This window comes from Rhinichthys klamathensis, unplaced genomic scaffold (genome assembly GCF_029890125.1).
Source record: "Rhinichthys klamathensis goyatoka isolate OS25496 unplaced genomic scaffold, OSU_Roscu_1.1 h1tg000176l_1, whole genome shotgun sequence".
NCBI classification, from domain to species: Eukaryota; Metazoa; Chordata; class Actinopteri; order Cypriniformes; family Leuciscidae; genus Rhinichthys; species Rhinichthys klamathensis.
In genome coordinates this window covers 11,319,901-11,608,258 of record NW_026606705.1, presented here as the reverse complement: position 1 = coordinate 11,608,258, position 288,358 = coordinate 11,319,901, and the positions used below count along the sequence as shown (strand labels likewise).

Sequence of the window (288,358 nt, the reverse complement as noted above, 5' to 3'; positions counted from 1 at the left end):
CTCTGTTACCGGTAGGCGTGGCCTCCTAGGGCAGCGAAGCAAGTGCATTCTGGGAGTTGTTGTCTTTCATCCACATAAGCCAAAAATACATTTTCTGGCTTTTCTCAGTCTACAGTAGAAAGCTCCAAATTCAAAAATAATTTCACATTTCTTCTACATAAATGACCCATTTTAAATACATATTCATCTTCGCAGAGGTGAAGTATCCCTTTAATTTGAGATGGCTTTATCTGAGAGCTGAGAGGATGTTGCAGTACACTATCATATATATCAGTGGTTTTCAGACCCTCTCTGCAGATTCTGTATGTCTCCTTCACCAGACACACTCAGTTGAGTTCATAGAGCCGTGTTCTGATGATAAACTCCTCATCTGAATCAGCTGGATTAAAACACGAGACATACAGCATATGCAGAGCGGTGGGTTCCCAGGACTGGGGTTCAGAACCACTTATAGAAAATAACTGTACATTTCTATCATGTATACTAAGATTACAAGTATTGAGTGATAATTGGATGTCTTTATAGCATGGATGCATCTAAAGAAGACGGGTTGTCCTTGGGAAGACTTGTAAACGATCAGACCAGAAATCCTACTTGCAAAATGAGAACCGTTGAAGTGAGCAGAAAACCTCACCTGTGTCTCTTTGCTGTACGAGACATTCTACCAGGAGAAGAAATCACTTACAATTATGGAGACTCAGATTGGCCATGGCGAGTCAAGGTACTATCAAGAAAATGCTAAAGAGATTGATCAGTAATTCATGATAATCTTTTACTGTCATTCTGATTAGTTACCATGTGATTGTGGTCTCATATTTCTGAAGCCTTTAAATCAAGCATCAGCAGAATCCACTGATAAAAAGCCAGCCAGCAGTTTGGGCCCGCAGAAATCGGTAGGTCCACTTTAAAACATCTGTATCATTATATTATTGACTATTTCAGCTTAGAGATGTGTGTGAAAGAAATGATAGTTAAAGTGTAGGACAGCTAGAGAAATGAACATAAACAAGTTTTTCTGTCCTTCACAAATATTTCCTGCTTTCTTAGCCCCATTGTGCAGCTTCTCTTCCCTTTCCTGAATTGGACAAGGTGAACAGCAAGGGTCCACATAAGCTGTCAGGCAAAGCAAGAACATCAAGGAATAAAACGGTAACCATCTCATACATGCAGCAGCGATCTACTGATGTTTACTGCCAGCTAGTTAAAAGTGCAGTCAGTGATTTCTGATAAACACTGTTGATATTTAAAATCGACAGCCAAACAAACACACACCTCCCTTCATTGCTCCGCCCCCAAAATAATGAACAACACAGGCAACCAGTTGACTACAGGTGCATATCCACTTCATCCAGCACACGTGTGTAATAGTTGTGGCACGTTCGGATCATTTTACTGACTTGGATCTTTGAATCTCGTTCATCAAAATTAACAAATCTTTTTTCGAAAACCTTTTGTTCATTTCAGTAGAATGTATTTAAAATGGTAGCCAAATTCCCCAAACACATCAAATGTTGATCGCATTTAGAATAAGAAAAAAAGTGCGATGCAAGGAAAAGGCCAAATTATGAGAGACGGAAATGATTCATTAATTTATTTGGGTCTTCAGGCTATGCAGTCTGTTAGTTACCTCACCTCCCGATCTAAGCCGTTCGTTCATCCTGTGACATCCTCATAAACTTAACTTTGCAGTCTGTAGTACCGGATACGTACACGTTTCGAGTCTATCGACTTCGGGTTCAAGTCATTCGTTCATCACGTGGCAGCCCCATTGAGCTATGCAGTCTGTAGTACCGGATACGTACACGTTTCGAGTCTATCGACTTCGGGTTCAAGTCATTCGTTCATCACGTGGCAGCCCCATTGAGCTATGCAGTCAATACTGGATGCAGAATTGATTAGTTCATATTTTGAGTCTTCGAGGACTTGAGAGGTGAACTAATCATTTATCTTTCCAGTACTGACAGCATAGCCTCAATGGGACTGATGGGAAGAACGAAGGACCCAAAGACTCGAGTGATTTAACTAATCATTTCTGTTTCCAGTACAGAACCTATAGGATGTTGTGTGTGCGCAGTCAACACAAAATTAAAGAATCACTCTCTGAGACAACTCAGTAGTCACGAGTCATTAAAGATTGTTCAAAATGTCTATCACACAAACAAGCCCCCCCGTTGGACCCCATTGAAGTCACTATATGGAGAAACACCTGGAGTGTGTTCCTCAAAAACCTTCATTTCTTTTACACTGAAGAAAGAAAGACATGAACATCTTAGATGGTGTGATGATGGCGAGTAAATTATCAGGAAATTTTAATTCTGAAGTGAACTAATCATTTAAGTAGTTATTGGTTCAGAGTTTTAATGTCTGAACCAGTGTAACTATTAATTTGACTATTGTCACAATTTTGTTGTTTTTTATTTTATTAATGATCTTTGCTTTGAAGTGTGCAAAACACGTTTCTTTATTTTTTGTTTACCCCTACAGTGTGTTTGTTTTGTTTTATATGGGTGCCACAGTTTTCAATATTTTTAATGTCATTTTATTCTTGTTTAAGCTAAATATCTCTTTATATATCTGCAGAAGCGGTTTCAATCAAGACTGTTACAGTCATCCTCAGTCGCATCCATATCTGGTGCACCCTCTTCATCAGCACCCTGTGCTGTGTCCACCTCTATAATGGCCTCATCAACCTCATGCCCTCCTGCCCTGTCCTCATCAACATCAACACCTCCCACGTCACCTTCATCATCCTCGCCTGTGCAGCCTTCATCATCCTCGCCTGTGCAGCCTTCATCATCCTCGCCTGTGCAGCCTTCATCATCCTCGCCTGTGCAGCCTTCATCATCCTCGCCTGTGCAGCCTTCATCATCCTCGCCTGGGCAGCCTTCATCAGCCTCGCCTGGGCAGCCTTCATCATCCTCGCCTGTGCAGCCTTCATCAGCCTCGCCTGGGCAGCCTTCATCAGCCTCGCCTGGGCAGCCTTCATCATCCTCGCCTGGGCAGCCTTCATCAGCCTCGCCTGGGCAGCCTTCATCAGCCTCGCCTGGGCAGCCTTCATCATCCTCGCCTGGGCAGCCTTCATCAGCCTCGCCTGGGCAGCCTTCATCAGCCTCGCCTGGGCAGCCTTCATCAGCCTCGCCTGGGCAGCCTTCATCATCCTCGCCTGTGCAGCCTTCATCAGCCTCGCCTGGGCAGCCTTCATCAGCCTGGCCTGGGCAGCCTTCATCATCCTCGCCTGGGCAGCCTTCATCAGCCTCGCCTGTGCAGCCTTCATCATCCTCGCCTGTGCAGCCTTCATCAGCCTCGCCTGGGCAGCCTTCATCATCCTCGCCTGTGAAGCCTTCATCAGCCTCGTCTGTGCAGCCTTCATCAGCCTCGCCTGGGCAGCCTTCATCATCCTCGCCTAGGCAGCCTTCATCAGCCTCGCCTGTGCAGCCTTCATCAGCCTCACCTGGGCAGCCTTCATCAGCCTCGCCTGGGCAGCCTTCATCAGCCTCGCCTGGGCAGCCTTCATCAGCCTCGCCTGGGCAGCCTTCATCATCCTCGCCTGTGCAGCCTTCATCAGCCTCGCCTGGGCAGCCTTCATCAGCCTCGCCTGGGCAGCCTTCATCAGCCTCGCCTGGGCAGCCTTCATCATCCTCGCCTGTGCAGCCTTCATCAGCCTCGCCTGGGCAGCCTTCATCATCCTCGCCTGGGCAGCCTTCATCAGCCTCGTCTGTGCAGCCTTCATCAGCCTCGCCTGGGCAGCCTTCATCAGCCTCGCCTGTGCAGCCTTCATCAGCCTCGCCTGTGCAGCCTTCATCAGCCTCGCCTGGGCAGCCTTCATCATCCTCGCCTGTGCAGCCTTCATCAGCCTCGTCTGTGCAGCCTTCATCAGCCTCGCCTGGGCAGCCTTCATCAGCCTCGCCTGGGCAGCCTTCATCAGCCTCGCCTGGGCAGCCTTCATCAGCCTGGCCTGGGCAGCCTTCATCAGCCTCGCCTGTGCAGCCTTCATCAGCCTCGCCTGTGCAGCCTTCATCAGCCTCGCCTGGGCAGCCTTCATCATCCTCGCCTGGGCAGCCTTCATCAGCCTCGCCTGGGCAGCCTTCATCAGCCTCGTCTGTGCAGCCTTCATCATCCTCGCCTGGGCAGCCTTCATCATCCTCGCCTGGGCAGCCTTCATCATCCTCGCCTGGGCAGCCTTCATCATCCTCGCCTGGGCAGCCTTCATCATCCTCGCCTGTGCAGCCTTCATCAGCCTCGCCTGGGCAGCCTTCATCATCCTCGCCTGGGCAGCCTTCATCAGCCTGGCCTGGGCAGCCTTCATCAGCCTGGCCTGGGCAGCCTTCATCATCCTCGCCTGTGCAGCCTTCATCATCCTCACCTGGGCAGCCTTCATCAGCCTCGCCTGGGCAGCCTTCATCAGCCTCGCCTGGGCAGCCTTCATCAGCCTGGCCTGTGCAGCCTTCATCAGCCTCGCCTGTGCAGCCTTCATCAGCCTCGCCTGTGCAGCCTTCATCAGCCTCGCCTGTGCAGCCTTCATCATCCTCGCCTGTGAAGCCCTCATCGCCTTATGCGCAGCATTCATCATCCTCATCCTCGCCTGCTCCACCCTTATCTTCACCTTGTGCTGTGTCAACACCAGTGGTTCACTCATCACAGGTGTCTGAGACACTCTCATGGGAGGTGGGTAGATTCATTTGCTGAATTATTGGGATGGTCGGGGTGTATTGCACTGGTAGAACTAACAATAGATTATATGAAATTATATATCATTTATATTGGTTTGTATTCATCCTCTTCCAGATATCCTCTTTAAGGCCATCAAGAAAAAGACAGGTATGTGACTTGCCATGTGATACTTTATATGCAATTTTTTTTTGCATAATTATGAATTGGCTTGCATAATAGTATCCGCAATATGATGAAACGTAATGTTACAGCAACCACTGCCTTGAGTAAGTGTTAAATTCTCTCATTCAGTATTCCGGAAGTTCCGTCTGTGACACAGACTACAGCGATGTCACAGACTACAGCGATGTTGACTACATACCAAAAATCAGCTCCGATGAATCGGATGGTAGTTCTTCTGGACATGACATGGTCAAAAGTGCTTTGATACATCCAACATCTCCCAACGAGGCAGGTAGTTCATCTGATCAATTTATGACCGCACCATCACCAAAAAAGATGAAATGCCAATCTAAAGAGACAAACACTTTGTCTGGTGAAAAGACTTTTATTCAGTCAATGCCATCACCAAAGCAGGAACGCAAGGCGTACAACAAGAAGCAGTATTGCCTTTATTGCTCTAAGCCATATTCAAAAATGGCAAGACACCTTGAATTTGTCCATCGCAACGAAGTGGGGGTTGTAAAGGCAATAGCATTTCCAAAACATTCCAAAGAAAGACAAGTCCAGTTAAACCTCCTTAGAAAAAGGGGCAACTTTGCCCACAACACAGATGTGGTGAGACAAGGACATGGGGAGATGATTGCCTGCTACCGTCCAAAAAATAGACAAAGAGCCAAAGAATTTATTCACTGCATTTACTGCCAAGGGCTTTACAACAAGCATAGCCTTTGGAAGCATATCAAAAACTGTCCCCTTAAACCTAAAGAGGATGATGCCCAGGGCAGGAAAAGAGTTCGATCTCTGTGTGCTTTAAACACACCAGTTGGCTTAGAAGTGAGCAAAGGTTTCAAGAAAATACTGTCCTTTATGAACTATGATGAAGTTTCGCGTGTAGTTCATACTGACAGATGCATCATGCAGCTGGGGGAGCACATGTTCAACAGGATGGGGTCTGATGTGACCAAACATGACTACATCAGACAGAAGATGAGAGAAGTAGGCAGACTTCTTCTTGAAGCAAGGAAGATTACCCCACTGAGAACAATGGTAGACTTCTTCATACCAGCAAACTTCAAACATGTCATAGCAGCTGTTAAAGTTTTATGTGGCTACAATGAAGAGAAAAACTCCTACCGCATTCCTTCTTTAGCTCTCAAACTTGGGCATTCTTTAAACAAGGTCTGTAGCATTGTTGAGAGCAATGCCATGATGTATGGAGATCATGATCGTGCTGAATGCGCCCGAGACTTCAGGAAAATACACCAGGCAAGGTGGAATGAGTACATTTCTGCTGGTGCTATAACTACATTGAAAGAAGCCAAGTGGAACACACCACAGATCATTCCTTTCACTCAGGATGTCAAAGTCCTGCACACACATCTTGAAAAGAAACACGATGGGCTCCTAAGTAAGCTCAGAACTTGCCCTTCTGCTGACAGCTACTCTGCTCTAGCCAAGGTCACACTGTCCCAGGTCATCCTGTTCAACCGAAGGAGAGAAGGTGAGGTATCCCGGATGCTTTTGTCAGCTTTTAAAAGTAGGGATTCTTCTGAGCTACACAAAGACATTGCCATCTGTCTGTCTGAGTTTGAGAGGAAGCTGTGTCTGCACTTCACAAGAGTTGAGATCCGGGGTAAACGAGGCAGAAAGGTTCCTGTGCTCCTCAAGCCTTCCATGGTTTCTGCCATGGAGCTGCTCGTTGAAACGCGGGAGCTTTGTGGTGTTCCAGCAGAGAATCCCTTTATGTTTGCCAGATGTGGAGCAATGTCAGCCTACAGAGGTGGAGAGTGCATCAACAAAGCTGCTTGCGAATGTGGCATAAAGAACCCTGAAGCACTGTCATCAACTAGGCTCAGGAAACACATAGCAACCATGTCTAAAATTCTTAACCTTGATGAGAATGAAGCAGACCAACTGGCTGATTTCCTTGGTCACGATATCAGAATCCACAGACAGTATTACCGGTTACCAGAGGGAACACTGCAGCTGGCAAAAATGAGTAAAGTCCTAATGGCCATGGAGAAAGGAACACTGTCTGACTACAAAGGAAAGAAACTTGATGACATTGAAATTGACCCAAATGGTATGAGTATATTTAGTCTGTGTGTATCTGTGCTGTACTTATTTGCAAAACACATCATGTCACAGATACTAAGTATAAGCAATATAGTGTTAATTTTATTGTCATTTAATTATTTAGAGCAACTTGAGGCCCAAGGTGATTCCATGTCAAGTGATGAGGAGGACTACAGTGACCTATCTCAGACAACAGCACCAGCAGAGACTGATCGACCTGTTCAACCTGTTCAATCTGATCAACCTGTTCAACCTGTTCAATCTGATCAATCTGTTTCACAGGTGGATCAATGTAAGAAAAATCTCTAAACTGCACAAACAACAATAATCAAATAAACATGAATTAGCTCCAAGCAGCAATATCCAGCCAAATTCAAATAATCAACACATGAGGACACAATCTTGATTTGGTCTTTACTCACCGATTTAGTTGTAATGAGAATTTACTTTTTAACTATTTCATAGGTTCTTCACACGCTCCAAAAAAGAAATGGGAGGACAGTGAGGTAAAAGCAGTAGAGAGACACATGATGAAGTTCATCAAGACATGCAAAGTTCCTGGTAAGCAAGACTGTGAAAGATGCATTCACGCAGAGCCAGAAGCTTTGAAGCAGCGAACATGGACTGGTGTGAAAAATTATGTGCGGAACAGGATCACGACTCTTAAAAGAAAGGGTGGTTTGTAGGGAGCCATCAACACTTCAACACTTTGCATATTATGCTCTTTTTGTAAGAAATTGAGCTTAATTAAAAGAAATGAGGATAAAGGTGTAGAAATATTCTGAGGATGGAATGAAACAGAATATAAAGTGAAAAGTTAGAGTATAAGAAAGCTAATGAAGAAGTAGAGGATAGTAATATAGTCTAATTTCATTTATTCAGTTTTCTTTGTTCAGTTGCAATGAAGTTGGATGGAATGTCATGTTAAACTTTTTGATATTTCTGTTATAGAGGGAGGAGAGAATGTAAAGATGATAAAGTGAAGAGTGATTAGCTGTGTTGGACATGGGCTGTGGCTGGATGTAACCGATCGGTGAGAGTTGCCGTGTGGAGGCGGGAGGAGCTGAAAACTGAGACGTGAGTTTGACACTTTCTGCTTCCCGTAGTGACGCTTGCGCTGTGTTTGCATACTTTACCACAGCTGAAGTGGAATAAATGCATTATTTGCCAAATACACCGATATTTCAGAGACATTTTGATTCAATACATGTACTGCTTAATACAGCGTCTGTTTGTACAAGAATATAGTTCAACATAAGCCTAAATCCCAATGAAGTGGGGTCTACATTGTATCAGTTTTATTTTGATAACCATGACAATATAACATCGCGACTACATGAAAAGAGCTTTCACTGTTATAAAAAACAGATTTGTGCGGTGGATTCGGCAAATCGTGGATCAGTTGTGTCGTCATCAGAGCTCGTGAGTCGCTCTGGAGAAAGTGCTCTGGCTGAGTCCTGCTCTCGAATCGCTCTCGCCGTACTCTGAGACCATACGTCACAGTCACGGGGCGTCGCTGTCTGAAGCCGTACACAAGCTCTAACCGTCATGCACTGCTCAAGTCAGCCGTCTGTGCAGCGCTGTCCAACAAGTTCAACAAGCATAAAGCTCTCCTCCCTCTTTACATCATCTTTATATTCTCCTCCCTCTTTACATCCCCTTTACATTCTCCTCCCTCTTTACATCTGTAAAGTAAAGGGGATGTAAAGAGAAGGAGTGAATGTAAAGAGGAGAGAATGTAAAGAGGATGTAAAGAGGGAGGAGAGAATGTAAAGAGGATGTAAAGAGGGAGGAGAGAATGTAAAGAGGATGTAAAGAGGGAGGAGAGAATGTAAAGGGGATGTAAAGAGGGAGGAGAGAATGTAAAGGGGGTGTAAAGAGGGAGGAGAGAATGTAAAGAGGAGAGAATGTAAAGAGGATGTAAAGAGGGAGGAGAGAATGTAAAGAGGGAGGAGAGAATGTAAAGGGGATGTAAAGAGGAGGAGTGAATGTAAAGAGAGAATGTAAAGAGGATGTAAAGAGGGAGGAGAGAATGTAAAGAGGATGTAAAGAGGGAGGAGAGAATGTAAAGAGGATGTAAAGAGGGAGGAGAGAATGTAAAGGGGGTGTAAAGAGGAGGAGTGAATGTAAAGAGGAGAGAATGTAAAGAGGATGTAAAGAGGGAGGAGAGAATGTAAAGAGGATGTAAAGAGGGAGGAGAGAATGTAAAGAGGATGTAAAGAGGGAGGAGAGAATGTAAAGGGGATGTAAAGAGGGAGGAGAGAATGTAAAGGGGGTGTAAAGAGGGAGGAGAGAATGTAAAGAGGGAGGAGAGAATGTAAAGGGAATGTAAAGAGGGAGGAGATAATGTAAAGGATGTAAAGAGGGAGGAGAGAATGTAAAGGGAATGTAAAGAGGGAGGAGATAATGTAAAGGATGTAAAGAGGGAGGAGAGAATGTAAAGGGAATGTAAAGAGGGAGGAGATAATGTAAAGGATGTAAAGAGGGAGGAGAGAATGTAAAGGGAATGTAAAGAGGGAGGAGAGAATGTAATGGATGTAAAGAGGGAGGAGAGAATGTAAAGAGGAAGGAGAGAATGTAAAGAGGGAGGAGATAATGTAAAGGATGTAAAGAGGGAGGAGAGAATGTAAAGAGGGAGGAGAGAATGTAAAGAGGGAGGAGATAATGTAAAGGATGTAAAGAGGGAGGAGAGACTGTAAAGAGGGAGGAGAGAATGTAAAGAGCATGTAAAGAGGGAGGAGAGAATGTAAAGGGGATGTAAAGAGGGAGGAGAGAATGTAAAGAGGGAGGAGAGAAGAGAATGTAAAGAGGGAGGAGAGAATGTAAAGGGGATGTAAAGAGGGAGGAGAGAATGTAAAGAGGGAGGAGAGAATGTAAAGGGGATGTAAAGAGGGAGGAGAGAATGTAAAGAGGGAGGAGAGAATGTAAAGGATGTAAAGAGGGAGGAGAGAATGTAAAGGATGTAAAGAGGGAGGAGAGAATGTAAAGGATGTAAAGAGGGAGGAGAGAATGTAAAGGGGATGTAAAGAGGGAGGAGAGAATGTAAAGAGGGAGAAGAGAATGTAAAGAGGGAGGAGAGAATGTAAAGAGGGAGGAGATAATGTAAAGGGGATGTAAAGAGGGAGGAGAGAATGTAAAGGGGATGTAAAGAGGGAGGAGAGAATGTAAAGAGGGAGGAGAGATTGTAAAGAGGGAGGAGAGAATGTAAAGGATGTAAAGAGGGAGGAGAGAATGTAAAGAGGGAGGAGAGAATGTAAAGAGGATGTAAAGAGGGAGGAGAGAATGTAAAGAGGATGTAAAGAGGGAGGAGAGGATGTGAAGAGGGAGGAGAGAATGTAAAGAGGGAGAAGAGAATGTAAAGAGGGAGGAGAGAATGTAAAGGGGATGTAAAGAGGGAGGAGAGAATGTAAAGAGGGAGAAGAGGATGTAAAGAGGGATGAGAATGTAAAGGGGATGTAAAGAGGGAGGAGAGAATGTAAAGAGGGAGGAGAGAATGTAAAGAGGGAGGAGAGAATGTAAAGAGGGAGAAGAGAATGTAAAGCGGGAGGAGAGAATGTAAAGAGGGAGGAGATAATATAAAGAGGATGTAAAGAGGGAGGAGAGAATGTAAAGAGGGAGGAGGGAACGTAAAGAGGGAGGAGAGAATGTAAAGAGGATGTAAAGAGGGAGGAGAGAATGTAAAGAGGATGTAAAGAGGGAGGAGAGAATGTAAAGAGGGAGGAGAGAATGTAAAGAGGGAGAAGAGAATGTAAAGAGGGAGGAGAGAATGTAAAGGGGATGTAAAGAGGGAGGAGAGAATGTAAAGAGGGAGGAGAGAATGTAAAGAGGGAGGAGAGAATGTAAAGAGGGAGGAGAGAATGTAAAGAGGGGGGAGAGAATGTAAAGAGGGAGAAGAGAATGTAAAGAGGGAGGAGAGAATGTAAAGAGGGAGGAGATAATGTAAAGAGGATGTAAAGAGGGAGGAGAGAATGAATGTAAAGAGGGAGGAGAGAATGTAAAGAGGGAGGAGAGAATGTAAAGGGGGATGAGAATGTAAAGGGGATGTAAAGAGGGAGGAGAGAATGTAAAGAGGGAGGAGAGAATGTAAAGAGGGAGGAGAGAATGTAAAGAGGGAGGAGAGAATGTAAAGAGGGAGGAGAGAATGTAAAGAGGGAGAAGAGAATGTAAAGAGGGAGGAGAGAATGTAAAGAGGGAGGAGATAATATAAAGAGAATGTAAAGAGGGAGGAGAGAATGTAAAGAGGGAGGAGAGAATATAAAGAGAATGTAAAGAGGGAGGAGAGGATGTAAAGAGGGAGGAGAGAATGTAAAGGGGATGTAAAGAGGGAGGAGAGAATGTAAAGAGGGAGAAGAGGATGTAAAGAGGGATGAGAATGTAAAGGGGATGTAAAGAGGGAGGAGAGAATGTAAAGAGGGAGGAGAGAATGTAAAGAGGGAGGAGAGAATGTAAAGAGGGAGGAGAGAATGTAAAGAGGGAGAAGAGAATGTAAAGAGGGAGGAGAGAATATAAAGAGGATGTAAAGAGGGAGGAGAGAATGTAAAGAGGGAGGAGAGAATGTAAAGAGGATGTAAAGAGGGAGGAGAGAATGAATGTAAAGAGGGAGGAGAGAATGTAAAGAGGGAGGAGAGAATGTAAAGAGGGAGGAGAGAATGTAAAGAGGGAGGAGAGAATGTAAAGAGGGAGGAGAGAATGTAAAGAGGGAGAAGAGAATGTAAAGAGGGAGGAGAGAATGTAAAGAGGGAGGAGATAATATAAAGAGGATGTAAAGAGGGAGGAGAGAATTTAAAGAGGGAGGAGAGAATGTAAAGAGGATGTAAAGAGGGAGGAGAGAATGTAAAGAGGGGGGAAAGAATGTAAAGAGGGAGGAGAGAATGTAAAGGGGATGTGAAGAGGGAGGAGAGAATGTAAAGGGGATGTAAAGAGGGAGGAGAGAATGTAAAGGGGATGTGAAGAGGGAGGAGAGAATGTAAAGGGGATGTAAAGAGGGAGGAGAGAATGTAAAAGATGTAAAGAGGGAGGAGAATGTAAAGGGGATGTAAAGAGGGAGGAGAATATAAAGATGATGTAAAGAGGGAGGAGAGCTTTATGCTTGTTGAACTTGTTGGACAGCGCTGCACAGACGGCTGACTTGAGCAGTGCATGACGGTTAGAGCTTGTGTACGGCTTCAGACAGCGACGCCCCGTGACTGTGACGTATGGTCTCAGAGTACGGCGAGAGCGATTCGAGAGCAGGACTCAGCCAGAGCAGTTTCTCCAGAGCGACTCACGAGCTCTGATGACGACACAACTGATCCACGATTTGCCGAATCCACCGCACAAATCTGTTTTTTATAACAGTGAAAGCTCTTTTCATGTAGTCGCGATGTTATATTGTCATGGTTATCAAAATAAAACTGATACAATGTAGACCCCACTTCATTGGGATTTAGGCTTATGTTGAACTATATTCTTGTACAAACAGACGCTGTATTAAGCAGTACATGTATTGAATCAAAATGTCTCTGAAATATCGGTGTATTTGGCAAATAATGCATTTATTCCACTTCAGCTGTGGTAAAGTATGCAAACACAGCGCAAGCGTCACTACGGGAAGCAGAAAGAGTCAAACTCACGTCTCAGTTTTCAGCTCCTCCCGCCTCCACACGGCAACTCTCACCGATCGGTTACATCCAGCCACAGCCCATGTCCAACACAGCTAATGTAAAGGATGAAAGAGGGAGGAGTGAAGGTAAAGAGGGAGAAAATGGGGAGGAGTGAAGGTAAAGAGGATGGAAAAGAGGGAGGAGTGAAGGTAAACAGGTTGAAAAGAGGGAGGAGTGAAGGTAAACAGGTTGAAAAGAGGGAGGAGTAAAGGTAAAGAGGATGGAAAAGAGGGAGGATTGAAGGTAAAGAGGGAGAAAATGGGGGAGGAGTGAAGGTAAAGAGGATGGAAAAGAGGGAGGAGTGAAGGTAAAGAGGGAGAAAAGAGGGAGGAGTGAAGGTAAAGAGGATGGAAAAGAGGGAGGAGTGAAGGTAAAGAGGGAGAAAATGGGGGAGGAGTGAAGGTAAAGAGGATGGAAAAGAGGGAGGAGTGAAGGTAAAGAGGGAGAAAAGAGGGAGGAGTGAAGGTAAAGAGGATGGAAAAGAGGGAGGAGTGAAGGTAAAGAGGGAGAAAATGGGGGAGGAGTGAAGGTAAAGAGGATGGAAAAGAGGGAGGAGTGAAGGTAAAGAGGGAGAAAATGGGGAGGAGTGAAGGTAAAGAGGATGGAAAAGAGGGAGGAGTGAAGGTAAAGAGGTTGAAAAGAGGGAGGAGTGAAGGTAAAGAGGGAGGAGTGAAGGTAAAGGAGGAGGTAGAGATTTTGATGGGTGGATGGAGGAAATATCGAGGATGGTTGTGCACTGAGAATCATTCCCACCTCCAAGTTAATTGATTTTTCATTGTTCTTTTTTTTTTTTTTTATGTTTTTGAATTTCTGTCATTAACTGCAATGTGTACTTTCAACACAATGTGTTCAAGACTGTTAATATTAAAGAGTCATTTAATTGGAGTGTGTGTCACTCGAGTCCCCAAAGAGTCATTTAATCGGAGTGTGTGTGTCTCTCAAGTCCCCAAAGAGTCATTTACTTGGAGTGTGTGTCTCTCAAGTCCCGAAAGAGTCATTTAATCGGAGTGTGTGTGTCTCTCAAGTCCCCAAAGAGTCATTTAATCGGAGTGTGTGTGTCTCTCAAGTCCCCAAAGAGTCATTTAATCGGAGTGTGTGTGTGTGTGTGTGTGTCTCTCAAGTCCCCAAAGAGTCATTTAATCGGAGTGTGTGTGTCTCTCAAGTCCCCAAAGAATCATTTAATCAGAGTGTGTGTGTGTGTCTCTCAAGTCCCCAAAGAGTCATTTAATCGGAGTGTGTGTGTGTGTCTCTCAAGTCCCCAAAGAGTCATTTAATCGGAGTGTGTGTGTCTCTCAAGTCCCCAAAGAGTCATTTAATCGGAGTGTGTGTGTGTCTCTCAAGTCCCCAAAGAGTCATTTAATCGGAGTGTGTGTGTCTCTCAAGTCCCCAAAGAGTCATTTAATCGGAGTGTGTGTGTGTCTCTCAAGTCCCCAAAGAATCATTTAATCGGAGTGTGTGTGTCTCTCAAGTCCCCAAAGAGTCATTTAATCGGAGTGTGTGTGTCTCTCAAGTCCCCAAAGAGTCATTTAATCGGAGTGTGTGTGTCTCTCAAGTCCCCAAAGAGTCATTTAATCGGAGTGTGTGTGTGTCTATCAAGTCCCCAAAGAGTCATTTAATTGAAGTGTGTGTTTTTTTTGTTTGTTTTTTGGACAATTACTACACTTTACAGAAGAACATGACTAATGTGTTAAAGCCCCAGTGAGTTAGCCTGGCTCCGCCCTCCTACGCACTTCCGCTCAATTTTATTTTCCTTCAGTACTACGTCTGGGATTGTGCTGTAGACTTTGGTTTCCAGAAATAATTTTTTTACCGGTCCAATCAGCGAACAGAGGGAGTGGCTGAGAACGATGACGTTGATGTAGCGCGTCAGTTTGAGTTGGAGTTCAGTAATGGCAGCGGAGAAAGACGTGAGAAAATCTATTCGGTCCGTTGTTGCAAAACTGCCGAATATCCAGAAGTTAAAGCCGGAGCAAGATCAATGTTTGCTAAGTGTTGTTGGTGGCCATGATGTTGTGGCCCTCCTCCCCAAGGGGTTCGGGAAAAGTTTAATTTTCCAGCTCACTCCGCTAGTGGTGAATGAGTTAGCTAAGGCGAACGATAGGATGCAAAGCCGATAGTTGTTGTCGTCTCCTCTTGTTGCACTAATGGAGGACCAAGTGAGGGAGGCAGAAAGGTTAGGAGTTGGTGCTGGGCAGCTCGGCGTGCACGATGATCACTGTACAGCATTTGCGGCAGATCCGAAACGACCGCAGCGGCGTATTGTTAATGATTACACCCAGCTTCGACAGTTGACTGAATACATCACTGTCCTTAGTGTCAAATAAACATTTAGAATTTAGAATTGTTCCTTGAACTCTTAAATTCGATGAACAAAACATGCAGCTCTCGTTGACAGACATCTTATTCTAAACATAATCCTCTGATCATTCGGACTTGTTTTTTTATTGCTTAAAACAATACACAAGTAATAACAGAAAACATAATACAAAAACAAACAAAAAATAATAATAAAAACAAAACAAAAATAAAACAGTAGGAGGATAATATAAAATAAACATGAACAAGTTAAGAGAATTACATGACACTGAAAAAGGAAAATAATTACAAACAGTTAATGTTTTTAAGGCTTTTTTTGTTCTCAGACAACTTAATTGAAAAGAGGTATTTTTAAAATTCTTTCACAAATATAAGAAAGAGAGGTTTAGCATTTAGATATTTAGATTTATGAATATGGAATTCGGACTTGTTGTTTCCAGCCGGTTACGGCGCATGACATACGTCACGACCACACGTTAGCGATTGGCTATGGCAGATCCTGAGTGACGCTGGGCAGATCCAATAGTTTTGAACTTTAACAGAGAACCCGCCTACAAGGAAGTAAACGTTTCTCAATGGAGCGAGGCCAGACTCTCTGTACAAATGAAATGTACGAGAGTCTGGTAGAACCAGGCTACCAGTGAGTAGCCAAAGACTCAAGATGTTTTTGTGATAATGATTATTTTGCAGTCGATGCTAAATTAACTAGAGGGATGCAGGCCGTGGTCTTAGAAAAACTATTTAGGCTATATATATATATATTAGTTTGCGTGCCGTGTGCTCGGCTGCTTGCTGTGTTGTGATCGTAATTATACGATCACGCGAGAGAGAAAGTAGATGTGTGCAGTTTCAGCCGTCCTCCTCTGATTGTGATGTGATCGAAATAACAAACAAAACAATTTTGTAAAATGATATATGAATCATTTTTATTTTATCATATATCATTTTACAAAACTTTTTTGTGCATGTGCTCCCGCACACACAATTTCAGTCACAACACGCAGTCAGAGGATGCGCTGAAACATCAGCTCGCGATGCTGTTCCCTTCATTCATAACTCGGACTGAGAAGGATAGGCTATATTTGTGTAAATAGTTGTGCAACTGCGCAAACTTTATGAAGTTTAATGTTTGGGTTCCAGGGGAATTTATGACTGTTTCACCTTTTCAACCTCATCAAAGTTTCGTAATTAGTAAGTTCTGTGCTTTTTCTCTTTTTTTTCTTGTGTGCTGACTGATGAGGGGCCGATGTGCCTTGGTGAAACGGTGTTTGTACATGTAGCTTATTTTTTTAATTATCGTGGCAAGCAATCATAAAATACAGCATATTGCACAAAAAAAAAGCAATTTACTGAGAAACGGACCTCGGGTTTGGGTCGGGCTCAGGCTTAAAATATAACCGTAATGTTCGGGTCAGGTTAAATGATTTCGGGTACGGGCCGGGTTTGGGCTTAAGTTTAAAGCCTGTGCTGACCTCTACTTCAGGCACATAACTTGTAAAATTTCAGCAATTATTAAATGACTTCTGTAGAGCTGTTTTACAGTTGAAATAGAATTGAGCTGAATAATGACACTATTGTCTTCAGTTCCATCTTTGGTTCTCTCTGATAGTCAATCAATCAAATACAGTCAAATGAATAATATTTCTGAATGTTAATTGTCATTCCCCAACTGAGCAGTGAAGGACACTTCATCTCAAGCTACAAATCAGACAAAAATGTTGGCTACCCATTTTCTGTGATCTTGACGAAATAAAAATAAAAATAAAAAACTGTTTACTCACTAAATATATACCATCTCAACAAAGTCCTGATATTATACCTTTACCAGAATCTGTGTATCACCATGGTCCTCAAAGTATGACTTAACCAGAGTCTGTGTATCACCATGGTCCTCAAAGTATGACTTGATCAGAGTTTGTGTTTAATGTCCCCAAAATGGACATAAAAAATACTGTCCCTAAAGTGAAGGCAAAATGTCAGGTCTTTAAGGAAGACTTTTATTAATAAAATCAAGTGATAAGTGTGATGACAGCTTCTCCAGAAGTGCAGTCATGTCTTTCTTTTGTCTCTAGACCCTTCAGAAAGGGGTGTCCCTAAAGGTAGGGTTCCCAGTCATACGTCCTCACATTGTGGTTAAGTAGGTATGTGTGTGTGTGTGTGTGTGTGTGTGTGTCTCAAGAACATGGCTGCAAGGCAGCATGGTTCGGGTGACAGAGAGTTCAGAAATGCAGCGTTGCATTTTTCAACATTTACCTCAGCATTTTCTACTGCGTGCACACACATAAAAGAGTTACGGCGGACAGCGTTTCGTGCCACGTGCGTTTAGTGGAATGTACAGTGAGTGTAAGAGTGAGAGCTCCATAAATGACAGGAGAAGAGATAAACTGATGCACTGCAGTTAATACATGTAGAAAGTGAAACGCATTACACGTTCTCTCTCCTTTAACATCTGAGCCTTCCAACTTTATTTATCTAACTTCTGCAGGAATGTGGGACTTTTCGTTGTTTTGTTTTTCCAGCCAACAATTACAGGAACAATTTCATCAGTGAGGAATTTTTATAAATGACTTGAAGAGGAAAGAAAGAAAGAAAGAAAGAAAGAAAGAAAGAAAGAAAGAAAGAAAGAAAGAAAGAAAGAAAGAAAGAAAGAAAGAAAGAAAGAAAGAAAGAAAGAAAGAAAGAAAGAAAGAAAGAAAGAAAGAAAGACTTAGTGAAGTAGCAACATTATTAAAGTAGCAACACTGTTAAATTAGGTTTTCGCAACAATTGGTGTGTAGCTTGATACAACGCTTGATCTTGATCTCTATCTTTATGTCGCATTGTATCACACAGCCTTATGTTATCAGGCATAACATTACAAAAAAAAAAAAAAAAAAAAAATCAAACATGCTCTCTTAAAAATGAGTAACATTGAGTTGTCTGATTCATTTTAGCCAAACAGTTAGTTTGAACATTTTATTTAGCGAATCGGTTCCTTTAGACGGTTCATAAAATGAAAACATGATTGTTCAGTTAATTTTAGTCACCAGCTACACCTTTTTTAAAAAAATTATAATTCCAACATTCCATATTTATGGTGCCTTCACGTGTTTTCCTACTTCCCAATTCTGAAGTCATGATTACGAGCTCATTGCATTCAAGTGCTTTGTTATCGGAATGAACAGGAATCATGGTCACCAGGTTTATTCTTGCCAATTTATTAGGCAAATCTTCTTAAAGCCAAAAGATATTAGCTTCCCATATAAACATTTAACACTCAATCTAGATCTAATTCTGGAATTTAGGTCAAATACAAGCTATTTTCGCTGTGTATAAAACATATAATATGCTTCAAATGGTAAATATGCACCATTAACAAAAAGACAAAAAACTAATAAAGAATACCATTCACAGCAGCAATAATTCTCCCTTCCGCCATGTTTAAAGTTTATTGCCTGCCTAACTTGGAAACTTGGGTATGAAAATTATCTCAGAGATTCTCAGCACGTCCTGATTTTGCCGAGTTAGACGTGTTCCTGGGTCAACATATTTTGTTGATCCTGGAACAACATTCCTGTCTGAAAATGTAATGCTAACCATATCCCTATCCCTAAACCTTACCATACCCATATCCCTAAAATCAGAAGGAAATGATATGTGAATAACTCTGATGTAGAAGCACCTAACCCTGGTTCTAAGCCTAAACTTGATAAACTTTAAACCTGTCCATAAAATGTGAATGGTTGGTTGGAATGTTGATCCAGGAACATGTTGCACTTGGTGAAATCATGTTCTGCAGTTTCCCAGTAGTAAATACAACTTGGGAGGGCCTTCATTTCCAATTTTCTACTAGGAAACTCGTATTTACGATAATTCCGACAACATGTCAAGGCAGCATTAGTTGTGTTTAGTTAAAAGTGCATCATCCGGGTATTTAAAGTGCACTTCTTGTTGGAACTTTCAGTGTGAACACATTACTCACACAATTTAAAATAAAAATGGATTGAGATGCACCTATTGTCTCCTAAATAGCATCAATGTAGTTAGCTACTTAGCATGTAGCCAACTACTTTTATCAAAAGTGTAACTTTAGAGAGAGAGAGAGAGAGAGAGAGAGAGAGAGAGAGAGAGAGAGAGAGAGAGAGAGAGAGAGAGAGAGAGAGAGAGAGAGAGAGAGAGAGAGACCAGTGAGTTCATGCTACCCTGCAGCAGTTCTCTGTATCACTCCAACATGCTACAACAAGTCTGGCCCAATCCTGGCCTCAAGATCACCTCTCTTTCTCTTAAACTCTCCCTCACTACCCCCCACCACCCGCACACCTCCCTCTTTCTCTCTCCCAGCTTCTCGTTTATATCTATATATTTCTGTCTGCCTCAGGTGAGCGTTTCATTGGTCCATTTATAGACCTGCTAGGAAACCAAACTTATCTTTTTCCCCAAACAATCATTCGGCTCTAAAAATGATTTACGAACCATTTAATAATGAACTACGTATGACGCCCATTGGCATGATTACGTCAAGTACTTTGATTGTATCAAAGCCACACAAGACGCATGGAACAACATCACAACAGAGCTTTTTTTCCAAAATCTATCAAGCTGCCTACCTAAACAGCATTTTACAACATCTTAGATACTGTCCTGACGCAAAGGCTGCCATGTAAGTTAAATTCATTGAATGGTTAAATTCATCCAAGAAGACAATGAACAAGAAGACATAAATATTGATTATCCAAGACAATGAACAAGGCAAAAGAAATAGATTATACAAAAAGAATGAATAAAAACACTTAGTTAGCTTAGCAACATGCTAATTTCATTCTTCTTCGATCACTATTGGAATATCGTTTCAGTTAGGATATTCTCTGACTCGCAGGTCTTTGAAACAGAGCTGGCAATCTTTGTTTACATCTAAACTTCTGTGTAAATTCTCAAAGTGCCAGGGAAATCAATGAAAATTAGGGTGAGAAGACATTTTGAGGTGACAGTGATTATTAGAGACGCTAACTTCTGAGGAGATTTACCACTGCAGTACAGCTAAGTCAGCTAACATGCCGGACACATCTCTGCTCTCTTCTACTGTAACAAGCTGTAATTACAAAGACAACTATGACAATGGCTGGCTGCTAGTTATGAGGAAAAGAGTGTATGTATGTGTGTGAGCTAAGTCACTGAAGGGAAACAAGCACAATAAAGACTTGTAACCCCAAGCTGATTTGGGCAGAACCTCGGAACAATAAAAAAAACCTCTTCTTTCTCTCCCACCCTCAGCTTTAACACTCAGCTAGTCAGCGCTAAGTCTCTCGGAAAACTCATTGTTTTAGGGAAAACATTCCCCATCCCCCGCTCCAAAAACACCCCACCTCCACCTCTGCCCCTCAACCTGTTTATCCAGTACACACATACGCAAACAGTGTTCGACCGTTAGCGTCAAACACCTGCCTTTTCCTGCTCTGCGGCCTGCAGTAGACCAAGCAAGACCGAAAAAGCAAGGTAGAGAACAAGAAAGAAATACAGAATGTAAGAAACAGAGCGTTAAACCAAACATGCCAGCAATGTTCCTTCTGAGTTCTGACAGCAATTCATTTACTGCATTACAGCTACCCTCGCATAGACAACCTCATCTGTAAATGGGGAAACGGACAGCCAAAAATCAACTTCTCAGTCTATAGCAAGGCTTTGTTGCTTCTCAATTTGCATAGTTCTACTATGTTCTTACAGACTTTGCTGTTGATTGCAAAAATATGTATAGTAGGTCAGGCAGTATGCCAGTGTTGTTGCATGATACTGTCATACAATGGTGTCTGGTTGCCACAGACGCCTTTCTTGTATTCCTTTTCCCAAAATACTGCACTAAAAGTGATGTCAGCCATTTTGTAGTGTTGTCCAGATTCTGAACAACTTCATTCCCTATATTGTTTAATAATTTTCTAGCCATAATACATAATTACACTGTAAAACCAATGTACATTGCACACAATAGAGTTGACTCCATTCTAAAGATTCCCACTGGAATGCGCTGTTCCAAAAGTTACTTCCATTGAGGTTTCTTCGTTTTCCAAGATTCAGCTTAAAGAGCATTTGGATTAGCTTTCCCGAGTGCCATAGAGATTTAAATCGTCAGAAGAAGATTCTCGCTACTTGTAATGGACGCCAAAGTTCTAAATATAATTGTTTGATATAGAATGGCTTAGAATCAGTGTAAGTCAACTTGCTGACTTAGACAGAAAACTCTGCCATGCAATCTTATTGACCAATCAGTGTGCCTGCCAATAGATACTATCAGTCAATTAGAGGAGCGATCCATATGCTACCCCTATAACTGGCATTGCCTGACTCTCCATCTTTAATAAGAGGCAGACCGAAAGTGGAGAAAAGTTCCAGAGCTTGGGATAATTCAATTTCTGTCCACATTCATCAGAGTCACGTTGAGTTATCAGTATATCAAAGTGGACAGGAGGCGAGTGCTGTCAGTACTAAAGAACTAGGAGAAGACAAGCCAGGAACATAAATGCACACACACACGTCATTCTGACATGCGCACTCTTCCTAAATATTGTTGAGGATTAAGAACTGGATCCATTAATAAAACATATAAAATACGGCAGTCGAATGATAGTCTTGACGTTTGTTTCCATTTAATGCTTCTCCAATGTTCGCTTATGCAGAAGAAACACCACTTTAAAAATGACCCACCTTACACTCTTAAAAATAAAGGGTGTAGAAGAACAATGTTTTGTTCCCCAAAGAACCTTTCAGGGACCAGTTCCTAAAATAACCTTTTTTTTCTTATTGTGAAGAACATTTTAATAATCTATAGAACCCTTTTCCACTATAAAAGAACCAGACCAATCCACTTTCAAGTGCTTAAGAAATTGTCTTCTGTGATATTTATTCCTTTCTAAACTCACAGACAAACTACATCCAAAGTATGGTTGACAGTAATATTGCTAGATTTTTTTTTTGAAAGGCATGTATAATCTATGGGTGCAATTCCTTTACCCCTCAACTGAATAAAAGAATAGTTAATGGAATCATCGAGGAACCAGAATTTTTAAGAGGAATCAGAATCACAGTAGCTACATTCCTTAAAATTCCCACCCCTACTCCCAAACCTCCAGGAATCGAACTATGCAGCATGTGGAATCATAGCGGTTGACCCGAGGCCTCCCTGCATTTCCATTTCCTCTCCCAGCGAGGTGTCCCTGACCGCAGCCACTTCTAGTGACCTCAACTCCAGCCTCAACTCAACTACTTCAGACAAATGTCCAATTCACACTCCAACAACAGCCGACGGCTCGTCCAACTTCCTCTAAGGATACCCTAGAAGGCAAGCTGACCTGCCAGCTGATGTTTTCAGACTGTGACATCAGCTATAGCATTAGCAAACCGGCTGCAAAAAGATGAATATATACTCAAAGAACCAGACGAGACACTGCAGACGCTGCACTTTTGCTCTGTCACATTCCCACTCCCTCTCTCCCATGCGGTCATATCAGGGCAGCGGTCATATCAGGGCAGCATTACCTCAGAAAAAGTTGAGCAGTACAAAAACACACACAGTCTCTGCTGAGCTCCCCGCCTACTAAACAAACACAGGCAGAGATCCCCAAGAGTCCATGTCCCAGACAAACTCACTCCATCTTTATCAGTGAGGAAGTGAGAAAGTGAGAAAAGGAGAGTGTAAGGGATTAAAGGTAAGGGGAAGCTATCCGCATTCTTCAAACTATCCGCAGTATGTTGAAGGCAAAACATTGGAACATGACATCCCTGAAGGGACACTATATTCTACTTAACTGATAATTGACTAGACAACAAAAAGTGTAGTTGCAGGCACCAATGCAAAAAGAAATTTTATATTTATAACTTTCTATATATTAGAAGAATATGGCACCGAAGGACCCCTAGAAATGTATAGACACTAAAACAAGAAAAGACAACACAAATAACTTCTAATCCAATCCATCCAATCTCCAAACCACTTTTCCTTTGTAGGGTCGCAAGGATGCTGGAGCCAAAGGCAGGGATCGCATGGATAACACTCACAGAAATACACACATTCAAATTCAATCTAGGGTCTCAAATTCACCTGCCCTGCATGTATTTGAATTGTGGGGGAAACCGTCGGAGGAAACCCATGCATAAATAAGGAAAAAATGCAAAAAATGCTAAATCCACACAGAAAGGCCTCCTCGCTCAGCCAGGACTCGGCCGGACACTTTCTTGCTGTGAGGAAACAGCGCTATCAACTAAGCAACTGTGCATCAAGTGCATACATTATGCTGGGTTTACGATTTTGTATAAGTATTTTATGATGATATGATTCCAGTGAGATCTTGAGTAAAAGCCATGGTACACTGTGCGACACCAACACTACATGGTCCTAATTGTCCAGCTGACAGCTGGAAGGTGGTGTATCACGAACGTGATTGATATGTTGTTGGTGAATGTCACACTAAGTAATTAAAGACTGTCGATTCCTGTTGCTTACCAAATCTCAAATTCCGCCCATAGATATGGCTTTGGTCAATGGAATTCTATGGGATTTTATTTTTGCCTATTATATCTTCTAATCTGTTTTATCAGTTAGATCATTTAGAAAAGTATTATAGACATCTCCTTAACAAGCCTTAATAGATCCGTAGCACAAACGTGTGGTATGAGTTATACTCCAAATATAAACAGTTATGGTTCAAGAAGACGAAGAAAGTTTAAAAACCAGACTATCAATGATAGAAGAATCTCAGTTTTTTAGTTATGTTAAACTATATACAATGAGGAAGTTGTACTAAAAAAATTGCTGAGACAGTCCCAAACACGCAAATCATGAATAAGCATGGTGACTTCTTTTTATTGGTTATGTTGTAAGAGTGTATTAAAGGCATGCCATAGCAATGATGCACCCAAATGCGACACTTCAAACTCTTCAAACTCACTCATGCTCACAACCAGTCTGTGCCAAGAATCTATCCTCAGGTCAGGTGTGTGTGTCTGTGTAAAACGTCTTAACATCAACACCTGTCTCTTTGCTCGCTTAGAGGAAAATAGTATTTCTTAGAGGTAGCTCTTGCATAGGTTAGGAGGCGTAATGGAGCTCTTAGTTGTAGCTCAACTGGTTGTTTTGTGCTAGCAATACAAATGTCACAGGTTTAAAACAATTTTACACAATCGCTAAGACAATGAACCCCATACTCTGAACCAAATTCTCAAAGGCCTAATCCCGTTTGTCGAATAAGTCACTCTTTCTGTAAAATCTTAAACAAGTTCAAGCAGTTAGACACTATTTGCAAATCTCATGCACTCTTTTTTGCATAACTCTAATCACATTCGCACTGTGATGCACTTGTGTTGCAACTCTGTAAACATAAGAGGCAAAGGTTAAACAACTACATCACAGAACCGTTATGCACAAAGGTTCAAAATTGGTCACACTTGTTTCTAATGATGTGATCAAACCAACTGTACAAATCAAGCCAGCACTGAATGGTGATACCAACAACTTAAAGCTTTTACTCTTAATAAACACAAAAGGCACATCCACTTTAATAAAAAAATAGAATATTTAATAAACAAACCAGATCAAGAGCAGAAACGAAATAAAGTGCATAACTGATATGCCAATTCTGAAATGTTCATATAGCCTAACGTTACTCAAAACAGACAGGGCAACCTAACGCAGACAAGATAGCTTACCGCTTTTAGATGATGTTATTTTTGTCGTCGAGCTGTGGAAAGCAAAACTGTTACTTGCAAACTTTGCATTCGACCCTTTTCCCGTTATCAATTTTAACAAAATGCTGCCACATTGTTGACTATTAAACGCTCTCACAATTAAATAAATAATATTCAGCATCAAACCTTCTATAGCCTACTTATCTGTCTCTCTGCTCCAGTGGGTTGGGCTAATCCAAAAGAGTGAAAACAAGGGGGGTGTTCTGAAGACAAACTGTTCCCTGTGAAACAGGGGTACTCTCAAAACACCCCCGTTACCAGTTAGTGCTTTCCACCTGATGAAATGAGCGCGGCAAAACTGATGAAATGAACGCGGCAAAAAATCGGCCAATCAGAATTTGGGCCGAACCAGAACGTATCGACCAATTAATCGACTAATCGACTGGGACAGTACAGCCCTACTTTTAATAAAGATTTCATTTAAAGGTGGGTCATTTTTATCAGTATGTTGAAAAACGTTCTCCTTTTCAAGATAATATGTAAAAACAACTTTAAGGCCATTAGTAGATTTATTCCCCCGAAAAGTATAAACACTGTGGCACTATCAAACCATTGCTCTGTTTGTTTGAACAACCCTTCACAGCAACATTGGCTTAACCAATAGCATTGAGTTGAAGGCAAGGACTAACCAATGACAGAAGAGGGGAGTGTTTGAAATCTGTTGAAAATTCTTATTGTAATCCCAATTAATGACACTATTGTGGCAGAAATTACACATTTGGATTCGAATCGAAGAGAAGAGAAGAGAAGAGAAGAGAAGAGAAGAGAAGAGAAGAGAAGAGAAGAGAAGAGAAGAGAAGAGAAGAGAAGAGAAGAGAAGAGAAGAGAAGAGAGAAGAGAGTGTTTGAAATCTGTTCAAAGTGTAATAAAAAAAGTTTTCAAATTAAAAAAAAAAGTTTTTTGGTACTTTTTGTTGGTAGTTTGTAGTATAGTTAACATATAGGGTAATTTTTTGAGCAGCTTGTATCACAGTGGTTACTGTTTCAAAGCAGATTCAAAAAAATGCATTTTAAAACCAGTTCAATTCCAGTTTCACCGCCAGACAGTCACTGTTATGCGTGGATGTTTTTTGGCTACTCTTCCATTCAGAAGCTTAGATTTTGTTTGAAAGCGGATCTGTGTTTATGGTCACACATATGCACACACCTTTCCCTCTCTGGCCTTCAAATCACCTCTCATTCCCACTAAAGACATGTTCTTTCCCTCCCTAAAAATCCCAGAAGCCCCTTCAACTCCTCCTCTTCTGTCTCTCTTTCGCTCATCATTCACTCCATCTGTCGCTGTTGTCATCTACCTGAACGCCCCCTCTTTATGCTTTACCAAGTGTGAACTGCTGAACTCTGCGTAAGTGTGTGTCTGATTACCGTAATGCCCCATTCTGTCCCCTTCTACTGATGAACTGATGAACTTTTAGCACCATGATTCACCAAGCTTTCCAAAGCACGAGTTTTAATCGGCCAACCACACGTGAGACTAAACTAAGCATCTAATAGGAAAACCAATCATACATTTTTTAAAGTTCAAAGGCCACGTCATATTTTTCATTTATGTGTGTTGGAAAGTCCCATTTTATTTTAGTGAAATGTTCAATCAGATGGTTAAAGTAAAGAAAACCGGTTCAAAGGTTTAACACCTTGGTTAAAATGGTCAAGGTGTTGTTTGTGTTTGCTAGAGCATTGTTAGACAGTTCTAGTTGATCAAAAGAGTACATGCTCAAATCTCAGTGATTTTCTGTTCACTAGTTTTATCAAGCAATGGATAAATCACGTTCAATTACTTGTAAAAGTAATATTACACCTCTACTTAAGACGCATGATTTGAGGCACCATTCATATCTGTATTGGTGCTATATACTTTAATAGTTTATTGGTTAAGTGGTTCCCCAAAGAACCTTATAATGTTCAGTTATTAAAATAATTTGTTTTTTTTAGTGTAGAACATTTGAATAATATAAAGAACCTTTGTCCACTATAAATAACTTTTTGTTCGATAGAAAGATTATATGGATGTTGACGGTTCTTCATGGAACCATAGATGCAAAAAAAGAACCTTTATTTTTAAGAATACTCCAAAGTTTAAACTTTAAAGGGTTACGTCGGGTCAGAGGTCACTCTTCCGCCGGAACTCGACTAGTGTACGGCCGTTACCGGAAGCTAGTGATTATAGTTTATAAAGTAATAAATATGGATATTTTGTCTTACAAAAACGCATTGCTTCGCTTCAGAAGGCCTTTATTAACTCCCTAGAGACGTATGGGTTACTTTTATGATGGATGCGCTTTTTTGGGGCTTCAAAATCTCAGTTCCTATTCACTCCCATTATAAAGCTTGGAAGAGCCAGGATATTTTTTTATATAACTCTGAATGTGTTGTCTGAAAGAAGAAAGTCATACACACCTGGCTTGTGAGTGAGTAAATAATGGGATAATTTTCATTTTGGGTGAAATATCCCTTTAAAAATAATAATAGTGATGCTTGTCTAAGTAAACACCACTAATGAATACATTAACTTTTTTTTATCCAAAATGATTCTTTTACATGTATTATTGCGATATTCCACCAGACTGGGACCTATACCTGTGTGTGTGTACGTGTGGCAGCCGGCATGTAGTCTCGTCGACTGGCCACCCTGCAAACCCCCAGGCTTCCCCAGTAAAAAGAGAGATGATTATCTGTTATCTTCCATGTTTTGACGGGAGATTATGCTAAAGATTTACGATTGCTGAAAAGACAATGGTGAACACCGCATTCTCAAGTGGCAAAAGAGTGTTGAAAACAAACATACAGACCACAGATAACTGCTCACCTTAGCAACAGAGGGACAGAGGTTCCCTGACGTTTTAAACACAACTTCATAGACACTGCTTATTACATCACCACGAACAGCTAAACCGCTCTCATTTTTATCAACATGAAGCATGTATTTTCACGTACGACTTGGCTTCAGCCTTATTAAAATTCTTGGCAATAGTTCATCGGGCTGGGCCAAGACGCTTCCACAAAAAGTGCCAAACTAAGAATCTGAAATTAAACTGACAGGCTTTGTAATTGAAGTTAATTGTGGTTGTTGTCATATGTTTTATACTGTTTTCAGATTGACTGTTAGGCTTTAATTTTCTGTGATGACTTTTTGCAATGATAATGATCGTTGTGATTATAGCATGTTACAAAGATGTAGGCTATCATTTCATTTTTATTTAATCTAATCACCAGGCCACACAGAATCTGCACTCACAAAGTGAGTCAAGTTATCTGAGTGTTTTTTATTAAATATTTTGGCTAATGTGATCATGCTTTTTGCTATCAATAAATGCAACCAAAAAAATTGGTCAATCAATTTTGCTCGGATCTATTAATTTATACAGAAGTACATAATAAATAAAAAAAACTAATCTGAGGTGTGTTCCCCTTACAACGACGTAACTTGCTGCTTAACTACCATAGTTTGATGCATCGCTGAAGAAATCAACTAGCTAGTCACGATCGACTGTTTCCCGAAATCGTATGTCGCAAATTGGTCATTCAACAAAGTTGGTTAATGATGTCACGCAGGCGTTGGAGTAATAACTTATTTTAATGAATCTGTTTGAGATCGAATTAATGCTAGATGTTTTGCTATACGGACATGGCATTTGAGGACTATCTCATTTTTCTCAGTTATTTTGCTTTATTTCCAGATTCAATCATAGGCTCGTTCTTGCGTAGTAGAGCACGTTCGCACATGCGCACTAAAAACTACGCTTTAAATCTCTTGACAAACTAAAAGACGTAAATTACATTTGTATGTATTCTAAATAAAAGATATACACTCACCTAAAGGATTATTAGGAACACCTGTTCAATTTCTCATTAATGCAAATATCTAATCAACCAATCACATGGCAGTTGCTTCAATGTATTTAGGGGTGTGGTCCTGGTCAGGACAATCTCCTGAACTCCAAACTGAATGTCAGAATGGGAAAGAAAGGTGATTTAAGCTATTTTGAGCGTGGCATGGTTGTTGGTGCCAGACGGGCCGGTCTGAGTATTTCACAATCTGCTCAGTTACTGGGATTTTCACGCACAACCATGAAAGAATGGTGTGAAAAGGGAAAAACATCCAGTATGCGGCAGTCCTGTGGGCGAAAATGCCTTGTTGATGCTAGAGGTTAGAGGAGAATGGGCTGACTGATTCAAGCCGATAGAAGAGCAACTTTGACTGAAATAACCACTCGTTACAACCGAGGTATGCAGCAAAGCATTTGTGAAGCCACAACACGCACAACCTTGAGGCGGATGGGCTACAACAGCAGAAAACCCCACCGGGTCCCACTCATCTCCACTACAAATAGTAAAAAAGAGGCTACAATTTGCAAGAGCTCACCAAAATTGGACAGTTGAAGACTGGAAAAATGTTGCCTGGTCTGATGAGTCTCGATTTCTGTTGAGACCTTCAGATGGTAGAGTCAGAATTTGGCGTAAACAGAATGAGAACATGGATCCATCATGCCTTGTTACCACTGTGCAGGCTGGTTGTGGTGGTGTAATGGTGTGGGGGATGTTTTCTTGACACACTTTAGGCCCCTTAGTGCCAATTGGGCATCGTCGTTTAAATGCCACAGCCTACCTGAGCATTGTTTCTGACCATGTCCATCCCTTAATGGCCACCATGTACCCATCCTCTGATGGCTACTTCCAGCAGGATAATGCACCATGTCACAAAGCTCGAATCATTTCAAATTGGTTTCTTGAACATGACAATGAGTTCACTGTACTAAAATGGCCCCCACAGTCACTAGATCTCAACCCAATAGAGCATCTTTGGGATGTGGTGGAACGGGAGCTTCGTGCCCTGGATGTGCATCCCACAAATCTCCATCAACAGCAAGATGCTATCCTATTAATATGGGCCAACATTTCTAAAGAATGCTTTCAGCACCTTGTTGAATCAATGTTGAATAGAATTAAGGCAGTTCTGAAGAAGAAAGGGGGTCAAACACAGTATTAGTATGGTGTTCCTAATAATCCTTTAGGTGAGTGTAGATTGTACTGAATGTCAGCTTGCTTTCGGGAAATGCAGCCCTGGTCTTTAAAAGGTCTTAAAATTAGGTAAATGCAATCTCAGATGAACAACAACACATGACATATTACACTGTGCCAATATTTATTTAACAAAAATAAAGCCAAAATTGACACTCTATGATTCAATCGCTTGTAAAACCAGATTTAGCAGCAATGACTACCAATAAAGTAATAATTTTCTATATGACTTAATCAGTATCTCACATCGTTTTGGAGGGATTTTGGCCCGCTCTTCTTTACAACGTTGCTTCATTTCATTGAGGTTTGCAGGCATTTGTTTATGCTTTCTTAAGGTCCTGCCACAGCATTTCAATCGTGATGAGGTCTGGACTTTGACTGGGCCAGTGCAACACTTTGATTATTTTATTTTTCAGCCATTCTGTTGTAGATTTGCTGGTGAGCTTGGGATCTTTGTCCTTTTGCATGAACCGATTTCGGCCAAGCTTTAGCTGTTGGACAAATGGCCTCACATTTTGACTCTAGAGAGTGGTTCATGGTTGACTCAATGACTACAGATGCCCAGGTCCTGTGACTGCAAAACAAGCCCAAATCTTCACCCCACTTATGAGGTGTTTGTGCTGATATGTGTGTTTGGTTTTTGTCAAACGTAGCGCTGTGCATTATGGCCAAAGATTTCCACTTTGGTCTCATCTGTTAAAAGGACATTGTTCCAGAAGTCTTGTGGTTTGTTCAGATGCAACTTTGCAAACCTAAGCCATGCTTCCATGTTTTTTAGAGAGAAGAAGCTTTCTCCTGGCAACCCTTCCAAACAAGCCATACTTGTTCAGTCTTTCTCTAATTGTACTGTCATGAACTTGACAATTTAACATGTTAAATGAGGCCTGTAGAGTCTGAGATGTAGCTCTTGGGTTTTTTGCAGTTTCTATTAGTCGTGCAGGGTCTGGGATGTCCATTCTTGGGAAGATTGGCAAGTGTCTTAAATGTTTTTCACTTGTGAATAATCTTCCTCACTGTAGAATGACGGACTTCAATTTGTTTGGAAATGGCCTTGTAACCCTTCCTAGATTGATGGGCAGCAACAATAGCTTCTCTAAGATTGCTGATGAATTTCCTCATTGGCATTGTGTTAACACACACCTGAATGCTCCAGACCAGCAAACTGCCAAAACTTCTGATTTTATAGAGGTGATCACACTTGCTGAAGATCAATTAATCAAAGGCATTTGATTAGCAGTGCCTGACTGCTACTTACACTCTTAATTCCTATCGAAGCAGTAAGGGGGTACTTAGTTTGTCACACATGGCTTTTCCATTTTGGCCTAGTTTTTGTTCAATAAATAATGACACAGTGTAATATGTCATGTTTTGTTGTTCATCTGAGGTTGTATTTACCTCAATTTAAGACCTGCCAAGGACCAGATACATTTTTTTATATGTCCTGACACATAAAACCACAGAATTCAATAAGCTGTCCTTTCTTTTTCATATGACTGTAGTGTACATATACATTATATATATATATATATATATATATATATATACACACACACACAAACAAACATGTTGCTCTGCCATCAGAAGAATAAATTAAATTTTTTTTTATTCTAATGAGATATGCATAATTATTATTCTAAAAGATTTTATGTAATGTAGTGTAATACTCTGTAATACGAAGTGTAATACTCTTTAAAGCATAGAAAATGCAAACAAAATTCATCTGCCTGCTAATCACCAATAGGCCTTCTGTGAAACAATGCAATTACAGGGGGAAACCCGGCCAGACAGATGTGTAGTTCTTTATTTTTTTTTCCAACACATACGTCTCTTTATGTGTGTGGTTAGACTTGCTTGGGTTTAGGTGTGTCTAAATGCGTATGTGGTTTCAAGCAAATAACTGTTCAGGTATGACAGTAAGAATTGTAATAGGTCACAGCACAGACCAGAGACGTGTGTAAAGGTTCAAGAGTATGTTTGCGTGTGGTTAATTTAGGTAAATATGGAGTGGTTTGTTGGAGACCCACATGAATCCCATGGTCTGGCCATATAACCACTGACACACTTCATTCAGCAGTCACCTGAATTAATATGAACTCTCAGGCCGTTCCAGTGAACACAACTATCATAACTCTCAGCGCTGAAAACGCCTGGCCCTCGTTAGCAGATCTAATCATTTTGCCTTTAACTCAGCCACCGCTAGCACATCAAGTCTAATAAGAAAGATTTCCACCCTTTAAAACAATGAACAGGAAGGAAATCTGCACCGCTGACATTCAACTGCTTAGTTTAGCCAAATTAATAATTGCATTACAAGCATACAGGTCATTTTTGGATCTGAATCTTATTTGATGGCTCACACTGTCATAAACAGATATTTTTTATTATATTGTGAGTTGCTTTCGAGGAAAATAACTTGAACTATAGTATTACCATAGCTCAAGTTATTTTCCTCAAAAGCAAGTATATTCAGATCCAACAATGACCTGTCTGCTTGTAATGCAAAATTGCATGCATTGTTGACAGCTGCTTACAAAACAACTTAGTGTGCATTCAAGTTCTATATATATTTTCAGTATGTGTTCACTCGGAATCGTACCAAGATGATTTAACTTTTAGTAGTGCAGAAATGAGATGTAAAATAATGTAGGCCTACTTGAGTTACAGTATGAGAAAAGATTTATTATTTTCTATCGCTGAGATATTATAATAATTTTAATTAATTTTTTTTAATAATTTTTCATTTTTTAATTTCCGTTTTCATTTGAAATATTGGTCATTTTTATATAATGCATGTGAGTGTGTAGCTATTTTCAACTTAAACTAAATGAAGATGAGAGATTTTGCACACAAAAAAGTATTTTTACTGTTTTACTTTTAGTTAATCCAGGTCTACATGTGTGTTAATATGACTCCAATTTAAATGCTGCGTTCACGCCATGTCGTAAGTACCGTAAACAAAGCTCCGTATATTTTCGAATCGCGCGCGCGGTATTTTGATGTTATACACCGATCGGCCAGCACAGCGCCGTTTCAGGTAAAACACACCTTCAGTGGTCAGGTAGTACAGCGGTCGTAGCTCTCATAAAATTACGAGTTTACATGTTGTATTTACAAGTTCAACAAGCACGTGAAGGCTTTTTACAGTTCAGAATCTTTACAGTAATTATGGCACGGTGAAGGCACCTAAAACACCACATGGCTGTTTATTGATTCTCTCAGTACAATTAATAAAAAGTAGACAGTAGGCTGCATACCTTTTCCTTAAAATTCAGCACACAGCTCATGACCCAATGATGGATGGATGGTTTGAAGACCGGTTTTCTTTCCTATGTTGATGTATTTCCCAAACAAGAGTGAAATATTAGCCACCAAAACATGGACTTGCAACTTGCTATTGCTAATCAGTGGCAGGTGGTATTAAGGGGGAGGGGTGTTCTCATACTAGAGAGATTTGATTGGATATAATGTATAAATGCTCCTTAGTTTGTCCATTTTCTCAGAATTTAAAGACTTTTGATGTAAAACATAAAATGTGTAGGCCTATTAGTAAGAAAATTTAAGCAGAGTATATCTGCTACAAGTATATTTTGTCAACTTTCAGGACACTAATGTATACATAGCCTCAAAGCTAATATCATGAACTAACAGCAACAAAAATGTTTGATATATGGGGTCTTTAAGTCAAACAAGTAGTGTCACAAGACAAGTTTGGCAGGTCAAAAACTGGAAGTTAAAATTAAGTGGCGGTCCAGAACTTTTCTTTTTTTTTTTTCCTGGTAGTTCGTGGAGTTCCCCTTTAGGTTCTTGTTTACACATAATTGATTTATGCCTTTTTATAGCACAATAATGAGAGGAGACGATAGGAGTTTCTTCCTAAAGAAGCATTATTTGGGTTATGAGATTCTTCGAAGATGGTATAGTGTTAAAACATGTTTAAGCTTATATTAAAACTGCAGGTTGAAATCTCAAGGAAGCCAGGCTCAGGTCAGATGTTTAACCACACAGCTGTCATAGTAAAAATTATGTCGGCCACAGGTAACCGCCTCTCAGGTGCTTGTTCCCATGGCATCTACAATATTTACAAACATTCCCTAATTTGTTTTTCCCCTTTCACTGTCAACCCGGAAAAAGAGTTGAACTTGATTCATGTTTCAGTCAAATCGAGAAGGTTAACCAAACACTGGAAGATGACCAAAAAGTCCCAAGTTGGTTTGCAAAGCAATGTTTGCCTTTTTTTCTGATGTATTTTTGGTGTCTGCCAACCACTCTTTTTAAACATTACATTTATAACATTCAATATTGCATCTATTTTGATTACAGATTTGAGAAATATAATTATAATATATAATACATATATAATGATGCTAAACGATTTTGCTTTCCAACTTGTGTGCATGCCCTAAACTAAATTCTGGTTAATATTTCAGTATTTGCATTGTTTACGGTCATAGATTTACACACTAACCCACTAAACTATAAATAAATAGTTTTAGTTTTAAAAAGTTAGCTAGCTTATGTCAGTGCTTATGTTAGAAACTGCTTAGACAAAAGACTGTCATCTGACAAAAAAAATACAAAAAAAATTGTATTTAGGCAATAACCAATACATTTGGCTAATCAAAAGCCATGCGATCATTATCCCCTGCTCACTGCATCGTGTGACACAGAAGTGTCAAACCAAAGTCACCACAAAAAGCTTCATTTCTGAAGAACCCAAACCTGTGTCTGCTGGTTTTGCAGTGTCATGATATTTCGCCTGCTGGGATCTTGTAGTTTGCATGCTAACGTGAGGGAAATAGTTTGAGCCACATGTTCTTTAATTGACGGCACTTACTACAAATGGAACAATCTTTAAAACATGTGTTTTTGGAAATGTACAACAAAAACCCTTGAGCCTTTTAGCTTTCTTTAGGGTCAGTTCGAATATCCGCTTAGTAATTAGCATGTAGCTAAATTCGAGATCACCGACTTTGAGTTAGCGATCACAGTGTTGATGCACAAAATGCTGCAAGAAATTAAAATACAAGGAAATATTGATATACTACAGAACAGCTAGAGTCAGTCCAGTATAATAAACACACGGCGACTGCCATGTGGGTATGTGTAGTCAAAGCGGAAGCTAGCAAAAGTGAGATTATGATATGATTTTCGATAAGACCTTATGATTTAACATGCAAAAAGTGTTGCCTCAGACGTTGCACTCTCAGTCTCGTAGAGCCATACATTTGCATATATACACACTCTTGCACATGAATATATAGTCGGCATAAAGCTCTTTGTTAAATTCTCACTCTCTCTCTCTCTGCATTTTCATGTCTCTCATTATGGCCATTACAACAGTAATGAGCAGTAAAGGGCAGTAAAGGGCAACGGGACATTCCGACACGTTCATATTTGCAAAACCTGAACCTGACGCAGGTGTTTTTAAATATACTATGCTAACAGAAGTAGCCATGCCCTTTTACGTACAAATAATCTTCCTTTATCAAATAGGAGAATGTTTCTGTTTTTGTTTTACTTTGAGTGTATCTAAGTGTGTAAATGCGTACGGTAAATGCGTACTATATGTGTATGTGTGGGTCCTTGGCTTCCCTGTGGTCTGGGGTTAGTTCCTCTTTTTAGGACTTCACAGAGAAAGTTTCTTAGCATGCTAATGTGTCATCAGCACAGGCTGTATGCAAATGTGGAAACCACAACAGCAAAACAAAATGTATGCAGCTCCTCTATATTCACTCTGTTAAGAACAAGAAACATGCAATTGAATCGCACAATGTAGTCCCTAACTGCCCTGTGTACAATTTAGCATGACGCTAATTTTAAACAAACCTAATGTTTGTTTTTCTACATTTACTTGCCTGCAGGATTGGACATCTTAACCATGATGAAATATTTCGGTCATTTTTTTGGGAGTGATGCATAATAAGAATTAGCTTTGGTTAATGATGAATGTTTCTTTGAACTTAGCGAGCTTAGCATAACATGGTAAAGCTATTAAAGATAGAGCACTATTAAACATATGTATTGTTCACATTACATATAGTTTTTAAGTTAACGGTTCTTCTACAAAGCGAACGCTTTATAATCAAACAAAAACCTTTAGGGCAGGTCCTTTCTCTACGACCCATAAAAACTAATGGGGTGAAGACCATGGCTAGCTACAATGGAACAGTAAGCAGTGACCCTGCAAACCGACAATGAACCACTGATCAAAGGCAGCTGAAAAAAAAAAAAAAGATTTCCGCTTCATGTAACGACTGCTTTTGAACATTTTTAATGTTCATGCGTTGTCTCTTATTGATTTCCAGGCCTGTTTTAAATATTTATTGAGCATGCAATGTGCAATATCCCCCACCAAACTGTTCTGCATTGTTATTTTTTAATGTTTTTTTTTTAGTTCAGAGACATTCAACCTGGTCAAGATCCAAATTGCATTGACAACTTACCCTTGAGATGCCAACTGAGGCCTCATCTCACCACAAAACCACTTCTTGCAGCCTTATTAGTTTCTTCGACTTACTGTGTAGCAGCCACAGGCCCAGGGTGTTTTCTGCTGAGGTACCTTTTACACTACTCTACCCATAAGGCTTTGCTTCTGTTAACCATGCTGTACTTAGCTCTCTTACAAGATGTCCTAACTCTAAAACTAAAGATATCAGTGACTTTTCTCTCTCTCTCTGCAAATATAAATGTCATTGCCATAATCATCACTGAATTGCCTCATTCCTTTTGCAGTGTCATTGGTTGACTTGAGATCAAGTATTCCCACCGGAATGCTTTGTTTTTGACATGGAATTTGCTTTTAGGTTACATTTTTTACACATACTGTATGTGTATGATGTATCCTCCAAGATAAACAATGGATCGAATTTGTTATTGTCAAGTTGTCCAAGCATGTATTCCTTCAAAATGTAAACCGATTTTATTTTCAACATAAATGAATTTCAGTCTCCTGACCGCAAACACTCTTATTTCTGTCCTGACATGTTCAAAAGGCATTTCTGATGTGACTAGCATGCTAACAGCAGTGTTGATGGAATGTCAAAGTCAAATTGGTATCGTGAAGAGTTGTAGGCTGTGTGGAGTCGAGTCCCTCGCAACATCTCTGTTTATTTCTAGGCTTCCTGTTGGTATGCGGCCAGCAGCATTCTGGGTAAATCTAGAGGTGTCCTTGTGGCTAGCAAAAAGCCATGTGTCAGATATCACACATACGCAGTGACAGATACCCACGAAAGCTCACTCTCGCATTCACACACAAAGTCGTATGCAAAAACACGCACAAAAGCGTTCACCGTTGCGTTCTCGTGTGATGTCAACAGAGATTAAACTAGTTTATTATTTTCAAAGAGGAAAAAAAAAAATTACGCAACAAAAATCAAGTCTTTTTTTACACTAGTGATTATTAAATTTGTACAACCATTCAGTCTGCATTACATAAAGAAATAATTCTACATCTTTGTTTCTTTCGTATTTTTGGTACTCTGAATTATACATACAAATAACAAATACAGGAACTTTTTTCACAATGCATATAACCTGGGCCCAAAGAAGTCTTTCATGTGTATACGTGTGTGTGCGTGTGTGTGTGTGTGTGTATGTGTGTGTGTGTCTCTGTGAACACAAACCAATTGCCCAAGACCTATAACACATCCAGAAGAGTAGCTGGAAGTCTGTGAAACAGACCTGACTACAAGTTTTAATGCATTACACACCATTTTCCTTTCTACTTTTCTTCTCCCTATTTCTCATCTCCTACTTTTTTCATCATTCGGATAGAAATCGTGGGCCACGTCGCCACGCCGTTCCATCTTCCAGGTTTAAGTCGTACCCTTCTTATCATTAGCTGCCCACGGGCATTTCCTGTCCTCGCCTTTTTCTCATTTTGTCCTTTAAAAAGTCTTCATTAAATGTATTTCAGACATTTTTTTTTTTTTTTACAAATATATGCAGAGTTCATCTCCTGTTGTCATTCACAGCTCGATTCCTCATGTCTCACTGGGAGGGGGAGGGGGGCGAAGAATAGGAGATGCGTAGAAGAAGAAAAGGAGCAGGTTTGGGGAATTAGAGAAGCTTAGTTTAAAGTCTCGTAATGGTTGTGCCTTGATGCCCACAGGAAAGATGGCATTTGTACACAAATGAAGGTTGACATCAGCGCGAGGGTTTCGTGATTGGAGGGGCGATGAAGAAAGTCATAGTCTTTTCTCTTTCACTCTCACTGTCTCTCCCTCATAATGCGGGGTAGGGGGGGTTACCGTTTTAAGCGGGGCATACCGAAGAGGAGAAGGGGTCTTGGGGGGGGGGGGCTCGTAGCTCAGACGGTGCACGTGAGAGAGCTGGTTCAAGGTCGGAGGGTTGCGGCGGGTGACAGGCTTCAAGGTTAACGGTGCTTTGAGACGTCCACCGTCAGGAGATTGGGCGGTCGGAGGTAGCAGGGTGCTCTAGCCCATCGCCGTCACCATACTGGAGGGGTGATGGGGGGCGAAGGGCAAGCTGGAAGAGGGGTGCATGGGGGTGGGCGTGGTCAACATGTGGCCGGAGTGCGAGAAGGGAGGGAACGAGCTCATGTGACGCGACAGGGCGGCCGGGCTGAAGGAACTGTTCTTTTCCATTAAGCTTTTGGAGAAATCATCCATGCTATCATGGGACTTTTTGCTCTTCTTGGACTTGCTGGACATCTTCCTGTTCCGGGTCTGGATGCCCTCCTTCTTCATGGTGAGCGGTCGGTTGATCTGCGAGGAGAGAGACGGCAGACTTTTAGTAATGGCCACGGGACTGTCCCGCTTACATAAGACGTTATTTTGATTTTCATACCACATTCAGAGGAACACATTATTGCTAAGAGATCGGTCCTTCATATCTCTTAGCAGACCTAAATCCAGTTATGTTTCTTTTAGGTATTAACTTAATCTCAGATGTTTCTCCTAAAAATTCCCAATGAGAAATAAAAATAGACACAAAGGAGGCAGTTGTTGATATATGGTCAAATTAATGTGGATAGCTCAGATAATTTGGTTTTGGAATAATGAGTTCATAATGAAATTTCTGACTTTTGATGAGTATCTTGGCAAATCGGAGCACAGTTTGAGACATAGTAAGAAACATCTGAGAAGTCGACCTTGTGTCGTTTCAAGCCTGTTTGACTTTCTTTCCTCTGTGAAGAATACTTTAAAAAAGAAGATAATGTGAAAAATGTCAAAGGAGTCCAATGTTGTTTGGGACCCCATTGACGTCCATTGCATGGACAGATACAGTTGAAACATTCTTTCATTTGTGGTCCACAGAAGAAATAAAGTCATACAGGTTTGGAACGAGTAAATAATGATAGAATATTCATTTTTTGGGTGACTTATCCCTTTAAGCAAAAGCCATATTTTTCTCCATCTAATCTCTGTAATTGCTGTCTTGGAGAAACAATTGAGATATTAAACAGATCTCATTTACAATTTCTCCTTCTTACGGGCAAGTTGGAAGCTCTTTAAGTCGTGGTTTCTGGGATTAGGATTTGATCAAACAATGAGGGTCACTTTTCACACTCATAGTGAGACCCTTTAATGCTTTATTGAGTCCAAGCATGTTCCGATGGTTTGTAATAGAGTTTCATTATAAGACAGATATATCGGTTTCTTTGTTCGAGTGAGCGTGTCTGTATATACAAGTGTGTATGTCGGGTCATAGGACTAGGCTGGATTTAGCCTCTGGTTCCCTGACGCCAGGCATGGCCGGTGCCAGTCTTGCCAAAGAGAGAAACCCCAGACTCTGGCCAGCCGGGTTCAAGCGCAGTAGCACTGCCACATCCGTCTGCCAAAGCCTGCTACTTTCACCCCATAATTGGACTATTTCTCTCTCTCTCTCTCTGTCTTAAAACACTCTAGATGCTTTGCGCAAGAGCTATTAAGTGATACTAAGAAGTACTTGTTTAGGGATGTTAATGCGTTTGATTGTTTTTAAGACTTTAAGACTTAATAAACTGTGAGCTTTCTACTGTTATTTCACCATTTTGATTTATGAAAGACTGATAAACCCCACAAAAAAAGTAAATGTGAAAATGTGAGTACATTTTGAGTAAATGTTTTAAAATGTCCACTGTAAAAAAAAATGATGATCAATAAGTTATGACAACATGTTTTCACATTGCTTTAACTCATCAAAACAAGTTAAGCAACATTCAACTTTTGTTATAAGTTACACAAGATTCAACTCATCTTTTTAAGTCAGTTTAATGTAATTTAAGTTGAAATGACAAACATTCAAGTTGATTGTACTTAAGAAAAAAATGTAAGGCAACAACTTTTTTATTACAGTGTTCTAATCATTCATTTCAGCAATTTCTAAATTTGTAGAAATGCGCTCATTTTCTAACAACGAACTGGATGATATAAAAAAATATATCTGCAAAAAATGTTGCCACGCTGTGCTCTACATATCTGCACTGACGCCTGTTATCGGAAATCCCATATTGGCCAACCACTAGTGTAAATGTGAGTGCCAGTGTGTGTTTGTGTGTGAACTCACACCCCAAAGCGAAACTGTTAATTTGAAACATCTCCATTGGGCATCACAGAAAACACATTCTTATAGCTGTCGGCTATTAGAAACACTCTTATATGTTGTTCAGTTAAACTTTGTTGGGCTTAAAATGACCACATAAAAAAAAAAAAAACACTGAGAAAGAAACGGGTCAGAAGTACAACCCCAAACTGACAGACATACAAATACAATCACAAATCAGTTATGACAAATCCCTGTCGGCTTAATGAGATATGGGAGTGGTAGTGATAATGCAAACATGCGAGTTAGTGAAGTACACTCTGGAGAGAGCTTAATTTAGGATGCAAAATTTGGAATTTGATTCAAAGTAGGCCGACCTTAAAGGAAAATGGGACGTACCAAAACAAACTAATTTTCCAATTATCCAAACTCTTGGTTGTTTCGAACGATAATACGTGTTATTCGTTTCTCTGATAACCCAGGTCATGTTTAGGGGATTTTTTTTTTTTTTTTTTGAGTTCTTACAAAACAGTCAAAACCAACATGGCAAAATGATTTAAAAGCTTGCGTGACTAGTAGATGAGTGTAACAGGACCGTGGGGCCTCAAAGTGTGATGATACAGGATACCAGAGCTGATTAGGTAGAATGAAAATGTTCCCCGGCATATGTTTAACATAGAAATACCACCAACTGATGCGTAATTCAATAGTACATCAGTACTAGCAGTTTAGCTCCAACATAATAGAAATAAAAATAAATAATAATATGAGGAAGAACAAAACAAATCTCAGTGGGTAATTGACTCAAACGTCTTGCGACCATTGGGAAATGTTTAAAAAAACGTTTTAGAATGGGTTAAGTTGTCCCCGGGGATCGAAAATCACCACTTAAAAAAACAAACGTTTCTGCCTTAAATTTTTTAAGTACAATCAACTTGACTACATTAAACTGACTCAAAAAAATGAGTTGAATCTTGAATAACTTGAACATTTCTTCACTTATTTTGATGAGTTAAAGCAATGTAAAAAGATATGTTGTCATAACTTATAGATCATTATAAAACATTTTTTTACAGTGGGCCAATCAATAATCGTTGGGTGTGATCGATTATTATAATGGTCCATTAATATAAATTTGTAGTGATTTTTGAGTAGTTAGATTCACTTCTCACAATGTTGTGAATGTTGTAAAGAAAGAAAGAAAGAAAGAAAGAAAGAAAGAAAGAAAGAAAGAAAGAAAGAAAGAAAGAAAGAAAGAAAGAAAGAAAGAAAGAAAGAAAGAAAGAAAGAAAGACGGAAAGACAGAAATGGCATGACATGAAAGGTGCCATCATGCAAAAAGAAGATAGAAAATATCTTACTAGATAAGTGTAAGACAGCTATGGAGCTTACATTGTGTAATTTGTAATAGAGGCCGCAGGCATTGCAGACGGGATCGCCGTTCGCATTTCTCCGCCACAGTGTCGTCGTGGTCGTTTGACAGTTTGCGCATGAGGTCCCTGCTCGTCTGGCAGCCGACTGATGGACACACAGAAAGAGAAAGAATCACAGTTATTACCCTCATAATATAATAACCAAAGATGATGATTACATTCCTACAGTGCTAATGGCCCCCCAACCCTCCTGTTTCCTGAGCTTGCAAATGTTTTTTAAGCGATGCAGAACTATGTGAGAGGAAAAGAGATCTCCATAACACTGGTGCCTTAAACTCTCGGGTAAAAATAGTGCCTTGCACACATGCCCTCTCAAACCTAAATATTTACAGAGGACATGAAAGCGCTGGTTTAAATAGTGCCCATTAAAAGCTGATGACATTTTCCCGTTAAATGATGGAGAAACAGCGGCTCTGCATGAAATGGATCCACGTTTAAACATCAACCTTCAAGTTAGATATTAGCCATCTTTATTCACATCAATATGCTGCACTGAAATAGCTTGCTCTAAATTAACATGCATTGATTAAAAGCAGTTAGAATTATTAATTATAAGCAGTTACTGACATAATCAATTATCATAAGTAAAACAAAACAAACAAAAAAACAATGGGGGGGGGGGGATTCAAAATAAATGCAATGAATTTGTAGGGATCAGCAATATGTTTTAAAAATGTACTGCAGATAGAAAAATCATGCTGCGTTTAGGGGTAATACAGAAATGCTGAAGTAATGACAAATTTTTCATTAATGCGTCGTTGAATTCAATTTAAAGGCGCAAGATTGATTGACGTGGTCGAAGCGTCATAATGTGTCTTATTATGATTGGCTGGTTTTTATTGTTTGTTTGTTTGTTTTTCTCGTTTGTGAAATAAAAAAGACAGCTAAATTGTATAGCCAAATGAATTAAATTCAAATAAATCAGGCAACATTTATACTTTAAAGGCAATTCTTTATTCCTGTTGTATTCTTCTTAGTATTATTTCTAGAGTAGGTTTTTTTTTTGGCTCAGTGAAGATCAATCTGAAGTCATGACTCCTGTCTGCGCGTTCTCGCCCGTATGTTTAGACTGCGGGAGCGAGCGCTGTTGTTCGAGGAGTTTTATCAGCTGCGCTCAGATATCCGCCAGTCTTTTCCTGGGAAGTCGGCTTTTCACATTAGAGAGGGAGAGAGAAGGCCAATGCCAAAATAGCAGCGCTCGGACTATTTCTCTGCGCCTCAAGAGCTTCGACTCTATCCAAAGCCCGAATATACGCCAGGCCATTGAAAACACAGCGTTCCTCTCTCTCTCTCTCATTTATGAAATCCCTGTGAAACAGTGTCCCTGATGAATTGCGCATAGTCAGAATTGAACCTAATTTCTGCAGACATATTTGACCTGTTCGAGCTGATCGCCTCCCACGCGTTTACTCATTTGAGATAAGCGCTCGTTTTCACAACACTTTGAAGTCTCTCCGTGACGAATTTCGTTATGCTGACGTGTAGACACGGTGTCAGCAATATTTGCGATAAAATAAAATTATCCGGGGATTTTTGTGTCGAGCGGGGGAAAATAAATAAAAATAAATAAATAAATAATAAATAAATAAAAAATTGAAACAGAAAAAAAAAAACTTAAAAATTATTGCTAATAATAATAATAATAACTGCTATTGCTTAATCTAAAAAAAACGAGACCTGCGCTTGGCGAGTCAATTTCTTGCAGCTAACACTTCTTCCTGGGTAGAGAAAGAGAAAGACAGAAGTGTCATTAATACAGTGCTATAGAGCAACATACCAGCCTCCGCTTGGGCTTGATGAGGGGTCGGTTCTGTCCGTTCATCTTGTGGTATAGTCCGCAGGCGTTACACAAATAGTGACCGGTGCCATCCCTCCGCCACAGAGGAGTCGAGGTGGCCCCGCAGTTAACACATTCTCTACCCTCTGCCAACAGAGACACACACACGCATGCACAACTGATTTTTTAGAACCACTGAAACACACTTCCATGCACAATCACAACTACACAATCTTAGGCCATTGGTGGTGAGCACACTAAAAACACCAGTGGGCCAGTCGCTTTGATTTGTTAAAACAAAACACAATATTAAATATCAACATTTTACACACAAAATAATGACTAATAATTGTATTCGTATTATACAAGTATGCACACACAGCAATTACTAATAATTCAATACTTATAAATATAGATATGAAAGGGCATTATCAAAAATACACATTCTAAAAATTCGCATGGATACAAAACATGAATATGGAATGCATTAATAACAAATGGTTGTTGTTGTTATTATTATTATTGTTGTTGTTACTATTATTAATGCATTACCAAATAAAAACATTGTCTAATATGACATCACTGAGCTTAACTTCTCAATTGTCAAATATGACATCATCTGATAAGATCTACAAATAACTTAGCGGTTCTAAGTAGGCAATGCTGTGAAAAATGTGTTCTTCAGAGGTTTTATCAAACGTATCATGCTCTAAACAACGATGCGTTGGAAATACTGCATCATTCATTAGAAGAGGGAATCGCAAATATAATCTAGATGAATAAAGACTCAATTTCCACAGAAACAACCTCCCGGTTTCATTAAACCACGTGACTGCACTGTACAAATAATAATAATGCAAATAAAATAAATAAATTGAGTAGCTGCAATCAACTTGGAATAATTATTCTGATATGTTAAAGTTGATTTTAGGCGTTATGGCTGAAATCATGTTAAATGGATTGGGTAACAGTAAGTGAAAGCGTCGGTCTAATTAACTCATTGTGTAACCTGCTCTCTTTACGTAATTAAAACACAGTAGCGTTTGATTGGCATTCTTTCCGTTTGACTGACAGGTGAAGGGCGCGCGCCTCACATGTTCAGTGACCCACGCCTCCGGTCGCTCCGCTGAAACGAAAAACAACCTCGTCGTGCAGCCCCCAACCCCACCACCCCCCACCCCCCTTTACCCAGCAGCATTTCTGCCCTCATTTGTGGCGCGAGACTCTTTTGCAAACTGCCCCAAACCCACAAAAGCTCGCGAGCACATTACCACAGATAGAGACGCACGCAATAACGGAGCTTATAGCCTACATGTTTAGTTTCAAAAACAAAACCTAAAAAGAACAATACTAGACCTTTAGTGGAATTATATGCTGTGATTACTGTGCAAAATATTCATTCCAAATGTAGGCCTACCTATATAATAAAACAGCAACCAATTTAAATAGGCTATCAATAACATGTAGGCTATCTAATATGTAAAAACTTGATACAAAAAATAGTACCACACAAGTTAAATAAATTATAAATGGGGTAAATAGATATTCCCTATCTTTATCATAAAAGATATCGCTATGAATAGACTATGATTTAAAAAAATGGTCTGTGCTAATCGCATTCAAAAAGCTGGTTGACCTTTTGAAATGATTTTCTCTGTGTGTTTGGATAACACTCTGTCTGTGCATGTCGGCCGCGCATTGCGCCAGCTCATTCGTTATTCCGAGCGATCCGCGGCGCATCCGGACTCTATCAAAGTTTCTGCGCAAAGTAAACAATGCAACTGTCGCGTGCAGCAGTCTGAAAATAATTGGATTAGCTTAAACATATAAACGCGAGAGAGATGGGACCGTGCACTGCGAGGCACAAGAGGAGCAAGAGATGAGAGAGAAAACACACACACACATCTACATCCGGAAAACCCTCGCGCTCCGCTTTAAACGTGTAGACTCATCTGCATATGCTGAGCGACGTTTAATAAATCAGGGAGGCTAATTCCGCTTTGTAGCTAAACGACATTAGATATAATATTCTCCAAAGCGGAATATAATAATGAAATTCTGTAAGGCAGCAGACGTGTTAACAAATCTATAATTTCTATAAAAGAGAACATCTATTGCGCCTTGATTATTTAAAAATGATACCACAAAAAAACAACAAAAAGATGAGATTATTGCATCATAAATTAATCAAGCGAACAGGATTATAAACTAGCTCAAATGAATAATATAAATAAAAAAAAAATAAAAAATAGATGTATTTATCATTATATATATTTTTACAATATATGTGTTTCCTTATTTTATAGCCTTATCTCGGTGTAACATCATGAATCACGTCAGATTTAAGGAGTGGAGTCATTCTTTGAACAAGGGATGTGGACCGTGCCCAAATTCGATAGCCAAGCCTTGGCACAGACCAAAAAAAAAAAAAAAAAATGAGCTGAACCAAATCAATAGTCTGGGAATTGGATAACCTGGGAGGCTGTTTTTGTGGAAAACGAAAAGAATGGCAAGTGCACAATAATAGAGCTCAACTGTTGAATGATCTGACTATAATTATGTTAGTAAAAATCAAAGGGTAGTAAAGCGCACGCCTACCTGAACAGGACCTTGTTTTTGGTCTCGTTTTGGAACCATAACTAGAAGAGGACCCACCTATCAGGCTACTTGGTGGGAAGAGCCCCGGCCCGTAATCGGACACATAGGAAGGGTAAGCGGCGATGGGATGGTGCGCGGAGGACGCGCCCGCTCCGATAGAGGCCATGCTCCGACTATGAGCCGAATCCAGCTTCATGCTTTCGGCCAGAGACACCTGGTACTTAATGCACTCTTTGTCCTCCTGCCGTATGGATGAGCCCGAGCCTGACGTGGAAATTGAGGGGTCAGGGGACACATCTTTGGGTGGAGTGGGGGGAAAGGTGAAGAGGTGTGGGCTCGGGTGGCCAGCGGACAGCGAGGAGGAAGAGGCTGGGGGGTAGACGGACAGAGGCCCAGGGGAACTGTGGTGTATGGAAGTTTTGGGAAAAGGCCCGAGGTTCCAGGGGGAGGTACTGTGGTGAGAGCCGATAGGTTTACTTCCATCGAGCCAAGGAAGAGAGCCGTGCAGCAACGATGGGCGACACACCTGACTACCTGCGGAAACAAAAGACAAGCCTGCTGTTAGGACAGGACGAGATGGGGCGGTGGGATTCGGCACATTAAGACGCCACGAAATAACATCAGAACCATTATATATATATATATATATATATATGCATACACATAAAACAGAGTCAAGATAAATAGCCTATTTTTACAACACAGCGCTGCAAAACCAAGCAGGCTATGTTTTGATTGATATATATTTTTACGCGCATCTGTTATTTAAAGGCGCCGAAACCCTTTTAGCAACGGCCTTTTATTGCATGAAAGAACTAGTGCAACTTGTCTAATGAGTAACACTGTGAAACTGCACGTAAAGGCCTACATTACTCTGAGAGGCTTTTGATGGCGCAAAGGGTCCCAATTAACAGCCCTCACGAGTTTCGATATCTCACCCACCCAGTATCTACTGAGGATGCGAGGATTTTAAGAGTTTTGATGTGTTTCGAGATGGGGCGATTCAAACGAGAAACTAGATCGCGCTTTTGCCCCATTCTGCTCAGGAAGTCGTGTCAATAAAATAAAGCCATTTTTCTTCCGCATTAAAAATTCAAGTGCAAATAACAGGGAAAAAAATGCGCTTCGTAATTTAGAGACTCCAGAAAATCATTCGATTAAATCCCCAGCTAGTGCTAATATATATTTCCACCATAATATGTATCATAACATCTCTATACCAATCAAATATATTTCAGATTATAACGTGTTTTCGAATAACATTTTTTTTATCACACTTAAATTAAATTAAAGGCTTTCTAAAATGAAAGGAATACTTTGCATTATCTAATATTACACAATTGTTGTATGACCTAAAAAGTTAAATAACCATAGAATACTAGAAAGATGTGAAACCAGTGACACACCACTTCAGGTAAGCCACACATAATACTCTGACACTGTTCACTGCATTTTTACAATCATAAGAATAGTTCCTTTCCTGTTACATGCTATTAATTCAGTTAGAACATAGATGAATAGGCTAATGTAAAATAGCCTAACTGGTTATAGAATTAGGACTAGTTTCGTCTACTTACTGTGAGGTGGCGGTGGGTACCTCTGCACGGCCCGAACCGAGTTCCCGTAGTACGGGTGGTTGCTCTGTCCGTCGATATTAAACAATACATCCACATCTTCCGCAAGTTGATACTGCGACGGGTCCATGTAGGAGTGTCCCAGTCCCGGGTGGTGTGACTCGGGATGCTGGCCGTTAATGACCGGGTGATGATGGGTCATCCATCGGGGTTGCTCCGGACTTACTTCCATCGTTTACTCTCTTTTTTTTCTCAGCAAACGTTCATACAATCACCGATACACACAACACGAGAGTTCAAAAAAAAAGTCCAAACTCCTCCTTTGTTTAATCCACTGGTCCGAATATTTTGAACTTCCGATCACCTGAAATTGAACAAGACAAATTTTTTTTTTTTTTTTTTTTTACAAAGTCCGTCTGCTCGCTTGTGTTCTTTCTGTCATTGGCAAATTGTCAGAAGCTTGTATAAAACCGGATCCGTCCGTTCAATAAACGCGCGTTAACTTCTGAAAGTCAAATGGATTTATAGGCTACTATTGTTGGTCATAAGTCCGCGTACGCATCCAAACGCGCGCGTCAAGTTCCGCCAAGTATTTCAGTTGCGCTGCGTAGACTCAACAAGTGAGCTTGACGCTTTCAGGCCGAGCCGGGTCGATCTGGATAAGTTTTCTGCCTTATGACTGAACACAAGTTTGATCAAATCTGTGTTTATGCGCAGTAGTAACCCTCTTCCCTCTTACTCTATGTCCATCCCTCCCTCTATCTCTCTCTCTCTCTCTAGTGCTCACTCCCTCTGTCTCTGAATGCACTGCTCTCTCTGTTTTTTTACAGTGAAGGCATTCTTTCAGGATGGCGCCAGTCAGCTCAATGCTCGCAGACAGCTGTGGCGCGACGCAACTTAAGGAGGGTCTGTGGTGTCATCAGCAGGGGCGGGGCCCAACAGCCTGGACTAATTGAATAAAGTGGGCCAGGGAAAGATGACCAGGAGCTGCGCCCAATTCTGCTTCCCATTCATATACAGAATGGAGTATTTTTTTTTAGTCGACCGTCTGAACGTGTACACAATATTTATAAAAACACAAGCAGGCTATGAAATAAATATTTAGGCTTGGTTTTAAAAAAAACATAAATAAAAATAGGTTCATAAATAAAGTAGCAATTCTCTCTAAAAAAAAAGGTACAAAAGCTGTCACAGGGGCGGTTTTTCAAGCACACCTTTGTATACCCAAATAGTCCATATTAGTAGGCCTACCTGAAAGGTAGCCTACATATTGGTACCAAAAGTGTACTGTACATATTAGAATATATTATATATATATATATATTTGTAGGATACAAGTAAATAATTTAAATCAGGACAACGCCAGGGTCTGAAATAGAAACATAAATGTGTCTTCTCAATCTCCCAAAATTATTTCTTAAATAGATTTTTGGGGAAGTATTTATTAGCTGCAGAGTAAAATACATATAAATAAACATATAAATACGGAACTATTAACATGCCCTAACGGGAACCATCGTTGTTCCATGGTCTACACGACTGTGTGTGTGTGTGTGTGTGTGTGTGTGTGCTATCAGTGGCAGCTTGTGTGGAGTGTATTCTCTTTTAAATTGTGACAGTGCGTCCTCTCGCGGTGACAAGCACGTTTTTCTAATGGTTCCCTATGAATGTTCAAAAGAGGCTCTTAAACCCTGACTGCGACATAGTCCTTTCTCTCTTCCCGCACTTTAAAACACGGGCTTCCCCCGCCTGCTGAAGTCTGTGTTCTTTAGGCTACTCCGTGAAGGACATCATCAACATCATAATTAATTTAAGGAGCCATTACATGTTGCGATGCAAATACATTACAGTTTTTTTAGTATGCGCGGTTAAAACTGTAACCGTAATGGGAACGTATTTATTGCCACATTAGGGAGCAGTGTCAGGTAGATTATTCGCTATTATTGTACTGTAATAAGGGGGCTTGGCCCTTAGGGTGATATTTTGTCTGTAATGCTCCGGTTTGGCCGTCCCGTCCCCACAGATTGACTAAATATAATTGGGCTGCTCGTTTGATGGTCTGAAATGCGCAGATGATGGCCAGCCCTGTCGACGCTGCTGGACGTGACGTCAGTAAACAGGCAGGAAATATAGACTCTACGCATTGGATGTAAAATATGTGCTCTGATTGTGTTTATCTCGCGATAGCAAGGTGTCCAGAAAACGATAAATTCCCCTGCTACACAAAGAATGTGATTTCAACTGTGTGGCTACTAAACAGGCTATAACAATAGCCTAACAATCATTTCAATTCCTTCGCGCGACGAAGCTTCCCTCATCTTAAAAAAACCAACATATTTGAAGAGAAATGGTTGAAAATGCTGATTCAGGACATGTGTATTTTCTCTCCCTCCCGTACGAAGAGGAAAGCCTCTTCTTTCGCTAGTAAAGACCGAAGTTGGATGGAAAGTGTTGCACTGGCTCACTGTCATTGTCGAGCTGTCAGCGGACGCGTGTAATGATCCGCGCGAGCTATTATCCCGCGCGCGAGCGTACATTAGAGGTACTCGAAGACAACGCGCGACGGTAAAAGTGAAATCCTGATTATGTGTTTTGTTTCTTGACTGAATGTCTTAAGCTTAGTGCGCGGGACATGGATGGAAGCCGTTCCGAACACTACCGACAGAGTTTGGGAAGTATTTGAGGCGCCCTCACAAGAAAATGTTCTAATTTATCACACTTCGGGCTGTCAAAACAAAATATGGATTGCAATCCTATTATAGGCCTACAGCTGTAATTTGTTACACAAGGAAAAAAGAAAGCAAAAAAAATATAGGCGAAATAAAATAATTCGATACATAGGCTATAGCCTAGGCATAGTGTATAGGCTATATAATCAAATAGGCCTAGATAATTAGAAAGATGTGAAACACACACACACACACACACACACACACACACACACATATATATATATATAGCTACGGCTATATATAATGAGGGGTGGGATGATTTTAAATCAGACCCATTCTTTTTTTAGCTCGGGCCAGCAAGCTGATTCATTGACGGCATAGTAAATCGGTGGTAGACAGCGATACTGGGTCAGGTTGAAGATTGGGTAGATAATTTGTGAATGATTATGTCAGGCAAGGCAGATTAAAATCAGGAGGCATCACACTTTTCACTGTGGGTGAGAACTTAAGACCCGGCCGTTTTATTTTAGTCTATCCTATAACAAGGGTTAGAAGATGTGCGCTGATAAGACGCTTTGTTTTTATCGAGCACCATTTATAAACGCATAAAACCTTTTTTGTAATAATTTTGGCGAAGTGTGTTTTCGAACGGGCGGGTAGATGATAAAATCCGAAAGCTGGTCATGACAGTAGAGGCCATCAAAAACAACATGCTGCACAATAATAATAAAAAGCAAACATGCAACTGCTTTTATTATTAGTGTTAGTAGTAGCAGCACTCTTGTTGTTATGGTGTTTTTTGTGATATACAATTAATGATATAATAAACATAATCAAAACAACACTGCTTTCTCACCCGCTTTCATTTTTGGTTGATCGTGGAGGTGAGTGCGATTGTTATCTTCAGCTTGACTGGTTTTCTCATTTCTCATATATGACTACACACACACACACACACACATTTATTATACACATGTATGTATGTATGTGTGTGTATATAATAATAATATATATATATATCCCTCCATATAGGCACGGTTGTATGGGGATGCATGATATTTTAATGCAAGCCTCCATGACGTCTGTGACCAGTTGAAGATGTGAGGAGATTTGATGAAAGGGTCGCCCTAGACTGCCCAGGTAAAGCTGTCCAAACAGAGCGGGGTGAACCAGAGGACACACACTTCACCCCAGCTACCGAATGATAAAGACAGGGGAGGGGGGTTCAATAACGAAACATGAGCGCTACACTTGCAATATTCACGCATTTGAGGGCTTGTTCGTCACATTTATTTTTAAGCAACAAACCGTTTCTCCTCTCAGTTACCAGCTGTGGAAAATCACAAAGGAGCTTAACTGTAAAACGCAATTTGGAGAAAAAAATTTGTGTCGGTATTTATTGTAATACCAGTAGGCTACTGTTATAAAACAACAATTATTAAAAAAAAAAAAATATATATATATATATATATATATATATATATATATATATATATATATATATATATATTACAATTAAGATAAATAATAATCATAATAATAACGGATAAAGGGTAACTCGGAACATTAAGACTTGGGCGGATTATAATTCATCGTCTTTTCAAGAACGAACTTTCTTTCTGAATTCGTATGTTGTGTGATCTTGTCCTATGTAGGTTATACAGCAAATTCTTAGAACCCAGTCGAGGACGTGAAATTCTGATAGTTGCGTCATAATGAGAGTTTGACTAATTTCTAAGAACAACTGACAAAAAAAAGGTGAGAGGGGGAAAAACGCTAGAGCCTCGAGTGCAGGTTTTGTTTTTGATAACTCATCGCTCGAAAGAGAGACACATCTAAAGACTAAAGCTTTTCATTTAACAAAACTCGACACATCTGCAACAGGACAAACAATTCATTTCCAAAAACATTCGTTATTTAGGCTACTCTCCATTGGTTATTCGTTCTCATTAATCCATCTCCGATATATTAGCCTTCGAAATATAAATCCGTTTGCTCGTATAACATCACCCTGTGTTCGGCATGCTTTAGGCCTAATGTATTTATTTGATCTCCACTGGTGCTCTTGTTGGGATGTCGCATGTAACAACTTCATAAACAAAGAAGGCGCATCGCAGGAATATTGTCGTTCAAACAAAAAGTGCATCTCTTCCTTTCGGTCGAGTGCTGATTTGAGGACATGGTTTCAGATCATTTCACTGTGCAGCTGAATGGAGTGGCCGGCCTCGTGCTATCAGGGAGAAACAGCTGTTTTACGCGCATTCAGCTCCAAATCAATGGAAGCTGCTGCTCTCTACATGCAAATACAAACCAAACGAGCTTGCGCCCATGAAAGACGGCCTATGATGTGCCTTAATGTCGCGTCCTCTTCTTTCTGTTTTCAATGCTCTTCAAACCAGCAACACAAATGCATCCTCTCTCTCTCTCCCTCTCTCTCTCTCTCTCTCCCTCTCTCTCTCTCTCTCTCTCTCTCTCTCTCTCTCTCTCTCTGCATACACACACACACACTGGAAGCGCAGTTTCAGCAAATCCACTTCTCTTTATGACCCATTGCGGGGCTAATCAGATCAATTTCACGGGTTAAGGGAAGCATACTTGCTCACACTCAGGTGGTAATAGATCATTAAAATCCTTCATCTAGAGGACGGTAGGCGGGAAAATGACTCTTAAAATAAAAGGGCGTCCATAAAATCCCACCCCAATTGTCGGAAAGTGGACGTGGGTGCTGGTGAAACGCATAGCCTATATTTGTGTAGGGTGAAATGAATAAGCTCATGAGAGTTGTCATCTACACGTCTGAAATTGTTAAATGACTGTACCACCCTCATACAGAACAAAAACATGCATGAGTGTCGATGAAAAAATATATATATATTGAACAGAGACAACCGCAAAACCAAATATCTATCTGCACCAAAAACATGAAATGGAGGGACAAAGCATCAGAAGAACTGGCATGCATAACGGTATGGAAGAAATTCAATCTATTCGACAGTTTTTGGTAGCTAGGCTAATTGTAAAAGGGCTAGAATGAGTTAAAATAATCGACGGGAGATATAAATCCGAATATTTACTGACCTGCGGAATTGTGGTGGACGCGTGGTCAGGCGTTTTTTTTTTTCTGATGGGCTTCAGATGTGAAGTGACACACAGATGGAAGTGCCGATGGCATTTACAGCAGGAGAGAAAAAAAAAACTAACCTCCTTTTTTCTTCTAGCCTACACACACACTCACTCCGTCTCTCTCTCTCTCTCGCGCGCGCGCGCGCACACACACACTTACCGTACTTACTGTACACCAAGCGCGAGCTCTTCCGGGTCGGTGCAGGCTGCGGAGTAAAAACACACACTTAATCTGAATGGGAGCGATCACACGCGTCCGTAACGAACCTTTTAACAGAGAGAGAGAGAGGGGGACGTGGACGCACGGGCCGCGGAGAGGGAACAGGTACCGCCCGCGTGCGTTCGGTGGCACGACGCTTTTCTCCTTGAGCCGTAATAACGCAGTCCGTTTGATGCCAGACTGATGCTTTATAATGCATGAGATGACTGATAGCGGTTTGACCGTTTGATTTTCTGTTTTTAATCACTAAACTCTTGCGTAAGCTAAACTATATTTTGTAAATAATTTTTAATAGGTCTAATACAATATGATATTCGTTGAAATTAACATAGCCTAGATGCTGTTCGTATCTTTCCAGTGTTTTAGCCCATTTAAAATTGTAAATACGCGGAAAGAAATAGCTAAAACACGCGGGCTTAAACATAGATATTTAACTAGAAATATTAAGTCTTTCGAACTTAAATATGTGATTTGTAGGCTATAACACAAATGCGATATTCTAAATGCAATTAAAAGCAGATGCTGCTGTAGACTACAGATTCATGATGTCGATAACAGCCAATTCCTAAACAAAATAGTTTATTGTGGCCATGCGCATGCCATATGTTGGTAGATAAATCGAGATGTGATTATATATCACATCATCAGTAAGCTTTTAATTTTTTTATTATCGCTCTTTTATATTTGACGTTGTCTTTATTGAAATATTAAAATGTAGATATGGTTGAATGCTCTGTGGTTTGCAGTGGGAACTCATAGAAGGTCTTTGACTCTTTGAGAACGTCAGAAATCAGAACACATGCAATGTAATCGCGGTTCAGCTACACTTCCTATTCGAAATACAACCATAGTGTGTTTCTTTCTTGTGATGTGCAGATTGCAGATGACAAGCAGCTGTTTCGGCTAACACGCCCGTTTATTGACGGAATGGCTTTCTGTTCTCTTTATGGGGGGGGGGGGGGGTGTTGGATGATGTGCAACAAAGAGAGAGAGAGAGAGAGAGAGAGAGAGAGAGAGAGAGAGAGAGAGAGAGAGAGAGAGAGAGAGAGAGAGAGAGAGAGAGATGACGGTGAAACGGTTGTGACAAAGAAAGAAAGAAAGAAAGAAAGAAAGAAAGAAAGAAAGAAAGAAGACGTGTGTGTGTGTGTGTGTGTGTGTGTGTGTGTGTGTGTGTGTGTGTGTGTGTGTGTGTGTGTGTGTGTGTGTGTGTGTGTGTGTGTGTGTGTGTGTGTGTGTGTGTGTGTGAATTGCTCTCACATTGCGTTGAGGCCAGTAAACTGATCACACCAATATCTGTCTTTGGAGAAGAAATTCAATTAAGGTCGTAAATTAAAGATAATTGACTGAAACGGCAATATAAACTTACAGGCACAGCAACATCGAGCCAAAACGAGGCTCTTTAAAAAAATGAATTATTCAATGTTTCCAAAGCAAGAAGAAGACCTCAAATGTTATGTATTTGATTTAATAATGGAATTAGGCAAAGGCACATCCAGAAGATAATGATTTGATAATCTGTCTCAGTCTTAAATAAAGTGCTTAGTCAAATAAACAGCACCCCTAATATCTATGTAAAAATGTTTTTTAATATGCGTCGATGATGAATGCGAGATGTAATAAAAACAACAACAAAAAAAAGTCAAATGAAGAAATATTGCAGATAATTAGAACACATTATAAATATGATAAACACAGATTAACGTCGACGGCGGTATAAAACATTTTTTGAATTAATTAGTTCAATCTATTTCTATTGAGAGCCAATTAATTTTCGAAATCAATTTTCTCTCCTTTCGTATTATCTTTTATCTCTGAATGCATAGCATAAATGAGGGAAAACACTGACTTATCGACAACATCCATTTCGCAAATTATAACAAATATTAGTTAGCGTGTGAAGTATAATATTGTAAAATGAAAAACGACATTGAAGGCCTGTAATTGTGCGCTCGGTTCTGGGGGAAATGCACAATATTATTTCTGAACCTGTTTTAAGGTTTGTGTAAAAAGGCAATTTTGTGTGAGCATATTTTTGAGGGCAATAAAACACACACACACACACACACACACACTTACACACGCCGGTCACACAAACACAGTTGCTTCTCGCGCCGTGAAAATCAGTGATTAATGTCGTATAGTTGACGTGAACCTCAGCGTGACACCACAGCTGACAACAGCCAAGTGTAAACCTTGAGTTTGATACTAACACACAGCGCTTGTTTATTCCACTAATTTATTTATTTATGCTTTTGGTATTTATAACTCTCTCAGTCTTATCGGCAGATAGAGCAGGGGATTATGATATCACGTTTATAAAGCGATTAATTTTCAGCAGCAGAAAGCGGGGTGGTCTGTTTAAACACTTTGAGCCAATGTGTCGCTCAGTTGAGTTGTTTGGACAGCCTCTCAATTCGGCGTTCATTTGCGCCTAACCGTATTAATTTATCGCATGTTTATCAGTCGCCATTGATCTTATTCGCGTTAGCCACCCGAAGGTTTTATTATTGCCATTACTGACCGTGTTCAAAACCATCAATATAGTAACAAAAAAAATCCCATTTAAATGGTGCAGCATTAGAAATGAGACATTGGTTTATTCTCTCTCTCTCTCTCTCTCTCTCTCTCTCTCTCTCTCTCTATATATATATATATATATATATATATATATATATATATATATGCTATACATATACACCATATAGCCTATATAGACCATATAGGATATATATATATATATATATATATATATATTCAATTTATAGGCTTGAATATATATATATATATATATATATATATATATTCAAGCCTATAAATTGAATATATATATATATATATATATATATATATATATATATATATATATATATATATATGGTCCTATATGGTCTAATTATATATATTTATATACTGAAAAAAAGATTAATTTTGATGACCCCCCTATATATATAGCCTATATATATATATATATATATATATATATATGGGTGGGGGTCATCAAAATTAATCTTTTTTTCAGAATGTAATGTTAAAATCAGGGCATATAGCCACAATGTTGCCTCTCTCTCTCTCTCTCTCTCTCTCTCTCTCTCTCTCTCTCTCTCTCTCTCTCTCTCTCTCTCTCTATGTTTTACCATTCTCCAACCGTGTGCTCCTCTCCCTACAACCATAAGCCTGTTTTTTTTGTTTTTTTGTTCCAGCTGCCTCTTCCTCCCGATTTGATTTGAAAATATTAGGCCAAGGTGGGGAGAATTATAAACGACTGGCGCTTATCTGCTCCGTGCCCAGATCCTGCAGGATCAGAGAGTCTGATTAAGAAAGAAGGCAGAGCCATAATGATGAGGAATAATGAATCCTTATCTCGCGCCTCCAGATTATCTGCCTTTCAGCGCGCCATGTTTTGTTACATGGGATAATTTATTGCATCTAATACATCACAATGAATCTGATGGGGAAAAGTGATGGCCAATGTTGTGAAAGAGGATGCTTTTTTTTCTCATCCCGGGGCAATGAAATGCCTTTGCGATTTTTAATTGGTAAAAAAAAACTAAACAAGGGGGTCTCTGATAAAAAAATAAATAATAATAATAAAAAAAAATAAAAAAGCAGAGGTAATCTTGCCTTCTAGTGTTCATATGCCGCACTATAATTAGTGTGTCAATTTCGACCAGAAATTAACAACAACCACCTGCCATCAACTGCAAGGCTGGTGGAGGCAGAGAGATCCTAATTTCGCATGATTTATTTTTCACCATGAGGAGATAATTAATCATAAACACCAAAAAACAGTGCAGTAACGCGGAGATAACGCAATATTTGCATCTAAAAAGATTCGATGGTGCTAATTCTCCTCTACATCATCCCTGCCTCCCCCGCCTATCCAATGAAAAACCTCCAAGATCTTTCATTTTCCATGATTAATCTTAGTGAAATATCATTAATCACCGAGCAGGGGATTTGGTTGGTGTGAGTGCAGTTCACCTCTCCAGAGCTTCCATGCTTGTGGCTTTTGGCAGCAAAACCGTCTTGTAGATATTGCAGGCTACCTGAGCTTTAACGAAAAGCTTGCGATAAAGGATATCATTATGATACCAAAACCTTGATATCAAAATAAGATAAAAGATACAACACTAGATACATCTTGTGGTTGTGGCTTTTCCTATCTACATCTTATCAGCCGTTTGATGACACAGCTAGGGAAGCAAATCAAACCGCAAAAATAAAGAAATAAAAAAACAAACAATTAAATAATAATTATTATTCAATGTAGACCTATTTACCCGGACCCTTTGGTGAAAAATGGTCTGTAATTTTCGGTCAATTTTGTATTTTTTTTTGTATTTCTTGGTGTAGCCTAATTCGTTTTTTTTTTTTTTTTTTTTTTTCATTTTTAAGAATATTTTCTCACTATATTATAGCACCATATTATGCTTTGTCTGGGTCTATATATAATATCTATTTAGTTCTGTGGTTTTAGCTTGATCCGTCATTTTCTGCTGCAGAGATGGTATCGCTTTATTTATTTCCCCTATATCCAGCATCTCAGGGCACGTCAGAGAGAAAGAAGAGGGGCAGAAACGAAAAGAGCGAAAGGATATTAGAAAGGGACGCGGAAAGACTTCGAAAGAGAAATGGGAGAGTTATTTTTATTGTATGGGCCTACGTAATATGCAAATGACACTTCTTTTTTTTAAGTTAGGCCAAAGCATTTTTTTTTTTTTCAGACAGCCCAGATATTTGGATTTCTTAATGGGTTCCTTTAGGATAGGCCTTTTGGTGACAACCCAGAATTTATCAAAGCACATCATACAGCCTACAGTCATAATAAGCAATCTTTTATTTGTAGAACTGTTTGTTGGTAGAGATGCGCAGATTGGCAGGAGAGAAGAGGGGGTAACAGAGATGGAGAGAGTGAGATGAGTAGATTAACTAATGAAATGGATGACAGGGGAATTGGACACAAATGCGCGCGTTACATCATTGCCTGCTCTCCAGGGGCGCGCGCACAATGGCATCGCTTTATCTGCACTAAACCTGCTCTAACGAGACGTTTATTAAAAGTGTCCTGACTTACTCCCATGTGAAATGGATTTATGATTTGCCTTCTCTTTACACGTGACATCAGACATGGCCACAATCGTCCCGGTTTCACCTGGAATCTCTGTTTTTGGGGGGTTAATGTAAGCAGTTAGAGGCCACTCGGAGAAGGCTTTTGTCGAAAGGTGTCCGGTATCTTTGCCTTTAACGATTCAATAAATACCAATATTTCTCCTTTTCTCCGTCTCTCTTCTTTTAATGTCGCCTTTACTCGCTTGATGAATTCATTTAAGTATTGTGTGGGGGGGAGAAGGGGTCTTTAAGCCTCTTACTCAATGGCTATTTGTTGGTATCTCGAGTGTGTGAGAGAAAGCGGAGAATAGAGAGCCTGAGAGAAGAGGAGGCAGACTTGATTTTCATTGCAATCTTTGGAACAAATAGCGAACATTTACCGTTTACACGCCGCCTGGCGACGCGCTGGCGCTGCAGGCTCGAGCGAGCCGGTCTAAGATGACCAGAGAGCCTTTGGAGAGCGCGAGCCCCCGGCTATCGTGTTCTCCAGATCCCCCCGCGCGCGCGCGGATCCGGTTTCAGGCCGGGCTTGTCCGCGTTCTGCTTTGCTGCCGCGCGCCTTTAAATGAGTGTCAAAGAGCCAAATATCAAATAGCATCGGGTCAAGCCAATTTGAAGAACGCCCCCTCCCTCATCTCCACTCTAAACGGTCCAGCTTAGCTCCAGCCAGTGAAATTAGGTTAGACAAACAACGGCTCTTTCTCTTATATTCGCGACAGAAAAACGATATAAATACAATTAAGATTGTGTTGATTTGGTACCTTTAGTCGATGTAGACGGGACATCATTTGACGTGCATGAAAACTAGGCTGCGATGGACGTATACTGACAGAGTTTAATAGGCCTTAGAACACGTTTATTTTTCATTTCAAGATTCTGGATATATATGATATATTCTGGAAAATGAAAAATAAACGTGATATATATTTAGTCTGCTCAATATTTATAAGGCCTGCTGTGGTGCATAATACACAGATATTATATAAACAAACTTTTATGTTAGATGCGATTAATTGCGATTAATCGATTTACTGCATATCGATATATAATAGATTTGACAGCACATATATATGTATATATTTAAATATATATATATAGGTGTGTGTGTGTGTGTGTGTGTGTGTGTGTGTGTGTGTGTGTGTGCTGCTTAGTGCATATACATACATATTGAATAATGATTAATGATTAATCAATACATACATTTTTTTGTATATATTATGTAGTAATAACCCACAGACACACACACACACACACACACACACACATATATATATATATATATAGGTTATACACATATATAAACAAACTTTTATGTTAGATTAGATTAATCGTGATTAATTGATTTGACAGCACTGATATATATATATATATATATATATATATATATATATATATATATATATATATATATCCACCACAGCAGGCTGAACTTTGTCCAAATGCCTCGTTTTCAGTCGCGTCAAATTAAAAATGGCGTCTACCATGAAAGGGGTCCAGCCCAGCAGCTCATATGGCATCGCATTTCATTTCTAATTTTTCGCGATAAAAACAGATCGGACAAGCTGACATAATACGTTCCCAGTGCAGCAACAATGTGCGCCAGTTCGAGCTTCCACCATGTCTCAGATTTATCAACAACTTTGATCTCCATTCACTTTACTTGTATTCTAATTTATGCAGTGCAATTAATCTGGGTAATTGAAAAAATACCCATTGCCTGTGAGCACTGCGCCGAGCTAAATCCTCTCCGATAACGGATTTTAAAAGCACAACCTTCCCCATCTTTATAGGCGCACTAAAGCACCAATTCATTATCGGCCTTAAATAAATATAAAATAGACAGTGGCACCTTTGGCAGTAAATATATGCTGCGTTTCAAAATACAATTTTGTAGTGGGGAAAAAAAGGAGCGCGGTTTGTGAGTTGGCTTTTTTGATTGACACCCTGTCCCCAGGATCATGTTTAATCCCTGCTTCACTCCAGTCTTTTCATAACTCATTTCTCCGCGAGAGATGGGGACCCTGATGGTTGCCTGGGAGACGGCGATAGCGCTAAGCCATTTCCATGTCTGCAGCCCATTTGCAACAAAGGTCGTCACAAAGTCATTCCCCGACACAGCGCGCGTTTATGATGACACTTTCCCGTTCTTTTTTTCCTCACCGAGCGCGTGCGCGCGCTGCCCAACATCAGCATCTGATGACGCAACTGCCCTTTCTGATCAAAGGAGATGCATGGCCTCTTGTAGGTGTCTTTATTCTGCACTCCCCTCTTTCTATCACTCCCCTCCCTCTCTAATGCGCAAGGAGAAAAATGCCTTTACTTTCAGTTTAAATAGGCCTACTACAGAGAGCGCGAGGGGCGCTACCGTTTTATTTTGACATTTTGTATCGACAATCTATTCCACCCTTTCAGGGAGAAGGATGCATATTGCATGACTGGGAAGCATGCCGGGAAAACTGAATAGGCTGAAAAGCTGTGCGCTTCGGTGTCATGCGACAAAACTCAGTGGTGCACTAGCAAGGGAGCAGGGTTTACTTATGGTTTGCACGTATGATAATTACATTCATTCATTCTTTTATGAATGCTTAAGTGGCTGGCTTGTCTGTTCGCATACAGGGAAGATCGGGGCTAGTTGTCACATTGAGAAAATGTATGCTATATCTGAACTATTTTGTTCAAAGTTAAAATATTGTGAATTTTTTTTCTCGAAAATAAAACCCCAATATAGCATCATATTTTTGTTACAGCTTTTGGGCAAACAAGTGAACGCAATGAAACCACACTGGCATGCATTCAGGCAACTAAATCATTTTACTCGATGAGGTTGAACTGTGCTGTCAGATGGGGCAATTTATTACAATATTTGTTTGTCAAAACAATGATAGTTTGTGTTACCTTTTATAGTGTGTGTGTGTGTGTGTGTGTGTGTCCAAGTAAACCCTATGGGGATGTCCCCTCCCCACAAAGATGGCAGTATTCGAAATCCTTTGCCTTGTGGGGACATTTTTTGGTCCCCATGAAGAAAACAGCTTATAAATCATATTAAGTGATGGGTTGTTGTTTTTTGTTGTGTGTTTTTTAAGTAAAAATGCAGAAAGTTTTCTGTAATGGGTAGTTAGGTTTAGGGGTAGGGTTAGTGTGGGTACAGAATATACAGTTTGTTCAGTATAAAAATCATTATGTCTATGGCAGTCTCAATAAAACATGAAAACCCAACTTATGTGTGTGTGTGTGTGTGGTAGGCTATAGGCCTATACTAAAAAGGCAACAACAGGATTTTAAATGAGGTTCTCATTGTGACAACTTACCCCATATACTATGACAGTTCAAAAGATAAATGTGCTGCATTACTGAACTATCTTTTTCCTCTGCGAAAACGGTGAAAATGCTAAAAAACTTTTTACTGTTTAAAATGCGTAGAGGATTTGACATAAACCATGAGGAATAATAAATGGAGTAAACCGTGTGACAACTAGCCCCGGTCTCCATTCACAGCTAGGGTTCAGACTCCATTCAACTGTTCAGACATTTTTCTTGGAATGTTCATAGAAAATAGCATGTTAAACTTGGCAGCTATGACGACAAATGATATGCCTCACACCCCTTTGCGATGTAGCCTACACTAAGAATCCCCCCCTCCCAGTTTCGTTTTGTTTATTCTTTCTCTTCTTTCCTCATAAGAAGGAGAAAGTTTATAGCAAATGTCGTAAGGGCAGAACGCGATGCGAGTTGTGAAAGGCAGATAGAGCGTTCATTAGTGCCTTTGGTGAAATAATTACCTATCTCCGCGCTGCACCTTCACGCTGGAAGTTCGCGTGACGCCCACGAGGCTGATTATGTTAAATCCACGCGTGCGCGCGCCAGCATTCAGGCTATTGATCAGGCTATTCAAACATCACGCGCCCTCTTTAATTGCACAAGGAGCTTCGGGCTGAGAAGAAACGCGAAATAAATAAATATTCTAATTAAAATGTATTCGAAATTCATCTGCGTTGGTGTCATATCACGTCCTTAATTGCTTTTGAAGCTTGTCGTTTCAAAACAATTGATAAAGAAACGCGCTACCTTTGCGTAAAAGGAAGATAAGCTCCGAGAGTAGCTTACAGTGCCTCCGATAAATCACAATTTCACTCTCACAAAAAGTATGCAGCAAACACATAAGAAAAGCTCTTTCTGAATTCAAAAAGGGAAATATGGGCCGTTCTCCTTAAAAGGCATGTTCACAATCTTACAGATCGCAAGGGTAAAACCATGTTATATGCCTTTAAATGGTCCAATGTGAATTATAGCCTAAGAGGGGATAATGACCAAAGTGTGCAATATATGGAAAAATATATGAAATGAAAGGAACTTTGATGCACAACTGTACTTGATCCCGTGATGAGTAGGCTATCTGTGATATACCACATCCTTTTACATTGTCCGACTGTTAAATGTTTCTTCAAACAGGCTGATACAATCCTTTTAGCACTGTCTTGATAGCATTGATGGCCTGCATGCTTTAATGTAAGAAAATGAGATTACACCCATAGTTGCGGCGGGTCAATTGATGTGGAATAGCTTATGTTTAACCTTAAAAATCCACTAAACTGCAGCTTGTTTTACATAATAATACCTTTTTAACTAAGTTGTAATTTTATGAAATATTTAACTTGTAATATTTTTTCATGGCTAGTTAAAAAAAATTCAAGGCAATTAAAAAAAATTAAATAATAATCTATAGCCTATATTCACAGACAGAGCCCAATCGGTAAATCATAGAAAATATTCCATATAGGATTTTGATAGGCTACAGCATTAAGCTTTTGTTTTAAGATGAGCAGAGTGGCTTCCTAAGTCTGTTTGCATTAACTTTGCTTTTCATATTAAATAAAGTTCATATTAAAGTCAATGTGTTGATGTTTATTGACTTACAAACATCAGTGTCTTGTATTATAAAGTTCACCAACAGGGGGCGTCATGATTTGATTTCTTCATCATCATCATCATCTTCGTTATCCTTGTATATTAGTCTTTGCAGTAGGCTATTAGTTCATAGCTATTTTTGTGTAGACCATTTGTGTTTGCATGTGTTATTTTGAAGTCTGTTTAAAATCATTTTTTGTCCTGTTCCATGCATAGCATAATGTGGATAAATTTGACTTGCAAATGAACAGTTTACGCAGGTTTCAGGTGTAGCGTCTAAATGTGTCAAATAAAAGGTTAACATATGTTATAGGGATCAAGAAGGAAATGCTAGGGACACAATCCTTTAAGTTTGCTTTATGAAGATGTATTTGAAAGATTTGATCTCGCTGCCAGTGTTTGCTCATTCAAAGTTATTTGTAGGTTACATAAGTCGATTACAACACTCATACATATAAGCAGGCCTATACAGTTTTACAGAAGATATCAAACCCACACGGCCAACTAAAGGCCAAAAAAAAAAAAAATTGCAAGGAAGAAACTACATTGTCTTGAAAAAAAGTCTTAATATCTTATGTCAATTATGGAAAGGTTTAGGTTTAGATTTTTACTGGGGAGGAAAAAAAGGCAAATATACTCAAAGTTTTTGTAGTATGGACATTTTTGCCTGTTTTCTCAGAAAGCTACAGATATATAACTGAACAAAAATATATCAATAAAGCACAGACAAGGAAGAAGGATTTCATTGCAAATTCATAACATAACTTGTTAATGTTAATCATTAGATATCTTTCAATATGTGTGTATTAATCAATCTGCCATGAAATGCCTTGTTTGTTTTTTTCTCTCTTCTCACCTTTAGAGGAAACTTGTGTCTCTCCTCTGACCTCTTCACGTGACCTCTAACCTTTGTGGAAGCCGTGAGTGACGTTTATCTTCTAATCTGCAAAAACGAACATCACTCAGTCAGAAGAGCCTTCACAACATGCATGTATATATGTGACTGTAATTAAATTACCTGATACAATGATACCATCATCTACGTTTATGACATGGGGGCATTTTTAAAATTAAATAGCAAAAACAAATAATGATTCATGAAATACAGCAACAAGATGATAGACTAGACTATGAAAACGATATAACCATAAAGTTTTAAAAATAAAAGAACAGCGGAGTCCACGACAGCACTATAACCATAACGACAGAGAGGAAGGATCTTACTGGTATATCTATATAGTGCAACAGTCGGGCTCCGGAAGTAAAAACTGAATTATTATTAATGATAATTTATAAACCTTTAAAGACAGCCTTACTGTGAGCTACGAGGTTATTAGTCGAAAGTATTTGCTTCTGTTGAAGCCGTTAGCCCGAATTATTTTAACTTAGTTTTAAAATGATCGTGTTTAACAGCTGAAATAGTGGTGGGAAAACTACATTTCCCATGATGCTGTGCAGATCATTTCACCAATCAGAGAGTTGAGACAAACAAAAAACACCACATGTTCTCTTTAGCTCCACCCACTCCCATGAAGCACAGTAAATACTTAAATATTTGAATGTACATATGGATATTTTGCAATAAACTTAACATACATTTTTAAATGAGTATAGTTTTATATTTCTCCATCATTTTTAATTCAATTATGCTGTTAGCAATGCTTCATGGGATTGTAGTTCTTTCCATCACTAAAGCCATTAAGCACACACTGTTAAACCTTTTTTTGTTTTGTCATTATATTATTTTCACGATTAATCGTGATTAATCACATCCAAAATAAAAGTTTGTGTTTGCATAATATACATGTGTGTAAATTATTTTGTATATATTTGTGGTTCACCTCGTAGCTGATTGGCTTGGTTCATGGCTTATAACGCCTTAACGAATACTTTTTTAAAATCTCTATGAGAAATTAATGGAAATATAGCCTACTTCCGGAACCAACGCTGTTTAAAAAAGTGGGCGGTAGTGCACTCTTTCTATTTGTAATTTTCAGTGCTTGAAAAAAAAAAAAAAAAAAAGTACGACGGGACTTTATTTTGTCCATCGGAATTTGATTGGATCATTGGATGGTTGTGGTTTGCTATTGGTGTGTAATGTCATGTGAGTGACAGGTTGTCCCGCCCTCACGACAGTGAACGTGTCATCAGAGAAGAGATGTCGTTGCAAGAGCGAGGGGAAGTTATTTTGATTAAAGATTATGAGGGCATGTGAAATCATTTATAATGTGTACTTTTATTTTTGATTTCATGGTGACTTTAAAGGGCATGTTAGTAATTTGTTGAAAACAGTAACTGACGTATACACTTCGAATAGTCTATTGGAGTGTGCGCTATAATAGTTATCGTTTCAGGTGTGAACGGGCATATAATAAAAACCGTTTTGATGCACGAATTTAGCATTTTTGATACATCATGACGAATCCACATGGTTGTTGTGTCGCTTTTACATTTATAGTCATGACCTTACCGCTCGTCTTTGCTGCATTGCCAACATTTCATGGGTGTTTTGTTATAGAAGGTGCTCAGAGCTCAAAGCTATTGTCTGTAGATACTCCGTCGTTTAAGAAGCAGTGCTGGATACCAGTCTACATGTGGAACGCATTTCTTATCACCATCCAGTCCACTGCTAACTGCTCCCCGCTGCAGCAGAACAGTCATTTCTGCTTTGAAACGAATAACAATGCAACAATAAAGGCCTCAGTTTTCTGTGATAAGCGCTAACATAAAGAAATGATCTCGCTACGGCAAAGGCTCATTTAGCCAGTCGTATCTGTGCGATTAGCGGAAATGACAGGTAGTGACGGGATATTTGAGGAGATTTTAAATGAGTTCAGTGGCGGAGAGTCCACATCAGGTGGAACACTTCAAAGCTGCTGTGTGGGAGCTAAATAGTCATATTGGCAGAACTACAAAGGGACAGAGTGATAAGACAAGTATTTTACCCGGTTTACCCTTCATATATGTAGATGATGTAAATGCTTTATGTACTTTCTTGAGTATATTAATACAATTTCAAAATCTGTCCTCATTATTTCTTATCTTGCTAATAAAAAAAAAAAAGAAGGGTTACATTTAGATCGGTTGCTCAAAGTATAGTGTCGTTAAAAATGTCTTTCGACGCTTTAAAAAATGTCTTAATGTTTTCTTCATATATTTGAACCATGTTTTAGCCTATTTTAAAGAAGACTAGCAAATAAGCTAACGTTTCACAAAAAGACGTTTGTAATATTTCAAATGATAAATACACTGTGAACCAGAATTTAAGAGAAAGAAATTAAGAAATTCAAAGTTTAAGTAAGCAAAACATGGCAGATTTGTATTTTGTAGGCCTACTCATACATTTTAATTGCTCTTAACTTGAAATATTTGAGTAAGCTGATTCATACATTTAACTTAAAATAAAATTATCATGTAATCTCAACTGAAATATTTTTAGTAGTGGAAACTGGTAACACAATGCTTTGGTATGCATAGCATAGCAATTGCTGAATGAATGATAAAGCAATATAGAACATCAATGAATGAATCGGTTGAGAAAATTATTCAACGATTCACTCATAAAGACGGCGAAATAGTGTACTATACATACAGTTCTTATATGGCAGAAATCTGGTTCGAAGACCAGGGGCCTGTACCATGATGGTATACCAATTCGATCAGGCTTTGTTGGTACCATGACGCGGATCATCAACTTTCTCTGTCATCTCAGGCTTTGATCCTGAGTTCATGGAGCGCATGCACATGAAATTGTGACATCAGTGGCGAACAGCCAATCACATGCAACATAGAGAAACTGCGAAACTGAGAATCGGCGAAATTCTTTTTTAAGAATATGAAGTACAAAAATGCATTTGTAGCAAAATATCTTGCTATATCAGTGCAAGTGAAAGTTGTGAAGTTAGTTTATATAGTTGATAATATATATAGATATACAGAGAGTCGGACATGTAAGCTCACATAGTAATATTTAAAACTTTAGCCTATCTACCGATTCCAAATCATATTTATATTAGCTACATATTATCTGTAGGCTATATATTTGTGTTCATTTAAACTAAATGTTTAATATATAAACTTTATGACAGAGAATGCTTCCATAGGTGTGATTGATATCGGACCGAGCTACACCTGGGACTTGTGAGCCTTACTATAATATAGTTTCTTGACTCATCAAGTCGACCCATAAACTTAAACATTAGATTCCTCAAAAGGGCCTGCAAACAGCTTAGCCTCAAGTCACAAAAAAGCTTATTTGCACTGCTGCTCCTGGGCTTATTCAGCAGTATCCTCAGACAATCATTATATGCTACCTGCAGTTTACGCATGGTCTCCTTTCTGTAGTTGACCCATAATGGGGCTGCATACATAGGGGTACAGTAAGCACGAAACAAGTGCACTTGAAATTTCCTGACTAACATGTCCGCTTGTACATTCAACATTCGTCTTTGCCTATACATGTCAGCATCATCTTCCATCTTGTCAGTAATGATATGCCCAAGATATTCTGTACAGTTAGATACACAGATACATTGCCCTGACAGGTAAAACATAGGAAAGTGCAGCTTCTGATCTTCTCTAGTCCTACAAACCAACACAACACTCTTCCTTGCATTGTACATCAAACTCACCCCCATACTTGGAGCATATATCCAACAACTGCTGGAACCCAACAGAACTGGGGGACATAACAACTAAATCATCTGCGTACATCAGGTGGTTTAACAGAGTTATACTGTTACACTAAAATGGCTCACGTGTGATGGATTAGGGGAATAATATTACATAAACAATATATAAATCATATAAAAATAATTATAATAGTAATGACTAAAAGCCAGACAATTTTGTATTTAAAAATCTTTTAGTGACTTTTAACACGAAGCAGATTAGCCGGAGTGCAAGTTAGCCTAGCCCTAGACTATGGCGATGAACACCGCTAAAAGCCAAGCCACTTTCATGGTGACTAAAACCCAGGGTAGTGCAAACTAACCTGAAACATACCTGGCTGTCAACTGTCTACCTAAAATTACTTCATGGTATAGGCCCTAGAGCTACTGTCACTAACTGTTGTGTTGTAGGCTATACTTTAAATTATCAATTGTAGCCTACCAGGTAGCAAATTAATGCAGTTATGCGCAACAAGCTTCCGTATTCTGTAAAACAGGTCTTTGTATGTTTTAAAGCCTTGGGCAGCCAACTTTTGAGTTCAGGAGTGAGAGGTAGGCTATTGACAAAATTCATGATTCGATTCATGAGCTTGGGATTCGATTTTGATCTCGATTCAATATCGAAATAATTTATGGACAGTAGGTTAGCTACGTACATGTTAATTTTTATAATTAATATGTAGGCTAATATAGTGCATTTTTTAGTGCTCTCTGGAGTAGGCCTACATGCTTCTCGCTAACTAGTTAATGGACATTGAATGTCTTTTCTTAACGTGACATATTGTTTACATATTGTTAACGTGACATTGTTTACATATCTGTTTTATCAGTGGTTGAAAAACTGATTGAAGAAACATGATCATTAAATGGTTCTTTCAACATCCCCTTTGATGTTAAATCGTGTTTATTTTGAACTGTAACTAGTAGAAGAAGAAAATATGATAATTCACGTGCACAAGGCTACTCTTCGTTTGACAACACACAATGCGTCACGCCACATTAGTGCGCCAAAACGGTATTGTTTGAATTTCGTAATTAAACTTTTTCGTATTAACAATTTGAAAGCTGAGACTTTGTTTCATCAAAAGTAACCTGCCGTGTCTTGTCGGTCTGCGCGTTGTCCGTGTCCTCTTTGCTCCACGATGTTTTTTTTTTTTTAACTAAGTGAGAATATGGATACTGTATGGCGTGAGAACAATGTCAAATACCTGATGCTGAATTCGTTGGCGGCCAGCTATTTTAAGATGCTTTCAAAGGAGCTACCAATGAGCATAACCGATGTCAATCGCATATGCAATTAATCTTAAATAAAAAAAAAATCATTCTTCTCTTTAACATTTGTAAAAACCAACAATAAAAATAAAGTACTAGATACGTTAGCTTACCTTAAAAGTTCGTAGATATTGCCGTCAGTTCACTGCTTCAACAAGCGGATTCGATGAGAGCTTTTTCCCTGTTTGTTCATGTGACGTTCGACATAAAGCCTATCATATCGACATATCTATAAACAAATTCTTCAAATTATAATGTTTTATCATTTTAGTGTTAACATGGGAAAAAATCACTTGTTAATCTTTCTTTAATATAAATGGGATTGCTTTGACACTTGCAACACCAGACACTTTTAAAAGTGTCAAAATACTTTTTTGGGGTTGATTGGAAAAACATCAATAAAAAGAGTTAAAGGAGCTGTATGTAAGAAATGTATTTCAATTAATCATAAAATGGCCCTGATATGTCACTAGACATTAAGAAATCATGTACATTTCAAATACTTATATCACTGACAACAGTTGTCTGGCCAGCATATTGTCATTTAAAAAGTGCAGTTGCAGCCCTCAACTGATGTTGATGTTGTCATGTTGTGTTTTGGTCTGATGCTCCACCCTCCACCTATCTACCAATCACGAAGTCAATAGTGTTGCAGCATCCGGGTTGCCAGCTCTGCTCTAGTTACCACAGCTGCAGCTCGTCACGTTCCTGCGGGATCCTGCAGCCTATCTGGCAACCTTGAGTCAGGGAGGAGGGGGAGGGGATACACCGCTCTACAGTAATTTGAAAGTGATTGCAGTACCAGTTTTGGCCACAATCTTACATACAGCTCCTTTAAACTAAAAAACTTTTTGTGGCCTCTGTAAGTTGAAACCATTAAATTTTTTGTTAGGACAAGAATGAAATGACAGGATGTTGTACACGCAACATATCATTTTTCAATAAACAATGCCCATCTCTCTGGTTATCTGGTTTTTTTTATTCAATGTGTTCTTGAAAAAACATTTCATTGCATAACTGACACTTCATTTATCATATTTAACTCATTGCAACCTTTATGGCGGCAATATAAAAAACATTTACACTATGGTTCCCAAAATCCATTTGTGAGAAATGACGAAAAGTCAAAACCAACCAACTGAAACGAATATACAGAAATATCACCGAGGTCAAATAATAAAATACATTTAAACTTTTATTTATTATTTTGACAGTGCTCATGAAAATCTTATGTTAAGATTACAGTCACTGATTTAGCATTTGTTTTTTCTGAATGAGTGGACTACCTATCTGTACACTCCCACCCAAACGAACGACAAGACAACCAAACAATAAGATGTGAAAAAGCAACTTTTAATTAAATCCATAGTAAAATGAAACTGCACCTCCAGTCAAAATCAATCAGAAGAACGATATTAAAAGGCAGATTATAGTACAGAACGTTTTTTTTTTCTTCTCCTGGGTGATTTGATGAATGAGCACATAACATGGAACAACCTTTAAACGAGGGCGAACTGAGAGGTTCATTTCAACACACATCTACTGAACAATCATGAGCTCGGTACAAAGATCATATAGACATACTGTACGATCCTCCACATAAAAAAGTAACATATACAACATTTGAAATTTTCATTTTTAAAAAATACATTATGATACCGGACACTGAGTTAAGTTAACCAAGTTAAAAGAAGGGCTGGGTGAAAACGAAAAAAACAAACAAAAAAAACAGACAAATGCAGCAAAATAGAGTTAAGGCGAAAACAGATGAGCACGGACACGGGAGAAAAAAAAGAAAAAAAAAAAGAAGAAATGTGGGTCAGTGCGCTTTGCGTTTCCTTTTTTTTGTCTTCTTGTCTTTCTTCTTGCCAGCGCATTTCACACAGAACCACGACTGGTCCTCCGGAGGGGCGGCTAAAATACCCACACATGGCCTGAAGGAGAGAGAAAGAGATCGACGAGTCTCACTTACAAGTTGTTTGTCATGATACCGATCTATATCATTCAAGTTTATGTGCCAAGTTTGGACTTCTCTTATATTGGTACATAAATCCAAAATGGAGATTCAAAAAAGCATGTCTTTTAAATATAAAACTACTTGATCATTCTCAGCACATCAAAATATCTGCTTTCATCATGAAAGAGACACAATTTGTTCTCTCTATGTGTGTGTGTATTTTTGATCTGTAAGCGAAACGCATCAAAAAGATGATTCCCATAAAGCTTTACAGTAATGCCAGGCAATCTAGACTCTTTTTTTTTTTTTTTTGTGATTGGCACTTCCTCTGATTTACTTTGTGTTGAAGTGTGTGTGGCTCTTGAAATGGCATGAAAGAGAATTAGTGTAAAATAAAACAACTCTGTAACTTTATTTAATCAAAACATACTGCATTTTGAGCTTGTATGTCAAAAAAAAGGAAGTGTCTTGTGCACCACACAAGATGAATAAAGATCGTATGACTTCTCCTGAAGTCAAGATGAAATCAAAACTGAGACAACTTCCTTATAGATAAAACATCCCGTCTACATTTCTTTCTGTAGAACACAATCTGTTTTCTGTGTAAATTATGTCACATTACAGAAAAAAAAAACAAATAAAATCAGTGTTTGGTGAGTGTGTAACGTAAGAGAAGCTGGAAAGAGCTTTTACCAGTGATACCAGTCGTCACACTCGTCGCATCCGATCATGGGACTGCCGTCATCAGGTTTATTACATCCTGGACAAATCCAGATCTTATTACCCCTTTCATCTAGAATCTGTGATGAACAAACACAAGAATCAATATATTCAATCAAACCAATTTGGAAGTGTTACATCTGGCATTGGTAAAAACAAGTGCTATTATATGTATGTCACATTCAGAACAACCCATTCTTTTAGCTAGAAAATAATTCAATCTAAGCAATATGTGTTAGATAGATATGCATTGTTTTCAATGCATTTATAAGCATTCTGTCTCAATCGTGAAATGTATGTTTGAATAAATCGAATTAAACCAAATAATGGCTAAAAATAATTAACGACGACAATTCAGTGCATAAAATTCAAAATGTGTTTCTTGGTCGAAGCAAAGGTCAAACTGATAAAGGAAGTCACGCATGATATTTATATAAAACGAATAGCATCTTGTACCTTAGCTCAATTATAAAATGGAAAGTTTCATCTTTAAATTCTGATTGGAAGTCACACAAAGCATGATACACATCTGTAGAACTGTATATTGCCGTATTATATAATTTCATGACAACTGTAAATAGCCTAAAACTAGAATTATTGATTGTGTAATTAATTATTAAGAAATTAATATGAATATAAAAAATATGAATATAATATATATGATTATTAATACAGATTATATTTCAAATGAATCCAGTAATTCATTTCCAATAGTGCTCTCGTGTGTATATTTGAGACTTACCACGTATGCACTGACGGTCTCTGTGACGACGCTGCACCCCCGTGACTTGGCCTGGCTGGTTGGCGTCTGAATGGGGGCGGCTGGGGGCAGGACAGGAGGAGGGCGGGGTGGAGGTGCTACAGGTGCCAGGGCAGGTGGAGGAGGAGCTGGAGGGGAACGCATCCGAGCTCCCGGACCCGACCTGGCCACATGGGTCCGTGGTGGAGGAGGGAAGGGCTCTGACTCTGGGACCACTTTACTGATCACACTGGTGCAGAAAGAGAGAGGGAGAAAGGGTTACATACCGTATCATCTCATTTATTTACATGAATTGATAGTTTATTGTACTACTGTTTGATAAATATAATTGATTATGTTCATTATATACATATATATTATGTTTGCCTATGCCCTTATATGTACAGTGCTTAGCATAAGTGAACATATCCATGCTAAAGAGGAATAAAAATCATCTTTTGGAAATTGATCTTAATGCCTTAATTAAAAAAATAAGGGAAAATACAACCTTTAAGGACACCAATTTTCTTTGTGAATGAATAATGTATCGCAAATAAATAAATGTTCTTCCTTAAAATACAGGGGGCATAAGTCAGTACACCCCTATGTTAAATTCCAATAGAGGCAGGCAGATTTTGATTTTTAAAGGCCAGTTATTTCAAGGGATCCAGGATACTATGCATCCTGATAAAGTTCCCTTGGCCTTTGGAATTAAAATATCCCCACATCATCACATTCCCTTCACCATACCTAGAGATTAGCATGGTTTTATTTCAGTTAGCCTAATAGCTGGTTTGATTTGCATTGAGAGATGATCTTATGGAAAGTACCCCATGCCAATCTCTAGGTATGGTGAAGGGTACACTGGTAATGTAAATATTGATAAAAAGTATTATTGGTATATATAATATTGATATAAAATGCTGACATCATGAGGCATCATTATTCTGTAATGGCCAAAAACTAATGTAAATGAACAATATGATAACTCTGATTTTCTGTTTAAATTTTGTTTTTCATTATGAATGAATCAGCCAATTAAATAAATAAAACAGGAAAAATAAATAATTGAATGAATGAAAAACCTAACCTAACCTAAAATATGTATGTATATACAAAATAATAATAATAATAATAAAAATCACACTAAAGCTCTAAACAATAGGAGTAATCAACATACCACCATTTAATTGGGATGCTATACTTATGACTGTATGAATGCTTGCATTAAGAAAAATATTAATTTATTTATATATTAATTAATATAATACTTATATTATCTCGTTCAATGTTAGCTAATATTGGCTGATGATATGTTCACCAATATATATATATATACACCAATATCCTTAATAATTCTGATCTGTGCAATAGAGAAGAACTTAAAGCAGTTAATCTTTTAAATGCAACCAGACATACTGATTAAACCCTGCTGTTGCCGAGTAACAGGTTGATTGACAGGCTCGGAGAGAGTGGACAGCGGCGCTTGCTGTGGTATTGACCCTGAGAAGGGCGTGTCAAACGGTCAGCTCCGATTACACACACAGGCACTCATTATTTATGCTTCATCTGACTGACACACACACACACACCACAACCATGCACAAGGCTCCCTCTCGGGGCAAAGATGGTGTGGGGTATGCCCTGTCCAGGATGTGACCTCAAAACCTTTCAGAGGTCAAAGTTGACCCGTGTCCATGTTTTCACGTGCATCAGAGGAGCTTCAGTTGAGATCTCGGAAAAATTTACACTTTACCGATCATTATAATTTTGTTATTGCCGATACAAATCAGTACTCTTTAATCTCTTTTACTTTCATAATATACAGTGCATCCCACAAGTCTTTCAACCAAAAATAAAAGTTAAACATAAACAAAATCTAAAGCTTTGTGCTTATGTAAATGAAATAAAACACAAGGACAGACATAAAAACACATTTTGCTCTTGAAAGGACTGCTGATTGTGTTTTTCCACACAGCAGACTACAGGTGCACGAACACAGGCAACATCAGAGCCCCGACGCACTGAGAATAAAGGCCATGCTGTACAAACAGACACACGCTCAGACGTAAACACTAATGCTTCCTGTCCTGCATGCAGGTGGAACTGAAGAGGTGAGGAAGAAATTCAAAAGCACAGTCAAAACACAGTGTAGACACTATACTTTCCAAGTCGAAATCACACTGGCCATTAAAGCGACATCATTCACGTGTAGACGTTCAGGAATCAGTAATCGCCTTACCTGTAGTATGGCGCTGTGTGTGTGTGTGTGTGTGAGGGGGTTAAGTGGTGTGAACACTAGCACTATTGATAGGAGTGTGCAGGAGGGGGTCATGATGCGGGGTGTGTGAGTGTGTGTGTGTGTGTTTGCCCCCCTAAAAGACCTCATGGGCCGTCTGGGACTGGTCACAAGACCCAAAGCCTGAAACTCACACCTGTACACAGACTCAGAGACTCTGACCACACAGAGAGCTGCCTGATAGTCTCAACTCTTCATGTGTGTGTGTGTGTGTGTGTGGTACTTACATCTTGTCTTGTCCAGCGCCCACTCTGAGGGTCAGTCGGGGAATGACAGGAGACGGTGGGACAGCGGGAGAAATATCAGCCTGAACAGAGACAGAAATCATTTGAAATATATAGCAATTCCCATTTTATTTTTTCCCAAATTCTGTTTTCCAAGTCTCTGTATTTTATGATTTAATACAAATTTATCATCAAAAACGGTATCTAATAAAATCAATTTATAAAACTTCGAAATTTAATCTTCTAAAATGCAATATATATACACTCACCGGCCACTTTATTAGGTACACCTGTCCAACTGCTCGTTAACACTTAATTTCTAAGCAGCCAATCACATGGCGGCAACTCAGTGCATTTAGGCATGTAGACATGGTCAAGACAATCTCCTGCAGTTCAAACCGAGCATCAGTATGGGGAAGAAAGGTGATTTGAGTGACTTTGAACGTGGCATGATTGTTGGTGCCAGAAGGGCTGGTCTGAGTATTTCAGAAACTGCTAATCTACTGGGATTTTCACGCACAACCATCTCTAGGGTTTACAGAGAATGGTCCGAAAAAGAAAAAACATCCAGTGAGCGGCAGTTCTGTGGGCGGAAATGCCTTGTTGATGCCAGAGGTCAGAGGAGAATGGCCAGACTGGTTCGAGCTGATAGAAGGGCAACAGTGACTGAAATAACCACTCGTTACAACCGAGGTATGCAGCAAAGCATTTGTGAAGCCACAACACGCACAACCTTGAGGCGGATGGGCTACAACAGCAGAAGACTCCACCGGTTACCACTCATCTCCACTACAAATAGGAAAAAGAGGCTACAATTTGCAAGAGCTCACCAAAATTAAACAGTTGAAGACTGGAAAAATGTTGCCTGGTCTGATGAGTCTCGATTTCTGTTGAGACATTCAGATGTTAGAGTCAGAATTTGGCGTAAACAGAATGAGAACATGGAACCATCATGCCTTGTTACCACTGTGCAGGCTGGTGGTGGTGGTGTAATGGTGTGGGGGATGTTTTCTTGGCACACTTTAGGCCCCTTAGTGCCAATTGGGCATCGTTTAAATGCCACGGCCTACCTGAGCATTGTTTCTGACCATGTCCATCCCTTTATGGCCACCATGTACCCATCCTCTGATGGCTACTTCCACCATGTCACAAAGCTCTAATCATTTCAAATTGGTTTCTTGAACATGACAATGAGTTCACTGTACTAAAATGGCCTCCACAGTCACCAGATCTCAACCCAATAGAGCATCTTTGGGATGTGGTGGAACGGGAGATTCGCATCATGGATGTGCAGCCGACAAATCTGCGGCAACTGTGTGATGCCATCATGTCAATATGGACCAAACTCCCTGAGGAATGCTTCCAGCACCTTGTTGAATCTATGCCACGAAGAATTGAGGCAGTTCTGAAGGCAAAAGGGGGTCCAACCCGTTACTAGCATGGGGTACCTAATAAAGTGGCCGGTGAGTGTATATTACAAATGTTAATTCTGATTCATTGCCCTGCCCTCTTTTAGCTTTCTTTAATTCTGTTGTCTATCCAATAGGATTTCACAAATATTATACTAATTACCGATAATCTCACGATAACCGATATGCTACTCAATGTAATAAATCTATTCCATTTTGCCTGTATTTTGAAACAATCGCATTAAAGCTGTGAATGAGAATTGTACATGCTTCTTGGTGAAATAAGGTGACAAAACATTATAATGTATAGCATAAAAGTTCTAAAACAAGCTATAATCTATTTTTCAATATAATCAATCACTATAAAGATAACCATAAAGATATAGTTCTCAATATAAAAAAATAGCAGAGTTCATACCGATATCGTCCGCTGGTGTGGATGCTAATAGTTATCTTTATAGTTATCATTCTTGGTGTGAACGGGCCTTTATGATTATATATAACGAACGGTTTATAATAACTGTCAGTTTTCAAGCCAGTTTTGTACATTGCTAAATGCAGTTCGTCACTCCTCTTTTGAGTGCCTTAACCGTTCTTACAGGATCGTTACAGGATAGGCAACTGCATTCGAAAATTGAACTGAAAAATGTACTGAATCCACAGAGTGTGTATAGAACCAAACAACTACTTCAGTATCAGTTCTACATGCACAAAACATGGTGTCTCAGGTTACGACAGAAAAAAATATTTGGCTAATATCACTTTTGTCTAAAATAACAATCACCAAACAGGTTAAACTGTTGGAATGGACACCGTATTCCTCATACACACTGAACGAATACTTAAACCTGAGGTTATCTTTCCCAAAACTTGCAGTATTGACATAATCGTGAAAACCTAAAGTCAGCAATTAAACTACAAATCAGCTACTAATATGGACAAGACCACATGGCCTCACCTCAGACGCTCACACATGGACAACATAGTGTCCCGCTAATCCAGTTTAGCTAGCACCAGGGTCAGTCCTCCTGAAAAGCCCTTTATGCACACACACCTCTAATGCTGGCAGGAGTGTGTCCTGTCCGGGGCCACGGAGGGGTATTGGAGAGGGGTACAAACAGACCCCAGTACAGAGATAAAAACAGCAGAATGGGATGATGCACAGAACAGAGCGCATGAGAGATGGAGGAGATGATAGCATAGGGACGGATAACGCGGCGCTGGCTGAGGAGACCGGTGTAGAGTGTGTCTCGGGGGTTTTTCCGAGGCTTAACGGGAGTGAGGTGCTCTTTGTGTGTTTGTGTTGGGGAGAACCCCTGCCGCTGTAGCGCTTTTGTCCGCCCAGATCCCCCATAATGCCGCTGCACTAATTGTTTAACACAGAAACACGTCTTTTCTCTCTTTAATGTTTTTGTTTTTATTGTTGCTCCGCGCATTCATTACAAAACCTTTGTGGATTTGGAGACTCCTCCCTGTGTCTCGCTCTCTCTGCCTGTCTACCACCCCATCCTCTCGGTTTTTCACTTCCTTTCTTCTATGGAAAGAGGGGAACGTAAGTATCAGCAGAATTGAGAGGATGGCTGGCAGGTTGCATCATTTGGAGAGAATGGGAGCGTGAGAGGCTGTGTTAGCCGCCGCATTAGCATATATGCATGAACAAACCTGGCGGGTGACGCCAAAAAGAAAACAAAAAAAGCTCTGGAGGTATGCCTGCACGAGCAATTCTCGTTCTCAGATTCGCTTTCAGATCCGATCGTCCCAAATGGATGGCTTTTATGAAGCTTTATGACCATGACTATCGCAAGTCTCTTCTAGCAATACGTGCTTGGGAAAGAACCGCCAACCCCGATTGCTCCTATATACGGGTTACACTATACTGGGGATATACAAGGGCTGCAACTCTAAACTGCCATAAAAGATTTATCAGCAGTTTGTACTTCAGTTGATTAGAGGAGCTCTTGAGTTAACGCTGGACTTGGCACAATGAACTTTAGACTCCCGTGTTAATATATGGAAAACTCCTCCGAGAGAATCGGGCAAAACAAACTTGTTTCACCTTGTACCAGTGTTTCCTGCTCTGCTATTCAACAATGGAGCGGCATAACCTACAATTCCACGGCAAAAGAAATGATGTTTTACCCGAGTTGTGACTTTGCCGTCTGAATTGAATTTGATGAAATAGAAAGAGTGGGTAGCACTAAATAAAACAAAGACAGTAAACAGACTTGTAGAAATTGGTTTTGCTTCAGGACCCCAGATTTGACTATAGAATCAAATGGTGATCCAACTCAGTAAATAAAGGGCAGGACTGATTTGATCCATTAGGAACTGACCTCAGCCAGAATGAAGGGAGATGGGATGGGTTACAGAGAAGTAAGGGATTTGTGATGTTATCCGAAAAGGCAGTCTTCTTAGGCAGAGCGAATTGTTTAATTTTGTCTAGTGATACGCATGGAAAAACTGACTTTAAGTACCGTTAACAAATTCTTAAAATGGATCTTAGAATCTTAGTTAACAGTTGAAATGAGTCTTACAAATTGCTTGCCGAATCTGTCAGAACGGTTACAGGATTAAAGGGTTAGTTCACCCAAAAATGAAAATTCTGTTAGTAATTACTCACCCTCATGTTGTTCCAACCCCGTAAGACTTTCGTTCATCTTCGGAACACAAATTAAGATATTTTTGATGAAATCTGAGAGCTGGATCACTCCTCCATAGGCTTCTTAAGGGATCGAAACTGGCCGGCCCAAAAGTTATGAAAGACATCGTTAAAATAGTCCGAGTGACTACAGTGGCTCAATCTTAAGTTTATCAAGCGACGAGAATACTTTTTGTGCGCAAAAAAACAAACAAAAAGAACGACTTTATTCAACTACTCTGTAAGGCCGTGATATTTCACGTAGTGAAACTACGCAAAGCTTCTAGGTTGTACGTCACGCATCACACACATGACCAGCGTCGGCCAATAGTGAGCCTACGTATGACGTGCAACCTAGAAGCTTTGCGTAGTTTCACTACGTGAAATATCACGGCCTTAGAGAGTAGTTGAATAAAGTCGTTATTTTTGTCTGTTTTTTCGGCGCACAAAAAGTATTCTCGCCGCTTGATAAACTTAAGATTGAGCCACTGTAGTCACTCGGACTATTTTAACGATGTCTTTCATAACTTTTGGGCCGGCCAGTTTCGATCCCTTAAGAAGCCTATGGAGGAGTGATCCAGCTCTCAGATTTCATCAAAAATATCTTAATTTGTGTTCCGAAGATGAATGAAAGTCTTACGGGGTTGGAACAACATGAGGGTCAGTAATTACTGACAGAATTTTCATTTTTGGGTGAACTAACCCTTTAACAATGATTTTAGATTTTTAATGGTCATTATAGTTGTCGTTTTAAAATTCAAAAAACTTCAGATAACAATATCTCCCACTTGGAAAAATGGTACCTGTGTTTTCTAACCACAGTAGGGCAAAGGGGGAACAGCCATCCAAAACAGAAGCAAGTGCAGACCTCTCAACCTCCCTAAGGAAGGAGCCAAGGCCGTGTGTCTTGACGATAAGGGCCATGTATGTGTGTGTGCGCGCGTCTGTAAGAGCGAACGTGTGTGCACACTCAGGGTGACCCACAATAGCAGGACGAGATAGTACTATCTGCTTATGTTAATTAGTCTTTAAGTGGTTGAGGAGGTGGCAGCAATGTCTTTCTCCCTAAAAGTGCCCCGTCCTACTTAACCTACTCCTATCACGATTAGGCCCGCTCATTCAAACACGCACCGCACGCGCACCCAACATAAATGGCTGCGGGATCGCGCAAATTGATTAATCAGCTTCTAAATGGATGTAAAGTGCTGTAGCTAGCGTGACCCGGAGACCAGCGTAGCTCTTTAAAAAGCGCTATGAGCTAAGGAAGCGATAACGAAAAAGTGAAAAAGGAACTCTTGAAATTTTACAAGAGTGTAATACCATAAAGCGCAATACAATTAAATATGATACAAAGGTCCTTTTTGTGTCGTTTAGCAAAGAGTCTGTAAGAGTCAGTGTTCAATAGGGGTGGAGTTTAGAGAGACTGCTCAGGTTACAGAGAGGAAGCTAAATCAAAATTCATAGACATAGATTTCATTGACAATATTTAAACTAAACTGTTTAAACCAAGAGGTAAATGTAAGGCCAGTGTTCACCACTAACCTTTACTGTTCATACCAATGACCTCAATCCCTGCATTTCAAAAATAGTTTACGTAGTTATGGTATTCATGTTATCCCTGGAATGTCTTCAAGATCAGGGGCCAGTTGCAAAAACTGCTAAAACTAGTCTCACAAGTTCATCTTTTTTTTCTTCTTTAAGACTGTTCATAAAGTTTTTTAATGAGTTACATAAAAAAGTAGATTGGTCTAATTTGATACCAGACTGATTTTTTAATGTTTAACATCGCGTCCGGTGTAGCAGTGGTGTAAAGTCTATAAGTAAATGTAATTAGTTATAGTAGTATATTTTTGGCTACATTGTACTTTGAGTATAAAAGATATTAGCAACTTTTACTTGACTACATTTTTGAATAAGCATATATACTCTTTACTCCAATATATTTGTAATGCTGAATGCAATTACACGTTACATTTTGCATGGCATTTAACTTTTTCTGCAGTAGTTTATTTCAGTTTTAGCAATAACACAATCTATTGGGCATTGAAGGTACTATCTTGTGCATTTTGCCCTTACTCATCCAAACTTCTCAACAAGGCTACTTTAAGTGAATGTGAGATCATTAACAGGTAGTTGCTGAATCGCAGGTGTTTTATATTTGAGATGAGGATATGGCATTAGCAGGCCAGCATGTCCAGTGGAAGTAGGCGTTGACTTTTTCTAGGCTTTAATTATAGTTAACATTATTTTATTTATCCATAATATTGAAGAGAGCTTTTTGAAGGAAGTTTTGAGCAGTTGAGCTTAATCGAGGCTGTTGTGTCGATTGCAATATTGAGGTGTTAGAAATAAACATGCGATTGCTCTCCTCACAAAATCAAACATTGTTTTGTTTTTCATTGTCATGTCTCTTAAGTGTTGAGGACTAGTGCATTTTTGAGTCTACATTCAGTATGACTAAAACACTGCTAGAATCAGATAATCTAAGACTTTTAGGCATTGAAATTGGTGCCTTTTAACTTGTAATCATTTTTGCTGTAAGTTATCTGTTTACACCTGGTATTAAGCTGCGTTTTAGTCGATCGGATCACAAGCAGAGGAATACACATACCCATTTACACCTGGTATTTTAACCTGTCACTTTTGTCCATTCTCTGGTAGCAGCAAGAGCACGCCGAACGCTGTGAGTGTTAGGAATCAGGAACGGTGAGAGAACATTGTGCTTGGTACATTTTCGTCTTCAAATCAAAATTGGGTCTCCAGCCAACAAAGTTTAAATCCCGTCTTGCAATCCGGTCGAATGCTTTTTTGACTACCTCTGGAAGTGCTCGAAAGTGGACAAGCTCAAAACATTTTAGACTCCGTTTACACCTGTATTTAACGTTGTCCACTTGTGATCCGATCGACCAAAACGCATCTTAATACCAGGTGTAAACAGGGCCTAAGGCTTTTGAGACTGAAATCCGCTGTACCTCTGAAACAACTTTCCTTTTTGGCTGGCATCGCTTTCTCTAACATATAGAGACCATTTTTCATGATCCAATAATTTACAGTAAATAAAATCAAGTCCTGCCCTATGTTTTCTTTTTTTCTTCTTTTTTTTTTTTTACTGTGTTTTTCATTAAACTGAATATGCTGTTTCAATCAGAAACACATCTGAAGTAGGCTGCAAAAACCATTTCATTTTGACTTCTTGTTTTCAAGTGAGCAACTAAGGACTAAGTAAAGACTGCAAGAAAAAAATGGCATAATCTCTTTTGCTTTTTTCCATCTCTCTCTATTGTATCACGTCTCCTCTTTTTCCCCCATCTCTTCTCTCTCTCCACCATCATTCTCTCTCAATTTCTGTAATTCAGTGTTCGGTGGCAGTAGTTCCGCGGCAGTTCTCAGGAAACAGCGCTGGATGTTGTGGTTAAGGTCCAGAGATAGCAGATTGCATTGTGGTCCCACAGCATTGGCATTGTGGCTGGATTTGTCCGGTTTTATGTAAACGCAATACTCTTTTCACCTGAACTAATACAACCAGTGGCGTAAAGCCCCTTACTGCTACCGACGGCATTTTTCTGCTAATCTCTACGGATTTAAGTCCCTTGCACACATACCTCAGGCCAACGACTGATAACCCCCCCGGCTCCCCATCCCCTCAGCTCTCTTCCCTCTCTTTTTCCTCTTTCCTCTCACTCTCTTGTCTCTTTTTCTTTTCTCCTGGATGGCAGCAAAGCAGCCTTGCAAAAAATTAAAGTGATGGAAAGATTTAAGGAGGTGGAGAACGACAGAAATCACTTTCTCAATCCCATCTCCCAGTGGCAGCAGGAGACAGAGAAAAAGATGGAGAGAAAAAGAGAGTGTGGGGGTCAGGGATTCAGGTAACGCAAGAAAAAGAGACAGAAAGCAGGAAAAATGGAATTCTGCAGCAGTCCAAATCAATTCAAGCTGCTCTGATGTGGTGTACATACATTATCACTGTCGTTGGACAGTGAAAAGCGATTGGAGGATGAGTTTGATAAAGGAGAACCAACACACTCTTTCGTTCAAGCGCTTTTGCACACACACATACATGTACACACTCTAAAATGGGATATGAATTGGGTAAACAGAGGCTTTGAGGTGTTTTATCCCTTGTTTGATTTGCACACAGATTGATAGTCTATTGTGTGTATGTATGTGTGTGTGTGTGTGTGTGCACAGGGGCTCCATGCAAGGAGCAGGATTCCAGGGACAAATCGACCGGAAAAGACGGAAATGTAAATGTAGCTCGGCGATCTACCTCTGATCTCAAAGGTACACACACAAGGAGACAGAAAGAAACACACACAATGAGGCCAGCTAGTAAATCTATCCGTATGATTCCCATATGTCTTGCATTATTGATGTTGTACCTGATAGTCATATTGAATTCATGTGGAAATTTATGAATGGTGTATGCGGCCTTATGTATTTGGTGTTCAATGATAATTACATCACAGTTGCGTATGAAAAGCTACGAACACGACGCAAAGTTGTGTACACGTACCCCTTTGCTCTCGTTGAATATTTTTTCACTTTTTTCATCAAGTTCATTTCATGTTGACTTTATAGTTTTCAGTCGAATGATTACCTTTTTTACCAACAAAAAGAAGTATAGTATGCTTTTTAAAAGTATTAAATGCTACTTTGCTGTTTTGTGTCACATTTTTCATGCAACAAACAAACAAACAAACAAACATGTTCGCATAAAATTTCCCCTCTGTCATAATTAGCATCGAAAAGTCAGATTCATTTTAAGTGAACCAATTAGTTTGGGTAGGTTTTTACTTTCCGTTATATCAACTGGGGCGTTTTCTAGTCTTATAATTAATAAATGTTGTAATGTAGCTAGCTATTTTTTTAAAAGATTGTGTAGCTTTTAGTATAAGTAGTGTAACTGTAAGAGAGCAGCTTGACTGTTCAAAATTAGCTTTCCCAACACAGTATGAGACCAGGGGGCATCTTACCATTAAACTTTGTTTCTCAAGTTTTGGCTTGTCTTTTTCCTTTTCCTTCGTCTTTTCTTTCTTCTCTTTGTCTTTTTTCTTCTCCTCTTTATCTCGCTCCTTCTCCCTTGCCCGTTCCTTCTCCCTTTCCTTTTCACGCTCCTTCTCTCTATCTTTCTCTTTCTCTTTTTTCTTCTTCTTCTCTTTCTTGTCCTTCTTCTTGTCTTTGTCTTTGCTCTTGGTATCCTTGGTGTTCAGGAACAATTTATCAGGGAGTATTGGTGGCAAAGGGGGCAACATTGATGGGATTCGTAAGCAGGACTGGGGGCTGAACAGTGGGCTGGTGGCGGCAACGGCAGCGGCGACGTCTTTGGTTACTTGAGATATCCTCTTCTCCTCCTTGCCTCGCTCCTTACCCTTGTCTCGTTTCTCTTTCTCTTTCTTACTTTTCTCTTTATCTTTCTTCTTGTCCTTGTGTTTGTCCTTTTCTTTCTTCCCGCCAAGGCCGTCTCTGCGCTCTTCACCTCCAACTACGAGCGATAGCTCCGGCCAGGCGATCTTGTTCTCCTCCACCTGCCCTCGCTCCTTTTCCCGCTTCTTCTCCTTATTTTTGTCCTTGTTCTTTCCTTTCTCCTTGCCCTTCTCCTTGAGTCGCTCCTTGTCTTTCTTCTTCAACTTGGCTCTGATGTCCTTCTTGAGTTTTTTCTTCAGAAGAGTAGCGGTAATTGGGTCTTTCCGTTCCTGGGCTGGTTTGAGAGGTGGTGGCGGTGTAGGAGGCGAGTCAGGTGGGGACGACAGGTAAGCGGGCTCTGGAGGTGAAAGACTTGGGGCCTGAATTGGCTTTTGACCCTGATTGGCCTTTCGAATGACCTCGTCTATAGAGTCATCCATCGTCCAGCGGTTGGGTGGGTTGAGATGTAGGGGAAGGGGCGGAAGCGGATGTTTTCCGGGGAGAACTTGTGGAGGTTTGACATAGCTAAGTGTAAGTGCAGGTTTGGGTGCAGGTTTTGGAGGGTTTGTCCCCTCACTGTCTGAGTCCGAGTCATAAGCAAATGGGTCTGATGTGCCATCTCCACCCGCACAAGCGCGAGCAATCACAGCAGCAATAGAGTTCTCAATATCCTCGTCTCCTGTATCAAGACCTCTGAACTGGCCATCGCGAGAACTATCATCTCCGAGAGGTCCGGCCCAACCACGCCCAGCTGCACCCGAATGGGCAGGACTTGGCCGTGGGCTACGGGGGCTTTTGGGCCTACCGGGTGATCTCTTCCCAGCTTTCTGATTGGTCTTGGGTGGGGTCAACGCAAGCGCTCTGCCCAATATACCAGTGGGTGCAGAGCAAACCCCTCTTTTGGGCGATTTGTTCTTCTGCCGAGCAGGAGAGGGCGAGGGCAGTTTGGGCTTGTGTCCAGGTGTAGGAGGTGCCACAGGAGGTCTGGGTAATTCGGGGGAGAGGGGAGGGGAGGGAGAATGGGGCATGTGTTGGGAGTTGAGGGAACTGAGGGGTTCCCGTGGTTCGTAACTCCATTCAGGGCTAACGCCAGGTTTGGTGCTTAGGCGGGGTCTCTTGGCGGCAGGCAATAAACCCTCAGGTCTGGGACTCTGTCCGCCATGTCGACTAAGCCAGTTCTCATCATTCTCCTCTTCCTCAACATCCTCTTCCTCACCCAAGGAGACCTGCATGGCCTCGGCGGAGGTGCCCATATCTGGAGGAACCGGTTCCTCCTCTTCCTCATCTGCCAGAGAGAAATATAAAAAAAATATTAATATCACAGGTTTAAAATAAATCAAATGCAACCAGAATATCCAAAATGCAAGAATCAAGAGCCGAGAAACAGGACCAAGATATGATGTAAATCAGACTGAAAGCTCACATGCACCACAATCAACACAGCACAAATTACACCTCTTGTTTTAATTATTCAATAAGAACATTGTGGGAAAAAATAAGACAAAGTCAGAAAGGTGAAAATGAGCAATATTAACTCAGAGGGAACATTTCATGGTGAAATAGAGGGCGGATATCAGAGCAAAAGATCAAAATCATCCACACCTGATTACACAGCAGATCAACAGAGCGAACAAGATACACACACACAAAATCAGACCCACATCCAAGTGCGGAAGCAATCTCTGGTTAAATCAAACTTTTTTTAATGTCTCCAAGCACTCCAAACACACGCGCGCACACACACACACACACACACACACACACACACACACACACACACACACACACACACACACACACACACACACACACACACACACACACACACACACACACACACACACACACACACACACACATGCACACTACACACTAGGGTGGTGTGATACCAGTTAACCAGTGGTAATCTGGCTACTGCAACTCTCTGCACCACAATGGATGACAGGAAGTGCAGGCAGAGCCCTCTGACACCCTCTATTATAAATAGTGTAATCTATATGGTAATATTGTTGTATTCTATAAGCGCAGAATGGGGATAAGATAACATTGTGACTTTAGGCTTTCTTCCGGCCGGTGGAATTGTAATAGTTATCAAAGGTTATTTGGGAATGACACGCCGGCTGCTCTCTGATTGGCTGTGGCCGGTTATTTATGATACGAATTATGATAAAGATGATGTCTCTTCTGCGTCGGTCGCTCTCCCTCTTCTCGGCCCTTTTGCACAATAAATTGCTATCGTTAATCACGAGAAGGCTTTGTGCCGCCGTGATTACCGCGCCAGCGCCGTAATAAGAATTTTTATTTAAAGGAAGAATATGGATTTGTCATCACCTCCTCAGCGTGAAGTAAAGTGACAGTATTTCACAACGCTGACATTTAATTTGTATGGGAAAAAAAAGAAAAGCAGCATGGGTGATATTTGCATTTTATGGCTCTATCCTCCGTTTCTTTTCTTCTTGGAATAGCAGTACTCTCTCTTTTCTCTCATACAATTGGACGTTTCCACGAACAAGGTACAAAATAGGGTCTGAAACTCTTAAAAATTAAGTCATTTTTATTTGACTAAATGGCAGGTGAAAATAGGTGCTTAACCTTCAGAAAATGTTGGTTGTCCACCTCATGAGGTCAAACTAAATATAAGAGCCATTTTATTTTACATTCATTTCATATGAGTTGAAAAATTTAAAACTAAACAGTGACAGTGTTGAAAATTAAGTTTGATTTCAGCTCATCACTCAATTTTTTACAATAAATGTTCAATAACTAACAAGGTTTAACTTGACAAATGTTGCTAAAAATAAATTTGAGTGAAAATTGAGAAAGTGAAACAATTATATACATGTGTCTACTTGCCATTCTGTAGAAAGTTCCTATTGTCATTTGCTGGTGTCACAACGGTATGGCACGTATTTTTTTATTGACTTTTTTTTTAAACTAAGACAAATTTGACAAATTCAGAAGGGTGAATACAGTAATTGGATGCGTTTAAAACGACCTACTTTTTATTGTTTGCCAATAATAAGTTAAATAATAGTTTATCTAATATATCTAATAGTTCTCAGTACACATGCATTTGTGCCTGTAATGCTTCAAATAAGCAAATTACATCATTACACCATTACATATGAAAATCAGCGTGTGTTTGAAACCAGTGCTCATGGAAGGGATTGAAATGAGAGATATCTGAAAATGTGTGTGATAATTTTCAGACGTCAGGCCTCTACTCGTTCGTCCAGCAGAGAAACGGCTCCGTTTTCACTTGCAACCAGTTTCTCTTTCATCTGATATCAAAAATCAACCCCCCCCATCCCATTTCATTTGGCACTGCCGAAGAAAAGCACGGATTTGTACACTTGCACACATAAACACACGGCGCTTAATTGATTGTGTCACTTACAAATGCGAATAAGACTAAAGACAGGGAGTGATAACGGGAGAAAGCCACTGCGCCAAAAATGGTACATGGAAATGAAAACAAGCTTACACACACATTGTGAAGTAATTAAAATGGATAGATAAGAAAGAGAGCGAATGAGAAGAGAGAGAGAGCTGTCAATTTACTGAGTCCAATGCCTGATGCAACTAACCAGCTTTCTCATACTGATACACACAAATAGTTAGGTATGGTAATGGGGGGGAACGACTCATATCACTTTCATTAAAATCTCCCCCACCCCTCCCTCTGTGGTACTTTAAAAAGGAAAAGTTGGATTAAGGCCTACTGCAATTAAAGGCAACTCATTTATTGGGGGCTCCAATCAATGCAGAGCGCGAGAAGCGGGCTAAACGAGACGAGATAAGATGCGTTTAATGTTCCAATTCCACACAGCCTCTGTGCGGGACGATTACTAACATCTGAGAGCGTTCTGTGTGCATGGGCAAAAAAAATAAAATAATAATAATTCTACCTGTAGAAAGGTTTAATAGAGGAATCATCCACACCACACAAAGATTCCTAAAACAGCTTAATTTAGACTGGTAAGTTATCATATTATAAAAATAAAAAAAAAGATTCATAAATTCTAATCAAGCACAATCAGGGCTTTTAAAAAAATGTACTCGTTTCAACTGAAATTAGGCAGTTATCAATTATTTCTACTGTACAATATATTGCTTTGATGTCTGATTTTATTTGTAGCGCTGAAATTACAGATTGGAGTGTAGTGTGAAAGTTCTTTAAATGAATAAAAAATAATAAAAGACAAAACAGTACTGATTTATAATATCAGCCATCATATTTGTAATCAGCGTAACTTTCTGTATTGATGCATCCCTTAATTAACCTTAAACATGGTGCGCAAGACGAGCGATTTAATAAAGGAAAAACCTGCCTGGTGTGAAATAAATGGAAACAGAAGTAGAGTTTGCCATGACTTTGACCTTGTCTGCAGTATCTATCTTAAACACACACAAATGTACCGCCGGCCTTCTGTCCTGCAGCGTCTCCTTGCTCTCACGACCTTCACGTCCAGCAGGGGAAACTTCTTGCACGCTTCCGGCTGTAAGTTATTCAAGAATAAGCTTTGAATAATTGTCCCGCAATATGAGTCTCTCTGATTAATTGCCTGAGATAAGAGCAGCTTCTCTCTCGTTCTGTGGCTCCCGCGCTCACTGCAGGGCCCTGCCTAGTACCCTAATCACAACACACACCGTTTATCTGTGAGTGTGGAGATCCAGCTTTGCTTGGGTTAACATGCAAGAGTAGGTTTAACATAGACTTGAGCAAAATATAAAGGGAACTTCAATAATAGCATGTATCAAAGTGTACATGAATCTGCTATAGGAGAGGGCAGTATAACCAAAGTCACAATATGATCAATGTTTTATTTAGGCAGCCATAGCTACTACCTACATATTATATATTTTAGCTAGTACACACACACACATACATACATACATAAATATATATATATATATATATGTATATATAAATGTGTGTGTGTGATTGTGTCTGTATATATATATATCACATTTAATATATATATATATATATATATATATATATATATATATTAAATTTTATATGAATGCATGTATGTATACACATTTATTTTCATTCACAGAATTATAAAGAACAAGCTGATTTAATATGTACATTTTATATTATCATTTATTTTATAGTATCATTTATATTATATATTTTTGTATAATTCTGTGAATTTTAAACTTCTCAAATGGAGGTACTTATTTAAAAAAAAACGGATATACACAAACTTAAATATATGATTATTCATGATAAATTAATATATAAATGAAGAAAAAAACTAACAGACATAATAATTCTGAACAAATTTCTGATATACGCACACGTGACCTCATATCAATTTAATTATTATTAACTATTTAATTATTATTAATTATTAACAATTTGAGTTCTACAATAATGGGAAGTTGTGTCATTGTTTGGCAATTGCAAAAAAAAACAAATACTTTTTTTGGTGTGTAAATCTAGCCACAAAATACATAAGCTATGCTATAAATATTGCAAATCTTCTCCCAGAAGACATTTCTATCGTTATACGGTCATTCCGTCTAGCTATAATCTACTGTTGTAACTACAAATAAAAGTTTAAATTCAAAGTGAAAGCTAACTTTAAAGGCATAAAACAGGAAATGCACACATACATACAATGATAAAGGCAGTAAAAATGTATTTACACATCAAAGTTCTTCCTTGATCCTGGTTTGCCTAAAAACAGAGAACAGTTTTTCCATCCAGAAAAAACAAACAAACATACAAGTTACAACACAGGTGTGCAGAAAGACATGGAAACACGAAAGTTTACTGATAAACACAGGTTCTTTGTGGCAGCAAAATGTAACTATCTTCAATGCGAAACCCACATCCTCTTTCTTTTTCATGGACACACAAGCGTGTTGAGGTAAAATGGTAAAGCGAAAAGAGTGAGACAGTGGTGAACACTTAACACTCGGCTAATAGCAAATCTTCTTTCTCCAGTAATTTAGTACCATGCCTACAGGGCTCAGAGCCTTTGAAGTGGCAGGAAATGTCAAATCAATTATTGCTTTTCCTATAAGAAAAGAACGTTTTATTGGGCTTTCATGCCAATAGTGTACATTGTGTGCTTTGAAATTGGGGAGAAAAAAAAAAGGTTCATTTGGAATTAATTTACACACTTGGACAGGAGTCTATCAACGCTTGATTAAAGTGAAGTGGTTGATTTGTACATTTCTTTTCTCTGACTGCACCCGTCTCCATACCATATTTGATATAAGTCTTATTTGACACAATAACTCTTTCAATCGATGGTAAATGATATATTGCGCCTGCATGGACAAAAATAGGGTATTGAATACTTTGTTTTTCAAACACTTTATTTGGCAATAAAAGTTCCTAAAGACTGCAGGACTAGGGTAGTGTTGCACCCATTTAGATGTTTAATTTAATTTATGCAAATTAGTTCTTTTAAACTTTCTGCTTTATTGTATCAATACTTGAAATCACTAATTCAGTGATTTGTTGTTACATTGTTGTCATCTAACGCTCACTTAAAGTTACTTAAAGGGGTAGTTCACTCAAAAATGAATATTATGTCATGAATATTTATATTCACCCTCATGTTGTTCCAAACCGGTGACTTTTAAGATTTGAACAAGAGGGTGAGTAATATTTACATTTTTGGGTGAACTACCCTTTTAAACCACTAGTAATTTAATTCAATCTCAAAATGAATTTGAAATGAATGATTGATTTTATTTTTTATTCTTTTATTTTATTTTATTAGACAAAATAGCATAGAATTGTATTCCAAGTCATTTATTGGTTATCAGTTGTAACTTGAAAATAAATCGGTGTTGGGCAGAATTTTATTATTGGTGCATCCCAAGTAAATGTTATTTATTGCTATGCACAATTAAAGCAGGGCACATACAATTTTTTATATATATACATATATATGTTTTTTTTTTATGTGCCCTGCTTTAATTGTGCATAGCAATAAATAACATTTACTTGGGAAATCAACCACCATATATATATATATATATATATATATATATTTGTATACTGAAAAACAAAGTGGAAACGATGCCCTGAATATTTTTATACTACCCTCACCCTGTAAAGATTATTCGGAAAAAATATATATTGTTGGAGTACATTTTAAGAAATACTATTTCAGTTTTTCTACTTCTAATATCATGATTAATTCAAAATGTTGCTTGCCGTTTCTCAGAATTATTTGTGAAATTGACTAGACATTTCTGTATGTGAATCCTATAAAAAAAAAATTCAGTGTAGATTTTAATTCTTGCTTTTAATATTTTAAGTTTGGATCCAATGACGCCCATCAACAAATCATTTGGCAGAGGATGAATATTAGTTAACACGCATCCCCCCTCCTAACACCGGAGTGCTATTTTGGAATATAGGACTGCTGGGAAATCAAACAACAGCCACCTCTCGCTTTATTGTGGCGTAAGGTCTTTTGTCCGCCGTTGTGACTCGCTGTCTTTCACTGAAGGTCTTTCTTTCGTTCTTTCTTTCAGGAGAGCGCTGGAGACAGACAGACTGGTGCGCCCACATGTTCTCACTGCCAAACATGGAACTTCAGTTGAGCAACGCTCCCCTCCCCTCGGCCGATACACAGATCAGGGGCCCTGATCGAGTTTTGCGATTAGAAAACCGCAGAATTTCGCCGTTCCCCAAAACAAAGTGTTTTTAAGGCTTCTGTTTTCTCTAGCCCTGGCGCCACCAGGAGTACAGTAAACAATAAACACTGACGGATGAAGCCTGTCGCGCACACAACGCACGGAAGCGAGCACGTACACACTCACACACACACACCACACGCATAGGTGTGCAGGTTTAACGTGTGAGGGGTGACTAATTCGAGTTGTATTGAGAGGCAGAGCATGGAGGTATTGTGTCAGTACCTGTTACACTTCCCATAACCCTGTCATCACCCATATTAGTCATTGAAAAACACGAGACAGCGGCTGCAGGACGCCGGGTCACCTGCCTTGAACTCATCGGCGTGCAGAAAACTTGCAAAACAAACGAACGGTCCTTGGCGGATGCCATTATTCTATTAAGCGCGATCGTAAACGCGCAGCGCTGTTCGGCTAACGGCAACAAAAAGAGCTTGATATTTTGGCCTTGTTAAATAAACAGGTCTTAAAGTTGCCGTTATCGATACATCAGAACAAGTTCGCTGGCAAGCAAACAGCGCTGAGGGGAAGAAGAAAAAACAGTCCAGTTGAACGCTCAGCGGTGGACTTATGGCAAATTGACTTTTACTTCAAAGTCCTCGACAATTATGTCTTTCAGCAATTAGAGCGCTTGAAAAAACCGAACCCACTTGAGCCTTGCCAGTGAACCGGTGGAGGAATGCCCCCGAGCCAGCTCGCGGAGGGGTGGAGGAGGGGGGTGTTTTGGGTATTGTCCTGGGAGTCTGAGCAACTCAGACGCCTTGGCAAGAACGCACATCTGAAACCAGCACTCCACACACACCCATGCAAAGCATGTCAGAGAAGGGTCAAAAGCAGGGTTAAAAAGTACTTTCCACACACACAAACTTGTGTGACACACACAACAAATGTTTTTATACACAAGAAAACTATTAGGCGGTCAAATCGGGGGTATGAATTTACCTAAAAATTGCATCTTGGTGCATTTGAATTGTTTCCAGGTTTAATACCGTTCGAAACGGGAGATGGGGTCTCTGTTCATCAGCGATGCTGAAGTCAGGAAAGCTTTTTTGCTCCTGTGTTCGGTTTTAATGCTAATAACACGCTGCTATCTGAAGCAATTAGACTGCGTCCGATCCCTATCGGGGTCTGTGTGTTCCCAGCGCATCTAAAGAAAATGTTTGCGTTTGAAAAAGTCCATCACATAAACAGATAAGGAGCGTTGCAGTGCAGCGTCTAGCTGAGTTGACTTTGTTCCCGTGCAGATCAGTAACGGCGACCTGCTGCTGGTTCTGATGAACTCTCGCTACCGCAGAACTGATATATGCTTATACATACATTAGCGCAGTGAACTCGCCACTGCCACGGGGAGATATCTCCACAACGCACGTTTTAGAATTTGCATTCAATATAATGCATGTTTTGTAATCTATACACCATGTAAAATGTACATATTTTGAGATTCAAAATCAACAGCTCGAAGAAAAAAATCGTGAGTAGTTTTTCTAGAAAATATCACTGCTTTCAGTAGCATTTTTAAATTAACATTTATTATTGATTTTACATTAGAGTGTATCCTCAGTTTAATCAAATTGCTCATACAAATTTAGATATTAATCTGTAAATTGTGAATGAAATGCATATTAAAAAACTACAGTAGTCAACATTTGAAGTGGATCAAAACCTTTCATCAAAGTTATACATGGATATTAGACTCCTAATTAGAGTCAAAATATTTTTAGACTCCTTACAATAAAGTTACATCGACATACTTTTATTTGAATTTAAACATTTATTCAAATATGCAAATTTTGCACAAGTTTCCTCATAAACAACCGAGAATGTCATTGCTAATCTGTCGGACATCAAAAATGTTCTACAATAGTTGTCTGAGTGTAATGTGGAAAGAATCCAGATACACTACATTTCCAACATAGAGAGACGGAGCCATCATGCAAAGCACATTCAGACGGCACGGCACGGTCAACCAAAAGCACAGAGTTTCTGTGAGGTGGCGAAACTGTTACGGTGCCGTTTCAGATCTGTACTATCATTTAAATCATGCCCACTTACAGATGTTTAGTTTGACAGGTAATAAGCCATGCAATCTAAGATAAGGTCATCAAAACATAACCAAAAAAAATTTGATATAGTTTACTTGTTATAATGTCTTATGCTTTAACTGCTCAAAACGAATGCTAATTTTGTGAAAAACATTTTTTTTATTCTACTTAGCAATATGTCGGAGGCTAAAAAAATATTACCAATTAAATAAATATACATTTCTTTTTTTAGTTATTGTTTTAATTTGTCAACATTTTGCAACAGGCTGCTCTCTCTCTTTCTCTCTCTCTCTTATATATATTGTCTTAAGTTCATTATTGCTCATACTATATTATATATATATATATATATATATATATATATATATATATATATATATATATATATATATATAGTATGATCAAAGAACTTTAGAACTTTCATAAGCATGTTTTTGACTAAAATGATATCTTTCTTTAAATGACATCTGACAAACTTTTCAGGTTTGAACATCCAGAAGTCAATACAATCTTTGCACTGACTTTATATACATCATGTAAATATTCATATTATATAATAATTCTGGATTATAAAACATTCATACTCTGAAGTTGTTGCTAGACAAGGGTATTTATCAGTGCGATTCAAAATGAACATTCCTGTGGCCAGGTCGTGACCTTTTTGTGAGTGTCTCTCAGGTCATAGGGTCAGGTCAATCGGAGGGGAATGTTATCCAAAGCGCTTTATTTATTTATTTAATCTTTCATCTGACTCCACTCCTTTACCGCTGCCCGGGATTATCCGAAAAACACGAAGGGAGAGACGGAGGAACGGGGAGAGGAGACCGCTGCTTCAAATTAGCCAGAATAAATAATCGGCACTTCAAGTCAATAAACACTGTACATTACTTTTTTTATGGAAGCAGTCAAATAAACTTTTTGAAAAGTTTCTGGTAGGTAAATAAAGGAGCTAAAAAGGGACCGGGGCGATTTACGCTCATCTCTTTTTCTTTTGCTCGGAACATCCGACAAGTGATTGACGTCCAAACGTGCGGTTTCTCGAGCTTTTGTCAAATAAGGTACAAAAATACAACACAGAGTGTCTTCTCAGAAACGGACCGTGAAATTTTTACATGAGGAGGGATGTCACACAATTTAACCTCCATTTTCCCCACCACATTCTGATGCACAACTATGTCGGACTAGTTTCAAGTACAAAGCACAGGGACATTTTTAGGGGAATTTGTTTCCGGTTCAGGATGAGTTTGCATAGACAGTTCACCGCCCTGATGTCTACCTGAATTGACCGCCTCTCAGTCTATGAACTTCTCACCCTTCGGTGAAATACAAGGAAAAGAAGAAACAGCAGAGAAAAGGAAAGAAAGACAGAGGGGGTCGACCGCCCAGTGGATGGGACCCGCATGAGGGTTGTGGGACCAAAGTCTTGAACATTATTCTGTTTCCTAAATGGCCAGTGCAACACAACAATACGCCTCATTTAGACTAAATGGATGCATTTAATGCATGTGCAGTCAAATTTATGCGTGTGTGTGTGTGTGTGTGGCATATTTATATATTTGAATTCATTATTAACGGGTGAAATGCCACACAAAGTTCATGCATGTGCATAAGTTGTGTGTTGGTATGTTGTGTGATGCCGTAGTGTGCGTGTACAAGTGTGTGTGTGTGTGTGTGTGTGTACTGAAGAGAGCCCAAACAGCTCGGCGCCAGCAGTCTGCCCTTCCCGTAACGGCTGAACGACGGCAGAAGACTGAGAGAGTGAGAGAGAGAGAGAGAGAGAGATTTGCATCTCTTTGTGATAGAGAGGGCCAGGATTCCTCACGCCCGTACGAAAAAAATACAAATAAAAAAAATAAAAAAGGGAGAAATTCGACAGAATGGCACCAGGACAAATTCCACTTGGTGCCGGCGTGTATCAGTCTCGACACACACAGGTGAATTACGGACACACCAAATCACACACAACAGCGACAACCGAACACACACCTTTACGTCCTCGTTCAGGTGAATTTTCTCATATGCAACTTGAAGCCTCATTTAACTAAGCGAGAGACGTTAAAATGGGGAGTTCAACTCTTATAGGCCTATTTCCAAGAAAATTGCCCAAGGCTATATCAAAATAAATCAAAATGGGCAAGTCCCAAATTATTATAAATTCACTCTGTATTCATATTAGTTTGATGTGGTTTTGGTCAAATGTATAACATTTTTATACTAATTTTTAATACTTTAAGTATCAAGCTAAATTTTCTCGAATACATGTGGGTCAAATGATCTGATATTTAAAGAAACTTATTGACCTTGACATAGTCATGAGGGGTTTTTTTTCTTTTCTATTTGGTGTCATTTAAACTTAAACTTTCACTACATAAAAATGAAAAACAATAATAATACTAAAAGAAGAAAGCAAGAGGGTCTCTTATTTCCCCAAACACAACAGGAAACCTATTCAAATGTGCCTTGGTCTCATCTTGGCGTATTAAGATTACTTTAATTTTTCCAATTTGTTTTTATTTTTTAAAACTGCAGAAACTGCTGGGCAGGCGGTAAAATAAAGCTTCTCATTCTCAATATGGGAGGAATATAATCCCAAACTAGCCTACCACTTGAGACACACGCAACTCAATCTAAAAAACCCCAATATATTAAAAGTGCATTTAAGATGAGGGGCTGACTTAAAAAAGACTGTGTGCTTACTCCTACAAAAACACGTTTGTGCTGCCGTCTGCAATTGTGCGGTCCAAATATTTTACCACAGAAGTCACTTGCTCTGTTCCAGTTCACTTCAAATGTCAAATCAGCCTTCTGAACTTTTTTTTTTGGTGCAGAACAGTGACACTTTGAGTAAAAAAAAAAAAAAAAACACGTAAAAATATACTCTCTGAAATGTAGATATTTTTTCTCAGATATTTTGTGGTGGCCTGGTGAGAACAAGGTCATGGGTCACTGTGGTTTTCCAAAAACCAATTAGTTTGACTAGTTCATATGTTGTTTTTTTAACAATAAATATTTGTTGTGATATTGTTTATAGCACGCTTTAAAGTGATCTTACTATATGTTGAGAAATTTTTATATATTTCCTATACCGTTATTGGTCAAAACAGACATTTTGTCAAGCCTATTTACATATTAATAATTTTCTATAACAAAAAAAAATAAGACTAGTAGATAAAGCAAAGAAAATTTTGCTTAGCGGGGGGAACAGGATAGAGAAATGTAACAATCCAGACTTGAACTTGTGAAGCCCACATGTGCTCCAAGGCTCAACACTATTACTTTGTTTTATTACTCTTAAAAAGTTAGGGCTCTAAGAGCTCTAGTATGTGTTGTGCACCCAACACTAGGGTCGACTGTAAAACTCATTTTCATATTTCTGTGCGACAGCAGACATGTGGAGGGAGCCACTCCAAGTCAAACAGGAGAGACGGCTGTTTAGACTGCATTAATTCCCTTGACGAGCTTCCAAACCGGCCCACTTAAGGTTATTAAGGTCTATAAATACCGTGTTACCCTCGTTAAGATACATAATTGCTTAATTTACATTTCGCTTCCTCCCTGAGAAAATCGGAAGTCATTACAAGACTCCCAAAAAACACCCCATCCCCGTGATTAAACCGTCGCCGGAGCTGACCAATCAGCTGCTGAGCTCAGGACGACCACAGGAAACTCCCAGGGAGAAAGATGGGAACTCGAGGAAGGACGGCGCACTGGTGAGGGTGTATTGTGTGGTAGTGCGTGTGTTGAGATAAGAGAGGAGCACAGGGAAAAGCCTGAAAATGTAGTTTTGTTCTGATTCAATGATGTTTTATTTGTGAGTAAAGCCGGTATATAAAGTGCATCTATACAGTAAGTAAAGTGCATATAAAATATGACAATGAATAAGTGTGTTTCTTTAAGTGTGCACTTTTATATTTTGATATCTTTTTTTACATGCCTTACTAAAATTTGGGGATTCAATGTGTATAAATTAATAACAAAACAGATAGTTATACAGACAGACAGACAGACAGACAGACAGACAGACAGACAGACAGACAGACAGACAGACAGACAGACAGACAGACAGACAGACAGACAGACAGACAGACAGACAGACAGACAGACAGACAGACAGACAGACAGACAGACAGACAGACAGACAGACAGACAGACAGACAGACAGACAGACAGACAGACAGACAGATAGATAGATAGATAGATAGATAGATAGATAGATAGATAGATAGATAGATAGATAGATAGATAGATAGATAGATAGATAGATAGATAGATAGATAGATAGATAGATAGATAGATAGATAGATAGATAGATAGATAGATTTTAAATTATATTAGTTTAACGTCATATTTGTGTAATTTGTTTTATAATAAAATACATTTTACCAACCCACCTGTTGGGGATATCCAAGGACAAACTCAACTGGACAAATTATTTGTAGAAATGTATTTATTTAAATCCAAAAATACACATTTTCCTTTGATTGGTAGAGTTTCAGTAGAAGTATATGGTACGTCCTCGTTTAGCTATTTAATTCAGAAAACATGCTTGTTTGTGTGTGTGTGTGTGTGTGTGTGTGTGTGTAATGTTACACCTAAATAGAGTTTGATGGTCAGAACTGGCTTTAATTCTTTAACTGACTCAAATTAACCGACACATACACATAGATCTCCACAAACACACACTGATAATTTGATTACAGCCCAACACTTTCTACATGTCATTCAGGACATAGTACAATATACAGAGAGAAATGCATGAACAATCCAATCCAGTGTGTCTGTGTGTGTGTGTGTGTGTGTGTATGTAGGGATTTGCACTCCTCAACCCGCTCAGGAAATCCCTTAAATTATGTTATTAGATAAACGCCGCAACACAGGTCAACGCGGGGCCAGACTGTGTCTGGGAACTTTGTGTCCATGTTTGTGTGTCTATGCAAGTGTTTTCCTAAGAGAGAAACATCTCAGTTATGTCATCTAGTTGAATGCTGATGATCAATATAACAGCAGTGGATATTTCAGTGAAAATCATCTTATAACACTGAGATGAAATATTTGCCACAGACAGTGATCATTCGATCCCTTTTGTCTCACCACTCATAACATGGATCCATGTGCGTTTCTGCAGGTGGTGTATTTGTGTGTATGTCAGTGGTAAAACAGAATTAGGGACTTGGTTATGTGGAGCCAACAGAAGATAAGAAGCCTAAGATGATGAAATATAAAGCAACACATGGCCTAGACGACCTCACTCTGATCAGTGATAAAACACACACACACACACACACACACACGCTCTCAAGTGCTTGTGTGATTCATGATAACAGCAGCACAACACGCACAGGGCCAAACACTTTATCAACAACAGAATTACAGCGTGATATAACATCTGATACAGAAGAACTATACTCCTGATACTGCAGAGTGTAACAGAGAAAACACTGAAAGAAAGAAAGAAAGAAAGAAAGAAAGAAAGAAAGAAAGAAAGAAAGAAAGAAAGAAAGAAAGAAAGAAAGAAAGAAAGAAAGAAAGAAAGAAAGAACAAGCAGACAAAAAAATAGCAAGCAAACAAACAAACTAAAGCAAGCAGACAAAAATGAAACAAGATATATAAAGGGAAAGAAACAAAAGCATGTGGGGACAACAAAAAAAACACACACCATGACCAAACAAATGAGTGAACAAACAAACAACTGAACGAAAACAAGCAGGTAAGAACAAAAGAAAGAACACAAAAAAAGCTGTTTGAAAGAAATACAGCACTGTGCACCTTTTTTGTATTATTACAAGATAAATATTTATACAAAAGTCGTATGGCATATTGTTGTTATGACCTTATTATGGATATCATCAACGGCATCCAGTTATTATCTTGGAATAAACTAAAGTTAGGTCGTTTTTACATTTTTACTTCAAATTGGGTAAAAAAAAAAAATGTTGTCAGTTCAGTCCAATAATGAGTTGAAATTTAAATCACAGCTTCAATATGCACTTGAAGTAAAGCAAAAAAAAACAAAAACAAAGGCAAGCAGAGAAGAGCAAACCGAGAAATAAAAGGAAAGAAAAAAGCATGTGTATAATAAACAATGATCAAACAAATGAGTCAACAATCAAATAAACGAATGCAAACAGGTAAGAACAAACAAATCTAAATAAAAACACAAAGATGCCGTTTGAAATGAAACACTGCAGTACTTTTTTTTTTTTTTGAAGCAGTATGCATTATTACACAAGAAATGTTTATTAGTAAAAGTAGTATGCTGTCATGACCTCATCATGGATATTAAACGGCATCCGGTTATTATCTTTTTGTTAGATTTTTCATTTTTCATTTAAATGCGGGGTAAAAAAAGTGTCTTCATTTTTGTCAGATCATTCAAATAATGAAGGGGGGGTTCAAAGTTAAATCATGGCTTATGACAGGGTCAAGCACAGTGCATTATGGGATAGGCAAGTATGCAATTTGTTTTCTCCATGCAAGGCTTACCTGCATTAAAAAAAAGTCAACTTTTTATGGTAGAATGCAAGAGTCACTAAGTTTGCCATATAAAATATGACCTCTAAATCCCTAAACACACCGGTTGACGCTAACGCAAACACCAACTCTATGAAGAGAAAAGCCCCACTGCAATCTTCTATGCAGAATTTATCCGCACCGCTTGACTAGGATTCACATGTGGCTACGTCTTAGGGTATGTTTCAGCGAGAGTGGATGTGAACATGTTTATCGGATTCTCTCGCGTTTCAACTGCAGTCGATCACGTTGTGTCTGGAATGCGATGAGCTACGGGCCGCGGAGAAACCCAGTCAGCGATAACTGATAATGCCACATGGGCATATTGCTGTCTGTTAGCCACATCTCCCTACATTTGTTACAAGCCAAGTAAGTAACAGAGCTAAATAACAATGCGAGATACAGAGTGCATGGATTAGGTTTCGCCCAATTCAGTGATGAATGAGGTTTGACTATTTATATCTCATAGCGGTCGATGCAAGTGTGAGGGATAAGGTCCTCTTGGAATGCGTTTAGGCCGTAGAAATAAAACGGTATGAATCGGTTACCGCAAAAGCTATTTTACTCGATGTTGCCGCCGTTTTTTTCTTCAGTTCTTCGTTTTTGAAGACTCGTCCATCACGAGTTCAATCCAGAAGTCATTCAATTAATCCTGGACTCTCCTCTTTCTGCCCGTCGCTCTATCTCTCTTCCTCTCCCTCCCTCTATCAGTGCATTAATCTAAGCTGTGTTTCCTTGCCTCTGCTGGTGCCATGAGGGCAAACGCTCCAGATGGAAAAACCCTGTTTGTATTCTGCAGGCGCGTCGTCAACCCCTCCGTCTTACCCTCCTCTCCATCTTCTCCCATCCAATCTTTCGCTCTCCATCCACGGCCGTCTTCCACTGTACGTCTGGTTCTTCCGTTTGAAATCATTGCTTTCTTTACAAATGCAATTCACATTGGCTTTAAAAAACCAACATTCCACAAATATTTCTGAAGTTCAGGAATATTTCCTGCTCTCATGCGAGGTAACGTACAAAGGCGTTCTTAAACACGTTTGATATTTGCGGATCAATTGAGAAATAAAGCAAAATTTGGCTCGTTCACATACATTGCCTTGTTAAATTCATGTTCAATACTGGTGGATCAATGAAGAATGAAAGCAAAATTGAACCTGTTCACATGGACTTCAATAAGAAAAAAAAAGATATTTCTACATTTTTTATGTCTGGCATTTAAATTCAGATTTAAATCAAAGTTTAGCCTGTTCATATCAGCTTTGATATGTAAAAGCCAAAATTCTGAACATCAGGAAAACAAAGAAAATCCTCGTACTAAGCATTCATTCAAATGTAATAACACAACACTCATTTTCTCCTCATGTTGGTAATGCAGCCTTTCTAATATATTGTTAAGAGTTAATTGAATATAAGTAAATAATGATTTAAATAAAGCAGATATACGGCACATTAAAAATGAAATTGTTCGGCGTTTCATACTGACCTCAATGAAGGTTTAACAGGATCAATTTAAGATAGACTCTGTCACAAATCTTACATTTAGAAAATGACTGAGGTCAAACTACCAGCACAATGAAAAAGATAGGCATACACAAAACATTCATTCACGTAAACAGAAGCATAGTCTCTGATATAATACATACGCAGAATTTCACTACACATGACGATAACGCATGAAGGTACAGACGAAGCCGTATCTGCGGCGCTACAAAAACGATAGCGGTTATCTAGCTACTGTTTTTTCTGTCGGTGGACTCCACAGCCCCGACACACCTCACCAGAAACTACCTCATTCTGCCTTCTGACAGATCATTTAGATCGCATAAACCTTAGCCAGTAATTATCTTTTGCTACAGTCTGCCAATATTCTGAATGACAGTCCTATATTGGCACAGTGAAAGTCAATACTATGTTGAGTGCAAATTCAAAATAGACCTAATTCGAGGTCAGGGTCGACCTCCTTCATCTCTAGATGTTTCTACCTGAGGCCCTTAGCATTTGAAAGTTTATGACTGCCTTATGAAGCTACGAAATCAAAACGGGTAGTTATTTAACAAAAGAAAAAGCTCTAGATGATGAAAAAAGGGTAATTATGTGTGGAAAAACTCGACAATGACGATAGGGCCAGGGTGAGAGAGTTTCAGACCTGTTGACAGAACTGTCACTTGCCTGGTCAATTTTGCAGCGCGCCCGATGGTTTTTTTTGCTAATATCTCCGTGAAAACACCACCAAAAACTATGGAACTTATATGGTTCTTTTCAGCTCGACTAGATGGCCCCAACGAGCTCGGTGCTCGCCGAATCCGTCAAGTATTCGCCGAGATATTTGCATAATAGACGGTATTGTCTATGAGTTTGAGCACGAGCGCTCTTGTAAAATTTGGTTGCAATCTGAAACATCACCACTAGAGGCTGCTAAAAGTTACGTAGAGCACCTTTAAACTTGAACGCTAGCTAACATAGATAAGGTAGTCAAAAATCACAACAACAACAAAAATAGTCTAGAAAACATCAGTAAGAAATATATGTCGTACAATATATTCCGACATCAATGTAGGGCTGTCAAATTCAAATGCGAATTTTAAATATTCGTGGAATTTAAAATAAAAATCCACATTCGAACGCAAAAACGGTGCTTTTCGAATTTTAGCTGTGCGTCAGGCAGTGGCGCACGAGCGGCGTCGTAGTTGCGTTTTAATGTTTTTGTTAGCCTATCCAGTTGGACCGTAGATATAGGCAGAAATAAAGAAGCTTAAACGCGGTGAAGATCTTTGTTTCGTCAAAACCTGCTTTTCCATTGTTTTCAATGCAAACAAGCGCTAGATGGACATCTTAGACTGTTGCGCTCCCGTCTCGCAACAGCGAGCCGCGTGTTTAGAGAGCGTTGTAGAGTAAAAAGAAGTTCAACTTAAAAAAAATTCGTCTCAAGACTTTGTATGAGTTTAGTGATGTTTTTAAACGCAAAAAACTACTTCGTGTGATTGGCGCTTCGGCTCTTTGTATTAAAACTATGCATGATAGTGTTACGTTCATAACTGTTTATGCAATTTACAAAATTATATTTGATTTATAAGCATTAGTTTCAACGTTATGCACTTCTTTCTGTTATTTCATTGCTTTGAATAAAGGATTTTATGCGGTGAACTAATAAGCTATTTCACTCATTGCGCCCTCTTGTGGCCTCAGAAGATAAAAATCTGTTTGTTTGTTTTTTAATTATTTTTTGTGTGCGTTTGCACGTGGCAGGGCTAGTCAACATATTTCCGACTAGGCCAGCAGAAAAAAAATCCTATTGTCGTGTCCTGCATATGGGCTATTTTGAAGGGTATCAAGCAAAAATAACCCCTATGTGAAGTGAGCATATCCAGAGAGAGAGATGCAAGCGGACATATACATCAAGAAACCCAAAATAACAGGCAGGTGTGTCGTCTTTAGATGCTCATGACATCATGGGGAAAAATGTCCATCAGCAGTTTTTGTAGGTCACTCATCACACAACACAAGCTTTAGGGCTGGCGTTGGAGGACACTTACTGTACCATGAGACATGGAGTGACAGAGAAACTGCACAATCATTATGTCACGTGGTATGATGCCTTTTTTTGTTACGTTTTTAATGTTGAACTGAACTCATATAACTACTTGGACTTAGTAACGTGTGTGTATAGGGTTCCCACACCTTTAAATCATAAACAACTTTTTTATTTGTGATTAATCAATAAGATTTTGAAATGAAAAATACATACATTTGTATTGTTGCATAAAATATTCTATAAAAGATATAGAATTTTTTTTTTTATTGACTACAAAATGTAATGACTTATTGATTTCCATGACTTTTCTAAACCATTTTAAAACTCCCTGATACTCCCAGGTTTTCCATGACTCTGGGAACCAACCGTCTCAAAAGCAAAAACCTCAAACAGATAAAATAGGTTTGAGATTATTTAAGTGATAATGGAAATGCCATACAAAACCTACACACATTTTCACATAAAGACAAAACTCGCTCGTCATTCTAAATAATCTGCATCTATAATAGTCTGCAACATAACTCATGTAATAAACTATCACAATTCACATTAATTCGGGAAGTTGAACTGTGCAAAAATGAGACTATATCAATAATGTAAATGTTTCTTCTGCTTCGGTAAAAGCACCCTTGACTTGCAGCGTGCAGTGATTTTTCCGCCCTCCTTCAGAATGCTGGTCTCATCCACCTCTTGTTTCCTATGGTGGCATTAAGTGCTTACCCAGACTCCCTCTCTGCTAGGACAATAAACACACACTAATTCCCTGGCACCGCTAAACGCTTCAGCAGCACTGTGTGTGTGTGTGTGTGTGTGAGAGCCCAATTACTGAACACACACACAATAGAACCCCTGTAACACACTTTTAGAGCGTAACACTTTTATTTGAGGGTGAACTATTTTTGACACTAGCACTATGAATAATGCTTTTAATAACTGTTTACATATATTTTTAGACTGGAGGTTTATACTCATATTGCCTAATTGGCTAATTCAGGATGTTTTAACTGGCATTTTATTGATGAATCTCATAGACAAATCTATTTCATCAGCATTTATTCTCTTACTGAAGCCAAAATTCCAAAATATGATTTTATTAAGAAACATTAATAGAGATGCAAATATTTTCTCTGACAGTAAGTCCCATTTTCTTTTACCATTCAGTTTGATTTTGTTCAAATTCATGCTTAAAAATGGTTTGATTTGTGTGATTGAAACATGAAAATGTGATTACACAAATCAAATAGGCAATAACTGAACAAACAATTTACACCATACTGCAATATTGACCAAAAACAAATCAAATCCATGCAGGGTATAAATTGGAATATTGGATTTTTTACTGAAAAATGGTTAAGAACAGTTTTACTTAGGTTGAGAAATTAACATATACAATTCTGTATAGTAAATATAATTGAAGAAATTCTGTAAACAATACATTCACTTTTAATTGTCAGATCAATCATTTTACACCCCTAAAATGTATTTTAGTATTAGTCACAAAGGCTTATGGTAGAGCAGAAAGTAGTTGCCAGCCAAATAAAGGCATATTTGTTCTGTCTGCAAACACACACACGCACACACACACACGCGGAACTGGCTATTTCAGCCCGGGTTAACAGTGACCCACCCTGGCGTCCTGGGACCAGGGGCAGAGGTTCAGTTGAGCCCGTGAGCCTGTCACCCTCTCTGGGGAAGGATTTACATTCCTACCCCTCCCATCCACCGGACGAACCAAGCCCAATACACACACAGCATCAGTTAAAAGAATTTCAATACACAAACAAAACTACTTTGACCTAAACTCACCAAGTCCAACAGTAACAGAAGCTAATATATATGATTTTCTAAACAACTGTCAAAAAGTTCTCCGTTTCAGGAAACAAGAACATCACAGGAACCTTCGGCTGAAATCAAACCGCTACTAGGAATGTGTCAGGATGCCCCAACAGCCGACTAGTTCATTAAGTGTTTTCTAGATTAATTATATATTTACTTGCTTATTTTTTAGTGGTGCTGCTTTAAAGTGGATGAATTTAGATGCAAAACTTAGACAGTTAACCCTCTCTGAGAAGTTCTGTCCCTTCACTATTTTTTTTTTTTTTTTACTCCTGCCGTTACAGCCATCATCGCCTGTACACAAGCAAATTCATCGCCTGTGTTGGACTTCAAATGATCTAGTGTAGAGATGTGAAATAAAAGGTTATTTGGCTAATATATTATATACATGTAATTTACATACATTTAACGCTTATTTTGCATCTGATCTGTGTCTACAGCTATCCAACGACAAACTAATTAATCAAATTCAACTAACTTAGAAGAACTATTATGGTGGCACTTCAAATCCTCTCTGTGTTTGTGTAGATTTACAAAATTTAAAGGCATTTTATTTTTAAAAAATATGTAGTTTTGCATATCCCTTACAACTAGGTTATTGTAGTTACAACGAGAATGTAACATTTACATTGAGAATGAGATTACAACGTGAACGTAAATGCATTTACAACGAGAATGTTACATTACATTAATCATTTAGCAGACGCTTTTACCCGGACAAGAGGGCAAAAATTTGCAAGTGCTGTGACTAGTCCCTGTTAATCTAGAAATGTAACATTGTAGAATGTCACATTTACCACAACAAAGTAACATATCTACAACGATAATGTAACCTTTGCTACAAGACATGTGACATTTTCATTGAGAATGAGATTGGATATACAATGTGAATGTAAACGTATTTATGAGAATGTAACATTTACGATAAGAATGTAACATTGACAAAGAGAACGTAACATTTTCATTGAGAATGAGAATTACGAGAATGTAACATTCACATTGAGAATGTATTTACAACGTGAATGTAACGTATTTAAACTGTGAATGTAACATTTACATTGAGAACAAGAATGTATTTACAACGTGAATGTAACGCATTTACAACGTGAATGTAACCATTTACATTCAGAAAGAATCTAGAAAAAGTAAAAAAGTAACGCATTTACAAAGTACAATTTACAATGAGAATGTAACGTGAAAATGTAACATTTACACCATAATTACAACGAGAATGTCACATTTACACCAAGAATGTATTTACAATGCAAATGTAACCTTTAGAATGAGAACGTAACGTATTTACAACAAAGATGTGACATTTACAAGAAGAGAATGTAATTACGATGAGAATGTAACATTTACATCGAGAAAGAAAGTGTATTTACAATGTTAATGTAACGCATTTACAACTTGAATGGCCGTAATTTAACTGCTATGGAAAGCTAGCACGGCCACTGGTTAGAAACGCTGTCTGTCAAAAGATAAAGAACGACAGGTTGAGAAAGACCCAAATAAGCGTAAACGCACTATGAAACGCAATAAGGCAGTTACTTTGAGGTATCACCCCACATAATTGGACGTGCATGTGGGTGAGAATTTCGTAGGTGGCGATCAAGTGTACGAACAGCATTTTTCCTGCCAGAGTCATGGCTTGGAAGAGCTCGTCTTTCATATCATAATGCCAGAAAGAGACATGGTGGCCTGGCAAAGCTAATCATCACATGACACCTACGCTTACAGCGAGGACAACAGACCGGGTCAATACCCGCTGCAGACTGTGTATACACATATTGTACAGTACGTTTCTATAAACAAACACAGCAAAAGAAAAAAATTATTCTGGAGAAAACACGTGGAATATGTTTGTGCGCTAGAGACAGACGGACAGCAAAGGAGAGACAGACACAGAAAGACGGAAAGAGGTTGGCTGGTGCAAGAGTGCCATCTAAAGGAAGCAGAGGTACTGCAAGAGGTTTGATGGGGGAAGATGTTTAACTTTAAAAAGTCAAATTTCATGACAAACTCCCTCTGAACAGAACCTACATAAAATATACAGAATATTAACTGAGAAAAGACTAAATTCATCTAAAGGTGACTGATCTTTTTTTTTTTTTTTTTTAACACGAAAAACAAACGTATTTGTACTTCAAATTAAATTAAGAAATTAATAATATATTCATTTTATAATAATGTCTTGAAAAATAAGGAATAGTTATTTATGCAGGAAAAATCAGCAATGTGCAAAAAAAAAAGACGTTTCTTCACTAGAGGTGGAAATATTTACTCTGGAAATTACTCAATAATAAAGCTGTACTAAATAATGCAATGCACTTAGAAGTTTAAAAAAAAAAATTGTATTTCAGATGAAATAATTACTGGATGATTTATGCTATATCAGTAAAATGACAGGATAAAGTACTGAGAAAATAATAGTTTCTAGAAGTACAACAGCCAAATTAATAGCTAAGCTTAGTCAGACAAATCCCACCCGATCAAATGAAATGACATATCATGCCACTGTAACATCAGAGGATGGGGGGGGGGAAACTTTAATGGTAATGAAAAAAAAAAAATGATTTACTCTCATAAATACAACTCCAACCATTGCATTACCTACTGTTCTGCTGTTATGAGGCATTAAAGAAAATTCATGAAAGAAGGCCAGGTTATATGATTACATATGTATTACTTCATTTATTTACATTTATGAATTTGGCAGATGCTTTTATCCAAAGAGACAATAAGTACAATGCAATAAATATGTATGCACTTATTTATTTTTTTAAATCCGCATAGGTTTATTAGGGCTTTTCCTAATATTACGTCAGGTTTTGCTACCACAGCATGGTGTTATATATTTATATATATATATATATATAAAAAAAAAAATCTGACCCGATTTGTGCTGGAAAACCAAACCTACATGGTAATAAGCAAGTAAATAAATAAATAATGAGACTTAATTAGTGTCTTAAATTTTCTCATTTATTTTTGTGGATGCTTTTAAGATAGTCACAAGCCATTCTCACAATTTCAACAATTTCTTATCTGTTAATCAGCTAGATAAATTTACCTTGGTGACGCATTTTACTTGAATTCTAATGACACCATTCAATATTTCACAGAAACTGAAGTTTTAAGTTAGGTTCATGGCTATTTGTATGTGGACATGATCAACAAACACAAACCAATCCAATAGGACCATCAACTAGCGTGAAACTCTCATTCTGACCCTTGGGAATCAGGACATTCCTATTGTTGAGACATAATCATCTACAGATTTATAATATCAGCCACCATATCTCACGTCGACCACAATACAGAACAATTCGTGATAGCCACAATTTCTCAATTGGTGCATCCCTTTTCAAATCTGTGCAGAAAGAAAAATAAGGCAATACTTTTACATAAAACAGACACAAAATATCTTGATCCACCTGTAAAGTTCTAACTTGTGACATGAAACTTCATAGAGATAAAATAAGCTTGACTTTGCTCATACCTGTATTTGAAGACTTTACACTTGCACACACGCTTCAGCTACGAAGAGGATCAAGTTTAGTACGAAGGACACAAAACCGCCACAGAGAGAGAATGAAAAGAGAGCGACGGTAAGGACGAAAAGAATAGGACATGCTGGAAAACGGGAAGCGTGTGACAAAAGAATCAAACGATTCTTTGGGAGACATAAAAAAATGGAGTGGATTATGTGTTTTATGAAGATCTCACCGAGGCGGTCGCGAATGTGCTTTCAAGTCGCCTAATTATGAGAGAAACCTGAGAGAATGTGAGAGTTTGGACTGGGAATAAAAGATAGAAGTGGAAATCCATGGCACACACACACACACACACACACGTTTTGTATTAGCACACCTGGGCAGAGGAGGGCAGCGCGCTCTCTCCAGGACTGATCCTGGGTCAGGTGACCTCTCCACCGAGCCCAATAGCCGGCTCCTGTCTGTCTATCGTTCACACACACTCTTGATGGGCTCACGGTACCTGGCCCAGTGCAGCAGGGGGTCATCCCAGACCTGTCAGTCAGACAGTGGCAACGAGCAAACACGGCCCTCTCTGTCTCTCTCTCACACACACACACACACACACACACACTCTCATCCACGCAGTCGGCTGACGGGGGGAGGTAAACGGTTGTGACAGGGGGCAGTAGGGTTGGGTTGAGCCATCTATCATAAAGCCACGACAGAGTAACATAAGACCAGAGGCTTCCCTCTCTACACACACACACGGAGCTCACTCGACAGCACCTAACAAACACATCTAAATGGATAGTTCACACAAAAAAAAGAAAATTCTGTCATCTTTTGTTGATAAAACCCATATGAATTTCTTCTGTGAAGAATGAAAGAAGATATTTTGAAGAATGTCCCACCTGCTCTTTTCTATACAACGAAAGTAAATGGAGACTTTTAGGCTCCAAAAATGACCTAAAGTAGGGCTGCAAGACTCGGGGGAAAAAAACTTCTGCATTTTCCTTAATAGAAGTTGTGTTTTTTTGGTCATCTGAAACATATTCCAAAGCGACTTGTAAAATCCAAGCAAGCAAAACATGGGCAAAGTGCACACATTTGGATTTGTGTCGAAATGAAATGGTATGTGAGGCAAGTTTACTTATACAGTGGATTTTCCAAATTCATTTCAATGCATTGAATGCAATGGTGAATTAAAGGTGTTTAAGTTAATCAGAATCCACACAGTTTTCGTCTAGTGCTGCTGAGTTCTGTACACTCTTGAATCCTTCCATTATAACAAAAGTGGAGAGCTGAGTGACAGCTTTATGATTATAAAGAGAAGGTTCTTTGCACGGTTACTAGGCGATATATAAATAAACTTGTAAATCTTATAATCGTGTTGTAAATCTCATTATCAGGAATGAGCGGCTTGGGGCAAAAATGCTACCAAAATTTGAGATATGGGTGCAATAAATGCCCCCGTTTGAGTTGTTTTTAATATTCATAATCTGATGTAGTTAAGCAATATCACATGAGCAAGACTGCAGTTTTCCCCAAATATCAGCACGACTGCAAATGTGATGTTGATTTTATACAACAGTTTAATAAACAAGAAGTTATTATTAATTGACTTGCATTTCAGGCATAATATTGTCTGATTTTGCTCTATTTTGTCGACGAAAACAGTTCCAAACAAAGTCACAGCGTTTTTGAATGAATCGAGTGAGTCATTGATTCAATGACTTATTCATAAAGACAGTCACTTGCTTCATTCCTGAACGAATCAACCGTTTCAAACGAATGCATCGAGTGAATGATTCAGTGCCGCCACCTACAGGCAGTTTTTGTTTCAATTTAAAAGTATCATTTCAGTTTTTTGAATCACTTAATATTTCTATATTCAACATTAATCTCATAACATATGTAATTGTGAATTTAAATGCATTCATACCACCTCCGAACCTCATTAAACAGTAGCCTAAATATCTAAAAGTCCCTTTTGTGTTCTTTTAGTGTTCCGTAAAAAAAAAAAAAAAAAGTTTAGAACAACATGAGGTGTGATTAAATAACGACAGAATATTAATTTTTGGGTGAGCTATTCAATTAAGACATACGGCATATAACCGCATTTAAAAAGCTTTCATTTAAACGAGTTTTCAAAACAGAATTTTTCTGAGGCTTCTCCTCTGGTCCCGCAAGAGCAAGCTGTCCGTCAGATTTATTCGATAGCGTTTTAATTTGCTCTTTGATTTGATCTGGATGAGCAAAGTGGCCCGTTTAGGTACAGTATTTTAAAGGGCCCGACGAACGGAAAGTAAAAAAGACAAATGGATCCAAAGGCGCCAAACCTCTGTAAAAAGAGCAAGAGGGATGGACGAGAGACAAAGAAAGAGAGAGGAGGAGAGAGAGAGAGAGAGGAGAATAAATCTGCACTCCTCCATCGATCCCAATCCTTTCTGCTCTCATCTTATCTTCGGGTCTGAGGGAGCCAGGCAAGTTTAAACGATTCTGACCTTGTCCGACATAAATAGTCAGAAAACTACAAAGAGCAGATAGCCCTCTCTCTCCATGAGCAAAAGGGGGACGAGGAAGGGAAATACATTGAGATAAGAGGAGGGGAGAGAGATAATACAGGAGTTACTACATCAGCGAGAGTGTCACAGACAGACACAAACAGCACACCGAAGCCCTTTTTCTACCGATAGGGTGCCGGTGCCCAATCTGGAACCGTTCCACATGTTTCAATGGCAGAAAGACCGTTTTGGATGTTAAAATAGTCCCGCGCTGGCCCCTTAAACCAGGAACCGCTAACTTCAGGGCCAACGGGCGAGATTTCCCTGTCCATTGATTTAAACTCATAAAAAAATAACAATAAAAATGGATAAGTCCTGAAGATGGCAAGCTGCTAAATCAAAATACTTTGCTAAAATATGCTCCTGAAAACACGTTCAGGATTTTCCTGAGGATTTGCGGCTCTGGCGCATGAACCCAGCAACACATCGGGTAGAAACTGACCTGGGAGAGACAGAAAGTGAGACGGTAATGACTATTATACTTAAAAGACAAAATTCTTTTTATCAGGTCGGATTCTCCTGGCTACGGGAGCGTGCCCTCGCCAATCAGAGCGGGCCCTGGGCCCTTATTCTCTCTAAAGAAGATGTGAATGTCGCGGCGGAAGAAAAGGAGAAAAGACGGAGGCCTTTAATATTCATCCTTTTCTCTTTTTAGAGTGTAACGGCTGCACCTGACATCTACGGAAACTGTGCAAATCTCTTCATGCATTGTCAGGCTCTCCTCTAATCATTTTTACGCCCTTGTGAAGCTTTGAAAAGAGCCGATAACGAAGCGAGTCAAATGCGGAGCTCGCTCAATTCAGAAGTTAACAGAACGCCAGCAGAGACTGAGGTAATAATCAGCACCTCTGGACAAGGAGAGAGCGGCGCGATGAGATGCAACAAAACCAGCTCTGTCGACGGGATGATTGTGTTAATGACAGAAAGGGGCTTGCAAAATGACAAAGCTCAAGTTAGGATCGGCGACGTTTTCTGTACTGCGCATATTCTATGCTGTAAGCATGCGAACGAGCAGAGCCCGTTAGAATGACCAAAGCGGTCTATTGCATGCATGCAATTCAACAAAACTGTCTATTCTCCAAGTGGCGTATATGCAGTAGGGGTGTCACGATTCTCCAAATCCTCGATTCGATTACATTTTCGATTCTAACGTCACGGTTCGATTCGATTCTCGATTTTTACATTTATTTTTTAAAAGCCGAAACCGGCCAATCAGGATGCTCTCTGTCTTAATGCGCTTCATGAGGCACATGCCCAAGATCTCTCGCTCTCTCCTGTGCGCGCGCTATACGGTTTGGAGCATAGTTTTTTCTGTCTCTCATGCGCGATTGCGCGCTCTTGCTCGCTCGCTCATTCCGGGAGATTACACCCTTGTTTATACTCGACGCGTCCGCAAGAGCGCGAGTCTCCGCTGACTGCGCGCGCGCCTCTCCAAACGGACGAGGCGTTTATACTCGACGCGCTCGCCGTTGTGCTAGTCTGTGAAACGACAGGGGGCGACTAAAGTAATTGTCCTCTTAACCATCAGGAATCAATGTGAGAAGCAGAAAGATCCACACGTTACAATGTTTATTTTAGTACATCACCACCAATAACACTACAAAAAGAATCGTGTAAAATCCAGTAAACCCTGAGATTATTATTGTGACATTAGAACAAAATATGTGGATATAAAAACGTGTGTAGGCTATACAACTCAATTAACGATCTTTTAAATATTTCTTATTTCACTAAACATTTAATTAAGTTTAATGGACATTTTATAAAACATGGAACTTTATTTTTATTAAAATGGCTTATGTTTGCTATAGACTCATTTTGTAAATGTAAGAAACTAATTTAAGACGCACAAACTGGATGCCGGTGCGGTGAGACATACATGCTCGGCCAGATTCGGCTCGAAGTCGTTCATCTTCGGATGCGGCGTCGCGCGCGCTGTTACAGCTGCCGATGTTAAGTTCTGTCGATGGGTCTCCTGCATCTGCTGCAGTTGCCATGCTATCTTTTGAATGGCTGTAGCTAAGTTAGAGGAGGTTGACCATATACTCCCAGCTTTTCAACACGCGTGTTTTTTTCCCGCTTGGCACGCCGACCGGACGTGACATGGGGGCGTGGCAGTATCGACGATTCCATTTTTTAATTCGATCGATTCGGAAAAAAAATAATTTCGATCGATTTCGATTTAAAATCGAAATCGTGACACCCCTAATATGCAGCAATATGTTAGATGTGATAACCACGCATGAGAACGTGAAAAGTTGTCTCTTTTTAGTAAATCTCAGATTCTATCTTAAAGAGTCAAGAGGACATCCTCATTTTGTGGGGTTACGCTGGGATAGGCCCACCCGTCCAAATCTCACTGGTCCAAATGTCCATTCCACACAGGTTTCTAATAAAGTCAGATCGTGAGTATGTCGCACTGTACAGCATGTACTCTGTCAGAATGGAGGGACAAATTATACTTAATGCAGGGAAATTGTCAAATTGTGCCTGGTACTAAAGTCAAACAGAACCATGTTCCTACTCCACACACTGGGATCAACGGCAAACTGAAATCCGTTCGTGTATGGCTTGATATTCGCAGCTGTAAATTTCCAGAGCAGTCGTCTTAATCTTGTTCTCTCTCTGCATAGACGGAGAGACTTTATCAGCCTGTGTGATCACTGGTAATTTCAGTGTACAGATGCAATCGCTCTCTCTCTACCTCCCATTACCTTCTTCCCTCAGGACTGAACAACAATACGCTCCCACACAATAGACAAACAAGAGCCTGTTGACTGGGAGAAAACCCACCACCGAACCAATGGCAACGACTCTGTAGAATATGTTAACGTAATGAAGTTGTAATTGCAATAAAATCAGTATTCCAAAACTGGATGCTCTAAAAACACATTGTGTTTATTGTGTTGTGTGAATCAGTTTGATCTCAGTGTTTAATTGTTTGTAATACAGGCATGAGTGGTACCTCAAATTTTGTGGCTTGTGAAGGAGAGATGTGCTATTATATTTTCTAGGATATTTCTTTTGGCGGATGATAAAACACACACACACCTGACCCAAGCCATTTAGGGACAGCAAAAAATATTTTTTAACATTTATATCAAATTAAAATCTTGATTCACAGAGTATCACACAGTATAAGAGAATGAAGAAGATCAGAAACAGACATTCAGACGAAGTTAAGAGCACAAATGTGGTCAGATAGCGCCAACCTGTGGCTAAATATGCTACTGCAGAAGTTAATCTAACTAACGGACTAGAATATTACATACAAATAAACTGTTACAATGAGGTTGCAATGCATTAGGTGCTTGTTTTTATAATTAAAAATCGTTTTTGTTATATGGAAAAAAGCTGAAATAAAATATAAATATTAGATGGAAAAAAAATGAAAATGAAAAAATGTAAATGAAAATTAGAAATGTTGCAATGGCAACTGACTAAAATAAAATAAGTTTCAGTACTAAAACACACCAAAAAATTAATGGTAAATAGAATATAAATAAAATAAAAAAACTAATGGCAGAAGCACATAAAATTACTAGGGCTGTCAAATGATTAATCACGATTAATCACATACAAAATAAAAGTTTTTTTACATAATATATGTGGGAGTACTGTGTATAATTATTTTGTATATATATATAAATACACACACATGCATGTATATTTAAGAAAAAAATATTATTTATATATAAAATTTTATATTTATATATAATATAAATTATATATAAATCTATATACAGTATATACATGAAAATATTTCTTAAATATATACAAGCCTGTGTGTGTATTTATATATATAAAATAATTATACACAGTGCACCCACATATATTATGTAAAAAAAACTTTTATTTTGGATGTGATTAATCACGATTAATCATTTGACAGCCCTAAAAATTACTAAAACTTTCAAATGAAAAATGAAAATATAAAAATACACTAATGATATATTATATACACAAACAATATAATAGTTTATATAATTAATACTTAACATTGTTTGCTATGGGTTTGCCATAGGGTGTTTTGGCACAAATCAAAATAACCCACCTCAAACTCTATAAAATTCTGGTCTCTAGATAAATCTCGGGTCATTTCTTCAATGTAAATCTATGGTAATATTTTATTTTGTTGGCTCATTTTGCAATAGTGCAGGATAAGTTACATAAACATTTAATACTTTGTTCAAATCAATGTAAAATAGAAGTTTGCTTAAGCAAGTGGCACTAAAAATACAAACCACACAAAAACCCATTTGTGTTCGTAACACTCAAACACACAGCGGGGCTCCAAAACCTTTGTGGTTTGGAGAGAAATACATATAATATGTATTCTATATTATAGAAGAATGCACTGTATGTTTAAACTTTTGTCTGTTTTGCCTATACATGCTCATGTAGATTTGTGGCATGAGTGTGTTGTGGTGTAATATGGCCTCCGACTGATCTATGAGGAAGAAACGGGAGACAGGGGGAAAAAAAGAAAGAAAATGGAAATGGAGGAGAGGGAGAAAAAGAGACCCTGAGTCTTTCTTCTGGCAGAGGGGCATCCAGCTGAGCGCTGGCTCCAAACCCAGTTAGACCCCCTACCCTGGCTGGACTCTCTTACACACACCACACACACACACACACACACACACACTCACCTGGGATGTCTGCCATCCGGGCCGGACCTCCGCCAGCTTCTCACACACACATGGCTGAAAGCCTACAGCCCGCCGACTTCCTGTTTCACACACACACACACCGACACCCGCAAACACACCTCACAGCCAGAGAGCTTCCTGTCCGACCCGAAACAACCCTGATCATGTCCGCCCCTCCACCACCCACTGGCACAGCCTCCGCTGTGTGTGATGAGAAGGCGAGTGTGTGTGTGTGTGTGTGAGAGCCGGATGGAGTGAGAGTGAAAGACTGCAGCGCTGGGGGATCATGGGATACGTAGGTCCCTGTGTGTGTGACTGTATAGGACGGTCTGTATAGTTATTGAAAGTCTATTATGCGCACCAAGGCTGCATTTATTTGATCAAAAATACCATAAAAACAGTAATATTGTGAAATGTTATCACAATTTATAAGAACTGTTTTCCGTTTTAAGATTTTTAAATATATAATTTATTCCTGTGATGCAAAGCTGAATTTTCAGCATCATTATTTCAGTCGTCTGTGTCACATGATCCTTCAGAAATCATTCTAAAATGCTGATTTGAAAAATGTCCTATCATAGTAATGATAAGAACCGTTTTTTGTTGTTGTCGTTGAAACGGTGATACAATTTTTCAGGAATCTATGATGAATAGAGTTCAGAATAACAGTATTTATTTGAAATAGAATTTTTTTGTAACATTATAAATTTCTACTGTCATTTTTGATTAATTTAATGCATCCTTGCCGAATAGAAGTAAAAAAAAAAAAAAAAAAAAACATTTGCTCAATAGTGCATAATCCACTTTTTAAATTTTGAGATACACAGATATACATATTTATTAGATACCTTTGCCATGATGAGTAAAGTCAATGTGTGGCTTTAATGCCCCCCCCCCCCCCCCCCCAAAAAAAAAAAAATTAGTCAAAGTAACATCTTTTTTTGCTCAATGTGCTCATATGACCCTTGCCGTTTACTAGGTGACTTTCAGTTGGGGAGCAACACAACAGATTTGATGTGTCTGCTGTGACCAAAGGAAAACATTTGGAACTAATGTCAAGTAATTAATCGTTTTTTTTTTTACCATTTCTCTACTGGAACGTTTCAATGATCACATGAAAATATGATGCATCTTTTTAACCCTTTTCTTTCGGTGTTTACAGAAACACACCACAGGTTGTGTAAATTAAACAACTAAATAAACATAAAATATCTACTATGTAATTAAAAAGTGACTGTTCTCTTAATTTCATTTATTGTGCTGTCATTAAATTGTATTTTGTTAAGATACCAAGAAGTTAAAACGCAAACGGAACGCGACTTTTGTTCAGCCAATCAAATACAGTTGCCAATATAGTTGCCAAAAAAGGGTACATTATGTAACTTTTTTTAAATTTACAACATATAAATAATGAGTATACATCATCAATCCTTCTTCCAGCTCCCGAGTGTCTAAACTCGCACAATGTACGGTACGCCCGGCTTTATTTATTTACAACTCCATTGAATTATCTTATTATAACTTGTTGCATGAATATATTCAGTTTGGCATCTATAGCGATGTTGGTACGTACCTTCCTGCAGTGAGACGAGCGGAGGAAAGTACTCTGGGATGTAGTCTCTCCTTTCTCCCCTCAGGGCTTCACGGGCGTCCGTTTCAAAGCCAGCAGCAGGAAACTGCAGAACGCTGCTCTTGCTGATGGGAAACTGAGGGATAGTTTGTGGGTAGCCAACAGGCTCCAAGTTATTCACATAGTCCTCAAGTTCAGCTATACTGACTCCCAAAAATCCAAAAGCCTGGTCCACATCACTCAGTCCAGGGTCTGTACGTCCATCTGAAAGAAAAGAGAGAGAGAGATTATGCTATGCAATATATGGAAAAACTAAATAAATAAAGAAAAAGCATAGTTGTTTCGCGGAATGCAACGATTAACCAATCACAATCAAGTATTCAAGTACTATGAGAGCCACATCATAATATTAGTTTTAGTGCGCATCAATCGGGCTCTGGAAGTAAAAGCTTTATACGGTTTATAAAATATGTTTCTCTTTTAAGAAAATTAAAGGAGTTTTTAACTTCCTGAACCCAAAATCAAACGCCTTAATGTGTCAACCAAGTTTTAAAAACATCCCTACTATTGCATGTAAACAAAGCAACTTTCTAAACAAATATTTTCAAAAACTTTCCAAACATGGCCGTTTAAATGCACAAAAACAACAACACGTGGACCCCAATGAGCAATGTTTTTGCAGACTTTGACAACTAGCACGTTCAGATGAAGAAATATTAAAAATGACTAAATTACTTAAACTTTAAAAACGGAAAATATAAAAACTACTTCAAAATATCGATTAAAAAAAACAATAACAGTATCTGAATGATACTAAAATAACACTGTTTTGGACACATGGATCTGCACATACGCACAGATGATGCTGCAGCTTACATCATCACTATGGCAACAAGTGGGAATCCATACACTGCGTTTGCAAAACTATTCCAGATGATCTGGTTTAAACATTTCAGGCTCCAAGAGGGATACCATCTCACATTTCACTTTATTTTAAGCAGCATATAGCCTTTTAAAGCAAAAGCTGATATCTGTTAGCCTAAATAAAAGCTAACTAGCCTCTAGTCAGCTGTCAAAACATACAAACTAAGACGTTTGATGCCTAGCTTCAGAACTAACGTCTTGCAACAACAAAATATGTGTTAAGAATCCAAAGAAACTGACTAACAGCAGTTCGTTAAGAACGTTTTATCGCCACAACAGCTAAAACCCCATTTGAGGGGCTAGTTAGCTTAGCACGCTAACAACATTAGTAGTGGGCGGGGCTTCACAACAAACCCACTATATATAGTGCACACTACTCCAACACAGACGGTTATAAACACAGGCTGCTGTAAGGGTCAGAAAGGAGTGTTAAAGGACTCACAGAGCTCGGAGTATCGGTGGCAGCTCCGGGCCAGCTGCTGCACGTATCTCTCCAGCACATCGGACAGCAGATCACAGGCGCTCAGCTGCACCGCGTCCCAGCCCACCGCCTGACACATCTGCGCCACGGACACCCGCAGCAGCGAGCGCGCGTAACTCTCACACATCTCTCCGCTCCCGAAAGCCCGCTCTCACGGCGCCTGTAAAGGCTTTGTTTTGATCATTCACATGAATAGGGACATTGGCACTTCCATAGGAGCCGCCATCTTTTACTTCCCAAGCGAAACATTGTGGAGCAATCGATTGCGCATGCGCAGAAGAGCCGGGAGTCTGATCGATTATGGCTTGCTCGATTAGACCACCTACTGTTAGTGCAGTGTGGGAAAGCAGATAGTGGTTTGTAAGGCCTTGAATCTTTCTCTTTTTTTTGAAAATATTCCTTTTATTTACTACTATGTAAAATAAAATTGCAGTCTTCAATCCAGATTAAGTGCCACATCCTTAAACACAGCCACTGTTCTTATAGCTAGAGGACTCAATAGATTCAAAATACATTTTCATTTCAAGTTTAAATCTTAAAAAAGGATTGCATTTAGAAAATTTACATTTGTGATTGTGAAATTTAGCTAACAGAGAAATAAGGTTTATAAAATAAATATCACTTTTCTTTTCACATTGATGAAAACCAAAAATTACATTTCTATGTAAATTCAAAGTTAGGATTCACACAACATTTGATAAAATCACAAATGTCACACCAAAATGTCACTGTGAGAGGGCAGTTCCAAAATAAATGTAAAGTAGTTTCAGGTTTCTCCAAACAGAAAGAACAGAGGGTATTAATATCATTCTTAAGTCGTTTGAGAGAACACTTATCTGGGTTAATATAATAATAATATAATCAGTAGTGAAACGTCTTTTACGTATACATTGTGAGCAAGTATGATATTGTTGCATAGATATTGATATTGTTATTGTTGGTAACAGTTTATTTTACAGTGTCCCTGTTACACGTTACCATGTACTGTAGTAATAACTTTAAATTATGCATAATTACATGCATGCAACTAACCCTAAACCATGCAAACCCTAACCCTAAGTACATATAGTCAATTACAATTTCTCAGTACTTAAATGTATAATTACACTGTAACAAGGACACCTTAAAATAAAGTGTAACCGATTTTTTTTCTTTTGTATATAACATTTCTATTATTGTATTGTACTTTGCACTGAGTTATTGTTTCTTTGTTTTGTTTGAATGCATATTTATTATTGTATCTTAGTGTATTTTTGTTTGTAGTAGGATTTACCCAAAAAATTATTGTGAATGATCTCGTATTAAAAAATAAAGTGAATATTGTGCTTTTAGTATATATCATCCATATATTTTACACAAATGTATGGTAATCATTTTAATGTATTATTAATTATTAGTACTAACACTCCTATGGCAGTTTACAGAATAAGTATGGTATTTTTTATAACTTTAGAGTAAAAGTTCATATTAATTTACATTTTTCACTCAGAAAAGGCTGTATGAGAAAGATTTTATATTTTTAAACAGAAACATCCATGTCACCCCACTCACCACTGTGAATTTATGATGATAAAAGTAAATCTACTGTATGTAAATTTCAAGCAAATTATGATGCTAAAAAGTAATTTAATTACTAATGAGGTATAGATGGAATGCCATAAATGTAATTATTTATTTACAACTATTTTCTCCCAAATAATCATGCCTAAAAATCGTTTTTTTTTTTTATTGTGCACTAAAACATCGACATACTTGTATTCCACTATTTTTTAAACAATTGCCACTGAACTCAGATGACTCAATAAAAATATCCTCAGGAAAAAAAAAAAGCGTCTGGGTATGGTGATGCGCATCAGTTTTCAGATGATAACCATCAGAATCTGAGCTCCTGTGGCAGCTGATTAAATAATACATGAGTGACCCATATGGTCAAACTTTCAACTTGTCCATTACTTTAATAGATCAGACCCTCTTCTACAATCAGTGACCCCCAAATTCACCCTTTCATGGATCCAGACACCCAACACCGCAGCTCGATCATTTAATCTGATACTGTGGTGGCTGGCCGGGCTTGAGTTTCAAATGGATAACAAGGAGGCTAAACTTGTTTTGATTGGCAATTATAAGAGAGAACAATAAGGATGCCGTTAAGTCAATTGGGTTTATCAGTAATCAGTTCAGAGTAACTTAATACGGTTTTAAGCAAAGTACGTAAACGCCAGAGAGGGTTTATTGGAAGGATTGACCTAGTGTTTTGGCAGACGTCTTCACTTCAAATGCTCTGTGTATTGATAACCTCGGAGCGTAGCCGAGCCAGTGTCTTCAAAGAAGAGTTCACAAGCTTTAATTCCAAAGGAAAGCAAGCACGAGTCGGGAAACGTATTTATTTTCTTAAGAGGACATCAAAGCTGATCAGTACATGCACTAGAAATAGACCGGAGAAATCAAATGGATGGCGTTTCTCTGTAAGAGGTTTATTTTCACTGATAGTGTACAAACAGAAGCACATTTAGAACTAAATTTTACACCAGGTGACTGAATTGAAGAGCATGAGCGCCAGAACCACACCGGAAGTTTGCAGGGCTCCACTTTATCTGTAACGAGAAAAATAAACATATTTAGTACATTTCAAACATAAACTGTAGGCATATGAACCTTGAGGAAAGTAAAAGACAAGTGTAAAGAATAAAACCAAACCATCTTAGAGGTAATAAAAACACTCTGAAGGCCTGTTCACACAAAGACTGTGTGATAAACTGTTATCTGTTGTGATAAACATTTTTTTATTCGAATGTTAATGCGACTTTTAAGACTCGTATGAACATCTGCATGCCATCAATGTGGCATTTTTTTATGGAGAGATGTTCTAATTTCTTTCATCGCAGTGAAAAAAACCTGGCCAACCAATAGGATTTGCGCTAGTGGTCACTTGCACAGGGTTGATGCGGTTACATAAAACTACAACTTGGTGGCGCTCACGAGACAACTGTGCTAAGCGACAGTGAATAGAGAAACTTGCACACAGCAGTCCTTGGCTCAGTCCGAAATCGTATGATCTCTAGTAGCTGCTGATTTTGAACGAGTACGTACTTCGCGAGTGCTAAAAAAAGCCGTAGTCATCATGACCTATTAAGTGTCAGTTGCGACGGCTCTGTATGCTTTAGAATCGCTCTTGCGGTACTTTGATGTCATACACCAATACGTCAAAAACACACCTATTCACAAATCCTCTCCCGTGGCTTCATGGGATAGTGAAATGGCCATCGTATGCACACTTGAGAATCTCGTTGGAAGTAGTAGGTCATCCGGGTACTGAATTCAGACATACTTCCGAATACATAGAACGGAAGTATGCGATTTCGGATGCATCCCTTGTTTATCGGTGTATTTAATGCGGTTACAAAAGCGCCACCCACTGGCAGAGAGTGAATTTTCATTCATTCAGCCTTTCTGCCATACTTTTTTTTTTCCACACATTGGTCTGAACATAAGAATTTTGTTTTGAGCTTTTGTGATGAACATTCATATGGGTGTGAACAGACCTTACATAAGTCAGGTCAAGGCCAGAAACCTATTCTATTTGAAAGTAAATAAATGTCAACATTTTAGAAAACCGGCACATAAAAATCAAGTATGCATAGAATCATTTGAAGTCACGTATTTGCTTAGAATGCGTTTCGGGCCTACTTGATAAGACTAGAAGAAGTCAGTGTGTCACTGTCTAACAAGCTATTTTACTCAATTGAAGGAGCCTTAATTGCCATCAATCTCCATTTTGACCAAAGCCAAACTACTTTCAAACACCAAAACCCACTAAAAGAACCTACTGCATGCAACAAAAAAACCTTATACAGGAAACGGGAAAAAAAAAATCTATTCTCTATGCTATTTCTCTACAAGCACTCAATATATCCTATTAGTCTGCTGCAGGATGTTACCTCAATCATGCCTCAGTTCCTGTGAATGATGAATGCATGCAAATCATGGAAAGTTTGTGAGGGGAAGATGGAAATTTGATTAATGTGGGTGGGTTCATAAAAGCTTTAAATGTTAAAAAAGAAAAAGTTTATGAAGTAAAGAAATTTAAACAGTGACAATGTTGTGCCTGTAACAGAACTAGACATCAGAAATGGTTACCCATTGGATCCCTCTATCAATAAAAAGAATGAAGGAGATGGCATGCGTGGGTTATTAATATGATAAAGAGAGAGAGAGAAAAAAAAAAACTTCTTACAGAGCAGCAGCTCCAGAAATGATCTCAATGAGCTCCTTGGTGATGACGGCCTGGCGGGTTCGGTTGAAGGTCAGGGTCAGTTTCTCAATAATATCAGCTGATGAATAGAACAAAAAACAAGATTGCAAATGAGAAAGACAGAAAAAAGGTACGAGAGGGCACAAATTCATGTTAATAATAGTGATCATGTCTTAGCAAGGAATATAAGCCATAAAAGTCCTAAGAAACTGCAAAGATGATGACATGTCTCACAAGCATTCTTGCTGGCGTTGTCCATAGCGGTCATCCTGGCGCTCTGTTCACTGGTGGTGGACTCCTTCATCCCGTAGTAAATGATGTTGACCAGAGAAAACTCCTGATAGTTCCTCAGCACATCAGCATCAATGTCATCATAGATACCCATGTTCTCTGAACAACACACACAACAAATAATGGATTTGATTCGGGTTTCAATGTCAATTGAATACATTTTAGAGCTGGTAGTGATGGCTAACAAGAGCACGACAGTTAAAGTCAGGGAAAACTGTCTGCCATATATGCTGCCTTACAGATAATTTGATCTCTCATAATTTTTTGATAATTTGAGTATTGAAATACTGACAATGAAACAATACCTGAGCTTGCAACGGTGTCAACGGAATACAGAGGCTTCTCATCTGTCTTGTATGAAATCACAGACCTGCAGAGGACACAAATCCACATCAAAACCAAGACAAAAAAAAACGTTTTTGCACGGCTTTGGGTTTATTTTAAGTGCATTGTGTGACAAACCTGAATCTGTTGAATACAATGGTTCCCTGGTCAAACTCATAACCAGAGTCCAGCAGCTCTGTGGCAATGATGGACGCATCCACAAAAGTGGGAGGCTTGCGGCCCACCTCCTTGCAGTTGATCAGGATGTGTTTGCCATGTGTCCTGAGGGATTACAAAAGGAAAGGAAGCGATTAAAGTGATGTGCCTAAAAAAAAAACTTAAGAAATGACTGAATGAGAATTACAGAGGCAAGACTGAGAAAGAGAGATACCTGTAGAGCAGACCTCTGAGTTTGTCACCCACATTGACAATCATGACCTCTTTGCCGGCACCAGTGAGCTTGGCGATCTCACTCTTCATGGCTTTGGCCACACTGCTGTGGATGGCACCGCAAAGACCACGGTCAGATGACACGCCGATGATCAAGTGCTTATTCTTTTCTTCTGGAGCCTTGATCTCAGCCTTCTCATAGAGCGCTAAACACAAATATGAAGAAAAAAAGAAAATTAATTTCAGAATGTTTATGCATAATAAACTTGACTTTTGTGGATTATAAACTGCATACCCATAGTGCCGGTGCCATAGACCCGGGCAGGCCTCAGGGATCTCTCAGCCCTGGCATACTTTGCTGCTGCCACCATCTTCATGGACTTGGTGATCTTCTGGATGTTCTTGATGGACTTCAACCGCAAAGTGACTGGTAACAGGACGAAACACTGGTCAGAAACTTCATACAACTGTCAGTTATGCATGATAACATTACTGCAACATAAATATTAGCAAAATACAAATTAAGCCAAGCAGATTATAGATAGCAAGAAACTGGATTTATAAAGACATTAAGGTTGACCTTTTATAAAGGAAAAGGAAACTTTACTTACTGTCCTTCAAGGTAGCCATATTCCTGACCTGCCCACTGCAAGAGACATTTATAAAGGTTACTTTTATCAACAAACACAATACAATAGCTCTTTGAACAATGATACATCCATAAATATGACAGCAATTGAATTACATTGAATGCAGAGCAAACTCTGCAGAAGAACACTGCTATTATGCCAATACACGACAAGATAGCACGATTTACATACAAACAGTTTCAATTCAACTCGCACGTATTTATTTAGATTATTAACATTGATGTAAACGTAATAAAAATAGAAATGTCATGTAGCGCACCGCTGTCATAGGCTTAAGCTCACTGCGGCCTAAAGTTCAGCACGTCCTTGCTCTATTTCAACTGCATTTCATTGACCAAATGACACAATTTTGCCATATTAAGTAAAAATGCTAACTAAAAGCATGTTATTACAAATTTAGAGATCATATAAAACCATAAATTCTCACCATTGTGGGAGGAACACCGCCGCGCTGGTCCTGGCGAACATGTTCACTTCACTGAAGGTCGGTCGGAGCCGCCAGTCTGCGCAGGCGCAAATAAAGCTCAGGAACCAAACGCGTACTCACTATAATCTCGCGATATTACACGTACACACAGATCAGTGACGAAACACGCATGTCAGCAAGGCGAGAGGGTTACGCGTCACGACGCCAGGAAACGCGAGGAGCGTTGAGACACTGGAAAGTGTTATTTTCTCAATAATTCCCGTGATTTTTTTGTGTTTAAAATGGGTAAAGCAGATTTTCTGAGTCCTAAAGCGATTGGGAACAGAATCAAAGCCAAAGGCCTCCAGAAACTGCGCTGGTATTGTCAGATGTGCCAGAAACAGTGTCGAGATGAAGTAAGTTTACGTGAACGTGTTTTTCATTCTTCGGAAACACTCAATTGGTGTGTATTTATTATTAGAATTTTAATGTTAGTTATGAATATAAGTGCTGATTAGTCTGTATTGATTTTCCTATATTTTGTTTAGTGTCCTGTTGGCTTGCAGCACAGTGGTTGTGTCTGGAAAAACCGTAAACTCCCTAAGTTACCTAGACAGCACTTTTGGGCATCACTGGCTGTCTCAGCCTAGTGAGCTCCCTGCCTAGACAGCATTATTTGGATATCATATAGGCCAGGGGCGTAGCCAGTATTGGGCCAGGGCGGCACTGGCCCGCCCACATTACTCACTGGCCCGCCCAGGCAAGTTTGATAAAAATACATTTTTAGTTTATTTTTATTCAAATGTATTTAAGAAAATATATTAATATATACCTGATTTATTGTTGACTGCTGTGTGTGTTTAATTCGTTTTCCGAATAAAATGAAACTGTCGAAGCAAGTTGTAGAAAGCCTCTCTCCGGAACGTTATTGGTTGCTATGGTTGCTGGGGGTTCCGACAGGAAAACTCACAAGCGTCGTCGGCGCCACAATAATGGCTAAACAACTTTCTTTAATGTGCTATTTGAAAAAAGCAAGAGTTGAGGAAGAAGACACGCCACTGCCTTCATCTACCGAGTCCACACAGCCCAGTTCTTCAAACTCATTAACCCAGAAGGCTAGTCAGGTGCTGGTGGCGGCTGCTTTTTGCTCCCTCTCTCCGTCAGCCTGACGCGGGTTTAGCCGCCGATCTAACTGCGATATTATTATTTTAGCTTACTTTATTTTCGGGTAAACTGTCTTTGGACTGCTGACTAGCCTGAATAAAATAGACAGGTTATTGTCTACACTGGTTTGTCCAGCCTTTATTAAGCTCTGTTGGTTGAACATGATGATTTGCCGAATATAAAGGTGTAACTGTTTTTGCAGTTTGTCTATTAATTTTTCTACTCTCTAAGGTTAATTATTACTGAAGTCAATTTTTTTCTATGAAAAACTATAGGCCCACTCACATTTTCACTGGCCCACCCAAAATACAATTTCTGCCTACGCCACTGATATAGGCTGTCACAAACTTTCTAGACTTGCTTTCTAGGAATTCTAGCTTGTTTGATTATCATAGGTTGTGTCTAACCTGCTAAATGAATAAATGTAAATATATGTAAATGTTAAACCTAGTAAGCTACTAACTAAACAGCATTTTTTTGGACACCATAAGCTGTCTTAAACCCAAGTGAGCTGCATAGACAGCATGTTTGGGCATTATAGGCTATGACTGTGTTGGGCATCATTGGCTGTGTCTCAACCTTATGAACTGAATATTTAGACAAACTAAAGCAAAAAACAAACGTTATGTCCGCACACTGATATGACTGCCACAGAAAAGTATTTATTGCAACGTTACGATCATCAGGTCTTCGTCAGGCAGCATTTTGGGGCTACAAATGGACACTAGTCATGATTTTAAGCATTATAGGTTGTGTTTCAAAACCTAGTGTACCGTCTACATGGGCAGGATTTCAGGCATGTTCAAAAGTTCAGATGGCAGCTTGACTAACATGATCTCTCTTGACTGCAGAACGGGTTTAAATGTCACTGCATGTCTGAGTCTCATCAGAGACAGCTTCTGTTGGCTTCAGAGAACCCGAACCAGTTCATGAACTACTTCTCAGAGTAAGTCAACAGACTATTTTGTCCACGTCCATCCATCCATCCATCACTGAGATCAAATGTATTTGAAAATCTAATTTATAGGGAGTTCAAAGGTGAATTCTTAGAGCTGCTCCGAAGACGTTTTGGTAAGTCATTGCTGTTTTGATTTATTAGTTTATTGCAAATCCTATACATTTGTTTATTTTGAGCTTGTTCTATTATTGAACGCTCAAGAACGTCTGTGTTTGTTTTTGCAGGGACCAAGCGAGTTCACAATAACATTGTGTATAATGAGTACATCAGTCATCGGGAACACATTCACATGAACTCTACGCAGTGGGAGACTCTCACCGACTTCACCAAATGGCTCGGGAGAGAAGGCAAGCGTTCTATGCATTGGACCGAATTATCTTCCTCATATATGCACTATATACATTACTGTGCAGAGGGTTGGGTCTTTAAGATTTCTATTAAATTTTTTAAAAAGAAATTAGTTATTTTATTCAGCAATGTCACCTTAAATTGATCAAAAGTGACAGTAAAGACTTTTAAATTGTTACCAAACTTTGTTTTAAACTTTCTATTTAGCAAAGAATCCTGAAAAAAAAAAGATCACGGTTTCCACAAAAATATTAAGCTGCACATTGATCATAATTATAAGCAAATCAGCATATTAGATTGATTTTTGAAGAATCATGTGACTAGAGTAATGACACTGAAAATTAAGGTTAGCATCACAGAAATAAATTGCATTTTAAAATATATTAAAATAGAAAGCACTTATTTTTCGTTTTAATATTATTTCCTGTCAAATGATTAAAAAATGGAACAAATTAATTGCCTATTTTTCTGTGATTAATCGCACCTAACATTATTAGGGGCTTTCGCACCGGGTAGTTCTAGGAAATATATATATATATATATATACACACACACACACACACACTCATATGACCCCAAACTTGAACGGCAGTGTTAGATGTCTCATTCAGATTCTGTGTCCAGGTTTTTGCAAAGTGGATGAGACCCCCAAAGGCTGGTACATCCAGTGGATCGATCGTGATCCGGAGACAATCCGCCGACAGGAGGAGCTGGAGAGGAAGAAGAAACAGGATATGGACGACGAAGAACGCAGCGCCAAGTTCATCGAAGACCAAGTTCGCCGTGGTCGCGAGGGCAAGGAGCCGGAGGTGTGTTTGTGCGCTGAAAAAAGCGTTTTCAGAGTGTTTTCTTGCTCAGATGTTCAATGTCCATCCATCTACAGGAGGAACCTGTGTTCACCGAACTGAAGCGAAAGAATGAAGATGAGAAAATAGCTTTCAACATGGACGTTGCTTTAGCGGGACCCTCCAAACCAAGGTAAACAGTGTTGTGAAGCATTATAGCTGTAGTTTGGGTGAAGTAATCTACAAGGATGTGATAATAACCATGTTTTTTTACTTCTATAGCAACTCTTTGGGTCCTAGTGCCCTCAAAGCTGCAGCCTCAGTGAAAAGGAAAGAGCCTGCCCACGGCGGAGACTCCAAGGACAAGAAAAAGAAATCTGCTCTGGATGAGATAATAGAGGCACGTTTTCTTCTTTAATGTTTTTCTTTTTAGATACTCATGCTGTATAAAGCCGACTTTCCACTATCTCCAACACTCAATTTACAATAATTATTCATGACCGGCCATTTTACATTTTACGTTTTAGTGCACAAATATTGGTAAATATTTCACTACAAGATCATTGTGGACGAAATTTCATGATAACAATATCGTGATCTCTAGAAATTTTGAAAATGAATTTGAAAAAACACCGCAATACAGCAGCCTATCATCATGTTGGAGTGTTAACCAGATGGTTACTGGTGCTGGATTATTTACGTGTAGTATTAACACAACATCAATATTTTATTCTTTAAATAATCGCGGTTATTGTCAATGACGAAATTCATTCATGCAACCATTTTGATTGAATACATGTAATTTTGTTACATTTCCCTTGTGTGTCTTCCAGATGGAGGAACAGAAGAAGAAATCTGTAAGATCCGATCACTGGATTCAAGCTAACATTGTAGTGAAAGTCATAACGAAGAGACTAGGAGAGAAGTATTACAAGAAGAAAGCAGTCATTCGGGTAACTAAAGCGCTCATTACGGCGGGACTGTTGTGATCCACACAGAGTGAATTATGTTTCCTACAGTAATACTGTGTGTATGTGTGTGATTTCATAGGAGGTGCAGAATAAATACACAGCTATGGTGAGGATGATCGACTCTGGAGACAAACTCAAACTGGACCAGAGTCATATGGAGACAGTCATTCCAGCTCCTGGTACTGCATTACTGTTGTTAAACATGCTACTTTTTTCGCTTAAAGATATATTTGCCCAAATGAATGACTTACCCTTCATGTTTTCCAAACCTGTTCTCAATCTAATCTCTCGTTCTGTCTCAGGTAAGCGAGTTTTGATCCTGAATGGTCAATATAAAGACACTGAAGCCATCCTGGAAAGCATAAATGAGCACAAATTCTCTGCCACACTCATGTTAGACTCGGTAAGTTCACTCAGAAAACTGTCCAAATGTTTTTATAGTGTTCCAAAACACTATAAAGATGCTGCCTCTAATTCATTGAGACTCCGCTCAAGAAATCAGTGTTAGATTTTAGAGATTTTATTCAGCAATGATGCATTCAATTGATCAAATGTGACAGTAAATGCATTTATAAGACTCATCCTCCATATTCTGAGACTAACATGAAACTCCAGGATTGAGAAGCACTCATCTAAAGCATGTTGTTTGTCTTTAGGGTCGGATGAAAGGAAAGACAGTGGAGGGAATTGCATACGAGGACTTCTCCAAACTGGCCTGATGTTCATCTTCTCTCCAGGGCGACTCTACTGTGTCAGAGTGCATAATAAAGACTCTTAAATTACCTCTTTTACATTCTGAATCAAATCGACCAATGGTATTTATTGCTTGTTTTTTTTTTTCATTGTTATCTTTGTTGTCAATGGAAATGGTTGCATACGATTCAAATATTCAATTCAAACTTTTAAGTGGTTCAATTAAATGTTTCACTGCAAACAGTCAAGTCAGAAGTGGTGTAATACATTAAAATTATGTTTAATTGGCTTAATTTATAATTAAGTACAGTTTAATTGGTTGATGTACAGCACTATTTCCCAATGTTTTGTATATATTTTCTTGTAGTATTAAAAACCTTTTTTTTTCTAAATTGCAACTCAGTTTTTTTGGTGGTTCGTATGGCTTACATAAAATAACAGATTTCTACCCATCAGCCTCTTGTTCTCTCTTAGCAACTAGCGCAAGGCACACTCGTGCTCTCAGAGAGCGCTCAGGAAGCTGTCCAGACGAGGGAGGATATAGCTGGTGTAACTCCCATCAACAAAGCCTTTCCCATTGTTATGGACAAACCAGCAGTAGACATCTGAACCTCGTTTCTTGTCACGTCTGTAGTCCTTCTGCCAGCCCCTGATTGATAAACGCATATTACAGAACTTTAAAATATGATATGTGCTAGGTCGTTGCCTTATTTCAGTGATACATAAGTTGGATAGGGTGGATCTCAAGAATACATTTTGTATAGAGATTCTTTTGTAGGGTTTTTTCCAATGAAATTAGCTGTTTCCATTCAAAGTTGCACAATTGGAATATTGCATAAAACATTCGCTATATATAAACGTAAAGCAGCGTACATAGACGAACACTGTCATGTTATCTATCTTACGTTCGGATGCCTGGTTTTTAAGAATCACGGGAGAAGCTTCTGAGAGGGAATTCAACCAAATCTTTTGATGACAAACTTTGGCTCAGGCATTTCAGAATAACTAAAACAACATTTGAGATGCTGTGCGATGAAATTGGTATATATATATATAATATTAGTATTTTTATTCGCTCAAATAATTAACTAGTAACCACACATTTTTTCTGTAATTAATCACGATTAATCTTAATTTAAATGTTTTAAATTTTATATTGTAATAATTGTATATCGAATCCCCAAATTATTGTAGAAACTTCATAAAGATGGTACATTTTAAATATTTGTTTAATGGTATTTTTTTATTTTGTTGACCTTTGTGACAGGTATTTTCAGGTAGGTCTAACAGTAATATTCATGTAGGAAATATACAGAAATTGAATAATCAAATGTAAAATAACACTTCACAGTCTTCACTGTATACGTTAAATATAGATGAATCCTTATTAAAGCTACAAAAGTTATTCAGTCAGTGTGAGTGTCTTTTGTTCTTTGATTAACATTAATGACAAAGGTTTATTAGGTTGCTGTCACTTTAAGAGCTGACGTGACGCATATTCTATTTTCTCACAACTCTTTACATTCATTTAAGACTTCATTTTGACATTATTTTGTGTTGTTGTCTGTTCAAGTGCAAAAGAGAACTCAAGTTGGTATTGGCGTGCTGTCTGTGAAATGTCTTCCTGTGGTCGTGTTTTGGAAAGATATTGTTATGTGATGGTGTGTGACAGTACCTGGTAACAGCCAGTTTGTTGCCTTTCACTTCCATTATGGCCTGTTTCTTCTTTGGGTCTGCTCCTTCATGCACACCGTACACCTTCACCTCTGGTTCCTGTGCAAACTGACCTGTTCCGAGACGAAAGAAACATTTGTGAGAAAAAGACCCACACGGGTGCGTTTTAGTAGTTGTGTGTGCATTTAAACGTTGAGTGACTCACCAATGAGACCATGAACCTCTGCAGAGTATTGGTTGTCGTTGGACATGTAAATGCCCAGGAAGTCGACCTGCACAGGATGCTTCTTCCACGCCCGATGCAAAAGCACCATCACTGAAATCCTCCCATCAATCATCACAGTAACATGTTGCTCCTTTACTATGGTGACCTTCATCCTGATAAGCAAGAGAAGGCATATATAACCAAATTTAAAGAGATCTGTATTAAATGAAACATCAAATATAAATGTATCTGGTCTTATTTTGCATGTTACTAAAGAAAGTTTTTTTTTGTCATTTTTAATTAAAAAAAAAAATAATTCCTCCTGACATAACCAAGAAATTCAGCCAATAATATCACATAATCCAGGTAAATGTATACAATCAAGTCCCACCCTACTTGTAAATTCAATTTCGTTTGGAAATACATCAGATTATTAAAGGTAAATTCGTTATGAATGTTCTTGTCTTCTTTAAAAAAAAAAAAAAAAATCTGGACATATGATACATGGACAGAACCTTCATTTGACAAAACCAGAATTTTGTTCCTAATATATTTATTGGTGAAGTATATATTTGTATATTTATTTATTCATTTGCCAGATCCTTTTATCCAAATCAACGTATCTTGTCATCTTATAAAAATGATGGACATAATGATTCATTTGACAAATATAGAATTTTGTTATCCATACATATAGTACGCATATGAATTTTGATATATCTATACATTTATATGTGTGTGTGCTCGCACGTGTAGGCTATTTATTTATTTGCCAGATGCTTTTATCTAAATCAATTTACTTTGCATACAAGGTTAAAAAAAAATACGGTACTGCAGTAAAGTTCAGTAGTTAACAGTCACTGTTTCAAGTGATTCATTGTTACAGTCACTGATTCAAGTGTTTCAAGTGATTCATTGTTACAGTCACTGATTCAAGTGATTCATTGTTACAGTCACTGATTCAAGTGATTCATTGTTACAGTCACTGATTCAAGTGATTCATTGTTACAGTCACTGATTCAAGTGATTCATTGTTACAGTCACTGATTCAAGTGATTCAAGTGATTCGTTGTTACAGTCACTGATTCAAGTGATTCATTGTTACAGTCACTGATTCAAGTGATTCATTGTTACAGTCACTGATTCAAGTGATTCAAGTGATTCATTGTTACAGTCACTGATTCAAGTGATTCAAGTGATTCATTGTTACAGTCACTGATTCAAGTGATTCATTGTTACAGTCACTGATTCAAGTGTTTCAAGTGATTCATTGTTACAGTCACTGATTCAAGTGATTCATTGTTACAGTCACTGATTCAAGTGATTCATTGTTACAGTCACTGATTCAAGTGATTCATTGTTACAGTCACTGATTCAAGTGATTCATTGTTACAGTCACTGATTCAAGTGATTCAAGTGATTCATTGTTACAGTCACTGATTCAAGTGATTCAAGTGATTCATTGTTACAGTCACTGATTCAAGTGATTCAAGTGATTCATTGTTACAGTCACTGATTCTAGTGATTCAAGTGATTCATTGAAGGTTTGTATTGTTATACCTGTTAAGCATCAGTTCAGCTGTGACTCCCCAAGAGAAGGAGTGATTGTTCCCGTCTTCCATCAGGTCGATTCTGTCGGTTCCTACTATAACCTGCACACCGTCTGTTTTAGAGTATATGGAGATGGTGCCGAAATATGTGTTTAATTTGTTGTTCTTCATCTTCTTAGACCCAACCAACTGACCGTTGATTGTTACTCCTGGAAAGAAAAGAAAAAAAAAACATATGGAATGTGAAACAAATAAAAGGCCTATTTTTTTTCATGTGATGGAAGACGCCTGTAGAAGTTACCTGTCCCAGGATCTGAAACCAGGTTAAGGATGTGTCCAGGTTTGGAGTCTATGTTGAAGCAGATGTCCATGTTGCTTCTAGGTAAGTTAATGATGAAGTGTGGGTCACCTTCCACTGCAGTAAAATCAAAAGGTAAGATCACAGCAAAAAACTTAAAGCAAGAGACCCTAGGTGAATAGGGTAAAAATGTAGACTGATAGATATCACCATGTTTCCCCAGTTGATTCATTACATTAAAAATTGCACAAAACAAATTTAATTTATAAAAAGTTTTTTGAAAAGTTGTTTAAATATTCAAATGTGGTATTATATAATTAACTATGCACTTATTTGCATACAATTCAAGAACAGAAATCTGAACACTGGATTTATAATTTGTGTTTGCTTTGACATATTGTGTTGACATAACGGTTTTTACAGAGGGGGTTATGAATATCTAGTTTTATCACTCCAAAAATCTGAAAATGTTATGTCAACAGCCAATTTTCACCATGTTTTTAGGAACAAAATGTCGTATAAAATCAGGCAGGTGATATATTTCTGGCTCTGCAATAAAATAAACATTTATTTAATTAAGTGTATATCCAATTTTTTCTTTCCACCAGTCTGAAACAATAGTTACAAAAAGAAAATTGATAAAAATTGACCAGTTCATAAAATATTTAAAAAAAAAAAGCCTGTTTGCAAGAAACAAGAAACCCATTCTCATTGAGTTCACACTGATTCATGGAATCTCTTTGGGCTTCACTTCAGTTCTGAAACTGTTTTGTGAAACCCTGCACTCACTGTAAAAAAAAGTTGCTGCCCTAAATTTTTAAGTACAATCAACTTGGATGTTTAAGTCATCCCAACTCAAATTGCATGTGCGCATTGTCAGTAGACCACCCGCAGAACTTTCCACTCCCAACTGCACTTTTATGGGATCGCCCCAAGTGCGAAAACATAAATATAATTTGACTGTGCTGCATTACCAACAGTGATGTGCCCAGGAAGTATACTTTGTTGTGTTCCCATTGCTTCTTCTGGGAATATTGGAGCATTAGTAGGCCGAGCCCACGGAGGAGTCTCATAGACTAACCGTTGCAGTGGAATTGATCCCGATAAAGGAGCAGTGGCTGAGAAAAGGGAAAAAAAAAGAGAAATAACGCTTATAATAATAAATAGAATTTACTCTATTTAATAATGCCTTTTGCAATATGGATATATTTCAAGAAAAACCCGTTTGGATTTGTTACCTGAGCAGCAGCCGTGTTTGGAGTCTTTGGGCGAGTCCGCGATCAGTCGTTCTGTCCTCCCCTCGTCTTCACCCTCCACCAGCATGGCAGTGAAAGGGGTCACAAACTGATGCTCCAAAGCCAGGGCCACGATCCGCTGAGTGATCTTACGCTTCCTACTCGCAGACGGAGCTAGAGAGCTACATGAAAGCAATTCCACAGAGGCAACGATGAGCACGATGGACTCTTTTCAAAGACTGATCCCAAACAGCAATATAGTGTCGGCCCAGATCCGGCCCACATCTGGCACACATGGATTCCATACATGTGGGCCGGATCTGGGCCGACACTATATTGCTGTCTGGGATGTTATACACATTGTTAATAAAACGAAAAAAATGAATGTACATTTATAACACTATACTTGGTGTTTTCTCACCTTGGTATTAAATGACAGAAAACTGGTTCAAATCAATCTCTGAATTTTTTAATTTTTTGTAAAGTCATAGAAATGCTATAGTGAATTTCGTTCACCACTATAAAGTTTGCCCTAGTATGACGACTTCTGCTTCTGAGAACCCTGTGTCCATTAATGGGAATCACAGTGAGAAATTTCTATTTAGCATATGCTTAATATTTGACCTTTTTTAAAGTCCCCCTGTGGTGAAAATCAAGCTTTTAATGTTGTTTATATGTCTATGTGGTGTTTTTAATATGCTTTAAGACAGGGGTAGGCAAGTTCGGTCCTAGAGAGCCGCTGTCCTGCAGAATTTAGTTCCAACCCTAATCAAACACACCTGAACAAGCTAATCAATATCTTATAGGCAGGAGAGGTTTTTTTTTCAGTGTTGGAGCCAAACTCTGCAGGACAGCGGCTCTCTAGGACCGAACTTGCCTACCCCTGCTTTAAGACAAACCATGTGCAGATTCATAAGTCGACACCATTGCTGAGTATTTTCTCTTTAAAACTGCGGTGAACCAAAGACAGTCTCAAAAACGCGGTTTGAAATCACTGGCGTTTCTGACGTCACAAACTATATCTTGTAACCAATCACGACAACATAGATAGATCTCTGAGCTGGTGTGAGTGAGTGGAGGCGGGGCTAATGTGCATATTCATAGAACCGCGTATACTAAATGAGGCAAGGGTTTAGAGTTACATTCAAGCTATTTTAAGGCATGAAAAAAAATGAAGGGACAAACTTTTAAATATGTTATTTTGGTGATCACAGGTGAGTTTTAAGGGATAAAATGATTGACTACAGGGAGACTTGTAGACTAAAAAGCCATTCGCCTTTAGTCTACATCACAGCCTTCATGTCTGACTCAAAAATGAGCCAAGAATCGGGAGATCCTCCAAGCATGTGCGTGAATGATGCACTGAAAAGTAAGTTACTAATACTAATATACGTATAATAAATGAAAATCAGTATAGTTTTATCATTTGGTCCAATTTCCTGTTTTGATCCATGAGAAACATTAAATGCATATAGATACATATAGATGGCCTCAAATCTAACAAAGCTGTTTCTCTCACCGTTCGGCCAATAGCTGATTGACAGTAATGTAGGCCCACATTTGCCGAGCAAAGCCGGTGAAGGAATGTTGATGTGTGCTGAGCTCAGAGTCCAACTCTTGAATATCCGCCTCTGTTTGAATGTTCAGGTCCATGTTGGCCTAGAGAAGAATAACATCACTGCTAAAGATGGCATTAAAACCGAATTTTAAAATCTGAACTGAGACTAATGTGATGTGGGGCTCACAGCAGAGGCGGTGGTGAAGCTTTGCAGAGTGGTGAGGTCCGTCGGTTCGAGTTTTCCAGCCACTATCAGCTCAGAACCACTGAAGAACTTGTCAAAACGATTCTGAGTGACGTTATTCACAGTGTTCTCAGGGAAATGAATGGTGATGGTCCTCAGGAGAGGTGAGGAGACCTGACTGTAGAACGTCTGGAAGAAAAAAATGAGTGAATTTTTCATCAGCTTTGACTCAGATGCTTCTTATAAGATTTCAGAGAAATAACAATAGACTCAAATGAGAGCATATACAAAACCAAACTAAGACTATGTTACAAACTGTTAACATATTGTGAGAATATAGAGCAACAAAATGAGTTTAAATATCTCAGAAAATTTGAATTTCTTACTCAAAAATCCCTTTTTATTGCAGACAATTTATTTATTGGGGGTTTTAAACATGGGTTTATGGAAAATTGGAGTGAATTTTACTAAATAAAATGTTAATTAAATATGTTTATTGCAATATATTTTGACACATTAAATTCATTTGATATTATTAATGTCTCATTCTGCTTTGATGCGATTCATCATTTTCAATCAATATAATTATTTCATTATACTGACTGACCTAGTTTGTAATAGTTTGTAAAAAACAATTTTTTTCTTTTCTCAAGTTTTGTAATATCAAAAAATATATAAAGACATGTCGTTATAATATAACAATTTTTTTTCTAACAATATAAATGTGTCTTAATACATGAAATATAAATAATATAAGTGAAAATGTTGTACAAGGTGGCACAACTTTGATAAATTTGATGTTTAACATATAGTCAGGTCATTTTAAACCAATGAGATTTCGCTGTGGGCGGGGTTAGCAAGTGCAAAACGTCAGATATAGAAACCAAGCGATCAATTAAAATGTCCTGTCGCTGATAGAAAAAAAGCATTAAAATGGATGAGATGGGCTCCGTCCCAAATGGCACACTTCATATGCACTTGCAGTCTAGTGGACTTACAATGTAGGGTGTTCCATTTGTCTTTTAAGGTTTCAAAAGGGTGAATATCACCCCCTTTACGGCCGATATGCGCACTTGATGGACATTTTTGCAGATAGTTCCCCATTTTTTTCCTACCCGACAGTCATAGCAGTAAAAGTGTGGACTCGGAGGAAGATACCGAGGGCTTAGGGTGCCATTTGGGACAGGGCCATGGGATTTATCATGTCAAACTGAACCTTTAACTGCTCCGCAGCATCATGATTGGCAAAAATCCTCTGGGCGACGCCCCTGTTTTCCAATGCAATTCGCTCTAGGAAGTCGAAGTCAACGTCAAACCCAATACCAAGAGAGAACAGAGAAAAATCCTCCCTCATCACGCGTTTCACGTTTTTCTGAATAGTGCTCAGCTTTATTTCTCCTAAACAAGACGTGAAGAGAGAAAAATAGATCAATAAAGGACTACAGGAAACTCCAGTTAATAAAGGTGGACAACCAGAAATTCTCTGTTGCATGGTGTAAATGTTATTTGGTCTTACCCACAGTTGGATCTCCATCTGATACCAGGATGATCATTGACACAGAACGAGGGTCGATCAGTCCCTGATTGGACGCTCTCACCAGCATCTGCACTGCTCTCAGTAAAGCTTCATTGATGTTGGTGCCTGAGGACAAATTTTACACGGGTCAGTCACTAATGTTTAAGAAATTCGAATTATTAAGAAGTCAAATTATCTTATATTATAGGGGACAAAAGTTCTTCAAAGCAGTGAAACAAAGCAGAAACTATATTGGAAAGTCTCCCTTGCCTCCATTGGGCTTGATGCTTTGGATGTACTTCTTTGCTTCGTCCACCTGGATGGAGGAAGCTTGGACCAGATCTTCACTCCAGCAACGGACATTGTGATTGAAATCTATGACGCTGAAGTAGTCATCCATTGACAGATCATTCAGAATAGCCTTCATCGCCTCCACTGTCTACAAGAAAGGGCTGTTAGGTAACTCTCTCTCTCTTTTTTTTAAGGTTTAAAGTAACATAAAACAGCATTAACTGGGCAAAATTCCTGCTTAAAAGCATAGCGCCGTTATCATGATAATCAAAAATTATGCTAAGCTAATAGGCTAAGCTGTTCGATTGCTAACTGAGAGCTAATTGAAAACACAAAGAAATGTTAAAGTCGCCATGAAATCAAAATGTACCTCTTTTTTTTGGAATACCGAACAGATTGGAGTTTTCACAAAGCAAATCTAGTTTATATAGCTAATCTAGTTTCATGATCACTTTAAAGGGACAGTTCACCCAAAAATGAAAATTTGGTCATAATTTAGTCATCCTCAAGTTGTTCCAAACCTCTGAGTTTCTTGAATTTCTTTATATAAGATATTTTGAAGAATAGTTGCCCTCATTGACTTCCATAGTATTTTTTTTCTCCACTATGGAAGTCAATGACGGCCATCAACTGTTTGGTTACCAACATTCTTCAAAATATCTTCTTATGTGTTCAGCAGCAGAAAGAAACTCATACTGGTTTGGAACAACTTAAGGGGGAGTAAATGATGACAGAATTTTCATTTTTAGGCGAACTACCCCATTAAAAAAGTGCCCTACAATTTACTTGATGGCCACATGGTGGCAACATGGGAGTTTCGATACAATTAAGAATGCAGTTCTCCACTGAGTCCACAAGAAGGCACATCCATACCAAGAATTTTTCAGTAATGGCTCATTCATCATATACTGTATTCAACAAAAACCACATGCTGATGAGAGATTAGATTATATGTCTCCTGATATCTGCAGGCTACTCAGGTAAACAAATCCATACCTGTTTCATCTTCAGCCCCCACATGCTTCCACTCACATCAATAACAAAAACTATGTTTTTGGAGAGAGGTGAGAGATCAGACGGAGCAAAGAATTGAATGAAATGACCGTCAGACACCTGAGAAATAGAAATACAAGCAACTGGTGAACTGACACCTGATTGTGCTTATGTATGTCAAACATTATCTGTAAAAGTGAATGTAGATCCACACCTGGAGTTCTCCAGCATTGCTCTCTCTCTCCACATCATATTTCACAGTGAACACGCCATCCACCGCGCTTCCCGTGCAGTTTTCACACTTTCGCTGCTGCTGCAGAGTCGGTTTGAACACGACGTGGGCTTTTTCTTTCGTGTGGGTGATTTTAGTCAAATCTGAAAATTGCTCTCCCAGTGTGTTAGGGGCCGTGACAAACTTGATACCTTTTGGCTCAAATATATACACGTCAATCTGAAGACATAAACATTTGCAAAAACACATCACATCACACTGGTCGGTTCATGACACAATATATCTGTGTGTGTGTGTGTGTAACTGACCTGCAGCAGTGGAACGAGGCGTCCAGGTTGAATGTGTAAAGTGTGCTGGTAGAAGCCCAGTTTCCTCTGCATCATTTCCTGATAGTGTAGCTCAAACTCCACTTTGCTGCCTGGAGGAACATGCACCTCTGTCCTAAAGGTCTCCATTGCTTGAGAGTTGGTCCTGAGAGACAAATGATGTGGGGATGTTACACTCATAGTTACCGCAGGCAGAAAACAAAAGAATTGGAAGAATCATCAGCAAAAACTTGAAATTTACTGCAGAGCAAGAACTGGACGCAATCAAATCGTGTCACTGTCACTTAATGGTGGATATGGTGAAATATATTGATTTTGAAGATGTTGAAAATGATAGTTTTGTGAATATGTTTGAGATCATGAATTGGAATCAGCACTTGGAAATGAGCTTTGACGAGGACAGTGATGATGGTATGAAACATCTGCTCAAACTAAATCCTTCCAAGCTCAAAAAGGTAACAAAATATGCTTTATTTTATTCTTCTGTAATTGTTACTCTAATATCGGGAGAGTTTAACATTATCACGACAGGTAGAGATCCATCCGTGTTAGAAGTAGGCGATTTGTATTTATAGGTTAGAAAAGTAGTTGTGATTAATTATGATTAATTGGAAAATTTGCCATTTTAAAAATGATTTTGTTACACTGCAGATCCATTTAAAATAAACTACCAAAGGCTAGTGAAAAATGCACAATTTACATTTATTTATATAAATCTGATTCTAAAATCTTGATGTGGATTAAAAAATGTTGTCATTGACATGTCATACATAAAGGCAATTATATATATATATACATATATATACTATTTATAAAAAACATATAACTATAAATTCAAAAATTGTTATAATTCTGATTTTGAAAGAGCAATATTAATATACAATATAGAACAGAATATACAATAAATACTGAATGTATATTTGCACATTTTAATATATATAGCCAAATACAGTAAAACTTCCAGTATTGCAGTTTGCATGGATTAATGGAAAAGCCGTACCTGACGATGCCGGCTGCTTTCCCATGAGCTCTTGCTTGAGCGTAAAGGTTTCGTGCCACTGTCTTCTCCTTCACTGAGCCGACGAATGTGATCCCGTTGACATTCCTGAAAAGCAGCCACCTGTCATTCAGGCATTCCATGTGTTTGTATGGGTATGTGTGTCAGTGTTAATGCTCTCACATGGTGAAGTTGTTAATGAAAGCCTGTTTGGGAATCTGCACGTTGAAGCCGATGCTCTGGGCTTTGGGGCCTGAGTTGAACACAGAGCTCTTGACTGTGGTGTGAGCGAACCGCGACGTGATTCTGCTCTCCACCTTATAGCTCTTAACTGTGATGTCCTCACCCTGAATTGCCTGCATACAAACACAAACACAAAACATGAATCAAACTATAAACATTAAATAAACAAAAACTGCCTTCAATTTTTAAGTACAATTAACTTGGATGTTTAAGTCAATTCAACTTAAATTACATTAAACTGACTTTTAAAAAAAATGAGCTGAATCTTGTATAACTTATAAAAAAAGTAGAAAATTGCTTAACCTTCACATCAAGGATGGTAAATATGATAAAAAATATATTTCTAAAAATTGTTCTAAATATGTAAAAGAATAGTAGAGTCCAAACCACTATGACAACACCGTCACAGAACAATATTTTAGTCACTTTCAAAATGATTATTTCCAGCTAAAGAATGATAAAAACATTGACAGCTAATCAGCAGCAGACAACAGAACGATGGATGGGTGGTGGTGGGTGGATGGATGGATGGATTACAGTTACTTCTGTCTAGAACAATTCTAAATAAAACATTAGTGGATTTAACATCAACATTTCATGTTTTTAATATATGTTTTAATGTAACCTTCTCCCTTTAAATACTTTGGTCAGTTCAAGAATAATTTATGCAATTTTATATTGTTTATTTGATATGGTATTTAGGAAGTAATTAAATACTTTTTAGAGAGTTTAATTAGCCTAGTACTAGTAGGCTAGTGTAATTAGTAGCTAGTAATTAATTACTTTTTTAGAGTAACCTGAACCAACACCGATGGAAACCAAAGAAATAACTATATGTAGAAACAGACTCAAACTAATCTGGAGAAAAAAAAATGTCTCCAGCAGAAGTAGAACAGCAGCAGAGGGGAAGTCAATAACCGTAGTGTCTTTAAACAAATCGATTAGTAGATAAGATTAAAGTGGAACAACAAGAGCATGATTACCTCAAAATCCTCTTCTTCACTGGTCAAAACGTTTCTCTACACACACACACACACACACACAAAAAGAGAAAAATGGGAGCATGTTGTATAAATGTTTATAATTTTTTTTTACAGTATTCAAATGATATGTTGATAAAAATGTTATACCAGGATAAAAATAGAGCAGACATAAATTCAATATAGACTATAAACAATAGGATCTGAAATCTTTTTTTTTCCTAACAAATGGCCAAATGAACGGAAAATATTAAAATAAAAGAAAAAGTATATAAATGTATATAACTTTTGCAATTTTTGCAACTGTGTTACTGACATTTGAGGCATGTGTAAATGTAAATATGTATATAAGTTAATTCCTTTTAATTTGATTTTTTTTTTACATTTTCCAAATAAAATCTAACTTAATTTGTATATATATATATATATATATATATAAACAGTTGCGTGACATCTGACACAAGCGCATGGACTGGTGGACTCTTTGATCAATGGTAATCAATGAAGGCCTCAATGACACCGTCATCACATTAAAACATCTCAAAAATTGCTTGAACATCTTGAAAACAAGTGCATAAATTATTATAATAAAGATATTCTGCAGTATATTAGAGTGCATTTTTATTCAGAATCCTCCTTTGAACATTTTCAATTTCATATTGAGGCTGAATATGAAAACTTACCCTGTATCTCCCAGACTGATCCAGAGGACCTGACTAACAAAATAACACACAATACAGCTTTCAATTTAGAAACACATTCAATCTACTGACATAAACACGCATGCAAATCAATTTGCCTCTTTTTCTCACACTTTTCTCTTTCCGTCTTACCGTTTCACTTTCCCACTCCCCATCGATGATAAACTCGAAAGCCCAGCTCTGAGAAAAGAGCAGGACGCACAGAAGAACTGGAGTCTTCATGGAACTAGAGAAAAGTCCTCTTAACACACAACAAAATGTCCAGCACAAGCCACACACATACACACACGCTGACTGAGGCTCAATGATCAGCCTCTGCAGTCTCGGAGACCTCTGAGCCTCGTCAATATTTGTTGTGTCCCAAATATCCCAAAAAACCCGAAGGCAGGAACCTTTGAAACCTGACCAGCAGATGCACAAACACAATCCCTGGAATGGAATGGCACATTTCACACCCTTTTGTTCATATGATGTGAGAGAATTATTGTTATTTTGGACATTAACATTTTTTTAGTTTCTTATATATATATATATATATATATATATATATATATATATTTTATCTGATTTATCTGAAAAACATTTTTTTATCTTAATCGATTTGTATATATATATATATATATATATGCTGTCAAATCGATTAATCGCATCTAACATAAACGTTTGTAAATATTTCGTATTTTGTATGATGCGACATTCAAACATTTTTAACTGTGGCTTATAAGTGTCCAAATATACTTATTGAGGTCCTGTATGTCAGATGACATTTTTATAATATATTGTAATATATATATATATATATATATATATATACACACACACACATATACTATGTTAGGCGCGATTAATCGATTAGATTAATCATGATTAATCGATTTGACAGCACTTATATATATACAGCATATATATTTAAATAAATAAATACAAATCCATCACTGTAGTATGCTTTATTTTTTAAAAATATTGTCTCTGTATGTGAATAATAATATTGTGTCAATGACTATTATGAATGAATATATGCATTTTCAAATCAAATGAATGATTAAATCAATCGGTCAATCAATCAATTGATACTCTTTCTTGTCTTTTTCTTTGAATTTATGATGAAAGATGACCAGGATATATGTTTTTGTGAGAGTGACCCTCATAACTCCGTCAGATAAAAAATGATTAAAGGCATACAGGTCAATTCAAGAGTTAATTAGTTAATATTACCCTGATTATTGCCCAATCTCTTGCAACTCTGTGGTTGCTCTAGGCAAAGGGTTATTCCCTTTCGGTCTGATATTTCTTAAACACCACTTTGTGTGTTCCCACATTCCTACACCATATTTGCATTTATATGGTCATCTGTGACCTCGATAAGTATATTTGGACACTTATAAGCCACTGTTAAAAATGTCTGAATGTCGCATCATATCCAACATACTAAACAAAGTGGTATTTATTGTAAAGAAAGACAGCACAAGCACACTTTTTAAGCAAAACGTAAAAAAAAGAAGCTTGTTAAATTTGAACTGATCAACCAATATGTAAAATCATTTTTGATATTATGCAATGAAGCTTAGGACTGCCAACTTTAAAGCGATTTTATTATTATGATCGAATCTTTTCGAATTGTTATCGAATCGAATTATTTTGATCGTATGAATTTATGAAATACCACCAAATGAGTAAAACATGATCAATTATACATTAATTCAAATATGCAGGCTTATATCATATTTTGAGGCACCAATACCTAAATCCTACAAAGAGAAAGATAATTTTTTGTAAAAGTAATAGTGAGTCCCGTATGCTCTCTTTGGGTCATTTTGACCTGAAATTAATTTTCTTTTCATTTTTAAAAATTGACTGTTCATCGGAATGGTTCAACACCAAAGGGCTTTTGTCGCCATTGAACTTGGAATACACACAATCTTTTTTTTTTACTGGATTCGAGGAGTTTATGTGGTTGTAATAAAAACAGTAACACATCCTTCCCTTGAGGGGTCAATTTGACCCCCATAGGAATGAATGGGAAATGGTGAATTTTTTTTACATTTGTAAAAAAAAAATAAAGTACAATTTAGAACAAACACACACACGCACGAATGAAAGCATGAGACTATAGAACACCCCCGATGCAGAACACACACACACACACCTAGGAATATAATGGAGGCAATGTTGTTGTTGTTGTTGTTTTTCAAATAAAAATTAGTCACAATGCAGACCGCACACAGATATGAAGTGGTTAGATTTTAACACATTTACAATGCAGAACAATATTTGCTCCATAGAGCTATAAAGCCATCTAGTGGCAAGAGTCATGAAACATCATGTTATATATATATTTTCCACACGAGGTCGGGAGAGACACCCAATGTGAAACTTTTTGATCTGTTTTAACAAGTTTTTGCATGTAATGGAGTTATTTTGTATTTAAGTAAAAGAATGTGAAGATTGTGTTATATAATTCAATTTACACTTAAATTAGAAATATATATATATATATATATATATATATATATCTCCAAGAACTGCATTAAAAATAGGAAAAAATATAACAATCAAATGATAAAAAAATGAATAAATATTATTTTTGTGCTTCGGGAGGAGAGCATAAGGGTTGATTGCATTAACACACTCAAGTCAAAAGTCTGTTTTGTTCTTTTTTAGCCTATGACATGAAATATATTGATTATGGATACCCAATAAAGACCAATGTGGAACTGCAAAAAAGTGCATTGAAATTATTGATAACCTTGCCAGCTCTTTTACCCAGTTTAGGCAAGGCTATATTGACCAATGTGCCCAGAAGAGCCCTAAAACTATAGTATAGAGGCCAATCTCATGTTTCACAGACAAATGAGTGAGAATGTCGCAAGTGTCTAGACACCAAAAACACTAGAGCTCCCTCCCAAACACTTCACTACACTGTCTTCGGATGGGTGGGTTGCAATAACCGCCCCGATCACACTCCAGGACCACTGAGGAACACACTCGACACACTCCAGAGACCAGCCAGTGCTATTGGAATAAGATGCTGCTCATAGTCCTCGTCTTGTATTTGTGTCCGGTTTTTCAGTGCCAAACTGAGGATACTGACTTTTCAGAGGATGTTGACTTTGAAGAAGTATACATGACTTCTGACATGGATTCAAATGCTGCAGTATGTTTTTTTCTTGCATTTCATATATGAAAACATCGTCAATCATATCTAGGATCTCACCATTCTTATGTTTGTCTTCAGGCTCCTCTCAGAATCCCGCGGCAGGTGAAAATGCTACTATCTAAGGTAAATGCGCGCGACACCTGTTTTTAAAGCTTTGTGAGACTGTTAAATAGACATTTTGATTTAGGAAATATTGAATTTACGTCTGCCATTAATATATTAAGGCAACATAGCAACTCTCAATGCTTTATTCAGGGGCGCGCTGTTTGTTTGCTCTTCAGCGGCTGACCGTGTTGTAACACTTTTTTCAACGTCTATAACTTTGTAGTTTTTTCCCCCCACCCATCTGTTTCAGACTTTGTATTTTATATTGTATTCCCATATGTGTCTGCTATAAAGGAGAGTAGCTTAGAAATCAACAACTTATCTGTATAGTGAACTATCGTCGTCTCGTCTTCAAAGAGTGCAGTTGTTACAAACTACAACCGGAGTAAAAAGTAACAGGTGGAAACCAAGGACAGTTTCATTTGTTCAAAACAGAAAATACTATTTAATCACTCTCACAATTGTGTGGGCCTGCCCTATACATTGTCCCATTCTGTTCAATCTTTCCATTATGCACATTAAAAGTGTTACAATCCATGCACTCTAGAAGAAATGTTGGGTTGTTACAACCCATGTTTGAGTCAAATTTGGCAAAACCCAACCTTTGTTTAAAAAAAAAAAAAAAAAACCATTTTAAACCTTAGGTTAGGTTTGTCCATATTTGACCCAACATGGGTTGAAACAACCCAGCATTTTTTAGAGTGTAATTTTACCATTTTAACATGTAGGTAGGATACAGTAGATACAAAGTTTACATACCATATAGGCCTATCAAATTAAACAAAAGGGTGATTCGGATGATACCAGGTCTTTTAACGTTTATGATGATCAAAAAATAAATCAGGGCAAATTGTTACATTTTTTATTGGGGGAAGTTGTTACATGAGTTTTTAAATGTTATAAATGTATACAAATTAATGTGTTGGCCCAAACAATGATTTAATGTTTATGTAGGCCTATCTTACCTTTTACATTTTGCTGTTTCGTCAATTCTTTGACCGATGTTTAAATTTGGCTGAAAAGCCTAAACTGTTCAATGAAAGGTTATATTGTGATAACTTAATAGTGTGATTACATGCTTCACTGTTTTCTGAACCACAGTTTACTTCCGTTTTATCAACAATAATTGGTATTTTGGCAGAAACTATATGGGACATGTTTTTTAAGGACATAACCCAACAATTATTTGGAAATCGGCCCAGATCTTTAGTCAAATCTCTTGGCCACATCACTCATGTTTTCAGAGCAACTATTCTAAATATTCATCTAGGCTATATTTTAATGATGCTCATAACGTGCTGTCCTCTGCCAGGAAACTAAACCTCACATTCAGGAGCTGTCGGTCCAGACCACCATCATTTCCCGCTATGCCTTCACTGCGGTGTCCTGTAGCATGCTTAACAGACACTCAGCTGCCACTCAGGGCGTCTTTCAGTTCCACATTCCCACTGCTGCATACATCTCCAACTTTACCATGTAAGTGTGGAAATACATACATCATTGAAAAATACCATAACTATTTGATTTCTAGTAATTGAAATGTCTCTTGTGGGTCACTCAAAGAAAATGGCACCACTATGTGTGTCCCCATTCTGGCTTGATCTGACATTATTTTAAAAATTGCTTAGACCATAAACATTCTTTTTAATTATGACCCTGAGAATGACTCTGGTTATCTAGAAGGTCTATTCACTTGGATAATACACTAAAGTTTGCTATTGGAACTGGGCTGTTAATTGGTGGTCATTGACCCCAGTCTCCAAAGAAAGTCCAGAGAGGTTATTGAAGGGCCTGAGAGAGTTTAGACTATGATTAACAACAAGAAAGATTTATATGCCTATTGCCACAACTTCTTGTTCCATGGCACTAATAAAAAGTCTCATTTCATGCTGTTGGTATATGGTGGCAAAAGGATTGTGGGAGGACGAATCTTTCCCAGCCAGGTGAAAGCAAAGGAGAAGAAGATGAAGAAGGAAGGAGGAGAAAACAATGGGAAGAAAAACAAGGACACACCAGAGCAGAGGTGAAGATAGCGCACAAACTTCAAATGTCTGTGCCATTAAACTGGATGTGCTGTGATTCATATAGTTAAAACATGCCTGGTGTTTAACTAACCTGGGCTGCGTTTCCCAAAAGCATCGTAAGCCTAAGTTGATTGTAAAGACCAATGGTGGCAATTGTTCTACGATCAACAAAATGCAGCCCTGCTCAGCAAGATTCTCTTTAAACGGTGGCTCCATCACAACAGTTGTACTGAAAAGAGTAATGTGGCAAGACAGTATGCTTACTTGCTATAGCACCCCTTGTGGCTAAGTCTGAGAATGCAATGTGTACTTTCATTACATTATTAATCATACAATATGTACAAGAAGCAATGCAATGTTTATTATTCAAATTCTTACATGTGTATTTCACTTGCTTGTGAGTGAATGAGAAATATGACTGAGAAATCTGAGATATATTCCCCCCAAAAAATCGTAATGTGGTTTGGCAAACCTCGTGACAGATTCCTTTGGCAAGAAGTTCACATTTCCAGAGTAATGATTTCCTCTCTCCCTGTTAGTGAGGGTGAGATGGAGTTGTTTCGAATGGAGGTCACTATTCCTGGACGCAACCGTGCTGTGTTCTTCCTGATCTACGAAGAGCTGCTGCAGAGACGATTGGGCCGCTACGAGCATGTGACCAGTGTTAGGCCAATGCAATTGGTCAGCAGACTCAGCGTGGGCGTTACTATTGTAGAGCATTCCCGTATCACTTATCTTGAAGTATTACCCCTACGAAATGGCAAAACTCCATCTTCCAATGGCATTGGGAAACCAAATGGTAAACAGCTGCATCCAATTTGATACTTGAGTTTGTATTTAGATGTGCTGTCACTGGTATGGATTATTAAAATATTTGACAACATTGCAAAATTTTGCCTCAAGAACTGCAATATAGATGGCACAAGTTCCAGTTTTTCCACTTTTCAGCGTTAAATCTTTAATAAAGATTTTTTGACAGGTTGTTAATGTGAAATAGTGCATGATTTATTTACCATTGTTTACATCTTGTTCTGCCCCAGGTAAAGTAGGACCACCAGTTTCCACAGTAGTCAAACAAAATGAATCCATTTGCAAGATCAGCTTCACTCCCAACATCGCCCAGCAAGCCAAAATTGCCACCAATGGCATGCTGGGAGAATTTGTGGTGCGCTTTGATGTAGAGAGAGAAAATGGCATCGGCGATATACAGGTACACATGCACACAATATTTCTATATTATTTACAGATATTTACATGCAGTTCCATAGAAAAGCATTACTTAAATTAGAAATAGTATATTTTTTCTTGCTATTTTACTTATAGATAAGCTGCAGTGCATAAAAAAACTTATTATGCTGTACATTCTGGTGGATTACAATAAAATAATATAAAACAAAAAAGATTAAATGTAATTATATTATATTAATATATGTATAACATTACAAAAAATATACACTCACCGACCCCTTTGGTTGGACCCCTTTTTGGCTTCAGAACTGCCTTAATTCTTCATGGCATAGATTCAACAAGGTGCTGGAAACATTCCTCAGAGATTTTGGTCCATATTGACATGATAGCATCACGCAGTTGGCGTTACACGACAACGATGTACTAAAAACTGGAAAGTTGTTCCTTTGGATTTCGCATACAGGCGACAATGTTGTCAAAATGAGCCCCGTTCACAAGGATCCGTGAAAACGTTTAAAACGCTGTATTACTCATGCCAGGCCAGTAGTTGGTGATGTCACTTTGTAAAGAAAAATTATGCACCTATAGACTAAACACATCACCATTTTCACAAAATTTGCGTTTTTGTAGTTTACACAGAGAATTTAAAACCAGTTTTCAAAAGTTGCTTTTTCAGGCCCCCAAAACGATGTTATGTAAATGAACAGCCAAAACTCCAACCAAAGCATTCCGTTTTTTAGTTGAAAATGGTGTCGTGTAAACAACTGTCATGTGATTGGCTGATCAGGTATTTGCGTTAACCAGCAGTTGAACAAGTGAACCTAATAAGTTGCTTAAAAGTGTACTTTTATTATTTGATTTATTATCTTTATCCATGCAGTGTCAGTGATTTCCATTAGTATTTTTTTTTTGCCATTTTATTTTGTTACGCCTTTTCTTCTCTCCCAACATTTTTTAATTCAGAAGTCACTAAAAACTTTAAACTCCTCCCGTTCACTGAGCTCATTGCTTGCTTGTCCACACACACACACATTACAAAGATTGAAAGCCTGTAAAAGTATCTGCTCTCTTTCAGGTGCTAGATGGACATTTTGTGCACTATTTTGCTCCCAGAGACCTGCCTGTCGTGCCAAAGAATGTTGTATTTGTGATTGATACTAGCGCCTCCATGGTTGGAACCAAAATCAGACAGGTAACATACTCTGTCGTCGACACAGATTGAAGCAATCAGTTCTCCACACTGAGAAGAATTTATATTCAGCATTTCAGTTTTCAGAGTTGCAGTGTGCCGTTCCCTCAAAGAGGGAATGATATTGTGCCACTTTTTTTTTTCTTCTTCTCCCAGCTGGTTCTTGTGATCTCATAGTTGGAAACACAGATACACACACCCATCTCATAGCAAAATGACAGAGTTCAACAGTTCTCTTTTTAATATCTTTCACGTAGACCAAAGAAGCCCTGTTTACGATCCTACGCGAGTTGCGGCCCAACGATCACTTCAATTTTGTCACTTTTTCCAATCGCATCCGTGTGTGGCAGCCGGGCAAACTGGTGCCCGTCACACCCAACAATATACGTGATGCCAAGAAGTTCATCTACATGATCTCACCCACTGGAGGTAGAGAATCTTACACACTCCTAAACACTCCCTGTTACAGATTTAAACAACATTGATCTCATGTAAATAATTTAAAGGAACAGTCCACCTAAAAATATGACATCATCATTGTTGTTTTTGTATAAATATCATTTAAAAACTCAAACTAAAGGAAAATGTTGATATGAATTTGTTTAAGTCGAAATACTAAAATTACTAAAACTTACAAATAAAACTTTCTCTTTTATTTAAACCTCCTCAGGCACTGACATCAACGGTGGAATTCTGACAGGCTCGGCATTGCTCAGTGACTACTTGTCCAGCAAAGAAGAGTCCCATCACAACAGCGTGTCGCTCATCATCTTCCTGACCGATGGGCGACCCACAGTGGGCATAGTTCAGAGTCCAACCATCATTGGCAACACCAAAGCAGCAGTGCAGGAGAAGTTCTGCCTCTTCACTATTGGGATGGGTGATGATGTGGACTACAGGCTCCTGGAGAGGATGTCCCTGGAAAACTGTGGAACCATGAGGAGAATCCCAGAGGACGCAGACGCCAGCGTCATGCTCAAAGGGTGAGGAACATGTGGTCACCACCATTAACGACATTTGTGAACTAATCTAATTAAAGCGTAAGTTCAGGCAAAAATACAAATGTTGTCATCATTTACTCACCCTCATGTTGTTCTAAACCCATAAGACTTTCTTCTGAGGAACAAAATTGGCATGTCAGGATCAGTTGTGACACACAACAATTGATTCCACCAATGACATCAAACTTGGCGCACCCTATTTGAATACATACAGTACGCAAGCGCAAATGAGATTTGAGAAATAAAAATGCATGTAAAATAAACCCCTCTGAATCAGGATCCAGATTTATTTTGTGATAATGACCAGCTGACTTCATATCATCCCTTACTTTGCTGTAGCTAACATGAACAAACAATAAACAAAACTTTTACAGCATTTATAAATCTTGGTTAATTACTACATTAATGCACATTTCAATTGGTTTAACTTAAGTTAATGGATTATGAATGAGCATGATTAAACAATGAACAATCTATTTCATTAACATTATTAACATCATAGAAGATTTATAAATGCTGTAAATGCTTTTGTTAATTCCTAATGCATTAACTGTTGGTAAAAATTAAACCTTATTTTAAAGTGTTAATAATAGATGATCTGATTAAAGCCTAAAGGAATCTTACAATCTTTGCTATGCACAAGGCAAAACAACGGTACATAGTTCAACACAATGGTGCATAGAAGTAAAAAGTGCCACTAATGCTAACAAAATAACACAAAACATGAAACAAAACAAGGAGATGTTTTCTTACCACCCTAGAAACCATCTAGCAACACCCTATCAACCTCTCTACTAAAAACCTCTACTAACCTCAACTAAAATTTTAAAACAACATTAAAATGATCACTCGCCAAGCGCCAAATGCAAGTAATTTATTATATATTATTTTAAGCGTTGGCGTGTATATGAAACGGTGTCAATCGGCAACTGGCCGGTAATATTTTTATGAATTCTAGCAATGCAGTGTTGTGAGAACATGGACGTGAACAAACGTGAATAACGCGTGGGATAGTTGACGGGCCAGCTCCTCATTATTATGAAAGTTTAAGCCAATTTAAATATTTTAGCGCAAGAAGACGCAAAAGGGAACTCAATTCGTTACTCGCTGAGTGGGACGTTTTCTGTGCGCAAACATCTGAAGCGCGTTCCCAGAAGTCTGTGTCTCAGACAGTGCGAATACTTAATTGAACTCTCTTTCACGTCTTCTTGCGCTTTAAAATGCCCGTATTGGCAAGTATTCTCGTAAGCATAGTCAGTTATGTCTTAAAGGGATAGTTCACCCAAAAATGAGTACTTTGTTTGCGAAAAACACACGCTTTACCACTTTATTTACAAAATATTAATCTCCAATTTCCAAATTCACACAACGTCTGCTCTTGCGTCAACACAACGGGCATCTGTCGTGGTGCTTTCGTGAATGTGCGATGGAGATTAATATTTTGTAAATAAAGTGGTAAAGCGTGTGTTTTTTTCGCAAACAAAGTACTTGCGTTGTTTCATGAAATTGAGGTTAAACCACTGGAGTCACATGGATTATATAATGATGTCTTTACTACCTTTCTGGGGCTTGAAGGTGGTAGTTGCATAGACTGTCAATGGACCCACAGAAAGTTCTCAGATTTCATTAAAAAGGTCTTCATTTGTGTTCCGAAGATGAACGAAGGTCTTACAGGTTTGGAACGACATGAGGCTGAGAAATTAATGACAGAATTTTTATTTTTGGGTGAACTAACCCTTTAAATGAACAAACAGTTGAGAGAGAAATCACATGTGTATCAGTATATTGGATCCATACATTAGGTCTTAAAGTGACAGCAGCCTAATATAAGCCTGCTGCCGTCTGTCCATAATGTTAATTAAACAACTAAAGACAAAGAAAAAACACTCACTGCTCTTGACTGAACTTTTGTAACTTAATAAAGATTAATCTATGTTTAATTTATACAGTTACATTGGATTACTTTATTACATTTCTGTAACTGAAAATTGTGTATTTTCATTGGTATCTAAAAATTTGTTGTCATAGCTGCCTGTTTTTGCAAAAACAGTTTCATGGCTGGGAAAAAAATATTTATGGGCGCATTTGCCGGTAAATTTTCACTGGTCACTGGCCATTGGCAGGTGTAGCAAAAAAGTTAGTTTTAGGCCCTGCTTGCAACCATTAATATTATGGGGCAAGTATGTTGTGTGGTGTTTTGTGACAAAAAGCCCCACTTAAAGTCCAGGTTAAAGGTCAAAGGTTACATGAGATGCCATTAGGAGTCAGAAATCTTTACACAAGGCTCAACAATGGGCCCCACTCTAAAAGCTTAACAAGTTTAACGTAACAAATACATGACTTATTAACCCACAATCTGAAGCAACACTATGGCATTTTGACCCTATTATTCCTTTCCACCTCTCCTTTCTCTCATCTACTAACTCTCTATAGCTTCTACGATGAGATTGGCACTCCGCTGTTATCCGACATCCGGGTGGAATACTCCGAGGATGCTGTGGAATACATCACCCAGAACCTTTTCACAAACTACTTCAACGGCTCTGAGCTCGTTGTGGCCGGAAAACTGACCAATCGCAGCGCAGACTCGCTGCACGTTCAGGTGACCGCCAGCAACAGCGAGAAGAGCATCGTGCTGGAGAAAGACGTGTCACTACACGAGCGAGAACAGGAAACCGAACGGCGGCTAGCGGAAGCAAAGGTGGGTCCGAACGCGGACGGTTATGTGGAGCGACTGTGGGGATATCTGAGTGTTAAAGACGGGCTAAAAGGACGACTGCGAAGCCAGGCGAGCGGAGAGCGGGAAAACTACACGCAACACGCTACAAATCTTTCGTTAAAGTATAATTTCCTCACGCCGCTCACGCAAATAATAGTGGAGAAACCACAAGTGCTGGCCGATGGAACTTTAGCACAGACAGAGGTGGAGGCCACAGAGGCTCCGCCCCCTCCTGAGTCGTCCAATCAGCTGTCAGAAGACGACAACAGTCTAACACCCCAGAGCCTGCACAGAAATGAACCACCCAAGCCGATTTCTGCAGTCGCCAAAGCAACAAGTGTGTTTATTTAAATTGGACAGCAAGCAAAACATTTGTTTTAGATCAGATTTAGGGTCATTATGATTGCCATTACACAATCGGTCTTGAAAATATTAAGGTGACTCAAACAATCCATGACGATTTCACTGTTTTCCATTTATCTCCAGGTGGCGTCAGCAAACCCGCCAAAAAGTCTGTCACCATATCCAAAACATCCGGTATTTCTCCATTTTTCTACATCTGCTTTGCATTTCAGTGTGAATGTGTGTGAGTGTAGTTGAAAGTCTGTTCACTTGGACTGTGCGGCTTGTAATTTGTTGCGTTCAGGTAAAGTGGCCTCATCAAAGCGCATTTAATTGCTACTGAGAGTTGTGTACGGGCTCTAATTCACATGCCTGTGTTTGATGGGCTGATGGGAAAAAAAGGCAAACCCCTAAGTATTTAACTTCAGGGTGTAACTCGCTCTTCACTCTTCGTACTATGGATACATGCATTTATACTCAATAAATGCATAAATCTGAAAGCTTTGAAAAGCCACTTTTCTGTTGGCGTGATTTGTGATCTCATATAAAATGTTGCATACTTAAAAATGAGAGAATTCACAGGGGTTGTTTGGGTTGCACATAACCAACAAGCTTGCATAATTTGATTTATTTTCATGCAACAATCCCAAGTCAATAATGGGGGTGGGGTGGGATCATATATTTATACAATGTTCTACAAATGGTCCATTTTCAAGTCAAAATGTTTTCTGTGAAGGTGATTTCACCAAATGCAACATGTTCCTGGATAAACATCTTTGTTGATCCTGGAACAGCATTTGAATAACCAATCAAATTTGAGGGACAAGTTTATTGTTTATATCAAGATTAGGGTTAGAACCAGGGTGAGGTTCTTCTACATCAGTGGTATTCACGTATCATTCCTCTCTGATTTTAGGGATAACTTATGGGTAGGGTTAGGTTTAGGGTTAGGACTAAATTTTCAGACAGGAATGTCGTTCCAAGAACATGTCTTACTTGGCAAAATCACGGTGACCCTCCTACATCATCTTCTTATCTGTCTTTAGCTGATGGCGACCCTCATTTTGTGGTGGAGATTCCTCAAAGTAAACTGACTGTGTGTTTCAACATTAATGGGGAGCCAGGACACATCCTGCGACTGGTGACTGACCATAAACACTCAGGTAAACAACAAAACTATACTAAGAGTTGTGTTTTTTTTTTTTTAAGTATTGGAAGTATTTGTTTAAGTGAGCTTTGCATTCTTGCCAATTCTTGGCCAAATAAATATTCAATATTTAATATCTATAGTTATAATAAAAATAATTAATATTAAAAATGTAATTTATATTTTATATGTATAATATTTTTATTAATATGTAATAATTATAGTTATTGTTTAAAAATGTAACCCATACATGCATAACAATAGATAAAAATATAAATATTTGTATAAAATAAATAAAAATTGGCTAGGGTAGAAATAATAATAATAATTATTATTAATAATTTTCTTTGGCTTCAGTACAATGACAATATCCAATTGAATTATTTAATTTTGCTTAATTACTTCAGTGGGCCATATATCACTGTGGTTTGATTTGTTCATGTTGCTTGTGTTAGATTTATACAAAAAATCAATATTTTATAAAGATTCAGGGGTCATTTACACTACACTGTTTTCAACTTAAAACTTTTTATGCATTTTGGCCATTCATTTGCACGAAAATAGCTTTTGGGGGCCAGAAAAGCAAACTTTTGAAGGCGGGTTTCAAAATGCAACGAGAATTTGTGAAAATGGTGACGTCATGCGCATGTGTATTACGTGTTCAATTTATAAAACCTTAAAAATGTACATATTTTGTCTCCAATAGGCGTGACTGTGAACGGTGCGCTGATTGGTGCTCCAGCCCCAGCCGGCAGTCATAAAGAACAAAGGACATATTTCAACAGCATAACTATAGTAGCCAATAAGCCGAGGCGCTCCTACATTGAGGTGACCCCACAAAAGGTCATACTGGACGACCGTGACCGAATGATCCTTCCATCCAGCTCCAGCATTTCAGTTGAAACCACCAACCTGGCTGTGGTCCTTATTGCTAACACAAACCTGACTGTAACCATCCAAGGAAATATCCAATTTGTCATCTTATTCCACCATTACAAAAATCCAGCGCCCTATCAGCGAGATCACCTGGGATTTTACATCGCTAACAGCAAAGGATTGAGCAAGGATACACACGGGTTGTTAGGTAAGCACGCATACACATTGTTGTCAAACTTAGTGAGCTATCTTTCTGCCTAGGCAAGGTGGTTAACTGGTGTCTCAGCCTGGCCATGCTGTTATACTGGTTTTAGAGGGGGTTTTAGGACTTGTCATCTTCTGTTGCACTATTGATTCCATTAAAGTTTGATGTTAGCATGTTGCTAAGCTAACATTGTGATACTCTAAAGACATAGTATACCAAATAAAATGGTCAATTGGAATGAGTCAACATTTTTTGTTGCTACTTTTTAGTACTGAATTTAAAAAACTTAATCCAAGATGGCCGACAAAGTGAGAGAAATGTGGCCTATAAATATACTTTATTTATAGGGCGCATTTCTCTCACTTTGTCGGCCATCTTAGATTAACTTTCTCATTGAGTTTGTAGCAGTGAATTCTGGTTTGGCTTTTCCCACAAAGGATACATGTGTTGCTGCCTTGCACTCACATTTACCGTTGCTCTGCAAAATCTTGTGTCTGAAATCCAGTCATTTCAATAGGAAACCTTGCGATCAGAAGTTTTGGGTGAAAAACGTCCTTTCTCGCTGAAATTTTGCTAATGTGACTAGGATTTGTGTCACTAGGTTTTGGAACAGAGCTACAAATGCAAAGAGATTGTATGCATACTAAAAGAGAGAAATATTTCTGTACTTACAGGCCAGTTCCTGTATGAAGAGATTGGATTGACACAGCTTCCTGGAAATTTCAGCATGGCCGGAGAAAACATCACACGGGAAACACAAGGGGAAAATATCACTCTACACAATTACCCCGCACTAAAGGTGAAGGATCGTACTGTCGCCGTCATAAAGAAGTGCAGACGAATCTACTCTGGAAAGCAGACCGTAGACTGCTGGTTTGCCAAAAACAATGCGGCCAAACTGATCGATGGACAATACGCAGATTATGTTGTGTCACATCTGTTTGACATAGGAGACTGGGTTAATGGAACCAACACACACTGAGACACACACACAGAGAGAGAGAGAATATGATAGGAATATACTTACACAAACAGTTTAAAAACCATCACAAAGATCCAAAAGCAGTATTTTAAGTACATGATTTATATTCAGTGATGATGTGTGGACATACTACTTCACTATTTTTATTGTAGTCATCTACAAATATATACGGTATATTTTTAGTTAAAATAATAAAGTTTTTGGAACTTAATTTTGTACTAATAAATTAAATGTTAAAGGGATACTCAACTTTTTTTTGGGAAATAGGCTCATTTTACAACTCCCCCAGAGTTAAACTGTTGAGTTTTACCGTTTTTGAATCCATTCAGCCGATCTCCGGTTCTGGCGGTACCACTTTTAGCATAGCTTAGCATACATCATTGAAGTGGACAAGACCATTAGCATTTCTCAAAAAAAAAAAAGACCAAAGAGTTTCGATATTTTTCCTATTTAAAACTTGACTCTTCTGTTACATCGTGCACTAAGACCGACGGAAAATGTAAAGTTGCGATTTTCTAGGCTGATATGGCTAGGAACTATACTCTCATTCCTGCGTAATAATCAAGAAACTTCACTGGCGTAATGGTATGACTCAGCGCCTGAAAATAGTTCCATTGTGTTGACAGAAGGTAGCCTATTTTCAGGCGCTGCGTCATATCATTACGCCTGCTGCACTCATGGTACGGCAGTAAAGTTTCTTGATTAACTCTGGGGGAGTTGTAAAATGAACCTATTTCCAAAAAAAAGTGGAGTATCCCTTTAACAATAGACTGTCTTCTTTTAGGTAAAGAGCTAGGTTGCAGAAGTGAGAATCTCCATAGAGAAACTGATTTTTACTGACAAGAAAAAACTACCTCTGAGATTATGATATACAGTATGTTTCTAATTTTGACGTCATATAACAAAGCATTTTATTGTTGAATTGTCTTTGAAGTACTACACTACCCATAATCCTTAAATGAGATCCACCAATCAGAGACAACACTGTTATAAAAGAGGTAATCACAGCAATATAACTCAATAGCAACCGTCCAGTGCACAGACAGACAGACAGACGATGGATGGATACGTTTTATTTATTTATTTGGCTATTATATTTGATTTGGTGAAAGAAACAATTGTCATCAGTTAAAGAAATAAAGTAACGTAAAAAATACTAATTATTTGGGATGCACTACATATTGGTACCATACTGGTTATCGGCTAATATTAGTGATTTGACATGGCTTCAGTTTAAATAAAGTAGCATTGAAAAATGAAATAGTCATTGAAATCTAATAGGATGAATACTTCCAGAACCATGACTACATAAAAAGTGGGCAATTGTGCCACTCTATTAATGAGAAAGAAATGTTAAACAAACCACAAGTGGATTTTTTACCCATTACAGCTGAGAAACCTTTTTTCTTATTTCTGGTTGAGTATGACCTGTTTCGCCCCTGTCATCAGACTGGGGTCAAATGGTTGCTGGACCCACCCCTTCCAGGTGTTCTTACCTAAGTTTGCTTAACTCTTAGAGCCCCCTTGTCACACAGGACTTTGTTGGCAGGTGCAAAGTTGCTCTTAAAAGTGCTCTGGAGTCACGTGACTCTAACTTACTGATAATAAAAAAATAACAAAAAAGATATGTGCAAACCTCAAAATACCAATCACAGACCCCACAGGTCAAATTAAGCAAAATAGAATGGCATTAAGTGCCTTATTTTTTTAATTAAACAATTAGTACATAAAAAACCCCCACAAATCTTCCTTAAAAAAAATCATTAATCTACTTCGTGACATCCATCTGCTAGAAATTTTGTACTAGATTTTTTTTTTATTACAAGCTGTATTTTTTAGCATTTCACAACTTAGTTTCAAGCTCGTAATAAAAGACTTGACTGCATGTGCATATTGACATTGCAAATATTTTGAAGAATCAATATAATTTAACAGCTGAATATTTACAGTTACTAGTCTGTACATCATTATTTTGTACAAAATTGATAATCAGAACTAATGGATGATGTTGCATGCGTAAAAGTACAAAAACACAATTTTTAAAAAATGACACTGTGCATTGTTTAAACTTTACAGGGTTAAAACACAAAGATCGCCTGGTCTTTTACTTATTTACAATTGTTTTCAAGACAACTTTTTTTCTTTGGGTGAGCGTTGCAGATTTGAAATATTCTAGCAATATTCTAGCATGTGTGTCAAGAGCTGGAAAGCGGTTGTAGTGCGTTTACAGTGAGTTGTTCATCACAGGTAGTGACATGAGCTTTTTCAACTTCAAATTAAAAGTCTGAATGTCTGTAATCAGGAGAAACACTAGACCTCCTCTCTCATCTGTCTCTGTTTCTTTACTTTTAATTAACTTAGAAGTATGAACTCTAAAGGACGTGGAGGGAGGATAATGTTACCCTTTAATAACTCACATGCTATTAATTATCTTAACCAATTGGGAACCATAAACTAACATTAGAAGAAAATTCTGTATTTGCTGGGTTAAGGTATCATAGGTACGCGCCCAAAACACTTTTTTATTATTATTTATGTTTAAGACGGCAAATGAACTGAGAGAAATGTTGACAGTATATACTTATATTTCATTCAATACCAATTTAAAAGTTAAATATAACTAAAACGAAAGGAATTTTTATACTTATTAAAGCATTGTGTTGTTAGCTTAGCAACATGCTAACGTCACATTCTAATGGGATCAATTGTAATACTTTTCTAAGTGTACTTCTTATGAAAAGCTCTTAAGGCACTCTCTCAACAAGAAGGCTGTTCCAGAATTTGCTAGCATACAAAATGATAAATGAAATGTTGACCGTAAATACGTTTCATTCAAGTAGCCAATCAATATAAAAGTTCAATCCAACTAAAAATTGAGAATTTTACTCAACATTTTATGTGTGCCGTGAATTTTTATACTTAGTCTTGTGTCAAGTATTGAGTATTGTGTTGCTAGCTTAGCACCATGCTAACACCACACTTTATTGGAATCATTTGAGTCCAGCCTCCAGTGTACTTCACCTGAAAAGTTCTATTGTGGAGTTTCTACCTATTAGAAGGTTCCAAATCAGTCAATTGAGTTCCATTTCAATTAGGAAGCTGCCTCAAAAGGTAGGTAGTAAACACCAAGGCAGCTCTCTAGGTTTAGGAACAGAGTAATAGGGTATATTACATGTTGATAGGTATACTTTGTGTTTTTTAAACTTCCATACAGACTCGTATTAATGCTTCTTCTGGTGATTTGTGTTCTTCCTCTTCAGAACATACTGTATTATCATCTTCATCTTCCTTTAGCAGCACCTACACAAACATATAAACACAGTTTAAGGTCAACCGAACAGCCTGGCCAGATCTTACAAATGATTGTTTTCCCGTTTGGGTCATTTTATAGGTATAGCATAAATCTACTGACTATAAAACCATAAGCACAGATGGAAGAATACAGCAGAAGATTGACAGTAGACCAGTTTTATACATTCTCGTTCATATTGGCACTCATCAAACATACTTTTCCACAGATTTGGATTCATTCTCCATAGCATGAGCTTATGGAAACATGTTCCAAATGTCACTGCTATAGCTGAACAAATGAATGATTTGTGAGCAGCTGGCACTCTACCAGTACTGGAGGAGTGAAGGAAAAAGGGATGAGGAAAAAAAGAAAAGATGAGAGGAGAAAAACAAAGTAAAAAAGATTGGAAAGACCCCATATTGCTCAACAAATGGAGATAATTTGACCCTAGAGGCCAGCGGCCTTTGGAAAGGTCTTCGGTCAAACGGCGAAAAAAAAGAAGAAAAGTTGTCCTGTAATCACATTCATATAGCACAATCCCACCATTCAAGAAGAAGAATACAATACACAAACACACAATCAAACTATTCATAAACAGCCCTAGAAACAAAACATTCATTTCAGTTGTGCGACTTCATTTCAAATGATATGCAAGAATAAAGCCAAACTAATACAAAAAAAACAAAACAAAAAAAAATTAGTCCAGTTGTTCTCAAATGGTTTTGCTTCGGGACAGATTTTATATTGGACATCAAGTGGTGACCAACACCCAAAATGCTTTATTGTAAAAACAAAAACAATAATATCTATAAAATAAAACATTTTGATTGACTAATATTACCATAAAACTGCAATATGCTAAATTATTCTTCTAAAATAGGCTGAATTGGAGAATGTATGTTGAATTTTGATGGTTTCATGATCTCCACAGAAAACATTTCACTGCAGAAAACAATATATTTTTTTTTATTTAATCATTTTTAATCTGTATTAATGTAGTCATGCTCCCTTTTGTTTTGTGTATTATTATTTTTATGATTTTTGAGGATAAGTGCATGTTCCAAATTTGTCATCGGTCTAATTTGGACAGTTTTTACCAATCCATGATGCATTTGCACAAAAATACCACATGCTCTTTCAGGTCAATAACCTAAGATGTGACTCTCCTCCCTTTTAAAAATACATAAATCAATTTATTGTGTTATATGGATGGTTGCATTTTATTATTTGCATTTAGCTTTGTTTTTTCCTGTTTTATGCAACCCAGTCAAAACAGACCAAAGACAAACCAGCTGAGATCCACTGAGTTGAACTTAACTTGGATGAAATGTCCAGAGGGACAGATATGGGGAACAAGGTCATAAGGAATTGTTACTGACTCATTTTTTTCTGGATCTACATACTGATTGCTAAACCCAGCATAAAAAAAATGCACATGAGTGATGATATAATGACAGCTTTTTCAATTAAATTAAATAATATCTTCAAAATATGTTTATGCTGGTGTAATCTAGGGACTAAAAAAATGTGCTGGTTAAAAAAAATAGGTTGTGGGTTCAAACCCTGTGAGGCAAGCAGGGCGGGGCCATGAGCCGCGGGAAAGGATCGAGGCCGGTGGCGCGAGTGCTAATGAGCATTTTGAGAGCCGGTTCGGAGCCAGTGCCTACTCGCGAACCAGTTCTTTGTGTTTCGACAGCCAAAGAACTGGTTCTCGGCCAGGAAAATTGGTTCCAAAGCAGGACCAACTCTTTGCTGGACTAGAACCTTTCTTTTGCCACATCATGCTTACGCCGACGTATGGCGACGTACACAGTGACGTAACGACGTCGTTCACTGGGCTCTCTAGTCCGTGGAAAGACAAACAGGTTCTGAGAAGGTTTGCAAGTTGAACCAACTTTGAACCAGCACCAGTTCCGAAACAGTTCTTTTTTGGTGGAAACGAAGTAATAGAGGAGCTTAGAAGGATAAAAGGAGGAGTGACGACAGTGAAAGACAAGAGAAGACTAGGACTGGGAATTTATGTTGTTATTTTGTTTTAGTTTAAGCGGCAGTCGTCCACGAGGGGCTGACAATGTGAATTTGTTACCTTAAAGAACTATTTATACCTGATCTTAGTCTTACCACTAAAAACAACTTTCATTGGTGTAATGTAATGTACAGTATCCAGGTTGAATCTGTCATTAAAAAACATAAATTCAACTATTTTTTACAGCATGCTATTGTGAGCATTCTCCTGTGCTTATAAATACGAAGTATCCACGCAATTATTAGTGAATGAGACCCTTTTTTTAATGTGCATTTATTGAGACGTCATATGAATATTCTCACCTCAGCTTCATCATTGCTTTCATGTGGCAACACCTCTACTTGCTTTGGACAGTCATGTGAGCCTTCCAGAGATGTCATCTTCTTATATTTCCGCATTGTTAAACTGTCCACCACCCAGAACATTATAGACTGAAACACATACATTTACATATATAAGTTGCATTATATTATATAAAGAAAGAAAGGGAGGGAGGGAGGATGACTGGGATGGATGGATGGATGGATGGATTGACGGATGGATGGATGGGTGGGTGGATGGATGGATGGATGGATGGATGGATGGATGGATGGATGGATGGATGGTTGGTTGGATGGATGGATGGTTGGATGGATGGGTGGATGGGATGATGGATGGACTGGTGGATGGATGGATGGATGGATGGTTGGTTGGTTGGATGGGTGGATGGGATGATGGATGGACTGGTGGATGAATGGATGGATGGGTGGATGGATTGACGGATGGATTGACGGATGGATGGATGGGTGGATGGGATGATGGATGGATGGATGGATTGACGGATGGATGGATGGATGGGTGGATGGATTGACGGATGGGTGGATGGATGGATGGTTGGTTGGTTGGTTGGATGGATGGGGTGATGGATGAATGGATGGATGAGTGGATGAATGGATGGACGAACAGAGGGATGGATAGATAAGTGGATGGATGGGTGGATGGACGGACGGGTGGATGGATGAGTGGATAGATACATGGAAAAGTGGATGGATGGGTGGATGAATGGATGGACGGACAGAGGGATGGATGGATAAGTGGATGGATGGGTGGATGAATGGATGGATGGATAGATGGATGAATGGATGAATGGACGGATGGATGAATGGACGGATGGAAGGATGGACGGATGAATGGGTGGATGGATGGATTGACAGATGGGTGGATGGATGGGTGGATGGGATGATGGATGGATGGATGGATGGTGGATGGATGGATGGATGGATGGATGGATGGATGAATGGATGGATGAATGGATGGATGGATTGACGGATGGATGGATGGATGGATGGATGGGTGGATGGATGGATTGACGGATGGGTGGATGGATGGATGGTTGGTTGGTTGGTTGGATGGATGGATGGATGGATGGATGGGATGATGGATGAATGGATGGACTGGTGTATGGATGGATGGATGAATGGATGGATGGGTGGATGAATGGATGGACGAACAGAGGGATGGATGGATAAGTGGATGGATGGGTGGATGGGCGGACGGGTGGATGGATGAGTGGATAGATAGATAGATAGATAGATAGATAGATAGATAGATAGATAGATAGATAGATAGATAGATAGATAGATAGATAGATAGATAGATGGATAAGTGGATGGATGGGTGGATGAATGGATGGACGGATGGATGGATGGATAAGTGGATGGACGGATGGATGGATGGGTGTATACGGATGGATAAGTGGATGGATGGATGGATGGATGGACAGATATCATGCATTATTCTTGAATGACTCACATTCACAATGAAAGGCACGATCAGCATGACGATGGCTAACTCCAGCTGTGGGTTTGGGATATAGTCCAGCACCACCTCCTCCAGCTACAACACACACAAACACCAGTGATCAGCACTTATAAATATACGTACATATCCATCTAATAAATAATGATAATAATATGAAATCTGCTTTTTATATATATATATATATATATACACACAATTATATATAAACAAGTCTGAAATTGCATGTATTAAGCAAGCAAGTAAATAAATAGATAAAAAAGCGTTCTATAGAGGAAATATAACACATTATCTCTATTCATTATTCCCACATGTCCTCGTTTCACCCTTCCACACTAGGACGTCAAAGTAATATGTAATTTGTCTATTTGCTTTCATTCATAAACAAACAGAAGGATTTCAAATGATTATAATATTTAGACTGTGTTTCTAATTAGGAGCTACGTATTAATTTAGATATTTGATTATTCTGGGTATCCAATGCTTTCAATTATTCGTTCATGAAGGACCCAATGTCGCATTAGAGTCCCAAGCCAGTCGGGACTCGCTCTCACGGACACAAACTCGCCAGTTCTTATCTTAGTCAGAGGGTTCAGGGTTAACTATTTCCATTAAGCTACTATACGCACGCTCACACATAAAAGTGTCATTTTCATAGTCACGTTTATACAGCTTTCTAAGTCAGTGATAGACAGAAATCAAAAGGTCCCAGATGGTGCTCCCTTCATTGGGCCACTGAGACATTTAAAATGATTCCAAACGTGAAAGGGATAAAACAATAGTGTCACAAAACGCATAATATGTGTTATGTAGACATTCTTGGTGAACTTTTAGTGACCTGAGTCAGGGCGAAAGGTGACGGAGTGGGAAGAGGGGTATGCATAGATGCGTGAGGAGAGAAGTTTGGGCAAGGCCTGTGCTCTTTCTTTGAGATCTCCTCTTCAGATTAGTGAGTTTTATTGTTTTATTGCAGGGGTGTTTGACCTCGTCTTCTGTCTTAGCAGGAAAAGCACAAGCACTGAAACGTTCGATGGTCAGACAATATTTGGCACTTGAGTCACTATATCTAAACCATTTCTGTTCGTCAAACGCATCAAGAAATATAGTTTGGAAACATTACTATTTTTAATGTTTTTGAAAGAAGTCTTATGCTCATCAAGGCTGCATTTATTTGATCAAAAATACAGAAAAAAACTGTAATATTGTGAAATATTATTACAATTTAAAATTATGGTTGTCTATTTGAATATACTTTAAAATATGATTTATTTCTGTGATCTAAAGCTGAATTTTTAGCATCATTAATCCAGTCTTCAGTGTCACATGATCCTTCAGAAATCATTCTTATATGCTGAATTATTATCAATGTTGGAAACAGTCGTGCTGCTTAATATTTTATAACCTGTGATACTTTTTTTTTTTTTTTTGAATTTATTGGTGTATAAAATGTTTAAAAAAGAACAGCATTTATTTAAAATAGAAATCTTTTGTAACAATATACACTACCGTTCAAAGGATTGGGGTCTTTCGTTATTATTATTATTTTTTAAAAGAAACTACTACTTTTATTCTGCAAGGATGTGTTAAACTGATAAAAAGTGATAGTACAGATTTATATTGTTAGAACATTTTTATTTTTAATAAATGCTGTGCTTTTTAACTTTTTATTCATCAATGAAAAAATGTATGTTTCTTCATATTAGAATGATTTCTGAAGGATCATGTGACACTGAAGACTGGAGTAATGATGCTGTAAATTCAGCTTCGCGTCACAGAAATAAATTCTATTTTAAAGTATATTAAAATAGAAAACCTTTATTTTAAATTGTAATAATATTTCACAATATTACTGTTTTTTTTTTCTGTATTTTTGATCAAATAAATGTAAGCTTGATGAGCATAAGAGACTTTTATCAAAATCATTAAAAATAGCAATGTTTCCAAACTTTTGACCAGTACTATATACTGTATATATAACAAAATAAAACAAAAACAGATTTTAGTATGTCCATCCTGGTATTACTAAATACTGTAGAGGGAAACGATGCCCATGGGGTGAGTCTGTGTAACAATAACGGAAACTTTGAGTGTGTGAATGTTTATCTTACATTGGTCCACCCGGGAACGAGCAGCACCAGAGTGACCACACTTTTCTCCAGAGCAACGATGAGTAAATACACCGAGCACTGAGACAACCAGGCCGCTACCCGGGGAGGATCACCTAAAACAGAGAAAGAGACACTCAAGTCAATTAGGATTTATTTACGTTTTCTAAAGTGCTTGTCTTTGCAAAAATGGACACCATTGCTGCTAAGGCATCAATAGCAAACGCACATCAAACTAAAGACATCAAATAACAATACAAGACAAAAATATCAAGAAATAAAAGAACAACATAGCACGTATGAAATGAATATATGAGAACACAGGGATGTAAAAAAAAAACATGTAAATGTAGAAGATCGCGAGCTGCATATTAATTAACATACATTAACATAGGCTATATAGGCTATATATATGTATTATTGACAAATTGTAATGATTATTATTAATTGAAAGATAGATTGGCAAATATATTGATGCTTTTAATGAAATTAATATTATTTATAAGGCACTCCTTTTCTTCCATAAAAAGACATTTTGTGATTTTTTTTTTATTTAACATTAATGAAGGTAACAATGCTGGTATTTTTAATAACGTAGTATTTATTTTAGCATGTAAGCCCTTTTAAGTGGTCAGCTTACAAAAGTTCTGGAAGATTTAAAATGGCAAAGTGTCAAAACAGGGATTTAAAAGCTGACCTAAGCAGAAAAGCATTCATGAACAATTGTTTGGCCAAAATCATGTGAAACGATGGACATATTCCATCTGCTTTACGTGCATGTGTGTGTGTGTGTGTGTATTTTTCTTTTTCTATGGTGTTTTTGCCAAGGAAATCCCAGAGAGGGTAAAAAGCAAGTGTGGGGAAACTACCCAAACACATTTGAAAAATATAACATGCAGCGCCCTCTGGTGGTGACATGAGTCTGAAACAAACTGATGCATGATAGATTCTCTTTTGCTTTTTAAATCTTTGGTTTATGTTTTCTGGTCATTATGACAGCAGACTTGAACTTTAAACAGACCCCTTTAAACTTCAGTTCAACCAAAACACTCAAAAAATAAAGGTTACAAATGTTTTTTTCCTGCAGCAATTGGTTTCCCAAAGAACCTTTAAGCGAACAGTTCTTTAAAGGGCCATTTTTTCTAGTGTGAAGGACATTTTGAAAATCTAAAGAACCTTTTTCCGCTATAAAGACCCTCTTGTGCAATCGAAAGGGGAATGGAACCATAGATACCAGTAAAGAAGCGTACGATAGCTTCCATTAATGTAACGCACCATATTCTCCGAACATTAGCAGTGTTAGGTGTTTATGTTCCACTATCTTGGAAACAACCTTCACCCCCACCCAGATCACCAGCATTCCCAATGTGGCATCCAACAGGAAGTTCAATAGATACCTGTAAAACAGAAAAGGGTAATACGGTTAGTGTAATTGCAGGCTAAAGCAATACAACTTGACAAACAAGTAATAACCGACTCACAGAGAGCAGGGATCTTCATTGGTGAGTGTGGACAGGAATATGTTGGCAAAATGCATACAAAGAGCACCGATGGCTTGCTTAGACGTATCAAAGATCCTGCAGGCAAAACGAAAGAATGAGAGTGTGCTCTGTTTTGTGCTATTATTATTAAATTATCATAATTCTTTACTAATGTTTCATTTTAATTACCAGATCCTCCAAGGTCTTCTAATTCCAACAGGTTCACGAAACCTCTTCACTGTGAAGACAAAGATATTGTTAGCATGAATATTGTTTAATAAACATCCATGTGAGTATCACTCTTAATATGGTTTAATATAGCATAACTTGAATTACTCCAGTCTTCAGTGTCACATGATCCTTCAATTATGCTCATTTGAATATCAAAAATGGAAATGCCAACACTTGGATGAACTCAGAATAAACTCCATCGCTGCCCTTTGTAATAGTCTAGCACACATATACCAACACCGAATCAAAGAAATTGAACTAAACAGACACAAAATTAGTAATTAAATGACTTTCAAGAGAGAGGATACTTGTGTTTAACGCAAACTCTGTCTCAAACCAGCTCACAAACCTACACACCCGAAGCTGAAAGACATATCTATGGGATGTTTCCACAAATGCAAACGGTTAGTCTGTAATCAACAGCCAAACAGAAGCAGGATGATTATTGAATGTCTGAGGAAACCAACAGCGATGACGTCAGCAAAGATAAGCAGCCCAAAAAAAAAAAGAAAGAAAGAAAAGAAGCGAGGAAGTGCCCAGAATAACAAAGAGGAAGTGCATACAGTAAAAGCACAAGCATATGCACAGGCCAAGAGTTTGTACAAATGTCACAAATTCTCCCTTTGTTTTTCTCTCCGCCTTTCCTGAAAACACGAATAAAACTTAACTTCGGTATTCAATAAACAAACAAATAGGCTACATGAAAATCAGTCTTCTGATAATAACTCATGATTAGGGTATTTTTTCTCTGTACACAGCAAAAAGTTTAATAATAAACAGGGACAGCACAGATTCATTAATGTGTAACTCAACAGTCATTTACCATGTTTTTGGGGGTTATTCAGTGCATGACCACAAAACAAACAAACTGCTTTTGGGAAGTATAATTAGAAAACATTATTTTTTACCTCCTCTTACGAAAACTCACCACCACTATGGTATTTAGTATGTTGCTGGGTGGCCGTCTAAGTCAAAAGAGCGTATAGGGCTACTATAGTAGCCTATTGGTCTCGGAATACACTGTAAATTTCCCTTCTTTTTTCATCCAGCAGATATAATCTCAAATCTCCTCAACAAGCCGCATTGAATTATTATTCATGTCCATACTACACATGCGGGACAAGTTACACGCTAAAGTTAGGTATAACTTACAGCATCGCCACATATTATAGCACCTTTGTAAATAACATTCTTAGCAAAAAGGCTTTGTTTACAACCACCACATTCACTGATTAGTAGCAGCTTGAATTATATCAGCTCACAATTACCAAATAAGAAAACACTATACTGTATCTTTGGACTGAATGAGCACATGACATAGTTAAATATTGGGAAAGAAACAATTCTTGAACCGGAGCTTATGTTCAAACTTGTAAGGCAGGTCACATGACTAGGACCCTCCAGCTGGTAAATATAGCGCGAGTTTGGGGTCGGAGCATCACATGAGCTACAGGAGTGAGGGCTGTTATCATGTGCTATCACACAGCTGAGGAATCTCATCATTGAATAAAGCTTTTATCATTGATTTCAGATTGTGTGTGTGTGTGTGTGGAAAGTGAATGGCTGCTTTCTTTTTAAGGTGCGTTCATTGACTGTTGTTTGGCGAATGCTCGTGGACGAAATCCTGTCATCTTAACAGGAGTAGGCTACATCGGGAATGATGTGTGAAATATTTCACAACAGGTTCAAGCTGAACTAGAAAGCTGCTTGGTTTACAAGTGTCATCTGTGTGAGCTGTGATTCGCTAAACTATTGTCAAGACAACAGATCCTTTGTTTTGTTTTGTTTTTGCCCAGACAATTTCTCTAATGTAAACACACCTTTAAGTCACATTTCTGGTCTTATTTTGAATGAATGATTGGTGAATGTTATTTCAATAAAAAAAAAAGAAGAAGGTTGTAACAACTTAGTCCTCCTTAACAACTTAATCTTCCTTTTCTGCTGATGTCTCTTAACTTCTGGATAATAGCAATCAATAATGCGAACAGCTCTTTAAGCTTTGTTTATGCAAACTCTGGTTTGTTCATGATCCAATCAATTCCCAGTTTGATAAAATCAACTCCTGCCCTGCATATTTTCTCATTGAATGTCCTGTTGCACTACATTACAGAAATAAAATGGAGTATAGCCTAATTCAAGTTTACCTTGAGTGACAAAGTGGCAATTATTTCTGTTGGACTATAAGATGTACTAGACACTAAATTTTATGAAATAATGTTCCCACAATGTTTTTTACCAAATAATTTCCAAGACTTTCCCAGTAGTTTGTGATTAATAGATAGGCCTAATATTTTATAGATATATTAGATATTAAAGATTCAATAGATATACAACTACTTTTTTTAAATTATATATTTATACTTTTTCCAAGTCTTCATGGTTAATTCATTCAAATATTTGCACCTTTTCCATCACTGTTCCATACAATTTGTTGCCAGGTGACTGAAATATTAGATGCTGGTCACCATCATGACAGCACCACAGACTATAGGTAAACCTTAAATTTCATGACTCATGTTCCTCATTTTAAAAAGGTACACGAGTCATGTTGAAAATAATGATGCTATGAGAAAATAACTGAAATATGGTATTAAGATAGGCAACTTGAAAGAAAATACATTTCATACATCCCAAGTTTATGTTAGATGGGTGCGAATGTGGTCAATATTTTGTTTATTTGGGTCGCTGAATGATATTGTAACGTGCAGCGCTTGATTAAATGTCATGACTCATGACGTTTCTTTATTGCTCGAGGATTAATAAACACTTCAGACCCTGAATTAGCACACAATGAGAAGAATGAATGGATCAAAAGATTACAATGAAGATAAAAAAAGATAACACAGACACTGTTGAACCAGAATAAATAAAACCAAAATTTCTCTGCACAGTAATTTTTTAGTAAATATTTTTGTTTTGTTGACATTCAGGGTGATTCTCTGAATTGGGTGCCCTTCAAGTCCCCCAAACTTGCTTCAAAGATTTTCAATTGAAGGAAATCACAAAATGCATTTTAATGCTGTCAATTAATAGAACCAGGTGCCTTTGCATTATAATGCAACACAATTTCTTTAAATTTTTTTTTTAATTTAAAGATAAGGTTGCCTAAGTAGTAGACAACAAGCAAGTTTGCATGTCCTCACTAACCATCATTACATTTTCATTGCATATCAAGCAAATAAAAAGTACAATTAATACCAAAATGTTGCTGCTAATATAATCATATGTTGGTCTACTTTAACTAAAATATACAAAAAAAAATATATATATATATAAAAAAAAATAATTAATTATATATGAAATTACAATATTTATACACGTCCTCCAGTTTGTTTTCAACCCCGTCACGCCATACTATTTACCCCCCTATAAAAATAATGGATCAATCCCTGTGGCATCTCATCCAGGAAGTGACATCACACAAGTCTCTTAAAGAACATGCTGCAAAGAAAGGCAAGTGTCAGTATCTTTTCTTACCTATATTTCATGTTTTTCGCTGTCAGATTAAGATTGTCAGGCTCAACATTTCAACTCTGTTGTATGACTAAATGATAGTAAACAACGGTTTGAGAAGAATTAAATAATAGTTTTGCAAAACATTACAATTTTATGATGTCCTAAATGCCATGTGGTGCTACTGTCTTTGCTAAGTAAGGAGTTATGGCTACTATTAGCCAAAAACTTCAACCCCGTCACATTTTTAGTATAACAGGGTTGAATCGTTGTGACAGGGTTGAATGTTTGACACTTCTTAGTAGATTACTCAATTGTAGACTTGTTGTATTGTGATGTGAACTGTCAGAAATAATCGATTATGCCATTTTATTTTCAGACATCGCAATGGCAAAAACAGCAGCAGAGAGGCAAAGACAGTACAGAGCAAGAAGGGATGCAGACGCAGAGAGAAGGGAAAAATATCTCAGGAGTGAGCGTGAAAGGTGGAAAAGGGACACAGAGGCAGGGAAAAAGAAAGAATAAGTCATAATATATAATAAATAAATCCATTCTATATTGAAATAATGATGATCACTTCAACCCTGTTATCATTTTCAACCCCGTTATGCTGAGTTCAACCCTGTTATTTGATCGTTTTTATTAATATTTTCGTGATAAGAAGACAAATTAGGTCAATGTTTGTTTTGCTGTGTGTAGAATTTACCGGACAGTCGGAAAAAATACGAAAGCCTGATTAAATCCTAATGTTAATGCATATTTTGTGATAAGATATGAAGACCAATGTTAGATACAGTTTTCATGAGCTGATTTGGTATTCAAATGGTGAGTATTTAAAAATAAAATTCTACATGCAATAAATGATATCAAACAAGGGACATCTCATTGAAAAGCTTCTACAAGAATTTACTTGAAAATCTTTTAAAACCATATTTAAAACAGGGTCCAAGTGGTCTGTGACGGGGTTGAACTTCAAAACAACTTTCAGTAAGAAAAAACACTCAATATCGATTAGAATTTCATGCCTGAGGTGGGAAAATGCATTTTCTTAAAGGTTTGACTAATCCACTATCACATGAAATGATCAGAAATATAACTATTTGAGGTATATAAAAAAAAAAAGGTATGACCCAAAAGGCACCCATCTCAGAGAGTCACCCATCAACGAACGTCATTTAAAAGTCAAATCAAGTGCTTAAGGTACATTAAGTTATTTATTTTACAATACACTACTAGATGATAAAAATGGTCTAAATTATAAGTAGGCTACCACTTCACACAACATGTTCCATAGTAGGCTACCGCAATACTAATAGCTACAACAGAACTGTAAACAAACAAACAAACCAACCACAAGCTGCATCATATTCTTAAAAGAAAACAATAGAAAAAGCCATCACGTCACACGGAAACATCATCGCATTTGCGGTTTAGTTTAAAATGCGGAGACAACTTACACATTAAAGTGCTGAAAGCCAGAACAGCCAACAGACCCTGAATAAAAACACTGAATCCGTCCATCAGAGATCCGTCCACACAGCCCTGATACTCCGGGTTCACCAAATCACTCATATTTATTCTGCTCTTCATAAAAACTAACATGTTTGCGTTTGAAAACCAGAACAAAAGTCATAGGATCCTTTGTGGAACAGAAATCCTCGGGAATTCGACTTAAACGGGTTTTCCATATAGCTTCACTAGCCAGAAGACAAAGAAATTCGCACAGCAGACTGATGAACCAAGATCGCACACCGCTCGAGCTGTTAAAGTCGTTGGAGTTGAGCGATGTGGCATAAGATAAAGCATTTCATTCAGGTCAGTTTCTTTCTTTCTTGTTATTGAGTCAACAAGGGGGAAAGCGGCTCTGCTGACGTCACCTCCTGCTGCTGAAATCTCCTGGAGCCCTTTGTCCCCCTAATGTGAATGCATAGATTAGGACAAGTTACTTTTATTTTAGATCATTTCTTAGAATTGTATTATATATATATATATATATATATATGTGTGTGTGTGTGTGTGTGTGTGTGTGTGTGTGTGTGTGTGTGTGTGTGTGTGTGTGTGTGTGTGTGTGTGTGTGTGTGTAATTCAAATTATACACACTATACTGATTGACTGTACACAATATTGATATTAGTCAATGTTTGGAATGAAATTTAAATGTAATTGACAAAGTTTCATCATATAGCCTACTTATGAATATTGTATATGTATCTATAGCTAAAAATAAAAGTTATTGACGGAAATATTTTGGACCTAATATATGGGGAAATAGGGAGTCAGTTGTTCTAATCAAATCCACTGTATGTCATAGGCCTATTATACTGTACCTGTGTGACACATCAATTCAGGTCAACTCTTGAACCTTATAAAATTCATCTTCATGAGTAAACCATTCAAGAAACACTGGAAAATAGTTGTTTATCAGAAGTTACCATGCCAACTAACCTCTCATCATAAAAACATCTGCTGCATCTCAGGTATATGAATTCAATGTTCCTTTTTTTCTTTTATTTCTATACAGCCTCTTCTCAGCCGTGACGCACAGTAAAAGGAGTGGTAATGGTTGTTTCAGCATAACTTGAATTTTCAGAATCATTACTCCAGTCTTCAGTGTCACATGATCCTTCAATTATGCTCATTTGAATATCAAAAATGGAAATGCCAACACTTGGATGAACTCAGGATAAAGTTCTGTTTGAGACTAACTCCATCGTTGAATGAAGGAAATGGAAACTGAAGGAAATGAGCATATGAGTACAACTGAAGCATAAATAAACAGAAAAAAAATACATATGGATCAAAATCAGATAAATAGATTTCACTTAAAAGACATTAAACCGTTTCATAGGACATATAAACAGATTAGGAGAATGAGGTGTAATCAGCAATATTTACAATAAATAACATTGACTATGTAAACTATTTGTTCATTTGTTGATATTGTGTGGCATATTTTTGGTTGACTTTATTTACAATGTGGCGTAGAAGACCATGTGCATTTTAGGAGCTATTGCCACGTCTGTGTAGATTTTGTTAAATTATGTTTGATGTTCTGAATTCATATCTTTTATTTTGAAGTTTAATCATAAACATATTATTGTTTATTTAATCATCAAGTTCATAGTCTTTTGCCGTGTTTGAAATCGCAAACTCTCTTGTTTTGAATAATTACTTTGTGACTGGAAAAAAAGAATGTTCTATATAGTATTGTAAGTCCGTCTAATTCGATCCAATGGCGGTATCGATTAGAGGTGAAGGTCTCAATCACTGATCATTCTATATAGATCAGTGGTCTCAACGCGTGTTCCGTCTCTTCCCATGGCAACGGCAAAGGGATTTTTAATTAAATACAATACATTTTTTTTATGTATTAACTCGTTTCATCTGACTCCATAAAATGAAAAAGTTTTTCTATGATATCTGTGCGTCATTAAATATACCTTAATGTTTGACTATTCCTTTTAACTCCAATGAAAATGAAGTCAAAGTCTGTTAGAATAATCAAATATAACAATTTATTATGTCAGGTAAAAGTATTAAGCCAATTTCATAATCAGTTCAAAGATCATCAATACAAAACATCAAATGCTTTAGGATAAGAGAAATAGATGCAAACCCAAAATTTAAGAACTACATGAGCTACCTCACGGGCTATCTGAAATACAGAAAGAGCCCTGAGCTCTCGTTGCATTTTCCTTATATAGCCAGACCTTATTTGATATGTAAAGCTTGAGTTTAGTGGAAATTTACTGCGTTCACCCCCCCCCCCCCCCCCCCCCCCCAGGTAGAAGAACCATTTGCTAACAGTGGTAATTTGCATTCATGAATTTACACCTTTTGGGAGTAGGATCATGCCTAGAGACCACATTCATTTGTGCCAGATATCCCTAAACTCTTAAAAACCTTATTTCCTTTTGTTTGACTTATTGGGAAATGAGACATATGTACCACTTACCCTGCGACAGTTTAAATGATACTAAACACAATACTCAATGATAATCAGTCACATTAAACCATAGATATTCTTATGTGAGTTTTTATGTGTTACTGCGAGAGTGGGGGATGCGGGGAAGAAGTGTGTGTGTGTGTGTGAGAGTTCAAATGTTAATTTGCCAAGGTCCTTTGTCTCATAGACCAGTGGTCTATCTCTTCACCCAGTTTTCCAGTCTTACAGTATGAATGAAATCTGGACATACATGTTGTCATTGTCATGTGATGTACTAGTGCCAGTTGCGTCGCTTCATGGCCTCATGGGATAGTAAATTGTCGATCAGCTGCACCTCAGAATCTCGACAGAAGTAGTAAGTCATCCGGTTATTTTTTTCCCAACTGTTTCATGAATACTGGACATACTCTTTTGCATACTGTTTTTCGCCTTCCATGGTGAAGCCGGCGGAGATGGAGACCAAGATGGAATCGGCAGAAACGAGTACCATGGCGGATTAGAAGAGTACAGGGAATCAGGAGGCCAAGGAAGAGCCGACAGAGCAGAAAACCGAGCTGTAGCTGAAGACCACTCAAGGGCGAACTCAGAGACAGCCTTCATGGCATAATAGGGAACTCACGAAACTCAGGGACGGTACTCCTGGCCATAGCAATACAGGCAGGGAACTTGGAGACTGCATTCCTGGCCATGGCAGAACAGACAGTGTGCTTGTGTGGCTCCAGCGCTGAAATGAGTTCTGCGTGCAGAACTGGGTGAGTTCTCAGACAAACAGAAGCAGTAATGACATGGGTAGCACTTTTAGGACCACTGGAGCAGGGACCACCGGGTTTGGGGTCTTTGGGACCACCGAAGCAGGGACCACCAGACTTGGGAACTCTGGGACCACTGAAGCAAAGTTTGCAGGGCTTGAGACCTATGTGGCCACTGGGCTAGGGAGTGCTGGGACCACCAGGCTAGGTAGCACTGGTTCCACTGGAGTTAGGGGGCTGGGACCATCAGGCTTGGGACCACAAGGCTAGGGAGCACTGGGACCGGGACCACTGGGCTAGAAAGTGCTGGGACCATCTGAATTGGGACCACTGGGCAAGGGAGTGCTGGTACCACTGGACTTGGGTGTGCTGGGACAAATATGCTTACAAACACTGGGCTAGGGAGTGCTAGGACCACCAGGCTAGGCAGCACTGGTTCTACAGGAGTTAGGGGGGTGGGACCATCAGGCTTGGGACCACCTGACTAGGGAGCATTGGCACCAACAGGCTAGAGAGGGCTGGGACTACCAAAATTAGGACCAACAGGCTAGGGAGTGCTGAGACCACCGTTCTTGGGACCACTGGGCTAGGGAGTGCTGGGACCAATGGACTTGGGAACACTGAGACCACCGAGCTAGGGAGCTTTCTCCCTCTCCTCTTTGAGCCATAATAAGGAGCGAGCATGAGGTATACACAGGGTGACACCACTGGCTGGGAAGTGCTGATACCCAATGTGGGAGAAGCAATGTATCCCTCACTGTAGGAAGAGAGGCACAGTCTTAGAGCATAATTAATTAACTTTTCCAATGTTAAGTCACATCTGCCTTTTGGCGGACATGATTTAACAGGCTTGTTGAGTCCAAAGGGATACAAGCCTTGAAGGACTTTATCTTCCCAGTCCACACAGCTGGCAAGAGCACAAAAGAGCTCTGTATAGCCTTCAGTGGTGTCCCTCCTCCGCCGAAGGCACACAAGCTAATCTGCTGGATCCATGGGTATTGGTCAGGTATCCTGTAACGTTTGGTGACTCAGAGACGAGGGAGAGCAGGATCCAACTGAAGATTATGATTAATTGAAGATTATGACAAGAAACAGAATTTTTGCATTACATTTTTAAATGCAACCAACTAAGCTGTATAAGTCATTTAAACTTAAATCACATTAAACTGAAGTAATGTAAAACATATGTTGTCATAACTTATTAATCTTATTTTTTTTTTACAGTGAACAGATCTGGTCATTTGACCAGTCCGAGCAGAGTAGGATCGCGGAAAGGAGGGATTGAGAAAGACTGTATCTTCAAACTAACCGTTTTCAGACCCTAAGAAATTAGGTGACGTGCAATGTATGCTATGAGTAAATTAAACTGTTTTTTTTACCTTTGATGCATGTAAGTCTTGAGACCTCCACATTTTTTTTTAGAAACCTTTAAAATAGCATAATATTTTAACATTAATTTAACATCATGGCAGGATTACTTATTCAGAGTTTGCATTAGACTGTTTTTATTCATTTTGAGGAATACTGAATCTGTTTTTGTGCAAGTGAGATGAGTAAAGGCATGCTCACATTTAGTCTAAAACTACAATAACCATCATGTTAACACACAGTGCACACAGGGTCCTTAACTTTCTTTCAACAAGGGGTCAGAAGATCTGTCAGTCAATTAATGGGAAAACAAATTAACTTGCATTACTTATTTGAAAAAGTAACTCCGATATTTTGTTGTAACTTTAAAGGTAATGTGTTACTTTACCAGTTACTCGAAAAAGTAATCTGATTACGTAACTCGCATTACCCCAAAGCAGCACATGATCCTTCAGAAAATCACTTTAATATGCTGATCTGGTAGTCAAGAAACATTTCTTATTGTTATCAATGTTGAAAACACATCCTTGCGGAATAAAAGTAATTTTTTTTTTTTTTTTTTTATCTTAATGACCCAATTTTTTAACATTTTGTAGACTGGACATGAAAAATGCATACTAAAAACTAGAGATTTTGATGGAGGTGATCATAAAAGAAAGGTGGCTGCAAATATACACAGTAAAAATATTTGTTCAGATAACCTAATTTGTTTCATGTGTTACCATCTTGAACTGTTTTATTCAAGCCGAAAATTATTTACTGTATAACAATCAAACTGATTAGGTTACACAGATGAAAGTCATTTTAAGGGTTTTATCAGAAGAAAAGAAAAGGTTTTATTATAGAACTCTAAACGGTCTTGTCAGCCACTTCATACTGTATATTCCCATGGGATCATTTTATGGATTTAGCTTTAATGAATGAATTAATTTTTGTTTCAATTCATGTCATTTATTTTGATTGAATTTTATGAATTAAACAGCTTGTAAACATACTTTACCACTAGAAAAATGAAAATGAAATAACTCATTAAACATGAAAGTATTACAATCATTAAGAAATTTTTTTGGCATAAAGGATTCTTTAAAATTAGGTCAAGAGGTAGAACCCCAATGAACCCTTTCTGGTAACAACTGGGCTAACCAGATAATATCCTAATTTCCTAGTCAAAACTTTTTAGTACTATACCACAGCATGGAGAGGATAAAGCATTGACCCACATTGTCTATCTCCTCTCACAAGGTCTCGTGGTAATCTGTCCCTGGAAGAGCTTGTCAAAGTCTCCTCTTGTAGATTAAGCACAAGGAATGAACCATCTGTTACTGTAACATCACTAAGATGTGCTTATTAGATCAGATCAGTTTTTTTTTTTTTTACTGGACAAGGAATTTCATCTTACAGAATGTGTAGGAGGGTGTTTATATGTGTGGGTGAGTGTTGATGGTGTTGCTAACCCCCTACTTCTGCACCAGTCCTATTGAAAGTCATTAAAGTGCACTTATTTATAGTGTCAACTATATTGATGCGACTTTAAATTCAAGTCAGCAATAAATATGGTTACCACAGGAGGGCAACGGAGGACAATATGAGAACTGAATTTATATGTCTGAGATAGGTCATTTCTAAACAGCATTATTGCAATAATAAATTCATGCTTTATGTATTAATACAAATAACACATTATCATTTATACATCGGCTAATTTACATTTTTAAAGATATAGCCTACTGTAATGTTTTGTAGAATAAGCTGTGTTAGTTAACCCTAAAAAAACTTCATGTCATAACATCTAAATTAAAAGCTTTCATTAAAAGTAAAAACATCAATCATGTTATCATATTAAACCTCATTGGTTACACAACAAACGTATAAACCATTAGGTTTGCATGTTATAACTTTTTACAGTGTAGTCTACATAATATTATTGTCATATTCCTATCTTAAAAAAACAAAGGTTCTTTAGGCATTGATGGCTCCATGAAGAACCTTTAACATCCATGGAACCTTTCCTTTGCACAAAAGGTTCTTTAGTGGGAAAGATTTCGTTTTTTACACTTAAAAAAAGTTAGTTTAAGAACTTTTCACTGAAAGGTACTTTGGGGAACCAAAAATGGTTCTTGGAAAATGGCATTGTAGTTGTAAAATTGGCAAAAGTGAACTAGTCATATTTTTAGGTGAATGATGATAGTAGCTATTTCATTTTCTGTGAAACTTACTTCAGTTGTTTTCCCCCCCTATGACTAAATTTACACAGGATAGGGATTGTATTACTTAACATGACTCTAATGAACTGAAAACATGAATAATTTCTCTACTGTTACTTTTAGAAACAGAAGGGTACTGTTATTTCTTCCTCTTTATTTTTGAGTGGTTTCAGCATAAAATATCACTTTGAACCATACATTAAAATATGTCAGAAAGACGCTTGAAAATGTAAAGCGGTCAAATTATTTTTGCGCAAGTGAAAACAAGTGAGGTTGCAACAGCAGCCCCCTCTTGTTTACACTGCCTGTGTCTCAAAACCTAGTGAGTTACCTACATAGAAAGCATTTTATCTGTATTTTTTGCACGTTCTCTTGGACAGCATTTTTTTGTCCATCAAATAGTCAGTAGCTCCAAAAACGATGCACGCGTCACTAATGCCCAAAAGTGATGTACGCACGTATGAATGCCCAAATGCTGTCCACTCAGGAGGCTCGCGAGGTTTTTAGACACAGCCATGAGTTTCCCCACACGAGGGAGGCGGGGGCTCGGTCCTATTTCTATTTATAATGGGCAGAACAAATTTTGCAACTGTAAAGGTCAATGAAGGAGTCGGCTTGAAAATAATCTGTAGATGTTGAGACATGCGCAGATGCGGGATGATGCCATATTGGACACACACACACACACACACATACACACACCGCTCCTGCTTCAACCAGAACACCGGATCACTCAATTCGGATAGACGGAAAAAAACTCGCATAAGGTAAAAACTACATTATCCGCATGAACTTCATTCTGTAATAGTGATCGTGTCTGACACGGACTCGTGCTTCTATGCGCGAATTTCCGCGTACAGACGCTTTTTCCTCGTTAAAAACATTTGGAGGTTGTTTGTAACAGTCAGAAATATAGGCTACACAAGCTTCTGCGCAAGAGTTGATAAAACGGTCCGAACAATAAAGTAACCTTATTTTATAACACGAATGTCGAACGACCGCACTTTCGATTATGTCGATAAAAATATTTACGATCTGAAGAGACGCGCGCTGAAAATGTCGTTGAAAAATAACGTTTATGTAACAAGCGATATTTTCGTGTCGCGTTCTTCCTCAAAGATACTCTCGCCCTGTTACTATTGACTTTATTTTCAAACTGCCATTTGACCTCCTTTCGATTTCAAAGGACACAATGTTCACGCTTGATTATCAACACTTAAGTTTACACATTCGGGTGGTGTTCATAGAAATGTTTTTGAACGTCACGACCCGGTCGGTGTACGTGCGATTCAGGTGCGCGGAATATGGTCCGAAATCCTTGTTCCTCATGTGTCAAATCCACTTTCAACATGGCGGGTTAAGGTGTGTTAAAACTGCCATGCAAAATCTTTGAAGAAGGAAAAAATAAAACCGCGTTGTTTACGCATCCCGTTTTCGTTTCTTTCGCTGCACCTGGACGTGGTTTAATGAATTAAATTTAAAGTTGTCGTTTGCCGACGTCGGTGTCGTTTTTTTCCGCTGCAATACTTTTAGAGTGTGTAAAGTACAGTAGTATCTCACATGCTCATACAATATTTCCTGTTTCGCTTTGTGCTCTGCTGAATGCGGGAGACAACATTTTATTCACATATTATTCCTTAATCAAACAGTTCATGAGCCACACAGTTTCAAGAAGCTATACGAATGAATAGCCTAAACCATAATGTTTTAAATAAAATCGATTATGGTGAATTTGTATTAAAGGCGATTAATTTTCATCAAAATACGTGTTATTTATTTGATTAGCCTATAGTGGATGTCGCTGTAAATCCTTTAGGGTTTTATCCGTTAATACGGGCGGATTAAACTCGCCGCATTAATGAAGCGGAAATGGAGTCACGTATTTGATGACGACGAGATGAATTGATATGAAATTATATTTCCCGTTAATTCTCTGTCTGACCTGGAAAAGATGAGCTCGAGTAAGTCTCTTTATAGCCTTTTTTTAGACTATCATATATAGATAGCAGGCCCATTAAAGAAGCATTTGTTTAATAAAACCGTTTGAGAAGTAGTAGCCTAGATAACACAATTCAACAATAGCCTTCATGAAATTCATCAAATCTTCGATGTGTTGAAGCAGCCTGACGTACGCTTCAATAAAGCTTGACATCTGAATCGATTGTGCCTTAAGACAGAACACCTTTTTTTATTAGGGTAAAAAATAAGTGCAGAAGAACAATACGAGGTCATATAGACTACGACACCTGAGGAGAAGATGTTGAGCGGCTAATAACAGCATGAACCCCCAAAAGTAGCCTAATGTCAAAAACAGATGGATGGGTGGTCCAAATAGTATATATTTAGACAAATAGGCTATACCAGCGTTATAGGTTACAACTTTTTCAGGGGCCACAAAAGTTTAGGCTGTATTGTTGTTGCGGCCAAATAGAAGCTAGTAAACAGAAGTTGCTCTCCTCTGAGGAGGTAACCATAGCAACAGTACGCAGCTTGAGTACGTTCAGTATCGGACAGTAAGTAGCCTACTCTGCCTACAGGCTATTTATTACGAAATATGTGATCATATAGATTTACATACCACACAAATGTAGCAGTGGAGGATTTTGGGGTTGCAGCGAATAGGCTGAAATTGCTTTGAAAGGTCTCTGGAAGTCATTTGCTACTATATAATTCGCATACGTCGTGATTATGTAACATGTTAAGGACTGGTAATCCATATTTAAAGCATCGTTAACGCACAAACACTTCTAGATGTGCAGTGTGAGTGAGTTGAGATATGCGATATGTCATAAGGTAATCAGATAGTTTAGCCTCGGGTCGCAGAGATCGGGTGACCGTCCGTTGTGGATTGAATAATGTCATTTACATTCAGGCCGTTGTGACGTAATGTCATTGGACGTCACGACGTGAGCATGAAAACAAATATAGGTGGCCTCCTATACTAATTAGACAGAATTACACATATAAGTAGGTTTGGGGAAACTTTAAAGGGAACTTTTGCGAGGTAAACACATTGGCTTGCAATGCAGGAATGAATGTTTATTTGGATAATATAGTTATGTGTAGCCTACTATCCTTCATGACGTTTTATAGCATTAGCATCACTTCTCTGAGTAGGCCAACTGCATGAATTTCCCTTTATAAGGTCAAAAAGGTGTTTTTACAGAGAATGATGTCATGGGTATTTTTCTTTGTGCGGTAAAGCGTAAATAACTGAATAACTTGATGATGTCATCATGTTATGTTTTTGAGAAGTGATGCCATCATATTTCAGTGGCCTATAAGATGCTCTAATGCTAGTAGGCTATGTTATTATACAAACTTGTTATCTATTTGACTTATCTCGATCATTTTTGACATTCACACTTGATGCTATGAGTTTCAACTTGATTTTTTCAACTTGACTGAGGTAAATTAAGAGTGATTGGATTAAATATAATGAATTTAACACTACGTGTGGCACATTGTGTAAAAGGAGAGAAATAAAACTAGCTATTTTACACTCATTTCCACATTTTAAAGATGGCAACGCTCGAAGACTTGCATTTAATATAAGAAAGCACCAACAGAGGACTGACCATAGATGCCTGCTTGAGTTCCCAACATGCACTGTAGCTTTAATTATTATAGCCTACAGATTACTGTTAGTTTTATTGTTTGCTGCTTTTATTTGCGCTGTTGTTGTCACTCTCAGTTATGTGCACACTCTCAGAAAAAAAAGGTACAACATCTGGTACCCTTTCAAAATGTACACCTTTGTACCTAAAGAGTGCATTTTACTACCTTAAAGGAACTTATTGGTACCAAAAGCATATTAGCATACCTAAATGGTACATATTCAACCTTTTTAAAGGGTTCTGTCCCAGTGACAGCTTTTGTACCATTTTGTCTGAGAGTGCAGGGCTCTTTTTTCCACTCTGCACCATTATTGAAGTTTGTGCTTTAGGTGCTGATATACATGCGTAATTGAATACTGTAATTTATAGATTTCTCTGTCCGTTCAAATCATTTTAACAGGGCTATTTCAGGGTTCTTGCCATACGCATTTTCCTACATTACTAATAGCATGGAACTTCCTGGAAAACATTAGGCAAATAATGAGGCACATAGTCAAATCACGAATAAAAGCAATTTGTGTGCTGAAAGCTCAAGTTTTCAAGTTGATGTGTAATATTATCAGGAGAAAAAAAAGTATTGTAACCTGCTAAACTAAACAATAGACAGATGAACCCTCAGCTTAACTTAACAATTCCTCTTCTCCAAGTTGCATGATTAAAATGGATTATTAAATGCGTCTGAGACTGAAAAAGGCCAGAGCCGTTTATTTTAATAAGAAACGCAGCACTACATTGTGTTCCAATAATCCTTTAATTCCCCCTTCCACAATTGAACAAGTCCTGGATTAGAGCGAGGGGGCATCTGGCTCAACATGAGCTAATCGATAGTACGGCCTGCCTAAAATCTGGATTTATTCTGAAACAGCCCACATCATAGATTATTAGGGTTGATAATTCACTTTAATCCCGCATCTTCAATCCGGAGGTGTCTTTCCACCCACAGGCCCAACTGTGCTGGCTGAACCACAAAGAACCCACACAAATCAAGACATCCAAATGACAGCAGCAATGAATATATTTGTTCGTCATTTGAAGATTACTCATCGCCAAAAAGCAAAACCTACTTTTTGACACTAATAATTTAAATGTTTGCTTATATTTATAATGGTCAGTAGTATTATATTTACCCCTGTAGATTTTTTTTTGTTTGCCCAGTTTATGAGAAATTGATGGCATTTCTTTCTGACAGAATTTTGGATGCAGATTCTGGTCAACTGGAACAAATTTTTTTTTTCTCTCATTCAAAGCCCACTCAAGTCACAGTGAATTGTCATGTCAATTTCTTAGTTGATTCTCGGTTTTCTCGACCGGGGTTGTGCGAAACACCCCCCGAAATGTCTCAGAAATGAGTGACAGAACCATAATATTTTTCATCTGCTGTGTTTATAACACAACACTCTCACACACACACACACACACACACACACACACACACACACACACACACACACACACACACACACACACACACACACACACACACACACACACACACACACACACACACACACACACACACACACACACACACACACACACACACACACACACACTGTCATCATGGCAAATATTGAGTGAGTCATTTGCAAGGAAGTGGTTTCGGTGTTAAAGTGCACTTCTTGTTCATAGTTCCATCTGAAACCAGGGACTTCAATAGAAGAAAAATACATTAGTGTCACAATGTATGCATTATTCATTGCTCTCTCTTCACTTCTAAAAATAAAGGTTCCTTAATGGTTCTTTGGAGCACCTTATAGGTTCACTTTTTTTCTTATAATAATCAAAGGTGTTCATGATGTGCGAAAAGTTCTTGATGTTACATTATTCTTCAGATCAGATCAGATTGTTTTTCTTTTAAAGCAGCATTTTGATCATTTCCACAAAAAAAAAAAAAAAAAACAATCATGGCCCCCAGAATATTTTGTTGTGTGGATATCTGAACTTGCAATATATCAAAAGATTGAAAGAAACAGAACCTCTTCTTTTAAACAAACCAAACAAACTAAACCTTTTATCCAAGCTTTGCTTTTTATCTGGAAAATTCCATCAATGGCGGGGAAAGAGTTAAGCACCAGTACAGATGGTTTTCTAAAGAACTAGAGAATAAAAAGTTATTTGACATCATAAAATCCCTTTTTAGCCCCAATTGGAAGCTTTATTTTAAAGAATGGTTTATTGGGAATTTAATTCATTAGATTAAATGTAGGCCTGTACTAGCATAAGCAAAGCAAAAAAAATGACCAAACAAGGCATGTTTGGTCATTATTTTGTTAAGAGAGTCTGAGTTTAAATAAATGATAAATGTGGTAAAAAAGTCAAAGTGGCATTACTTAAATCATGTTCAGTTTTAGAGCCAATAAAAGTAAAGGAACCACAACATGCTGTTTTTCGAAGACTTCGGTATGTTTGAAGGATGCAATCATCAGCTTTTCACATGACATCATCAGTGCAGAAGGTCCAAACCACAGTCCTTCTCACCAAGTACTTAGATGATCTAAAATAACTGCAATATTTTAAGATAGTCTTATTTGTTTGCTATGCTGTATTGTTTTAAAATGATCCTTGTTAACCAAGTTGATAATCCAGCATTTCTATAGGTTATAGTCAGGATAGAAACTGTATTTAATTTGATGTGAATTAACAATGGAGTGAGCAATATGTTAGATTTGATATATGAAGGTAATAAGGTGTAGCTTGTGTTGAGATACGTTTGTATCTTTTTGAGTTTTTGAAAAGATCTAGTATTGACGTTGAATTGTGGTCTTATTTTAGGTTTAATGTAACATCCTTTACATGTATTTATGTTTAACTGTGCTGTACAATAATTTATCTTGCTAGATATGCTTCACTGCTTTCTAACCTTTGTGGCTTGGATAAAATATTATTATGAATGGATGTTTTAACACCTGTTGAGCAATGAAAGGTCCATTTGTTTTGGGAGTAATCAGTATATAAAATAGATCTGATCTTTCCAAATGAAAGAATTAAAAACAGTTTGCCATCTGTAAATATCTGAGAGAAAAAAAATTTTCGACACTTAATCTATGGGATTTTTTGTCTGCCAGGTGAAAATTGTTTGTCAGAATGCTAGAAGAGTATAGCAATATGGAAGTTTCCCCTATCTTATCCTTGGTATTAGATGTATGTTGAATTTTGTGAGGATTTTTAATGACCAATCACTCAGCAAGTGCATGCTCAGCATTGACTGCTGGGAAAACGCACTAGACTTTCCCACACGATTTTTTTTTTTTCTAGGTGAAACATATGATGACTCATTAATGGCTTAATTTAAAACCTTAAGTCATTGCTGTATGTATTATAATTATGTTATGAGATTAGCTCGTTGGTCAAGCTATTTAGCAGAAGAGATGTGGCATGTTAGGAATTCAAATTTGATGTATTCTTCTCGCATTTTCTCATCAAAACGCATCATTGCATTTACATCATTCTACAATCTTGTAAGATTAGTGATACTGAATCACAGACCATTTTCTTTAAGACCAGAAACAAACTATATTTAGCCTAAGTACACAAACAACAAACCTCATCATGTCACATTTCTGAGTGAAACGTATTGAATGCAAAAAAATGTTGGCCAGAGTTTGATTTAATGAGGAATTAAATGTGCCGTGAGAGATTTAGATCAGATAACTGACCATAGAAAAATGTTTACAGTTTACTTGCTATGAGTTAAAGCCCCCCTGTGGTGAAAATCAAGATTTTAATGTTGCCTATATGTCTATGTGGTGTTTTAATATGCTTTAAAACAAACCATGTGCAAATTCATAAGTCAACACCATTGCTGAGTATTTTCTCTTTAAAACTGCAGTGAACCAAAGACAGTCTCAAAAACAGCGGTTTGAAATCACAAACTATACCTTGTAACCAATCACGACAATGTGTGATCGAGTGGATCTCCGAGCTGGTGCGAGTGAGTGGAGGCGGGGCTAATTTGCATATTCATAGAATCGCGTATACTAAACGAAGCAAGGGTGTAGAGTTACATTCAAGCTATTTTAAGGCATTTCAAGGAAAAAAAACGTTTAAATATGTAATTTTGGTGATTAAAGATTCGTTTTTAGGGATAAAAGGGGACTTTGGGGGACTTTAAGAATTGCATTGGGATGTTTTGGAACACAATAACACATGAAATTGAGCTAGTTAGAAACGTTTGCATTCATGAAATTCGTGTACTTGCATATTAGCTATATAATACGTTTCGTACTATTTCCAGCCATACCATACCAATAGTACCAACAATAAACTCTAACATGCATGCATATACAAACTCTCTTTCTCTGTCTCCTAACAGGCATGGATTGTGCAGAGGAGGAGGTGGATTTTAACTGGGAGGAGTACCTCGAAGAGACTGGAGCCACTGCCGCACCTCACACTTCATTCAGACATGTGAGAACACATAGACAGAATGTCTCAATATATTTATTTATTGAACAATATCTTTAATATGCCTAATATTCAGCTGCACATTTAAACTAAATCTAGTATATCTAGTGTGTTGAGATTAGGAATGCAATGGCCAAGACATTATGACATTATGTAGGCTAAATAAGATGTTCATTGTACAGTCAGCTTAATTGATTTGCAGAACTTTGAGAGATTGCAATGATTTGAGATGAGTGACAGCTTAGTGATTAAAGGGAGCGCTTTTATGCACGCTTTCCAGGCGATAATCCGTTCAGAATTTGAAGAAAACGTATGTTTTGCTGCATTAGTTAAGGCAATGGTTAGGCTGTTTATTGTTCGAACTGGTTGGCATGCCAAATCATGCTTGCCTGTTGAAATGATAGTGGTTTGTGAACATAACCACTTTAATAACAAGAGCGTAATTTCATGACATTGTGTTTAAATATGATTTTAAGGAGGAATCACATCTAGCCTTATAGAGTTGGTTCACCCTCCGCCAATGGTTGTGAGGATATTTTTGAAAAGGATTTTTAGTCAAGGTCTTGTATTGGCAATGCAAGAGTCCAGCACTCTGTAAAGTCTCTTCCAGCACATCCCAAAGACTTTCAATGAGCTTAAGGTCTGGACTCAGAGGTGCTAATTCATGTGTGAAACTGATTCTTCATGCTCCCTTCCAACCATTCTTTCACAATTTGAGCCAAGTTGTCCTAAGACAAGAACGGGTATTGTTCAAAATTCATGTATAACTTTAATGCAAGGTTTTGATCCACTTCAAATGTTGACTACTGTATATATATACTATACATGAGCAGACGTGTAAAAAAATTTTCACTTTGAAAAGTGAGCAAGGCTACAAATACAACCCAGACAACATGAAATACAGGTTAGATTTGATGCTGTGTTGGTTTGCTACTTGATGCCAAATTTGAGCCCTGAAGCAAAACCAGTTGAGAATCACACCCATTACAACGGTTATTTTTTTTTTTTTTTTTTTTTTTTTACATTTTAAAGCCGTCAATAAGCCCATACTTTTTTCATGGAGGAATACTTATTCGTCTGATTGAACCCTCACAGGTGGAGCTCAGTCTTCAGAGCAGTTTTCAGCCTGGAATGAAGCTTGAAGTAGCTAATAAGGGCAGTCTGGATACATATTGGGTGGCCACCATCATAACCACATGTGGTCAGTTGCTATTGTTACGCTACTGTGGCTATGGAGACGACCGCAAGGCTGATTTCTGGTGTGACGTCATGACAGCCGAACTTCATCCCGTCGGCTGGTGCGCTCAGAACAACAAAACGCTTCAGCCCCCTGAAGGTAAGGCGCAAACGCACTCAAACTAAGTCCAACACACATTCAGAGATACATGTCTATTTAAACACAGATTAAGTTCATTTTAAAGCAGTCCCTCCCGTCTAAACAATTGACATTCAAACACACACACACATGCATTTCCTCTGACTAGAGCGGCCCACCTTGTTTATTCTAATAATCAACGGCAGAAAGGGTTTAAATACTAATAAACAAACAACGCAAAGTTGTATGAAAATACACGCATTGTGAGCACCATGAGATTTCATGTACGGTAGCTTCTGTAACAGCTGGAAAGTCTTTAGGTTTAAATGGATTATCTTCTCCCAACGGTTGGATTGATTCTTTGGAACTGGATTCTGGTTATCAATGTTATTCAGTGGACCATATCATTTCTTCATGAACTTTAACCCTGATATCAATGTTCAGGCAAAAAACAGCACCGGTAATCAGGCACACTTCTTTATATTAATCCAGCGCTTGCTATTATATGCGTGTTTATATGCGTGTCACTTGCTGCTTTTGGGGAAGTTCTTACCGTAGTCTCGGAAATATAGTCGAATGCTTCACACAATGTTTATTTTGTCATGTTGGTCAAGGTGAAATTGTTTGTTTGCTATAGACCAGGGATAGCCAATCCTGTTCTTGGAGAGGTTCAGATCCAACCCTCTGCAATTATCAAGTGCTTCTGAAGATCTTAATTAGCTGCTTCAGTTGTGTTTGATCAGGGTTGGATCTGAACTCTGCAGGATCTCCAGGAACAGGATTGGGCACCCTTGCTATAGACAGTCCATGTCAGGATAGAGGCCCAAATTTAGTTAGAGAAGGGTTAAGGTACGTAAAATGTTCTATTCGAATGGAAACTGGTCAGGTAAATGTTTAGTGAAGAACACGTGGACAAGTTACTCATTTGTTGAAGACGTTCAGCATCCTGAACAGCAGATTCATTGGAGTAGAATAAAATAGAATAAGAATTAGAAATGAAATTCTTGGAAATGTCTGTCTGTGGAGTTAATGTGCTGTGCGACTTGTAAAAACGGCCAAGATTAGTAGTATACTGTAAAAAAATGATATGACCAAAAAGTTATGACAACACGTGATTTTAGGTTGCTTTAACTCATCAAAATAAGTTAAGCAATTTTCATCATTTTTTATGTTATACAAGATTCACCTCATTTTTTAAGTCAGTTTAATGTAATTTAAGTTGATTGTACTTAAACATTTTAGGCAGCAATTTGTTTTTACAGGACAGGTATGGGTTTATTGGAAAAAAAATATCTACATGGGGGAGAAATGAATTATTAAACTAAAAGTTATTTAATATTGTTCAAATGCTATAAATGCAGTTGCTATAAAGAATAATATGTTTGGTTTTCTACCACAAGTAGTAGTAGTAATAATGTAAGAAATGAAAAATATTGATGTATAATGTTACATATTTAAATGATAAAAAACCTGATAATTGAATGGAGATTTGGATCAGAACTTTAAAATCGTGATTTTCATGTTTGTAGAAGTCATTTAAATGAATTATAATTATTATTTTTTTTAAGTCATGGAAATGTCCATATCATTTCTTTCTAGTTAGGGGCCATGCACACAGAATGCATTTTTGCTTTAAGACGCGTTTTCTAAAAGTAGCACTTCTTTTAACTTGAGCGTTTTTTGGACGGGTCAAGTGGTCAAAACTTGTCTGTCTAGCGTGTTTACATTGAAAAACAATGGAAAAGTAGCGCAGTGGAATGTAAAAACGCGTTCTGTGTGAACAACCAGCTCAGCTCTTTCTAGAAAATTATTTGCAAAAATCACAAACGAGTGGAAAAAAATCCATTGATTGGTCAAAGGTGGGGGAACCTTAACACATGTATAACTGTTCTAAGGCCATAGGCCGGTCATGACCATTTCAGGATTATAGACATTCATTGAGGTACTTTGGTAAAGCGGAACTTTGCCGTTTGCCTGCAGATACTACAACAGATTTATGATGTGTCTGGAACATGTGGTGTTAATAATATACACAGTGCTCTTAGATGTACTGTATTTTATTATATCATGCCATTAATATAAACTTGTGGCCTGATCTCTTCCAAGACATCTAAAATCATAATTTGGTGGATTAACTAATGTTTGACAGACTCAATATCTTTACGAACCACTGCACACTCCAGATAATAGGGATTGTTCCAATTTTTAAAGAGTAATTAGCTAAATTGTTAGTCACCATGAAATCAAAATTTACAATTCTAATTTTTTAAATGTACTATTGCAGTATTTATTATAAATGATTTATCCGTGCACATCGAGCGACATCTCTTTTTTTTTCTTTTTTTTACTGATGATGTGTTTACTTGCATGAGGGCGGGACAACGTGTCAATCACATGACATCACAGCAATAGCAAATGATCCAACAATCTTCAAAATCAAGACCTGCCTTACTTTTTTTGTTTTGTTCAAAAGCTGTTTCATTCAGATATACGTCATAATACACTATACAAAAAAAAAAAACATTAAGTTTATGGAAAAAATAAAAACTGGCATTAGTGGTTGCCAGAAATTCACTACAAAAAAATACTGTGACAATGTTTCCAGTTTTACAGGATGCATGTATATTTTACAACTTATAACCATATATTTCATAGAGTGATACAATGTTAATATACCTACTTTAAGTACCAAAATCTGCCCTTTTACCTTAAAATGTACCAATAATCACCACAATAATACTAGTGGCACAATAGAACTCACATGACATGATGTTCAAAACATGTTTAATGTTCGTATGTGGTGCATATAAAGACAAAACACCATCAGGGTAACACACATCACTATAATAATGCAATAAACATTAACTAAATAACATAAAATATAACACAAAACGTAGTAATGTACATTACTACAAAAATAAAAATAAACAAAATTATTTATAAAAAAAAATGAATCATATGTGATGTGTAATGCAGGGATTTCTGGAAATGTCCTTTTACTTATTTTTCATTGTACATTATAATTCATAGTTTTCACTTCACTGTAAAAAAATGTGACAAGTTATGACAACTGATTTTACATTGCTTTAAGTCATCAAAATAAGTCCATTTTCAACTTGTTTTTATGTTATACAAGATTCAACAAATTTTTGAAGTCAGTTTAATGTAATTTAAATTGAAATGACTAAATGACCAAGTTGATTGTACTTAATTTAAAGCAGGATTTTTTTTACAGTGTTGCAAAAAACATAAATTTTACAGGATTTTACAGTAAAATTACATATTATGTGCTGTTATACCATTTACAGTTTTTCATGGTAAGGCAACTTACATGAAGTTAACAGTTTTACTCTAGCATAACAGTATTTATCTTTAAAAAAGGGAAAGAAAAACTATCGCAACCTCTGTTTCATTAATACGTTATAAGAATCTGACCATACCCGTTTTGCTCAAATCAGAAAAGGTTATTTTGGCAGAAAAGGTTGTGAACTATAAAGATAATCTGTCAAACAAAGTGTTCTAATTGACAGACGCATGCTTGACAGGTCTAACAAAAACAACAGGCAATGCTGATCCCAATTATGGTAAAATATTACGTTACAACTAACCGTTTAAGGTTTGAGGTGTGTCAGTAGCACATTCATATTTTCTCTTCCAACCTTATACATTTCATGTACTTGATTGCAAATAGTCATGTGTTGCATTCGGTGATTATCATTTTGAAGGAGTTTATTTTGCGATAATAACCAGCTGACTGTATATTTTTAGTAGGATGCATATCTTCAACAATGAGGAAATTATGCCATTTGTATTTGACTGCAGTGTTGGATGTTTGTCATTTAAATTGAAAATGTATCTGTTTAATACATCCTTCAATCGTGCATATTAAAACAGTATTCCATGTTAAATCCTCTATGGAATACAGTATGCATAATGAAAAATTCAACTCTATGGAAAGCATTTGTGGAAGGTGTCAGTAGCCATGTTTTCATCCACTTATTTTTATGCACATCGCATAAAAGAAACGCTTGATGGAAAGGCCAAAATGCGCATAAATTCTAAAAATGCACATAAAAAAAACGTATGGACTCAACTGATATGGAAAAACTTTTTATCGGATGAGAAAATATGCGCATAAACTACGATGGAAATACAAAAAAGACATTTGACTTTGGCGATGGGACGGCATAACTGAACCGACCAACATCTCGTTGCACAGCGAGATAACTTTATCGTTTCGCACTCTCAGGCGCAGGTCATTTATTATATACAAAATGATTATATACAGTGCAGCAACTTTCATTTTTCTTAGTGATATTTAGCGCCAGTTAATCAGGAAGTGATGATTTTGTTCTCTTCGGCTCACTGGATGGAAACGCGGCTTTATTCGCAAATGTTTTATGCAATATTCCAAGTTAAATTCACAACTTTGGATGGAAACATAGCTAATTACCGCTGAAAATACGTTCATTTTTATGTCAGTTTGAAAAAGAAAAGAAAAATGTATGTGTACTCAGGTTGCATCAGTGAAAGTACATTTGTTGAACATTTTTTGTATCAGCTAGCGCTTTACAAATGCTCTCTATATAGCTTAAATTACTATGTATAATCAATCTGAAACATTAGTTAAACTTAATGTATATGAAAGTGTACGTAAGCCCTTATATATTTATTTTAAGCTATGGTAATGAATATGCATTTAGGTTTACTTTATGGCCATTTCTTTATTTCTTTTTTAGTGTAAAGTTGCTTAAGTTGTTTGTCTGTTTTTCTCTCTCTCTGTGTGTTTGTGTTTTCAGAAGAAATAGATCAAATCTGTGTTTGCATTTCTAAGATAAGATGAAGTTTGATAGACAAACACAATCAACGTTCACTCTCATACTTCAAATATATAGAATCTTTGTGGTTGAAATATTCTTCAAAATGGAACTAATGTTCAAGAATAAAGAACCCATGAAAAGGTTTTACGGGTGCTGTTTACTTTCCTGTGTTGATATGTTGAAACAGGAAGTTGGGGCGGGACATACCAAAACACTCCTCCCCCTTTTTTTTGTAACTGTTTACATCACAGCTCTATAAACCACAGAAAGACATTTCTTTCCCAACCATCAATTGAAAACTGAATTGCAAAAGGAAATAAATAAATGAAATAATGTATGACAATTAGCATAAGCAGAGATAAACCATAATTTGCTGTTTTATGTCAGGGACAGATGGTATTTATTTATAACGCATTTATAATTTAGGGTTAAATTGAAATTTTCTTTGTAGAGATGTAAAATACAATTTTCTTTGTATTTTATTGGGCATTACTTCTAGCATACAGATGTTAGCCTAAAAGCTAACAGACATGGACTGAATTTTCTGAAATCCTCTGATATCAAACACTTCCCCATATATATGTGAAAAACAGAGTAGTACGTCTGAATACACAGCATTCGAAAAAAAGCAGGCAAAAAGTACACTGTAAAAATTATATGATCAATAAGTTATGACAACATGTTTTTACATTGCTTTTACTAATCAAAATAAGTTAAGCAATTATCCCAACTCATTTTTTTAAAGTCAGTTTAATGTAATTTAAGTTGAAGCTACTTAAACATCCAAGTTGATTGTACTTAAAAATGTAAGGCAGCAACTTTTTTTTTTTTTTTTGTACTCCTTTCCCCCGAGATTCTGAAATGCGCATTCGATGGACACTTTACTATCCCATGAGGCCACTGGAGAGGGTTTATGAATGATGCCGTAGGTCACATGACAATGACAACAAGGCGAATGTAGTGCATCCGAATTGCATTCATATCACACATTCATACTATACGGAAAGTACGTTTTTAACGGCCGCAAAGTACATTTTAAACCAGATGTTGTACCTACTACACAATATGCGATTTCGGAAGTCTTTAAAGTGATTTAGAGGAGGATATGACATCATAATACATTTGAATCATTCAGTCAGTGAACAACTGCAACATGTATCGCTGTAATTTACATCATGTGTTTTGACAGGAAAGCAACTGATGATAGAAATAGTTCTTAAGCGTTTAATCAAATGGTTTATGGAAAACTATTGTCATCATGAACCATTTACTTTAGCAAAGTTAATTTCAGTGAGTGCCAGAAGACATATGACTAAATGAAATGACTCGTGCAAATGTGAGTAAACCCCATTAATTAGGTTTTATAGTGTGTACAGAAGCTTAATTAAAAAAGAAATGTGTAGGCGCAGCCAGGAATATTGTTTGTTTAACCATGTTTGATTAGCATCAAAAAAGTAGTGGTTTGTTTGTACGTGCGTGAGTGTGCATGTATAGTGTGTATTTGTTGGTCATCTTTTTTTCCTGTCTGTTTATTTCTCAGATAACGTTTACCTCAGAGCAGGTAAGCCGAGCCTCTACTTCTCTCTTTCTCTCTCTCTCTCTGTCCTCTCTTCTCTCAGACCAAGGGCATAGCTTTGGTTTTAACATTTTCATATCTAATAAGCAGAAGCACCATGTTTTCACCATATGATACTTGTTCAGAAAGAGCGCTTATATTGTACAAGTAGCCCTATGTAATATTTAGATGCTTAAGATTTTTTTTTTTTAAATAAATCTGTAAACACAGCTCTTGTTCATATTATACAGTGTAATCTAAAAATAAATCTTACATTTGTTATTTAATAATGTGATTTTATAGACACCAAAGAGGCACCAAAAGTCACAAAAATGATGTGTAAATATGTATGTAGATAGGGACTTGTATGCCAATGTAAATTATTTGTATCTTAAAAATAATGTAAAAAGGTGTTGTCTAAAACAATGGGGAAGAAATTGCATTTTATCACATCTACAGTTCCCACAGATCATTTACATTTTACTGTAAATTCTGTCATCATCTACCCACTCTGTGCTTCTCGTGGAATCAAAATGTCAAAGCTGCTCTCTTCCATGCAACAAAAAAAGCATAAATATGACTTGCTTGGTGTGTTAAAAACACGATTAGGTCAGAATTGTTCTTCTTTCAGACTAAACAAACTGTATTACTATCCAGTAGTCTCTTTTAAATGGCTTAAGAATTCAAATTCCTCCAAACCGGTTTGACTTTCTTTCTTCCATGGAACATAAAATGAGAAATTGTGAAGAAAATTCTAGCCGCTCTTAAGTTTTTTTTGATGAACAGACAAAATTGAAGTTTGTCTGTCCCTTTTTGTCAGGAGCAAATTGTTATTTTATTTCTAATTCTTCTTACTTTTCCTTTTTAAGATTAGAACTCTGATAAGATTAGAACTAAAGATTCCCTCTGTTCGCACACAAAGCTATTGTATGACTTCAGAAAATTTGAAACATGGCACACTGATCACATTGACAACATTTATGATATTCATTATACATTCATTATAATTACATGAAAAAGAGTGAGTACATTTTTCAAAATTGCTCTCTCTGTGTTCCATGGATGAAAGTCTAGTTCTTCAACTTTACAACTGTACCCAAATCTACGCCCATGTATCAAGATGCATGATTTATCTGTCTCTGTCTATCCTGTTACGGATCTTTTCATATCTCTTGCCCCATCTTTCCCAGGAACCCTCCAGAATTCTTCTTTTTTCATTCCTCAACTATTTTCTGTTTATCTTCCTTCCTTGTTCCTTATGCCTGTTTGCTGAGTTCTATGTGTTAGGTGAAGTATGTACGAGTGTGTGAGAGAGAGGTGTGAAGCTCATGGTATAGTGTCAGTGTGAGCTTGTGTATTTGCATGCATTTGTGTAGCCGAGACGCACAAAGTTAAGGCAACTCTGGAGGTCATATGTAAAGTACTCAGCCTGGCATGCTTCAGATGCACGCACACGTTTGCATGTATATCATTTTAAACATGTTTTTTTTTCTGTTTCTGTGGCCATGGAGTTAAATGTTCGTATATCATGCATTTGTCGGTCGGTACACACATTCATTTTAACAGTTCTGTAGCTGCCGGGGGAGGGGAATCACACTATAAAAAAAAAACATTATATGATCAGTAAGTTATGACAACGTATGTTTTTACATTGCTTTAACTCATCAAAATATGATATAAAATTATATTAAAGTCATACAAGATTCAACTGAATGTTTTAAGTCCGTTTAATGTAATTTAAGTTGAAATTACTTAAACATCCAAGTTGATTGTACATAATTTAAGGCAAACAGTCCATAAAGAGAAAGGTTTAAACCAGAAAATGTAAAAAAATCTATACATAAAATTAAATAATAAAATGAAAGTACAACTACTTATTATAAATAAAAATAAAATAAATCATTGAATATAGGTCAAATTATAATGTATACTGTGAAATATGAATATTCATTATGAGATCTGATTGAGATTACATTTATTATGCAATTGCAATTGACGGAATTTCAACTTCAACTCTTTTTTTTTTAAATGCTGGCAAGGAAGAGTTAAATTATGAGTGTTTATTATTATCATTAACTCTGTGTGTTCGCTTATGGCAACCTAATCGTAATCTACATGTTAAAATTGGGGAAACAAGCACAATTTTATATCCAGTAATAAATCAAAATATCTCTAAAATAGGCTGATAACCGATTTGGTACCGATATATTTTGCATCTTTAACAGTGTTTAGTATTATTATACTATTATATTAGTTATTATTATTATTTGAATTAACATTTATTTTTATATTTTAAGTTTTATATATATATATATAATTCAGTTTTATAGTAATTTTGCTTTTGTCATTTGTCAATAGTTTTTTATTTATATTTTATTTACATATTTCTATATCGTTTGATTTATTTTTATTTAAGTTTTAGTATCTTTCATACTTCAACTTCATTTATTAAGCAACATTTCAAAAAAAAAAAAAATTGTGTGTGTAATATTTATGTGTTGATCAGCTTAAAAATTATTTTTAATGGTTTTAGTTAATAACAACACTGATCGATAAACCACAGTTCTGTTCAAAAATGTAAATACATCTTGCAAAATTGGCAAGATATTTATCATGTTTTAATAAAAAAAAGGATCCTACAATTCATTATTCATATATTCCACAAGACAAATAATAACTGATTTTTCTTTTTTTAACGACTATTCTGTTCAAGTAATTCCATTCCATTGGTTCTCCTTTTCTGTTTATCGTCTTTTGTGATGTTGTGTATGAGTCGTCAGTTTCTCCTGAGTAGCAAAGCTGCCTACTGTTCTTGACAAAAAGCCTCCAGGTCCTGTAAGTTCGTTGGTTTCCCAGCATACTCTGCACATTTGATTTCTTCCCCACGGTGACTTTATGATGTTGAGATTCAGCTTTGGCACTCAGAACAATTGAAGGACTCATACAGAACTGTTACAAAAGGCTGCAAGCAGTCATTGATTCTCAAGGAGACACCATGATACTAAGAACCAGGCATATGTAATAAAGTTTTGAAAAAGATTGTTTGTGTAAATGAAACTATTTCATAAAGTAAGTGCACCCTCACTTATCTTGGTTTCAATTCGACTAGGACGTGACAGCAGTTTCGACTGATTCAAGCCATTTAGCCAATTTGTTCATTAAAAAGAATCGAGTAAACAGAACCCCAAAGATCTGAATTCTTCATCACTATATTAAATAAAAAGAACTTGTTTGCACTTTATTTTATGTGCACTTACAGTGTACTTACCTAGGAAAGTACTGGGTAAAATAAGGTAACTAGTGTTAAGGTTATGGTTTAGTGGTAGGATCAGGGTTAGTACCTTAGTTTTTACCCAGTTATTGTTATTACTATAATAAGTACATGGTATGTTTATGTGGAAAATAACTGTAAGACAAGGTTATATCAAGAACAGATTCTGGACTAATGACAAAAACAGCCACTTTGATTTTTCACAGGTGTTTTACCCGTATTTTGAATTACACATCGCATTGCCTTGTATTTTAGGGAAACTAAGACAAAGAAACACACGTGACGGATGAAAATCCACGAAAACAGAACTGAGTATATAACATTACCTACCTTTTATTTGTAAATTATGAGAATTTTTGATGTAAAAATGAGTGTTGTCAAATCGATTATATGTACAGTATCTCACAAAAGTGAGTACACCCCTCACATTTTAGCAAACATTTTAGTATATCCACTCAAGGGACAATACCATAGAAATGAAACTTGGATATATTTTAGAGTAGTCATTGTGCTACTTGTATAGCAGTATAATATATACTGTCCTCTGAAAATAACTCATTATTGTCAAAATAGCTGGCAACAAAAGTGAGTACACCCTAAGTGATAATAGCTGTGCGTCGTTTAACCATGCAAAGCCACGTGTCCTATTCATCATGTCCGTGTTTTTGTCTGCTTGACAGGACCATACAAATTGTTGTATCTTGTATTAGAGCAGTTCAAATGTGTGCTTTGAGTACAATTCTCTCTGGATGTTCGACAAGGCACCTCATGGCAAAGAACTCTCTAAGGATTTGAGAATTAGAATTGTTGCTCTCCACAAAGATGGCCTAGGCTAAAAGAAGATTGGTAACACCCTGAAACTGAGTTACAGTTCAGGCCAGGGTAATGCCGAACACTGCAACAAGTCGCTTTGCATGGCCGTCGTCCCAGAAGGAAGCGTCTTCTGAAGCTGGCTCACAAGAAAGAAGCCCTGGTGAGGAGTACCAAGAAAACTGTGTCTTGCCTACAGTCGAGCATGGTGGTGGGAGCATCATGGTCTGGGGCTGCATGAGTGCTGCTGGTACTGGGGAGCTGCGCTTCAGTGAGAGAAACATGGATTCCAACATGTACTGTGACATTCTGAAGCAGAACATGATGCCCTCCCTTCAGAAACTGTGCCGAACGGCATGATAACGACCCCAAACACACCGCCAAGATGACAACTGCCTTGCTGAGGAAGCTGAAGCTGAAGGTGAAGGAGTGGCCAAGTATGTCTCCAGACCTGAACCCTATTGAGCACCTGTGGAGCGTCCTCAAGCGGAAGGTGGAGAAGCGCCATGTGTCCAACATCCAGCAGCTCCGTGATGTCATTATGGAGGAGTGGAAGAGGATCCCAGCAACAACCTGTGCAGCTCTTGTGAACGCCATGCCCAGGAGGATTAAGGCAGAGCTAGATAATGGTGCTCACACTAAATATTGACACTTTGGACACAGTTTTGACATGTTCACTTTTTTGGGTGTACTCACTTTTGCTGCCAGCTATTTTGACAATAATGGCTGTACGTTGAGGAATTTTCAGAGGACAGTAAATATTATACTGCTATACAAACAGCACAATGACTACTCTAAAATATGTCCAAGTTTCATTTCTAGTATTGTCCCTTGAGAAGATGTACTAAAATGTTCGCTGAAATGTGGGGTGTACTCACTTTTGTGAGATACTGTATATGCACACACACATACAAACTCACAGTAAGGTTCAATAGTTAACATTAGTTAACTCCCTTAGTTAACATGAACTAAGAATGAACTGCCCTTCTACAGCATTTATTAATCTTAGTTCATATTAATTTCAACATTTACTAATACATTATTAAAATCAGAGGTTGTATTTGTTAACATTAGTTAATGAAATGTGAACTAACATGAACAAACAATGAACAGCTGTATTTTTATCAACTAACATTAACAAAGATAACATGCGTATGTTTTGCTCATTGTTAGTTCATGTTAGTTAATAATATAATAGATTAACTAATGTTAACTAATGAACATTATTGTAAAGTGTTACCCCAAACTTTTATGTTAGATGCTATTAATCACGATTAATCGATTTGACAGCACTAGTTCAAATCATACTAACACTATAAGTGCACATCAGGAAAAATTATATATAGCCTACAGTATATATATATATATATACAAAAATGCAGTTCATGGCCCTTTAAATAGTTGGCATGAAGTAGTTCAAGAACTAAACATTGACATTGGCTTACAGTTGTGGGCCAGATTAACCATGGGTCATTGGGCACGTGCCCATATGGGCGTCATGCAAGGCAGTATAAATATTTTCAATTGTGCAATGGCCAGAGGCGGCCAAAAGCAAAGTAAGAGGAATACCGTACTTGGAAAGATAGGGGGATTTCTGACATCAACCAACAAATGATTACATTTTGATCAAATATTTCACACTTTTTGTTTAATTGGACAGGGGCCGGTTGCATAAACTGCTAAGACTAGTCTTAAAGGTTAGTTGTCACATTTTTTTCTTTAAGACTGTTCATAACTGTTTAAAGCCACTTACATAAAAAATGTAGACTGGTCTGGTCTAATTTGATACTAAAAAGTAAGACTGAACGCCCCTTGACTAACTGCTAATTGGTCATACTAGTACTTTAGACAGTCTTAACATAATGACTTTACTTTTTACCAAGTAAATAAGGTCAAATTCGCTTCACCTGTGTTAAACTGAATCAATTATTCATTCATTCATTTATAAAGGTGGACGTTTAACAGCTATTAAGCATTCAGGAAGCTACTAAACACACACGCACTCAAGCACACATGGAATATAAAGGCCTAAGATTAATCGCATAAATATGTGTTGAATTTCATTGTCATGCGCTAATGTGATGAAATGATCCCGTTCCAGTGAAGAGTGTCGAACACACGGCCTGAGCCGAGCGCTTAGACGCTGGGGGGTTGTTGGCATGGCAACGGTCGCACACTCCCGTACTCAAGCGATTAGCGTACACACTCGTGCTGCAGAGATTACACGCTGGGACACAGCGGCGTTTTGCCACAAGCACTCTTTCACACACACACACACAGTCAGACTCAACTTTTTCTTATTGGAGCTATTTGAGCTGAATTACAGTAGTGCAGGTCTTACACACACTAATATTGTAGCCTAGTACTGTGATGCTTCACATTATTTTATTGCTACTTTTGTGATGGTTTTATATAGTGATAGAATATATGGTTAGACAGATCCTTCATATATTTCTGGTCAAATTATTAAATCAAATGCTAGGGAAAAATGGCTTCTTGTGGGTGTTTTAAATAAAATCGTATTCTGTAGTGGATTTTTTTTTTTTTTTTTGCATTGTATTAAATTTTATATGAAAGTCAGGATGAATGATTAAACCCTGAATATCAATAAAATCTAAATCTAATGTGTTTCAGTAATATATATATATATATATATATATATATATATACAATTCTGTATTATAATTATAATAATTTTAAAATAATTTTATAAAATTTTTTAACTTTAAGCAACCTTAACTTAACATTAAAACAATACATTTGTTACACTATAATAATGTTTTTAATTTGTACTTTTTTGATGTTACTTTTAATATATATTAATTTAAATTCCTTATTATTTTAGTGTACAGAAAATAATTACAATTAAAAAAGCTTTAATTGTTAGTATATATATTTATGATTTATATATATTTGATTTGCCATAATTTTTCTATAAAAATAACTGCAATTTAAGAAATAACAATGCTTTATTTGTTACTCTTACATAATTACTTACAATTGTATAATTGGAAAAAATATACTGTATAATTATTTTACTATACAATAAATAATAACAATAATATATATATATATATATATATATATATATATATATATATATATATATATATATATATATATATATATATATATATATATATAATTTAATCTACTAAATCAAATGTTCAGTGGGAAATAAAATATACTGAAGAATAGGGTGTTTGTGGGGGTTTGGATAAATAATAAAATAAAAAAAACACAAACCAGTCAAATATCCTTGAGTTAACTTGATTAAGCAATGACCTTTTTGCTGTTAAAAATAGTATCCTGGATGTACTATTGGCAGGCAAACAGGAAATGGTGTTATCCACTTCAGAGACACAGGACAGGTTGTTTCTACTGTAACAGTGAGTCAGTATCACAACACTGCTCTTCCTTCAACTCACAGTGTTTTGTTCCCCTTCCTCTCTTGAATAATTGCCTTGATTACATGAGCGAGAGAAACTCTTTAAATCTGGCCCGCTGTTTACAGAAGAGTTGTTGGAAGATATGCAAATCTGCTTTTGCATAATGAATATTTGCATAGAGACTCCCTAGTGCGGAAAAAAGGAAATGCAAACGGGTCGTGTCTCTTTGAGTTGTTGTAAATTATGCATTTATTTATGTGATCCGAACAAGTCTGTGCAGCCAAGAGCAATTTAAGAAAACGCGCCACAACGGATTTTAAGTCAACTTTGCAACATATTTAAAAATATCTACAAAAATCTCTTGTAGAATCTCTTGAAGCCATAATTACAATATCACAAGGGGGGAAAACCCCCAATGAGATCTTGTTAATATCTTTTTTTCTTTCTAGACAGCAATTATATTAAACGAAGCAAATGCAGACCTTTGCTTACCAATCGCATTGTTTAAATGGAAATTCCTAAGTTATCAAATAACCAGGCTTGTGGTAAAAAAGTGTGGTGATGAATTTAAAGTGTATCTCTAGTTGCTCTATTCCTGTCTCTAAAACATCAAGTTGAAAGGCACACAATGCAATGACAGAGCGGAAAACACTTTCAATACTGCAAAAAAAATCCTGTTCTTCGTTCACTCCAATTCTACTATATATCAGTCCCATTTATTAAAATGTAACAACTTGCGACATCTCCTACACTGTAAAAAGTGTTCAGTTCACTTACTTAAATGAGTAAACCCGTTGCCTTAAAATTATTAAGTAAATAAACGTAATGCTTAATTGAAAAAATTAAGTTATGTGAACTTGACAATTCCGCATTCATTTTTTCTATTAAGCATGACGTTTATTTACTTAATAATTCTAAGGCAACGGGTTTCCTCAATTTTTATTAAATTATAATAATCATGTAACAATTGTATAATTATTGTATAACAATTATGTAAAAAATCGCATCATGATCCATCTTATGCAAATTTAGCTTTTCTGCTAAATTTGATCTAGTTTTAAGGATTTTAGCTATTTACTGGAAAAGAAGTTGACTATATATTGATCAAGAACATTATTTTTGTGTTGATTTAAGATGATCTTTCTTCAAAAATGACATTACATCAGTAGGATCATTGGCCAATTGTTCACCCTACGACGGGCTCTCTCTCTCTCTCTCTCTCTCTCTCTCTCTCTCTCTCTCTCTCTCTCTCTCTCTCTCTCTCTCTCTCTCTCACCCTTGTGAGTGGTGTCATGTGTTATTGTGCAAAGAGGTTGTGACGTAACGGGGCAGAGACAGTATTTGGCTCTTAGAGTCAAGCTAACAGTCAACAACCATGCTGGCCACCTTGTAGAACTTCAGCTGTGTGAATTCTGCTGATGCAAACATACAGTTTGTGCAGACGGTGCACAACTCGTCATGATTAATGTGTTGTTGTTCTTCTCTAACACGTAACTAACTAGCACTTCTCTCTGTGGCAGTACCATGTAGAATTAGGCAGAAAGCAGGAGGTCTGTGTCCGTTTAGACACTGAAATGCAGAAATTGACTTCTTGTTATATGTGTTCGTAATGCATGTATGAATAATTTATGTGGCTGACCCCATTGGGAAGGAAGCAGCAAGATGTTTGGGAGATATTATCAAACAGCAACGTAATACATTAGTTCCAGTCACAAAACTATGGAATTGTCTGTGTATTTGAATTTATAGTGTGTGGAATTCATGATCTGCTCTTTCTTGATCCGTTTCAGCTATTAAAGAGAAGTACAGTGACTGGGCCGAGTTTCTTATCAAAGAGCTCACGGGTTCACGGACGGCACCGGCTAACCTTCTTGAAGGGGTGAGAATGATGTTACACCTATTTGTCTAGTGTACAAGAACAACAAAAATATCCTTAACATTAACAGTTTTGTAAATGCGTAAAAAAAAACAGCAGAAGTGAGATTTACCAGCCTATCACATGGAACAAACATTGGACCAAATATGATGATAATATCAGCCTATACAAAGTGACAGATAAAACTGCACCACAATAACATAATTCTGTTTATTGCCTACATTATTATCACGCTTGGGTCATGACCCACTGGTTGAGAACCATCGAATTATGGCGAAATTGAAATTTGAAATGGCTTTAATCGGGGTATACGACATTTATTTTGCTGTGAATGAAAACAAGACTGAAATAGATCATGTGATAAGAATATTAGTTATGGGAAAAAATGTATGCTGAGTCTTCCCCAGGGGATTCAAAAGCAGCAACCGAATCAAGAGTTACATGTTAAGTTGCAAATTCCTTGATAAATGATTCACCTAAATGAAGAATATTATTTCTTTGTCTCTCTCATCCTCTCATCTCAGCCATTAAAAGGTAAAAACACAGTGGATCTGATCGTGGTAGGCTGTGTTTTGGAAGTGCGTGATGACTCCGAACCTAGCGTGTACTGGGCCGCACAAGTCCAGTGTAACGTCGGTGGGCGTTTATGCCTCAGCTATGTTGGATTAAATGACCCCGCCCACTACAGGTGGATGTTCTACCTTGACAACAGGCTCCGCCCCCTGGGATGGGCCAAAGAGAATCATTTATCAATGAAACCGCCCACAGGTGAGAGCGTTAACCTGTATTTGATCGGTATGAATGACTTTGCAACTAAACTAAAATATAGCCAGTGTTGATTCAATTGCATAATTAAGTTAAACGAATTGATTAAAATAAATTGTTCAATTGCACTATTGCCAAGTTTTTGATAGTGTACAAAAACGTGTTCCATTGCCACTTTTATATGTACAGCCTGTCTGACTTCCACACTCTAATGATTATGGCTCTGTATACACATTTCCCTAAAGGAAACCTTGCAGACAACATGTTTTCTCATGATCTTGCATTTCTAACAGATATGCTTACGGACTGCATAAGAAATAATTGATATCAGTCAATGTATTAAAAGGTGTAAATGTTTACCTCAAGACGTTTTCTGGCAGTTACTAGTTCAAAAGTCACTCTAGAATTAGTATTGATTACTTGGGCTGTCTAAGCAGTTATTTTGAGAAGAGAGAGAGTGTGTTAGTGTGTGATGATTACCTGCGTCTGCTGTGACTCAGCAGTGTTAAGTGGTAGCGATGCTACAAATAGCCAAGCAATTAGTTTAACTACATGTCTCAATAGCAAGGTGATAGCATGACATTTTAAAATCACGTAGCTTTTCAGTAGCTAAAATATTTGATTGATTACGTATCAGTGTAGCGTTGACAACAAGGTTCTTGTGTCTGTGTGTGCAAGTGAGAGATAGCGTATTTGCTTATCTGTAATATAAATGACTGATTGGCACTAACATTATTACATATTGTACAACAGTTAGTTCTGGGTGGATGGATGACTATTGGGTTGAAAAAATACTTTGATGGAAACTGATAGATAAAATGATGGATAACTGGATCCATAGTTGGTTAAAAGGATGGTTAGATGAATAATTGTGGGTGGATTGATGGGTGGATTGATAAATAGTTGGTTAAATAAATACTGGGATAGATGGAAGGCTGTACGGATGAAAAAATGCTTTGATGGATTGCTAACTGGATGGATGGATAACCATGGATATTTGATTGGATGGATGGATGGACAGATAACTATATGGATACTTGGTTAAATGGACAGATGGATGGATGATGCATGAATGATAAACAGTTAGTTGAATAAATACTTGTTTGGATGCATGGATGAATGGATGGATGGACTGACGGATGGATAAATAGATGGATAACTGTATGGATAGTTGGTTAAATGGATGGGTGGATGGATAGTGGATGGATGATGCATGATAAATAATTGGTTGAATAAACACTTGTTTGGATGAATGGATGACCATGGATATACGGATGACCAACTATATGGATACTTGGTTAAATGGACGGATGGCTGAATTATGCATAAATGATGAACATTCAGTTGAATAAATACTTGTTTGGATGGATGGATGAATGAATGGATGGGTGGATGGACAAAGATGGATAAGTGTATGGATAGTTGATTAAATGGATGGATAGATAAAGGGATGGCTGGATGATTGATAAATAGTTAGTTGAATAAATACTTGTTTGGATGCATGGATGTATAGTATGGATGGATAAGGTGAATGGGTGGATGAAGGATGGATTGATGAATAGTTGGGTGATTAAATAGATGAATAGATAGATGGATGAGCTTGTGTTTCTCTCTTTTACTTTCAGATCACTGTGATTTGAGGAGCAGCTCAGAATGGACTGAAGCTTTAGATCAAGCCACAGCTGAAGCCTTAAACAGTCCACTTCCACTGGAGGTCTTCAAGGTGTGTGTGTGTGTGTGTGTGTGTGTGTGTGTTGAAGGAAGTGAGGCATCATTTTACACAAAGCTCTTGATAACATTCACATCTGATATCTGTATGTGTGTTTCAGGATCATGCTGACTTAAACACACACTCCTTCAGGGCAGGAATGAAGCTTGAAATGGTCTCACCAGTGGAACCCTTCCACATTCTCCCTGTGTCTGTAACTAAAGTACGTTCTTACACACACACACACACACACACACTAGATGAAGGGTTATTATGCTTGAGGATATAATTACTAGCCACCGACCCTGACATCAGGCGTTCTGTGTCTCTCTCTGTCTCACACCAAGTCTCTCTGATCTGCAGATCTACAATGAATACTACTTTCAGATCACAGTTGATGACCTCACTGCCGAAGCCCCGCCCACTTGTGTGGTGTGTCACGCTGACTCACCGGGCATCCTGCCAGTCCAGTGGTGCCTGAAGAATGGTGTTGGACTGGAGAGGCCACGGGGTGGGTGTGACTGTGATATCTCTGTGTGCTAATGGGATTTTAACTATTCATATTCATTTAATAAGAGTCTATCCATGCTGTTTGCCTTAGATCTATCTCACTATTATTTTTAGTTTAGTGTGCTTTATTGGTGTAGAATGGATCTACAGTATCTGAGAATAAAGTTAGTAAGGGGAAAAAAAAGAAAACTTAAGTTAGAAATAAAAATAAAATATAGAATAAATATGAATATTAATATAAAAATGTATATTTATATTCATATAACATTACTAATAATATATTTGATATACAAAGAATTAAGGATGACAGTGCAAATAACTAACTTATTTGCTTATAATATGTCTCTCTCTCTCACTCACTCGCTCGCTCTGCCTCTCTCTATGTCTCATTTTCTGTCAGGCTTTGAGTCACAGGACTTCAATTGGGCGGACTATCTCAAACACAGTGGCACTGAAGCCGCTCCAGATGTGTGTTTCCCAAACGTAAGGCACTTTCTCTCGATTTCCCCTCGTCTTCAGATGACCACGTGTGCGGTTTTGATGTTATCTGAAAGAGGCTTTGGGGATTTCTTGTTAATTAGATCAAGTCTGACGAAAGCGTGCCAGCTATCGGGTTTTCCCATTGCGACGCTGGTCACATCGATACGCACGAGATGCAAAAAAAGATTGCTTTGTTTTTGTGAGAAATACCCCTCCCCTCTTGTGTTTCCAGTTCCTCGTAAAGTTCAAAGTTGACTATTTGAACAATAAGGTTCAAATATATTGCGCGCTATATTTTGAATATATTCGCATCAGGTTAATAAAGTGAAGTGCCATCCCTTCACTATAACAGTGGTTTCCAAATGGTTTTGATGCCAGGGGCTTTAAAATATGATGATTTCCTTGCAAGAGGCTTTCTAAAGTTTATACATTTTGTTTTTGGTCGAATAGTAAAATATGCAAGTAAATATATAAATTGTAAAAAAAAAAAATACAGACAATATGTACTTGCAAAATTAAATATTTTTTTCGTTTTAAGTTATTATTTAAGTTATATTTTGTCTTCCTATTGTTTATTTAATAAAACCTTCATATTTAATGATATATATTTTTTACTTTATAATCAGCATAAATTTTGTTACAAAACAGCATTATGAATATAAATACACACACACAAACACTATATATATATAATATACAAATCATGAAATTAATGCTGCTTAGTAACAATATTTACATTAATTATGTAATTAAAAATATTCTCTAGTTCTCTCTAATATCTACAATACTAGCTGTGATAGTCACTATTCATTTCATTTTATAATATGTGTGTGTGTGTGTGTGTGTGTGCGTGCACATAATATTGTATTCTCCAATTAAAAGTACGTGTTTATATAGTTTGTTAATATTTCATTTTATTTACCAGTATTATCTTAATACAATAACATTGAAATTCCTAGCCTCTGACATGTAAACTAAGGTTAATTAATGTCAGGTTAACTAATGTTTTGCATCATAGCTGTTACTGTATCGTGGGTGTTTGGACAATTGGAATGATGTATTGACCAATCAGCATCCAGCAGTGGTATTTTAAAGCCAAATTCCACTAATTATTTTGGGATTCGAGATAAAAGCTATGACTGCGCGGCTTGTTTGTTGTTTATTTTGCACAAATTATCGGATGTAAATGGTGATAAGTCTTATATAAATGTGTTTCATTAAAACATTTCCAGTTAAAAGGCAATTTTCATTGTTATGTATCTCCCTTGTTATCCTGTTTGTTTGCATTTACTGTGATATTCATTGTTTTGTGTAATTGGACACATGAGGCTTTTCCACTGACCTCTTTTTTTCTGCGTTGCGTGCGATCAGGCTTCTCAAAGCAAGGGCTTCTGTAAGGATATGTGGCTTGAAGCCGTGAATCCACATCAACCTGCTGAACTCTGTGTCGCTCGTATCACTCAGGTCAAAGGTCGTCTTCTCTGGCTCAAACTGGAAGGTAGGAATGAATAGAGCATGTATGTTCGCATTCTTTTCATATTATTTAATAGAAATATTTCGAGCACATGACCTAACAGTGAATACCAAAAGAAATGACACGTTGACACAATTTTTTTTCTCTCTTTCTCTTTGTTTATAGGTCTGACCAAGCCGTTACCAGATTGTATAGTGGATGTTGAGAGTATGAATATCTTCCCTGTGGGCTGGTGTGAAGCGAACGGCTATCCATTAACACATGTACAAAAGACTGTCTGTGAGTGTCACATACTAATGGACTCATTTGTGTCAGAAGTGGAAACATATGCTTTGAGTCTGACATTACTACATTTACAAAATGTTTAAATGCTGCATTAAGAATGGTGTGGAATTTGGCGACATCAAATTTAAACATTAAAAAGGCATAATTCTATCATTTATTTATTTTTAAATTATTGAATATATATATATTAAATATATTTTCCACAGCTAGACCCAGAAATATAATATCTGGTTATATTTTTGAGTGGGTGATGTGTGACATGAGACAATCACAGCCAATTAGAAGATGTTTTAGTGTTTAGACAATCATTAAAAAAAACAAAAACAAAAAAACAGTAAATATCAGGCAATTCTAAAATTATCATTTTGAAATTTCCAGTCAAAAAGTCATGGAAATGAATGACATCATTAAAAGTAATAAAAAAGTCTAGGAAGTATTCAAGTATTCAAAGCCCTTGATTGTTTCACATCTTGTTATGTTGCAGCCTTATGCAAAAATTCTTTAAATAATTTTGTTTTTCACATCAACCTACACTCCTTATTCCTTATTTCATAATAACCAAAAACCTAATTTTCAATTTCTAATAACTTTGCAAATTGAAAGAGAGACTGGCAGAAACATAAAAGGAAAAAAAAATGTCCTTAATGAATATATATATATATATATATATATATATATATATATATATATATATAAATTTGTAATTTTTAAAGCATTTTTAAAAAAAAAAAAAAATCCCCATATATCAAATAAATAATACTAAATCCAAAATGTAAAGATATATAGAATCTACTCCACTTTCATGCAAAACGTTTACGTTCTTTTAAGTTCTGCTAAGAGGTCACGCCATGACATATCTATCTACTATCTTCACATACCAATTTGCAGGTTAGCGTTCACAAAACTGGAACTTTGGAATGCAGTGATATCTGTAACTTCTTTCCATGATCTTTGCGTCTCCGGTCTCCTGCGTTCGCATGGTGGTCTGTTAAAAATGAGGGGTCTGAATGCACTGTATATTTTCATTGTTATGCTCTAAGATCATAAGATGAGATCAGTGCAACATGATGGCAATATAAACCATGCAAAACCTTAAAATGTCCTTTAGTACGTCACTTGTCCTGGCTGCTTATGATAAAAAAAAAAAAAAAGTAATAAGTCATTTATCCAGTACTTATGTGGTACATATCTTATTCTGCTTCTTGAAAGTAATCCAAACAAGACTTCTCAGAATTTCATGGTATTTTTTTTTTTAGAGAACACACAAAAATCCTTGAAACTTCCCTATGTTGCCCTGTGCGTCATGTTTTTTTTTTTTATTGTTTTTTTTATGGTGTTTTCAGGTCTGCCTCAGAAGAAGATTGCTGTTGTTCAGCCTGAGAAACAGTGAGTAGATGTACTCCTCTGGTGGACATTTTTACCCATGAGCCTTTGTGTTTGTGTTGCTAGAAAGCATGGGACGTTAAACCTAAGGCCCTGTCCCAAATGGCGCACTTCATGCGGACTTTCGGTCTCGTGGACTTAAATTGCGCGTGCTTGCCGAGTCTACGAGTCCGTAGGCCGCCCCGTTTAGCATTTTAACGCTCTGAAGTGTGCTCAGCAGCGCCCCCTTTGTACCCTTGAAGCGGTCTTCCGCGAAGCCCGCATAGATGCAGGCTCCACGCACTTTAACTACCCAGGAATCCTTGCGAAAGGCCAATCAGACAACGGATGGGAGGAGATTTCGCTCACGGACAATTGTTAACATGGCTGAGAAGAAAATATTTAAGTGTAATTATCATTACGGTTTTTATGACAAGTTTATACAAACATTATGATCATCGACCAGTGGTTGATGTCTCAAACATAGGCTAATAATAGCGAGCTGAAAAATACGATCGCATTATGATTCATTAAATAAATAGAACAGAATGTCAGGGCTTTACTGAGTCATATGTAAACACAACAACAATAGGCAGCATATTTCCCCGAACCTGTAGCTCCTGTCCATAACAACAATCAGACCGTCTTCCTGTTTCCGGCGTGACGATCGAGTCTGTCCCAAAATATCTCTCAATGCGCCCTCGCGGACTCGCGCTAAGGGCCCTATAGGTCTGCACTACATGACGTCACTGAAGTGTGGACTCTGAGGAAGTCCACAAGTCCGGAGTGTGCCATTTGGGACAGGGCCTAAGTTTACGTCATGCATGTGATTCATCTACTTCCTGTTTTACTCTGTTGTTTTTGTTGTCCATAATATCATTTGATGATTTATTGATTGATTTTTTAGGTTGGTTCCCTCACAGCCTCCTGATGCCCATCTGTGCCCATCCATGGCCATGGATACAGGTTTGACATATTTACTACATATTCTACCAATAACTTCATCCGACCTTTGCATTTGTCATATAACCATTGTCTTCACAAATGGATTTTGTGCTGCTGATATCGCTAATCTACTGTGTGTCTGTGTTGTTTAGGTTTGGTGAATGGAAAGTACTGTTGTTCTCAGCTCTTCATCAATCATCGCTGTTTCTCTGGTCCGTATCTCAACAAGGGCCGAATCGCTGAGTTACCAAAGGCCGTGGGCCCCGGAAAGTGTGCTGTAGTCCTCAAAGAGGTACGATCATATCGATCTAATATAGGAAATTGACGCACTGCGAATTTTTTTTATCAATATGATGTTTTTTTTTTTTTTTAATGTACATAAGGAAAAATGAATATTCTATTAAAATATTTTTGTGATTTCATTCAAATGAGGTCATAAAAGTTACACATACACAGTAATTATGTAAGAACAAGTAAAATGTCATTTATAGGGCTGTTGATTTAATGTGTTAATTTAATTAATTAGTTCTAGAAAAAAATAATGCATAACCCTGAAACCCTGAAAGCCATCTTACATTTCATACAGTTGAATGGTGAGGAACATGAAGCAGGGCTGCGTGATGTAGCCAATAGAATGCCACTAAAATTCACGATTTTTGTCTAATATATCATATGATATTAAGCAATAGTTAAGCAATATCACACTAGTAACGAGCGCAATATCACATCAGTGCTGTTTTTATCCCGAGTGCGAATGTGATGCTGATTTTACACGACAGTTCAATAAATAATTAGTTAATATTGTGTTATATCTTAGACGCAATATTGCCTGTTTTTGTCAACGAAAATATAACATACATCTCTTATTATCGCCATTGAAGCCCAAAAGTGTATGTAATAAATTCTATGTTGAATCAAATGTAATATTTCCTTCTAAAGCAAAATTTTGTAATGTCTATTTGATGCTTTTCTCATTTAACACAATAATGACTTTAAATGATCTTTTGCGGGTAATTTCAAACTTGATTAATTAATCACCACTTTGTGTAATTAATTAGATTTAAAAAAAGTTAGTTATTTAATATAGTTTTTGATTGTCAGTTGTTGTCACACTGACAACTTGCATGTACTTCATATTACAGAAGGTACACATGTGGTTATTTTAGCTGTAGTGTATATGCATGTGTTTGTGTGTCTGAATTTGTTTGTGTATATTTATGTAGCATGATTCATGAAATAAACAGCCTGATCATGTTATTTTCTTGCAGATTCTGACAATGTTAATAAACTCGGCATATAAACCCGGCCGTGTGCTCCGAGAACTACAGATGGTGGAAGACCCACAGTGGAACTGTCAGGAGGAAACCCTGAAAGCCAAGTATGAACACACACACACACACACGCGCGCTCATGTTTTTACCATGAAGCTCATTTTAATTTACACAGATTAATCCTATCAATAAAAGGAAGGAAAACAGCTTATAAATCATATCAAATTATGTTTTTTGAATGTAAAAATGCAGAACGTTTTCTGTGATGGTAGGTTTAGGGTTAGAGGATAGAATATACAGTTTGTACAGTAAAAAAATCATGTCTATGGAAAGTCCCAATAAAACATGGAAACCCAACCAATAATATTACGGATATATTAGCAAACAAACAGAATTGAATTGTGCAATCATAATGAACAGAGAGCTTTCCTTCGTTTGCATAATGAGGTTTTTAAGCCAGCTGATTAGCATATTCATGTGTGGTGAATATGTAAAATGTAATTTTCATAATGTTCTTGATAGTGGAAACTAATTCTGCAGTGAAACACATTTGCTTGTTTCTAGATATAAAGGGAAAAGCTATCGCTCCACCATGAGAATCGTCCGAACAGTGGATCAAGTATCGGAGTTTTGCCGTCGAGTATGCGAGAGACTCCAGTGTTGTCAGAATCTTTTTGGCCCAACATACGTGTCCGACACTTGCCCTGAAAACTGCTCCAGTCAGACCAAGACCAAATACAGTGAGTCTTTTATTCCTACAACAATGAAAAGTTATGTTTTCTCTAACTTGGAATTAAAATGACATGTTTCACAAGCGCAAGGTATTATTTTCTCTAAAAACCCACGCAGATGCACTCAGACTTGCATGTAGTTCTTTCTAACTGGCGATAATTGTGTGTGTGTGTGTGTTTATGTACATTTATCCCTGATGTAGCATATTACAAGAAGAGGAAAGTTGGTCGCCCAAGTTTAGGAGAGAATGCTCAGGACGGTGACATGACCAAACCAGCACGACGCCGAAAGAAACGCAAAGCCATCTTTGTCCAGAAGAAACGGCGCTCTTCTATTGTGGGATACCACACCACAGAGTCACCTCAGGTCTGCCAAACCATTTCAACCCAGACAAAAACACATACTTTCAATTGTAACTCATGAAACCGACTCAAGTATGCAAGTGCATACTTTTTAAATAATATGTTTGAGGCACCTGCACACTAAACAGTAAATGTTGTGACAAAGTGACAAAATCACAGCCAATCACAGCATATTTTATGTTTCATTAACTACTGTATGCAAAGCGGTACTTGGACCAATTAGATTTGTTGTGGGCGGAGCTAATAATTGCACTGTAAAAATCATTTGTTTTAAATAATTATTTAAATCAGTCATTTTTTTCAGTAAAAATATCTAAACCATAAAATAAATGACTTGAGCAAATGTGGAAATATATTAACATTTATATTTGTAATATATCTTTTTTTTTTTGTAGTGTGATACACCAGCCAACTAAAAAACAAAAAAAACTTTTTGAAATAAAAATTCTGACCAACATGAAAAAGATTTGATTAATTGATAGCACATCAAACCTAGTTAAAGGCGTTGTCACATTACCAAAATTTGGTTAAAAAAAATTGTCTACTGTCAATAGTGTAGTAATGCACAAAGCATCGCTCGCACAGAAGACAAATGAATGTAAATTGATGCAGAATCTGCATGGGGAAATATTACACCCTTATGTGAAATTCCCATTTGCGCAGAATCCTATTCAAATGACTAAATTTTGCCAAGCAAATGTAAATATGAAAATATGCAACACTGTTCCTCCACTGTGTCTTTATAGGATAGTGATTATTACTATGATGATGAAGATGAGGATTTTGAGGAGTGGGGCAGTGAGGCCAGTTCCAACTCGCTCCGTGAGGAGGCCTCTGCCCACTCGTTCCAGGACGCCCCGAGGCGAGGAAGACCTCCCCGCCGCGCTGCTCTTCAGCGCAGGGCGACCCATCCGGACACCTCCGACAGGTCCTCTCCCAGAAGAACCACACGCTCGCTTTCCTGCAGCCAGAACCAGACGGCCAACCACACAAACACAAAGGTGAAGTGTCCCCACAGACACACTGTACAGTATAGAACCTTTTGTGTGAATTATTCCCTAAACATAATACCTTTCATTTATAATGAACGCCTAGAGTCAAATTATATTAGCTAAAGTGAAGTGTGCTTGTGTTCATATGTAGACGGAGAGTTTTGAAGAGGAAGATCGTCTGGTGTTGGAGAGGAATCCTTTGGAATGGAGTGTATCTGATGTGGTTGAGTTCATCACGTCCACAGATTGTGCCTCACTAGCAAAGATATTCCAAGAGCAGGTACAGGACACCCAGCTTCACGTGGCATTTCTTTGGCTTTTAATGGCTTTTTTTGGGGCGGCTTTGCTTTCTATGTAGCCAACAGGAAATCATTAGTTACCCTTTTTACTTTATTAATAAATATTCTTGTCTACTGCAGATTAAAAAAACAATCCAAAATTCCAAATCATACATGTACTATCATGGTGTGTGCAACCGAAGCAAACAAGAACAAGCTAAATCTGTCAAATAAAATCCAATATTTATGCTAACTCGTACATGTTTGTTCCTTCTCAAGGACATTGATGGACAGGCCTTGCTGCTGCTGACACTTCCTACAGTCCAAGAATGCATGGACCTTAAGCTCGGCCCCGCCATCAAACTCTGCCATCAAATCGAGCGAGTCAAAGTGGCCTTCTACTCCCAGTACGCTAACTAAGCTAACCTTTAGCCTCGGCGGACGCAGACCGACAGACACCTATGATACTCAGGGGATGTAAGGAGTCGTTCCATCCATCAGGAAACCTCAGGTTGCCTCATACCGAATGGATTGGAATATGAGATTGAGTCAAGGAATATGCTTTCCCTGCAAAAGAAAGAAGTTTAAAGGTGAAGGCTGCGGGTCTAGCTGGTCTCCCAGCCTAGTCAAACTGGTGTTTAGTTGATTTAGCCGGTTGGCCTGCTGGTCAAGTACCCAAAACCTCTCTAAAGCCATCTAAATAGACCAGACTAACTGGTCTCAGCTTCAAGAGTTTCGTTTTTCAGCAAGGTGGTGTGCTGAATCCCTGAAGAAGACTTACCAAACAAGTGGAGGTTTAGGTTTGGTTCCGGAAGAAAGTCTCTATAGGAAGAAGACAACAAGAGGGAACGAGAATACGTCTAAACTGTGAAAAAAAAACATCCAATCCCTGAGTTCACTGCAGAACTATCTGAAATCTTTCAAGACCAAATTATATTTATAATGGCCAATTATATATGAAGTATTAACTTCGGAAGTGAACTAATATATTTGTAATATTTATTTTGTTCTGATAAACTATTTTTATAAAGTTTGTCGTGTTCGTCAGGTGAGTGGAGATTTAACACCTTTAAATCTGCTTTGGGCAACTTGGGCATTATGAATTACGGACTATTATTGATATCAGGACTGCTATTTGATATAAACATACTGTGTGTGTATGCTGAGATGTACATATATATGTGCATGAATGTTGGCTGCATACATAACTATACACACATTTGTTTTCCCAAACGTACATGCCTTGTAACGCATCATTTGTTTCTCTTTAGAATACAAGGGAGAGTGAATTTTTGAAGAGTTGCCTTTTGTCATGGCCTATCTATATTTTATGTAAATGTGTTATTGATCTATGCAACATTGGATGGTTTCTATATATTTTTTTTTTGTTAGTAAACGCTTTCATAGTGATATATTTTTTACTTCTCTGTTTTCTGACACAGTTGGATCACTTCACAAGTAGAATGTATTCAAATTTGATTAACTGCTATTGAAATATTGTCTGCAATCATAAACTTTCATTTCCATTATTGCAATAATGAAAAATTGCAAATGTTTCAAATAGCTGCAAATGTAAACCGCACCAGATGTCCATTGCCACAAACAAAAAATTTGACTTGAACAAAAATTGCATGTAAAGTCCACTTTCAATGGAAGTCTATGGGACAAGGCAGTAACAAGAAGCGAGTACGTGATTTTATCAATCTAGTTTTATGTTAACATGTATAATGTTTAATAGTAGTTGCTGAACATTAGTAACAGTGTGTATTTTAATGTTCATGTCAGTGCAATGTCTTGCCCCGTAGATTTCCAATGTAAATGTGACTTGCTTATTTTTTCAAACTGACAGTGTCAAAATTATTTTCTGTGGCTAATCGACTGATGCTGTCCATAGATTTTGTATTTAACCCGGAACATTCCTTCAATAATAAAAGTATACAACTGCATAGTTTATACTTGACTGTGATTTCCAGAGAATTTGAAACAAATGTAAACTTATTCACCCCAATGGGAACAAAGTAATTTCCGGGAAACAGTAGGCAATATTATTTGGGCTATTTACAGCACTCACACACTCAGATGATATTACATAACTACTGGAGGTTTTTTTTTCCTGCCATGAACATTTCTCTAAGGGTACGTTTACACGACAACGATATGCTTAAAATGAAGAGGTTTTTCCTTGTACAGACGACACCATTGTCAAAACGATCCCTATTTACACGGATCCACGAAAACGCTGTATTCTGCTGCCAGGCCAGAAGATGGCGATGAAACACTATAGACTTAACACGTAATACGCATGTGCATGATGTCATCGTCTTCAGAGATTCACGTTTTTGTTGTTTACACGCAGCTCTTGCACTTTGAAACCCGTTTTCAAAAGTTCGCAAAACGCCGTTGTCATGTAAACGAACGGCCAAAACGCATTAAATAAACCATGTTTTTAACGTTTTTAAGTTGAAAACGGTGTCGTGTAAATAGTCCCTAAGAGAAGGTTGTTGTTTGGCACGGACAATTGAAGGTACACTGTATGGACAAAATTATTGGGACACACCTCTTATTGAGCCATGCAGTCTGCATTTACAAACATTTGTGGGGAAAAAAGGGTAATTCTGAAGGGATCAGTGAATTTAAGTGTGGTGCTGTGATAGGATGCCATGTTTGCAATAAGTCGGTTCGTGAAATTTCATCTTTGCTAGATAGTCCACAGTTAACAGTTCGTGATATTATTGAAACTGGAAGCGCTTAGCAATGGCAGCAACTTCCACAAAACAGAAAACCGCATAAAGTCACAGAGCGAACCGGTCACTGAGTGCTGAGGAGCACACTGTGTAAAATCACCAATGCTCTGCTGATTCCATAGATGATGAGTTCCAAACTTCCACTGAAATATTAAGTGTATTTCAGTTATCTTTAGTCAGATGCACTATTGTTCGTAGCAGGTATAAAGTTCTGTTCCACAGAATCTTTAAAGTCTGACGCTAACATTTCTGCGAAATAATTACTACACTACTACCTTTAATAAATTCTTCTCCCCACAAGAACTTGGGTCAAGCTTGCTTATTTCTCTAATACATTGGCGAGCCAGCCAAACTACTGCTCAGCCAAATACAGCTAAATCTAAGACCCCTGGCATCAATATCAGCACAAAAACTGTGCGGCGGGAGCTTCGTGGAATGGGTTTCCATGAACCAAAGCTGCATGGAAGCCTCACATCATCAAGTCCAATGTCAAGCGTCGGATGGAGTGGTGTAAAGCACGCCGCCACTGGTCTCTGAAGCAGTGGAAACGTGTTCTGTGGAGTGATGAATCACACTTCTCTGATGGCGAGTCTGGGTTTGGCAGATCCCAGGAGAAAGTAACCTGTCAAACTGCATTGTACCAACTGTCAAGTTTGTTGGAGGCGAGGGATAAAGGTACGGGGCTGTTTTTCAGTGGTTGGTCTATAGGCCACTTACTTCCAGTGCTTCAGCATACTGTTGTGAAGAAAAGTCATCTCTTTCTTGCAAATTAAGCTCAAGAGGAAGAGTTCCAGAAGTCAAAATTCAGTTCAGACTTTATTGAACAAAGCCGAGATGCCTGCAGGACATCTGAACTTGGCATCTCTGGCCAGGCACTATTTTTATACATTTTTCTTATCGGTTATTTCACAATAACCAAGTGACTTAATTTTCTGGTAAGATTCACCCCTACTGTTTCCCACAATTAAGTTTTACTTCCCTCGCCTTTCTCTCTAATTGTGGAATCATGCCAATTGATTGGTCAACCCTTTCTCAGAGGCAAGATGTAACATTTTCCAAGGACAATCAACTCTTTCCCAGAGGCAAGAAGCCTCCAAGGGACAGTTTTATTTCACACCTCTTAATAATGGTCTCATTCCTTCACGGCTAGTTCTACAATTGTTTTCTATAGGATGAATAAATATTTCATCAATACCAAGACATTTTGGACAATGCTTCCAACTTTGGGAACAGTTTAGGGAAGGCCCTGTTCTATTCCAGCATGGCTGTGCCTCAGTGCACAAAGCAAAGTCTATAAAGACATGGTTGGATGGGTTTGGTGTGGAAGATCTTGACTGGCCCACACAAAGCCCTGACCTCAACCCCATCGAACACCTTAAGGTGAACTTGAACAGAGGTTGCGAGCCAGGCCTTCTTGTCCATCATCAGTGCCTGACCTCACAAGTGCTCTACTGGATGAATGGGGGAAAAATTCATACAGAAAGACTCCAAAATCATGTGGAAAGCCTTCCCAGGAGTGGAAGCTGTTATAGCTGCAAAGAGGGGACCAACTCCATACTAATGTCTATAGAGAATGTGATGCCATTACAGCCCCTGTTAGTGTAATGTTCAGATGTTACAATCTATCCATCCACCTGTTCGTTCCATCCATCCACCTGTTCGTTCCATCCATCCATCCATCCATCCATCCATCCATCCATCCATCCATCCATCCATCCATCCATCCACCTGTTCGTTCCATCCATCCATCCATCCACCCACCCACCCAACCACCCATCCATCCATCCATCCAATCTTTAAAATTTTGTCTTGAACTTTCATTTTTGCGGTAGCTCTGTATATTTCTATGACATCGCTTTTGAAGAGTAATTAGCTGGTGAAGTGGATTTACTTATTGTAGACTTAACGAAAGTTATCATGGGCTCTGTAATGTTTGAAGCGGATGTCATTACAAATCACTAGATTAGAAGAGCGGTTCATTCATAAATCCATAAGATCTTACCTTCATGCTGTGGAAATACAAACCGGAACACAGAACACAACGAGCGCAGAGCTGAAAAGGGGCGGGGATACATAATGTCTATAGTATACCTCTATTAACCACATGAGTACAATTACATTAAGTATGTACAAGTTTGTAAGTTAAGTATGCATGACAGGACAGCACACTTGGTATGCATTGGCTAATCAGTTGCATCTGCATTCTTGTATATAGTATGTTTCTGGCCTTATTCATAAGAATTACTAAAGATATTAAAAGGGAACTTTTCACTTCTATGTTTAGAAGAATAAATGTTTTTGTTCCCCCATTGTGACATTATAATCTTGACATTTAAGCACACTTTCTCCAACAATCCTCATTAAAGTGTCCAGACTTTTTCAAACTTTGGGATTCCCAATGATTGTTCTCAGACTCGTTATTAATTTTTTATTCCATAAACATGATTCTAGCACAATGATTTTTTTAAACTAGCAAATTAAATAATTTAACAATATAACAATATAACCTTATTAAGTTCATACACACAGATGAGTAAATCATAATGTAGGCTACTAAAAAGAGGTGTTGTGTTCTTTCAGCAAAATATATTTCCTTTTTCTTTCTTTATTTGATTTTGGTGTAAAACATGAGCCTGGTATGTTTTTGAGAGGTTATGTGATATTCATCCAATTAGGTTCTTATATCAATATTGTTATGTTGTAACATACAAAATGGGTCTAGACACTTTAGATATATTTATCATAAATCTTCACAGTTCATTACCAGAAATGATCTTTGCACAGTGTGTTAAACATGTTGGGAACCCACACACCGCCTGGCCCAGAATCTACATTAGACCAGCCATAAGGAGAACTGCTGTAAGTGAGAAATCATTCATCGCACTGCGTAAATTGTATAAATGATCTTTTTCATATTTCATGAAGCGTGACATTATGACCATTAAGTGTTTTCTATTGAGTCTGGCTGTGAACCTTTGGTTGCCAGGCAACATCATTTCAAAGGTATGCTGTACGTGGCTTCACCAGTGATGTGTCTGACCATAATCGAGATATATTTCTGATGGTTGAGAGGCCCACATGAACATTTGTGTGAAACCTAAAACAGCATTTCAAAAACCTTTTTTTAAACTCATAAATTTATAAAGAAAAAAGTACAGGTGATAAAATAGTTCTTTATGGGGCTCCTGTATTTTATTGCCGTTGACAACCACACTTTGAGGACAATAAGAGAGGAAATCTTTTATCCACCAAATGAGTCTGTACATGTTCAGCAACTTAATTAAACACAGGTAATGTTAACACTTAACACTGCGTCATCAGTATTTTTTTGTAAGTACATTGCAATGGATCTAAATCATTACTCACAGTATTTATCAGATGCCTCATATTACCCATTTCAATGCATTTTCACAGTATAGACGTTTCTATTTTTTTTATTTATTTTTTTATGAAAACGGTAGTGGATACTTTCCTTAAGTTTAGTACTGTTCTTGTTATTAAACAAACCCCAGTCAATTTAAAAATACAAACTTTCAGTACACACTCATTCAGCCAATCAGGTCTCATTTTCTTTAAGGATTATATTGTCATATGAAGGAATTTTAGAGCACACTCTATTGCTGTCCGTCTGTCTGTCTTTCTGTCCATACAACCAACCAACCATCCATCCATCTATCCAAGCATCCATCCATCCATCCAACCAACCATCCATCCATCCATACAAACAACCAACCAACCAACCAACCATCTATCTATCCAACCAACCAACCATCCATCCATCCATCATGCAACCAACCAACAAACATCCATCTGTTCAACCAACCAACCAACCAACCATCCATCCATCCATCCATCCATCCATCCATCCATCCATCCATCCATCCATCCATCCAACCAACCATCCAACCAACCAACCAACCATCCATCCATCCATCCATCCATCCATCCATCAGACAACCAACCAACCAACCAACCATCCATACAACCAACCAACCATCCATCCATCCATCCATCAATCCATCCATCCATCCATCCATCCATCAAACAACCAACCAACCAACCAACCAACCAACCAACCAACCAACCAACCAACCAACCATCCATCCATCCATCCATCCATCATACAACCAACCAACCAACCAACCAACCATCCATACAACCAACCAACCAACCAACCAACCAACCATCCATCCATCCATCCATCATACAACCAACCAACCAACAAACCATCCATCCATCCATCATACAACCAACCAACAAACATCCATCTGTTCAACCAACCATCCATCCATCCAACCAACCAACCAACCAACCAACCAACCAACCAACCAACCAACCAACCAACCATCCATCCATCCATCCATCCATCCATCCATACAACCAACCAACCAACCAACCAACCAACCAACCAACCATTCATCCATCCATCCATCATACAACCAATAAACCATCCATCCATACAAACAAACAACCAACCAACCAACCATCCATCCATCCATCCATCCATCCATCCATCCATCCATCATACAACCAACCAACCAACCAACCAACCAACCAACCAACCAACCATCTGTTCAACCAACCAACCATCCATCCATCCATCCATCCATCCATCCATCCATCCATCCATCCATCCATCCATCATACAACCAACCAACCATCCATCCATACAACCAACCAACCAACCATCCATCCATCCATCATACAACCAACCAACCATCCATCCATCCATCCATCCATCCATACAAACAACCAACCAACCAACCAGCCAACCATCCATCCATACAACCAACCAACCAACCAACCAACCAACCAACCCACCAACCATCCATCCATCCATCCATCCATCCATCCATCCATCCATCATACAACCATCCATCCATACAACCAACCAACCATCCATCCATCATACGACCAACCAACCAACCAACCAACCAACCAACCAACCATCCATCCGTCCGTCCGTCCGTCCATCCGTCCGTCCGTCCGTCCGTCCGTCCGTCCGTCCGTCCGTCCGTCCGTCTATCTATCTATCTATCTATCTATCTATCTATCTATCTATCTATCTATCTATCTATCTATCTATCTATCTATCTATCTATCTATCTATCTATCTATCATACAACCAACCATCCATCCATACAACCAACCAACCAACCATCCATCCATACAACCAACCAACCAACCAACCAACCATCCATCCATCATACAACCAACCAACCAACCAACAAACATCCATCTGTTCAACCAAACAACCAAACAACCAACCATCATCCATCCATTCAACCAACAAACCATACATCTATCCAACCAACCATCCATCCATAAAACCAACCAACCATACATCCATCCACCCATCCAATCAAACACCCAACCATCTATCCAACCAACCATCCATCCAACCAACAAAACCATCCATGCATCCATCCATCCATCCATCCAACCAAACACCCAACCATCTATCCAAACAACCATCGATGCATGAATGCATCCATCGATCCGTCCAACCATCAGGACTATATACCTTTTATCCTTTTTAAACGTATTCATTTAGCAAACTTTTTTCAAAACACCAAAACAAAGACTTTGTCAGGTCAACAGGTTTGGGCAGTCTTTGCCTTTCGTTCAACTCAGGCTCACTGAAATTTTTATTTTATTTGTGGCAACGCTTTATTACCGATACGTTGATGTTATATATCGCGGCAGTTTGTAATTGAAATGTAATCGAAATAAGGTTGCAAAAATTACAGCTGTGTGAATTTCTTGAAATTTACTATGACTCTACTTCCTTATTATTTGCAATTCTATATCTTGTTCACTGCCTCAATTTAAATTGAATTCAAATTCAGAAATGTTAAATGGAATTTAATAGGCATTCTTAATTAATTTCTGCACACAATCCTGGTAATTGTTGTTGGAAGTTTTCAGCAAACAGGGTAGATCTTTATTTTACAGTCCATGTACATTCTATGTACCTAATTACTAGTAATAATAACTAGGTAATAACTAGATATCTACCTCCAAACCTAATCTTAACCCATGTAGTTACCTCATATTACACTTTTATTTAGACAAGTACACTAAGTTCACATTCCTTAACCCTTTGATGCACAACATGGGTCTAAATAGACCCGACTGAGTTTTCATATTCTATATCTTTGCAAAAAATTCATTTCATCATTCAGTATTCCAGGTATTCCTCAATTAACTTGTTTTAGATCATTACAAATCCTTATTTAAATTTTTCCTTTCTTACTTTTCGAATAAAAATCGTTTTTGTATCACTACCCTTCTAATGCGCAACATGGGTCTAAAAAGACCCGTCTTCATGTTTCTTTGCTGAATATTTGAAAGAAATGTATTTTATCATTTATTAATCCAGGTATTCATTAAATATCTTGTTTTTGATTTCCACAAATCATTATGTTTATTTTTCCTTTCTTACTTTATAAACAAACACGGTTTTTGTATTTCTACATCAATTTTACACACATGGGTAAAAAATGACCCATATAGGAACCTTTGAAATTTATAAATAGTATAAATATATTTACTGCAGAAAACTATTCATCTGCCACACATTTCACAATTCAACAGGGCTGCTTTTGTATATTTCATGCATGTAAGTTTTATTTAATAAATTTTTTGTCACAGAGAAAATATTTGATATTTTGTGAAAGACATCTAGATATGACCTAATATTTGAATGTTTAGACTAAGGTTACCTTGACCTTGAAATCCATTACTAGTGCAAAAGAAAAAAATGTCCAATACTATTAGCTAGCTTGCGGTCGACATATTCTATTTGATCTAATAGCTAGGTCAACAAAATAAAAGTTGCAATAGAAAGTTATATATACAAGTATATATTGTCGCTGTTGGGCAGAAACCTTGTACCTCCATATTCATTTTTATTTGTGGTCATAAATCAATGCTATCGGTCACATAAGCCGTCGCGTGGTGGCGTTCAGGTGCACTATGGCTGCTGTCGCATCATCCGGGTGGATGCTGCACATTGGTGGGGGAGATCCCTACAGTTGCACTACACTACAGTTCAATTTCAGTGTTATCGGTTATATGTGTGTTATGTGTGACAAAGTGGCCAATAAACATATTTCAAGTGTTACAGTAAATGTGTTGATCTAAACAACTGTGACATTGGTTATTTTAACAAAAAGCTTTCTTTATTCTTTTGTTTTATCACGCTTGCATAGATGGGTCATTTTAGACCCATGTGTGTAAACTTGATGTATTAACACAAAACCTAGGAAATATTAAAATATAATTTTGGGATAATTGAAAAGAATATATTTAGAATATTCATAAATCATGAAATTTATAGATCATGAAATATGAAATGCTCAAATAAAGTGATTTCAAAAGGTGAAACAAAAAAAAATGCCAAGCCATGCATGAAATAACATAGGAAATGAATACGGGTCTTTTTAGACCCATGTTGTGCATTAGAGGGGGTATCCATAGCTTGCGCATCAAAGGGTTAAAAAAAGAAAAGAAAAGTAAAGTAAACTACACTAAAGGGGCTTCAAACTTAAAGTGTTGAGTGCTGACGTTGTTCATACGTTATGTTGTAGCAGGTGCTTGTAAAGTCACATCTAAAAAAAAATCTGCAAGTTATCCTCAAACTATATAATATCAGTATGCTAACTGGACTCCAATATCAGTGCATTATGGACGTTTAAACACTTGTCTGTTTAAAGCTTTTCATGAAACCCATGAAGTTTCATTGTGGTACAGCATTGCTGACTTAGCTATTCTGTTAGTTTGGTGTTGTTATACTATGTGTGTGATCATGAGTATGAGTCAGTCTATATAGATAATATCAGGGGTTGGGAGTACACGATACTGTGTATGTGTGCTTGTTTGAGTAAAAAAAAGAAAAAAAAAGCTGCTTGCATGTGTTAACCGCAAAGCTGATTCTCATACTAACACACCTGAAACTGGGTCACGTAGGACCTTCAGGGGGGGTGACGGGGGCTAGTTTTGAATTGTTGGCTGCTGTTTCTCCTTTGAAATAAGCTTCCTTTTAAGACTTGCACATTTTGCATGCAATCGGAAATCAAGATACAGCTTCAAGGACGACTCTTTCTCTATACTTATTTTTTACCGCAATGGAGTTGAAAGGTGCAATAAAAACGCAACAGACCTACACACCTGCTTTGAAATGAAATGCATTTCCATGAGTGCTTAATATTTTGCCTGTTTTAATGTTAAAATGTACTTGCTAAAATGTATTGGTGGCAATAAAGTCTGCTAATAAAGTAAAATGATTATTATTGCAATTATTTATATTAAAGAACATATTATTGCAACATTCTCACGGCAATTTGTAACTATTTTACATTTTGGTAAATTGGTGGCTAATTTGTAACAATTTATACAATCTCATTCATACGTTCATTATGTGTTTATACTCCTTACTGACATTTAAACAATTTTATGGCAATTCATTAAATAATTTTTAAGTTTGGGCGAAAATATCGATTTTTTTTTTTTCATTAACTGCAATCATCCTCGCCTAATCCAATACCAATTCTTCCTACCTGTCGTGCAGATGTCACTGAACTAAACTGCACTCAACTGCATATGAGATTTTTAATATTTTCTTAATGTACCAAATCAGATGGTTGCCAGAATCAGTGTTTCCTGCACCACTTTTAATCAGCTGTAAAAATTCCTGTAAAAATACAGATACAGTATAAGCTCTTTCATATGTAATCAAGGTAGATATTATAACTGAAATAAACCCAAATGAATCGGGAAAAAAATTGAAATCAAATAGAAACTTTGTGCAATCGGATTTGATACTTTCCAAGGTGTTCTAAATGGTTGCTAGGGTGTTGCTAGGGTGTTCGAATATAGAATCTCAGAGTTATCAGAGTCAAACATTGAGCTACACACACTGCTATGGAAATCTGTGATCCTAGAGTATCAGGATACTCTATAATTGATGCCTTTATGCATTTGTTGCTGGTTCTAGGTCAGACTTGAATCGCATTTCTTTCAGTGTAATAACAGGTGAATGTAATAACCCTCAACCTTGTTCCTTGTACCTTTTAGATCTGGAGGGGGGAAAAAAACACATGCATTCAAATAAGAATGGGCTCTTTGTAAAATGCAAAGGCATAATTACTATTAGTCATATTGATATCTTTGACATTGTGTGAAATGACTCATCATGGAAAAAGAATCGAGCAAAGCTTCACTTCAGGACTCTGTTGTGACCTTGCCTGTAGGTGTGTGTGTGTGCATTTATCAACCTGATCAAACATGAATAAACATCTTGAAAACTTCCAACGATGGAAGACAGCTGAACAATATATATGTGTATATTTTTAAAGGGATCCTTTACGTACAAAATATCTTATTTTATGTGCAAGTAATTATTTTGTAGACAAGGTTTTAAAACGTTTGGCACGTTTTAAAAGGTTTGGAGTCAAATAGTCTGCATTCAAAAAATTGATTTTAGTAATCATCTACGTAATATTTCAAGTCGGCAACAGAAAACCACCAAAAAAACAAAACAATTAGGCCTATAGTTCTCCCAAAAATGTGAATGAAATTGGATGGGGTCTGTCTATCATGCTCAAACTATGAGTAATTTAATATTTAATACCTTCAAAAAATTTAATGATTTGTAATGAAATATATTTGACGATGATGATGATGATTGTTATTATTAATACTGAAAAAAGGAGTTAAGCAGAATGGTCATGCCGCTCTTTTCCATGCAATGAAATTGGATGCAAGCTCAGAGACTCATTTCATATTTAATAACTTCAGAAATATAATTAATAATAATTATTATTATCATCATTATATCAATGAAAAAAGTATTTTAAAAAAGGAGTTATTAAGCGGAATGTTCATGCTGCTATTTCAGACAAAGAGCTTCACAGACTGTCTCCATTCAATTTCAAACACAGACTAATTTAATATGTATTAACTTGTGACACACACAAGCTGTATGGAATACTTTGAAGATGCACTATTAGTCCAGAGAGAAGAATGTGGAGGCTTTGAGAGGAGATGTCCAAAGACAGATGCTAAAAGATAAAAATGGGCTTAAGGGTTGATTTGATTCTTTTGAGTTCCAAAAAAGTGGTCCATTTGGCTCTATTCTGAATCCACATAGTTTGGTGTGGGGAAAAGATCAAAATATGATATGCTTCATTAAAAATATTTCCGTTAGAAGATATGCAAGAACCAACACAATTTGAATCACAGATACCAAATCTGGCACAATCTGTATACAAAGATTTAAAAGCGACAGAAGGGCAAGATTTTCAGAAGAATAAATGCTTGTTTTAGTTAACATCTGAGATTCTCAATTTCTTTTTCATTTCATATATATATATATATATATATATATATATATATTAGAAACAACCATTTCAAGTGTATGAGATTTAATTTGGGATTGTTCTTTACAATTGAATGTCTATCAAGGGATTTTTTTTATATTACTGATGAATTGTGTCGGATTCTGCTTGTTTTCATTCTATCGGATGACAGAAAGTCTCTCAGATGGCACAAAGCACAACGCATCATTTCCTGTCTGTACCGGTCATGGAGGAGTGTTTTGGAAAAATGCTGCAATTGTGAAAACAACCTGATTATGATTAGCTCAGAAAATATTACGAAAAACCTCTTATAATGATTAAAACTTAACTAAAAAATTGTCATTCAAATGAACCATGGTATTTAGGTTTTCAAGTTGTTTTAAAGTATCACTGATATTATGAATATTTTTACACTAAACGTTTCCACAGTTTCTCTCTACTGCCAATTCAGACACGCGGCGGGATATTTTTCACTGGGGCATTCCAGCAATCTGTGTGTGTGTGTGTGTGTGTGTGTGTGTGTGTGTGTTGTACTTTCATTTGTATTCACTGTGAATGACTCAGTACAATCTCAGCATGCGAGCTGCTTTAAACAGAGATGGTTTTGAGAAAACTGTTTCATATTCATTCATACTTCCTGTAAAAATAACACTGACAGAAGCAATAAGCAATAATAGAGAAAGTGGTTTCCTATCATTTCCCTTAAGCATAAACAGGCCTTATGTTACATTTGCATTCAATGTTTTCCACACAACATAAAGAATTTGAAATGCACATTGTTTTGTTGTATAACAGATAAATGATCTTACTCCAGAGTTCAGTAGTACAGGCCACACTTTTTGCTTATTAAAGAATAACATTATTAAAGTCTAGTTGGATTTGATTATTTTACCCATTGCTGAAAATAAGTCAAGACCACACGTTCGTTAGCGCAGATGGTGTCTAAGCTTTTGGGTTTTGCGATGCATCTAATTAGTTTCTCAACACAGCAAAAGCACATTTCCTGAGATGATGCTACATTTTCCTCAAAACTAACTAAAAGCAAGAACACACACTGTGAAAAAGGGTAAAACACTTTATTAAAAGGTTTATTTTTATTAAAATATGGGTTTATTTGTATATAAATACATGTTGAAATAGCTGTATATACACTCACCTAAAGGATTATTAGGAACACCATACTAATACTGTGTTTGACCCCCTTTCGCCTTCAGAACTGCCTTAATTCTATGTGGCATTGATTCAACAAGGTGCTGAAAGCATTCTTTAGAAATGTTGGCCCATATTGATAGGATAGCATCTTGCAGTTGATGGAGATTTGTGGGATGCACATCCAAGGACACGAAGCTCCCGTTCCACCACATCCCAAAGATGCTCTATTGGGTTGAGATCTGGTGACTGTGGGGGCCATTTTAGTACAGTGAACTCATTGTCATGTTCAAGAAACCAATTTGAAATGATTCGAGCTTTGTGACATGGTGCATTATCCTGCTGGAAGTAGCCATCAGAGGATGGGTAAATGGTGGCCATAAAGGGATGGACATGGTCAGAAACAATGCTCAGGTAGGCCGTGGCATTTAAACGATGCCCAATTGGCACTAAGAGGCCTAAAGTGTGCCAAGAAAACATCCCCCACACCATTACACCACCACCACCAGCCTGCACAGTGGTAACAAGGCATGATGGATCCATGTTCTCATTCTGTTTACGCACAAATTCTGACTCTACCATCTGAATGTCTCAACAGAAATCGAGACTCATCAGACCAGGCAACATTTTTCCAGTCTTCAACTGTTCAATTTTGGTGAGATCTTGCAAATTGTAGCCTCTTTTTCCTATTTGTAGTGGAGATGAGTGGTACCCGGTGGGGTCTTCTGCTGTTGTAGCCCATCCGCCTCAAGGTTGTGCGTGTTGTGGCTTCACAAATGCTTTGCTGCATACCTCGGTTGTAACGAGTGGTTATTTCAGTCAAAGTTGCTCTTCTATCAGCTTGAATCAGTCGGCCCATTCTCCTCTGACCTCTACTGGATGTTTTTCCATTTCACACCATTCTTTGTAAACCCTAGAAATGGTTGTGTGTGAAAATCCCAGTAACTGAGCAGATTGTGAAATACTCAGACCGGCCCGTCTGGCTCCAACAACCATTCCACGCTCAAAATTGCTTAAATCACCTTTCTTTCCCATTCTGACATTCAGTTTGGAGTTCAGGAGATTGTCTTGACCAGGACCACACCCCTAAATGCATTGAAGCAACTGCCATGTGATTGGTTGATTAGATAATTGCATTAATGAGAAATTGAACAGGTGTTCCTAATAATCCTTTAGGTGAGTGTATATATATATATATATATATATATATATATACACTACCGTTCAAAAGTTTGGGGTCGCTACGATTTTAAATACTTTTAAAAGAATTCTCTTCTGCTAACCATGGCTGCGCTTATTTGATTAAAAATACAACAAAAATCAGTTATAGTATTAAATATTATTCCAGTGTAAATCAGCTGTTTTCTGTGTGAATATATAGTAAAGTGTAATTTATTCCTTTGATCAAAGCTGAATTTTCAGCATCACCAGTGTCAGTGTCTTCAGTGTCAAATGATCCTTCACAAATCAGTATAATATGAGGATTTGATGCTCAAGAAACATTTATTATTATTATCAATGTTGAAACAGTTGTTGGTCTGTCATTTGTACAGTTTTTTTTTTTTTTTTGGATTCTTTGATGAATAGGAAGTTCAAAAGACTTTTGTAACATTATAAATGTCTTTACTGTCACTTTCGATCAAATTAATTATTCCTTGATAAATAAAAGTATTGATTTCTTTCCTCCAAAAAATAAAAATAAAATTCTCACTGACCCCCTTTATGGTCCCTTTAACACATTCTGTTGTCTATAAGTAACATTGCACCTACATACTAACACTCATTAGAGTATTAGTAGAGTATAGAGTGTTTGTAGAGTGTATTAGTAGAGTATTAGTAGAGTGTTAGTAGAGTGTATTAGTAGACTGGTAGGGTTAGGGATAGAATAAGTTGACATGTAGTTGCAAAGTTACTTATAGTCAGTCGAATGTCTGTTGGAGGAGCATCACAATAAAGAGTTATCAAATATTAAGCGGACAGTACACCAATACAGTAATGAGAGTTAGTTGACATGCAGTTGCAAAGTTACTTATAGTTAGTAGAATGTTCAAAAGGGACCATCCAAATAAAGTGTTACCATGTATACACACACACACACACACACACACACACACACACAATATATAGCCTATATATATATATATATATAATATTTATAATGTTTTATTTATTATTATATTATATTACATTATCTTGTCTAGTAGTTTTATCAAATTTCACAATTTTCTTGCATTGTACAGTAAAGTTAAATTACAGTAAAAAGTACAAAATACACAGCAAAGTACTTCACTGCGAGCATTAAAATTATTCTCCGGTATTGAAATATGTAAAAATAGAGTGGAAAACAAAACGATGTAATGACAAGAATTTAAGTATCATGTAAAGTATTGTAATGTTTCTGAAACATGAATGTAGGTAGCCATGCAATATATAAATAATTCAGCAGATATAGATCTGGTGTATCTGGAGGAGTAAAAGGGGGGGAAAAAGTGATGCTATAGCAATCAAAATATCAGTCATCTCGATCATTATCAAAAGAATGTTTAACAGTGATATTCTACAGTCAGTATTTCATTTCTGTCATAATTGGAGTAAATCAATCTCATTAGATAAAATACAATTAAGAGAGGAGTTAATTTCCCTAGAGCTTTTATTAACTAGCTACAAACACACTGAGATTAAGTGGGGCTTTTGGCAGATCTGTGGGATTTGATCATAAATCTAAATAACAGACACAACAATTGCTTCTTTCCAAAGCTTTGGATTCCATTCAAATAATTAAAATGAAATGTATTCAGACATTCCCACACAACCACACAGGATCTCTCTCTCTCTCTCTCTCTCTCTCTCTCTCTCTCTCTCTCTCTCTCTCTCTCTCTCTCTCTCTCTCTCTCTCTCTCTCTCTCTCTCTCTCTCTCTCTCTCTCTCTCTCTCTCTCTCTCTCTCTCTCTGTGTGTGTGTGTGGAGGACTTTCGCTGGGGGTCTCCCAGATATCCGCCAGCTCCCTCACAGGTTTCCATGGCAACAGAAATATAGAGTGAAGGCACGTTCCCTGATGCAACGCAACAATTACTATTCTCTTACTCTTCGTCCCATCCCCCATATTTCCACCCCTCCCAGCCAACACACCCATGTGGGGCCCAAAGGGGTTGTACTTGGGCTGATATCTGGGGCCCACCTGGGCTACCCAACTGGGACCCAGGTAATTTTGTCCTCAGTTTCCATGGAGGCCCCACATGGGTTAGCCCAGATGGGTTGATGATGGGATCTTGATGGGCTCCATATCAGGCCCATATGGGTAACCTAGGTAGCTCCCATTTAGGGCCTACAGGAGTCTGCCCACATGGGTTGATGATGGGACCCAGATAGGTCTTATCTAGGGCTCTTATGGGCCACAACAGGTATATATATGGGCTACTATATTTGTTTGTTTGGGTTACCTTATTTTACAGTAAACCCCTAAATACAAACATTACATGTAATCCACTAAACTACACTAAAATGTTAAAGGTATTCAATGAACAGAAGCAGTAGTTCATGCTTTACTTTATTAAGCAAGTTATAATAACAATTTTAACATGACTATTAGAACATTGCACATTTACAACTTTATAAAACACAAGTATCAAAATGTTAACTATAAAAAAAGTTAAAGCTCCTGACAATTTCCAAAACAGCTTCTCACTCCTCTGTCGTCGCTCTCCCAACGGTCCTTTGAAAAGAGAAAATAAATGAATGAATCAACCATTATGCCACTTTTTTTAATTCCTTTTCACAGTTCAAACAGATGTGTCAGGTTAGCCTTTTGGTGCCCCACATCAAGTTTATCAAGATAAGGGGGTTTGCAAACCTGTCCTGGAACACCATCTGCACATATTGAATGCACAAAATGTACATTTTGACCCATTTTTACCTCTTTTGAAGTAATTTCAATATTCAAGTCATTAAATGTTCACTTTGTTGTTAAACCATTATGCTGCCTCATAAGTCTGTCTAAAATCAGTTTTGTGAGGCACCTTAGTGTGTAAACGCTGCCTGCTAAGACATTGCCTGATAAGGCAGCAAGGCAATGAGTCAGCTGCCTAAGTTTTCGGATGCAGACTTTGTATGTCTCCCACATCTAATACACCTGATTCATCACATTAGCTCATTAGTAGAAACTGCTAGATCTGAAGTGGGTGTGCAGTGCTGAGTGTTCCCAGGACAAGTTTGAAAACCCCTGATTCAAAATATTTTGGCTACAATCATTCTTGTCTTTTTAAAGTTTGTATTTCCATATAAAAACAAGCATATCTTAAGACTTTTACCCATCTGGCTCTCCACCGTGTGCCCTCGCAGTATGCTTTCTTCCCCTGTCCCTGGCACCGATTAGCCACTTTGACACTGCCTTTTCTGCGTCTCTTCTGGCAATTTGGTTTGTAAGGGCATTTTTTTTCAAGCCTCCTGAAAAATACATAAAAGAGCATTAGAGTGAGATTAAATTCCATATTTGAGCCCTTGCAGCAAAGCAGTTATCTCCACCTTGACATTTTCACTCCACATCTGACACGATTTCTGTTCAGCAATCAACTATTGTTGTTATGCACTGGGCTAACGTTAGTTAGTTATCGAACTAAACTGCCAGTGTGAAAGCACCCTCAGTCACTTAGCCTGCGAATTCCTAGCGTAAACAAATAGGCGCTAACGTGTACAGTAGGCTACTTCAGTTGGCTTACTTGAAAAGTCTAGGGTGCTTTCACACTGGCAGTTTAGTTCGGAACGGAGCACTGTTTGCATGAAAAATCGCTAATGTGAACGCTGTCATGCGGACCCGGGTGCGCACTGGGGTACCGAACCCGAGACTGCCTGGAGGAGGCGCTCTGAGTTCGGTTGCACTTGATCCGTGCTGCGGTTCGCGTGAATGTGAAAGCAACACGGACTCGGCTACGCACTTGTTCACGAAGTAAAGTGACCTGCGCATGCTTTTTAGCTGATTATGATGTATTTAGTTAAATAAAACACATTTAAGGGGTGATAGTGTTGATAATTTACCTTGGATAACAGCGAGAGTGAGTCCACCATGCCAACCTAAGGAAAAACAAGATTATCATTATGGGGGAGACAACACAAAAAAATTAACCTGAATAATCACAATTACATTTCCTCCCAAATCGTGCAGCCATAGGTTAATCGATGGCTATTTTACATCAGAAGTAGTAATCTATTGTGTGTATTGTGTATCGAGTCATACACTAGATAGATACACAATACATACAATACAATACACTGACATTATGGATTCAGAAGGCAATAAAATCACGACTTACCCCTGTAAACGTTTAAAATACTGTACATGTGTGTTACCAAAAACATCAAAAGGAATTACTAATTATTTGAAACAGTATTCTAAAGTGTAACTATATTGGGTATCTTTTGTGCAGTTGTTTTTGAATTAGCACTAAATAAAGAAAGGAAAAAATAGCACAGGAATCCAAAGGGTTGCCGAGATGGTGTTAAAGCTTCTCAGGTATCATAATTCAGTGAAAACTAGTTGTTCTGTGACAAAATAGACATTTATTAAAGATTTATTTAAAATTAAACATCAAGAATGTAGCCTAAATATTTTATTGAATGTGCACACTTTTAGAATAAAAGCTAAAATGGTCGCTGTATGACGCTGTTCTGTGATCACAATATAGACGGTAGCAGACAGATTAAACAGGCTTGTCGGGTAACGTTAATTAAATTCGAAATATTAATATGTCCTGCTTTCATTTTGGGTGTTTAATGTGCACATCTTATAAAAATTAAGAAACTGCTGCCATTGTGGGATTTATATTGTAAAACAGTGGTACAATTTTTATGCTGGAGTCTCAACTCCAATCAACTTGTTATAATACACAGTTCAAATAGTATTTTTTCGACTATTTTTGACTGACAAGAAACCGGCGGCCGGAAACAACAACAGCTAAAATACGGTCAATCTTAATACTGGCGTTTCCATCATAATTATGCTTTTAAACAAAGGTTTGCCTCGGGTAGATTCACAAAAAGGCCCTAGGTTGCATTTTTTGGGAGAGTTGACCTTTAACAATTATAAGAAACTAAGAATATTACTTGCTATAATAGCGTGCAGAGCGCCAGAAATAAGGGAAAATGGCGCGATCTGAGGGAACTCGAAATTCTAACTGAAATTCTAACGTGACAATAAGCTTTTGGTTAACATTATGTTTTGAAAACAATGTATTTTAATTAACATTTCAGTTTTTAAAAGATTGTAGTTCTTACCTTGAATACAGCAAGAATCTCCTCCCGAAAATTACAGCAGAATGAGTGAGAGTGCTATTAGACGGTGGGCCGAGGCCCCGTATCTGCTTTACTTTTCGAAATGAATGATCCCCATGGAGGGAGAACCTGAATTTGTAAAGTTGGGACGTTTGTTTTATCCTCAACGATATGAAAAGTGTTGCCACTCCCATTTGTTGCACATTTTCCCCCGAAATCATAATGCACGACCGTAAATATGCAGGCAAACGCGGTTGCCTACTATATCAGTCGAGCCAATAGCGTGGCAAGATACTGACATAGGATTATTATTAACCAATCAGATGTAGCTTATTTAGAACAGTTGTTACGCGGATGATTCAGCTGTCAGACACGAACAGCATCTGCGGCGGCAGCACAGTGACAATCGCCAAGGACATTGTTTTTGTGATTGTAAGTATTCATTTAATTAGAATATGATATCTATGACAAATGTTTGTTTTGTACACTGTGTTGTTCAAACGTATGTAAGCGTCTCGTTAGTGTCGTTTTAAGTAGGGTAGTTTCAGCTGGCTAACTGACATAGTAGCTAGCATGTCTAACGTTAGGTCACAGCTCTGAACCAAAACTACAACATTACTAGTAGATTAATGCATCCTTCATTTTAATTCCAAAATCTAAACCAAGCTAATCTCCTGCATACGATCTCTTGCGATCGTATGCATGAGATTAGCTTGGTTTAGATTTTGGAATTAAAATGGATGTAAGCGTCTCGTTAGTGTCTTTTTAAGTAGGGTAGTTTCAGCTGGCTAACTAGCAGTAGCTAGCATCATGCGATTACATATTTGATTTGGTGTAAAGTTTTAAGTACTTAATTCTAACGGTAACACTTCGTCCAACTCACATAGGCTACAGCTCCACTGTATGTCCCCGGATAATTACCTCAGACTGTTTTGCAAACGTTCGCCAAAAACTCAAGGTAAACATGAACCTCTTGATATATAAAACATATTTAATTATCAGTTATATCTGACATAACATTAAAGGGTCAGCAAGCAGCCAATATTATAACCAGAGAGCTAAGAGCTCAAGAAGAACGGCATGTAATAGAAATAAGATTAGACTATCAAAGAACATATGCTATCAAACAGAGCAGAGTTATAATGTACATAAACATCGTACAGATTTACTTCTGCTGGAGTAGCCAACACACACACACACACCCCTCCCCACATGTGCATTTACATAACCACATGTGCCCTAGTCATCTTCAAGTGACTTATTGTCACAGTTTACACACTGACAGAGGTTTGTACATGGCAGCTCATGCAGTTTACATGTGCATCTACCCTTAACACAATTTGTTTTTTTACATGAGCAGTGCACAAGTTCCAGAATGGCCTCTGGAGCTGGCGGAAGTGTCATCCAGTCCACTCCGTAGAAATCCCCTACCATCTTCCAGCCATGATTTACAGGAGGAGGAATGTCTGGCATGCACTCAAGACTCCTTCTGTGTATTGCAGCCTGATAGCTTGCCCGCTGGATGTATAATGTATATATATAATATAAATATAATATATTTATATTATTTATATTATTTGTACTATTATACTGTTACTGCTATTACACTGCACATAACTGTATGTGTTTGATCGTACTGGAAATCCATATCTATTACACTCTTATAAGGCTACTGCTAATACATTGCACATTTATATTTAATTAATATTACTGTAAAACATACTACTTTCTTAAATGTATACTACTGTACCGAATGTCTTATACTGCGCCACCTATCTATACAATATAATACTGCACTGTAATATACTGCGCCACCTGTCTATACAATATAATACTGCACTGTATGTCTTTTACTGCACCTCCTGTCTGTACAATATAATACCAACCTTCATTTGCAGTTTCTTCAACTAATACTGCCTTCTCTCTTCTCCTTTGTGCTCGTTCTATCTTCGTGATATTTGTGAAATGGCTGTAGCACTCCCTGTGGTAGCCAATGTTAGCTGGTTTGACTAACTGGTTTGTAGGCTCCTGGCTTTGTAATTTGTATGCCTGTACTGCCTCTTCTGCTATAATACTTTCTCTGCATTCAAGGTCTTTCCACAGAAACACAGATTTAATAAATTTCTCCCAACTTATGTCTGTGAAGGGAATGGTGGGTCTATTTCCCTCACATATATGCATGCAGCACTTCATGTTTTTGCGATTTCATCCATAGTAAAAATGTGCAGGAAAAAGAGAAATGTGCGTTTTTATCATAGACATAATCAATACATAGACGCCCAATTGCCCGCTGGAGCGTACGTCAACGGTGCGGCCATATTGCGGAGGGCAACTTTCCCATAGATTTCATACCGGGAATTGAGAAAAATGTGTTTCGTGTGCTGCTTGGGGCTGTACAAATCGCCACACAATTGAAAACAGGTCTCGAGCAATTACTTTTCACAAGCAAGACTGAAAATTTGTTTCTGGTTGTATTTGGCCATTATATAATTAGAAATTTCAAAATACTACTGTTATTGTGTCACGAAATGTAGTTTTAATAGTTTTTCAGTCGACAATGTAGTTGTCTAAAGCTCAAATCTATGGTTTATTCGTAAAGATAGAGCCTATTTAAAATTTTTATCTGACGTTTTTGGAGTGAGAGATCCGGGCGCTCATGTACCCCACCTGGAACAGCCTTACCTCGGCTATAGTGCTTCTGACGTTTGCCGCTGGCTCTGATGTCTAGTGGTTAAACATGATATATAATTCGACTTGTGTATATCTAACAGGTAATCTTTGGTCTCATTAATCTATAATTTGTTCCTTGGCAAATCGTTTTGGCTGAGGGCAAAGTAAAGTTTCATAACTTTATATTTAGGCTATTTTAACGTTGTATTCTGCTGTAGATGTCTATGGTTTTCATGATGTTGTGTTTCCAAGCAATACCATGGATTAAATGTGTGAAATCAGAACGGTATATTTATTAAAGATTACAACGAAATGACAGGACATCGTATGACAAAAGATGGTTACATAAAATAAAAACAGTGACAATGCATAACGTTACCTCTACATTCACATTTTGTGTCAAACTGAATACGTAGCATAAGTGGGCAAAATTAGTTAACAAGTTCAATCTTTCCTGGGCTAAAATCACTTCTCGAAAAGATGTGCACAGAGCATAGACTGTAGGTCAGACAGCAACTTCATATCAGCGCGCCCGTGTGTTGACAAACGCGTCACCAACACCGACACTTTCCCACGCACGCTATTGGATGAAGGCAACAAATACGTCACGCATGTCGGACCCAACACGTAGCCGCCTGCTCTATTCGCCGGGAAAATAACCTGGACAAAGTTACCGATATTATAGTAATGTGCAAAGTATGTGAGTGGCAACAATTTTTATTTGCTTTGTTGAAAAGTGTAGTGGTTATATATAAAAAACTGGGTTATCCATCCCCAGAGATCGTCTGAAAACACGAAATCCCCCCTCGGCCCACCGTCTATATGGCGCCCGCGCGGTTCAGGGCGTGGAGTGGGGGATGGGAATTGCTGAATGAAATCTCGCGAGATCCATCCTGCCAAAGATTTGTACACTTTCAAGTCTTTTTTTTTTTTTTTTTTTTTTTTCTGTATCCGAAGTTTCTTGGTCCTTTTAATTTGCAAAAATTGGGTACAATTGCAATTGTGTTGGCATTTATAGATTTTTAATAGATTAAAGTCACATGTTAAAGTGACAAAATAACAATACTTTCTTTTTCAAAGGTGCAGTGTAATCAATCTTTGGGATTGACTTTTTGCACTTGTCTTGGTAAACTGAATTAGTCCCCTTGTAGCCCATTTTCAACCCATGTACTCAATTTCCCATTAGTGAACCAACTAGGTCCCATATGGGGAGCCCACCTGGGTTTGCCCATGTTGGACCTACTTAGTTGACCCAAGTGGGCCCCAGATAAGATGCCCATTTTGAGCCCATGCCCACTCTGTACCCACGTAGCCCATGTGTAACCCATGTGGGCCCCACATACACGTGTTTGCTGGGCTCCCTATTTCTCCTTCATCTTCCTCTCTTTAACGCCACTCACTTACTTTCCCCAAAACAAAGAGTGCAATAAAACAAATCCTCACAATTCATCACGTCCATTCTATGTGAAAAGAAATGCACCAAATCAATCCTCCAGGTTAACTGTCAATTAGCTGTTTATAACACTAATTGCCTAATTTATTTATATGTTTATAACTACTTTATAAGCAATACTCCGTATACCCACACCATAACGTTTGTAGGGCTAATTTATCTGTTGGCTTTTGTATAATGTTGTCACAAATAGTAAATTATGTAATTTAGAGCAAAAAAAAAAAAAACAAGATTATTTGATAAGTTGTTATTTTGAACAAGTAAGTATATACTTTAATGTTTCTCAAACAGTATTTGCACATGCTGATAAATTGTGCCATATCCCTATGGCACCTATAAACTTTTTATCATTTATTTTACTCAAATGTTGTTGCTTCATCAATAAAAAAATAAAAAAATAAAAAAAAAAAATATATATATATATATATAAAATAAAAAATAAAAAAATAAATAAAAATAATAAATAAAAAATAATAAAAAAAATAATAAAATTACATTTCCGATCACAAAACTTTTAGAAAGAGAAATCATTTACATGTATCTGTCTTTTTGAGGACATGGGTGTCACTACGGCGAAATTTTTTGTAATTTAGCGCCGCCTGCTGGCAAAACTATGATTCATTTCACTGAATCGTTTGGTTTTTAAGAACCGGTTCAAAAAATGATTCACCAACTCCAATCACAAGTCAAAAGTGCATTACGTGTCCAGGATGTTCTGTTATCTTTTGTCTCGATTAAACCTTTCTACTTGAAAGAAACAGTATTTTTGGGCAGTAGGCTATACGGTAGTCGAATTAAAAATAAACATGAAAGAGTAGAAATAGTCAGCTGTAATTTAACCCAATACATAAGAATAAAAAAAAAAAAAAAATTCCGAAATAGAACAAGAACCTTTTTCTAGTGTGTCTATCAAATTGTGTCCATCAAATTTCTGTAACACATGTAGCCTATCTGTATTATTTAAATCATTTTGTAAAGACTTACTCGAGTGCATACCATAGGGTGCATGCAAATAACTTCATATCTAAACGATTTCCTTTGCGAGTTCGCCGTTTAAATCATTCAGATTTCAACTCGTTTGACTAATTCATTGAGACGATTCGACTCAAAAAGAGTCTAAAGAGCCGATCAAAAACAGCACTTTGTTTGCTGAAATATGACCGACAAATGTAACATTGTAGCATTCGTTAACTCTCACCAGCTTCTAAATAATAATGATACTAAGAAATAATAATAATAAAGCAGCCTACAAAACACATTTTTATGCAACAGGTATTTAGGCTGTAGCCTATGTCTACGGATCCAAAAATATACTGAAAAATTAAGAATGAGAACTTGAATGAGAAAATTAAGTACTTTGAGCCTTCCATTCCACATTGATTCAATTAAAAGACGCTGACCTATATTTTTGCAGGTAACTGCAATTTTGCAAACCGCAGAGCACTTGCTCTCTGCTTCCTTTAGTTTAGTGTGTGCTGATGATGAGAGGTGTGAAACGCGCGGCGCGCGCGTAACGTGCGCGCGCAACCTGAACCTGACGCCCTGCAGAAGTTCCACAAGCAGCGAGTCCTCCTTTCAGAGTTCTGCATTGCACTGCACTGGGTAAGTGCTGCTTTCATTCTCGTTACTTTATGTATTAGCCTTCAGCTTAACTTAAAGCTTGTTAAAATAAAATAAAATAAAATACTCTAATAATAACCTACAGAACCGCATCAATAAAAGAGAAACACACTGGCTGTCAGTGCAGCTGATGTAACTGCTGACTAGAAGTATTATAAGTTAGCCTAACTGTTGCCTAAAAATTCACATATCATATCATCACCTACATTCTGCAACCTTTTCCAGTTGGTTTTGCTTTTAGCTGTTCGTGTGGCAGTTGCAGGAAACCACAACACGTAGAAGAAAACCGTGTAGAAGTTAACTTTGCATTCGACATCTTAGTCTTCTGAAAACATAATGTGATGTGATCTTTTAAAACACCATGTGTGGGATGTATCAAGAAGATGTATTCTTCAGTTAGAAGGAAACATGTTTTCTAACTGTTTGCCCACACACTGTAAACCCTAATAAGTTGAGACTACTCAAATGATTTGAGGAAAGTGGTTGCGTAAGTTTTTTTGAGTAATGGGAAAATTCAAACTTAATTAATTGAGTTGACCTAATGTGGTCTTCTCATTGAATTAACTTAAATGTTTAAGTAAAGATAACTTAAAAGGCTAATGGAGTAAACTCAAATTTTCCAGGTTATATTTTGTTGTTTACTTATTATTAAATACATTTTAAATAAATTATAAATCATTAAACCAAGTTTTGTTTTTCACAACAGCTTTATTAGGCTTACATTACATATCTTAACTTCTATAATGCATACTGACTGAACATTGTATATTAACATTTAATCAGTAAAAAATACAATTACAATACTTGCAGTAAATTAAATCAATTGATTAAAAATTTTAATTGAAAAGTGAAATTGACCAGATCAGAACAATTGACCAGAACAATTAAAAACACAGTGTAATGAACAACAACAGACATTGTCTGTTATTGTAAATATTGTCATCTACTTATCTTTCACCCTTTGTAATAGTTGTGTGTGTCCCTCAGTTGTCCTCGGTGTCAATAGATAGATCTCAACATCATACAGTCACTTTTAGAATGGGTTCAAAATTTCAAAATATGCTGGAAAACCAAAAAATGTGTCAGTACTGCAGGCTAACATCAGCGAGATCTCATCCTGGGTAAACTGCCACTGTTGGTCCAAAGGGTCTCATTGCCGCAGTCCTTTAGATGAATGGTTGGGGCAGGGATCGAAGGATCCTGTGATTAAAATAAAAAAAATAATTAAGACGCATTTTCTTTTAATACATCGTACAGTACTCATTGTTTAAGCACAGGTTAGAGTGATATAATAATAAAAATGTAACAATACAAAGGAATGTTGCTAGTTGGACAGCAACAAGAATGGAAATAATCAAAGCAAGTCAAAGTGCTTTCTTGCCGTTTCAGTAACTAAATAAAATACAAGATAACTTGGGAAACTGAATTGTATTCAAACAAAAACTCTTTCTGTGTGCTTTACCTTATTGATGACTCAGATCTTTGAAGAGCAGCAGTAGCCTATTCGTGAAGAATGGCAGCGTTTACCACCTGGCCTAAAAACAATCATATATATATACACAGTAAATTACATCATAATAAAACTAAGTACATGGTAGATTTCTACACTTACTAGAACATTGAAACAAACAAAAGGAGTGAAATTTACACTGCACTTCAACAATTATGATATCATTTTAAGTATGTTGCTAAAAAACTTGTTTGCCTCACATGAATCAAGTCAGCTGCAGTTCTTCCTTCAGTGAGTTACTGTTTCTGAAGCCTCTGAGGACAGTTGAGAAGAAAGTGTCTGCTGATTTGTCAAAGGAGAATACGTTAACAACTCAAACATAAACGCACTCAATTTAAATCAACAACACTCAATCTTATGTTTTTGTTAAATACTCTATTTAAAAAGGTTTTATGAAAAAGTTTTTATTTGCACTTACCTTCGTCTGATATAAATGTCTGGAAAGGAAAAACAGGACGCTGTCAGTGCACGCAGTAACTGAAGGCAATGGGCTAAAATACAGTTCAGAAAAAAATATGACATTGAAAAACTTTGCCGTTGTGTTATGGTAAACATTATACAATGATTTTATTAATTCACACTTACCTTAGTCTGATGTAAATCTCACAGAAAATACCGGGCGCTGTCAGCGCGCAAGATTTGAATGGAGCAGGGGCGGGAATAAACGGCTCGAAAACAACGTCGGGCTAGAAAATACAGTTTAAAAAAACTGTTACAACATTGAACAAATTGTGATGTTATGTTCTGGCAAACATGTTATTTAAAATAGTTTTATGAATTCACACTTATTCTCAGCCTCAGAAAATACCGGACGCTCTGCGCGCGCAAGAAGAACTACAGTGAGTCAGGGGCTGCTGCGGGGGAGGGGGGAGAACAGGCTCGAGAGTCGAGACTCGAGACAGTCGTCGATTAAAAAAAGATTCCATTTACAGGCGTCAGGAATTGAAAGTCTTGATCCAAATGCGAGGCCTGAAATGTCTGTACGTGATGGACAGGACCGATTTAACCCCTAAATGACTGTTTTATGCAGTGTCAGTCAGTCCCTCTGGCCTGCTGCCTGCATCAACAAATTCACGATGAACAAAAAAAATACTGCCTTGTGTATCGACCAATCAGCGTGTTGTCAAGGCAGAATTTCAGGCACGGCCAATCATATTAAACCGACACATAGTGAATCATTTAAATAACTTGAAATTTTGAGTTCATAACACTTAAAATCTTAATCTGAAAGACTGTTGCTGCCAAATGAGTACATTAAACACAACTGTTTCATTCTTGATGCAAAAACTTGCTATTGTAAGTAATGTTAAGTTATGATAACTTGATTTCTTTATTAATGATAACATTGGGGTTTACAGTGCACAAGTGTAGTAAAAGATGTGGATCACGAGCTTTTGTTGCAGTTCAAAGCATAAGCCTGGATTTTCATTCTGTGGAAGGATTGAAGGCTTGTTTCTTTTATTTATTTATTTATTTTGTGTGCTATTTTGGTCTATTCTAAATCAGTTGTTGACATTCTGAATTGTTGTGGCTTTAGCCTTTCCTACCAAGATGTAAAACTCTACCCACAGAGGTGAATGAAGCCCTTTTATAGGTCTCAATATTATTACTCAAATCTTGCTCTTTCAAAGCTCAGGAGACAGTTAGAGTCAGTTTCATTTAAACTGACTCTAATATTCGACACTTGTTGACTTGGGAGGAATTTGGTGAGAAATGTTGAGGTCATATTGAGATTTCTTTTGGTAGCATATTTTGGTATCTTGGCAAATCTTGAGCTCAGTTTGAGGCATTGAAATGTCTTCTAAAACTTTAGACACTCGGGTCTTTTCCTCAGCAGAAAAAGTGTTATATAAAACAACTGAGATTTGTAGAAAAAAAAAAAATCACTTAAATCTTTTAACTGCCAATCATTTCTTGGAAACGACAGCATTATTGGCAAAGAATCACATTTTCTGAAGGATTATGTGCATTTAAAGGCATGATTTATAGTTTACACCAAGGTGATGTGTTAAATATATTTTAAAAGTATTTTACTGTACAGGTTAGTACTGTACATTACTCAACACCGTGTCGTGTGTAATGTGTGTATGCAATTGATCCACCATCCATAAAAAAAATACACATTTGGACAGGCAAAAAAACAAGAAAAAACTAATGAACATACTAAGTACCTTCTGTGGTGTGTCATGTGTGAACTAGAGGAACTACAAATGTTGGGCACTGGAACATCTTACTCACAATCAGACTGCAATTTCCAACCACACTTTAACCAAGAGCAGAGTCGTGCGTTACATGATTTAAAATGGGTCAGTTCAACATTTAGGCCTACCTTTATATATATATATATATATATTGTATTATACCTGAAATAGCCTTCATAAAGCTAACTAGCAAAAAGGGAAATTTTGTCATTATAATTACCATTAGGATTTATGCTATTAAAATTTTAACAAAGAAAATGTGGATGAAAAGTTGTACTGCTCAGTGGTTATACATTGATTTCTTTACAAATGTTGACATGGTGCTAAACCTCAAATACGATAATGGTTTGCCGAGAGTGTCATGTTATTCCAACAGCCTTGTGGCAGAAACCCATGGCTCAATAATACTGCGATACACCAGCATGAATAAGTGAATACAAGCATAGCAGCAAGAATATTGGTTAGAACAAAAAGGCTGTGAAAAATTGTGCGAATGTGCTTTTTTGGGTTAAAAAGACATTGAATCGTAAGTTCTAAGAGATACAGTACACATTAATGTTCTGCTCTTTATCTTTGAATATTATAGAACAGTGGTTTATTATGGAACCATGTACAGTAGATCTGCTTTTTAGTGATATATAATATACTTAATATACTATGTTATAGTGCTGAAACCTTGAACACACTTTCCTTCTCGTTTGTTTACAAAAAAACGCAGGTGTTTCTCTACCTCTCCGATAGAAATGCACGATATTTCTGTTTTTGAATTTACATAGCTGTTCAATCTTGACTCACATTGTTTGTCAAACAATAGATGTGGTCGTCAGTCCAGGTTCTGGATGTCTCCATTTCCTGAAACACCCAGGTTTCGATCTTTCAGTTTACTCCTGTGGTGGCTTCAGTGTCACGTGACCCTTCTAAAATTATGCTGATTTGCTGCTCAAGAAACATTTCTTATTAGTATATCAATGTTGAAAACTGATTAATATTTTTCTGGACTCTTTGATGAACAGAAAGTTCAAAAGAACAGCATTTATTTGAAATATGTATTTGTGTATGTGAATAAAATTAACTTAAGTATTAATCTTTTTTTAAAAATCTATTGACCCCAAACTTTTGAATTGATATTTCCCATTTTTCCTTTGGAAATTGATGAAGGCCTGCATGATTTTGGAGAAAAATTACATTGTGATATTTTGCTTTTCTGCGATATATATTGCGATATAAGTTTCACCAGATGATTTGAATAGCTCTATTTGGAAAGAATGAATCATTCTAGAATTATTGGTGTGCATCTGCATAGAAAACAAATTACGAGCATAGATAAATACAATAGAACAAAGATACAAATGACATAAATAGGGCTTTATGTTAATATGTTTTTCAGGCAAGTCTAACAGTATTTAGGTACACAAATTGAAAAATCAAATGCAAAATAACACTGCTCACTATATACATATAATAAATCTTTGTTAAAGCTACAAAAGTGATTTTATCTTTGTATTTTATTGTATGATTAACATTAATGATAGACAGCAGCAGGAATATTAGGCTGCCGTCACTTTAAGGCCGAACGCACGGATCCAATATAATGATACGCATCCGTTTTCTATCTCAACTGTTTACGTTCACTTAAGATTGTGTTAACAAGAATACTCTGCGGGACGGGCATTTTGACAGAATTATGGGTGTATGTGTCCGTTTTTCAGTATTTGCATGTTGTTTGTGCTGCCTTATGAATGTTTAAACTGACAGGACCTAAAACACGTGCAATGGAATAGCTTTCGCTCTATGATTTTTTAACTTTGCAATTAATCCGAGAATCAGGTGCGTTATAAACTGTGGTCCACACGGATCAACTACGATCCCAAAACCTGTCGTAGCACATTCTGCTATGTGACTATCGCTGATGCGCACATTGCAACATCTATGCTAAAACGATACATCATGCAGCCCCAATTCATAATAAACGAGTAAGTCCGGTATCCGTGTTTTTTTACATTATGCAACACTAAAAACAAAAAGATCTGAAAACAAGAGACTTAAAAAGACGCACACATATCAGAACAGGGTCTGAGAGAAGAAAAGTAGTCCCATCCAGTTTTATTTTATTTATTTATTTTTATTTATATTTTTATTTAGCTTTTATTTTTATGCGTTTATTTTCCAGGTTAATTTGATTTTTTTCATCATTTTATTATTATAATTTTTTTTTTAAATATGGCTGTTAAGGTTTAATTTGTTTTTAGTTCAGTTTTAGTCTATATTTATTTCCAGTTAATAATTTTAGTGGTTCAACTTGGGCCTAACCATATTTCAGTTTTTTAGCAAGTTTTCCCAACTAATGCTTATATTTTATTTGATTTCAGCTTTATTTGAACAGAAAGGTTTTTAATAGTTCTAGTTCACGGTAAAAACCCTGGTCCCATGCATCCCAAAAAAAAAAAAAAAAAAAAAAGGCAATTTAGACTACTACAGCTCAAATAACACACAGTTTTATACAGAAAAATTGCTTTAACAAAATGCAACCTTCACATTTCTGCTTATAAACGCTCCACGTTTGCTTGCCCCATAGACGTCCACTGTAAGTGAATTAATGTAATGTGTTTTGATGAGAGATGAGAGAATATTTTCTTTGGTAAATGAGCCACAGAGTCTGTCCATTGAGCTTATAAGTGTTGAACCCGGAATATTCTTTTACAAGCCTTATGAGTTGAACCTCCCAAGAGGCTTGCAAAAGCTCAAATGTATTTATAGTTCAGTTCAGTCCAGTCCAGTGTGTGAGTTCAATAGGGGTTTGTTGTTTGATCCCACACTTCTTCCACCCCTGCAGCTTTCACAAGCTGGGATAGTTCAGTATTGACCACACACACACCGTTTGATGAAATATCAATAGCCTATAATAAGGCCTACTATAAAGTTATGACATTAAAGTGTCTGTCTGTGTCCTGCTGTGTGGTTTGCCTCTCTTCTGTCTATCCTGGTAGCAGAAGCAGGTAACAGCAGAAACTCGCTATCTGCGCTACAGTCCTTCAGTGATACAGGAAGTGCGGTTTGAGCTGTCAGTCAGTCGACAGGAAGCGCTTGGCAGCCATGCAGACGCATTTACCAAACAAGAAAGAGAGTTTTGAGAAACTTGAGCTAAGGAAAAATAACTATATATGAATGTATTGTTAGCTGTTGTTCCCACTTTTTAGCATAACAATAAGTGTTTTTTTTTCTTCTGTTTGCACATTACATTTTAGTATATGTTTTTGTCTTTCTATATCATCTACAATCATCTTTTGGTATTCACTTTTTCATATGTTGGATGGAAAAAAAAAACATGAAAAAACAACATCACAGAGACTTAGAGAAGGGCTATTTTGACTCAGAACATCTACTTAGCAACGCCTTAACAACCGCTCAGAAACCCTAGCAACCACTTAGAGCACCTTAACAAACATTTAGCAACACCCTCGCAACATTTTTGTTATGTTGTTTACTACATAAATACTTTTATACAAGTCACTGACAATGGAATTAAATCGGGCCAACATCAAAATCCTCACCTTTCAATAGTATAGCTATACCAGACGTAAATAGTATGCGTACTACTACAGTGATTTTAGCGTAAACAAACCGCTTACTAACCATTTATGTGTAGTTGCATCCAATTTTACATCTTTGTTGCGAAGACAACGTAATGCTAAAAACCTAAAACGACCAAAAAAAATTACGATAACGACTTTACATAATTTGTAAATTTACTAAAATTGTAAGTTTCATATTTTCGCTTTTAAAGCTTCCAAAAATTGGCTCCATTTACTTCCATAATAAGTACTTCTCCGCAACAGATTTTTCCTTCTTTTCCCCTATTTTTTGTTTGAGGCAAAGGATGAGTGGAACTGATATTATGTTGTAGGCTAATTAACATTACACCCCAAATGCTGTCGATTGAGCGTAACAGAATATTTCTATAACAGTATTTTTAAAACATATTTATTGGTTCGTTATGCCACCTTTAATATTGTGGTGGTAAGTTAGTGCCACTCACAATTTCTTGCGTGTAAAAATCTTTTCTTTTTTTTTGTTAACATATGAATAACATATGAATCACTGTAAAAAAATATTCTCATGATTTTTCTTTTTTTTTTCTTTTGTCAAATCAACTTAGATAATTGACGTGGTTCAGATAACATAATATTTTCAGTTTTTCTGTTGATTAAAGCAATCTCCATTGTATTAACAATTTTTTTTAACTTCACTGAACTCATTACTTACTTTTTTTAAGTTAAACTAACAATAATGTTTTACAGTAAAACATGGAAGCTTGTTTCTGCCACTGAATTAAACTAAAATAGGTAATTTGGACTTTTTATCTTGCAATTCTGACTTTTTTTTCTCAGAATTGCATGATATAACATCCAAATACAGTGGTGTGAATAAGTTATTACCCCCATGCTAAAGTTGCCTAAAAAGAGGAATAAAAAATCATCTTTTGGAAATTGATCTTAATGCCTTAATTAGAAAAATTAGGAAAAATCCAACCTTTAAGAACACCAATTTTCTTTGTGTATGAATAATGTATCATAAATAAATAAATGTTCTTCCTTAAAATACAGGGTGCATAAGTCAGGCCCCCCTATGTTAAATTCCCATAGAGTCAGGCAGATTTTTATTTTTAAAGGCCAGTTATTTCATGGATCCAGGATAATATGCATCCTGATAAAGTTCCCTTGTCCTTTGGAATTAAAATATCCCCACATCATCACATTCCCTTCACCATACCTAGAGATTGGCATGGGGTACTTTCCATAAGATCATCTTTCAATGCAAATCAAACCAGCTATTAGGCTAACTGAAATAACACCATGCCAATCTCTAGGTATGGTGAAGGGAATGTGATGATGTGGGTCTATTTTAATTCCAAAGGCCAAGGGAACTTTATCAGGATGCATATTATCCTGGATCCATGAAATAACTGGCCTTTAAAAATAAAAATCTGCCTGACTCTATGGGAATTTAACATAGGGGGGGCCTGACTTATGCACCCTGTATTTTAAGGAAGAACATTTATTTATTTATGATACATTATTCATACACAAAGAAAATTGGTGTCCTTAAAGATTGGATTTTTCCTCATTTTTCTAATTAAGGCATTAAGATCAATTTCCAAAAGATGATTTTTTATTCCTCTTTTTAGGCAACTTTAGCATGGGGGTAATAACTTATTCACACCACTGTAGAGTAGTTTGAACAAAGTGTAAATCGCTGACCATGACGTGTGTGTGTGTGTGTTAGTACTGTATGTTTGACTGTGACTCAGCGGGGAAGTGAATCCTAGCTGTTTGGATGGGAGTTTTGTATTTCACATCTATAAATAGTCGTTTCTCTTGGTTTCTCTCCCTTCACCAGTTACCTCACGGCTTTCAACTGGTAAGTACTCTGTAAGTGTTCACTGTGGTTCTGTGGTCCCACTGTTTAACAAACCTGCTTAGTTTCCTTGTTTTCTGCTGAGTTTTCTGTGAAGTGTTATTGATTGAGTGAAACATTGGTGGTTGCTGTGAACTGGTGTCATGTTCATTTAAAGGGCACTTGTAGTATGGAAAGAAGTTAACGCATGTCTTCAGCTTCAGTGTTCATCTGGTTTCCATTAGACAGAGAGCATATCAGAATGATCTTCTGTTCTTACAACCAGGTTGTTTGCAGCTAGTTTTCCTCTATAGGGTTTAGTGTATAGTTAAAGGCATTTTTCCTGGAGACTTTGTTAATAAACATCATATAATCTTCTTTAACAGATCAACATCATTTCGACTAAAACTGTGGCTATAAGAGAGACAGATGTGATGGACAAAGGACAAAGTTAAATGTTCAATTTGAAAAATATTACTTTGGATGCCACAGAAACAAGGACACCACGCTTCCAGACCAGCACTGTCCACTACTGAGAGTTAGGAAACCCATATGACGGACACAACGACTATGAAAATAAGCATCAGATAGGAGTACATCACTGTTCAGAACATTCCCACAGTGGAATTAACCAGCGGACACTGTATATCAGAAGCTATTCCTGAGAGTTTACAGTCATGTCTCCGTTCCTGAGGATTGGTTTTTCCAGCTTTGAGATGGACCCAGGGCTTGCCTACCATGAAGAAGTACTCAATCCATACTGTGCGGTCTACATGAAAGAGGCTGTGGAGACTGGTAAGATATCTTTGCTACAGATATATCAGGATAGTTTAAGTGTAATGTGCAAAAAAAAAAAAAAAAAAAAACGCTCATGGAGTAGTTTCTTCAGTTATGGGCATTATTACGTTTTTATCGTCACACTTTAGTTTAGGGTCCAATTCTCACTATTAACTAACTATTAAGACTTTTGCCTTAATAAACTCCTAATTACTGCTTATTAATAGTTAGTAAGGTAGTTGTTATGTTTAGGTATTAGGTAGGATTAAGGGATGCACAATATAATCGTGCAGAATAAGGTATTAATATATGCTTTATAAGTACTAATAAACAGCCAATATCGTAGTAATATGCATGCTAATAAGCAACTAGATCATAGTGAGAAATGGGCCCTAAACTTCAGTGTTACCATTTTTATCAGCCAGATGTTGAATTTATTTAACTTTTGTTCTTTTGTTATATGATGGTCACATTAGGATTGGCTTTTTACCATGCCTTCATAATTTCTTTTTGACACTTTTTTTCAAATGCATTTTCTATTTATAGATATTTATTTTCCGATTTATAGATATATTATTTTCTTATTTTAAGTTTAAAAGTCTAGGACAAAAGGTAAATATATATAAATATAAAAAATATATATTTTAACATATCTATTTATATTTTATCTTACAATATGACATTTTTACTTGTTTAAAACTGTGAAAATCTGGTGTCATTACCACAACAACCAACAATTTTACCCCCAATATATATTTTTTTTCACTATAAGTGAAATGTGCTTAGTTATTAAGTAGTCAACAGTATCAGTGAAAAGCATGTTTAAGATTAAAAATGAATTATGTGATGTGCAAAGAAAAAGAAAAATCGAAGTAAATTATTTAGAAAATAGAATGTTTTTATTGTGCATCAAGCTGCGATTTTGGCAAAGTATGGAAAAAAAAGTCTGAAAATATAATTTAATTGTGTGTATTATTGTCATGATTTATAAAAAGCTATAATGCAAAAATGTATTTAAAAAAGTCATTTCTACCACAAAATAAATGGTGGTTTGAGTTGTGGTGGTTCAAGAAAATAAAAGAATGAATAATAAAAGAATGAATTTTCCTGTGATGCATGTACATGTTAAGTGTTAAAGAAACTAGTATATGAAAATAATATTTTTTTTAGAAGTATATTTACTAAAAGTCTACAAGGACAAAATTGCCCATCGTGGAAGAAAACACCCACATGACCCACCTACTCAGTTCTCAGTAGGTGAAACTGTGAAAGTGTGCAAGCAATGTGCTTGGTCAAAGTTTATACAATATTATTTGTCTAAGTGTGAATTTTATTTCAAGGGAAATGTGTGTCATACGTGTCATTGTCAGTAAAAGGGTTGCGTTTGTTTCTTTCCCATTATTCTTACCATTTAGCTTGTGATTCATCTCACACACTTCCCCCAATTTTAAAGAGGGGTACTTCTTAGTCATTAGACTAACTATTCAGCAAAATAATAAGTTCATGATGACAGACATAAAGTCAGTTCCCAAAAATATGAAGCCAGCACAATTTTCATCATGACTGATAGCATTTGACAGCCAAATGTGTGATAATTCAAGTTGTTTTGAAGATGGCCGACAAGATGTGGGTAACTGTAAATGTCAAAAAGTGCAACTGGATAATTGATTTAGTGAGTTGAGAAACTGAGAATTGAATCTAATTTTAAACTGAATCAACCAATTCATTGGTAAGACTTATAATAACAATGATTCATTCATGAATCAAACATTAATACTACTGTCAAGAACGTGCAAGATTAAAAAAGAAAGTGTGAATTATTAAAGACTGATATAATACTGCAAGTGAATGTGACAGAACGCCAACATCAGCGCAGCAAATGAACAAAGAATCAAATTTATATTAAAGGAACCATTTCTGCAAAAGTGCATTTTTTGAGGACTGTGGTTATTTTTTTAAGCACATTTACTTGCACTGACCTCTATATGTGGGTGGAAATCAGATTAGATGAAATGATAGAGTTATACACACACGTATCACATGGCCACTGAGAAGTATTTGCAGACACAAGGATTTCCCAGCAACCCCTTTGGTTTCAATCTTTAGAACCAAACCACAACCGCACATACCTGTCAAAATATAAAGCGCCGTCACGTCATTCTCAAACTTCTATGAAACATCTCCACTGCCGGATAAACTGCATGTCCAGTTGTTGTTTTTTAATGTGTTGGATGCAAAATTACAAATATAACTCAACATGAAAGAGTGTTTGCGAACACTTATTTTTTTAGCCCCTCCCCTCCAATCCACCTGCTTTCATTTTGATCAGCAAATAGGAATGTTGTTTCAGAGGCGGAGCAAGTAATGAAAAATTACGAAGATAAACATATTTCTAATATGCGTTCTTCCATCATCCACAATAAGACCAGTAACATGCACTGATAAAAAGGTAGAAATCGAGCTGATTGTAAATGTCATGTTGACTTTATGTCGACGTTCTACCAAATTTGCATGGTTTCATTTGTATGGTTCTATATGTATGTTTTTCCTGGAGTAAAAGCTGTCATATTACTATAACACACAGTCAGAGCATTGTGTCATTCCAGTAGTATTAGTTTCAGATCCCGTAAATCCAGTCATAATGCTGTGAAACACATAGAGGATTGTTTTGCTGATACTTTTAAAGCTTAGTCCAGTAAGTTTTCAGTGGTGTGGAACTCTGATTTAGTGTGTGTGTGTGTGTGTGTGTATCCGTAGAAAAGGGTCAGGTGTACAAGCAGAAGCGTCCCACCATGTATCCCCCCTGGAGCAGCACATTCGACGCTCACGTCCACAGAGGACGGGTAATGCATGTGGTGGTCAAGGACAAGACGGCTGAGCTAAAGACGGAGGCCACCGTCCAGCTCGACACACTCGCGTCGCGCTGCAAGAAGGAGAACGGCAAACTGGAGATCTGGGTGAGTGTTTGCGTGGCGGCACGCTCACTGTACCAAAGCAAAACAAAATGGAACCAAATGTTCCCTCAGCTGATATGCTGTACATCCGTTGACTTACAGCTGCATTTTTTTTGTTATTAATGTTATTTATTTAAAAAGATACATTTGAATTTAAACACTAAACACTCATATTAAAAGAATATATAATATCATTGATTGGGAATTGATATGTGAAATGTTTTCAATACAATTTCAATGATTTGGTAAGATTTATTTGTGTGTATTATAGGTGGAACTGAAGCCACAGGGTCGCTTACTGATGGAGGCGCGGTATTTTCTGGAGAGGAGTGGTGAGTGTTTCTTTTATTCAGATCTACACACAGTCTCTCACAGATTAGTACATTAACATTATTTATATTATTATGTTATCATGTTTTCATATACTGATGGATCTAGCCAGGCGTTTTTCAACTAGGGGTCTTTTTGTGTGGGTTCTTGTTTGTTAGACGCTGCAGGTCACGGTGAACCGGATGGAGAAACTGAACGGGAAAGAGAAGGGATGTTCGCCCTGCACCACAGACGAGGAGCCATCAAACAGGCCAAAGTTCACGTGGTCAAATGTCACGAGTTTACCGCCACCTTTTTCCCTCAGCCGACTTTCTGCTCAGTCTGCAAGGAGTTTGTCTGGTATTATACACACTCTCAAACAACCACATGTACAGTAAAACAACTCTGATACTAAGAAATCAAAATTGATTTTTACATACAGCCCAACTTCCATAATTTGACGCATTTTTGAGTGAAACTGAATATTCAGGAGGAAATAATGTGGGCCAAGACTTTATGGATTTATCTATTGTGATTTGATTGGATGGAAACATGCAGAAATAATGGGAAAAAAGAAAAGACAAATTGGTTTCACTTTATTTTAAGGTGTCCTTGTTACAGTAAAATGATAAATTTAAGTACTATAAATTTGAGTATTATTAACTAACTACATGTACTTACTATAGGGTTAGGGTTATGTTTAGTTGTATGTAATTATGCATAATTAGAGGCAATGCTATAACATTTAGAAGAAACATTTTGAAAAAGAAAACTTTCAAATGCTGTGAACTGAGGAATTGTGAACAGTAAGACTTTCTGATGTTTTAAATCTTTAAAATGTCACAATCACTGAATCAATCAATAAAAATAAATAATTTACGTTCTAAATAGTCTAAATATTAAAATTCAATAAAAAATGTATTTATCTTATATTATACAGTATAGTCGTTGTATGATATGAGGTGTATGATATGCTGATAACATAACTGTGGAAATATATATATTTTATTTTTTTGTTGTAATTTAGCACTGTATGTTACATTACAGTACACATTACAAATATTTTCTTTATGGTTTCTTTTGCTACTTCAGGGGCCTGAATAAACAGGGATATCAGTGTCGACGTAAGTATTTTTTCTCACATCATTCTCATTGCTTTTGCAGTTCTTAAACAAGTTTCCATTGACTCAGTGTCAGGATTCCTCGTACACATTTCTTTCTTTTTTTTAATTCCCAGAATGCAATGCCGCCATCCATAAAAAGTGTATCGACAAAGTCATCGCCAAATGCACAGGCTCAGCAATAAACAGTAAAGAAACTATGGTAAATACAAGGTTTTCATCGCCCTTTCATGCAAACACATCAAGCACACAAAGCGTTTTGTTAGTAGACTCTACCCTCACAAAAGGGTTTTGATGCCCTGGTTTTTAAGCCAGAGACCTTTGGACATTTTGTGCAACTGTAGGCTAAATATAGATTCAGCAAAGCTTTAGTAATCTGCAGATGAAAGTATAATTATAAGTATTGAAGAAAATGATTCATCTTTTTGTCTCAGACTCCTTCCTCTTTCAGTTATTGGTAGACGTCATAAAACAGTCTTTCCACACTTTACTGAGTCACGCTGAAAGAAAAATTCATGACTTTCCATGTTGACATTGTGTGTCAGTATATGTTCAGTATGTGTTCAATGCTAAATATGTGTGTGTGTGTGTTTCAGATCCATAAGGAACGATTTAAGATTGACATGCCTCACAGGTTTAAAGTGTATAACTACATGAGCCCGACCTTCTGTGAGCACTGTGGAACCCTGTTATGGGGTCTTGCCCGGCAGGGCCTTAAATGTGAAGGTGATTCATTACACAACCACATGTCAACTATGAATGTCTAAGGGTCATTCTGTGAAACTGTCGCCTTTTCCATTTTAAAAGGTGATTTTTAATGCAAATTTCTATTATATAATTCTGATGTTTAGCAGACATTTGCTTGTTCCTTAAGTAAGTTCATTTACCAGAAGGAGGATGTATTGGAAATATAGAGTTATGGAGTTTATTAGTTTAAAAGGGTAAAGATATGATGATGGTAGCACAAGTCTTTTAAATAATATATTATGAATAAAGAGAATAAAGTCAAAATGTTAAGTAAAAATAAAGTTTAGTTACTAAATATGTAAAGTTCAAAAAATGTATATATAAACAGAAATTAAAAGTTGGCATGAGCTAATTCATTTTTAAAACTGAATAAAGAACATTAATAAGGGAAGCAAATCTGTTTTGAAGAATGACCCCTAAGGCCTGATTTTTTTTAAGCATTTGCACAAGGAAAATCCAGTTGCATTTAGATGAAACCCATTGATACAACACAAAGTAAAAGCAATGCAAAGTAAAAGCGTAAAAAGCATAACCATGTTTTTATATACTTTAAATGTATAAAAATATCCACATAACAATTTTAGATTTGCATTTTAGTTTAGTGTTTTAAGTGTGATTTCATTGCAGAATGTGGCATGAACGTTCACCATAAATGTCAGAGGAAAGTTGCAAACCTTTGTGGCGTCAACCAGAAGCTAATGGCAGAGGCACTGGCTATGATTGGGACTCAACAGGTTGGAAGAAACACACATTATGACCCACACGTTATGCAATGAAACGGATGTCACACCATTTTCATTTACTGTTGTTCTGCGAATGTAATCCAGTCATTTTAGCTGGGGAATTTCACTATTTTTCCATAGGCAGATTTTGTAAGAGTTCAAGTTGGGTTTCGCCAAAATTTCGCTAATGATATTGCACATTTAGTTGTCTCTTTTAGGTCAACTACTGTCCAGCAGAGCAACAGTTTGAGAAGAACATGCTAGTTAAACTATACATGTTAATAGCCTAGCTAGTAGCTACCTAATAACACATGGGATTAATGGTACATGGGTTTAATGGCACAAACATTTGAAGGTTGCTCTATTACTGAAATTTGTTACCATCTTCATGGGCAGGACTTTTGTTAACAAGCCACTCAAAGTACAGTAATAGCGCAACTTGAGTCAAGTAATGCACAGTTTATTCCAGTGGAGTTTGGCATTAGCATGATGCTAAGCTAACAATGTCATGCTCTAAAAACAATTTAGAGTACTGGATTCAATAAATTTATAATCAATCCCCCGGTTCCACAGACAAAAGGCAAAAGTCCCAGACTAAAATGCTTTATTGAGCTGTTTTAACTGAAAGCAACTTGCACTGACATATCTTAAAATATATCAGTGCCATTGTTTTGTCTCAAGATGCACACCGGTAATGTTTTTTTCTAAGGCACGTTTATAAACCTGGCTAAATCTAAGCTCTGTCTGTGAAACCAGGGCAATATCTATTGACACCCGTCTGCCATATTTATTTAAATGAAAATGTTCATCTCAATGCAAATGAAAGCAGTTATGTACAAAGGGACCATAGTTATGCGTTAGAGTAGGTTTTATAGTACATGCTGGGCACAACATGACAAAGCCTGAAGGGTGTGTATGACCAACATTATCATGTGGTGTGAGTTGTTTAATCTGATATGAATTCAATGTGCTTCTTTCCATAGCAGGCTCGGAGCTCGCGGGATAGTGATATTGTTGGTCGAGAGGGTCCAGTGGGCGTAAGTCAGCCAGGGGTCACTAGAGAGCCTTCAGGCCACTTACCCATTTCTCCTCTCACGCCTCCACCAGCTCTGCCACGCAAAGGTACGTATACCATGTGCCAAAACGACATGCACTCACACAGTTCTGAATAGATTTTAGACTGTCGAACTAGAGAGAATAGTGTATTTGGCTTCAAAGCACGATCTCTGTGAGACTTTAATTCTCTGCCACCCATGACGCTTTAAGCTTGACGTCGACTAGTCGCTGATCATGGCCTATTGAGGGCACAACAGGATAAGAAATCTTTGAAGTCAACTTTTACGCTCCATTTCAAACAGTTAAAATGACAAATAAATCCATACTCTGAGAGCGCTCCACAAGGTATGTTTGATTATACCATCTGGATGCTCAAAATTGATCGGGTGAATGCACGTTTTAAACAGCTTATCTGTATCTGATTTAGAACCAGCAGAAATCTGTGAGAAATATAATGACCCAAAGACAATAATAAAATAGATGAAGGAGCAATAGCCTTGTGGGCAGCGCTGTGTCATGTGTCATATGCCATAGCGGTGTAACAAAGTTCAGGCTTATTTTTGTTCATTAATGACGTCATCAGGGACTAGTCGACGTCGACTCGGATTTAATAACATAATAGTCGACTTTAAAGTCATTCAACCCCTAGTTACATACTCCATTTCATTACACATTTAAGTTAATATAATCTGACTACTTTTAGATTACTTTTGATGTAACTCGTTTATCACATTGATTTGAAAAGGATAATCTTGTACCATATTGATTTAAAAATACAAAGAGAAAGAAAATATAGTCCATTCTTTGTTATCAACAACATGAAGTGCATTAAATATTACATTATGTTAGGATTTCCCAGACTGGGGTTCATGAGTTTAATGAAAAGCTATTAATTAAATTAATACAAATAAAAAATTAAAATAAATAATTTTAAAAAAAAAAACAATAAAAAAAAAAACACTTACTAAAATAGATTAAATATTTTATTTGTTTACCTGCAAGTCATGTGACCATTAACCAACATCAGAGAACTGTGAACTTAATTTTATTGTTATTGTTGTTATTATTATTATTGATTTTATTATTGACCAAACTCAAGTAAACTTCAAGTAAATACATCAGGTCAAAGAGGTTCAGCTGACAAAAAAGTTGGGGAATCCCTTCATTGCATGTAAATATGAAATGAAGTGAATTTGTAAATTTTTTAAATGTAGACAAAAAGACAGTAATACATGGTTAAATGAGTCACTGTAGTAATGAGTCACTAGTAAAGTTTTGATGGATGACGACTGTAAACAAGATAAAGACGATTACATTAGGCACACGAGACGAGAGTACGTTATTATTGACGACCAAACAAACCGTGTGTGCGCGGCGGTCTCGGCGCACTGATCGCTATTGAAAATTAGGAAAAATTGGGGGTGGGGAGGTGCCATTGTGTCATACGGGAAGCCCAGTCTTTGACTTTGAAAACCCCTGCCTTAGACAGTGCGCTACCGAGTTCAGTATTAAGTACACTGCACCGGGAGTTGCCCATTTCTAGGGTTATAACATTGTCAAAATTATTTTAGGTGACTAAAACATTCCCTGTGTAAGGAATGGTTTCAATAAAAACGAAGAGCATTCCCTGTCTAAAACTTCCCAGAATGGAGCTGTGCTTATAAGGAACTAGGTAGTTGATTGAGAGGTCTCCCGTAACACTGAATTTAAATTTAAGCACAAATTACAGTTGATTTCAGTGGAATTTGACATTAGCATGTTGCTAAGCTAACTAAGTTGCTACGCTAAGCTAGTGTCATACTCTAAGAAGCACACAATTATAGTACACACAAAAAAACACAGAATAAAATAGAATGCTTTAATTAGATACAATTATTTTCTGTGAATATTTGACCAGTACTTGATAAAATATCTTCATAAATAACATCTATTGACGTTCATTCCACCATTACTGAGCATTCTGGGATTGATAAAGAAACATTCCACATGAAATTTTGACCAAAATGACATCCTGTAAGGCATAATTTTGCAGTATAATGGCAAAAAAAAAACGTTGGCTTTCTGAAAAGCTAATCAGGTTTTGGAACAGAGCAATTGATTTATTGATGCCGTCTTGTTCCATCTATTGACGTCCAGCTCTTCTCCGTTCCTCCCAACAGAGCATCAAGGTATTTCCTGGGACTCTGCAGCTAAGGGCCGCAGGCCAAGTCTTGAAGAGCCTGAGCCCCTGTATGCCACCCCACGCAAAGAGCACCACAAATTCACTCTAGACCATTTTATTCTGCATAAGATGCTGGGCAAAGGAAGCTTTGGAAAGGTAAGAGTTTCTCAAATTTCAATTTTAACTCTTATACTGTATATACGGCTACCATATACTAACTTTTGAAACGACTGGCCTAAATACAAAGTATCCTTTGACTCTTTGGGTCAAACTGAGACAAAATGAAAATCTTCAATGAATAATCGTTGAATACCAAACAGGAAATGAAGCTAAATCTTGGGAAAACATTGCCGTATTGAAACTAAACTTGGTAATTGTTAGCAATATACCTACAGTGTGACCAGTTCCAAATTGGATACTTGGTACCGACTGTACTTCGATTTAACTGATTACTCAATGTCCCTTGAAGTCAGTTCATTTTGTGGCTATTTTGGTAATGTCTATTGACAGCTATTATAAAAGTCGCCACTGAATATGACTGTATCCTATTAAACTGCTTCTGGGAACATCATTTCCTATAAATCTAGCATATATGCGTGTGTGTGTGTTTGCAGGTTTTCCTGGCCGAGCTGAAAGGCTCAGGGCAGTTCTTTGCAGTGAAGGCCCTGAAGAAAGATGTAGTTCTGATGGATGATGATGTTGAATGCACTATGGTGGAGAGGAGAGTGCTGTCTCTGGCCTGGGAACACCCCTTTCTCACACACCTCTACTGCACCTTCCAGACCAGGGTAATACACACTGACACACTTAGCGATGCGCAGTTCGACACATAGCAATGTGTCAACGGGTAGAGAGACTGGTTGTTATATATTTGCTATGCTTTTGTTCTGTGGATTTTAAAATATTGTTATTAAAAAAATCTTTCTAAGAAAATAACAAGGGTCTGCAATAAAGAAGGACCATTATATTTAAAATGTATTCATTTTATTTAGAATTAATAAAAACATAATAATTATAAAAGGCCCTTTGTACATTCCACCCACTCCTATGACACATTGAGCCACTCTAACATATTAATTTGGTTATGTTAGACCAGTGTGAACTGATTGTTTCTGTATTGGTCTTTAAAGGAAAATCTTTTCTTCGTGATGGAGTACTTAAACGGAGGCGACTTAATGTTCCACATTCAGACCTGCCACAGATTCGATCTCCCACGGTCCACGTGAGACTCATACGCAGCCCCCACAAACACATTTTAAAAGCTCAGACTCTGTGCCTACTCTTCTTTTCTGTGGTCTCACCCTCTTCCACCTCCTCTCTTCTCTTTGTTGATAGGTTCTACGCAGCAGAGATCATATGCGGCCTGCAGTTTCTACATTCTAAAGGCATTGTGTACAGGTATTCACTACTGTGAAAACTCTATACCATAAAATGAGCTATAAGTTTCCAGACAGACAGACAGACAGACAGACAGACAGACAGACAGACAGACAGATAGATAGATAGATAGATAGATAGATAGATAGATAGATAGATAGATAGATAGATAGATAGATAGATAGATAGATAGATAGATAGATAGATAGATAGATAGTAGGGCTGTAACGATACACCAAACCCACGATTCGATTCGTATCACGATTTTTGACCCACGATTCGATTCGTATCGCGATTCTATCACGGGGGCGGGGCTTGAGGGGGCGGGGCTTGTGGTGAAAAAAAGAGATTTTGAGAGAAAAAAAAAATACCGGTATTTTAATTAAATAACATTAGGAAAAACCTGTATAATCTAAACACCAAAGAACAATAATAACTATGCAAATTATTAAACTATACTAGGCAGTGTAGGCTGCTGCTTTTGGGTTGTGTTCTGTACTCCAACTAAATTGATTTCGGGATGGTGCCGTGGGATATGCATCTGCATGTTGGACGTGTTGCCGGTCAATTGAGGATTAATTTAATGCACTTTCTGAGAACTTATATTTCAAGTTTTGGCTGCAAATTTCACGTCTATAATGCTGAAATTGCCAAATTTTAAATAATTTATCCTCAACTAGTTTTGTGGTGTAGGTCTACGTATTTTATAATGTTAACTTCAAATAATACTAATAGTAATTTAAAGATGTGGTAGTTCTCAGGGCCTGAATTTCGTTTTGGAAAATGGGGGGGAAATCCCCCCTTAGATGATTCTCATGGGGGGGATTTTTTTTGTTTGAGGGGGAGAAAGGGGGGGCATTTTTTCCAAACAAAATTATTACATTTATCTTGCCTAAATGTTTGCGCTCATTGCATTTTTGCAATGAGGTAATATTGTTGTTAAGAATTTACACATCACAAGGAAGCTTGATTTAAATTGTTTAATTAAATTGAAAAAGGTAGCACAAATAAATACAATAGAATAAAGATACAAACAAAGACAATTAAAGAGAAAAGTTTTTGAATAGGTCTAACACTAGTATTCATATGCAGAAACTGAATAAAGTAATCAAATGGAAAATAACACTGGGTAGTATTTTAGTCCTGAATAAATTAAATACATAGGCTATTAAACCTGATTCCTTTAACTTAAAGCCATCTTTTGTTGTTTCGACAACAAAATTAATGACAGACACATATGGCTTCCGTCACTTTAAGAGCTAGTGCACGGATCCTGTGTTCATTATACTGGCATGCGTTTTATGCTTATTAAAGACAAAACCGACTATATTTAGAGTATAGCCTACTCACAAAGACCGAAATTGACAAATTTGCGTGTTAAAGCAATATAATCCGCGAAAAATAGTTACTGGCCAGCTGTTTTTGAGGCGAATTTTCTATGAATGTGCGCATAGAAAATAATCTCAGAGAGCGCGCGAGCACTGATTAGTTTAAAATCGCTTGAATGTTTAAACTGGTAAGACTTAAAAAGACTTCAGTCACGATGCACTGCTGGCCCGATTGTGCAAGTGAATATTCCGTCATGTCCCGACCTTACAGTCTATGGTCCCGACTCCAAAACGCGAGTGTGTATTATCGCCGCAGCGCTTGATGCTTGCCTTACACAACACATTATGAGAAGAGATAGAAGACGCGCGGCACCGCTGAACACTCACGCTGTTTGTGAAATTGCGTCTGGAAGATAGTTGTTAAAAGAATGATTTGCGGGAATGATTAGAATTATGCGCAATACCCGCGCCGAAATTCGAGCCCTGGTTCAGGACAGGAAGGATAACTCTGGGAGTTGGAAGGGGTTTGATCGCGATTCTGCCTTCCCACATCGCGATACAGGATCGTGGACCTGAGTATCGCGATTTCGATTTTATATCGCGTATCGTTACAGCCCTAATAGATAGATAGATAGATAGATAGATAGATAGATAGATAGATAGATAGATAGATAGATAGATAGATAGATAGATAGATAGATAGATAGATAGATAGATATGCTGAAAAAACTTGATGACAAGTATACTTGGTTTTGGTTTCAATTACATTGTTAAAAATTTTGATAGTGTTAAGTGATGTTTATTTTTTGAACGTTTTTTTTAAACTGTACACCTTACTTGTGAAAATAGTATCAAAGCGAATAAAAAAAACTAGTAATGAGGAGGGCGTTTTAAGCTATGAAATTTGCAGGAAGTTTTAATGGTACAAAGACCTCGTATATGTCAAAAGATCCAGGCAAATTATATTTCTCATGTCATGACCCCTTTAAGTGTTTACATTGAATAAAAAAAAAAAAAAACAGCTTCCTCAAAGAACATTGCTGATTCATATGTGTGTTTTAACTTCGCAGAGATCTTAAGCTGGATAACATTTTACTAGACATTGATGGTCACATCAAGATTGCAGATTTTGGAATGTGTAAAGAGAACATGATTGGAGAAGCTAGAACGTGCACCTTCTGTGGAACACCAGACTACATCGCCCCTGAGGTGAGGATCTCTACCACCATAATTATATATATATATATATATATATATATATATACCGGTATATATACACTACTATCAAATAAATGCAGCCTTGGTGAGCAGAAGAGACTTTTAAAAACATTAAAAATCGCACCGATCCAAAACTTTTGACTGGTAGTGTATATTTTTTAAATAAAATAAAAGTATATACACACACATTTTTACTTTTATTTCACTTAAAAATAATTGCATAATTTTAAATAAAATTAGGCAAATAAATGAATAAAAGATATTTGTACTATACCTTGTATGTTTCGCAGATTCTGCTTGGGCACAAATATGGGACTTCTGTAGACTGGTGGTCATTTGGTGTCCTTCTTTATGAGATGTTGATTGGCCAATCCCCATTTCACGGACACGACGAGGAAGAGTTGTTTCAGTCGATTCGCACTGATGACCCATGCTACCCACGCTGGTTACCTAGAGACGCGAAGGACATTCTTGTAAAGGTTAGCTTAGACGTACAATACAACAAAAAAAAGGACCCTTTACTCTGTTTTGTGAGTCTCAGTCTGTTATAAACTATAACTGGGGTTCTATGACCGGTTCTAGCTATTCGTCCGGGAATCGGAGAAAAGGCTGGGAGTGAAAGGAAATATACGACAGCATCCGTTCTTCAAAGAAACAGACTGGAACGCACTGGAGAAACGACAGGTGGAGCCGCCCTTCAGGCCCACTGTGGTAAGTTCATTACAGCCGTAAAAGTCTAGGCATAGGATCACCTGTATCATGAGTCTCAGTCTCAATGGAACTACAACTATCACAAAAATATGAACACAGATAAGTAATTTTGTTCCTCATATTTTCGTTTTGGTGACTTAAATGCATGGAATATTCTGCAATAGATGTTGAAACAGAAATAAAAAGCTTTTAGGGATCCTATTCTCAGCCATCAACTGGTCAATTTTCACGAAACTGCATTTTAGATTATTTCAAATAAACAATACACAATTGCATAAATTATTCTTGAACTGACCAAAGTGTGCAAAGGGAGAAGGTTACATTAAATAACACATTTTTACATTAAATTTTGATGTTAAATCCACTGTTGTTTTTTACAGACTTATTCTATATTCCATACAGTATTTAATGCAATTACATCAGAAGTAACGGATGATCATCGCTGTAAGCCATGTCACACTGTAAGATCTCAGTTGTCATTAATGTCAGACTGTACGACAGTCAAGATGCGTTTAAAGCGGATTAATAAAGCGCATTGTCATTGTCATGGACCCCATTGACTGTCATTGTCATGGACCCCATTGACTTCCATAGTATGTTTTTTTTTCTTACTATGGAAGTCAATGGGGTCCATCAACTGTTAGGGGGGACCTGACTTAGCAGGCTGCTCCATATGTAGACATTAAACTGCAAAGCAGCAGCTCGCTAGATTTTGGAACGGAGTTTGTCGCAAACTGTTACCTGTGACTGACACATTGAGCCTTTCTGTTTACAGAAATCAGCAAGTGACTGTAGTAACTTCGACAAGGAGTTCATAAATGAGAAGCCTCGGCTCTCCGTCACGGACCGTATCATCATCAACAGCGTGGACCAGAGCATGTTTGAGAACTTCTCTTTCATCAACCCCGGCATGGCCCGTCTCAAGAACCCCTGACTTCATTAAAGACATTTGTGCAAATACTGTGAACAGGTCCGAAGCAAAAGACAAACACTCACATGAACATCACATCAGCCTCTAGTCAACCTCATTTCATACTATGTGCAGTGATTAAAAGACACAGTAGTGTCAAATTATAAATGCCTCCTTGCATTTTTGTGAGGTGAACTAGCAAAATGAGAACATGTTGGTTAAGGGGTTTCAAACAACTAACAGAAACAGTAAGTTAAAGTGCCCCTGTAGTCCTTTTTTATCCCTTAAAACTCATCTTTGATCACCAAAATGGCATATTTAAACATGTTTTCCTGTGATTTTTTTCTTTTCATGCCTTAAAATAGCTTGAATGTAACTCTACACCCTTCCCAGACAGCAACAGTGTCGGCCCAGATCCGACATTATACATATTGACAATTTATATAATTCACCTGCAATATTGCTAAATGTACCCGAATTTTTTCATATCAACATATACCTTGATAACCTGGCTTCTAGATAATGATAGGCTAATGATATGGCAAAGCCCGTCCGCACTTTTACGTGATTGGTTACAAAGTAGTTTGTGGCGTCAGAAACACCAGTGATTTCAAACCGCGTTTTTGAGACTGCCTTTGGTTCACCGCAGTTTTAAAGAGAAAATACTCAGCAATTGTGTTGACATAACTTTGCACATGGTTTGTCTTAAAGCATATTAAAACACCACATAGACATAGCGCTATATTTAGCCATATAGACATTTTCACCACAGGAGGTCTAATATTGACTAACTCAGCCTACATTTTAAACACAATAGGCCTATTGCCATAATAATTCTTTTTTTTTTTTTGCTCAGCCATTGAAAACGAACTCAAAATAGAATCAAACCAGAGGTTCTCCCCTTATTAGACATTCTCTGATCAAACACAGGTTGTTTTTTTCATTCCTTACCTGATGTATCCGTTTTGAAAGAGTCAGAGTGAATGAGGCACTTATCGCCACCTACTGGTATAATGACGTAAGCTACGAAAAAAGGCCATTATTATATATGGGAGTGAAGAAAGTGAATGTGTGCAGGTGATGAATTTGATAAATCACATATTGTGGGTTGTATTTGTTTGAAATCCATTTATTGTCATAGGCTATATATTAAGATACATGTGCCTGGTTGTGCATCATCAAAGACATTTAAAAAAAAGAATATTAGATCCAACATGTTTTATTAGAATGAATGTGCTGGTGTCCTTATCTTTAATAATGATCAGTTGTATGTGTTCCATAATACTGGATTCTAAATGCCTTGTATAGAAGTGTCGTGGCAAAGTATCACACTGTGTAGCAAACTACGTTCAGTGGGATTCTGTTATGTTCTTGGATTGTACAAAGTATGTGAATTCTAGAAAATTAATGTGAATAAAGTTCGTGTCCGTGTAGTCAGCGTTATGATTTCTTGTGAGACGTCTAGAAATTATTTCCTTCATTATATTAGGCTATGTATGGTCATTTTACGGTGCATGAAAAGTTAAAGCTTTATTGTTGAATAAATTAAACTGCTACAACAAAGCCACGAATAATAATAACAACAACAACAACGAAAGCTGATCAATTCGAATTGTTGATTGGGGTCTTTGGGACAAAACTAATCGAGACGAAATGCAAGTCAAAATCAGTTTTAATTGAAATGTTGGCATATTAGCCTATATCACATTTGCTATAGTATAACATAACTATAACTCAATAGGCTTCTTCATGACTTAATGAAAACTTTTGTGACAACATGCTACAGTAGCCTATTGAGATACAAAAACTTTGATATTTCAGATATTGCTATGAATATACGTTTAGACGGCTTTTAATCTAGGTGTGAAATCAACATAGCATTTACACATTTGGACTTCTAACTCAAAACATGGAGTTACACATATTTAACCCCTGTGAATACAGTGAGCAGTGATATGCAAACGACTACATTAAAAACAACAATGGCACATTGAGTCCACTAGAGGTCAGAATTTACTTCAGAATGAAATCGGAGAGCGAGAGACAGGAAGCACAAGGACAAATGTTTAGCGCACATGACCACTGAGTCATAGTCAGGAAAATGAGTCAGTGTTTTGTATCAATGTGATATAACACTATTCCTTGTGTTTTTATGGCACATGGACAAAAGAGTTCTACATTAGGCTACTTGAAGTGACTCTGGTCATTTGCATTGTATTCGTTTGAATTGCTTGGTTCGATTCATAGAGAGAGATGGACATTTTCATTATGCCCACAGGCTCGGAGACAGATGTCTCGACAGTCTCCTAAAATGACCTGACCGGACGGCCTAACTTATCTTTCACCTTCAGACAACAAATTTCATCAGCTTGAACTTGTATAAACTGTCACACACTCTTCCTCGTGACATCTCCCCTACACCACACACACCCTGCCTGGAAGTCATACGCAGTTCACTTTATGATGCTATGCAGGTGCAAGACCATAAATGGAAGTGAATTTCTATCACGTGATATCCAATATCACTATTATACACGTTGCCTGTAGCTGTAATTTGTTTTAATTTGTTTTTTTACAGAAAGATGAATTTGCGTGTATGCATGCGTGTACTTTCAAACACTGTCTGTTCAAAATACTCCTCGGTTGATGCGGTTTGAAAGTGTTCAGATGCTTTGGGTAATTGCATGAACTGCCCACTGCGTTCATGTAAACTCTCTGTCACACCCAGCAAATCACCATAACCTGGCATCACCTGTATGAAGAGTAGGCTAATTACCAAGTAGGCTGATTGCTCAGTTTGTATATTCAAAGGCTCCATAAACAAACACGTGCACAAGTATCTCCACTGTGGTCAAGGTTAACGAACCTATCCATGTCACTGTAGCTGAAGTACTTTGTCCCCAAGGGATTTATTGTCATAATGCTCAATCTGTCTGTCTATTTATCCGTCTCTGTCTGTCTGTCCGTCCATGTCCATCCATATCTATCTATCCATCTATCTATCTATCTATCTATCTATCTATCTATCTATCTATCTATCTATCTATCTATCTATCTATCTATCTATCTATCTATCTATCTATCTATCTATCTATCTATCTATCTATCTATCTATCTATCTATCTATCTATCTATCTATCTATCTATCTATCTATCTGTCAATCTGTCTGTCTGTCAATTGATCTATCAATCCTCCATGCATCTATAGTTTAGTGGCAGTGATATATTGGCAGTGTTAGTTTGAGAATGCTGCTTGATTCAGTGCACGTAGGTTGGCGTTCTGGTTGCTATTTGAATGTGTCACATACAATTTGCATATAGCATTGTCAGTATCTGCGCGCACCTGTACTGCCTGAAAGTAGGCATATCTCTTTGCATATGTGCACGACGTGCTTGGCTGATGGTCAGCATTGAGAGTAAGTTCATCTAGATGGGGGCCAGAGTCAGTGTGCAAAGTAATGGGATCTAAAGTGAACAGGGTCAAGAGCAGACAACAGTCTCACACACCCAGCCTAGACATTTGCGAGACTAGTCTTTTAAGTCAGCATTGAAGAGATTTTTTGCGCTCGAATGGGTGCAGTAGGGAATCTATTTTATCATGTGAGAAGTAAAATGGAGAAAATGACATAGGAGAAAGTGGAAAACTGGAAAAGGTGAAAAAACCTTTAAATAAAAAGGTGGTGAGATGTTGACACAATACACTAGTGTTGCACGGTGCACCGATACTTCAAAAGTATCGCGATACTCGGAAATTAAAAACTTCACGATACCTAAATTTATTAGTATCGATACTTCTAAGAATGACCGCGTTCCAGATTTGTAAGAGAGTATTGCATGTTGGTGTGTGCAACGCACGCTTCCAGTGCCTCCCTATGGACGTCTGTGTTTTTCTCCTCATGCGCGTGTGACAGGGCGCGTGAACTGAACGAGCGCAGAGAGAGAGAGAGAGAGAGAGAGAGAGAGAGAGAGCGAGAGAGCCCCGGTCGCGCGCGCGCACTCTCTCTCTGCGTAGCCAAGCGAAAGTATAAACAAGGCTTCACCGTCTCTAAACTAAGCGCTGTCTTGCTCTCTCTCTCTCTCTCTCCCTCGCACATATTAATCAAATTAATTAAAAAAATGTTCTCTTACGAGAGGTTCTCTCGTATTGCGTAAGCTAGCTTACGCTGCGGGAAAGATTCATCTTTGCTGAGATATTGAAGCCAAAAATTATTTCATAATTTGTATCCATACACAACGCAGTTCCTCTGCGGCAGACCTAGAGCAGGCTAGCTAGCAGCTCATTGGTTCGCTCAGAGAGAACTGCTTAAGCCTATGGGAGAGCGGGGCTGAACCCGCTTCCAATGAGAGGCGCCCGCGCGCTCATTGCGTCATGGCCCGCCAGAATGGGCGTGGCTATGGTGTATATAACAGTCTCTCCCAGGCTTATATGTTGATTCATTTCATCTTCAGCAAGCTGCACGCTTCTGCTGTCCTGAGAAAAGCCGTCGCCGTCGAAAAGGCATCACTCTAGCGAGCTCCCGGACCCTGAAGAAGCCGGCCGTCTTCGCCACCTTCAGCCGCCCTGCAAGCTAGCGCCATCGGACGACTGTATCCTTCTCTATTATATCTAAAAGAGCCGAGCGTCTTTTTAAAGATGTCTCGTTTTTCCTGCGGCTCTTGCCGCGCTCGTCTCGAGGACGGAGACCGCCATGTCATCTGCGCTCTCTGCCTGGGACTCGAGCACGCAGAACTCGCCCTCGCGGATGGAGGATGCGACTTCTGTGAGAGCCTGCCGTTGTCGTCCCTGCGGGCACGACTTCTGGCAGCAAAATCCGCTCCCGCGCCGCCTTCCTCTTCGCCGCGTAAGAAAAAACGCCGCTCCCAGAGGCCGCCGGAGCCCCCAGCGGAAAACAATGCGGGCCGCCGCCGCCGCCTCCCGCTTCCCGCTCTCCCTCCCCGCCCCTGCCGGACATACAGTTGCCGCCGAGTGGCCGCTCTGTCGCTTCCGATGACGCCGCGGAGGAGAAGGACTCCTGTTCACTGCTCGCTTCTGACAGTGAAGAATGGTCATCTCTCGGATCCACGAGAGAATCGGCGGGGATCCGCGCCGGGATAGAGGAGGAACTAATGCGCCTCCTCGCACAGGCCGTCGAACGCCTCGGTCTCGAGTGGTCTCCTCCACCCGAGCAGGCCCCGAACCGGATGGACGGCAGCTTTTTTCATCGGCGCTCGACCCCCGCGTGCAACCGGGCCGCTCCATTCCTGCCTGAACTTCACGCAGAGCTGACGAAGTCCTGGAATGCCCCGCTCTCGGCTAGAAACCGCTCTGATATATCCGCCTCGCTGCGCTCGGTGGACGGAGCCGCCGAGAAAGGCTACTCAGCCATGCCGCCCGTCGAGGACTTGGTCGCCGCACACCTCTGCCCGCCCTCTGCTAGATGGCGCTCTTCCCCCACGCTTCCTTCGAAAGCTTGCAGAGCGGCCTCGAGCTTTCATGCTCGCGCCTACGCCGCCGCCGGTCAGGCCGCCGCAGCGCTACATTCAATGTCTGTCCTCCAAGTATTACAGAGCGATATTCTCCGTGAGTGGGCCGAAGGCGGTAGAAACCCCTCCCCCGCTGTCACGGATCTGAGAAGTGCTACGGACCTCGCCCTTCGCGCCACAAAAGCCGCCGCACAAGCTCTGGGGAGATGCATGGCCAGCCTTTGTGTTGCCGAGAGACACTTATGGCTCACGCTCGCCGACATGGGAGATTCTGAGCGCGCCGCGTTTCTTAACGCGCCCCTCTCCCCGACGGGCCTTTTTGGATCTGCTGTCACGGGAATCGTCGATCGCTTTTCTGAGGTCCAGAAAGCTACTCAGGCGATGAATTTGTTTCTGCCCCGCCGCGCTAGCTCTTCCGCGGGCCGCTCTCGCGAGCCTCCTGCCAGAGCTCCACCACAGCGCCCCCCTCCGCAGACTCAAACAGCCCAGCGCAGACAGGGCGGCCGCCCTCGCTCTCGCTCTGACAGCCGCCGCAGACCGCCGCCCCCACGAGGCCCGCGACCTAAGATCACGCTGAAGCCTGATCATCAGAAGTCTGCCTAGCAAAGTCAAGAAAACCACGGTGCTCTCCCGCTGCGGCCGGACCGCCGTCAAAGCTTCGCCCTCTGCCAGTCCCCGTTATTTCGCCGACTGCTGTAGTGTTGACCGCCACAAACAAGCCGGTGTCCCAGCCCGCTTGCGAGCGACAAAAAGCCGTTTTTACGGCTACCCAGAGAAATCTCAAAAAGAGAAAATTTGCCAGTTGTGTAGAAAACGTGCCCACAATCATGTGCTCACCCATACACACAAGCATAACATACCCCGTGTCTCTATCAGAGCCCCATCACATGAAACGGGCACAGTGTCCCCTCTCTGCTCGCTCTGTTTCACGGCCCATAGACTCCTCTCTGAGTGCAAATCCCGTTGCCACACACATTCAAAGCGCGCCCACACACTGTGTCCAGCCCGCTATGTGCAGCAATCAGGGCGATATAGCCATTCGGCCACTAGCCGCATGCTCCAAAGCGTGGGAAGCCATTCCAGGCATTTCCCCGTGGGTGCTAAGCATTATAAAGAACGGCTATCTGCTACAGTTTCGCCACCGCCCGCCTCGTGCGCGCGCGCGGCTCGAATCTACTGTCAGCCCGCTGGCCGCCGGCACGCTCCGCTCAGAAATTGCGACGCTGTTGCAAAAGGGCGCCATAGAGAGAGTCCCACCATCTATGACCGAGTCGGGGTTTTACGGCCGTTATTTTCTGGTTCCCAAGAAAGACGGCGGCCTCAGACCGATTTTAGATCTCAGGTCTTTGAACAAAGTGCTCATGAAGAGACCGTTCAAGATGCTCACTACCAGGAAACTCCTCGCGCAGGTGCGTCAGGGGGACTGGTTCATCTCTCTAGACCTGAAAGACGCCTATTTTCAGATCCAGATAAATCCCCGTCACAGGCCATTCTTACGTTTCGCCTTCGAGGGTCATGTTTATCAATACGCCGTTCTCCCGTTCGGCTTATCCCTGGCGCCCCGCACATTTACGAAGTGCATGGATACGGCGCTCGCCCCCCTGCGGAGCCAGGGGCTGCGCACATTGAATTATCTGGACGACTGGCTGATTTTGGCCCAATCACAGACGGAGCTTCTGTCGCACCGCGCAGTTCTCCTCGACCATCTGAAAACGCTGGGCCTCTCTGTCAACTGGACAAAGAGCTCCCTTCAACCCAGTCAATCGATTTCCTTTCTAGGAATAGATTTGAACTCGGTCACGATGACGGCTCGCCTGTCTACACAGCGCGCGCGCAGTGTACAGCGACTGGCCGCCTCGTTTCAGATGGGCACCCGCTCACCTCTGAAAACTTTTCAGAGGATGCTGGGTTACATGGCCTCAGCCTCCGCTGTGCTTCAGCTGGGCCTTCTGCACATGCGTCCGCTTCAGCTTTGGTTAAACAGCCGTGTACCCCACCGCGCGTGAAACACGGGCCGCCAGCTGATCAGAGTTACGCAGACATGTCTCACGGCGCTGCAGCCATGGAGAGTAGCAGAATGGTTTCGACAGGGCGTCACGATGGGGACCTTTTGCCGCCGAAAAGTCATCTCGACAGATGCATCCAACACGGGTTGGGGTGCAGTCTGCGAGGGCTCACCGGCCTTCGGCCATTGGTCGACACAGGAAAGCCCCTTACACATAAACTGTCTGGAAATGCTTGCGGTCGAGAACACGTTTTCGCGCTTCCTCCCGCTCATTCGGGGACACCACGTCCTGATCCGTTCGGACAACATGGCTGTGGTCTCCTATCTCAACCGTCAGGGCGGTGTCAGGTCCAGGAATCTCTTCCTACTGACACACCGCATTTTAGTTTGGTCTCAGAGCCGCCTGCTCTCGCTCAGAGCGACGCATGTGCCGGGCCATCTGAACGACGGCCCAGACATACTGTCCAGGAACCTCATCTCCTCAGGAGAATGGTCCCTGAACACACAAACGGTCCAAATACTGTGGCGGCTATTCGGCAGAGCAGAGGTGGACCTCTTCGCGTCAGAAGAGAACGCTCACTGCCCAATATTTTCTCAAGGAGCGAGGACGCGCTAGCCCAGGAATGGCCTCGCCGCCCGCTCTATGCATTCCCTCCGATCGCTCTGCTACCACAGGTAATTCAGAGGATCAGGGACACAAGCCACTCGGTGCTCCTCATAGCCCCGCGTTGGGAGAGTCAGAATTGGGTTCCGGAGCTCACTCAGCTGTCGCAGACAGCCCCGTGGCCCATCCCAGTCAGAGCAGATCTCCTCTCTCAAGCTCGCGGCACGATCTGGCACCCCCATCCACGGCGCTGGGCGCTACATGCATGGGTGATCAACGACTATTCGTCGATTTGCCAGAAGGAGTAAGAAACACTATCATACAGGCTAGAGCACCTTCCACGAGAAGGCTCTATGCGTCTAAATGGTCTGTGTTCTCAAAATGGTGCACCGACAAACATCTGGACCCACGGTCATGCGAGGTGCCGTCTTTGCTTGTTTTCCTTCAAGAGATGCTGGACAAGGGCAGGTCCCCCTCCACTCTCAAGGTTTACGTGGCAGCCGTCGCGGCGTTCTCTGAACCCCGACGCGCTCAGTCCCTGGGCAAAGACGAGTTAGTCATCCGCTTCCTCAGGGGAGCTAAGAGGATGAACCCTCCGCGCCCCCCCTCGGTTCCTATCTGGGATCTTTCTATAGTTCTCGAAGCTATGAAAGCACCCCCGTTCGAACCGCTCGAGTCTGTGGACCTAAAATACCTCTCGCTCAAAACCGTTTTTCTGACGGCTCTGTCCTCAGTAAAACGCGTGGGGGATCTTCACGCGCTCTCATCCAGCGCCGCGTGTCTCGAGTTTGGACCGAATGACTCTGTTGTCATTCTCAAACCTAGACATGGCTATGTCCCGAAGGCGATTGGTACCCCGTTCAGGGCTCAGATTATTTCCCTATCGGCTCTGCCTTCATCCGATAGTGAGCGCGACGCCAATCTCCTCTGCCCGGTGCGGGCTCTGAGATTGTACACTACGCGCGCTGCCGCGTTCAGACGCGCTGAGCAGCTTTTCGTGTCGTTTGGGGGGCGCACCAAAGGTCTGGCCGCCTCTAAACAGACACTGTCTAGATGGATAGTAGACGCTATCGCCTCTGCTTACGCATCTAAATGCCTGCCCTGCCCTCTGGGCATTAGGGCGCACTCCACTAGAGGCATGGCCTCATCGTGGGCATGGTCCTGTGGAATTTCCATTCATGACATTTGTGTGGCCGCGGGATGGGCCTCCCCGTCCACTTTTGTCAGATTTTACAACTTGGAAGTTCCCGCCTTGCAGGCAAAATTACTAGCAGTCTAACGACCAGCTCCCTAAGAAGCTGCATTACTGGGAGTCCCTCACACAACCGGTTCGCCCCTTGTGCTCTCCTTAAATGCTTATACACTTCATCATACATGCTTATGTATACACTTCATGTGCCCGCTCTGCCGGCCTCATAATACATTCACTCCACGTTAAAAATCCCCCGGTATCACCCTGGGATTCATGAGTGGATTCATAGCGCGCACGGCGTTGACCAGGTGTTCCCGCAGCGTAAGCTAGCTTACGCAATACGAGAGAACCTCTCGTAAGAGAACGAATCGGTTACCTAACGTAACCTCGGTTCTCTCTAGAAGAGGGAACGAGTATTGCGTTCCCGGCCGTGCTTGCGCTACTAGCGTTTCGCTTCACGCTGAAATAAATCAACATATAAGCCTGGGAGAGACTGTTATATACACCATAGCCACGCCCATTCTGGCGGGCCATGACGCAATGAGCGCGCGGGCGCCTCTCATTGGAAGCGGGTTCAGCCCCGCTCTCCCATAGGCTTAAGCAGTTCTCTCTGAGCGAACCAATGAGCTGCTAGCTAGCCTGCTCTAGGTCTGCCGCAGAGGAACTGCGTTGTCAATGGATACAAATTATGAAATAATTTTTTGGCTTCAATATCTCAGCAAAGATGCATCTTTCCCGCAGCGTAAGCTAGCTTACGCAATACTCGTTCCCTCTTCTAGAGAGAACCGAGGTTACGTTAGGTAACCGATTCGTTTTGTTGAACTGGCTTATAACATTGTCGTCTTGGGGTTTATACTGACACCTACTGGTGTGGATGTTTTATCAAACAAAGCTAAAGTTTTCAGTTTGTCACTGTAGAAATGTGCAATTTGCAGACAGTCAACTATTACTTTATTCTGTGAGCAAAGGTGTCCAATAAAGGTTTTACAGAGATAAAAATTAGTATTTGGCTGGATCCAAGTCTATGATCTCTATGTAAAATAAATAATAATAAAAAAGTAGTCTAAAAAAACGTTTTTATTAGACTACTGATAGGATTGCATCTCTCATCTTCTTGATATTTTTTCAAATGATTTCATGTGTACACTGAGAAATAAAGGTGCAATGGTGTTCTATATAGAACCGGGTTCTTGACCTTTATGCCAAAATGGTTTTATATAAGGAGAAATGTCTAAATGATACTTACATTTAACAGGTTTTTTTTTGTTTAGTTTTTTGTGGTAAAGTATGTTAAGATCCGTTTAATTCATAAAAATTCTAATTAAAAAAATAAAGGTTCTATTTTTTTTAATGAGTGAATAAATATTGAGTGCACCTTTTAACATTGTCTAAACTAAGTATTTTAAACTTTTATACTTTACCTGGATGAAAATACCTATCAGCTGTCCAGTACATTATGAAATGTCCCATGTTAGAGGTCACTGTGTCACACCATTTCTGGCCCAACAATGCCAGTAATCATGTGATTGTGTTGTAATGGTCTGGCAAATGCAGTGCTTGTTTATTTTTCTCCTTCGAATTCCTGCCCACTCGATGACATCATTGCAAAAAGAGGGCCAGGGAAATGTACTGGGAGCTCATGAGCCGTCTAATTCAAATTCATTGGGTCGCTCCTGCAGTGTAAATCAATGGGATTTTTCCGTTTCATTGTCTGCCAGTAATCCAATTAAATAAGCCAAGAATATTACATCCTCAATTTAAAAAAAGAATACATAATTCTCCCCCACAAACCTCTCAGTAAATGATGCAAACCAAAACAAACACTGCTAAATATGTTTTGTGTGTGTGTGTGTGTGCGCGCACATTTTTTTCTTAACTGGTACGCCTCACATTGCTTCCTGTACATTTGAAAGCATAATGAAGCTTTTGTGGTCACTGTCAGATGTCTACGCCACATGTGCACAGATACACAATTTGGAAATACCACCATTTGCAATATTAATAAAAGAGTGTGACCTGTCCTTTTGTCCTTTTGTTTAATTGGTTTGCCTTTCACTTTTGCATTTGTGTGTACATGTGTCCTCATCTGTCCTCAAATGTCAGGTCAAAAGTTTGGATGTTTTGTAACTGAGTGGCAGTATTAAGTCAGTTTTGCTTATAGTTATGACAACTGTAAGTCACTTTCATTTGGATCTTTTAGCAGGGCTAATAACACTCACCTGAGATCTGACTGTTCAGGACAAGGACAGTTGTTGGATGACATTCAGGAACTGGTCTAGGTTACTGATGCACACTCGCTCCTTTGAGGCTGGAGCAAGACAGGGGGAAAAGGAACTTAACCAAGCCCCATCCAGTGAATGTGAGAAGTATCACGTCCACCTGAAAGTAGGTCCTCCACCCCGCTCTATCCCATCTCTCACTCCTTCCATCTTATTCTTCCTCCGCTGTTCAAATTTAGAGACAGAATTGGGCGAGGTTTGGTACAAATGAGACGCAGACATCACCTCATTTTGTATCTGCACTGTAAAGAAATAAAGAAAAAGAAAACATTTTAGTGTTTGTCACTTGACTAAGTTCAGAAGATGAAGAAAAATCACACTTTAAGTTCAAAGGACTGACTTTAATTGACCTTCCCCACTAAATAACCAAGGGGGAACTTTTATAGAGAGTTTGCATTTATGCTGGCTTATACATTTGTCTCAGGTGTTTCTCCTAAAATTCATTTCAATATAAACTTATGGATGGATGGACTTTATAATATATATTTATGATTTATTTAATTATATGATGTAAATTATTTTTAATTACATATATATTAACAGCTAAAGAAAGGCTAGAAGAAATATTTGAGCCAGTAAAAAGATCACATTTATAATGGTTCCTATGTAAAGTTGTATTGCTTGCTTGTTGAATCACTCCAGTGCATATGAATACTGGGCACAGTGAAAGCGAAGCCTGCATGGTGTTGCGTTTCCATGGAAACCCTGAAAGATGCCAAGTTAACCAAACTAAAGAATGTCTCTTCTGCAGTCTGGTACACTTTTATGGTCACTTCTGATTCTGAATAAAAAAAAAAGAAAGCTGACTAAGCATTTCTTTTCTATTTGAGTGTTCATGTTGGCCAGTATGAGCATGCATGTGTGAAATGATGGTTAGAGTGGGGAGTAGAGACAGAAAGTGAGTACGTGAGTCCGAACACACCATACTCTGGGATTAATTATTCAGCCGTGAACGAGGGATAAAGAGAGAAAAAAGGAGGAGGGGCAAACGTGAAAGAGATATGCGTGCCACATGAGGACAGTTGTGCCAGTTTGCCATCTCAGTCGATATCTTAATACCCCACAGATCCTTTAATGAACATTTGTTTTTCTTTGATGGGTGTTTCTCAGTGATTTCTTTTTTTTATTAAACTTTTTTTTTTTTTTTATGTGAAGGTCACATCAAAAATGTGTTAGAATTTTTTTTTGATCATTTACCTTTGCTACTTTAACATATGCTGTTATGTATTAATTTTATCGTCTCAAAACCAAATATTAATCATAAAATATGAAAAATCTATCATAAAAATATTAACATATATACAACCTTCATAATCTAAACAAAAAGTGAAAGAATCACACAAACTATTTCAATTTTCATTGGGTTAAATTAATTATTTATATATGTTTTTGGAGAAAACTTGTTGGGTAAGTTTGTTGATCTTTAAATGACCCCATAAAATTAGCATTAAACACTGGTGAATTAACTAAATATAATCTTTACATTTTCTTTATTTTAAACCCTACACTTGCCTCCACTTCCATTGTAGTGCATTACTGTAAACTTTTTTTTGTTTGTTTGACACACAAAAATGTGATGAGATCAAATTTTGTTGTCATCGACAACAGCATTGAAATGTAATACAAACATTAAAAATAATTTCTGTTATTTGCTAAAATAAAATAAATATGTCAATATATAAATATATAAATATGTAAATATGATATATATATATATATATATATATATATATATAATAAATGAATAAAAAAATGTATTAAGTAAGTTGAAGTTGAGGTATTTTACAAAAGCACATAACCATACCAAAATGACCAAAAAAAAAGCTAAAATGAAAACTGAAAATAATTTAAAACAGTAAATACTATAACAATAATACTCAAATTACACTGAACCTGGAACATCACTTTAACAGACTCTGCAGATAAGAGTGTTTTGCATAGAGTTCAAGGTGCAATTAAGTCTTTTATCTCTGATCAAATTGTACCCAGGTCGCTTCTTCTCGGGCTTATAGCGTATAGCGTTGTCATTTTAGGCCCGGTGACGCAGGTAAACCTGTGCCTGATGGCTCAGCTTTGACTGACAGGATTAGAAACTGGCCTTCCTGTCCTTATGAGATCAAACAAAAGATCTGACTCAGAGTTTTACGAGAACCCCGTCCCAAATGAATACAGCACGTCAACAGGATGTGAATTCACCCTTTTATTATGTGTAGTGAGTAGCATGTCCCATTTAGCTGCAAAAAAGAACATTATCTCAGCTCTTTTTCCCTTCAAAACCACATATCACTTAGTAGGTGCTAATTGATTTATACGATTAGGTGAATGAGAAGCCGTGGGAGCGGACTCATTGGTTTCCTGTGTTGCGTGTGTATTGCCAGTTGTGCTAAGTCACCACACTGAACTAATCTCCAGAGAATTACAGCTCTATTTAAAGACACAGAGCTTAACAGGATCATGTCAAGACAGCCAGTAGAACAACTATATATTTATTTCAGCTAAGCCAAACAGAAAACGTTTTTGTAAGAGCCTAGAGACAAACGTTGATGGCCATCACACACATGTTGTGTGTGAAGCCATCATAACTGCATGCTAAAATGTTAAAAAGCTTAAACTTTAAGCTAGTCATCACTCTATTATATTCTTTGTGGCTAAATGCAAAAAGCATAATATGTATTGCAATAGAGTTGAGAGAAAGATGGAAGGCAGAGCTCAGGTAGAGAGGAAGAGCAAAGCCCCCAAGAAGAAGAGACAAAGAAAAGAAAGAAAAGATCAGAGAAAAGCCCTAGAAAAAAGAGACCGGAGCAACAGATACAATCTTCTTCTATCCCTTCCTTGATGTGGCTGAAACCCAAAATGTGAGACATTCAAACTGACCAATCAGAAGATTACAACTTCCCCCACTGCACTCAAGGTGTGACAATTAGCAGACCCGCAAACCTTTTGGCCTACAAGCCTTGAGCACTTTCAACACCTCTTATGCCCTTGAAGGGGGTTGGAACAGGAAAGCAAAAGTCATTGTTGGTTTCCATCCTTACACTGATGTTCATAAATACCTGTAGTGACGTGATGAAGGTGATTTCAGCAAGTGCACCATGTCCCTGGGTGAATATATTTCATGATCCTAGAACAGTATTCCTATATCAACCAATCAGAATTTACATTTTATGTCCATTTTACTCATAGAACTGGTTTAGGTGCTTCTACATCAGTTACCTATAATTCCCCTCTGATTTTAGGGATAACGCATCGCATGGGTAGGGTTAAGGTTGAGGGGTAGGAATATGGTTAGGACTAACAAAATATGTTGAACATGTCTTGCTTGGCAAAATCATGACGATTTACAACGAGGACATATCACCAGAAACCAGTGTCCCAATGTTTAGTGAGCATTGTCCTTACCAGAGCCTAAATTTGTGTACACCAGGAGTGCCCAGTCCTGTTCCTGGAGATCCTGTGAAGTTCAGCTCCAACCCTGATCGATCACAACTAAAGTAGCTAATTAAGATCTTCAGGAAGAAGGTTTTACTGTCATTCATGAGACATTTAGACAATGTTGCACCAACAATACAACACTCAAGGGCGTAACTTTGGTTTGAGAAGTGGGGGGGGGGGGACACAAAATGGGGGAAAATGTTTTCGATTTGAATCCCATTTCCTGGATGTACATACATTTAGGGACTATGCTGATACAAAAACCAGGAAATAATTTGATTATAATGATAAATTCTGCCAAAAAGAATAGTAGGCTATATGTATAAGAAAAATGTCTTACTTTCTTTATTGTTTATAGGGACCGATCGCCAAAACTTTAGAGAATCATTTTATAAAGTCAAAATGTTAGCCATTAATGTTTTGTGTGTAAATAAAAATGTAAATAATGTGAGCCTCAATTTCCACTGTAATGTAGAAACAACATAAAGACAGTATAACCCCCCCCCCCCCCCAAATAATTTTTTTTAACATTTATTAGGCTTCAAAAAAATATAACAACTTATAATTTAAGTGAACTTAAAACAAATCTTACATGAACCCATAATAAACGTCATATTTACCTGTGCCAGGTATGAAATATACAGAAATTGAATAAGGTTATCAAACAGTCCACACTGCATGAATATAAATTAAATATAGATGAATCCTTATTAAAGCTACAAGCATTATTTAGTCAAGAGCAGTTAGAATTTTTTTCTGTTCCCCTTGTTCTTTGGTTAACTTTACTGACAGAGAGAATTTGTGGCTGCTGTCACTTTAAGATCTGCCCTGCTGACAGGATCTCATGCATCTCATTCTCTCACTACTCTTTACTTTCATTTAAGATTTTATTTAACTCATTTAAGACTGTTCTTGTGAGGATACTCGACAAAACGGACATTTTGGCATACATGTGTGTTTTTGTTCGTTCAAGCGGCGAAATAGAACTCGATACTGGCGCGCTGCCTGTGCGATACTGGCGCGCGTCTTTCTGTGCGTCCTGTGTGTGTGTGTCTGTGTATCAGGAGGACATTCACTGGCAGCGCGTTTTCTTTTGTTTTGTCGCGCATAAATGAATAAACATGAATAAGAATAAGAACAGGATCATATGACGCTAGCTTAAAGTCACCTGTTGTTGTTTCTGGCGTTTCATCGCTGACTGTGCCGCAACCACGGAGGAGCAGGACCGAGCCTGTCGAAGCGCGCGTCCACGTCCAGGAACGTCGCGTGCACACTCCAGAGCTTGGCACACTCTAAAAATAGCTCACTGAAGGTTCTAATGAGCAGGTATCGCGTTTGTGGCACAGTGGGCAATGAAACGACAGAAACAACAGGTGACTTATTTAATTTTAGTTAAAAATCATAACAAAACGAATTTGAAAGAGGGGGGGACACAAACAGGATTTTGAAAAGTGGGGGGGGCATGTCCCCCCTGTCCCCATAGGAAATTACGCCCGTGACAACACTCAAAACGCAAACTTTTGAAACGGGGTTTCAAAGTACAAGTTTTTGAAAACGATATCGCTATCATCTCCGAGTAAACTACAAAAACTTGAATTTGTGAAATGGTGACGTCATGCGCATGCGTAATACGCGTTTACTACATTGGTGCGTAGTTTCTTCACAAAGTGACATCGCTAACTACTGGTCTGGCATGAATAATACAGCGTTTTTAGTCCTTTACGCGGATCCGTGTAACGGGGATCGTTTTGACAATGTTGTAGTCTATACGCGGAAAAAGTAAAAGTACAATTTTTAAGGGCACCGTTTTGTCATGTAAACGTACCCTTAGATGGATCAGCTATTCTTTCAGCTACATTCTGTCACATTCTAACACTGGCCAACTGGATGTTACATGTTATGAAGGTTTTCCATAGACCAAAATAGACCAAAATATCCAAACACACACAAAATAACCACCTCATGGGAACTTCATAATGTCTGTCAGACTTCATAAAGTCTCTTTAAGCAGGTTTGGGGGAAATGAGCGTTAATTAACCAGCACAATTTGCCAAAGTAATTAGAACCGTCTTTGTTTTCCGAGAACGAGTGGAGTTTCTTGCCCATTGCACATTTATGTCAGCTCTACTCAGAGGAAGCTGTGTGGTTTCATTATTATCCTGATCCTGATCCAACTTCCTTCAGCCACAGTCTCCGGTTGTAAGAAAACAATACGAGAAAATACAAGTCTAGCACATTTCGTGAAAAACAAAACTTTAAAACATTAAGCAATGATATTATATTGATATATGTCAAAAGTTATCCAATGAAATAAAAATGTTAATTACTGTATGTGGATTTTCGTCCATGTCTTTGGATTTAGATCTGAGGTCATCTATACTGCCTGCAATGATAGCCAATGGAAAAATTCCGTGAACTTCTGGGTCGGCTTACAAAAGTATAATCACTGCAGCGTAATGTATGCTACTTCTAAAAATAACACTTTTTGTATATGTGTGCATTTAAACCTTTTTCTTTCAGGAAAACCAAAACATTAGGCAACAATTATTGGCAACATTTTCACATTTTTATCCAACATAATGCTTACAAATATGTAAATGTACACTCATCAGCTACTTTATTAGATACACCTGTTCAACTGCTTGTTAACACAAATATCTAATCAGCCAATCACATGGCAGCAACTCAGTGCATTTAGACATGGTCAAGACATGCACCAACTGCGTTATGCTATAATGCAATATGGACCAAAATCTATGAGAATTGTTTCCTGCACATTGTTAAATCTATGCCGCCCACAACGAATTAAGGCAGTTCTGAAGCAAAAGGGGTCCAACCCGGTACAGTGTATCTAATAAAGTGGACGGTGAGTGTATAGCCTATTTCCCTGATACCACCTACATCCAAGTAGAATTAGCACACTAGTAGGCCTACATCATGGTTCATTGCAATAATGTAACTTAACCCAAATGAAAGAATAAGTTCCCGTTCCAAATGGGAAATATGCCCTCGCAGGAATTTAAATGATGCTCATCAATAATAACAAACTGCTTTCATTTTAAATATGTGTCACATTCCACAATCATCAGTTGCTTTTACAGATATTATGGATATTTCCAAAACACAGCTGGCGGGACATTTCCATAGAGTGTGCAGTACGAGCCGACGGTATCCACGTGCACGTGCATGACCGGGGCGTTGGGTTCCTCTCGTGAGATAAGCTGTAACACCGACGACCTGATTGACTTCACACTGATCTGATCGCAGTCTGTCGATATATGTTCTGCATCGCTTTAGCCTGGAGCTCAGACTCAACACTGAGCTATAAATAACTATTAGGCCTACTGATAAGTCAGACTCTTGAGCTATACTGTCATTTACTATATGGTCATTTTAGATTAATAGGTTTAGGTATAATTAAGTATATTTAGGGTGTTATTTTGTTTGAAAAGTGTTTCACAAGTAATCATTTTTGAAAGTATAATTTTCCAATTTCAGTACCATGCCTGGTATATCGGATGACATTTGGGAAGATGCAGTCCTCCAATTTTCAGATACATTCAGGAAGGTTTGTAGGTCAGTGAAAATAGGCCTTAAATATGGTCACACACACGCGCACACACACACACACACACACACACACACACACACACACACACACACACACACACACACACAACCACACAACCACACAACCACACACACACACAACTGTATTTATATACTGAAAATGATTCAACTACATACTCTGTCCATGCAAAGTAAAAAATAAAAAATTCTAACTTTAAGAAAATAAAACAAAGATTATTTGAGTATGTTTTACAAGAAAATTAAGTCTTTCTACTTCAAAATTTCGTATTTCATTCATTGTGTTACTTGCTGTTTCTTTGTAAATAATTGTGAAATTCTATAGCAATTTCTGGGTGAAAATAATCTCTACTTTTTTTTGTATCACATTTTATTTTTGTTCATAACTTTAATTTAAAAGGAATCAAATATATAATGTTCTAAATAAAATATATCCCTTGCCCTACTTTAAAAAAAATATATATATATTAATGAAAGTTAAATAAATATACACATACAAAGATTTAAAATAAACTCAAATTGTTTTCCTGAGAATTAACTAAATATTCTCTCCAGGAAAATATATCATGTTTTGGTGTTGTTTAAAACTAAACTCCCATCTGTGCTGATCCTGTTACCAATGGCTGTTTTTGTTTACACTGTTTATTAAACTGTTTATACAAATCCGATGTTTTCAGGTTTAATCTAATGTTGCCTTCCTGCTGCAGGGAAAAGTTGGCATGTGACAGATGCCTTGTGACTAAAGTGACATGTAAATTGCATCATCTCACAATAATTTGAATGGTAAATGAAAGGCTGACTGGTTATACAATGAGTTTCCATTGAGGGCAACAGTTAATATCTGTTCCAACAGGTGAGTCCAGAGGGCCATAAAACATAAATAGAGCTCGGATGTGGACTGACGGATACTTTGTAACTAAATAAAAACAAATG

General features: G+C 38.0%; 9 protein-coding genes and 1 long non-coding RNA gene across 15 annotated transcripts; 4 read left to right on the top strand and 6 right to left on the bottom strand.

Annotated features, from left to right (window-relative positions):
* Nucleotides 1-36,880: 36,880 nt before the first annotated feature.
* Nucleotides 36,881-48,336, bottom strand: gata3 (GATA binding protein 3). 4 transcript variants are annotated; one of them, XM_056260464.1, is made up of 5 exons: nt 47,467-48,336; nt 45,890-46,423; nt 43,192-43,232; nt 41,474-41,599; nt 36,881-38,322 (listed from the first exon to the last, which is right to left on the bottom strand). In XM_056260464.1, exons 1-5 carry the CDS (start codon nt 47,693-47,695, stop codon nt 38,032-38,034), a joined length of 1,221 nt encoding a protein of 406 aa, XP_056116439.1. In that variant the 5' UTR covers nt 47,696-48,336; the 3' UTR covers nt 36,881-38,031. The 4 variants fall into 4 exon arrangements, with proteins under 4 accessions (XP_056116439.1, XP_056116441.1, XP_056116438.1 ...); XM_056260466.1 differs by having other exon boundaries at nt 45,947-46,423; XM_056260463.1 differs by lacking the exon at nt 43,192-43,232 and adding an exon at nt 43,292-43,437 and having other exon boundaries at nt 45,947-46,423; nt 47,467-48,334.
* A 22,430-nt stretch (nt 48,337-70,766) lies between these two features.
* taf3 (TAF3 RNA polymerase II, TATA box binding protein (TBP)-associated facto) lies at nt 70,767-120,346 on the bottom strand. The gene is made up of 7 exons (XM_056260461.1): nt 120,044-120,346; nt 118,681-118,941; nt 84,394-86,108; nt 75,377-75,456; nt 72,854-73,100; nt 72,085-72,191; nt 70,767-71,368 (listed from the first exon to the last, which is right to left on the bottom strand). The coding sequence occupies exons 1-7, from the start codon at nt 120,207-120,209 to the stop codon at nt 71,254-71,256; spliced, it is 2,691 nt and encodes an 896-aa protein (XP_056116436.1). The 5' UTR covers nt 120,210-120,346; the 3' UTR covers nt 70,767-71,253.
* A 2,189-nt stretch (nt 120,347-122,535) lies between these two features.
* On the bottom strand, nt 122,536-126,523 carry atp5f1c (ATP synthase F1 subunit gamma). 2 transcript variants are annotated; one of them, XM_056260459.1, is made up of 9 exons: nt 126,417-126,523; nt 125,951-125,985; nt 125,635-125,766; nt 125,341-125,545; nt 125,088-125,231; nt 124,931-124,995; nt 124,569-124,724; nt 124,317-124,413; nt 122,536-122,676 (listed from the first exon to the last, which is right to left on the bottom strand). In XM_056260459.1, the coding sequence occupies exons 1-9, from the start codon at nt 126,455-126,457 to the stop codon at nt 122,673-122,675; spliced, it is 879 nt and encodes a 292-aa protein (XP_056116434.1). In that variant the 5' UTR covers nt 126,458-126,523; the 3' UTR covers nt 122,536-122,672. The 2 variants fall into 2 exon arrangements, with proteins under 2 accessions (XP_056116434.1, XP_056116435.1); XM_056260460.1 differs by lacking the exon at nt 122,536-122,676 and having other exon boundaries at nt 124,313-124,413.
* Nucleotides 126,524-126,612: 89 nt separating this feature from the next.
* Nucleotides 126,613-131,405, top strand: kin (Kin17 DNA and RNA binding protein). Its single transcript, XM_056260457.1, has 11 exons — nt 126,613-126,811; nt 128,411-128,505; nt 128,587-128,630; nt 128,742-128,864; nt 129,490-129,674; nt 129,749-129,843; nt 129,933-130,050; nt 130,484-130,603; nt 130,701-130,800; nt 130,924-131,024; nt 131,278-131,405. The coding sequence occupies exons 1-11, from the start codon at nt 126,698-126,700 to the stop codon at nt 131,338-131,340; spliced, it is 1,158 nt and encodes a 385-aa protein (XP_056116432.1). The 5' UTR covers nt 126,613-126,697; the 3' UTR covers nt 131,341-131,405.
* A 324-nt stretch (nt 131,406-131,729) lies between these two features.
* Nucleotides 131,730-144,639, bottom strand: itih2 (inter-alpha-trypsin inhibitor heavy chain 2). Its single transcript, XM_056260458.1, has 20 exons — nt 144,430-144,639; nt 144,280-144,312; nt 143,600-143,635; nt 142,557-142,729; nt 142,377-142,481; nt 141,359-141,521; nt 141,033-141,269; nt 140,822-140,938; nt 139,805-139,973; nt 139,535-139,660; nt 139,235-139,416; nt 138,022-138,207; nt 137,796-137,935; nt 136,280-136,458; nt 136,016-136,159; nt 135,045-135,158; nt 134,754-134,952; nt 133,194-133,366; nt 132,990-133,101; nt 131,730-131,963 (listed from the first exon to the last, which is right to left on the bottom strand). The coding sequence occupies exons 1-20, from the start codon at nt 144,517-144,519 to the stop codon at nt 131,816-131,818; spliced, it is 2,826 nt and encodes a 941-aa protein (XP_056116433.1). The 5' UTR covers nt 144,520-144,639; the 3' UTR covers nt 131,730-131,815.
* A 2,532-nt stretch (nt 144,640-147,171) lies between these two features.
* itih5 (inter-alpha-trypsin inhibitor heavy chain 5) lies at nt 147,172-159,443 on the top strand. The gene is made up of 14 exons (XM_056260456.1): nt 147,172-147,451; nt 147,533-147,577; nt 148,872-149,035; nt 149,472-149,582; nt 150,123-150,382; nt 150,624-150,793; nt 151,847-151,963; nt 152,218-152,389; nt 152,631-152,943; nt 155,395-156,017; nt 156,167-156,217; nt 157,069-157,185; nt 157,876-158,253; nt 158,925-159,443. Exons 1-14 carry the CDS (start codon nt 147,323-147,325, stop codon nt 159,230-159,232), a joined length of 2,958 nt encoding a protein of 985 aa, XP_056116431.1. The 5' UTR covers nt 147,172-147,322; the 3' UTR covers nt 159,233-159,443.
* On the bottom strand, nt 149,651-150,707 carry LOC130092557 (uncharacterized). The gene is made up of 3 exons (XR_008807937.1): nt 150,597-150,707; nt 149,848-149,874; nt 149,651-149,741 (listed from the first exon to the last, which is right to left on the bottom strand). It is a non-coding gene; the product is annotated as an uncharacterized LOC130092557 (long non-coding RNA).
* A 2,325-nt stretch (nt 159,444-161,768) lies between the features above and the next one.
* On the bottom strand, nt 161,769-175,402 carry tmem110l (transmembrane protein 110, like). The gene is made up of 8 exons (XM_056260455.1): nt 175,075-175,402; nt 170,123-170,171; nt 169,934-170,029; nt 169,728-169,849; nt 168,456-168,568; nt 166,342-166,425; nt 164,853-164,981; nt 161,769-162,532 (listed from the first exon to the last, which is right to left on the bottom strand). The coding sequence occupies exons 1-8, from the start codon at nt 175,217-175,219 to the stop codon at nt 162,431-162,433; spliced, it is 840 nt and encodes a 279-aa protein (XP_056116430.1). The 5' UTR covers nt 175,220-175,402; the 3' UTR covers nt 161,769-162,430.
* Nucleotides 175,403-182,469: 7,067 nt separating this feature from the next.
* Nucleotides 182,470-219,662, top strand: sfmbt2 (Scm like with four mbt domains 2). 2 transcript variants are annotated; one of them, XM_056260452.1, is made up of 21 exons: nt 182,470-182,651; nt 189,814-189,908; nt 191,001-191,241; nt 197,581-197,601; nt 206,856-206,944; nt 207,466-207,709; nt 209,332-209,429; nt 209,536-209,637; nt 209,778-209,925; nt 210,325-210,407; nt 211,776-211,902; nt 212,044-212,157; nt 213,507-213,549; nt 214,433-214,491; nt 214,623-214,762; nt 215,739-215,848; nt 216,306-216,481; nt 216,676-216,839; nt 217,582-217,836; nt 217,979-218,107; nt 218,385-219,662. In XM_056260452.1, exons 2-21 carry the CDS (start codon nt 189,816-189,818, stop codon nt 218,523-218,525), a joined length of 2,577 nt encoding a protein of 858 aa, XP_056116427.1. In that variant the 5' UTR covers nt 182,470-182,651; nt 189,814-189,815; the 3' UTR covers nt 218,526-219,662. The 2 variants fall into 2 exon arrangements, with proteins under 2 accessions (XP_056116427.1, XP_056116428.1); XM_056260453.1 differs by lacking the exon at nt 197,581-197,601.
* Nucleotides 219,663-253,870: 34,208 nt separating this feature from the next.
* prkcq (protein kinase C, theta) lies at nt 253,871-268,886 on the top strand. Its single transcript, XM_056260451.1, has 17 exons — nt 253,871-254,266; nt 257,006-257,205; nt 257,474-257,534; nt 257,691-257,871; nt 258,604-258,635; nt 258,749-258,834; nt 259,229-259,358; nt 260,007-260,113; nt 261,085-261,223; nt 263,317-263,474; nt 263,933-264,106; nt 264,449-264,540; nt 264,654-264,716; nt 267,094-267,232; nt 267,532-267,720; nt 267,824-267,952; nt 268,728-268,886. The coding sequence occupies exons 1-17, from the start codon at nt 254,149-254,151 to the stop codon at nt 268,884-268,886; spliced, it is 2,157 nt and encodes a 718-aa protein (XP_056116426.1). The 5' UTR covers nt 253,871-254,148.
* Nucleotides 268,887-288,358: the final 19,472 nt, after the last annotated feature.

Coding starts and splice junctions, on each gene's coding strand:
- gata3 (XM_056260462.1), bottom strand. CDS start 47,695: ATGGAAGTAAGTCCGGAGCAACCCCGATGGATGACCCATCATCACCCG. Junction 46,424..47,466: donor GTACCCACCGCCACCTCACA/GTAAGTAGACGA, acceptor TTGTTTCCGCAG/GTAGTCAGGTGTGTCGCCCA. Junction 41,600..43,291: donor TCAAGCCCAAGCGGAGGCTG/GTATGTTGCTCT, acceptor TGTGTCCATCAG/TCGGCTGCCAGACGAGCAGG.
- taf3 (XM_056260461.1), bottom strand. CDS start 120,209: ATGTGTGAGAGTTACGCGCGCTCGCTGCTGCGGGTGTCCGTGGCGCAG. Junction 86,109..118,680: donor GCTCGTCTCACTGCAGGAAG/GTACGTACCAAC, acceptor TCTCTCTGGCAG/ATGAGGAAGAGGAGGAACCG. Junction 71,369..72,084: donor TGTGACGACTGGTATCACTG/GTAAAAGCTCTT, acceptor TCTCTCCTTCAG/GCCATGTGTGGGTATTTTAG.
- atp5f1c (XM_056260459.1), bottom strand. CDS start 126,457: ATGTTCGCCAGGACCAGCGCGGCGGTGTTCCTCCCACAATG. Junction 125,232..125,340: donor CTCAGAGGTCTGCTCTACAG/GTATCTCTCTTT, acceptor GTAATCCCTCAG/GACACATGGCAAACACATCC. Junction 124,725..124,930: donor TGACACCGTTGCAAGCTCAG/GTATTGTTTCAT, acceptor TGTGTTGTTCAG/AGAACATGGGTATCTATGAT.
- kin (XM_056260457.1), top strand. CDS start 126,698: ATGGGTAAAGCAGATTTTCTGAGTCCTAAAGCGATTGGGAACAGAATC. Junction 128,506..128,586: donor TTCATGAACTACTTCTCAGA/GTAAGTCAACAG, acceptor TCTAATTTATAG/GGAGTTCAAAGGTGAATTCT. Junction 129,675..129,748: donor GCGAGGGCAAGGAGCCGGAG/GTGTGTTTGTGC, acceptor ATCCATCTACAG/GAGGAACCTGTGTTCACCGA.
- itih2 (XM_056260458.1), bottom strand. CDS start 144,519: ATGAAGACTCCAGTTCTTCTGTGCGTCCTGCTCTTTTCTCAGAGCTGG. Junction 139,661..139,804: donor AAGCATCAAGCCCAATGGAG/GCAAGGGAGACT, acceptor ATTTGTCCTCAG/GCACCAACATCAATGAAGCT. Junction 137,936..138,021: donor GCTTCACCACCGCCTCTGCT/GTGAGCCCCACA, acceptor ATTCTTCTCTAG/GCCAACATGGACCTGAACAT.
- itih5 (XM_056260456.1), top strand. CDS start 147,323: ATGCTGCTCATAGTCCTCGTCTTGTATTTGTGTCCGGTTTTTCAGTGC. Junction 149,036..149,471: donor TACATCTCCAACTTTACCAT/GTAAGTGTGGAA, acceptor TGGTGGCAAAAG/GATTGTGGGAGGACGAATCT. Junction 157,186..157,875: donor GACTGACCATAAACACTCAG/GTAAACAACAAA, acceptor TGTCTCCAATAG/GCGTGACTGTGAACGGTGCG.
- tmem110l (XM_056260455.1), bottom strand. CDS start 175,219: ATGTTAGTTTTTATGAAGAGCAGAATAAATATGAGTGATTTGGTGAAC. Junction 170,172..175,074: donor GGCTTTCAGCACTTTAATGT/GTAAGTTGTCTC, acceptor TTGTCTTCACAG/TGAAGAGGTTTCGTGAACCT. Junction 164,982..166,341: donor TCGTGCCTTTCATTGTGAAT/GTGAGTCATTCA, acceptor TATGTGTTTCAG/TCTATAATGTTCTGGGTGGT.
- sfmbt2 (XM_056260452.1), top strand. CDS start 189,816: ATGGATTGTGCAGAGGAGGAGGTGGATTTTAACTGGGAGGAGTACCTC. Junction 191,242..197,580: donor AACGCTTCAGCCCCCTGAAG/GTAAGGCGCAAA, acceptor TTTATTTCTCAG/ATAACGTTTACCTCAGAGCA. Junction 216,840..217,581: donor ACACCACAGAGTCACCTCAG/GTCTGCCAAACC, acceptor GTGTCTTTATAG/GATAGTGATTATTACTATGA.
- prkcq (XM_056260451.1), top strand. CDS start 254,149: ATGTCTCCGTTCCTGAGGATTGGTTTTTCCAGCTTTGAGATGGACCCA. Junction 258,636..258,748: donor ACAGGGATATCAGTGTCGAC/GTAAGTATTTTT, acceptor TTTAATTCCCAG/AATGCAATGCCGCCATCCAT. Junction 263,475..263,932: donor GCAAAGGAAGCTTTGGAAAG/GTAAGAGTTTCT, acceptor GTGTGTTTGCAG/GTTTTCCTGGCCGAGCTGAA.